This window comes from Myotis myotis, unplaced genomic scaffold (assembly GCF_014108235.1).
Source record: "Myotis myotis isolate mMyoMyo1 unplaced genomic scaffold, mMyoMyo1.p scaffold_m19_p_10, whole genome shotgun sequence".
Lineage (NCBI taxonomy): Eukaryota > Metazoa > Chordata > Mammalia > Chiroptera > Vespertilionidae > Myotis > Myotis myotis.
This window is the reverse complement of record NW_023416314.1, coordinates 4,895,596-5,156,345: the sequence shown is the minus strand read 5'-3', so window position 1 is coordinate 5,156,345 and position 260,750 is coordinate 4,895,596. Positions and strand designations below refer to the sequence as shown.

Sequence of the window (260,750 nt, the reverse complement as noted above, 5' to 3'; positions counted from 1 at the left end):
CTCTCCTGTCCTCTCCTCTCCTCTCCTCTCCTCTCCTCTCCTCTCCTCTCCTGTCCTCTCCTCTCCTGTCCTCTTCTCTTCTCTCCTCTCCTGTCCTCTCCTCTCCTCTCCTCTCCTGTCCTCTTCTCTTCTCTCCTCTCCTTTCCTCTCCTCTCCTGTCCTCTTCTCTTCTCTCCTCTCCTGTCCTCTCCTCTCTTGTCCTCTTCTCTCCTCTCCTTTCCTCTCCTGTCCTCTCCTCTCCTGTCCTCTTCTCTTCTCTCCTCTCCTGTCCTCTCCTCTCCTGTCCTCTCCTCTCCTGTCCTCTTCTCTTCTCTCCTCTCCTGTCCTCTCCTGTCCTCTCCTCTCCTCTCCTCTCCTCTCCTCTCCTGTCCTCTCCTCTCCTCTCCTGTCCTCTCCTCTCCTCTTCTGTCCTGTCCTGTCCTCTCCTCTCCTGTCCTGTCCTCTCCTCTCCTGTCCTCTCCTCTCCTCTCCTCTCCTGTCCTCTCCTCTCCTGTCCTCTTCTCTTCTCTCCTCTCCTCTCCTCTCCTCTCCTCTCCTCTCCTCTCCTCTCCTGTCCAGTTCTCTCCCCTCCTTTCCAGGAGTCCTGGCACGGGTTAACTGAGTGCATAAAATTGATTGCGATTTTAGTAATTCGGTATAATCACAGTCTACCAGCAGGTTGCTTTTCCAGCAGGAGGGTTTGGAATTATTTTCTGGAGTTTGCAATATAGAACTTAAATTAAGCCTCAGAAGTCAGGGGAGCTCCGCAGCATCCCTAATGCGGTGCTAAATTCTCAGCAGCACAGTCTCCGCATTACAGCCTTTGCTGGCAATTAGGTTCATTAACTATCACAATACCTTATTTATTACTCCTCGTGCCATATGGTTTCCTAGCTAAAGGATGGAGCCCGCTCTCCTACAGACCATTTGGCATCATAAAAATGTTAACAAATAATATTACGGCTCTTGGGGGCACAAGGCCTCACTGGGTTCCAGGTCTGAGCGGAGGGAGAGAATATGAAAACATTTTTCTTCCATGCAAAATAAAACCTTCCTCAAGTTAGAAGTATTCAAAGACTGTAGCCCTTGCATAATTCCAATGGGAGTTTTATTTACTCTTGTAATGGTTATGCCAATATTTGCATCAGCTAGGCCTTCACTCATCTTCCTCTCCACTCTCTTTTGGGGTTCTCTTCACTTTCATTTTGCCCATCTTACTTCCCTACTTCTATGGCATGAGGCCAGCCACAGCCAACACTCCCCAAGGCTGGGGGCACACTGCTGGGCGGGTGAGGGCTGCCCATGGGATCTTCCCACAATTCACCTGCCCTCAGGGTCCGCCACAGCTCCCACCTGGGCCTGCTGCCCGCTCTGCTCAAATCCTGCCTCAGGGCTCTCCCTCCCAGTTCTAGCTTCAGCTGGCAGTTCCAGCAGAAATGGGGAAGTCATGCACATGCCAGTGTGAGCAGGTGTTCTGTAGCCCAGGCTCTGCCAGTCTCCCACCGTGGAGGGTGGGTCTGGGAGGGCAGGAGCAGGAGGTGAAGACCTCTGGAGGATGGGAGAGGTGCACCTCAAAGGGCCCGCCTGAGAACGCCATTGTGGAAGGACAAAGCACCCCTGTTCCCTGTCCCCTGGCTGTGGGAGGCTGGGCCTATGTCTGGGGATGACAAGCAAAAGGTACATAGAGGAGGTGCTCTCTGCCAGCCTTCAGTGTGCAATGAGCAGGTCCTGCAGCTGTGAGCGCCCCTTCCCCACGCCACAGCCTTCCTCTGCATGAGGGTCAGCCTGGGCAGTATCCAGTGCAGGTTCCAGGGAGACTGTGACTTACCTTCTCTTGAATGACTTCTTAGACCTGAGACACTCCTTGGGAAGCAAGATAAGGTTAAATGACAAACACTGGGACTAGACTTCCTAGTTTTGAATAGATGAGTTGTCATACTAGCTGTGTCTTCATCTGTAAAATCTAGCCTATCTAATAATAGAGAAACATGGTAATTAACCGTAACTTCGTTACCCTTCCCATTGGCTAATCAGGGCGATATGCAAATTAACTGCCAACCAAGATGGCGGCCGGCAGCCAGGCAGCTGAAGCGAACAGGAGGCTTACTTGCTCCAGTGATGGAGGAAGCCAAGGTTCCCCGCCTGCCGCTGCCAGCCTCTGAGCTGCAACTCTAAGAAACAATGTTGCAATTATAGAAGCTAAACCATCCCCAGAAACCTGCTTTCAGCCAGCCGGGCCTCAGAGCTGGAGTTGAAACAGTGTTTCAATTATAGAACCCAAACAAACCAGATACCTGCTTTCAGCAGCTGAGGTCTCAGAGCTGGAGCCGAGCCTCAGAGCTAAAGCCGGCTCTCAGCTCCAGTGACAGCCATAGAAGGTAAATAAATCCCAGAATAAAAAAAGAAAAAGAAAAAAAGGAGAGGTTGGGAGCTTCAGTCACCCGCCAGCCTGAAAACGGCCCTCAGCCCCTCACCCAGACTGGCCAGGTACCCCAGTGGGGACCCCCACCCTGAAGGGGGTGTGACCAGATGTAAACAGCCATCATCCCCTCATCCAGGCTGGCCAGGCACCCCAGTTGGGACCCCTACCCTGAAGGGGGTGCGACCAGCTGCAAACAGCCATCATCCCCTCATCCAGGCTGGCCAGGCACCCCAGTGGGGACCCCTACCCTGATCCGGGACACCCTTCAAGGCAAACCAGCCGGCCCCCACCCATGCACCAGGCCTCTATCCTATATAGTAAAAGGGTAATATGCCTCCCAGCACCAGGATCAGCAGAGCCACGAGGCCTCCTGGCATCGGGATCAGCGGAGCCTCCCAGCACCGGGATCAACGGAGCAGTGAGGCCTCACTGCCCCGGTGTCAAATGGAGCCGCGAGGCCCCCCAGCACTGGGATCAGCGGAGCCGCGAGGCCTCCTGGCCCCTGGAGCAACGTGACAGGGGGCAGCGCCCAAACCCCCTGATCACCCTGAGGTTCTGTGTGTGACAGGGGGTGGGGCCACAACCTCCCTATCCGCTCTGCTCTGTTCGTGACAGGGGAAGGCGCCCCAACCCCCTGATCGGCCCTGCTCTGTGCCTGATACGGGGGGAGCTCCCCAACCCCCTGATCGACCCTGCTCTGTGTGTGACGTGGTGGAGCTGCAACCTCCCCATCAGCCCTGCCCTGAGTGTGACAGGGGGGAGTGCCCCAACCCCCTGATCGGCCCTGCTCTGTGGGTGACAGGGGGCGGCGCCCCAACTCCCCTATTGGCCCTACTCTGTGCGTGACAGGGGGGAGCTCCCCAAACCCCTAATCGGCCCTGCTCTGTGCGTGACAGGGTGCGGCCCCCCAACCCCCCCATGGGCCCTGCTCTGTGTGTGACGTGGTGGAGCTGCAACCTCCCCATCAGCCCTGCCTTGAGTGTGACAGGGGGTGGTGCCCCAACCCCCTGATCGGCCCTGCTCTGTGCATGACAGGGGGCGGCACCCCAAATTCCCAATCGGCCCTGCTCTGAGCCTGACCAGGGCTGCACCTAGGGATTGGGCCTGCCCTCTGCCACCCAGGAGCGGGCCTAAGCCAGCAGGTCGTTATCTCCCGAGGGGTCCCAGACTGTGAGAGGGCACAAGTGGGGCTGAGGGACACCCCCCGCCGCCAGTGCACAAATTTTTGTGCACCGGGCCTCTAGTCTATATATATAAAAAGCCAGCGACCGGAATGCCGTAACGACTGGAACAACTGGTTGCTATGATGCCCACTGCAGCCAGTGAACAGGCCCAATGGGGGTGGGGGGTGGGGGGGTGGCTGGCCAACCTCCTGCAGCCCCTCCAGCCCCACACCAGATCGGCCCCCCACCCCAATCAGGGGCGGGGCTCGCTGGCCAATTGCCTGCAGCCCCTCCCCCCAGCTGGCTGGCCCTGATCAGCCCGGATTGGGGCGGGCCCGCTGGCCAGCCTCCTGGTGTCTCCTCCTCCCGATAGGCCTGCCCAGATCCACCCCGATTGGGTCCAGGCTGGCTGGACCCCACCCGTGCACGAATTCATGCCCTAGGCCTCTAGTAGGGATCAATCGTACCAACCCTATAGGGTTGTTCCAAAGACTAAATAACTTGGCCTCTCGAAGGACCTAGGACAGCAGCTGGCACAAAGCAAACACTACACAGGGGACAGCTGTGACTAGAAATAGTTGTGTTAGACTATCCCTCTGCTCTGATATTTCCTTTGATGCTTTAAGGCATCTGGGAAGGGGCCCACCCCCACTCTATAACCTCAGCTCCAATCCTGATTCTAGGCCTGAGATCAAGCCATGTGGGCAGGGGCAGTGCCAGGGTGCCATCTGCCCCCACCCACACACCATTTCCTCTGCTGTGATCACACGCTATCTGTCATCTGGGGATCACAAATGCAATGGCACCCCTGCACACCCTACCGCCACTCTCTGACCCAACCATGATGGGTTAGGCTTGGTGAACTGATTGGAATCATGGACATGGACGAAGAATGCCAGACTGGATGAGACCTTAGACATGACCAGAGAAGGAGATGATGTGGCCACGGTCTTATAGCCAGGAAAGGGCAGAAGCAAGGCCCTAGTCAAAGTTCCCATCCCCCAGCTCCACTCAGCACATCAGTGAGGATGGGAACAGAGTGCAGCAGAGGAGAACTCAAAATTAAACAAATCCCATTACGTGTCAATTACATGGAAAGCACAGAAAGCATTGGACCCATTGCTGGGCCTAGCGGATGAGTCTGGGATGAGCTGCCTGCGGGAGGGCAGCCGCAGGAGAGCTGCTCCTCATGCCCAACCTGCTGGGCATGGTCCCTTGAAAGAAACAGGCTAATCCGGGCGAGGACATCCTCAAAGGAAGCCCCCTCCATTCCCACCAGCCTGCTTCACAGGGCCAGGCGTGGGTGACTTCCTGCCCACGCTGTCGGCCCAGCAGGTTGCTCACTGTCTTCATCTGTAAAACGGGGATATAACTGTACCCACCCTGTAGCATTGCTCCTGCCCAATGACTCTCTCCCTGTCCAAAGGCACCTGGCTTCCCCGCCTGCTGGTTTGCTCCTACTGGTTGCAGAGACTAGTTTTTCCCCCTTTGCTTCTCCAAGGGGTGGCCCCCTCGGGGAAACTCTTTCAGGAGGAAAAGTGTAGGGCCTGGGGTTATGCAGTAACAATATGCAAAGGTGCACACGCACACGTTACCACAGGCACAGATACAAGCAAATACCAGCCTCAGTATGTGCACCGCCAGGTGACAATTCTCCCAGGACAGGCCATCAGGCTACCGGAGCTCACTTGTCACTTGCCAGGTCCCCCGATTGGGCCAGGACAGCAGCTGGCGCAAAGCAAGTGTTTCTGGGCACATTTCCCACCACTTCTCTCCTTCACGTTCCCATCTGTAAATGGCGAAATAAAAAGGAGTCGCTTCAGAGCATCGCTGTGATGGCTAAACAATACATGTGAAAAGTTCCAGTAAGTGCTAGCGATCACTGGAACCATTAGTATCATGTATGACCATCTACCATGGCCAGACTCTATCTATCGACATTATATATTTTCCTATGTATCATCTCACTTAGCCATCACAACAACCTGTACGTGCAATCTCTTCTCCATTTTACAGTAGGCAAGACGAAGGCTTAGAGGAGACAGCTGGGTCATGAGAGCCCGGGCATCTGAGCAGCACCCGTCACCCTAAGTCTGGTGCTCCTTCTAACATAGGGCATTGCCTTTCCTCTGCTCCCTGCTCGGGCAGGCATGGGGTGTGCAAGGAAGGCTCCACTTTCCCTGGGAACTCCCAGGCTGAGGCGCATCCCAGCCTTCCCGACTCCTGGGGGTCATGCTGCTCCCAGTTGTCACTCCGGAACTCCCTCCAACTCCCTCCGTGCATGTCTGGGAAGGGGAGGATCAAGGTTGTCAGACCTGGGTAGGTCTCTCCAGAACTGTGCCCTCCAGCCCAGCCTGGAGGGAGGAAGGGCAGAGCAATCTGGAGTAAACTTGCCGAAAGCTGTGGCTGTGAGGAAGAGAAACATGGAGAGGACCAGGAGATTGTTTTCAGGAACATTAGACAGAGACCAGAGAGAAGTGGGTAATTTCAATCCCGTGCAGCTGCTGGAGATTAATTTAACTGCTGGAGCTGATTCTTCACCCTCTCCACCCATTGCATTGAGGGCCCGAAGGAGTGCAGAGCCCAAGTGATCGCCCCCCTCCCCCCCCCAAGCAGCCTTGGGTACTGCAGCCCCAGGTGGACTTAACTAAATAGTATTTTTTTTTCAATCTAGACCTTTCTCTTATTGAGAAGGGACTGCGGTGAGACAACAGGAAGAACTCCCAGGAGCAGTGTGATCTCTGAGAATGGACTGCAACCGTCTCCTCCTACTCTTAGGGACAGAGGGATGCTGACGGGACCCCTTGCTCTCACCGCAAGCACCACCATAGTCAGACACCGGCACTGGTATCAGGGACAGGCTGGGGGTGGAGTGGAGGCAGGAAAGCCCAAACCGGGCCTCAGACACACCTGAGGACGCAGCCATATTCACACACACACACACACACACACACACACACACACACCCGCTGTCCACTCAGCACATGCACGTTAGAAGCCAGCAAGTGCTGGTTCTGACCTAGGGCTCTGGATCCTCCTGGCTGCACTTTAGAATCTGCCTGGAGCGCTTTAACAATAAACCCGACGTCAAGGTCCCACCGGTGGAGATTTTGACTTAACTGGACTGTGGTGGGGCGGCACAGGGGTACTTTCCAAGCTCCTGGGTGAAGCTAATTAACATGCAAAGCCAGGGCGGGAACCGCGGAGGTGGGAGAGGACCCCCCACCCCTGCTTCCCGCCCTCGCCCGGCGTCCTGGTCAGTTCTGCCTTGTGACCACTAGAGGTCAGCAGGGCCTGGGGGAAGTGGCCGCGGTGGCCCCGGCTCAGAGCGCCCCGCCCAGCTCTGGGTGAGCGGCGGCCCCTGCCCTCTCGCTGCTGCGGGCTCTGGCGGACAGAGGGCGGGCACCGCGAGGGGCGGAGGCGGCCTGCCTGCAGGATCCAGGCCTGCGAGCCAGAGTCAACTTCACTTACATGCTTTTTAAAAAGTATCCCCAATAAAATCTCACAATCCAGGCCTGTGGCAGCCAGCGCCTCTCGGCACCAGAATTTCCCACGTGGTCACTGCCAGGTCCCCTGTGCGCACACGCCGTGCCCGGCAATCAGGGGGCCAACATCAATAGGAGAGAGAAATGTTTTGCCTTTTCCGTGGGACAAGCCAGCGTTTGGATTTCAAGGGCTGTTTATTTGGACTCACTGCTGTTTGGGCTGGAGAAGAGTAAAGCGGCGAGCTCCTTGACGCTGGCTGAGAGGTGGCACACGTAAGGAACGCAGCAGGGCCCAAATTTCAGATGCGCGCACAGAAGTGAGCCAGCGGTTCAATCTTTCATCATCTCCCAGAAGAATGTCAGGGGCAGAAAAAAGGAACTTTCCTACAGTTCAGCTTAAGAAAAATGAAAGCAGGTATTGACGGTAGTTGACTTCAAAAATGAAAACTGGAGGCCTCCTTATTGTAGTCTTGGTTCCCAGTTCCTGCCATGCAAACCTTGGGGCGCTGCACGTGCGTGCCCCTGGCACTGCCCATAACACGGTGTCACGATTGCCCTTTACAAAGACCACCTTCCCCTCTAAACTGCCAGGCTGCTTGATGGAAGAATAAGTTCTTGGCACATAGGAGGTGTGCCATAAACATTGCTCAAATCAAAATGTTCGGCCCGGCTGGTGTGCCTCAGCTGTTGAGCATGGACACAGGACCCAAGAGGTCGCACGCAGGTCCAATTCCCGGCCTGGGCACATGCTGGGGTTGCGGGCTCAGTCCCCAGTAGGGGCATGCAGGAGGCAGCCAATTGATGATGTTCCTCTCTCGTCGATGTTTCTATCGGTCTATTCCTCTCTCTCTAAAAATCAGTAAAAACATATTTTTAAAAACGTTTGTTGCCAATATTATCTTGAATAATATTTAAAATCAACCCACAGAGAAAATTTTCAAGATCCTTCTCTATTCTGTCCCAAAGACCACTCCCCCCCCCCATACTTAACCCTAAAACATTTGGGGGAAATTTATTAAAAATGCAGGTTACTGAACCTGGAGAGGCAGTGCTTGGGTAGGTGCTGGGGTGGAGTCAGGAACAGGCATTTTTGGCAAGTGCCTCAGGTGCTTCTGAATGGTTAGGAGGAGGAGCCTTCCCCTCAGTCCCACCCCCACCTCCTGGCTGGGCTTGTCCCCAGGGGAAGTCCAGGGAGACAGGCCAGGGCAGCTTTCGATGCACCCACAGGGGCTTCTGTCCCTTTGTCCCCCTAGCAAGGCATCCTGGGAGTTGTCCTGGCCTCCAGCAGAGAGGAATCAGGTTTCTCTTCTGCTCCTCCTGGTCTGGTTCTCTCCATGCTGGGCTCTCTTTTCTCCCCCTATTTTATGTTACTCTTTTCCTTGATTTCCTTACCAATCCCAGGGGGCAGGACAGACGTGCCAGGCCCCTGTCCCACCAAGTAGGAGACGATTGTGTGGAATTCTGGAACTTGACTTGTGGGCTGACCTTGGGGCTCTTGTGGATATGGTTCCAGGTTTTAGCCTGGCCTTTAATGGAATGAAGGGATCTAGGGCAGCCAGAGGAGAGGGAGGAGCCTGGGGCCTAAAGTTCAACCAGCAGCCTGGTACTCACCTGGCCACTGTCCTCTTCTTCGTAACCACTCCAAAGAGACAGGACAAGGATGAGTTCCACAGCCCACTCTCCCTTCTCACAAAGACACTGTCCACAGGCCACCCCTAGGGGGGTGGAGGGAGAGGGGAGACAAAAAGCCACAGTAAAATAACTTCAATTATGGAGCACTTACTTCATTGCAGACATTGGACTGGGCACCTAAATATACATTAAAACGTATACCAACACTGAAAAGTAGCCACACATACATCACTCTCTCCATTTTACAGATGAGTATGAGAATTTATTTATTTAAAAAATATTTTAAATTGATTTCAGAGAAGAAGGGAGAGGGAGAGGGAGATAGAAACATCAATAATGAGAGAAATTCATTGATTGGCTGCCTCCTGCATGTCCCCCACTGGAGGTCAAGCCAGCACCCCGGGCATGTGCCCTGACCAGGAATCGAACCGTGCGTGACCTCCTGGTCTATAGACCAACCACTGAGCCATGCTGGCTGGGTGATGAGTCAGAGAACTTAAACAATTTCCCAGGACGCAGAGTTATAGAGTAAGTGACAGAGAGAGGATTTGAATTCAGATGTCTGGCCAAAGCTCCAAAAAAAACGCCACCTCAAAACGAAAGAGAAGGTAATGGCATTACTCTCCCTGCAGATGTTTCCAGGCAAAGTGCCTGCGGGCCAACAGAGGTCTCAGAAACTGTTTGGCATTTGAAAAGCTGCATTGGCTCCAAAATACAAAGAGAAAATGACAAAATTAAAATGTTAAAAACCAGTTATTTAAATGACAACAACACACATTATGACAAGTAGTTAACTGCAGCTCACATCTTAAGGAGTTTGATACAAGTGAAGTTTAATGAGGGGGATATGCATATTCTGATTAGCTGGGAGTGGCTCCTTATCCCCACCCCACCTGGCCCTACCCATCTATACTCATTGTCCCTGGCCCAGGTGCCCCAATAGAAACCAGAAGGAATGCAAAAGGACCAGAGTAGATGTCAGGATATCCCCGCTCTGAGCAAGCTCCTGACAGCAACTCCTTATTTTAGTTTTCCTGCTTGCAGAATGGGGGTAATGATTTGTCTGCCTAACTCCTGAGTAGTCAGAGGTTCAAAAAGAACAACCTTTGGAGGAGCATAAAGTTCCACAGACAAACCAAAGATCCTAGAATGTAAAGGATCTCTCCAGATGCAAAATACAGGCTCAAATTAAAACAAGGACACATACTAGAATGAATAAGTTTCACCCATAAAAAAAAAAGTCCAGTGTCTTATGTATTTCTCTTCTATCCCAGATCTCATGGGGTTTCAGATTTAATAAGGACAGTCCAGCCGGTGTGGCTCAGGGGTTGAGAGTCAACCTATGAACCAGGAGGTCACGGTTCCATTCCTGGTCAGGGCACATGCCTGGGTTGATGTTTCTATCTCTCTCTCTCTGCTTGCTTCCTCTCTGAAACCAATAAAAATATATTTTAAAAAATATTTAATAAGGATAATTACTAACACTAGAGCACTTCACATTCCTTATCCTAGGCATCCATCCTATCCTATAAAGTAAGAGGGCTGTCTCTTCTTATTTCTGTCACAGGTGCAGAGAGGTGAAATGACTAGTTCAGGGCTCCCAAGTACAGTGGGGCCTTGACTTACGAGTTTAATTTGTTCTGAGACGGAGCTCGTTAAGGAGCTCGTTAACTCAAATTACTCTGTCAACTCAATGCAAAAAAATCAGCGGGGAGAGAGACAGCTGGTATCTCAAAAAACTCGTTAGTCGGGACACTGGTAAGTCAAGGCCCCACTGTAGTTGGAGCTAAAGCCTGTCAGACCCCCTTGGACACCAGCCCTCCTTAGGCTAATTAGGTAACGCTCTGGGCCTAAACTTTCTCATTTGGAAATGGTATAACAAGAATTGCTTTAAAATGGGTATACAGCAGCCTCTACCTATCTTTTTTTAAAAAATGTTTTTATTGATGTTAGAGAGAGAGGGAGAGAGAGATAGAAACATCAATGAGAGAGAAATATCTTCCTGTATGGCCTCAAGGATCCAGCCTGCAACCTGGGCTTGTGCCCTGATTGGGAATTGGACTGAAGAGCTCTTGGTACACGGGTCGATGCTCACCATGGAGCCCCACCAGCCGGACATTACCTATCTTTTAGATTGTTGGGAGGCTCCATAAGAAAAAGCATGAAAAATTAGCACATAATGTGGGTGTCTTTATTATTTATTATTATAGTTATTATTACAACATAGATGCATATTCTTTCTTCGCGAATGCCTCGCCCAAACAAACACATACGTAAATTTTCTTTCCAGGAATGAAGATCTCAGATCTGAGTTCCTTAGGGAAACCAGGCCAAAATGTCAGCCAGATGTGGCTTGATTCTCAAGATCATGCAAAGGAGACAGATAAGTTAAGACACAAGAGGAAGGAAAACGAATAGATGAGAATTTAGACCAGGGTGCGGAACGTCTGGCCCGAGGACTGTATAATATAAGACCTGCAAAATCATTTGGTCTGGCCCTGCCAAGACATTAGGAGTGAGTTAACGACATGTTTGACCAAACACAGCAGGCTAATTTTTAAGTTGATAATTTTGTGTGGCCGCGAATGGTGTTATAAACATCCAAACGGCCCTTGGTAGAAAAAAGATTCCCCACCCCTGACTTCGACCAAAAGCGAGGAGGAGGAGAGCCAGGAGGAAGGCCGGGCTGAGCCCACTTATTAAAGCTACTAAACAGTTCCGCATCCCTGACCCGGGCAGCTTTGGGGAGCCTGGAGGACGAAGGACAAAATCCACAAACAGGCCCTGGGTGGATGGGGAGGTCTCAGGGCACTTGGGAAGCTGCTTTCATTTCATTACCAGCAACACGGAGCCACATTGTCACAGGAAAATATAAACCAGTTGGTTCAAAGGCGGGAGTCACACTTAGCCGGGCTGTAAAGGTAGCACCACCAGGCTGGGTTCTGAAGGTGCCTTCTCGCCCCTCAGTGCAGGGATGTGGGGAAGGAGCCCTGGGAGGCCTGGCTGACTTGCTAGGTCTCAGCCTCCAGCCTTGGACTACACTCCTAGACCAGGCGACCCATGCGGCCACCAGTGAGGAGCTCAGTTCACATCAGCTTTGCTCTAATTCCCGAGCCATCCTGAGCACGGGTGACCTTGAAAGTGGACTTGGGCGGGTGATGGCTTTGTCTCAGGCAGACAGGAAGGGCAAAAGGCACAGCCTGTCCCAAGCCCTGGAAGCAGGACGTCGCTCAGGAGGCAGCATGGTGCCCGTTGTAAAGGTCTTAGGGCCGCGCCAAGGCCTTTCTTTTCTTAAGTGTAGGCCACAAGAAGAACCACTGAAGGGTTTTCATTCCGGGAGTGACACAGACCTGTCTTTTAGAGAAATAATTCCAGTGGCCATTGAAGGAAAGGTTGCTAAGAGGCAGCTAGAACAGTGGTTCTCAATCTTCCGAATGCCGCGACCCTTGAATACAGTTCCTCATGTTGTGGTGACCCCCAACCATAAAATTATTTTCGTTGCTACTTCATAATTGTAATGTTGCTACTGTTATGAATCATAATGTAAATATCTGATATGCAGGATGTATTTTCATTGTTACAAATTGAACATAATTAAAGCATAGTGATTAATCACAAAAACAATATGTAATTATATATTCAATATGTGTTTTCCAATGGTCTTAGGCGACCCCTGTGAAAGGGTCGTTCGACCCCTAAAGGGATCGCGACCCACAGGTTGAGAACCGCTGAGCTAGAAGCAAATAGACAAAGTGCGCCAAATCCTCCCCAGATCAATCCGCCCTCTAGCTATTTTGCCGATATTTCTAGACAAAGAAGTACCATATGACACGAGAGGAAATGTGCAGGACGCTCCAATGAGCAGGGCCAGCATGGTGCCTAGAGTGCAAAATCGAACAAGGCGCCACTCTTAGAATCAGGCAAATGCCCAGAGGTGATGCCTCCTCAAACTCTGCACCCTGGGTGCCTCACCTGCCTCACCTGAGTCCTGGCCTGTGAACCAGCCCCAGGAGGCAGCAAGCCTGTATCCTTTGGTAAAATGCTTAAATGCAAAGGCAAGAGCACTAGCTGTGGGCAGACCTGGATCTGAGTCCTAACTCCTCTTTTTTGGTTAAGCCTCACCAGAGGATGTTTTTCTGTTGATTTTAGAGAGAAGCGGAAGAGGGAGGAAGAGACAGAGAGAGAAACATCGACATGAGAGAGACACCCTAACCTGGCTGGGATCAAACCCGAGACCCTTCAGTCCTCAGGTCAACGCTCTTAGGTCCTAACTCTTTTTGAGCTTGGGTGTCCTCATCTATAAAACCGTAAAAATGATGTGAAGGTGCTGGGTACAGGGCTGTCCACATCCCAGGCGTTGTGGCTTGTTTTGCCTTGGCCTTGGCCGGCACGCCCCGGAGAGCAGGCGTCACGCTGCCTGTGTTTCTTTTGGAAGCAGCAGCAGCAAAAATAGGTGCAGCTCAATCAGCATGGGCACCTCGGAGCTGGGGAAGGACACACTCCTCTCACTCCCCAGCCTGTCCTTTATTTGGGCTCAGATCCCTCATTCCCAGCAACAGCTGCCTGTTTGTTTAAACATCTACCTTGTTTTGTTCTTTCACTCTTTGGACAGACATTTGTTAGGAGTCTACTATACACAAGCACAGTCATTCCAGGTGCTGCGGATACAAAGGGAGAGGGCCCACCCTCTGCCCTCATGCAACTTACATTAGCCAGAGGGAAGCTTAGGGGGGCTCCAGGGAGGGCTCCAGGGAGGGCGCCAGGAAACAAACAAGCAGGTCCGTAAACAAAGGAAACAATCCCCCCCAGAGGCTCCAGGGGGCAGGAGGCCTCAGCCCAGGAGGCCGCAGGATTTCTCTGGGAGGAGAGATTTGCATGGTGGGAGGGGGAGGACAAGACATCAAGTGCGAAGGCCCTGAGGTGGGAACCGGCAACCTTCAGTTATGTTATCTGCTTAGCGTCAGGTGTACAATTTTGGACATGATTTCTGAACCAGAGGGGCAAATGCGTCTCTAGACCTGATTCAAAGTGGCATGTCTGTATCTGTCTCTATATCTGTACCTAATTCTCCATCCCACTCTCTGTACCCAGGACACCTTATTTGGGTCACAGCTAAACAGTCCCCTAACTACAGTTGCCATGCCCCCTCCCCCCCTCCTTCCTCTATGACCTGGCCATGGCTTCACCACTGATATTTCCTTTTCTTTTTAGAACCACAGAGAGCCCTCCCCGGCAGAAGCACCTTGCCATTTCCTGCCCAAGCTGAAGCCCAGAGCACTCTCTCTTTCCTCCTCCACTTTGCTTGCTCCTGTGTGGACGTAGGAGGTTCCCCAATATTTCGGTTCCCTCGTGACAGGAATCAAAGCTATAATAAAGAGAGGCCACTTACTTTACTTTTTAAAATTCTTTTGTTAATCCTCACCCGAGGATATTTTCCCATTGCTTTTTAGGGAGAGTGGAAGAGAGAGTTGGGAGACAGAGAGAAACATCGATGTGAGAGAAACACATGGATTGGTTGCCTCTGGGGAGGAGCCTGGGACCAAGGAATGAGCCCCTGACCAGAATCAAACCTGGGACCCTTTGGTCTGCAGGCCGTTGCTCTATCCATCAAGCCAAACTGGCTAGGGCAGCCGTGGGCAAACTATGGCCAGCCGGCCGTATCCGGCCCGTTTGAAATGAATAAAACTAAAAAAAAAAAAAAAAAAAAAAAAAAAAAAAAAAAGACCGTACCCTTTTATGTAATGATGTTTACTTTGAATTTATATTAGTTCACACAAACACTCCATCCATGCTTTTGTTCCGGCCCTCCGGTCCAGTTTAAGAACCCATTGTGGCCCTCGAGTCAAAAAGTTTGCCCACCCCTGGGCTAGGGGGAGACCACTTATCTTAAACACCCACATCAGAACTTCCCTCAACCAGAAGGGGATAGCACCTGATCCTGGTGTCGCTGACAGTTCACAGAGCACTGTAGAATGTCAGAAGCTACAGTGGGTGTGGCCATAAGCTGGTCCAGTATTTCCACGTTTTCCACAAGGTACCTGGGCCCCACGGGGGGGAAAGCAACTCGCTCCAGGCCAGGCAGGACACTGGAGACGGGCCTTAGGGCTCGTCTCAAAGAGCAGCAGGGCAAGCACTTAGAAATGGTTAGAAACTTTCCCCCTGTAACATCTCTATTTTCAAGGAGAACAGGGGAGCACTCACCCAGGGTTACTTAGACAGGAAGTTTGGGCAGAGCTGGCCTTGAATCCAGGTCTTCTGACCAGAAAGCCAGCGTTTTTATGATTTCTCCATGTTCTCTCCAATCTGCCTAACAGAAAATCAATCAATAGGTAAACATTCCTGAACATTCCAAAGAGATGCTGGGGGAGAAAAAATGACCATCTTCCATGATGACTCTTTTTTCTTGTTACTGCGGGCACTCAATAGGCAGTAAACTCAATAGGAGGAAAATTCTCTTTCTGGGAAGATATTGCGTCTTTGAAAAGAGCTTCTAAACACTCAAATATTTGTACAGTTTACTGGAGGGCTTTCCCTTGGAGCTCCTGCGGAATGGGGCTTCAGTCAACCAGAGAAACCCTGGCCTGCAGTCAGCTTATTGTCTTTTCTGCTTTTACACCAAATTTCTCTTCCTGGTAGCATTTTTGGCATTTTAATTTTAGACATGGGCAAAGGAGTGGGAGGTTTTTGGGGTTTTTTTGTTTTTGTTTTTTTTTACTGAAATCTAACACGATTTCACTGAAATCACATGTGATCTTAGCCTACTGCTTCTTTCACACAGGGTATAAGAGGTGGCTTTACAAAGCACCACCGGGCCCTGGCTGGCGTGGCTCAGTTGGTGAACGTCTTCCCGTGCACCAAAAGGTCACCGGTTCCATTTGGGTCATGGCACACACCCTGGTGTGGTTCGGTGGTCCTGGGCAGGAACATGTGTGTGGGAGGCAACCGATCGATGTTTCTCTCTCACATTGATGTCCCCCCCTTCATGTTCTCTCTCTCTCTCTCTCTCTCTCTCTCTCTCTCTCTCTCTCTCTCTCCCCCCCCCCCCCTTCCTCTTTCTCTAAAAAGCACAGACGGGGTGATGTGGGCCTCCTCTCCAGTCCTAGTGGCACCTTCCTCACTGGGAATTGCCTCCTGCTCCCCTAAACATGGGGTGCAGGAGAAGGGTACCCAGGAAAGAGGTAGGTTTGGGAATCTGGTAGATTTAGGTTTCTATGCCAGCTTTGTCCCTTAGGAGCTGTGGGATCATGGCCAAGTTTCTTAACTTCTTTGTGGTTACAGAGACGTTCAGTATCCTAGATATCCTCATGACGGCCAAGCCTTAGGAAACCTGCCAAATGTACATGCTATGAAGTGACAAGTTTGGATCTGAGACCCATTTCGGCTTTCTAACAGCCCTGTAGCTGGTTTCCCTGTATCTTTTGCACAATATACATGGTCCGGGTGAATTAGTGGGCAACTAGGAGGTGGCCACTGTCCCTGCAGGTTTCGCTGGATACTTTAAGATCTGGCTAATAAATATATGGGAAAGAGATAAAGTTACAGCTGGCAAATGACTTCTGAGTATCGAGGCACCCAGCTTTTCATAACATTTCCAGCTTTCACCACTCCCCTTCCTGTCTCCAGCCAAACGGAGCACAGGACACCAGCATACATACCACCAGGCCCCTCACAAGGGACCACGCATCCGGCTGGCAGGCTGCAGCCGCTTTGCAAGGCCAGAGCGCACACACATATGTAGGTTGGACCCGGGGGTGGTGGGGAGTCCGCAGTCCACACCTGCCTCATCCTGGCTTCTCCACAGACCCCTGGGTCTTGTAAGCATAACCCTACAGGTTAATAATGACCACAAGAGGCAGCCCCGCCCCCCCCCCCCCCTCCCCCCCGGTCTGGCTGAGAAGTTTACAACTTAAACTCACGACAGAGAGAGAGAGGCTCAATCACTTGGAGTAATGGTACATGGAGAGCCAGTTGGGCATGACTGCTATTTAACGCAAGGAAACCAGGCTGCTGTGCTTAACGTACACACACTAATAAACACGTCATGCTACAAGGTGAAAATTACCACCACCTCCTGCATTCCCCGCCTCCCTCTGCATTTGCCTGTTTGCCTCATCCCAACCCAATGAAGGGGACAGAGTGGGAGAAAAAGGCCACAAACAGATGCTCACAGCTCCGATTATGTCAATACTCACAGATCACCTTTCACTCTTAAAAAGATTTAAAATTTCTCACAAGACCTTACTCCCGATTTTCATTTTGTAGGAGGAGGGTGGAAAGAAAGGTTACCTGATGTCATTGCTAAGAACAGCTAACGCTTTCAGATCTTCTACTGTGGGCCAAGCACCCCTGGGGCATCTTCCTGGCAAGTCTAGTGAGGTGGGACCATTACTGTCACCAGAATACAGATGAGGGCGCCACAACTCAGGGAGTTCAAGTAACTGACCCACGATGACCCAGGACCTAAGGGGTGTGTGGTATCTGAACAGAGACCCATGTGAGTGAGTCAGAGCCCAGGCTCTCAGCCTTTACGCTGCACTGGGTGTTTGAGGACAAAGGAGGGAGTGGAGGATGAGAAGATCACTGACTTGACAGTGTTCTCAACAGTTGTAACTTTATTCCCTAAGGTCTTGGAGAGATCCTCATTAAGATGCCTTCCTAGCTGCTTTCCCATCACCAATGAAACTCGACTTTCACCGTGTGCCAAGCACAGAGACACAGAGGTAAAACCCTAGTCATCCTGTCCCCACAGAGCTCATAGCCTAGGGCAGTGGTTGGCAAACTGCAGCCCCTTGAGTGTGGCTCTTCCACAAAATACCACGTGCGGGCGCGCAGGTACAGTGCGATTGAAACTTCGTGGCCACACTCAAGGGGCCAAAGAGCCGCATGTGGCTTACGAGCTGCAGTTTGCCGACCGCTGGTCTAGGGCAGTGGTTCTCAACCTTGGCTGCACATTAGAATCACCTGGGAATCTTTTTAAAATCCTGATTTCTGGGCCTCACCCTCCGGAAATTCTGTTTCTTTGTTACTAATGTTGTGGCCTCACCCCATCACAAAGATACAGAATTTCCGGAGGATGAGGCCTAGAAATCAGGATTTAAAAAGATTCCCAGGTGATTCTAATGTGCAGCCAAGGTTGAGAACCACTGGTCTAGGGGAAGAGGCAAGTGGAGACAAACAGGTTCATAGAAGCGGTGAGGGAGTTTCCCAGTTTCCGCCTCAGCCCTGTCCACACAGGATGCTCCGGTCTCTGGAGGGACCTGCCATATGTTTAACCAAACTCCAGCTCAGACCCGGTGGCCCTGCTGCTTCTGTCAAATGAAACAAAGTGATCATTAAGGTAATGCTAGCTCCTACAATAAACAAACCCCAATATATAACAGCTAAAAAGCTAGGGTAGCCAGATGTTTTAAAAAGACCAATTTAAATTTTTATTTCAGAGACCGTTTTTGGTTTTCTTCCTGGTTTTGGTGTTTTTTTAGTGTAACTGCTCTGTGTAGTGTTTGGGACATACTTATATAAAAAAATATTTATCATTTGTCTAAAATTAAACTTAAATTGGGTGTCCTGAGTTTTATTTGGCAAACCCTACTCCACACACCGAAGGTTTGTTTCTTGTTTATATAAAGTTCACAATGGGTGTTCTTCGTAGGCAAGCAGCTGTCATCCAAATCGCAATTCAGGGATCCAGGCTTTTTCCATCGTGGCTCTGCCATCTTCATCACTGAACGTCCAAGGTAACTATCTATATGGTCATGGGGTCAAGTCACAGAAGGAAAAGGGCATGGAGGGTTCCACGGGGGAGCTTTTGTGGGCCAGTCCTGGAAGTGGCACACTGGACATCTGCTCACAATTCGTACGTTGGCCAGAACTCAGTCACATGCCTTGTCCCTAACAGCAAGGTCAGCTGGAAAGTGTAACCCACTGTGCGCTGGGGAAGGCACGTGCAGACCGCTGGCCAGGCTCTGCCACACCTGGTAACAGCAGAGCTAATCGCTCGCACTTGTGCACATGCATGTCTCATAGGCTGGTGCTGGGTCCGGTCAGCAGTCCTACACCCACAGTGTCCTTCTCAGGCCTGGCTGGGTAACGAATAGCTACGTGGGGCTGGAGGACAAGGCCCCTGTGGGAGTAATGAGTGGTGCAATTCAAATCACTTCATTTTATTCAATGCGATTTAATAAGTATTTATTAATGTCCCTAGAATACTGAGAAAAGCTTGGTCCTAGGCCCCTGAAAGAGACATAAGTTGAAATAGGACCCTGTTACAACCTCAAGGAGCTGTATACAATTCAATTCAACAGCTTCCCCCAACCCTTACTTATATCCCACTGATTTTTCAAGGGTGAGTAAAAAACACATAGCTATAAAAAATTCTGCCTTAAATATTGGGATACAGAATAGTACCTCCTCTCCTGAATTTCTGAAACACTTGGTGTATATGTTCACTCGTTCATTCATTCATTCAGTTAGTTCATTCAGAGCAGATACATGCTCTACTCTGAGGGCTGGGGATGGGAATACTAAATTGAAGAAGATGGAGACATTGTCCTCCAGAAACCCACAGTGCAGGGGGTGGTCAGGAGGCACATACGGTGGTCAGATCCGTCAGGGGAGAAATACATAGAACAGTGCAACTGAGACACACGTCTTTATGGACCGTGGTGCTTCCGGTGGCACCTCCAATGAGTGTGACACTCCCCTGCACGTCCCTCCAGGCTTTGCACATAACTGTGGCACTCCTGCTGTAACACAGCTGCCACGATTGAAATCTAAAGGGACTGGACTCTGTACCTTTAAACACCTCACCTGTTAAACAGTTAGCTATGTAAAGTTAACCAGCCTAAGAAAACGTTACATACTTTCCTCTTCCCGGACTCTCCACAGTGACCCGCCAAAGTGTCAGAAAAGCCCCCCATTTCTGCTGAGGCCTTGGGGGTTAATTTTCGTCGCGGTGCCTGGGGGCTCCAATTCACACACACTGTATGGAACCGCACCCCTCGACAGCTGCAAAATTTTAGTTTTGAAAGTGAAGCTGACTTTCTCAGAACAAAGCAGATTTCCAGAATCACCAAAAACGACTAAATGTTGGCCCAGGATCTGTGTGTCGGCGCTTGTGTATGCAAAGGGAGAAAATGCCTTTCTCTTCCGTGCAGATGACCTTTCAAAGACAACACGAAGACATGACGCCCAACAGCGAGCAGCAATGGTTGCTCCGTCTCACCCCGAAGCTTTGTGGGGAGCCCTGGCCCAAGGTTTGTGACACCCAGTGAAACTCTGTGCTTCTTCCATAACAACCTGAGCCCCGCTGCCTGTCATTAAGGGACCTCTCTTATTACGCATCTCTTTTTTAAATGGCTGCCATCATCTGGTCCCCGTGTACATTAACTTCCATGATAATTATAAACACACTTCCCCATAACATCCGCTGCAGATTTCATCCACACTGCCTACCCCTTCAGGGCATCTTTGCACTAATAACAGCTCAGATTTGCTACGTGAGTTGACAACATGAGGCCCCAACTCCATTTGCAATATGCCAGGGAGAGAGGGGAGAAAACGCTTTCTCTTCCTCAGCACAAGAGCTGGGGTGGCAGTAACCCACGGCCTCGGGGGCGAAGAGCAATAACTCCTCTTGTTCTCCCTTTGAAAAGTCACTCTCTGCCCGGAGGGTGAGAGGAAGGGTTTACTTAGGACCCGGAGAAGAAGCCCACGTTTGTGACACCGCTAACCAGGACTCCACGGGGAAAAAGATGGCTATTATCAGTCAAAGAAATCACCTTCTTATTTGGTCTTCTGGGCTCCCACTAACCAGAATCCACAAGTCATTTGATTATTTCCTCCTCTGTTTTTTGGAGAGGGGATCTAAGGAAGTGACTTAAGAGAATTAACATTTAGCCCTGGCTGGTTTGGCTCAGTGGATAGAGCGTCGGACTGCAGACTGAAGGGTCCTGGGTTCGATTCCAGTCAAGGGCACCTGCCTCAGTTCCAGGCTCCACTCCCTGGGCCTAGTCGGGGTACATGCAGAAGGCAACCAATTAATGTGTCTCTCATAATTGATGTTTTTTCTTCCTCTTTCTCCCTCTCCTTTCCTCTCTGAAATCAATAAAAATATATTGGGAAAAAAAAAAGAATTAACATTTTAAAAAAGGCAAACACCAAAGAAACCTATCAACATGCCGGGTGGGGCAAAGGTAGGTTCACAGTTATGAGTACACGAAACAGTTTATTCTTGTATTATTTTCCGTATGAGCAACTGTAGGCCTACTTTTGCCCCATCCGATATGCACTGAGGGCAAATTCAACTCTGCCTAATTTTTTAAAATAATCCTTACCTGAGGATATCTTTCCCGTTGATTTCTAGACAGAGTGAAAGGGAGGTACGAGGGGGAGAGAGAAACATTCATGTGAGAGAGACACATCGTTTGGTTGCCTCCACATGTGCCCCTACCCGGGGCTAGGGAACCTGCAACTGAAGTATGTGCCCTTGACCGGAATAGAACCTTGCCACCTTTTGGTCCACGGGCCGATGCTCTAACCACTGAGCGAGCAGCCAGTACTCTGCCTAATTAAAAAAAAAAAATGTTTCTTATTGATTTCACAGAGAAGGGAGGAGAGATAGAAACATGGACTGCCTCCTGCATGCCCCCTACTGGGGATCAAGCCCGAAACCCAGGCAGGTGCCCTGATCTGGAATCGAACCGGAGGTGCTCAACCCAACTGCCACACTGGGCAGACTGCCTAATTTTTCACCTCCTCTGCACCTAGCTGGGAGATATCAGCAGTGATGACCTTGAAGTGCTGTAAGGTCCTTTGCTGTTAGAAAGGTCTGCTGTGTCTTCCCGCATGGTCCCCAGTGAGGTGACCTGAGAGCACTGAGAACGCCAGGTCACCCCCAGTGGTCACCTCTCCGTTGTAGTGGGGACTGGCTCCACCGCCTGCATCTTTCTCTGCAAGTGCTTCACCCCCCACTCACTCATCACGAGGTTTGGGGAAATGCAAAGTAGCTTTTTCTCCTCAAAGGGAGGAGTCCTTGATTTATTTATCATGGTAAGAAAGCTTGCCTCTTGCAAAACTGTTTTCCAAATGAGCTGGAATAAAATGAGTTGCTGCATTCCATTAATACTCAATCAGAATACTCAAAACACCCCTATAGCCTTCTTCCTGGGTCTCTGTTTAGGGCAAGTTTTATTGTAATTCAAAACTTCCTCGTCGACTTCTGCCTGAGATTTTGAGGAAGGCGGGAAAGAGCAGAGATCCTGGCGGATGCAAGTCTATTTACCTGGGGGCCTGGTTCCACAGTCCTGGAGGACTGTTTGGGCCTCTGCCGCACAGCACTTGACCTCGGTGGAGAAGAGAAGGACATTAAAAGCCCTGGCTCCCCCTTTCTAGCCACCGGAGGCCGTATAATCTAAGGTTAAGAACTTCGCAGTTAGAATGGCCGGATTTTAAGCCTCAGCTCTGATGTTTCATGAATTCTATAGTCTTGGATAACACACTCCATCTCTTTGAGTCTCTTTTCTTATCTGCAGAAACTGGGAAAAAAACAGTGCCTGCCTGAATAGGGCTGTTATATGCATGAAATAGAACAGCATAGGTAATGTGTTAAGATTCCTAGTCAGCCCTGACCAGTTTGCCTCAGTGGCTAGAGCGTCGGCCTGTGGACTGAAGAGTCCCAGGTTCGATTCTGGTCAAGGGCATGTACCTTGGTTGCGGGCACATCCCCAGTAGGAGGTGTGCAGGAGGCAGCTGATCGATGTTTCTCTCTCATGGATGTTTCTAACTCTCTATCCCTCTCCCTTCCTCTCTGTAAAAAATCAATAAAATATATAGATATATTATTAAAAAAAGATTCCTAGTCAGTGCTCAGAAAGAGTTGTTCGCACTGTCTCCTCCCTGTAAGATCCCTTAGACCAGCGGTTCTCCACCTGTGGGTCGCCGGCCCTTTGGCGGTTGAATGACCCTTTCACAGGGGTCGCCTAAGACCATCCTGCATATCAGATATTTACATTACGATTCATAACAGTAGCAACATTACAGTGATGAAGTAGCAACGAAAATAATTTTATGGTTGGGTCACAACGTGAGGAACTGTATTTAAAGGGCCAGAAGTTTGAGAACCACTGCCTTAGACCTACACACCCTCCTTTTCTACAATCCCAGCTCTGGCCGGTTGCTACCAGTGGGAGGTATATGAATAAAAGAGGAAGATTTAGCAGTGGAATTCCATCCAAAGGTGAACTCATCTGTTCCCTTGTCTCCAGCATGACCTCCCTCCAGACTGAGGGCGCTTCTATTTTTAGGACGGATGTCCCAGCTTCCCTTCCCTTACCCTTCAAGGAAGAAAGGAAAGCCCTGACTGGTGTGGCTCAGTTGGTCTGGGTGTGGTCCCCACCACCAAGAGGTAAGGGGTTTAATTCCTGGCTAGGGCACAAACTCAGGTTTCGGGTTCCATCTCGGTTGGGCGTGTACGGTGTCAGCCAAGCCATGTTTCTCTCTCTCCCCCTTCCTCTCTCTCTCTCTCTCTCAAATAAATAAAAAAGGAAAAAGAAATCAGTACAAATATATATTAGAGAGAGGAGAGAGAGAGCGTGCGTGAGCGCACTTGTAATTTTCCACCCTCTTGTTTAGGTGCTGCCATATGAAATCCCTGAAGTGGGGATTCTCATCAGCCTTCCTGGGCCCCAAGGACGTAAACGGTGCTGGTGTTGGTGGTAGAGCTGCCACCGCGTTATCTGGGCCCAATAAACCTTATCAAACTGCTGTGCAGCCAGTCTCCAGTGCTAAGTGGAAATGCTCAGAGCCCAGCGCTGGCACGCAGCCTGCCTTCCTCCTTTTTGTTACCTTCTCCACCTCTTAAACTCAGACATTAATCTCTCTTTAACACTTTCTAACAAGGGCTGGGCTTTTTAATGGCAGAGTTTATGAAGCAAGGGAGATTTTCACATAGAGTGAGTATGGTATGGCGGTGTGGGGAGTCCGAGCCAGGGAGGAATTATTCTTTCTCTCCCATTGTTCACAGGGATTCTTTCTCTGATTGGAGGATTATTAATAGGTCTAGTACCAAGGGCTAAGCCTGTGCTTCTCCTGCCACTGCATTTGGGAGCGGCTGGCAGTGGTGTGGACAGCCAGGCCGCAACCTTCAGTAGACACCAGGAACACAAGTGTAAGGATTCCCTACTTCCCTGGTGAGGAGGTAGGAGGGCCTTTTCTCCTCTTCCGACATCTCTCCCCACTTGCTCTCCTTGCAGACCAGTTTTCTTAACTTGCCTGACATCCCTTTCCTCTTACCAGACTGCATAGTCTTTGGCTAGGAAAGTCTTCAATGCCAGGATTGCTCTTTATTGTTAATGAAAAGGAACACCCAGGGCCTGGGCTTTCCCGGGCACCAGGTGGGCATTGCGGTTCCAAGCGGCCTCTCTGGCCCCGGCTACCCTCCCCCCTTCCCGGACGCGGCAGGTCCCAGCACTGCCCTGGAGAGAGGCAGGAGCGGTGCTGGCTGGGCTGGAGCGGGCTGTCCGGGGACTACCCCGTTAGTAACTCTTGGGAACGCAGATCAGTTGATTTGTAAACTCTGCCTTCTGGCCTTTCGCACCCGGAAGCGGATTCTTGTCTCTAGTTGGCTTCTGCCACCTTCCTTGACCCTACAGCTCCTGGGCCGGACGCTCGGCCTGGCGCGGTGCCAGAGGCACACATCGGGAGGCGATTATCCGTGAGTATTGCGGAAGGCCTTTGACCCGCCCGCGTGCCAGGGGCAGAATGTAGAGGCTCAGGACTCCCAGATTGAGATCTGGCTTTGCTAAGACTTGCATGACCTCGGGGGCTGACTGTCCACAGACCCGGAGATAGCCCTCCCCCTCCCCAACCCACCCCTACCCCCACCCCAGCCTCTGCTCCTGAACGTAGTGGGTCACCCCTGCCTTCACGCAGCTGCGCGCTTCCCACTCTTTGGCCCCCTACCTTCGCAGGGGAAGGGGCAGAAGGGGACTCCGCGCCGCCGAGGCGGACAGATTCCTTCTGGTTGCTCTGACCCCAGGTTAGTGATCTCCACTCTGAAGTGGAGCGGCCGGCCGGGAGGGGGCGCTTTGCCGGCCTGGACTTGGGCAAGCTTCCACCGCCCCCTGAAGACTGCGCCGAGCGGGGCGCAGCGCTCGGGAACTGTTTCCAGCCAGGTCACCTGGGGGGCACAGCCGAGGGCACGCGTAAGACTGAGAAGGCTGAAAGTTTCTCCCAGGCTTCGACCTCAGTCCCCAGGGATCGCGACAGCCCAAATGGGACGTCTGCCTCCAGGGACGGGTCCCGCGGGCCCTCTGGCACTTGGCTAGTCAATTTGGTTGCTCCTCTCCCAGAGGCACACGGCGGCCTGCAGGCACGCAGGGCCTGAGCTTGGGCTGGGTAGGCGACCTTCCCAAACCGACCTCGGGTTACAGGGGACGCAGCCCTGAGCCTGGAGCAAAAGTGAAAGGCGAGATGACACGCACGGAACTGGGGCGAACATTGGAGCCCGGGACGAAACTCCCCTCCTGGAGCAGCAGGGGGGAAACCGTGTCCGCGGGAAAGGAAAAACCCGGGGGTTGAAGGCGGGGCTGGCCCCCGAACCTCATCTCTACCGCCCCGCTAAGGGCTCCGAGCCCCTGGCGCTGTCCTCCGTGAGGTCCTTTCCTCCCCGCTTGGCCGGTGACGGCGGCCGCCGGCGCCCCAGCAGCAGCTAGATGTCAGGCGAAGCCCGGAGCGCGGCGCGCGGAAGGGAGGGGATGGGAGGGGAGGGAAGGGGTGGGGCGGGAGCGTGCGCCCAGTGCGGGGGAGGTGTGTGTGGGGGGTGGGGACGGGCTGAGCCGGGGGACAGCGGGAGGGGGGAGGGAGGGGGGAGCTGTGGGCAGGGAGCCCGGCTCCGCCGCCAGCACTAAAGATGGAGAGGCGCCGGGGCCTCGCAGGGGAGGGGGCTCGGCGTTGACGTGGGACGCGGCGGAGGCGCCGAAGCCGGTGGTGATTTGCTAACCTCACAGCAGAGAGGAGTTGAGGGCGATGAGAGCGGGTACTGCGAACTGCCGGGCGACGCCGCTGCTGCCGCCGTGAGACGGAGAGCAACAGTTCTCCCGCAGCCCCGCTCCCCGACACTGGCACACCCCCGGAGGCACGCACGCCCACCCCACAGCGCCCGGCGCGGCCGCGGTGAGCTGGGGGGCCGGGGAGGGGCGCGCTGCCCAGGGGAAGCCTCTGCCGAGGCGCCCGGGGTTGCAGAGGTCTGGGGGGCGCGTTCGCTTCGGCCACTCGGCCGCTGGGCTAGCGCCTGATTTTATTCGGCTGGTTCCCTTCCTGCTGCTGCAGCCGCCGCCGCCGCCGCCAGTCGGGGTCGGGTAGAAGGGGGAGCCCCGGCTGTCAGCTTGGGCACAGCTGCCACCCCAACCTTTCCACTCCAGGGCACGGTCGGGGTGAGAGGTGGCGGCCGAGCGGTCTTCGGGGACTGAGGGCGGGAGCGGAAGGTTGGGGTTCACGAGGCTTGGGGGTGCCGGGAGCGGTGGGCGCTCATATGCATGCGGACCGGTGCGCGGGCGCGAGAGAGGGTTGTGGCTTATTTGTGTTTATTCGCCGGCCGGCTGGGAAGCTATCACCGGAGGATCCGAGGAGTGGACCTGGGGGCGGAGGGGAGCAGGACTGGGACTCGCTTGGGTTTTGTTTCTCTTTGGAGAACGTGGTGGGCCCTTCTTTCTTGGTTAGACTCGGTCCCCTCTTTTTAGGAGGGTGGGCGGCCGTGGCGGAGCTCCGCAGCGCCCAGGGCTCCGGGCCCTCGGCGCCCAGCGGGACTGGCCGTGACGCCGGAACTGGCTGTGCGCTCCCGGCCGCACTTGGTGGGTGCCAGGCTCTGCACCTGATGCGTTCGGGCGCCTTTCCCACCCGGCGCGCCCGCAGCTCGCCCTCTCGGCCCCGGGACGCTCCCGCGGGCGGTGGAAACGCGCACGGTCTTCCCGGCCTGCGGACCCGCGGGAGCGCTCAGACGTCCTCGGCGCGGACTCCCTGGCCCGCTCCCCGGGACGCGCGCACGGTGCCGGGGCCGGGCACACCGCTGCTGGCGGCGCCGGCTCGCGGCCGGGGATCCTGCCCTTCGCTCCCGGGGGTCACGGCCCTGGGTCGGAGAGGGAGGGCCGGCCGATCCTTCCTTGCCTTCCCTCCCACAACTCTCGGTGGGGCTTTTGTGCTTCCCCTTAGCGGCGAGGCGGTCCACCTCCCGGCTCTTGCTCCGGCGCCCGGCCCGCCCGGACTCTAGCTTTTCGTCCGGGTCCCTTTTTGCTTTTCCTCGTCCCTAGACTGGCTCCCTTCCTTTCTGCCGTCTGGATCCCCGGGAAAAGTTGCTTCTCCAAGTTTGCCGAAGTCGTCTCCAAGTCTCCGTGGGGGTGGCTGGGAACGGGGTGTGTGAGCGCGGTCGATCCCTAGAGCTCGGGCGGGTGAGCGCCGGCTTTCCACCGCTGCGCCGGGGTGGGCGCTGCAGACGGCGCCGCCAGGATCGCCGCGCTGAGCCGCGGGTCGCAGGCACGGCTGACTGAGGGCACCCAGATTCCCCTTAGTACCCAAGGAGCTTGTTTTTGGGAAGGAATTCAGTAGCCCAGCTTGCATTCGTTGCATTGCTCTCGGAAACCCCTAAGCAGTCTGTGGAAAAGCCATAGGGGAGGATGAATGGCCTCAGTCCCCACCCCAGGCTGGGCAGCCAGCGGGCTTGATGAGACGTACTGCTACCCTACCTGCGGGCGCTTTTGGCTCTGGAACCCGTAGGGCTCCTTCTGGGGACAGAAGCAAGTAGTGTTGGGAGATTTAGGGAGAACCCTTGCTCCGCTTTGCTCCCAGTTCATTTCTTGACCACAGCAAGGCAGAGGCTGGAGGGTACTGGGCCTGCCAGGTCTTTCCAAGTCTTTAAGCGGTTGGGGGGGGGGGGCTGTTATTGATCCTGAACAGCTTGCTGTGGGGTAGACCTTTGTCTCCCAGCCCTGTCTTCCCTTCATACTGGTTGTAACTCGCACCATAGATGCTGGTGCCAGCGTCACTTCTAGCACCGGGAGCCATGCCCAGCAGCAGTTGCTGCTCCTGGTCACAGGACTTGCCCACTCCAGAGAGCCCGCGGGACACACTGGGAGTTCATATGTCTAGATTGCACTCCTGGCTGTGAGGGTCCATATTTCCTATGACCTCTCTTCTGAGGTCCTCCACGACCTGCCCACCTACATTTTATAGGTCCTCTTGTCCACTGGGCCCCGTGGGCAGGGGTGAGTGAGGCATCTTACATAAGTGTGCACCCATGTGTTAGGATGGGCCTGAAGAAGAGCCCTTGCCCTTGGATGTCTGTGGGCCAGACTGCAGGCTGCTAGCCCCAGCGAGGCTTGGCTTTGCTCCTGGGGCCACCACAGTGAAGCAGGGTTCAGAAAAACGTTACTTTGAAGATGAAGTTTGCTGCACAGGGGGCTGAGAGTGAAACTGAGGGCTTAATTTGACCCAAGGAAGTGGCTCAATTGTTACTGATTTTCAGCAAGTGCTGGGCACCTCCTTATAACATGTTGGCCTTGCACAGGCCCCCTGCCCCCCCCCCCCCAACTCTTAGATTTAAGACCAGGGCTCTGAAGACTCCATTGTAATTTTCATTTTACTTCATCAGTGAATTAGGCATATGTTATGGCAGAAATTTATCTTTGCTCTCATTGGTGGGTTTGTAAAGTAAAGGCAGACTCCTAGATTTCTAGGAAGCCCCTTGCCCTCTGTTAAAATCTCCAGGATGCTCTTGCTGGTTGAATGAGGGTGGGGTTGTATTGTTTGAATTCTTTTAGGGACACTGACTAATCTAGCTTTTATTCTGTCATCTCTTTTGCGTCTTCCCCCTTTCTCCCTCCTAGCCCACGAAACCCAGCCCGCCCCACCACACAGAGCCTGGAAGGAAAGAGAGCCTCATGCCTAAGCCGCGGGGAGCACCATGGATCTGACAAAGATGGGCATGATCCAGCTGCAGAACCCCAGCCACCCTTCGGGGCTCCTGTGCAAGGCCAACCAGATGCGGCTGGCCGGGACGCTGTGCGACGTGGTCATCATGGTGGACAGCCAGGAGTTCCATGCCCACCGGACCGTGCTGGCCTGCACCAGCAAGATGTTTGAGATCCTCTTCCACCGCAACAGCCAGCACTACACTCTGGACTTCCTCTCGCCAAAGACTTTCCAGCAGATCCTGGAGTATGCCTACACAGCCACGCTGCAGGCCAAGGCGGAGGACCTGGATGACCTGCTGTACGCCGCCGAGATCTTGGAGATCGAGTACCTGGAGGAGCAGTGCCTGAAGATCCTGGAGACCATCCAGGCCACAGACGACAATGACACGGAGGCCACCATGGCAGACGGCGGGGCGGAGGAAGAAGAGGACCGCAAGCCTCGGTACCTCAAGAACATCTTCATCTCGAAGCATTCCAGCGAGGAGAGTGGGTATGCCGGCGTGGCTGCGCAGAGCCTCCCTGGGCCCATGGCGGACCAGAGCCCGTCCATGTCCACCTCATTTGGTCTTTCAGCCATGAGTCCCACCAAGGCCGCAGTGGACAGTTTGATGACCATAGGACAGTCTCTCCTGCAGGGAACTCTTCAGCCCCCTGCAGGGCCTGACGAACCTACTCTGGCTGGGGCTGGGCGGCTCCCTGGGGTAGCTGAGGTGAAGACAGAGATGATGCAGGTGGACGAGGTGCCCAGCCAGGACAGCCCTGGGGCAGCCGAATCCAGCATTTCAGGCGGATTGGGGGACAAGGTTGAGGAAAGGGGCAAAGAGGGGCCCGGGACCCCAACTCGCAGCAGCGTCATTACCAGTGCGAGAGAGCTGCACTATGGGCGCGAGGAGAGTGCCGAGCAGCTGCCAACCCCCGCGGAGGCCGGCCAGGGTCCCCCAGGCCGACAGGAGCACCTGGCGCCCACCGCAGAGAAACACCTGGGCGTCTACTCCGTGTTGCCCAACCACAAGGCTGACTCTGTGCTGAACATGCCGTCGTCGGTGTCCTCCGGGCTCCACGTGCAGGTGCAGCCCGCTCTGGCTGTGTCCATGGACTTCAGCACCTACGGGAGCCTGCTGCCGCAGGGCTTCATCCAGAGGGAGCTGTTCAGCAAGCTGGGCGAGCTGGCTGTGGGCATGAAGTCGGAGAGCCGGACCCTCGGGGAGCCGTGCAGCGTGTGTGGGGTGGATCTTCCTGACAACGAGGCTGTGGAGCAGCACAGGTAGGTCCCTCGCCAGCCCCAGTGTCACCCAGCCCCAACCTCTGGCCCTGGCAGCCTGCCCTCATCCCTGGCTGCTCCCGTGTCCTGGGGCCCGACTCCCCTGTCCTCCCTGCTATTTGTAAAAAACCCACGTCTTTCTAAGTCTTGGGACTGGGGTATGCCTTCCAAGTGTGGTGAGGGGCCTAGGGTGTTGCCTACGTGTTGGGGAACGCACGGACCCAGATCTTACTAGGCTCTTGACGATTTCTGCTTTCGGGCTCCCATCTGCTTGTTCTGCTGTTGGACCTGTTCTCTTTTGCCTGGAGTGGCTGATAACGTGGAGGGAGGGAGAAGAAAAGGTGGGGTTGAGGATGAAGGTGTCCCACGGCCTGGATCTGGCCATGCCGCCAGGTTTCAGGTACTCGGTTCCCATCAGTGGTCTCTGTGGTTCCCATCAGTGGTCTCTGCCGAGGCAGGCCGTCTGCAGCTCAGGAGGACGGGAGGGGCCGCACGCTGCTTAGTGCTTGAGAGCAGCTGCTGGTCCGAACGTCATTCCTGGTGAACGTTCATCACCAGGAATGTGGCTTCCTCTCTCCCTTCCCATTCTCTGTTTCCAGAAACACATTTAGAAGGAGTCGATTTACATATGAAGGGGGAAGGATGGGTATGAGAGACTTGGGGCCAGCGTTGGCTTCGTCTGGCTTCTGTCCCTTCTCTGTGAAATAACCATTGCGCGCTTAGGACGTGTCTGCCCCAACACTAAGTGCTTGCTGTGGAGTCACGTCTTCGTTACGACCCTCTGAGACAGGCCATGTGCTCCCTTCACGTGGGAAGACACGGAGACCTTTTGCCAGGATCGCAGAGAAAGTAGGAGGCAGAGCTGGATTCAAATTCAGCTCCAAAGCCCTTTGCTGCCTTTTGGAGTCATTCAGTCCTGAAGAGGATTGTGCCCATAGCACAGAGGGTTCTGAAGATTCCTCATCAGTAGGGTCTGGTGTTTGCCTGCATCTGTCATAAGGACATGCCCATCATTTTACCCTCCAACCCCCGGTTCTGATGAGTGGTATGGAGAAGTCCAGTTTCTGTCGTCATTGTGATAACATTTGCCTGTGTGCCCTTTTGCCTGCTCTTTGTCTGTTCTTGGGGGATCCCCACTTTTGCACCCCTCTCTGTCTACCCCTTTCCTCCATTTCTCATTAGTGTAGGAGGGGATGTGACCGAGGGGGTGTGGGCCAGAGGGGGGCGTCTGGAGGTTTGTCTGATGACCCCAAGCTGAGGCGGACTCCGACAGTGACGGTACCTAATCGTGGCTCTGAGGGTTACTGACCTCGTGGAAAGTGTTGCTGAGCTAAACGTTAGCCGAGTTTTCCGGCGGGTGCGGAAAAATAACCACCGCTAAGGTGTGCCTTGATGCTTGTGCCGCTCAGAAGTAGACCGAGTTCGTGTTTGTTTTTGCTCAAACTTTCCTCAAGAGGAAACCCCCTCCTCAAACTTGACCAGGTACGTTTCTCATCGTCTCCGGATGTGAATGATTTCAGTGTTGTGCTGTGAGAAGTGGGCTCTGGTGGGAAGGAAACGCTGCGCTGGCGCTCCTCAGGCCCGGCTGCCTCTCTTGACTGAGGGGGCTACGAAGCTGCCACCCGCCCAGGACTTCCGAGTTCCCGTCCTGCGGGACCCTCGGTCCCCCTGGGAGGGGCTGGGGCCTGGTGGTGCGATACTTCCCGGAGTGATCGAGGTGGTGAAACTGGAGTTTAGGAAACCTTTCTGAGCCCTGTGTTACTTTTTATTTATTTATTAACAAAATATTTTTCTTGGGTTACTTTTAAAAATGGAGGTGGTTAGCAGGGTGTGGTGCTGAATTAATGAAGTAGTAGCTAGAAGTCCCTAGACTTGAGACAGTACCCAATAACTGTGAAGGTGAAGAACTGACCCTCTTCCCCCGTCTTGTTTGGTCTCACGTCTGCCTAACCCCGTTGGATCCGAGCTCCAGTGCGAGTGTCCACAGCGCGGCCGTCCCGGGGCTGTGCTGGCTGCGGGTGCTGTGGGGAGTGGCCCTGTCCCGTGGACTTGGGGTGCTGAGGCGCTGGTCCTGGGCCCTTGGTGTCACGCTGTGGGCTGCTGGCATGGAGAATGTGCTTTGACTGAGGGTGGAGAGTAAGCTGCTGCAACCCAGGAAACCAGGGCCTGGGGCAGTGCCAGGGTGGAAAGCCACGAGGGTCTAGAGAAATCAAGGAGGAGACACAGTGCTCCTGTGCAGCCCGGCCCTCCTAAGACTGGCAGCCCCGCAGCTCCTGGTCGGACGGCCTTACCCGCCCCAACCCCCTCAGAGCACCTGGATTAAGGTGCTACTTCCCTACTTCCTACTGTTCCCTGTTCCTCCCCCACATCCCAGCTACCAGCAAAAACAGAGAAGCAACACAAAACAATCAGTGGGAGACTCTGACATCAGGAGATGGAATTGGCTATAATATAATAGTGATGAACATAGTGAAATAACAGGCGACAGATTTACTTTATTTTTAAATATATTTTTATTGATTTCAGAGAGGAAGGGAGAGGGAGAGAGAGATAGAAACATCCATGATGAGAGAGAATCACTGAATTGGCTGGGGATGGAGCCCATAACCCGGGCGTGTGCCCTGGCCGGGAATCGAACTGTGACCTTCTGGTTCACAGGTTGAGGCTCAACCACTGAGCCATGCCAATTGGGCAGGTTTTATTTTATTTATTTATTTAGTCTTTTTAAACATTTTAATTTAAATTCTTTATTGTTTAAAGTATTACGTAAGTCTCCCCCCCATTGACCTCTCCCCAGCCGCTCCCACCCCCCAGCACATGCCCTCACCCCCCTACTGTTTGTGTCCATTGGTTATGCTCATGTGCATGCATACAAGTCCTTTGGTTGATCTCTTACCACCCCCCCCCCCATTTTGTTTTTAAGCCCATAGGCTAGAGTGTTGGTAAAGGTTAAGTCCCTTGCAGTTGTTGGGGAGCACAAGAGCATGGAGAGGAAGGAAGGGGAGCTTGCTGGGAAGTGGTGCAGGAAGGAGAGCTTGTTATGGAATGCCATCAGTAGGATTCCTCGTGACTGGGCCCCAAGCTGGTGAGAGAGGAGCCTGTTAGCATGACAGAAAGTTGGAATGAAACCTAGTGAAGTTGTGGTCCCTACAGTGCACAGCGAGGTGTAAAAACAATGTTAAATGTAGTCCTGGATGGAAGGAAAGGCCAGACAAAGACACTACCTGAATAAATCAAATGGGGCTGACTTCCCTAAGGGTCCAGAGGAAGTCAGAACAGTTAGAAGACCTGATCGGCAGCATTCTCAGGCAGACGGAGGAGCAAGCTCTGGGCCCCCACGCCTTCCCCAGGAGGCCCACATTATAGAAGATACGACTGAGGGAGGGAGGGTGATGTTGGGAGGGCCACAGTAAGCTTCTGGAAGACTGGAATCTCTCTCTAGGCCAGTGATGGCGAACCTGTGACACGCGAACTCATTTTTTTGGTTCATTCTTCTTTGTTAAATGGCATTTAAATATATAAAATAAATATCAAAAATGTAAGTCTTTGTTTTACTATGGTTGCAAATATCAAAAAATTTCTCTAGGTGACACGGCACCAGAGTTAAGTTAGGGTTTTTCAAAATGCTGACTCGCCGAGCTCAAAAGGTTCGCCGTCACTGGGCTAGGCTCAGTCTGTCTTCCTTCCCTTTCTCCTCTGAAAGGCTGGAGCAGTGCTGCACGTAGGTTTGTCTCGATCTGCTCTGGGGGCGGCTCCCGTGGGCAGACGCACCTTCTCCTTCTCAGAGTGCATACGGATGTGATGTGTATGTTCACCTAAGTGGGAACACAGTCGTCAGTGGTAGCCCTCAGCCTCCCCAGGCTCATACAGCCTGGTCGTAAGATGTTTCTGAACTCAGTGCTGCAGGATCAGCGTGGGATCTGGCTTCCTAGGATGCTGGATCTTCTACAGACAAACCCTCAGGCCAGCGACCGTGCGTGTCCTGCACACACAGAGCAGGGTCTCTTGCCTGGCTCCTGCAGAGACGCTCAGGAACCAGAAGGAACGGTCTCAGCCAGCTCCCTAGACCCAGCTCTGGGGTGCCTGAGCCATATAGTTGAGATGTCAGAGCTCTGCCTGGCCCTTTGCCTCGGTCTCTCTCAGGTGGCCAGTTGCTCTGTTTTCAGTGATTGACCATGGAGAGGGCCAATAGCCATTGACCTTGGTTTTGGCCAGTTTGGGGAGGTTAGCAGTTGCCCTGAACTCTTGGCCCCTTTGCATCATTCTACCAGCTTTAGGCACCCATGAGGTCAAACCAGGTTCTGTTTGGAAAAGAGTATGCTGTGGGGTAATGGTAGCAACAGCAATAATGTTATGAATGCCTTTTATCAGTTGTAGCACTTTCTCCTTTGCAAAGCATCTTCACTGACTTTGTGTTGCTTAACCTCAGTCCTCCCCAAAGGGGAGGCAGGCCCATCATCATTCTGTATCTGTGATGATGAAGTCTGAAGAACTCTGCAAGCTGCGGATAGGTTCTTTGTAAGTTTGCAGCAAACTCATTTAGTGGCAAAGCCTCATCTGAACTGATGTGAGGCTATGTTTTTCCTGTCTATTTTGAATATTCATTTGTTTTGCTGCAAAAATATTGATGTGTTTGATTACAGAGCGCTTCCTTAGACTCCTCTGGGACTGGGCAGAGACGATCAGCCCCATAGTGCCTTTGTAGAATCTGAACCATTTGGGTTTCTGAAGCACCTCAGGGTTTTGGATAAGGGATTGAGGGCCATTAGCAGCTCCAGTTCACAGATGAGGAGAACGGGCTGGGCCAGCGTGGAGCCAGTAAGTGACTTGCCCACGGTTGCATAGCTATAAATGGATAGGACCAGCCCCACCTAAGGCACAGCCCCGGGTGCTCCACGCCAGGCCATATAAGAACATGTGCATGCCGTTTGGGTCAGTTCCATCTGACCTAGTCTTCGGTTGCCAACCCTGTCCCTGAGATGCCACCATAGGAGGCTACAGCTATCTTCCTTGACGTCAATCCTAAAGGTCAGGTGGTGCCCAGCTCCTCTTAGTATCTATTTATGGCTGTTCTGTCATTCACAGATTTGCCCAAATCCTTTCTGAATCCATTTCTATTTCCAGGAAGTATGCTTTTGGGGGTGATGAATGGCTCAAGTTTATAACCTCCTGAGCTCCTGGAAATCCAGTCTTTGGGAGAGGACGTTGGGTGTACAGATAGGAGAGTGTGTGGGGTCTGCAGCTGCCGAGAGGCAGGCCTTGAGGCCCAGCCCTTTAGTTTATATTTTATTTATTTATTTATTTTATTATTTTATTTTTTTAACTCTCGTCACCATTGTCAGTCTTTTTTTCATCCCGAGCTTTAATTTCTTCATTTGTAAACTTAGGCACTTGGACAAACTGTTTCTGAATTGCTGAGCGCTTTAAAACGTAGTTCTTTTACCACCTGTATCCCCACTTTCGTCTTCATGAAGCCCTCTTGGTTCATTGACTTCTGCTCTGGTTTGGATCTGGATTCCAGCTAACGAAGGGGCCACTTAGAGCCGAGTCTGTCTGCTCTGACGTCGTTTCTACATCCTGAAGCCTGTTTAGGGTTACTGAGTCACCTGGGATCGAGGCTGAACGCCGGGAAATTTTGAAGATGATGTACTTTATTTCCAGTGGAGGAAACTTGTATGCTCTTTCATCTCAGTGAGAAGTTCCAGTTTGATTTGCTGTCACCGCTGCTGGTGCCGCGAGCTGCGGGGAGTGGGAGACAGCTTTAGCTCAGCAACACTTTCCCTGCCGCTTGCTCTAAGGACACTATTTATGAATCTAAGATAGTGATTATCCTAAACTGTTAAAATTAAACCCCATTCACAACTCGTTGATTTGTTGCTAATTCCGGAGAAAAACATTTCCAATCACTTCAGTTTTGTAAATTAATGACTTTAAAACACGTCCAAGGGAAAGGCCAAGTGTGAGACTTCAGAGTCCCGCTAAATAAATACAGGTGTGTCTCCGTTTGCCCCGTGGAGGGTTTCTGAGTTTTCCACGGTAACGGAGGTTTTCTTAGCCAGGTTCTGTGCTGGCCAGGTTCGGTGAGAGCCTGGCGCGATGGCGGTTATTCTGATAGAAAGAAAAATGTACTGCGGCATCCCCACTGCCCCACCTCCCACCCCACGTTTTGTTTATTTATTTAAAAAATATCTTTATTGATTTTTAGAGAGGAAGAGAGAGGGAGAAAGAGATAGAAACATCAATAATAAGTGAGAATCATTGATTGGCTGCCTCCTGCATGACTGGGGATCAAGCCCGCAACCGGGCCTGTGCCCTGACCGGGAATCGAACCGTGACCTCCTGGTTCAAAGGTCGACGCTCAACCACTGAGCCACCGCAGCCAGGCCACCCCACATTTTATACAGAGTAAATGCATATTTTGAGCAAATGAGACTATTTTTGGGTCAGGACCCCAATTTCACTATTTGGCAGCTGTGTGACTCTGGTTACCTTACCTAACCTCTCTGTGCCTGCTTGATTGTTTGTCAAATGGGAATAATGACAAACACTTGGTTAGTTATAAGGACTAATTACTAAATATTTATAAGGTTCAAGGAATGTGGCATAGGGTGAATGCTCCATATGTGTTTGCTATTATTTTGTGTGTTTTTTAAATCCTCACCTGAGGATATTTTTTCCATTGCTTTTTTTTAGAAAGAGTGGAAGGGAGGGAGGGAGAGAAGGAGAGAGAGAAACATCAGTGTGAGAGAGACGCATCGATTGGTTGCCTCCTGCATGCACCGTGACTGGGGCCGGTGATTGAACCCGCAAACCCAGGTACATGCCCATGACGGGGCATTCAAACCCATGACCCTTCAGTGTGCAGGCCGATGCTCTAACCACTGAGCACACCCACCAGGGCTGCTGCTGTGTTTTTATTGCCATTGTTGTTGTGACGCGGGGGACACTGGTGGTGCGAGGTGGAAGACATGTTTGTGCTGGTCCAGGTCCTACTTTCCCCAGAGGCGTTGGTTCCTTCGGCACCAAGAAAACTCCTGCCTCGGGCCCAGTGTGGGGCTGGTACACAGTGAGACCGGCGTTTTCCCAGAAGTTGATCTCTTGTTCCTTGGTGGCCGGGGGACTCTTTGTCCCATTGACCCGAGGCCTGATGAGTCATTGCGGTTCTCATTTAAATTTAGCTGGGCCACGCTCCAGCATCCCCAGCTCCCCGCGCCCAGGCGGTTCACGGTGCCGTGTCCCGTTGCCTGCCCGCATGGCCAGGCGTGCAGAGACGAGGGGCACAGCACCGCCCACTGAGGCAGTCCGGGCTGCGGGTGTGGCGCGTTCCAGAGCGCCCTTCCTTTCCCCACCCCCGTGCAGCAGGGTTCTAAGGGTGAATTCAGCAAGTGCTGTTTTGAGTGCTTGATACAGATCAGGTTCTGTGCTAAGCCCATCCGTCCTCAGAATCTTCCCAAACCCTAGAGGCACCCTCTAAGGTGGATATTAGTTTTGCATCCCAGATGGGCAGAGGGAAGCACAGTGGTTAGTGGACTTGTCCATGGTAAGACAGGCAAGGGTGGCACCAGGGCTTGTGCCCAGGCCTCTGGCTCCACTCGCACCCTTCTCTCCATTGCATGCTGCTTGGCCCTTCGGCCCCTGGTGTGATCAGAAGGGGAGGGGAATGCAGGACGGCCGGCTCTCGCTCCCTGCAGCCAGTGACCAGGCGGCTCGCTGCTCGGCCTGCTCCGGCCTGGCTGCCTCTTGGGGCTGCCGCGGAGCGGAGCTGTGGGCGTGCTGCTTCTGCCCGGGGTCCAGGTGTGTGGTGGTCGGGGCCAGCGAGGCCCAAGGACCTGCATCTACTACACTGTCTCTTACTGACACCGAGACCAGCTTCTCCAGATAGAGGCCTTTTGTGCTGCCTGAAAAAAAACCCCAAAAACAAAAAAGGGAGAGAAAAAGAAACCCACTCACAAAAATGAAAATTCCATGCTGTTACTCCATGCCAGCCTACTCAGAAATCCCCCTTGCTACCATTTCCCCGTAAAAGCCCCGGTGTGCTGCTTCTGCCCGCTCATTCTGGCAAAACTATGGTTGGGTTTTGCCTACGTGAGGTTTATCTCTGCAGCTGCAAGGAGGGAACCTGCGGTACTTTATTGTCAGCACGGAAACTTTGGCTGAAAACTTGCAAAAACCTGCTTAATTCTAAATTCCTAGCTCACTTTGGACTCTTGTCCTCAAGGCGTGATTTTTCTTTACCAGGAAGAGACTGTGTTCAGCTTTGCAGCAGGAAGAATCCAAGTTAGATGAGAGAAAGAACTTCCCGAAACAGTGGAAGGCTAGTGGTGATGTTATTAGATTTGGTCACGGAAATGTTTAGGAAGAGGAGAATTTGTGGGCCAGTCGGAAATGGTTGTTAGAGTTTTCCCCGCTTTAGGGTCTTTTAGATCCTCCCGATATAATAAGCAAAGACTCGTAGACACACAAACAAACCAGCACCAGCAGGCCCGCCAAGAACAAGCCATGTGTACCCCCAGACCCGAGGGAAGTGGGGCCAGGCATGAAGACTGGCCTTGGGTCCACGTGGCATAGGAGCTGCGCTCTGAACTTGGGAACTCTTCCACCTGTGTGACTGTCAGGCTCCGCTCCTGTGAAGCGAGGGCAGCCTCTTCCCTCTCAGCGTGGTTTTAAACATGTGGGTGCCGGTGCCATGTGGCAGAAAGCACACAGCAGGGACTCCGCGTGAGGCCGCCTCCCGCCTCCCCTGTGACTCCTGCCCAGGGAGTCGCTCTCCGAGCCGTCACACCCTCGCCCAGCGCCGGCCTCTAATCTAAGCGGATTAGCCAGCGTTGTGATCTTAATGTCATTAGGCCTGTTGGCACAGCTCTCCTTGCCGTAGTGAGAAGCAGATGTGGCCGGCCGTCATGGCCCTGGGTGATCCATCAGCCTGGCGTGCCGGGGGAAACATTACGAGTGTTAATTTGGGGGAGTCTCTTATGGTAGCTGGGGGAAACATGGAGGGAGTGTTGGAAACGTATTGATTTAAGCCCTTCAGCAGGTTAGATGCTGCCCGGGGTCTACTGTGGCCGAACTGCCCAGCCCCCCACACCCCTCTCTTCAAGTCAGGCCCCTCCTGATGACTTCCAGAGTTGGAGAGACAACTTAGCAGGCCCTTGTTTCTTGCCGATGTACCTTATTAGTAGCACCTGGCATCATAACCCACTAATGGGAACCAGCGCTCTCCTCCTGCGTGGCCAGTGACAAGTAGCCCTGTCAGCCGGGGCTCGCCGTGCGAGGAAGTTCCTATTAGCTTTATGGTCAGGAGAACTTGTCCTGTTCAGGAAATGAATGTTGCTGCTAAAGGTCCGCGGCCCTGACCCTGGCGGTGTAACCTGTGCTGGCCGGGGAGCCCCGCGCAGGATGCTTGGGATTTCAGCCCCTCTCTGGTTCTTGTCATACGTAAAGAGGGAATCACTGTGGTATGTTGCAGCCTTGAACTTTTGATTTATTAGCCGAGGGCCCCTTAACTGTTGCCGTGCCGGACGGCTGTGCGGTGACAGAGCCGAGTGTCCGTGCCTAGATGTGTGCGAGGAGTCATGCTGAGAGGGCTCATCTCTGCGAGGAGGGTCCTGGGGGGGGGCGGGGGGGGGGCGGTCATGATCTGCTTGCTTTTGCATTCCTGCAGCTTCAAAATTTTCTGGGGGTGTCGGTCACAGTGATGGGAAACTAGGAAGCACTACGTTGAACCTGGGTTTGAATTCTTCCTCTGTGTCTTGCAAGCTCTGTCTTGCGGCAAGATTCCCAAGCGCCCCGTCCTCGTCTGGGAGGGGCAGTGACAGCCTCCACGTTGTAGTGTTGCCGTGACGTTGTCCATAGGGTGATGCATACGGAATAGGCAGCCCAGCTCGGAACGCTGTGTGGTGTCAGGTTATAGTGTTTGAGAGGATGTGCCTGTTGCTTTTATGTTTCTCAACATAAACTTGTTTTAAACATTGGAAAGTATGGCACAGCACTTTTTCCTGTTTAATTTACCGAGACCGTTTTTCTCTCTCATCGTAGCCTTAGAGTCATTAAAGAAAGGCTACTTAAGTTGTTCCTTTTTTTTCTTTTCTTTTTCGGCCTGTGAGTACCGTTTCTAAATGTGAATTTTGCAGGGAACAGCAGTGTTTGACCTTCTTCTTGAGGGAAGCTTTTTGCCTCACTCTTTTTAAGGAGAGGTGTTTGTGAGTTGTCTGGCGAACGGATGCGTTACTTTTGCTGCTATTGCTGCTGCTGCTGCTGCTGCCGTTTTAAAGGCCCCCGGTGACAAAGGAGTGAACCAGACTCCCAGGGAAGCATGCAGAGTGTGGCCCAGAGAGATGGGCCTGTGGGGGACCGGCTCAGAGATGACACCTCCTTTAGGACCTTGAAAACAGATCTGCCCATCTGTCTCCCGTGTTTATAATCGCCAGCAGTAGTTCAAGGCGGGGGGAGGGGGTTATCATCTGATTGCAGGGTTGGGTGCAAGGGAAAGGACAGCCTGTCGAGGCAGCTGGACCCCGAGTTTTGGAGAATGGGTTACTGGCCCATTTCAGGGTACACACACCGGAGGGGAGCACGTTCTCACCTCCTCTCAGCCGTTTCTTTATCCTCCACGTGAAAAACGGTGCACGTCTTGATTAAACAGCAGGTGAAAGTTGCTTCGAAGCATTGGTGGAGTAGGGACTGGAAATGTTCACTGCAAAGCTCAACCATGACAGTTGTCCCCTAAATGCTCTGCTAAATTAAGGACCTGCTAACATGTGTGCGTCTACCTCCCCACTTCCTCCTTCCCCTTCCCCTCGGCAGAAGGGATAAAGATGGTACCTAAAAACAACGTGAAGCGGCTGCTAAATCGAGGGACTCTAAAAAACAAGTTTCTTTCCTTGACGTTGCGTGTGGAAGCCCAGGGCTGGCTGTGTGAGCGCTGCAGACCCCTTGGGGCCCGTGTGCCTGCCCCTCCCCCCAGTTTTTAACGCAGTGGTTTTCATTGCCATGTCTCCCCTCTTTCCCCCTTCGTGATCATCCACTATTTTACTTTTTGTGTTCTGACAGCCGCAAGAGTGATTTTTGTTGTTTGAGCCGAGGAGCTGCTAAATCTTCCCTAGCGGTTGATTCAATGAGGCAGGGAGGGTGGCTGGAGGGGAGAGGCCAGATCTTGGCATCCCCTGTTGCAAAAGTGAAAAATATTTCTGTTTGCAGTTAATTTTAGTGGCGAGCAGATCATGTTAACTGGATGTAATTGCTTCCAGATATGGCCGAGGGTTTTGTGTGTTGAGATGAAGGGTCTGGTAAGTGCTTGCTTCCTGTGTAAATTAGCCTATTCCATTCAGTCTTTCATTCTCATCAGCCCTGGGTTCTGTCATTCTCCCATTTCCCCTCCCAGCCCGCAGCCTGGTGTGAGAAGCAGCTTGTCTGTCCCTCTGGGTGCAATTCTTTTGTCACTTGGAGCCATTCACCTCTTGCTTCTTGATGTGACTTTGCCCTGAAGATGACGAGAAGAGTTTGAAAAGATGCCACCGGACTTGCCTCTTCCTGCGCAGGGGCAGGGGCAGGGGCAGGGCAGCCCTGCAGGGCCCAGGAGCAGGCGCACGTCCTGGCCACGCGGATTGTGTTTCGGAACCCAGGGCTCCAGGTTTTCCATGGCTTTTCTCGCCCCTGCCCTCTGACCTCTACTCCCAGTTTGGAGAATACCCCTTTCTCCCTCCCTGAACAAAGCACATTCCAGTGGGCCTGAAAGCCCAGGCAAATGAAACGGCTGTTGCGCGGAGGGCTGTTGCGCGGAGGAGAAGCTCATAGTCACAGAAAAGGGTCCCATTAGACATGAAGCCACCCCTCTTCTTTGCAAAACAGGTGGGGCCTACACACGCACCTGCCTCTCTCGGTCAGAGAGGAAGAGGAACCCCCCCCACCCAGAGAATCTTCTCCAGGTTCCTGCGGGTTTCCGGGGTAGAAACCGAGGAAAACTGTTACGATTCCTGCTCTCCCGAATTCTGATTCTGTCCTGTGGCCAGCCCCACATTCTTAGTGCTATTTGCATAAGGGGGTTGCTGTTTATCTTTCTGTATCAGCTCCACTGATAACCCCTGTGGTCTGTTTAACAATCTACGAGGAGTAGATGACTCGATAAATGCCGGTTTTCCAATATGCAAAGATAAACGGTTGGGGTCAGGGTGAGGGGTGGTGAGTGGGGAAGGAGGGACCAGGCGGGCAGACAGGACCGGACCCTCCTGCAGATCGGGGCGGAGATGTGTGAAAGCACCCGATGGAAGGAAACAGGTACCTTGTACAGCACAGCAGCTGCATTTATCGCGCAGTTTATCAGTTTCCTGCCCTCACCTACTTTTCTCCCCCTTTATGTGGACATGCACAGTCTGAGAACGTTTCGCTGAGCGGGTTTCGGATGCCTGTGCTAATACCAGAGGGGAGAGGATGTCGGTAATCTTGGCTCCTTTAGTTCCGATCTTTTTCTCCCTTAACCCTCTCCCACTCCCCCAAGTTGTTGGCTGGTAAGTAATGGGTGCTCACCCAAAAAATCTGTAAATCTGAAATCTTAAATGGGTGGACGCTTCCCATCTGCCCTGAATTTGCTTCTTCAAGCAGGGTGCCTGGCCCTGGAAGAGGCTAGGTGCAGGGAAAACTTCTGACCCCATCACCTAGTCAATAGGCTTTCTGAGAATCAAACAAAAGAGTTTGGACTGGAGGCTCAAGCTGGGAACACAGCTGATAGCTTTGTTTTGATGTCCTTGTACTGTTTGCAGATCACGGAGGTGCTATTTAGAGCAGAAGTATCTGCTGAAATAGACTTCCCGGCAAGTTGAAACAGCTTGCCCAAAGTCCACGCGATGCTGCAGATAGGGGAGGGGTCCGTAGCCCAGGCCCTGTTGGGGAGGGGGCGCCCTCGCTCATGGGAGAGGCTTTCTGGGAGGTGCTGGTTTCTAGGGACAGTGTGCGAAGGGATCAGGAGAGCACAGGCTTGAGAGCGAGGCATCCTGGCTGAAAACCCAGGCCCAGCAGGCATGGCGTGTGCCTTGAGCAAGTTCTCAGCCTTTCTGAGCCCGTCTCCTTGTTCTGCGAAAAACGAGGCCAATACCTTAAAGGCAGTTACGTGAATAAAATATGTATAAAGTGCACAGCACAAGGGACATCCTTGGTAAACGGGCACACGTGAGCTGTGAACACCCTTCAAAGCCTGTTTCTTTGGCCCAGGGGAGGAACTGTGAAAGGAACTAGTGAGAGCTTCTGTTTTGGGCTCTGTGTACATGGATAATACACTAACCCTGTGCTCACCGCCAGCAGGTGAGACGGTAGATGAATAATGTTAAGTACATCGTGAGCACAAAGGTCTTGCCTGTGAAGTGTGGCCGCTGTTCTGAGGAGGCCTACGTATTGAATAAGTGACCCCTTAACCCAGTGCTGTGGCCATGGCCCCACACATTTTGGAAATCTTGATTGGGAATCTTTTCTGAAGTCAGTGCCTCCTTCTTTTGCCTTGTCCTTTGGGAGGATAGATTAGGCTGTTGGAAATGGTCACAATAATTCTTCGGTGACAAATCTGGTGAATAGAGTGATGATGACAGGGGATGCCTGTCTGATCCTGACGGTAGATTCTGGAAAGAACGTGGAGAGGACTTGCCGGCGCAGCCCCCGGGGGAACATTGGCCTCACTGCTTAGGAGGGAGGCGGACAGGCACGGGGCTGGTGCTTCCTGGCTGCTCTGGTTGGAAGGAATCGCCGCTACCGAGGGCCGGTCCCAGGCAGATGCCGCCTACTGCCGAAATGGCTTTGCATTTGTGGTTTGGCTTCCTGTGAGTTTGGGGTCCTGAGGGGCATTTCTGTTGTTAAAAAAAATTGAGACCAGTAGATGTAGCTTGGCTTCAGAAAGAATGGCCTGAGTTTTGACATAGGGACTGACTCTAAGGGGGTGGGGTAGGCATGGGGGCACGGTGGCCTGATCTGAGCCCTCCTGGATCTGTTGGGAGGGTTTAGGGGGTGAAAGGAGCCCTCCTCCTATGTATTAGTCCCTTTTCTAACGTGCCCTGAGCACCTGGAGCGGGGAGGGAACAATGTTTGCCTTCCCTCTTGATGACCGCCACCCTGGGCTGCCCGGAGCTCCCGTTCACCTTGGGATTGCCTGTCAGACCTGGATGTTTTGTGACCTGCTGTGCAGAGGCCCAGGGCTCAGTCGCTCAGAGTCTGTCCCCCCATTTCTTTCCTTCTCTCCCCCCATCCCCGCAGTATTTATAGTAACCGTATTAGAACAGAGTGTGAAAGAGGAAGGGTGAGTCATCCCCATTGAAACCATTGATGACATAAATAAAAGCAAAATGCTTACTATGTGTTTTGCACGGTATTTAAGACCAGGTTGTGTTAATTTGAAGGCTCCCAAACTGGATCTGTGAAAGTCTACGTATGTGGGAAAAATTCAGGTTTAACTAGAGGGAGGTTATTTGTTGAAAACCCATTTCAGTCTCTGCTTTCTCCCTTTTATTTACTTCAGATCCATGTTCAAATCACGGTTGTCGTCCTTCCTCATGAGGGGGACCGACTGGCTTACTCACCGGCAGGGGTTCGGGGGGTTGAGGAGCCGTGTAAGGGAGGCCCTGAGTGCCCTCTACCCTCTTCTTGCCACTCGTCGGAGGAGGCACGCAGAGCTCGCCACCTGCTCTGTATGGGTTCTCAGCCATGGACCGTAGAATGGTGAAGCTGGGAGGGCCCATCAGATGGTTCACTTCCATATGCTCATGGAGGGGAGGTGGGTAAGTGAAGGCCCAGAGAGGCTCTGTGACTTGCCCAGGGTCACACAGCGAACTACTGGCACGACCAGGACTAGCACCCATGCTTCTCATTCCCTGCCTGCTTTAATTCCTCCCTCACAGACTTGTCTATGACGACCCAGGGCTGCTCCCCACTTCCACCGAAGGAGGAGGTAGGAGGAGTGACTGACTTGAGAGCAGTTTCAGATCTTTGGGTGAGGGGTGCTGGGTGGGTTTTGGCATGACGACTTACCTCTTGGGGAATTCATTAACCTGTCCCCTGCTCACCTGGAGTCGGCTAATGTACCGGGTCCTTAGATTTACAGGTGATACACTGTAACAGGGGGTGTAAGAGACAAAGGTGAGTAAGACATGGGGCTTAACTCTCAGGGAGCAGAGAAGTTAAATTTGAACAGATACGTTACAATACTTAAAACGTGTATGCGCGTGTCGGTAACTGATAGAAAGTAGAAAATGGAACGATTCTGGTAGATTTACGGAGAAAGCACGAGACACTCGGATATGCAATGCCTTCTACCTGGAGGGATTCCTTTGTAGTTAAAAAAATTAACACTTACTGAGTGCTGGGCCCTGGAAATTCAGTGACAGCAAGTCAGGCAGCCTCTGCCCCGCGGGCTTTCCTCCGGGGAGAGAGCTTTCGCCAGCAGCGCTGCAAAAAAACGAGGAAATGACAGTTACCAGGAGGCTGGGATCCCTGATACAGTCCCTTCCTTTGACTGGAATGAGGACGATGGATGCTGGAATGGTGGGATGGGCTCGGAGGGAGGTGCCCTAAGTGCCAGACCGGGCAGGGGAGATGGCAGCGTGCAGAAGTGGGGAGACCATGGGCAGGTTCTCACGCGGCCGCCGGCAGACTGCATGACCCAGCACCATGGGCCACGCTTTCCTCGCCCCGAATGGTGCTTGTGTGGGGCAGCCAGAGGGTTTCATGGAGGGATCTCAGGGAGCGCAGCCATACTATGGTCTGCCCAGAGCCTGGAACCGGGCCACTGCGCACCAACTGTCCCTGCTGTTGGTTTCAGACTTGATACGGGGGCAGTTGGGTGGCTTGGAAGGCCGAGTGTCACTGAGGAGTGACAGCGGCGCTCCCACGGTGACAGGGTCCCGAGCCTGTCCTGCCGCCCACAGCCTGTCTGAGAAGGGGTCCAGGGGTGCCCACCAGCCCCTCTCCCCCATCCTGTACCTGGTGCTCAACCAAGGTTTGCTGACCTGACCCGAAATGGACCCTTGCCATCTCTTCTCATTGGGTGGCGGGCCTGGGAGAGGGAGGTGGGCTGGGGAGGGCCTTCGGCCACAGGTTCCCAGGAACGGACGCTGTGACGCCGGCCACTGGACCGTTTCCCGGCGCTCTGACTCGCTCTTAGGAGAAAGGCGACGGTCTGAAGGCAGGCTAACCGTCCGGACGCCCCCTGGCCTCGCGATAGCAGGCGGGGAGCCGGCTATCGCCCCGGGTCTGGGCTGTGGTTGCCGCGCTGCGCAATTGCAAACCGACCGTGGCGCGAGATAAGGCCGGCCTTGTGCAACGGGAGCCGGTCTGTTGGCCCCGTGGCTCTGGCCCCTGGGTAACTGCTAACCTCAACGGAGCGGCAGGCCCTGGCTTGGCAAGGCCGTTCCGGGGCCCCTCGCCGGCTCACTGATGCCTTTTTGTGGTTGGATAGAGGAAACTCATGTCGGCCGCCCACAGCACAGACAGGGGCTTGGGCTGCGGGTGTTTGGTTGTTTTGTTTTTCTCTGTTCTTTGTCTTTCTTAAAAAAGAGAAGCTGAAAGGGGGACAGTCTTGCTTGGCACCCACTGCCACCCATAACCCCAAACAACCTAAAACAAACAATTCCTCACGTCAGTTACAACTCAAAGGCGGTAGAGACGTTATCCTCCTCTGCTTGACACCCACTGGTCCCCAGAGGCCGGCGTTGCAAGTTGGTTTGCGGGACTCTGGGTCTTGGCTAGAAGCCCCTGTCCTGGAATGTTAACTCCATGCCAGTGTTTAAAAAAATTTTTTAAAATTGATTTTCAGAGAGGAAGGGAGAGGGAGAGGGATAGAACATCAATGATGAGAAAGAATCATTAATCAGCTGCCTCCTGCATACCTCCCACTGGGGACCGAGCCCACAACCCGGGCATGTGCCCTCCTGATCAGGAATCGAACCATGACCTTCTGGTTCCTAGGTTGATGCTCAACCACTGAGCCATGCCAGCCAGCAATGCCAACATTTAAAAAAATATATTTTTATTGATTTCAGAGAGGAAGGGAGAGGGAGAGAGAGAGATAGAAACATCAGTGATGAGCGAGAATCATGGATCGGCTGCTTCCTGCACGCCCCACACTGGGGATTGAGCCCACAACCTGGGCATGTGCCCTGACCGGGAATTGAACCATGACCTCCAGGTTCCTAGGTCGATGCTCAACCACTGAGCCACGCCAGCCAGACTTTGCCAACATTTTAATATCCCAGCGGCTGGGTCCAGGGAGTGACAGTAAAGAGTATTTTGTACTTAGTTTACCTTCTTCCTTCCATCTTTCCCCCTCTTCCTTCTCAGAATGAATAGGTGAGCCGTCGTGCTGTGCCCCTGCCCTTTTAGGGGTGATGGGCCAGTACCCTGGCTTTTGGTGTTGCCCGGGTGGAGGATGGGCTAGAAGGGACATCGGTGGCCGGCCTCCACGTGCTCTGTGCCACCTAGCCTCTGCTTGGACCCCCCAACACCAGGGATAGTACTGTTTTCTGAGGAGCTAATTCTGTTTCCCAAGAGTTCTTAATGCCCCCACTGATTCTGCTCTCTAGTCACGGACACTGAGCCATAGCCCTTGAGATATTTGTAAGGAAGCTACGCAGAGCCCCCGTGTAGGCAGTGGGTTCTCCTAGCCCACAGTGTGAGGTCTCTCACCCTCTTATAGACACTTCCAGATGTGTGCATTTGATGCCGCTGTCGATGGGATCTCATCAGGGTGTTATCTGCAGTGGCACAACCAGGTAGGCTCGACCCACCTGGAGGAGATCCAGACTCCCACCCCGTTGTTTAAGATGCTGCACTTACGTTAATTGTGTCTCCTGAGAACCTCCCTTCTGTGGCTTCCATGGTGTGCTCTGACATTATTTTCCTTGTTTTTGGCTCTCTGACCGCTGTCACAGATGGCAGTGATTTTATTTATTATTGTTACTTTTTTTTTTTTTTTTACCTGGGAAAGGAACTAGGTGACAAGAATCAGGAGATGGTAACTCTTCAGATTTCCCTGAGCGGATGGTCATTTGCAGGCTTGGAGGTTGCGCCAGGCCCACTGCAAGGTTGTGGCTCAGGGATGGTCAGGGGAGGAAAGGCGGTGATTTAAGAGATTGAGGAGGCGGCGGCTGATATTGATTTTAGCTTATCTGACCTTTTAGCTAGAGGCTGCTCTTCCCTCAAGGTGTCTAACTAACTGTAACTTAAAGCAACAGAGAAATGTGTATCATCTCTTCTTTGCATACTTAGGGCTGGGGAATTCATTATCGAGAAGGATAAGAGCTCATGAGGAGGGTGGCTTTTGAACCAATTGAGATATTTGGGCCCAGGCTGTGTGGTTCCTGGGTAACAGGTTGGGGGAAGGAGGTGATGAAGGTGAGGGATGGAAAGGAGTGATGCTGGCCAGGAAGGTGAGGCAAGGGGACTCACCCCAGAGCCCGTGCAGCCAACCCAGATCAGATGCCCTTCCCAGAGGGGTCCCCAAGTTAGCAGTCCTGGGAGCAGCTTTCTTTGCCCTGGATCTTCTAGGGATGTTGTTTTCTGGGTTTAAAATACAATGTTTAGATTAACTCAGTAATGTGGCCTGGTTAACCAAGGATTAACGTCTACATCCCCATTGGTCATAAAGCTAGTTACAGAGGGCCTTCCACAGAGCTCTGTGCCTTCCTGCGTGGTCACCTTCCACGGAGCTCTGTGCCTTCCTGCGTGGTCACCTTCCACGGAGCTCTGTGCCTTCCTGCGTGGTCACCTTCCACGGAGCTCTGTGCCTTCCTGCGTGGTCACCCCTCACCGAGCTCTGTGCCTTCCTGCGTGGTCACCCCTCACGGAGCTCTGTGCCTTCCTGCGTGGTCACCTTCCATGGAGCTCTGTGCTGTCCTGCTGTGGTCAGTGTGTCTGGGGGACTTGTGGGAATAATCAGTGAGTGAGGACTTTAGTCCAAATTCCAAAAAAACCCTTCCTTGACGGTTCTGTTCTGAAGCTGGGAGGTATCAGCAAATGAACAGAGCATGTAGTGACCCTCCCAACCCCCAGGTTTCTACACGAGTTTTTTATTTGTGGGTTTTCCTAGAATGGAGGCTGTGGCCTACAGTGAACAGTGCGTTTTCATCCTAACCCAGGGCACACACAAAAACCCCTCGAGCAAAGGTTCAGCGAAATCACTTAATAGATGCTATGGACTCTGATAGTTTCTCTTCTGTTCTGCCTCCTGTTTTATTTGTTTGTTTTTATTTATTTTTATTTATTTTTTGTTAATCCTCACCAAAAGATATTTTTCCATTGATTTTTAGGGAGAGTGGGAGAGAGAGGGAAAGACAGAGAGAAACATCAATGTGAGAGAGACACATCAATTGGTTGCCTCCTGCATGAGCCCCGACCAGGGCCCAGGCCGGGGAGGAGCCTGCGACCACAGTATGTGCCCTTGACTGGATTTGAATCCGGACCCTTTGGTCCGTAGGCCAATGCTCTATCGACTGAGCCAAACTGGCTAGGGCCTGTTTTATTTTAAAATGTTAATTAAGACCCACTAATGGACTGCCACCCACAGTTTGAAGAACACCCCAATACCGTGAGGCCTTTTCCATGGGTATTCAGTTCAGAAAACATGTACTGGCACCTAATGTGTTCTGGGTAGTTGCAAAGCACTGTGGGCAGCACAGAGATATTAATACATCCCTGCATATGGCTGTGTGTGCATCATCCTGTGCTCAGTTATGTAAGTGAGGTCCAGGGAGGGCTGAATGCTTCTGATTGGAGCTTCCGGAGGGCTTTATGGAGAAGGTGGCATTTGGCCAGTCTTTGGAGGAAGGCTAGGCTTTAGACAAGTGGAGGTAGGAGCTGCCATTTCTAGGTAGGAGATGAGCAAAGATGTAGCCGTGTATGAATGGGGGTGGGAGGCCCATTCACAGTGTGGTGGAGTGGGGAGTGGGCATGGGTGGGATGGGAACACAGGCAGGAAAGTGAACTGGGGCCAGGCCGCGTGGAGCGCTGTGAATGCCATGCCAGCCAGCACTGTGGGCATTTGCCAGGCTTGGTTGGCTGGAGGCTGGATAACTGAGGTTCGGAAGACAAGGCAGTGCAGCTGCTTAAAATGCTGCCCCTTTCTGTTGTCATTCAACTTCTCTGAGTATGTGGGGGTCGGGGAGGGGATGGAGGTGGGGGAGGGGTGCTAAAGAACTTTGCAGGCTGCCTGGATTGATTGGGTGCTTGCTCTTTTTCTGAAGTTCCCCCCTCCCCCGGCCAAACGCCTGCTCGCATGTCACGCCCCACTTAGGGGGAGCCAACAAAATTGAGGGGGGACACATTAGACTCGGCACACACCTGTTCTTTCCCACATTCACGCTCTGCCTGTGCACACGGCAGCAGTGCACACTCCACCCCGGGCCTCTGAGAAGCCGGCCAGTTCCAGCAGAGCAGGTTGGGAATGAGTGCTTTTGTTGTTGACATTCACCCCCCTCCCTACCCCCACCCGCTTGGCCTTCCCCTGCTCCCTGGCCTCCTGGTCCCAGCCAACACCCCCTCAGGGCAGGCTTCGTGGACAGCACGGCCCCACTGTCTTGGCAGCCTGGCCTCGCTCCCTATCCTGCAGCATCTGCTGTGTGCCTCATTGATGATGAGCGCTCCGCCTTCTTACTACACTGTTGGAGCTTGCTTTCGCCTTCCTAACTGAAGCGGGGCTCTCTGAGGACAGCGCTCCTGCTGCATCCCTCCTCCTCCTGTGCTACCTGACGCCGGGGCGCATAGTAGGTGCTCAGTAAACAACAGCGAGGTGAGCATTCGCTATGCACCAAGCACTTGTTTTGCATGCACACATTTCATCCTCACAGCCACCCGTAGGTGGGTGCTCACGAGTTTACTCTCCCAGCCTTGAACTTTCGTCTGCCCCGAAGAGCTCCTCAGTCCATTGCAGTCTGGCTGTCCTCTGGTGGCTGCGCAGCACGGTTCTTTCCAAGGCCGCTGTGACCTCCGGGTCTAGAAAGCAGCTCCTGCTGGACTCCAGCATTGATCCCCGTCCTGCTGCCTCTGGGGCTTCCTGAAACGCTCTCACTAGGCAGGGCGGCCTCGCGCCTGGAGCTCTGCGGGACCTGGGTTTGAATCCGGTGCTGCCTCTTTCTCAGCGGCCAGCACCTTGGCCCCAGTCTGCTTCCTCATCTGCAAAATGCTGGTAGTTTCTCTTCACAGGGAAGGGGATGGTTGTCAGTGAGCCAGTTGACGTGGAATGTGACCCTGACATCCCACAGTGAGGGTGCTTCCTAGGAAGGTGTCCTTGCCCGTTCTCCTCACTCTCCGGTCTCCCTCTGGGCAGTTCATGGTTCCCATGCCGACCTCTCTGTGATGACGTCCAGATCTCTAGAGTTTTCCTCCCTCCCTCCCTCCCTCCCTCCCTCCCTCCCTCCCTCCCTCCCAGACGTTCCTTTCTAGCTGCCTGCTGGGCACACCAGTCCTGCCAGAAACTAGAACATGGTGTGTGTCGAGTGAGTTCACCCTGTTCCTCTCTTACCTTCCTCTGTGCCTCAGGTTCTTTCAGAGGTCCTGCCCTCTCCCCAGGCCTGCTGTCCTCGGGCCCTGCAGCACTTTGCCTTCCCATCGCCGTTGCCTCCCCAGCCTTACTGCCTCCTCCTCACCTGCCACATGGTCGCCGCGGGCTCCTGCCCAGCCTTCCTGCAGTGGCCCTGACTGGCTCTCACCCGTCCCCTGGAGCAGCTCTGACCACGGCTGCAGCGGGTCTCTGTTACGTGGTCCAGAGAATCAAGTAGAAAATTCTCAGCTCGATGTTCAGAGCCGTTGAGGAGCCCAGTGAGTTGGGGCCAGGCCGTGGAGCGCCGTGAATGCCATGCTGGCTAGCACTGTGGGCATTGCAGTTCCGGTCAAGGGCATATTCTTCCCTCCACGTGCCATATCCTTCTCCACGTATAGAAATGAGGCAAAGCTTCCGGCTCCAGCAGAAGTGCTCTCTCCTCTCAAGGCCCGTCTTGATGCATTCCTTCTTTTTCTTCCAACCGGAAGTAATATTTCCGTCCTTTGAACTCCCATGCCAAGGAGGTATAGAGAAAATGTGATCTCTTGTTATGGTTACTTCTGTTCATGTCTTTCCTGTGACACACTGTGCTTTTGTGGGTAGGATCTGGGTCCTTCTCAGTTGCATCCATCCATCCCTCTGCACGCCTCCCTCCCGAGTCCCCTGGGTGCCCTGGACGTGGAGGTGTTCTGTGGGTCGCGCGGGCTCGGGGGATCGGAGGCTGTCTGCACACAGCAGTGTTCGTGCAGCAGGGCTGGCCTGGCTTCCTGAGTCTGCAGCATGGTAACCACCGGGGCAGAGCTGGCAGTAAGGGACCCAGCCTCTGATAGCGTCAGAGCAGAACCATCTGTGCTTTGGAGCTTTTTCTTTTATCTTTCTTTTCTCTATTATCAGTGGAAAATTTGTTTTAATTGGCAACTTCATTGTGGCTGGGATAACCCAGGCAAGAGGGGGGAGCTGGGGAGTGATGCTGAGTGAGGAAGGTGGGCCGGGGCCATGCACACAGAGCCTATTGCGCAGGCCCACTGGGCGGGCGGCAGCGGGCCGGCTTCCCTGGGCCAAGGACCGAGGGCCCTGCAGCTGGATCCTCCGTCCCCTTCCCGCCCTCCAGCCCTCCAGCCCTCCAGCCCTCCAGCCCAGGACCCACTCTGCTGGGCCACGTCCCATTGAGAAACAGCTCTTGAGGAAAAGCCGTCAGGGGGAGCTTTGCAGAGGGGGTGGCCTGGCTTAAGGGGCGAAACGAACATTTGCTGGTTCCACCGCCGGGTTTTCCTCGGGTGGAAGGCCCTGCGAGAGGCAGGTCCCGAGGGCACGGACTCAGACGGGCACCTCTGCTTGGCCAGTGCAGTGCTACACCCGTGTGTTTATAGCCATGCCATGCTTTTTCGAGACTGGGAGCTCTCGGAGGCCAGGCCTGTGGCCTTGTCTTTTCTTTGTCCCAGTGCCTGCTGGCAGGGAGCACAGGGCAGTAACGATCCATGATGTGTTCAGTGGGTTGAATTGTAGAGGTGCCTCTGGCCTTTGGGGCCCAGGAATCTGCCCTCTGTAGGCCCCTAGAAGTCATCCCCTTTCCAGCGGGGCTTGGAGAGGGGGAGCCAGTGGCTGCTGAAGAAGCCGGTCGGGAGGCAGAGGGGCTGGTGATGTTGTTCCAGCCCTACAGTCCCCACTGGGAAGCACCCTTTTGCAGCCGTGCTTGCGGAGTGCTGTGGGTTCCCGGTAGGATTTGTGAACCCGGTGCAGGCACGAGCCGGATCTGGAGACGAGAGGGGCAGGGAGGCCTGCTGCTCCCCTTTCCCCGCTGTAGGTGTTGCAGGTAAATCCCACTGTGTTTGCAGGGTATAGGCGGCGGGTGCCGGCTTTTACAGGCATCCAGGTGGCAGGGGTGGGTCTGTGACTCTGCTGGGGCCTCCCTGGGGCAGCAGCCAGGCTCGGGGCAGGAAGTGGCAGATTCTGGGTCACTTGGCTGCTCTCGTTTGCCGCTGAGATTGTTCCTATAACCAAGGAACGTAGAATCGGAGGGCACATGAGGAGCTCATCCAGTTCAGCGCACAGCTTTCAGGCCAGAAAAGTGGCATCATTTCATGGACAAGGAACAGGGGCCCAGAGTGACAGAGGGGCCCTCAGGTCATTCGGTGTGGCTCCTGTGGCCTTCCCTTCTGTTTCCTGCCAGGATATGCTTTGGATGGTGGGGGGAGGGAGGTGCGTTTTCTGGGGGGTGAGGCCGTTCTTGTCACTCAGGCATCTGAGGCCCGAGAGGGTCAGGCTTTATTCCTAGAGGGTCAGGCTTTATTCCTAGTGGCCTGCTAACGCAGGGAGGGTGGTGGGAAGACTTTGGGGTTCCTCGTGTTGAGGCCTTGTTTGGCTAGCCCTGGGAGGCTGTTGGCCTGGGAAGCAAAGTAAGGTTGCCTAGCTTAGTCAGAGCGCCCCCAGGCTCCCCTCGCTAACCCCACATCTCAGAAATGCCTGGGGTTTCTGGGGGCGAGAAGATAGTTTTGGGGTCGGTGCTGTGAGGCCTTATCTGGGTGAGAACTTCCCGATCGTCATGGTGTAGAGACCCAGGCGTTTTGTTCCTGGATCCAGGGAAACTCATTTACAACATCCCAGAGGACTGCGTGCTCTTGGCGGCTGTGGGCCACCCTGGGCTGCCACTGGGAGAGGACCCAGACCGCTGCTGCTTTCCCACCAGGAGGGCGTGCCCGAGGCCACGTGCCCTTTCTCATGAAATACTAACATCTCTGCCAAACTCTCGGATTGTTTCTGTTTCTTTCTGTAGAATTCCTATCTTTGTAGGAAATGTAAGAAAAATGTACACGGCCCTGTGTTTTTGCTTACTTGTTTTCTCCTCCAAGTTTCAGATTCTATCCTCCCCCACCCCTGCCCGCCCTCAGGTGGCATTTGTGAGAATCGCCGTGGGGGCAACGAGGTGGTTAAAGGTCCGTGTATCCTCCCACCGGCTGCAGAGAGCACAGCCCACAGACATTTAATAAGGAACCTTTCACCATAATCTCGTGTCTTTCCCTGTCCTCTGCCCCCCGAGCCCAACAGGACCACCGATGCGCAAACGCCTGTGTGCGCCAGCTTCGGTAATGCCAGTGCTGAGTGGATGGCAGGTGGCTGAGTGGCCCTGGGAGTCTAGCCTACGTTTTCTGTGTGTATGCGAGTTGAGTTGCTACTTGTGCGTTTCTTTGTGCCTTTTTTCTTTTCTCCAATCATGTTTCCTTCTTCCTTGTCTTTCCTTTTTTTTTTTTAAAGTATGTGGCTACGCCCAGTGTAACGTAGTTCCTGTCTGCTTCTCCAACTTGCTGGGACAGTGACCGGTGGCTGCGATTGAGGGTGGACTTCAGTCACTCAGCCCACTCCCCTTCTCCTTGTTTTTGTCCAGTTGGCTGGACAGAGAGAACAAAGGCAAATGACCTCCCCTCCCCCATCTCCGAAACCGGCCAGGCAGTGGTTGCTGCGGTGGTTTTTCCTGGAACCATTTGTAAAAGTGTTTAAATGCTTGAAAGTCATTGGGGCTGACCAGGCCCATACAGTCTACTGTCAGCCTTTTGTCTTCTGGTCCCTGGTGCCCGGTGGGCGCGGGCCGCGGCCGCGCAGAGCCGCTGGGGCTGCGTTGACCAGCAGCTGTTGGAGTACAGTAGAGGGGTCGGGGCTGGAGGGCAGGTCACACAACCTCACATTTACCAGGCTCCCTTTCACAGCCCCGGGAAACAGGAGTCCAGGCTGCCCTGAAAGGGCACTGTGTTTGTGCATTCAGGCCTTCCAGGACTTGCTGCAGAAGGGGGACGCCCGGAGCCTGAGGGGGCTTTTTGTCACTGGCAGTTGGCTCGGGGTGGAAGAAGGGCAGGAGTGCAGGGGCCGCTGCCAGGGTTGTGAGCATGCGTGTGTGTGGGCAGCTCGAAGCTGGTCCTTAAAACGAATTTTGTGGTTCTGGGGTGGGTGGGTGGGTGGCGGGGAGCTCTCTGTCTTGATCCTCTTACTTGGTTGAAGCAAATGAGTCCTTTCTGCCTGATGTTCCTCCTGAGGGTCCAGTTGTCCTCACTTGAGCTGCGGTTGGGGGTAAAGAGGAGAGGGGCCCCCACTCTCCTCCCTCATTCTCCTCTCTCCAAAGAGCAATTTCATGGTCAGCGATGAACCTCTGAGTTCTTTGGCCCTTACAACTGCCATTTCCTGGTCCTTCCTCTCCCCGTGTTACCTTTCTGAGCCTTAGTTTGCCCATCTCTAAAATGGGGGCGGTGGTGACAGCACCTGCCTCTAACATACAGGGTGCAGTGAGGACTCGGTCAGATAGCACATGAGGTTGGCTTGCACAGGATTCCTTTCCTTCCAACTGATCAGGCCCTGGCCCCTTTGTGAGTCTGAGGAGCCAAACTGGGGACTCCACTTTGTGGTGCCCCTAATCTTCCTCCAGCCTTCCCTGGCTCTTGGGGTTCTTTGTACTTGTCCCCCTCTGATCTGCATTATGTGGTAAAGGGAAGAGAAGTTTTCCAGAAGAACATTCAAAGGACTAAAGTAGGAGGGCGCAGAATGTACGAAGACACTCCTATACCACAGCACACCCCAAAACGGTCCTTTAAAAGAACATAAACAGCCCGGGGCCTGGCGACCTGGCTGACACCCTTCCCTGACTCACTGACTTCCGGCAGCCGAGACCCGACGGGTGGTGAAGCCTCGCGTGTTTTTGTCTTCGTCCCTTAATTATATCTTCGAGACGATATTTTCAGAAGTGAAGATCAGGGCCACAGACTAGCAGTGGCACAGAAAGGTGAAATTCCAACCCATCCCACGTGGGCCGTCTCGAAGCCCTGGGCGGTTGCTTTGGGAGGTGATGGGAGTTGCTACCCCCAGCTCAGAGGGGCTGCTCTGCCTTTCGGCCTTTTGTTCTCCAGCTCCCCCCTGCCCCCCCACCCCCGCCCCATGTTACCTGAGGGGCAGCCCTGCCCTTGTCCTTGCCCGTCTTCCAGAGAGGCCGTTAATAAACAGTGGGCGAGTAGAAGACCCCTGGAAGGACGCGAGTGGAAGGTCCAGATAAGGATGGGGGAGCGCTGGCTTGAAGTGCAGTTAGTCTCAGAAGATCTCTACCGTGTACTCACCTCGGGCCATTTCTGTGTCCTGGCCCAGCCGCTGGAAGCAGCCAGAGCCTGTACAGAGATAGGGAAGGCGCAGTAAAGGGCGTTTTCCCTTTTAGCCAGCACTGATTTCTCTGGGATTCTAGGAGGACCTGATTCCCACCATGTAACCCATGTCCATTTGTAGATGGCTTATAGCAAGGGCCTCACACTAGCTCTCCGGGGCAGTATGTCATAGGCAAAGGTTGGTTCTGGGTGGTTTTTGCATTCTCAAGTGATGCTTTTTCTTTCTGCATTTGAAATGGTGATGACATCTTTGGTTCAGATTTGGAGCCTTTCTCTGGTTAGTGTCTTTAATAGAGGCCCATAAAATTTTTTTTTGGACTCTGGTAACACAAAACCAAGTGATCCCACTGATACTCTGAGAGGGTGGTTCATTTCCCCGTTGGGATATTGGAACAAGCCACTGGGAAGGTTCGCTCCTTGGTGAGGGCTTGGGCTGCCCTGGGGATGGCAATGCTATGGCTTTTCGGACACTGGCTTCTGGGGTCATTGGGAAACTTGGACATGCAGGTAACGGGAAGAAGGTGATGGCCTCCACAGAGAGCCATTGCTGCTCTGGAAGTTTCTGTGGGCTCAAGCATGGCTGCTAGTGGTCCACATGGCACTTTTGTGTCATTTAGAGAAGGCGCCCCTTCTTGTGGGAGGATGTGGCTCCTACCTGGCTGGGCCCAGGACCCCATGACTGGTGAGCAGGATGGGGCTGGACTTCAGACCTGCTTGCCCCTCAATCAGGTACACAGTGGTTAGAGAGGTCCTTAAATGAAAGCTGTTCCGGTGAGATTTTTTTTAAAGATTGTCTTTGTTGTTGTTGTTATTACTATTTTTTTAGAGAGAGGAAGGGACGGGGGAGAGAGAAACATCGATATGAGAGAAAAACATTAATCAGTTGCCTCCCACACTGGCCCTGACCAGGGATCGAACCCGCGACCTTTTGGGTGGATGGGACGATGCTCCAACCAGCTGAGCGCACGAGCCAGGGGCTGGTGAGATGTTTTGACCATCAGCTCACTGGGTGTCTGTGGGTGGAAGTGACAGTTTCCGAAGGCCAAGGCCTCCTGGCATCTGTTTCACTGCTCCCTCACCAGCCCGTGTGCTCCCGTGAGCACAGAGCTCCCCAGGGCGCTCGCACCAGGCGGCAGGCTCCACTCCACGGAGGCGAGGGCCTCTCCATGCCGTCCTGCCCTCGCGAAAGCTGCCAGAAAATCAAGTGGAGTTTAGGGCATCTTTTCAGCGTAACTGTCTCTTGTGACCAAGGCCAAGAAAGGACAACAGGCAAGGGGCAGGAGTGGTGAGGGAGGACGGCAGCCACCGCCACTGCAGTCTTCAGGGTTGAGGTTGGAAAAAGCGCAGCCTCTTATCCAGTTCTGTCTACACAGATACGGAGCTGTGGGGGTGCGGGGGGTGGGCGGGGGGGTGGGGGGGTAAAGAGACCCATTAACAAGGCAGAAGTCAGCCCTTTGCAAGAAAAGAAGAGCTGATTCTCCCCGCCCTTTTCTCATAGTTTTGCTCACCAGGGCTGGGCTTTCTAAAGTAACTGCTTGGCCAAGGCCTGGGGGATGAGAGTGAACTTGAGGTCCCTTTAGCCTCAGCACATTGGGATGCTGTTGACAAGACTCCCAGGGCCCATGGTAAGTAGACCAGGGCCTGAGAATCATTTCCATTTAACTAATTATTATTCTTACTCCAATAGATTTGAAATCTATTTAACTTTCAGGGTCCCGAAGCCTTTTAAATGTTTCAAGTGTATTCTCTCTGATAGGTTACCTTTTCTCTCCCTGTAGGCTATAATTAGTGTCCTTTACACAAAATTGGCTTAGAATTGGATTTAGAGAAGATAAGAATCAAATTACTAGTATTTATCTTGTAAATTCCAAAAGATCTACTTAAGTCACTATATTTAAAAAAAAAAAGGAGTTTAAAAGAAAAGTTTATTCTATGAAAAAGTAAATTCCTCATGGTCTAAGCAGCGCAGGGACATTTTAACATTAAAGCTGCCGACCTAAAATTGCCTTTTTTCTTGTCTCAGTTTTTATCTCCAATTGAACTTCTGAGTCATCAGTTGCCAGGCTTTGGGTGGTGGAAAGCTGCGGTGGTCTCGGCTTTCATTACATTTGCAGGGTGCATATTATCTGTTATTTCTGATTTGTGGTTAGACGTAAACTTCTAAACAGGCCTCCCTTAAAGACACGCATGTAGTTTTTCTCTTGGCGTTTTACAGGAAGCTGTTGGGAGGCGGGGAAAACAGGCCTGTGGTCCCTGTATGCTTGCATGTCCTAAAATGTCAGCCACAGGTCACCTGCTGCCTACACACCGAGACGGGGCAGGTTAAAGAAGGTCGCGTCAAAAACACGCCTGTTTTTAACACTGTTGGCTCACAAAGGTGCCAGGCAGTAACGGCCCATTCAGATCGCCATTAAGCTGGTCAGCTGCATTCCCTCTACCCTACAAGCAGTTCTGGTATTGAACTCAAAATTTGCGCCCTCCCCCCAACAAGAAAGGAAGTGGGGGCTTTGGGCTGCAGCCCCCTGTGTGGGGCAGGGGAGCCCTCACAGGCACTGCTGCGGCCACATAGGCACTCTCTCCGTGTGGCTTTCTGCTTCAGCAACATTGTAGACGTTACTTTCCCAACCTAATTCTGTGTGTGTGTTTTCTTCCTTTTCGGGGGTCTGATGAAGGTGTTAGATAAAAACGCAAACAACGAATTGTTTTTAAAGGAACAAAAATATGTAGGGACTTAAGCAGGTAACTTACTCGTACTCCCATGTTCATAGCAGCATTATTCACAATCACAAAAAAAGGTGGAAACCACCAATGTCCACTGACAGATAAATGGGTAGATAAAAATGTGATAAATACATAGAATGGAATATTAATCAGCCTTAAAAAGGAATGAAATTCTGACGTACACTGCTATGCCATGGTTGGACCGGCCTGGAAGGCATTATGCTGAGCGAAATAAGCCACACACGAGAGAGGTAAACATTGTATGGTTCCATTTATGTGAGGCACCTACGTTTATATGAAGCAAATTCATAGAGAAAATAGAAGCGAGGTCACCAGGGGCTGTGGGGAGGAGGGGGATGGGGAGTTGGTGTTTAATGGGTGCAGAATTTTGATGATGCAAAAGCTCTATGATGGATGATGTGAATGTACTTAATGCTGCTGAACTGTACACTTAAAAATGGTTAAAACAGCAAGTACGTTTTATGTTGTGTCTATTTTACCACCGAGAGCACTTTATGTTAATTGTGATACTGTTTGAGACAGATTTCTTGAAAACAACAGCCCTTTGCTAAATTAAAAAACCCAGTTACCTCTATAGCCTTGAGTATCAGTCATCAACCTATCATTACCGTCACGTAGGTAAAGTCCTTTTCATCAGATGCTGCCTCTCAGGTGGTATGATTACGTGTTGAGGCCCTGTGTGTTTTTAGCAATATGATTCTAGAACAGTGATGGCGAACCTATGACACGTGTGTCAGAGGTGACACGCGAACTCATGTTTTTGGTTGATTTTTCTTTGTTAAATGGCATTTAAATATATAAAATAAATATCAAAAATATAAGTCTTTGTTTTACTATGGTTGCAAATATTGAAAAATTTCTCTATGTGACACGGCACCAGAGTTAAGTTAGGGTTTTTCAAAATGCTGACATGCCGAGCTCAAAAGGTTCGCCATCACTGTTCTAGAAAGTCTCCCCCTTTTTGGGTCTTGAGATCCTGTCTAGTTGACCTCTTCCTAGAGGGAAGTCAGGAAAATCTTCCACTCTGATGTTTATCCTACTTAAATAATTTAAAAAATGACTGCGGCTGTACAGCACAGGAGGTTTCAGTGAGGAAGGAAATTCATCGTCGGTTTGCAGAGTTTCTGAAAATGATTGGAGAGCTGTTGCTGTGTTCAGACTTGGTCCCTTGTGGTCAGGTTCCCAGAGGCTTGATGGTCACCGTCTGTGGTGGCCTGGCCCCTGCAGCTGGTGGCAGGCGTAGCCAGGGGTTCTGGGAGCTTCTGAACAGAAACCTTTTCAGCTCTTCTTCCTTCCTCATAGCTTGGCATTTATTTAAAAAATGTTTTTGAATCCTCACCCGAGGATATTTTTTTTCTGTTGATTTTTAGGGAGAGTGGAAGAGAGAGGGAAAGACTGAGATAGAAACATCGACGTGAGAGAAGCACATTGATTGGTTGCCTCCCGCACGCACCCCGGCCAGGGCCCGGGCGGGGGAGGAGCCTGCAACTGCAGTAAGTGCCCTTGACCGGAATCGAACCCGGGACCCTTCGGTCCGCAGGCCGGCACTCTATCCACTGAGCCAAACCAGCGAGGGCTTGGTTTTTATTTAAATGCGATTTAAAAAACTCCTAAGGACATTAAAAGCGAAACTCTATGCCCAAATAAGTTAGAATTTCAAGATGGAAATGTAAGTCCCAGAGCTGGAAGTTTCCTCTGCCTGGTGGTGGCATCGCCCCAGCAGCCTTGTCTGTGCTGCTGAGGGTTTAATGGGCAGCACTGGAAGGTATGGGGCTCCCCATATATATAGTACCAGGCGTGTGGGCGCCTTGGCGCTGATCCGCAAAAGCTTAACTTTGGCATTTCTAGGTCTAATTTTAAACCGACAACCTTTAACGCCAGACACGGAGCTTCTTTCCCACTTAATGTAGCTATACATCGATGGCTTTTAATTAGTGTTGGCTCTCTCGTGGTGTTTTGCAGCTTGGGATATATAAAAAGTCTCACTTAAATTTTTAAAAATAGGAGAGAAAAAAAAAAGCAAACTCTTAACATTCTCACGAGTCCCGCAGAAGCCAGCCAGCACGGGAGCTTTTAAAATTCTAACTTCCCTGTTCTCTTTATTTTTATCCGAGTCAGGTGGGCTGAGACATAAGTTGAAGAGTCCGATGTAACCCACAGAATAGATGGAGGTAATTTCCTTGTGCTGTTTTGGCAGAAATTAAACACGTGTATTTAAATAATGGCGGTGTTGAGGCGGACTTTTCATAGCGTCGAAGCAGTTGAGGATCCCCGCCAGAGTTAGTTGTTGGCTGGGGAGAGAGAGGTGGGTCTGGCCTTTTCATCGGACAGTTTGCTCCTGCTCATTTGTGGTTTCCAGCCCAGAATTCTTCCTCTTTGCTTGCACATCGCCACCCTTGTGGGAAGCCTCCAGAATTCTCCAGTAAATATTTCAGGTATCCTGGGCCCCACTCTCCTCTCCCTGCAGTAAATTACATATTAAAGTAGCCTGGTAACTGAGCACTGGTTGCTGCGAGATAAGGGCTGGGAAATCGATATGTTTGCCATGTGGCTGCTTGTTTATGACACCTGCCTCTGGAACAGTTGAGCAATGTTCTGTTTGTTAAGGCTGCGTTTCAGAAGCGTGTATCCTCTTGAAACAACGGTGATCTTACTGGGGAGAGAGAGGTGCTACAGCAGATATTGATTTTAGTTTTTCTGAGTGTGGGATTGCACTTCTGAACAGTGGTCTCAGCCTGGGATGCTGTTTCCCCTCGAGGAGGGGAGGTTGATGCTCCGAGACTCTGAATGTAGGCGTATCATAAATCTCTTTTACAATGTTTATGATGTGGTCAGTAAAAGAAGGCGTGGAGCTTATATTAAGGAAGTTGAGGTGTTGTTTAGATTGATCTCTTTTCCGGGTACCTGGCTCCCACCAAACTCCTGATCTTCCCTGATAAGTGCTTTTCCAACAACTACAAAAAACAAGAAACACAGCTGGTAAACAAGCATTTTGAACCTACGTCTCCAGTGGGGTTTTATTTTAACTAGTGGATGATACTATTGTCTTGGGACCCAGCCTGCTGGTGATTCAGTGGTTTTAGAGCTGTGCATTGTCAACTGGAGTGAGCGAGAGTGTGTGCTGAGCGAGTGTGTGTGTGAGTATGGGTGTGTGTGTGTGTGTGAGCGGGTGTGTGAGTGAGAGCAAGTGTGAGTGTGTGTGATTGAGTGTGTGAACGAGTATGTGATAGTGTGTGTCTGTATGGGTGTGTGTGTGTGTGTGTGTGAGCTGGTGTGTGAATGAGAGCAAGTGTGAGTGTGTGTGATTGAGTGTGTGAAAGAGTATGTGATAGTGTGTGTCTGAGTATGGGTGAGTGTGTGTGAGTGTGAGTGAGTGTGAGTGTGTGTGAGTGTGAGTGAGCGAGTGTGTATGAGTGTGTGTGCGTGACTGTGAGCGAGTGTGTGTATGAGTGTGTGCGCGTGACTGTGAGCGAGTGTGTGTATGAGTGTGTGTGCGTGTGTGAGTGGAGGGTGAGGGGGCATGAGGTAGTCAGCTTTGGAGAGACCAGGGAGGCAGCTGATCCCCTTGGCTGTCCATTTTGGGAAAGAGCAGCAGCAGTAGCCTTAGAGCAGCGATTTTCGTTCGTGTGCTGCAAGAACTGGCCGTACCTGGCTGTTCAGTGAGGGGTGCTGACCTCTTTCCCCTTAGATTGTCCAATTAGAAAATGACACCAGCCATCAGGACAGTAACCATCCTGTGACAATGAATCAAAATGATACCTTTTGGTCAGTTCGGCCAACAATGGAATACAGTTTTTGGTGTGCCTCAGCATTTGAGTGATTAGTTTATGTGCCACGAGATGGGAAGGCTGAAAGTCGCTGCCTTACGTTCAGTAGTATGAAATACATTTCCAAACACGTTTCGGTGTCGGTGTGAAACCGTGCTGTGCTGGTGTGCGTGGGGCGCTGGCGGCACACTCCCTCCGCGGCGCGTTTCGGCACCTTTCTGAGAAGTATTCAGCCGCCCCCCCCCCCCCCTTAGTGTTCTGTGGCTTCAAATGGACTGACACATAAACAGTCAGCTCTGCTTTGTTTTGCTGAAAAGTGAGTTAAAGGTTTAAAAAGAAACATGAGCTTTTGCTCATTGGGCTGAGCTGGTGCCCTGCACTGGGATTCCTGTGAACTGGGGAGTCCATCTCTTAATGACACTGATCTCTTCTGAGACCCGATTTTTGTTTGTGTGGCTTTTAACCCAGGTTGCCGGGTTCTCCTTAATCACTCGGGGCAAAGTGTTGCTTTCCTCTCTGTTTCCCATGTGATGGTAAGAGGCTTATCCAACCATCAGTCTCTGCTCTGGCTCAGCCCAAGGTGACTCCAAATTGGACGGAGGTGGCTGGGAGAAGTGCTTGGTGAGTGGCGCCCCACCAGCCCAAGCTCCGGGGGTGCTGGGGGAATAGGGGCTGAAGCCGTGTCTCCGCAGCTGATTGAAAGGTTCATGATCACCTTTTTCAAGTCGAAACATTGTTTTGCCCTCCCCAGCCCTTCTTCCCCAATAATGTAGTAGGTGTGATTGCTGACTTATTTTGAGGAGGCTGGTACATATTTGATATTTATTTAATGTTTGCGGTACTAGCCTGGCTGAATGCTGAAAGTGTTTAAACCAAGGCTGATTCAAGGTTTCATCCTGCTTGTCAGGGGGTATGGTTATAGCACAGTGTGCTATCAGCAAGCTGGCCTCTTTCCTCTTGAGTTTACTCAGCTACAGACAGAAAAGGATGAAACTGCATGAGGATTTTAGTTTTCCCAGAGAGTTTTTTCATCAAGCAATGGTGAGAACGGAAGTGACTGCTCTTTCTTTTCTTTTTTCTTTATTTCAGAGAGGAAGGAGAGGGAGAGAGAGAAATATCAATGATGAGAGAGAATAGTTGATCAGCTGCCTCCTGCATGCCCCACACTGGGGATCAAGCCCACAACCTGGGCATGTGCCCTGACCAGGAATCAAACCGTGATCTCTTGGTCCTGGTCCATAGGTTGACGCTCAATCACTGAGCCACGCCGGCTGGGCCTGCCCTTTCTGTTAGACCCTTTTGGGAGATCAGGCATACTAGCTTTATGAAATTACTAGTGGCCCAGTGCACAAAATTTGTGCCTTGAGGGGGAGGGGGTGTCCCTCAGCCAGGCCTGCATCCTCTCCAATCTGGGACCCCTCGGGGGATATCTGATTGCCAGTTTAGGCCCAATCCAGCCTGCTCACCCCCAACTGCCCCCCCGCCAGCCTGCTCGCCACCAGCTGCCCCCCCCCCCGCCGGCCTGCTTGCCCCCAACTGCCCCCCCTGCTGGTCTGCTCACCCCCAACTGCCCCCCTTGCCGGCCTGCTTGCCCCTAACTGCCTCTGCCTCGGCCCCACCACCATGACTTTGTCCGGAAGGTCTCCCGATCTAATTAGCATATTACCCTTTCATTAGTATAGATTAACCTTTTATAAGACTGAGGTGATTATAAATGTAGACTGAGGCCAGACAACAGCTGTCAGATTCCTCACTTTGAAAGATCAAGTATTTATTGCTTTCACAGAACTTAATGCTCATGTGGGAATCTGGGAAGACTCCCAGGATAGTGAGAGACCTTAGTGTGGGTTTTTATTTTATTTTTATTTTTTTGTAAATCCTTACCTGAGGATATTTTTTTCAATTGCTTTTTCAAAGAGAGCAGAGAGAGTGAAAAGAGAGAGAGACCCGCCAAAACCGGTTTGGCTCAGTGGATAGAGCGTTGGCCTGCGGACTGAAAGGTCCCAGGTTCGATTCCGGTCAAGGGCATGTACCTTGGTTGCGGGCACATCCCCAGTAGGAGATGTGCAGGAGGCGGCTAATCGATGTTTCTCTCTCATCGATGTTTCTGGCTCTCTATCTCTCTCCCTTCCTCTCTGTAAAAAAATCAATAAAATATATTTAAAAAAAAAAAAAAAAAAAAGAGAAAGAGACCCACAACCCAGGTACATGCCCTTGACTGGGAATTGAACTTCGGTGTGTGGGCCAACGCTCTAACCACTGAGCACACGGGCCAGGGCCCTAGCGAGCTTTTTCATGAGATATTCACGTCAGCAGCATCTCAGGGATCCAGAGGGGGCACCCTTACTGCGGGAACATTGCAAACCGGGTCTTTCGTTTTGTTTATTCTGGGCAGTGACCTCCTGTGCGGCTTCGGAATAGTCCCTCAGGTGTGGCCCTGCCCTCCCGGGACTCCCGCTCTCACTGGCGTCTGGGGCCTCAGAGGCGTGTTTCCTTCGGCTGGTTCAGTTGTCTGTTGAACCCGGTTTACTTGGGAGGCTCCTTGACCACTTGAGCGACTGAAGGAAGGAACATGATGTGGTAGAAAGAGCCTTAATGCGGAGTCGGGAGAGACCTCGGTGGAGAGCTCGGCCGCTTTTTGAATGGTGTGTCCTTAGACGCGTCATGTCACTGACGCGTCCCGAGGCTCCTGTGGACGGGGCTGACGGGAGGGGCTGCTGAGGTGATTGCGGATGAATGGAAAACATGCCGATTTCCTTGTTGCTGTCACAGTGCCCCATAAACATCAGTTTCCTATCCTCCTTTCTCTTCTTGAGAGAAGAGGACCCGCTTTTATTTCTTGGTGTTTTCCACGTCACGGCACACAGTGGAGATACATCCCTGTGTCCGTGGCTCATTTTTATATACGTCATGGCGGTGAGAAAGGAGTTGGTGGCACCCTGATGGGGAGGGGCAGGCAGGGTTTTACCGGTGCCTTTTTATTGCTCTTCCTTATGAAACTGGGGCTGCCTCCTGGGCTAGCAACCCCCGGGTGGTCGTGTCTCTCCTTGCCTCTGACTCAGCAGCCGGGACCTCTTCCGTGGTTTCGGGGTGTCTGTGCAGCTGTGTGGGTCTCGGGAGCTTGCTGGGGTTGGCACTGAGCACCCCAGTGCTGGGCTTCCTCTCTCTCACAGGCCTGAGACACGGCCGCAGCTGCCTCACCCTGCAGACTTGCTCTCAGTTGCGATTTCCCTTTCCAGGAAAAAAGAAACCCTTTTAAATACTTGGGGAAGGCGTTCTTTAATGGGCTGTGAGTGCTGGCAGCCCGGCTGGGGTTTGAATCTTCCTGGGGTTCGAGGTGCGCAACTGCCACTCCTGACACGCTCTTGCCTCTGGGGCGCAGGCTGGGCTGTCCTCGGGCTCCTTGGTGAGCTGCTCGCTCTGGGGTTTTCAGGAGGAAGGTTGGCTGCTCATCGTCACGCTCCTCGTCCCTCACAGCCGCAGTGAGAGCAGGTGGAGGGACGAGGTGGACTCGGATGCTCACATTTTGCCTTCTGGGTACTCCCTGGAAGTGAGCCAGTTGGGAAATGCCTGGGTCGTTGTTTCTGGGATGATCTTGGCATATGTGGGAAGAGGGATGCTTCCAGCCGTAGCCCTGTGGCTGGTCCTCTATCCCTGAGGTGTGGTTGAGGAAGAGCTATACAGTGATTTCATTGTTTATTGGGTACCTGGGGAATTTTACAGGCAGAAGAGCCAAGGGCAGTTCTAGAAGAAAAGCCAGACTTGGAGCTTCTCCTGTGACTCCCTTCTTGGGCCTGAAGCCCTTGATGCTGCCTGACATTTACAACAGCCGGGGGGACCAGAGTCCCCCACAGCTCTTTCATTTCACACACTCATGTTAACGGATCCCGTCCAATGTGGGGGCCTCCCAAACCGTCATGTCTTGCTCCTCTCAGCTGCTGGGAACAGGAGAAGGTGTGATTCAGGCAGACCTACTGTACCAGGGATGCTGAAAGTGGAGCCCTGTGAAGCAGCACCTCAGCTGCATGGGGAGTTATTCCTGCTCGAGGCCATAACACTGGGCTGTTGAGGCCAAAAGGCAGGCATCCAGAGAGCCTGGAGGTCATGAGAGCATTCTCTTGCCTCGAGGTCAGGCCCTGTGTTGAGGGAGGGAGACAGCAGACTGTGCAGGGAGGAATATTGGATAATGCCTGGAATTCAGAAGGGGACCCCCGCCCCAACAACTCACCCCCAGCCTGAGACCAGAGCACAGTTGCAGGGCACAGAGGGCAGGGCACAGCAGCCTGCGGTGGCTGAGATGCTGTTCAACACTCTTTGTTCTTTGTTAGGGTGCACCGTCGGCTGGCACTGAGGAGGCTGTTTTTGTTTTTTCTTCTTTTTAACTTGGGGACATAGAAGGTTCTACTTGCTTTGAGTTTCGGTGACCACATGCAACAGTCGGTGGAATCTTTCTTCTCTTTGCTTTCTCTGAACTTTCCAGAGAGTGAGCCCCTGTCTCTCGGAGGATTAACTCCTCCTGCCCCCCCCCCGTCCCCCCCGTCGTTGGTGCTCCCCCACCCTGTGTCAGCATCGCAGCCTCTGTACACAGGATGTTTTCTCTAGCGCTTATCAGATGGCTTAGGAGATGCTGGGCGGAGATAGAGGTAACGTTTAACCCATCCTGAATTCCTTTCAAGAGTAGGGGCCCGAGATGAACTCAGCCACAGAACAGAGGGAGGGTTTGGCTGGAGCAAACGACGCTGGTTCTTCTATCTCAAAGGGGGGCGTGGGCCTGTGGTGGGGTGGCACCGAGAGCTTCATTTCGGGGCTTACTTAACACCCCTCCCTGACACCAGTGTGTGGGTTTGGAGCCTGCGGAATCAAAGAGAAATTTAATAAACGATTCCTTCTTGTGTGGGGGCTGAATAATTGAATTTGTGGGATAGCCAGGCCAGTTTCTTCTCTCTTCTCATCCTCCTTTCCCTTCGGACCAGCATTTCGGTCAAGGTTCTCAGTTTGAGCCCATTTGCCAAGGGTGCTCAGGGGTGGGCGCCGACACCAGACTGGGCGCCGCTGCAGCTGCGCGAGCCCTTCTCTGCCCCGACGCACTTTCAGCGGCTCTCAACCTGCGGGTCGCGAATAATGAAAATACATCCTGCATATCAGATATTTACATGACGATTCATAGCAGCAGCAACATTACAGTTATGAGGGAGCAACAAAAATAATTTTATGGTTGGGGGTCACCACAACATGAGGAACTGTGTTAGAGGGTCGCGGCATTAGGAAGGTCGAGAACCACTGGCGGAGTTTTATATTTCCTGTCTTATCCCAGGTTGAACACGCATAGAAAACTGGCAACTAACCATGTTCTACTTTGCAGCCCCACGAGAGTTCCTCCTTTGAAGGTAGAAATGATGGCACCGAAACAGAGAGTGGCTTAGCCTGGCTTTGGGAGCAAACAGCAGGCATGGCTGGCCTGCAGACGCGGCTACGAGCTGGGAAGAAAGCCATCAGCCTTCACGGCCAGCCCCCGAGACATAAGCATCCCTCACTTGCCCTGGGCCTGGCCATCCTGCTGTGCTTTCTCTCCCTACCTCTCCCTGCCCCAGTGCAGGAACAGACAGAACAGTACCCGGGAACAGACAGAACAGTACCCGGGAACAGCCAGCAGGCAGCACCCTTACTGGGGTGAAGGGTGAGCGGGGTTGGGATTGGTGCTGTTCAGCCAGGGGTAGGAGATCTTGTGGCCTGGGAGCAACTCGGTGTGGAATGCAGCCCATTTGGCCTCCAAGACAGAGAACACCGTTCTAGCTTCTGCATCATGTCTCCGTTGAAAAGCCATTCTATCGAATGGACATGGACGACTTCATGCTTTCCTTCTCGCTGACGCCAAAGAGAAAGGCGGTGCCTCTTGTCATTGAACGTTCTGGTCAGGGCACCGGGGTAAGCTCAGCCTCTGAGGGTGGCAGGATCGAGTCTGGGCATCAGAAGGGGTGTTTGTCATTCCTGTTTCCACTGAGCTCAGGTTGGTTGTCACCCGGGGATCTAGCAACCTTCCCCCGTCGCCATGCACCCATCCAGGGAAGACACATTTGTCAAAAATGAGGGCAGTGGGTGTTTTGGCACCTGTAGGTTGGACATGGCGGTATATTTAGGAAGCTCCTCCTGATAACCAATCTCAGTTTCTCTTGTAATCAGAATATTCTCGGATTCTTAGGTCAAACCTGTGAGCTGAGGCTGGCTGCACAGCCCCGAACCCTGAACTGCTTCTCTGGGTGAGCCCTGGGTGTGGCTGCTTTTGGTGTAGGTGACCGGAAAGAGGTGCGGGAGCTGTTTAGGTTTCATTCAGGCCCAGATCTGGCCTCTCCGGCTCTCTTGTTTGTTTATAAACCGTGCTTCAATGAGGCCTTTTCCTCCTCTCCTGCCCTCTCCGCCTCTTACCCTGACAGTCTCAGAGGTAAACTTAGAAGACAAATCCTTCTCAAACTGCCGCCGAGGGTGCCATAAAAAGAGACGCGGGGACAGTGGTGCCGGGATCCTTGCCTTTGCTCTGTGTTAACACAGAGGGCCGGGGTAGCCCACATCACCCGGGGAAGGCAGTTTTTCTTCGTTTAGCTTTTAATTGCTTTCTCTCACTTTTATGTATAAAAGATTGTCCATTTAATTAACTCAGGAATGCAATTTCAAAAACACTAATGCTTTACACATGATGGCTTTTAAAATAAAAGTAGCATTCTAGCATTGCATAATGTTTCCCGTTCCCCTCGCTCTCTCCCTTCTCCACCCCACCCATCCACTCTGTGTTACCCCTTCACCGCGGAGGGGTGGTGGGAGGAGAAGGCTGGTCTGGAGGGGCCGTCGGCCCCCACTTGCCCCTGAGTACTCAACAGCGACACGGCCGCCGCTCCTTTTGAAATGTCCTGTGTCGTCGGTGAAGAGAAAGGGCTTGGCTGTTTGCCTTGGCTTGATTCATGGTTAATTCTACCCTCTTGTGCGGTCACCGGGCCCCTCCAAAAAGACCACGATGCCCTGGCCGGGTGGCTCAGTTGGTTGTAGCGTTGTCCTGTGCACCGAAAGGTTGCTGGTTTGACTCCCAGTTGGGGCATGTACAGGAGGCAACTGACCCGTCTTTCTTTCCTTCTCTCTCCCTCTCTCAAATCAATAAACATACCCTCAGGCGAGGACAGGAAAAAACCAAAGATCATTCTGATGGCTTTTATAGGAACAAGGAAAGAAAGCCCCAGCACTTGGCCCTGACTCCTTGGCCTGAGGGTTGATGATCTCACCACCTTCTCTCTGCTGAGGGAAAAGAGACCCAGCTCTTTCTCACCCCTTGGTATCCCATCGCCACCACCAGAAATGTGGTGAATTCCTCGTGTCTTTGGTCTGTCTGCTGCTCTGTTGGAGGTTCTGAGAGCCAGAATTTCACCCTTCAGACCAGCTCTCCTGGCCGAGTCCCCAGGAGGCGGGTTTTTGAAAGGGAGGCTGTTTTGACAAGTTTTATCGACACCAGTGGGCGTGGGGAGGGGCAGGAGTACACACAGGAGACACACGTGTGTTACGGTGCAGGGGCTTGGAGATGAGATAAGCATGGCGCCCCAGAGGGCCAGTGACCTCTCATGCCACGAGGTCGGAGCGGGGATGAGCTCGATCGCGGGGCTTTGGTTAGGGTAGCCTGTACGCCTGCTCCCTTCGTGGATTTTCTCTGGTGGATTATGATCGGGTCTTGGGAGGGACCTGGGAGTCACGTGACTCACTCACCGGCCTGGAGGCCTGCTTGTGTGCCCCTCATATTTTGTTTCTGAGGATGTCCGGGGAAGAGCTTTCAGACCTCGCCGCACGCACTATAAAACACTTTCCGTTTAGATCTGACTTAATTCTCTCGATTCACCTGCTTTCTCAGGCTCCGGCCTCCCTGGTGATGAAGCCCTCGGCCGTTTGGAGTGAACATCCAGTGAGTCGCCGAGGGTTTGCCTGTCTTTCGGTGCAGGTCACTCTTCAAAGGGACCCTCTCTCCCATGGTGTCTCTTCTCCAAAGGGCACGAGTTCTGAGCCTCCCGAAGTGATGGCGGTGCTAACGTTCCCACCCGGGAAAACCGTTGTATAGAAGTGACCAGACAGTTCCAGAAGTGATGGGACGGCTCCTTCCCTGCGGGTGGGTGTGTACGCTGTTTCTCAGCTGCCTGATGCGGGTACACGCGCATCTGGGGAGGAGCGTGTACTCTCCATTCTGCGCCGTGTTGGTAAGAATGACTTGGGAACAGAGCTAGCGTGAACAGCTGGGGTTCGGGGACAGTGTGCGGTACAGCACTTTTTTGTTCGTTTCTTTAGTTTTCTGTTCTATTTGGGGAGAGAGATTCTCAAATTAACCTGGAATGAATAGAGAAGATAGCAGGAGAGGTGGGTCTAGGTTTTTAAAAATCTGCCTTCCTGGTAATGGGATCCCTCTTGTTGTTGTTATTGCCATCATCGCTTTATTCTTCGGAAGCACCCGTTGTAGAAGACGCTGCCAGGGTTTTGAGTGCTGCTGTGAGAGGAGAGGTTGATGGGGACCATACCGCTCCATCATTCATTAATTCCTGGGTTCATTCAGTGAGCTGTTTAAGCTCCTGTGTGAGATGGCAGCCCGGATGGTCTTTTGGTGCAAGCGTCAGCTCCGAGACTCCAGGTCTGGCACAGGGCACGGAGCAGCTGAGCATGCTAAATGTTCGCTGCCATTAGCAAGCGGCCTCGAGTCTGGCACTCAGGCGCTGGAACACCTATGGTCTCCAGCCTCTTGGGAATCTTTTTCCTTGTCTTCCCCCCTTGTCATAAGAAGCCCAGCGTGAATTGGTCAGTCAGCTTCCGTTACAGACAAGCGGTCGGTCACAGTCTCTGACCTGAGAGTGGAATTGATGTCCCTGTGCTTGCGCGCGGCTGTCCGCAGTCACGGCTCTCTGGCTTCTGTTCTGGGAGGACTTCTCTTTAACATCACGGGGAAACTTTGAGCTCTTCTTCCTCCCTTCCTCTCCCCCTTCCCCACTGAACTCTCTAAAAGACACCTAAGCAGTTAGGGAAGTGCCAGCAGGAGCTGATGAGGGTAGATGGTGGTGGCGAGTTCTTTAGGCGTGGGGTCGGTGCCTCCCGTGGGTGTGGCAGGCTCTGAGCCCAGCGTTGGTACACATGACCTCATTCAATCCCCAGGACAGGCCTTGGGCATCCTGGTGTTAGAGATGAGAGGCCTCATTTGGATGCTGGAGAAGTTCAAAGAGGTTTGCTATTTAGCCCCTGCTTTTGTGTTGGGAGCTGGGAATCAAACCCAGGGCTCTTACCGCCTTCGTGGATTTCCTCTGGGTGTTGGGATAGACTGGCTTCAGCGTTGATGGGTAGACAAGGGCACCCAGACAGAACTGACTCCGCCAGACTCCAGTTATGGCTACCTCCAGCATCTGCTTCTTCAGGGGCTCAGTCCCATTTGGGGGCTGGAGGTGGGGCACACGTGGTCCTAACCCACGGCAGACTTAGTTGAGCCGAGACCTGGCACTTGGGAGGGGAGGCTTTGGGGGGAGTGAGGTGGAGGGGGCCTTGGGGCACCTCCCCGTCACTGAGACATCGCTTCTTGCCCAGGACTCCTGTTGACCTCTGGGTAGCTCTCCATTTGAATGTGGCAGTTGCCTAAAGCACCTTGTTCCAGTGCCGACTAGCCTGGAAGATGCTGGTTCCCCAGGAGTAATAGCTGGTCTGTGGTTGGTTCCTTGCTAGATCTTCGGCTGGACAGACAGTGTCTGCCACCCTGACCCTTGAAGCCAGGCCCTGTCCCCCACGCCCCAGTGCCGCTCACTCTTGGAGAGACCTGGAGGTTGATGGAAGTTCCCTAGGCTGGAGTTGGGACCATAGGGAGGCCCAGATGGTTTGCATGGGTTTTCCATTGCCCTGATCAGGAATGTTCCCTTAGGACGGGTTACAGCCTGGAAGTGAGCCTGATGTAAACATCCTTGCAGAGGCCAGTCCCCTTAATAGAATAGAAGTGGTTTGAGGATGAGTGGGCTTGGAGGTGGGGCAGGGAAGAAAGGGACAGACGGAGGGGAGAGACTTAGCGATGGAATTCAGAAACTGGGGGTGGGGTGGGGGGGTTGGATGATATGGGCCTGTTCTCCCATATGGGTCTCAGGCAGGTGCAGGACAGGGACTCGCGTCCGGAGTTGGTGTAGTGCAGACCGGCTGGTTCTGTTAGACAGTGTGATTTATTGAGCAGCTGGACGAGCGGAGAGGGAAACTGAGGTATTCAGGAAGAGCCAGGACTTGGGGAAGAGCCAGGACTTCCGGCTGGTGCGGGCCGCACGAGGACTTCTGGGGCGTGCCTACTAATTCAAGCACTTCAGGGACTTTCAGCATCATAGTCAAAACTGTACCACTTTGGCACACGACGTTTTGAGGAAACTAGGCTCCTTTTCTTCTCCTTTGAGGGAGGGGCTCAGGGTTCTGGGAGATTCTGGGTATTCACCCACACCCTAAGGTGGAAGGATGGCCAGAGCGGCCTTCTGCAGCACCTGTGTGTATGCCCCTCCCTCCTTGCCAAAGCAGTACTCCGGGGTCACCCAGGGAAAGTTCCACGTGGCTGATCTGCCCTGGGTAGTTTTCTGTTTGGTAGGGAGTTGAGGCGCACTCCAGGCAAAGCCACAGCAACCACTCGTGCCCGGCTGGTCACCTTTCAGGGCTTTGGTGTGCAGTTGGTTTAAAAGCATTGGCAGGGCTGCAGGGACTGGCCTGTGGTTTCACTGGTGAGGGTTCCAGGATGGGGGGTCCGGCATCAGGGGGAGACCACAGCACGAACCTTCCTATTCTGGCACCTCAGAACCTCGGCGCTGGAGTGTGCGGAGGAGAGGGAAGGTGTAGACAATTTAGTTCGCCTTCAGGATGTGGGATCTAACCTAAGCATGATTAAGCGGATCTGATTTTATAGATTGGAATTTCTCAGTGATAGGAACTGATACGGTTAATGTGAAATATTAACTTAATAAAAAGCCTCATTACCTGATGCTGAAGGGTAGAGGGAAGGAAAAAAGGTTCTTGGTAATGTGTCTGATCTTTTGGAAATGAAGTTGGGTTAAAATTTTCTTGGTAAAAACGGAATTCTTTGATCTTGTTTTTGCACATGCTGTGCTTAAATATTAACACCAATTGAGCAAATTGCCTTTTAACTGCCTTTATTTGCTTTCATTAACAGTATAATTTAAAAGCTTAAGAATTTGCATGGAACCTGTTGTGCATGTTGGGGGGAGGGACTATTCATAAATTAATTAATCGTGAGAACATTTTCTTTAAGGCAGGTCATGAAACCCGAGCGTGGTTTCTGGAAAGCGATGACATGTTTTTGCTGTTTCTTGGGGACTTGATGTACTTTTGGCTTAGAGATGTGTGTGTGTGTGTGTGTGTGTGTGTGTGTGTGTGTGTGTAGTAACTTGGCTGGATCAAGAAAAATGTTAATGACTGGTCATGTTTTAAGTTGAGTGAGCCTAATTACACTGTAGTTTCCAGAGAGCTAACGGCAATACCATTGGTAGTTAAGCACTAGTTTCAAAATTAAAAACAACCTATTTAATTGGTTGTGCTCCTTAAACTGTTTATCTCCTCCCTCTCCATCTCTGACCCACCCACCCCACCCCCTTCCCTCTCCCTTTCATTTCCACACCAGCAGGGAGTGGACAGAGAGAGCGAAACTGGCCGGGGCTGCTAACCACAAGGTTGTCCTTCCAGTGTGTGACATTAACTGCATTGTCCTCTCACGAAATGACTCTAACCATGTGAAAAGTTTCCAGAATGATTTCATTGAAATCATTTGCTTCCTTCTGCACAGATGTTTTTGTGGTTTAGAACCTCAGCCAAGGCAAACATTATGAATGAGCTAGAGACCACCGTGTCCTGTGAAGGCCTGGAGGTTCCTCGGGGAGTGATTTTACACGCGCTGTTCTGACGCCTCTGTTTTGACAGCACTCAGCCCTTCCTTGTCCTTCGGCTCCCTGTCCGGTGCTATTGGTTTGTTGTGGGTGGTTTTCCTAATTAATTTAATCTGTGGTCTAGGTTTTCAGGGCTCACAGATGCCAGATGCTAAATTTATTTATCTCTAGTGTTTTTGTTGGCTACTGTTGAGACACATTTTTCCTCTTCCCTTTTTACTCTCTCTTCTTTTTGGAAGTTTCCAGACCTACTTCAGTGAAGAAAGAATCTGTCTTGTGAGCATTTGTCACATGTGTTTTCTTGGGTGTGTCTGGGGGAGAAATACAGATTTTAAATAATATATTTTATTTTAAATATATTTTTATTGATTTCAGAGAGGAAGGTAGAGGGAGAGAGATAGAAACATCAATGATGAGAATCATTGGTTGGCTGCTTCCTGCACGCCCCCCACTGGGGATTGAGCCCATAACCCTGGGCATGTGCCCTTGACCGGAATCAAACCCAGGACCCTTCAGTTGGCAGGTCGGACTCTCTATCCATTGAGCAAACCCATCTAGGGCAATATAATCTATACTTTTAAAAGTCATACAAAACCCAAAGTATATAGAGGAAAAGATGGATAAGTTTGACTACATAAAAAATTTCAAACATTTTGCCTGCTTTTCTATTGGAGTTTTGTTTTTTCCTTATATGTTTTTTTGTTCTCTTTCTGTATAAATCAGAATGTTAATTCTTTACCTACTGAATGCATAGAAATTATTTTTCCCAGGCTATCATTTGTCCTGTAATTCTGATTATGGTTCTTATTTTATAATTTATTTGAAATTATATCATGTTTTTACCACATTTTATAATTTGTTTAATTTTAAAATGTCACAGTGATATCTGTAGAATGGATGATATAAAGCCTTTAATGGTCGTGTTTTACAGTTTGAATTTGGGAAGAGTATTCATTCAGCAAATTGAGAGGGAGTGAGAGAAAAGAGGAAAGAATTAATGAATGATGTTTTAAAAGAAAGATTGGTTCCCCCTCCCTCCGGTAAAGAAGTGCACTGCCTTCTGAGGCCCGTCTCTTCCTCTGAGGGGATTGTGCTCTGCAGCGTTAGCACGCACTTGCAGCACTAAGACTTGCTATTCTGAAGAGACCCTGCGAGAGTTATCTGGTCACAGAGGCAGCCTCATCCTGTTCTTGCTCTAGTCCTCCCCAGCCTTTAGGACCCAGTTACATGAAAACTCCATAAAGCCATCTCTGTTTCCATACACTTCATTTTCTCCTCTCAAAGCATCCTAGCTCATGGCAGAAATACTTTTGCATATCTAACCTTCCTTCCTTTGAGAGCAAAGACCTTACTGTCTTACTCTTCTTTGAATTCTGAACTGTCTTTACTAGTCAGTGTAATAATCATTTATGAATGGGTAGTATGCCCATCAGATCAACTCTCACCCATTCTTACTCTCTATACATTCTTCTGAGACCACTGCATCCTTCAAAAGAGGTATTTGGGGCCTTGATGTCCAACATTGCATGTATTTGCATAAATAAGGTTGACTTAGAGGTATTAGAAACTGGATGGAGTTCTGGGAAGAACAAAGGGGAGAGAACCAGGGAAGAAGGAATTCCAGAGCTGCGAGGATATTCCAATATAAAACGCATTTGATCATGACCTTTTCCCAGAGGTGAGTTGGTGGCAGCTTATTCAATAGATAACTTACTGAATACCTGACAAGTGTTTTGCTTTGAGTGAGTTCATGTAGCACAGATACAAATAAGTCATGGTCTTTGCTCCTGTGAAGTATTCCATAGTTTGGGATATGTTCAGGAAATGGGACTTTAAAAATACAGACATTCTGTGAATGATCCTTTCATGCTATCCCTCATTCTATTTTGATGACATATTCTCTCTTTCCTGTCTAAATAAAGCTGGTGGTGCTTGTCTTTTCCAAGACCAACTCTATTGAGCTTATGGGGGGACAGCCATGAGTTAGTTCTATAGCCATCTCGTTAGTCTTTAACTGAAACGTGACATTTCTCCCTTTATTTGTGTGTATTCATTTATTTATTCAGTCAGTCATTCAACACAAAGTTATTCAATCAGTCTTGTCTATCTTAGTCAAGTTTTAAGTACATAAGTTCCCACTATTCTTCTATTATAATGACGATTTATTAGTGGAAATAATGGATGACAGGGATAAAATTGTTACTGGAAACCTCAGCCCATGGGCTGTCTTATAAACTCCAGGTGATTCAGTAGAAACAGTACTATTTCTGTTTCCATGACATATCTTTAGGAAATAAGTAGAAATACTGGTTTCTTCTCTTAGGGGTCTAGAATAGCCTGATGTTCTAATTCGAGATGATTTCTGGGGGGACTTTGTCACTGATTCTCAGCACAATATCTGCACAAAGTAGGGACCAGTAAGTGTTTGCTGAAACAGAATAATGGATGAAGACCGGAGGTAGGTCTTGATGAGAGCAGTTACTTTGGGGCAAGGGTATGGCAGGGAATCTGATTGGGGAGGTGCACACTGGGGGCTGCAGTGTGTATGGGTGGTTTGTTGTAATATTTTTAGACCTTTTGAATAGCTAAACCATTTTTTAAATTTCTCACTATTTTCCCACCTGGTTGATTGCTGCTGGTCCAGCCTGAGCACTACAGAGGGAGCATATTTAAGCTGTAGTGTTTGTGAAAAAAATGTTTGCTTCAGTTCTTAAGAGTTCTTTCTGGGAAAGAACATACCATATTTTTATAAGATACCCTCCATGTATGAGACACCCCCCACTTTTCCAACCCAAAATGAAGAAATCAATATTTTAAACATTTTGCTGGTTTTCCTCTCAAGGCTTCTTATTTTTTGGCTTCCTAAGGAGTTGTTCTTCCTGTTTTCTCCGCTGTCTGATCCTACACTCAGTGGGAGGAGGTCCACATTGTCTCTCTGCAGCTCTATTTCCGTGCTCTTTTGCAAAGCTGATTACATTCAGTTTGAATTTAGCAGAGTAAGACAATCACTTACTGGTATTTATCTTTTTATTTTTTGACATCTTTATGGGCTCAGACTGCTCTGGTCCCTGTTGCATCTGAGCACCCTCCACCTCCAATTACAGAGTCAGTTGACGTCAGTAACAATAAAGCCCGTGATTGGAGGAAGCCTGTTTGACAAGGTACGGGCAGCTAGGCACCTACGAGGCTCCCTCCTCAGCTGACTTCCATGTATAAGACGCCACTCGATTTTCAGTTTAACAATTTTAGAAAAAAAAAATAGCGTCTTATACATGGAAAAATATGGTAGGTTACTTCTTTGTGCCTGGGAACGGAGATTAGGATGGAAGGTGAGGTGGTCCCTGGAATGCCAGTCCTGAGGCCTCATCTTTTCCTCCTTCTGTTCAGGGGAGGAGGCGGGGGTGTGGGAGGGAGGGTGGGTGTTGCTGCAGCCTGTGGACCCATTTCACTGCTCTGTCTGCATCCGAGGAGCTGCGGTGTTTCCTCTGGGAAGGCCCTTCTAGGGAAAGGAGCCATCGCTTTCATATGTGGGTGTGACCAGGGCAGGGAGAATGTGCGTCCTCCGGCACAATTTAAAGTGTTTGGGGTCTGCAGTCTCTCCAGAGGTCAAAGGTGAGACAGACTTTTTGCTGGGGTTGTTTTCCTCCCCAGTCTTTTCCTTTTTTTTTTTACTCCCTTTCTTGTTATCTCAACTTCCAAACACCAGCTTTGATGTCTTTTGTTGGGACTTCAAGAAGTCTCTTAGCACATGGGCAGGTGTGGGTTTTAGTGAGCAGGCGAGAGTCCCGCATTCCTTCCTGGCCTCTTCCCCTCATTCAGTGGGCGCAGGAGTCCCCGATGCCTGTGCCGACCTCTGGGTGGGGTGGTGGGTGTGCACCAGGACTTTCTCCCCGTCTTTTTAAAGCCTGCCTAGGGATCTGTCTTCCTTCAGAGCGCCTGAAGAGAGGTTGTCTAACAGCCGCATGTTAAGGTTTCATTAATCAAAGACACTTCCACTGCCCCTTTACAGAAACACAACTGCTTCGGCTGTCCTCTGCTGACCGCCTGCCAATTTATCTTTCCTGGAGAAGGGAGGGCAGAGGGACAGAGGGGCAGGCCGCTGCCCTAAGGAATGATCGCCTCGCCTGCCCCCTAGCATCATGCGTGTGTTCCCATGTTGCCTTTCACGGTTTTGCTATGAGTGGTGGGCTGCAGGCTGCACCCTGCCCTGACCTGTCCACCCAGCAGGGGGTTAAAACTACTGACAATAGCCACCGGACATGGTTTACCTGGCCTCCTCTCTTTATTTGCTGAGAAAATTTCCACTTCTAACTTCCAGCCCCAAGGTTTGCTGATATCTGGGGCAGAAAGTGCTAGAAGAAAGAAATGAGTATGGATGCATGTGTTTGAGTGTTTTTAATGGATATTCTAGGTGAAGTGAGGAGTGATGGGGACATTAATACCTGGGAACCAGTGACCTGAAATGGTCAGTCTTCCTTTTCAGCTTTGCCGAACTTCTCATTCTTAGGTCGGAATCTGACCTTCTGTAACCCTCAGCTCAGAAGATATTTGGGCATTTGGAAACCTCTCAGGGCCTCCTAAGTAGGTGATTGAGCTGTGTGTGTGTGTGTGTGTGTGTGTGTGTGTGTGTGTGTGTGTTTGAAAGCTAGGTTTCCACTGGGGAGTAGCTTTGAACTCTATTCAATTCATCAAATATTTACTGAATACCTACCGGATGTGTCTGGCTCAGATGGAGAAGTAATGGTGAGGCATACCTCTTTTTCTGGCTCTTACTTTGGGGTTGGTCCTAGTACACAAATGGCTACAATAAAAGATAGGCTAAGACATGTTCCCCAAGACAATTAGAAAATGCATTGGAAGCTCCAAGAAGGGCATGGTCATATCTGACTTACTCATTCAACAAGTATTTATTGAGTTCTACTATACACCAGACAGTGGGGATAAGGAACCCAAAGATGTGGTCCTTGCCCTGAAGAATCTTTTAAGCTAACGGGGAGGCAAAGCCACAGACACAACAATACCTTGCAGTATAATAAAAGTGGTAATGAAGTGACCAGCATGGAATAGAGGGAATGGAGGCAAAGCAGTGATAGGCTTTGTTTTGGGAGGGACTGCAGGCAGGGCTGAGCTGAGAAGGTGACATCTGAGCAAGGTTTTGAAAGATGAGAGGAGATTGCTGGTTAGACAAGAGGGAAAGGCTTTCCACACAGAGGAAACAGCATGTGCAAAGGCCCAAGGGCAGAAAGGAGCAGAGAATAGCAGGCCGTTTGGTTTCACTGGAGCTTGAGGTAGGTAGAGGTGGTAGTCGGAGGCGATGTTGAGCCTGTTAGAAAGGTTTTGCTTGCTCAGCAAAGAGACCTAAATTTTATTTTATACATTTGGGGCGAGATGCTGAAAGATTTTCATCAAATGGATGAAATAATAGGAAGTACATTTTAGAAAGAGCACTCCAAGTGTGGCGTTGAGAATGGATATGTGGGAGTCATCCCGGAGTCGAGGGTAGCACTTAGGAGCCTGTTGAGTGGTTTGGATGAGAGATAATGCAGGATGAATTATGGCAGTCGCAAAGAAGGTGGGGGGGTGTAGATTCCAGGGGTGAAGGGTTAGGTTTCGCTGACCCGGTGGGAGGATTATGAGAAGGAGTTGAGAGAGACTCCTGAGTTTCAGCTTGGATAACTGGTGGATGGAGAAATCGTTAAGTGTATGTTTTAGACCTACTGTTTGAGGGAGATCTTGGAAACACTATGAAGAGGTAGTCTGTGTATTTGCAGGGGGTCAGGCTATTTTGACAAGCAGAAGTTCTCTGTCTACCAATCCCACTGTGTTCATTGACTTTAAAAAAATACATTTTTATTGATTTCAGAGAGGAAGGGAGATGGAGAGAGAGAGATAGAAACATCAACGAGAGAGAGTCATTGATCCGTTGCCTCCTGGAGGCCCCCTACTGGGGATCGAGCCTGCAACCGAGGTATGTGCCCTTGACAGAATCGAACCCAGGACCGTTGAGTCCACAGGCCGACACTCTGTCCACTGAGCCAAACCAGCTAGGGCGTGTTCATTGACTTTTGATGACATTTTAGAGTGTACAGGAATCAGAAGTATCTTAATTCCACAGCAGAAAGAAGTATTTTTGGAGTCCCCTGAATAATGAAAAGTGTTTTCATCAAAGGCCTTTGCTCATGTGTGTGCTGACATCTGGGGAGTAGAGATAGATACTTTCCTTAGGTCTGGATTCCTGGGCCAAGAGCTCTTCCCTCATTCCCAGTCAATCCTCTGCAGTCAGTGATGGATGAAACCAGACTCTGAAATTTTAATCCTTGGCTGTATAGACAAAACTGTATTTATCGCAGGAGCTCAGGTGTGTGTCTGAAATAAGTGTGTTGAATCTGTTGTATATTTTATTATTCCATAAAATCCAGAGAATTTGGAGAAAACCGGCCCAGGGTTTTGGGGAAGATTTATTTTTTTATAGACTTGGCTAATTCTCAGGTATATGGAATCTTGGAACGTGCTGATCACACAGTTCGCTTACCTGGGGAAGCGTAGGTCCTAAGAACTGAAGGGCTGGAAGTGTGGCCTCCTGCTTCACAGGCCAGTTCTCTCTCACCCTTAGGAGAAGATCTGAAGAGAATCAGTCGCCAGTGAGAGGTGAGGGAGAGAGCAATCCTAATATATAAAAAGCCAGGGGCCATCACGACCAAAACCACCGAATGGACCACTGAACAGCAGGCTGCGTGGGGCGACAAGGCCGTCAGGGGGGTTAGTGAGGGACGACCAAACGACTGAACAGCAGGCTGTGGTGGTGGTGGGGGCAACCAGGCTGGCAGGGGGGACAGGTGAGGGCGACCAGGTCGGCGGGAGGGCCAGTTTGGAGCGATCAGGCAGGCGGGCAGGTGAGCAGTTAGGAGCCAGTGGTCCCGGATTGTGAGAGGAATGTCCGAGTGCTGGGGATGGAGCCTAAACTGGCAGTCAGACATCCCCCGAGGGGTCCCGGATTGGAGAGGGTGCAGGCTGGGCTGAGGGGATCCCCAACCTGTACACGAATTTCATGCACCGGGCCTCTAGTGTTTCTAATAAAAGGAGGGTGGGTGTGTCTGTGATGAGAGTGTTCTGGCTTTCATGGTTTTACTGATCTCAATGTAACCGACTTGGGGTTGGAGCAGCAGTGAGTAGGGTGCGCAAATCACCCGGACAGTGTCTTGGAGTTCAGTTAACATTTCAGGCTGACCTTTGTGATGAAGAATTCAGGGGGTAGGGTATGTGTGTGAGAGAAAGTGTGTGTGTCTGTGTGGGTGCACAGGGTCACTCTCCACCACCCGGGACTTAATTGTAAGGTTTCCTTGGAAGGATTCCCTTTAGGAACCCTTTCGTTCCACATCCATTGCTCTTCGGAAGGACGCGCAAGTCTCTCTCCCTGTGAGGCTAGAGAGAGGTGGCACCAAGGAGCTGTGTGTGGGGTGGGCCAGAAGTTGAGAGCTGGCCAGCATGGAGGAGGACTCCTCTGGTCCCACCTGGATAGAACACTGGTTTGGGTCTCTGCGGTGATGGGGGTGTGGGTTTTACAACCAGAGCAACAGCTCTCCACTGTGAGCTCTGCTGTATGTCATCCTTGTGTTCGGCTCTAGCAGCCACATTTGATTTAATCATCACAGCAGGTTTATGGTATCATTAAATCAGGGGACAGATAAGAAACTGAAACTCAGAGGGTTAAGTGCCTTGCCTGGTGTCACACGGCCAGGAAGTGGTGGCGCTGGGATCTTGACTGTGATGCCCCGGCTGGCCCATTGCCTGAGATGCTGCTCATGAGGTAAGCTCTGATCACCTGGTGGTTCACTGTTTAGAGGCGGGATTACTCCCAGGAAAGCTTACAGTTTCCTCTACTGATTCAAGAATGACTGAGTCCTGTGGGCACAGGTGGAGGGTCTTGGAGGCGGAGGAATGAGCTGGTAGCCTCTTGAGGGAACAGTGTAAGAGGAAGGGTGGGGCCCTGCATCTAATCACGTCGCGGTACCAGAGGCCAGTGAGGCTTTCCCAGGGACCAGAGAGCCTGGTGGCCCCTCCTCCCAGCACTCCTCTCTGGAGGCAGAGCCAGCACTTCTAATGAACTATGGGGACGGGATGCAGGCAGCAGGTTGGGAGCAGGGTGGAGGCTGTCTCTTCACACACTTCCGTTAAGCTCCCTACAGCTTCGTTCATCTCCATCTCCCTTCTCCCCTGCTTTTCTGCAGTCCGTTCTATACCTCATCCTTTAAAACTGGGTTCTCTTTAGCCCTAACCGCTTTGGCTCAGTGGATAGATGGTCGACCTGGAAACTGAAGGGTCCCGGGTTTGATTCTGCTCAAGGGCATGTACCTTGGTTGCAGGCTCTGTCCCCAGTAGGGGGCCGTGCAGAAGGCAGCTGATCGATGTTTCTAACTCCCTCTCCCTTCCTCTCTGTAAACAATCAATAAAAAAATATTTTTAAAAATAAATAAAACTGGGTTCTCTTTATATCTAAACGTGCTGTCTTCTGCAGTGGGAGAGCTATAGAGATGAAGGCCAATGGACTTACTCCCCACAGTGCTGGCAAGAATCAATCTTAGCTGCCCAGTTTCTTCACCTGCCCTCCCTCGTGGTACAGGCTCCACGTTCACCCCAGGGAACTGCTGGGTCTGAGTTCCTTGGCGTTCTTTCTCTTACTCTTGGGGAGCTTTATGTATTCAACTCAGTCACAGGCTGTAGAGGGTGGCAGTGCTGCTTGGGAGCCAAGTCGGGGCCTTCCAGGGACAGGGCCTTTGTCTGACTCTGTAGATGATGGTGATGGTGATTGGTCTGGAATTGGGGTGAAGTGCTGGGAGTTGAACAAAAACGGTGGAAAGGGGAAGGGCCAGCATGGACCTGGGGTGCCTTCGTCCTCATTGGCCTTCATCTCTAGATCTTCCCTGGCCCCTCAGGACTCTCCCCTCTGCTGGGAACTCACGTGGCCTTAGCTTCTCTAGCTGCACCTCCGTGGACAGGGCCAGTCTCCATAGTTCAAAGGTTGGAAAAACAGTGGGCCAACGGGGTGCCCTGTTGCAGTTCTTGGTCTTGTGAAACCTCCCTGACCCATGTTCAGAGAAACCTTGGGATTGTAAGGAGTCTGAGGTAGAAAATGTCGTTCCCACCACGTGTTCCTGGTGGGGAAGCTTTCCCATTGACGCCCTAAGAAATGTTTAACATGAATTCGCCAGGATAAAAGCACGTGGTTTGTGGCATGGACTAGTTTCCATGGTATAAAGCTCCCACCAGGGCTGATGTCAAGCTGCCGTGTGAAATCACTGATGCAGCGTTGGGAAGAGGAGCCCCCCGTGGCGTGGGCTGGCTCTGGGACACCACGGCCCCTGAATAGGAGCACTGGAATATGAGCAGCCTAGTCAGACTGCAGAATGGAGGTCTGATCCTTAGTTGGGCTGCCAGGACAATGAGGGAGATGAATTCCTCACCAAATCTAAACATGAAAACCCTGGCTCTGTTCCTTGTCTCTGCTTTCCTACGTGCGGTTCTTGATTCTTGCCAGCACTGTGGGGAATAAGTACTGTTACGTAGTACCTTTACTATGTACACGGTTGTCATTACTTATCTCATCGAATCTTGCAATAATCCCATGCAATAGGAGCCATTATTCTCTCACTTTTACAGATGAGGAACAGACACAGAATGGATAAGTAGCTTGCTCAGGGTGACAGAGCCTCTAAGTAGAGAGCCAGAATTTGAAACAGGGTTGTCTGATTCCAGATCCCAAGCTTTCACCCACTATATTCTACTGACAGCTTTATAACGTATCCTGTCTCCAAGTGTGACTTGACTCCCAAGAGAGAGCCCTCTAGCAAAACCTCAGCTCCTGATGGCAGCTCTTCATTTTGGACTGTCAAGGTAGATTCTCTGAGATGCGAGGTGTTACGACCCCGTCCTTGGTCCGTTTGGTTGCAAGGAACTGGCTGTCCTCTAATAAGACACTTCTGAGTCCCAGGCTTACAGATTTCACCGAGGACTGATATGGCTGCATTCTTCAGAGACACTGGGTTTTCCTGTTCCAAAAATGGTGATTTCTATGGCAACCATGTATTCTAGCAGATGTGTGCCTGGTATGGTTGGCAGAAGGTGGGATCAGAAATGGAAACGGCCTTTTATTCTTCACGTGCGGAATCCACACCCTGTATGTGAGGCACATAAGAGGGAAAGCATGGCATCCTCGAATCTGTAAGATCTGTGGCCCAGCGAAGAGGTACTTGTTTAATTAAGACTGATTTTTGTCTGGAGCTTGAATTGGGCTGTATTTAGTTTCTGTTTTTTAAGGAACGTTTTTGGCAGATGCACCTGTTGGTTTCAGTTCAATGGATGTTTATCCCTCCAGTTTCTGTAGAATGTGGACACTTACCGCGGTGGGTAGGGCAGTTAAGTGAACATGGAGAAGACACTGTCTTGGCTCATAAAGATCTCAAAGTCTACGTTCATGTATATGACTGAGAGCTTTTTTATTGTAAATAAAAACTAAAAACAATCTGTGCCAGCTTTAGCTAAACGAGAGGACTTGCCATAACATGGGAGTGTTACATGGAGCCCAGGGGCAGGCAGGCAGCCGCCTTCGAAAGGGAGTGAGGGGAACCAAGAACTAGCAGCCAGCCAGCAACATGTGCCTTCCTGTCCTCATCCTTCCTTCAGTCTGTGCGTCCGGTTTCGTGTTCATCTCTCTGCAGACCAGAGTCTAAAAGTGATGACCCCAGGACTCCCAGGGCCCCATGTGACAAGAACTGGTCGCACTTTCCCTGCACGTGCCCCAGCTTCTAGAAGAGGAGGAGGAATCTGTCTGGCGAAGCTTGCGCAGGTGTCTGCCCCGGCCAGCCACTGGCTGCGGGCTTTTTGGCGAGAGCCCTGTCTGAGCTTGGGCGGCCGTAACAAATGCCACAGGCTGGACGGCTTCGTCAGCAGAATTTATTTATCACAATCTGGAGATTGGAAAGTCCGAGATCGATATCCAGCATGGTCTGCATCTGGGGAGAGCTCTCTTCCTGGCCTGCCTTCTCCTGTGTCCCCACGCGGAGGTGGGGGAGTGCATGTACCAGCCTCGCTGGTGTCTCTTCTTATAAGGACACTAATCCTGTTGGGTCAGGACATCACCCTTCTGACCCCATTTAACCTTAATTACCTCCTAAATATAGTCACACCGGGCGTTAGGGCTTCAGCATATGAATTTGGGGGGAACACAGTGCAGTCTATAGAATCCTGTAGTATCAAATGTCTGCTGGGATTCACCCTTGAGTCCTGTGGACTGGAAGGGGCCCCCAGAAGATGGGACGCTGAGCACAATGCCAGGATAACGCCGCATGCCAGGTCAGAATCCGCACCTCGTTGTCGACGCACTGCATTTGGGGTGTGGCTCTGCCATGTAAAGTGTGTGTGTGTGTGTGTGTGTGTGTGTGTATAGCTCAGATGAGTATTTTTGAAACTTGGAATCCATGAACCACAGATTATTTCTGAATTAGCAACCAGAATTGGCATAGTCTCGACAGGGTTTCAGCAGATGCGCTCTGCTTTTAAGATCACTTTTCTCTGGAGAGAGGTTGGGGGTGACGGGGAGCAAAGTCCAGCTCGATTCTCCCTGTGACTCTTAGGACACCCATGTCACGTTTGCTCCATTTACCGGTCGCCGTAAGTATCATGCGAGGCACATCGCCGCGGGTCAGGCTGCTCACGGAGCCAGCCGCCTGCTTTAGTTTTCAATACGTCAGTGTCGGCAGCGCTTACAGCAGAGGCTATGAGGGAGGACGGCCTCAGGGCGGACGTGGCCATGGCGGTGCTGGCTGAAAAGTCTGAGCAGAGTTCTCAGGTTTACCCAGATGCCTCCCCGCCAGCTCCTGTCTCTTAGCATCTCCCTTCGTCTCTTCCCCCAGCCTCCCTCCTACCAAACCGGGTCCCTCCTACCAAACAAGGTCTGAGCTGAGGTGCTCTGGAAGTCAGCCTCCCTGGCTCTGGGATCAGGGCCAGGCATTTGGAAATGGGATGGTGGGATAGGGACAAGCACTGGGACATTAACCCCTTGGGCCCGGAGCAGAGAGGCCTGGCCATTCCGGCCGCCGGCCAGTCCGCGTCTCTTGGCCACCCCCCTGAAACCCGAGCGCTGCCTGAGGAGACAGCTAAGCCAAGGCAGGCGCTGCCTCCCTGTCCTCAGTGACTCGGCCGCACACCTGTTCCAGCCTCTCACTCGTCCTCGCTGGTGGGGACACGCACACCGCGCGCCGCACAGAGTGAGGGGCTGTGCAGGAGGGAGGCTCGGAGCAGCCGAGAGGCCACCGGGTCTGCAGGGAGCTCGCCTGTGACCTGTGGCCTGTGGCCTGTGACCTGTGAGCGGGCGTGTCCCTCTCCTGCCCGCCCAGCACTGCAGGTGCAGGCCCAGTATGTGGGGCGGGAGGGCACATACGGTGAGGGGCCTCTTCTCTGTGCCCAGCTCAGATCCTAGACCATTGAACTGTTTTCCTCCAGACTTTTGTTGGAGTTTACAAAAAGAAGACAACAATAGCATACACCTTTTAAGAAATGAAGCAATACAAAGATATGTGAAGAGCTGACAGTATCCTGCATCCCCCTGCTTTTCAAGCCTACTCTAAGGACACTAGTATGTGTTTTATTTTTATGAAATAGCTTCAGACTTACAGAAAAGTTTCAAGGAAAATACAGAACTTTGATTCCGTGTTTACCAGTTTTTGCCATTTGCCTGCTGGGTTTCTCCTGCATCCAACCTACCCACAGGCAGCCTTCGGTGGTACGAGGCACGAGGCAGGCGGCATTCTCCTCCATTTAGACACGGAGGCGGGGCCCACGCCGCTGTGCAATGTGCCGACAGTCACACAGCTCTCAGGTGGCACGGCAGGCTTCCAGCACCTTCCCTGGGACGTCACTTGTGTTTCAGTTTTTGTCTTTCCTCCTAGGACTTCTAGTCGAACTCAGAGAAGAGAAGTGGTGGCCAGAGGCGGGAGGTGGGGGAAGAGGCAGAGGTGGTACGAGGGGGCAAGCTTTCAGCTATAAAGGTGAGTAAGGTCTGAGGGCTAAAGCACAACGTGGGACTGCAGTTGGTAACACTGCTGTATAACTGACACTGGCTAAGAGAATAGAACTTAAACATTCTCACCCACGAGGGAAAATATGTGAGGCCATGGAAGTGTTGACCAAGTGGGAGGAATCCCTTCACAGTGCATATGTATATGAAGTCATCAGGATGTACATTTTAAGTATCTTACAATTGTACTAGAGGCCCGGTGCACGAATTCATGCATGGGTGGGGTCTGGCCGGCCTCACCCCCTGGTTGAACTCCAGGTCAAACTCCCAGTCGAGGGGACAATTTTCATATTAACCTTTTATTATAGAGGATTTGTCAGTTATGCCTTTATAAAGCTGAAAAGAATAGAATAAAAAGAAAAAAGAAGAAAACGAGAAGAGCTTAGCCACCTACATAGACAACTGGGAATCCTGGGATACTGTGAATACATAATTACTATTTAATAAATATTGGTTGACTAAAAAATAGACTGCCTCCATTTCTTCCCCAGGGAGGGGATGCTACAGAACAGGAGCAGGTGCAAGTCCTCCCCCAGGCCCCCCCCCCCCCCCCCCCCCCAGTGAGCTCCATCCCCTCTGTTGTCTGGTTTCCCTGGGGGACAGACAGACTGGCTGGCTGGGAGGGGGGCCAGGTGCCGCTTGTTGTGGGAGGGGCACCTTGCCTCAGACCCTCTTTGCTTTGGGCAGCCAGACAGGGTCTTTCAGGGCCCACCTAAACTGCGTCAAGGAAGCGCACTCCACAAATGCACCTGCTTCCCACGGAGAGGCCACGGAGAGGACAGAAGGAGAAAGCGGCCCTTCCCTCGGAGGGTCGAAATTGCCGGTGTCTTTTGACGATCTGGGTTTGTCACTCGGACCCTGGGGACTGGTGTGTCCTTGAAGGGAGAGGACGAGTCCTCGGTTATACCCCAGGCCTCCAGCCCCGCTGAAGGTGAGCTCCTGGGCGGAGGGGTTAGAGCATGTCGTGCCCAAAGGTCCTGCCACTCCCAGGCTCTTTCCGGCTCTGAACCGTGTGCTTCTCTGATCTCATTGGAATCCGTCCCTTTGGCCCGGGCGTGGATAGTGCTTTTATCTGATGTCAGCGCTGCCCAGCTGGTCTTGAAACGAGGCGACTCGTGCTCTGTATTGGAATATCTAGAAGGGAGCCACGGAACCAGGCGCCTCGCGGCCCCTCTCCCTGCGCCGTTATCCTTGCAGAGCTCTGCTGGCAGCTGCGCCTCTGGCCTCGTTTCTCTCTGAAGGGACGACGGCAGGGCCGTCATAGGGGCCCTGGTGTGATGTAAGCCTGGCTCCTGTGGGACGGTGCTGGGAAATGTGGCCATGAAGGAGCTGGCGATGTAGCCTGGGAAGGGGGAGGTAGAGAGTCCCTCCATCCGATGTGAGGGAGCTGAGTGTTAAGAGTGGGCCTGGCCTCCTCTTTGTCAAGGGAGGACTGGGGACTGCCCTGCAGCAGCAGCAGTGAGGAGAGCGCTGGGCAGCGGCCAGACGTTGCTGCCTCTTAGGGCATGTTCTGAAAGCTAGTTCCTGGAGACCTTACGCACGGGAGGGAGGCCCTGGGTGTCCTCAGCCGAAGCCAGAGGCCCGGGGATATGACCTTGGCAGGGGTCCTCTCCTGGCCCGAGGACCCAGTGAGCTCCTTGTGCCTGATCAGGTGCCACCTGATCTCTCCACCTCCCAGCCCTCATTAGAATCTCTGCTCCACAGAAGGACATTTACTAGTATTGAGAGAGCAGCCGTGGTGGTCCTGGATTGTCCAGTGTGAATGCCTCCCCTCCCCGAGGTGGGCCATCAGCATCCTGAAGGCCGGTACCGTCCTTTCTCCTTCCCATGTGGCAGGGGCAGGGAATGCTGGCTCCGCCCCCCCCAACCCCCGCCCTCCACCAGCCAAGTAGCCCTCCCTGGCTCCAAGTCAGAGTTGCCCTGCGTTTTCTTACCTGCTCCCCTCCCTGCACCCCCTCCCCCTGTAATTCAGTCTACTCCCTTGGGCCACACAGGCTGGTGATAGCAGTGTCTCCCCTAGAGTCAAGCCCTGTCTCAGGATAATGGTGAGGTGGGAGTGGGGGTGTGTGCGCATGGTGTGTGTGTGTGTGTGTGTGTGTGTGTGTGTGTGAAGCCCTTCGTGTGCGCTGTGCCCTCTGGTGCAGCTCCTCTCATGAGAAGCCTATCTTCGGTGCTCTTCTCTTCCGCTGCAGCCCATGGGGCAAGGGGTTCCCAAAGAGACCTGCTGAGCCACGGGTCTCAGGGGAAGTACCTCGGCCACAGATGGGCTGGAATCAGAATCCCTGGAGTGAGAGCAGAAATCTGCATTAAGTGAGCTCTTCAGATCATCCTGATGTGCCCTGAATTAGAGGACCAGTGGGCTGGTCTGAAACCCCCCTCTCCCTCCCCTCGCCCCTCTCCCCCCACCCCCCTCCAACGGCTGCTGAGAATGCTCTGCCTTCCAGGCCTCTGTGGGTGGGAAGGAGGAGCCTGAGTGTGGGGGTCACATGGGCTCAACTAGGACTTGTATCAGGGGTTAGTGGGGGAAGGACAGGAAAAGGGGTTCTTGCGGGCTGCTGGGGAGGAGAGGGCTTAGGGAGGGGCCGCTCCATCTCTGGGAAGCCTGAGGCCACCATGCGCGTGGCCAGCCCACGGCTGTGCGGATCTGACTCTCATATGTCACATGTGCTCCCTTGGCAGCCCTGAAGCAGGGCTTTGGGAGGGGCTATGTGATTCATCTTGCTCCTGAGAACGCGGCTCAGCACGTGTCTAGGATGGAGATGCCTCCACGAAAGGCTGGAGACGGGGTGCTTAGAGTAGGGGCGTCCTCCCTCTACCCCAGCATCCTAACTGCAGCACTAGCATGAGGCAAGTGAAAGATCTGATGGGGAGGGGACGGGGCTGGGAGTCCGGCCTGCCTGGATCTAAGCCTTTCTTACTTAGTTCTGGTCCGACTTCGGAAAGTTTCTTTCCAGCTTTGGGAGCTCAGTCTCCTACTCCCCTCCATCTGGTGCTGGCTTTAGCAGTGTCCACGGCTACCGGGGGCAGTGAGAACCCACTGGAGCTGCGTGGCTTCCTCGGGAAGGCCTGGGGGACCCCCAGGTGTTGGTAATTTGGAGGGTGATGTCCTGAGTGATGCACTGTCAACTTGCCCGCGTGCTGGTGCTGCGACGGCATCGGCACCCAGAGCACCTCTTCAGGGACCCCTCCCAGGCTGAGAAAGGGCGGCCAGCGCCTTAGCCTGTTCTTGCTCCATCATCGGCAGCCCCCAGCCACTTCTGAGGCCACGTGGAAGGTGGCTGAGCCGTAGCTCTGAGGAAGGGTGATGCCACCACCTGGGCACAGTGAGGCGGGCAGGAAAGCTCAGCCTTTGGGATCAGACAAGACTGGGTTTGAGTCCCGACTTCCACTTGCTGGCTGTAGAGTCTCTGGGCAGATGACGTCACCATTTGACCCTTAGTTTTCTCACCTGCAAAATGGCTAAACCCAGCAGCGAGCTTCTAGGGTGTGAGCGGAGGATTGGGTGAGGGAAGCCAAGAACCCGTATTAGCACCTGGCCCACAGCAGGCGCTCAATGAGCTACGGCCAAGGTGGTTGTGTTCCCAAGGCATGCATCCTTCCTTCAAGGGAAGCTCGGGCCCCCAAAGCACGCAGGGTCGGGGTTGTGTCTGGGCTGGTGTAGGAGGGCTCTGAGCTAGTGCAGTCAGCTGGCTTTGCCTTCTTTAGAAGTGGGCACTGCCTGTCATCTGCCCCCTGAGTGCCACGTGTCCTACCCAAGCTCTGTTCCTGGGGGCATTGGAACAGCCAAGGGGAGGCCGAGACACACGCTGGGGTACACAGCAGGCACCTGGAGCCCTGGAGCAGGGGGGGATGGGGCAGGGGCAGGCCCCAGTGTGGGGGGTGGGCAGGAGAGGACCAGGTCCCCGTGTGCACGGCGCCGAGAGTCTGTTCCTCAGCCTGTATTTTTAGCCTTGGCTGCATGGGAGGTGGCACGCGCGGCCCAGGCCAGCGGGGACCAGGCACACTGCTCACTCTCAGCTCCAGGGGGCTACTCTGCTCTCTTTCTTCACTTTGAAAAGAGTCAGCAAATCCTTATTTCCATAAGCATTTTTCTGGCTGTAAAAGGCTGAGTCCCAAACCTGTGATTGTAGCTGTTCATGCTATTTTAATCTGCTCTGTTCGGAGGTAAGAGGGTCGCAGTGACTCTGCAATTACCGAGTACATCTGATCCACGGAGCAGCTACCGGAGCCGGCGGAGATCCCTCTGAGCAGGATGGGGCCCTGTGTGGCAGATCACGTCCGAATTTACTGAAAACACGCCCCTTCGCAGCCACGCCGATACCCTAATTTCCCTCCTGGAGGCCTGTGGAAATTCCCGGCTGCCTCCCGCCACGCACTGGCTCCCAGCACGTTCCTGGGCCCTCCTGCCTGCCCCTCCATTCTGTCATGGCCTTGGTGGCCAGATTCTGCCGGGCCTCTCCCACCCTCTGCTCCGCCCCACCCCTTTTTCTTTCTCCCCCTTCGTTTCCTGATGAAACTATTTTATATCCTACTGACCGGCACACCGGGGAAGCCATTTTTTGTTGTTTTGTTTTCCATGGTCAGAAGAAAAACACTTCGGATTCTCAACCTACCGACAATTTCACATTTAAACAAGCTGGCGAGCTGGGTGGGCGCCGCGTCTCCTACATACAGTGATTGCTGCATCCCCAGGCTCCCTGGTCTATCTCCGTTCCCATTTCATTCACTTTCCTATTTGCGGCCAGCGCAGAACATGGGCTTCCCCCGCCCTCCCGGCCGCAGCCCGCTTTCTGCCCGTGACCTTGGCTTCCCCGAGCGCTGCACTGTAAATGAAATGTGGCACTGCCACATGTATCTTGATAAAATATATCAGTGGATGAATTGATTTTCATATTGATTTCCTGGGACGAGCCAGGCGTGTATGGAAATCAGGTGTCTCTTAATGGTAGTTCTAGAGAGAGTCGGGCCTCCTAGGGGGGAGCAGCCTTTGCTTTTTTCACTTTGGACAAGTTTCTGCCTGTTTGCTCGGGGGAGGGTCCTCTGCCTTACAGGCTTCCCCTCCTCTCTCTGGGAGGGAAGAGCAGATGTCGCCAGGGTGTGACCCAGCCTCAGAGAGGGCTGTGCTGTCCCCGAGATGGCCTGGCTCTTCGGGAGGAACAAGCACCCGTGCGTCCCCAGCTACTCTGTCGTTGGAGAAACTCCGGGGAATACAGAAGGCCACGTGCACCCAGCATCGTGGAGCGTCTTCAGTGCGCAGATGAATTTGCATGTGATCTTCAGACCCTCCCCCCCGCCATTTTCCACCTTCATTTGTCAGGTTAGTTAAGATGTGGCATTTGTGCCCTAACTGGTTTGGCTCAGTGGATAGGGCGTCGGCCTGTGGACTGAAGGGTCCCAGGTTCGATTCTGGTCAAGGGCATGTACCTTGGTTGTGGGTGTGTACCAGTAGGAGGTGTGCAGGAGGCAGCTGATCCATGTTTCTCTCTCATCGATGTTTCTAACTAACTCTCTATCCTTTTCCCTTCCTTTCTGTGAAAAACCAATAAAATATATTTAAAAAAAAAAAAAAGATGTGGCATTTGTGAATCCAGGACTGATGCTGTGGCCCACGGGAGCCAGGGCAGTGTGCCTGACCAGGTACTAGTCATGTTTCAGTGTCAGTGGGTGGGCGTTGGTCTGTGTGTGTGCTTGCAGGTGCACACGTATAAGGATCCCTGTGAGGCATGTACGAGGTGGGTGTGGAAGCAGGTAGACAGCCGTCTGCAGGCTTGCGCTGGCTTTTATTAGGGAGCTCTAGATGACCAAAGGGCCAGTATCCAGTGAGGTGATCAAAACTTCATTTTCTCTTCTCTGCAATTGCTTTCCCAATTCCCTCTCCCAACTGCTCTTAAATAAAATAGATGCTTTCAGCCCTTTATTCGATCCAAGAAGTGAGCTGATAGTTGAATCTTTTTATGGGGCTAAATAAGCATAGCTTAAGGTGATGGTGAGCGTGTATGGGTAGCTCATGCAATAAAACTCAGTTAACTCGAATATTTGAGGATGAAGCTAGTGTGATTCATTACACTTTCTGGCCAACAGAGGCTTAACCAGAAAACCCTTTTGGTTATAAGCTCTGCTGAAATGCTTTGCAAAACAAAATAGTTATATTTTCCTGCTTTTGTAAAGTAAGCACCAGGTAGTGAAATAATTGAATGCTTGGACATGTCATGAGCTTGCAGCACATGACAGCTAGTATTTGGGTTATCGCTTATCATTGCACATGCCATATGGAAGGTGTTGACCTGGCTTGAATTAATATTTACTCTAGGACAGTAGTTCTCAAGCAGGGACAGTTTTGTCCCCCAGGGACATTTTGTTTGTCACAACGGAGGGAGTTGGTTGCTGGTATGTAGTGGGTAGAGGCCCCAGATGCTTCTGAGCTCCCTAAATGATCAGGACATCCCCTCTCCCCAGCCTCACCCCGTTACAGATAAACACTGGCCTAAAATGTCAGCATTGCTGGGATTAAAAAAAACACCAATTTAGGATCTATCTTCCGAATTTTCTGCCCACAGAATTTTACTAAATTCTTGCACACAAAATATTTTGTTTTCACTGGCCTGGTTTTCCATAAGAGTCAGGTGCTGGAAATGTTCTGAATAAGTGAGGCCTCTCATTCATTGGCATGTATTGTCGCACAGAACAAACAGGGAAGCTGCCAGTCTGCAGATAGGCAGGCCTGTCCCCAGATGGCCCGCCCGTGAATGCCCAGATTCGTTGAATCATTTAGGACCATTAGAAACCATTAGGGCCACCGTAGCTTTAAACTGAACGAAGCAGAATAACTAATCTCAGAGGGGACTGTAGTTTATTCTTTTTCCTTTGTCTCTGTAACCCCAAAACTATATTGTCAGGGTCTTCCAACAGGACTTTCTGATGATACAAGGTTTGTTCTGCTCAGTGCAGGTTAGAGAGGCCGGGGCCTAGACGCTTCAAAGCGCTTCTAGAATCTGTAGATGTGTTCATTGGCTTTGAGCGCCCCGAGCGAGCCTTTGGCGTGATCCTTCTGGGTTTGGTGGGATGCGTGCACCCGAGGGCAGCTGGGAGGCCTGCACTCTGCATCTGTGACTTCTCTTCAAAGGCACCACTGCAAGGCAGCGAGTGATTCACATACTAAACCACTCTTCTAGGCAGGATCTAACTGGTTTGGGGGCGTTAGGAAGACTGGAGGGCCTCCTTCATTAGGATAAAGGAAAACCCTTTACTGGGAACTTAGTCTCACGTGGAACTTCTGTGTCAAATGCTCTGGAACTGCTAGGCATCATTTCATTCACCTACAGCCTTCCTGCCCAGGACTCTGCAGAAGAGCCCAGGGAAAGGAGATCCGGGCCCCAGGGGAAGGCTGAGCACTTAGGGAGCATTCAGTGCTTGGTTGAATGTCCAGCTTGCCAGTCCGTGGTAACCTCTGGAAGAGGCCATCATCTCCTACAAACTAAAAGGCCAGAACTGCCCCTGCAAGGCTGACGGCTCTTTTTTAAAAAAAATAAATAAAATATTTTTATTGATTTCAGAGAGGACGGGAGTGGGATAGAGAGAGAGAAACATCAGTGATGAGAGAGAATCATCGATTGGCTGCCTCCTGCACGCCCCCAACTGGGGACCGAGACTGCAACCCGGGCATGTGCCCTTGAACGGAATTGAACCCAGGACGCTTCAGTCTGCAGGCTGACACTCTATCCACTGAGCCAAACCAGCTAGGGCAAGGCTGACGGCTCTTACAGATCAGCCACCGAGGGTGGAGCTGTGCAGCCGAAGCAGGGTCCATCTCTCATGTCTGATTTAGAGTTTTGCCTTACCGTGTACGTCAGTAGAGGTGGCTGCCGGGAAAGAGGACTGGAGGTGGAGTCAGATGGCCCAGGTTCTCAGCCTGGCTCTGCTGCCTTCTAGCTGTGTGACGGGGACACATTGCCAACCTCTCGGACAACCCCCTCCTAGGGACAGCAGCATCCACCGCCCCTGGCCCCCTGCAGGCTTGTTTTCAGGATCTCGGATGGGAAAGCACTCTGCCAATTGCAGAGCTGAGTAAATATCATGCACTCCCCACAAGGCCCATTGTTAAGCCAAAGCAGTACCATCTGCAGAGCAGGTTTTGATAGCATCCCCAGCATTGCAGAGGCCAGAGCGTCTCCGCATGCGTTCCTTAAGGGCTGGTGTCACCGTCACTCCGTCTGCCGTTCCATGGCTGTGGGTGTCCCTGGGGTCTTTCCCTTGCAGTGCACTCTGGGGGGCTCGCGGTGCCACCTCGCCGCTGTCTTCGGTGGACGTGTGTTTACAGCCTGGTATCAATGCAATCAGAGGCTCCTGTAAAACTCTATCACTGCAGGACAGAGTTAGCAATGCTTGAGGTTTCGGGTTCTTGGCTCTTCCATGTGGCAATGAATATTTTATGGGAAAGGAAATACTTAGTGTCTGACTCTTTTTATAGTGCAGCTACTCATAGGCTGGTAACCTTCCAGAAATCTCCAAAATCAAATTGTTGCCTGTCAGTTTCTCCTTCCTTCACAGAAACCTGCCGGGGCCCTGCCTTGCTGAGGTGTGCCCATGCTCTCGTGGTGAATGGGTCCATTTACAAAATTCGTGGGGTCCAATTTCCAGGCTAATGAATGCCCTGGACAAGGGGAGCTGGCTGCTCGCCAGGCCGGCCCACCGCTGCTGGCACCTGTGGGCTGGCCAGCCTGGGAGCGTGGTCCTGGCAGCATGCCCCTGGGTGTCTCTGCACTTGCCGCCAGGCCTGCTTTGCAGAGCGCCCAGTAGCCATGGGAAGACGTGGCCCAACCTTCCCAAAGTCCACCCTGATCTTGATTTTTAAAAGCAGTAGGGGATCCTGAGCCCGGCCGAGCCCATTCGGCGTTCCCCTGGCAAGGCCGGAGCTTCGGGCTGGCTTCCCCAGGGCAGCATAGAGCCGCGGAGATTGCCTGTCGGCGCCCGTTACGTGGTCCTTTCGGTGACCCCGTGTTACGGCAGGAAGCGGGGCCAGCAGCGCCGGCTCCGGCTGGAGGTCCAGGACTGTAAGTGAGGAAATGGGTCTCCTGGCCATCAGCATCCATGGAAACGGCTCCTCTGCGGGCCGGGGCCATCCCCGCACGGGCTCTGCCGGGCCGGCCTGGTGGTGCTCAGGAGCCTGTTATGACCACAGCAGTCGCACAGAGCTGTTCACGGCCGGACTACGGAGCCAGAGAACACCGGCCGCAGGTTCCTAGTCACCGGGCTCCTCAGAGTCCTCCACTGAGGCATCCCACGGACGTGGGCCCAGTGGCCTGGGTCTTTATACTGGTGTGTGGGGGGGGGGGGGGAGGGGGCGCGGACATGAAGTGTGGCCTCTGAGATGCACAGGAGCAGAGCTGGCTGTGCTGTCACTGGCTCTGCACAGTCCCTTCCTCAGCAAGGGGGGGGGGGGGTCTGTGAGAAATGCGTGGCCTACTCTGAATATGGATTCCACGCTGCACTCCATGGTGTTCTGGGAGCTCCGCAGTGTCCCCGCGTTGCCTTCCGTCTGCCTCTGGCGTCACCCTGTGTCAGAGTGGGCACAGGGACAGTGATCTGCAGGCCTCCGGCGGCTTTGGTCTCATCTCCCCACTCTGGTTGTGTTCCTGCCAAATGGAGCTGTATTTCCTCGCTACACCTTTGTCCCGAGCCTCGCTCTGCCTGCTCGCCCGCTCCTTCCTACTTTCTGCTCTCCGGGCTCAGCGGTAGGCGGCAAGGCAAGGCTTTGGTTTTGTAGGCTCACAGGCTCAGTCGTGTCTGCAGTTGTCAAGGTGAGGAAAGGGCTATTTATTATTTTCAACAAATGGCAGTGGGATTAGCCGAAGGCTCACTGGAGAAATCAGGCACAGCGTTTTATATTGGGATCGACCGCACAGGGCCGTTAACACAGATGACATTCAGGGTCCTTCTACCACCCAGGTGTTGGTGGGACATAGGCAAGGCTCAAAGAATTGAAAATCCTCCAATGTTCTCAAAGCTGCATTACTGGTCCTTACTCGTATTTTAACTCGCCCTCCCCATCTGTGAAGTAAACAGTGAAGGTGGATCAAAGAAATGGGACCAGAGAGAGAAGAGAGAAAACTTTTTATTAAGCGCCTGTTGTACAGTAGACAGTGCTGTGCGTTTTTAAATCAATACCTTGCAGGTCAATTGCGAAGCTGAGATTCGGGAAGTGCCTGATTCTGGGACCTGCATAATCCATAGATGGGATTATTGGTCCTAGGAGCAGATAAGCCTAGCAGCTGGCCTTCAGGTACTGCCTTGACATTTTTCGGAGGTTATTTACCACTGTTTGGAGGGTGGGAGTGCCCTGCATTTAGGGCCACCCAAGAGCAACTGTGGAGATGGGATCTTGCCCCCATAAGGGAGAGGGGCTCATGAGCTCATAGATGACAGATGTGTCCATAGGCTGTCAAAGCTGGAAAGAACATCCTTATTTTGTACTAGTAGGCGGGGAAACTGAGGCCTAGAGGGCTCAGATGGTCTGTGGAAGATCTCACAATTTTCAGGCCGCCTGCCAACTTTGCCCTGCTGGCTTTGGAATGTTCGGAGGTTCTTGCTATCTCTTGGCAGTTTGGGGGCTGGGGTGAATTGTGGTGGTAGGTGCAGAGATCATCTTTCCAGAGTTCCCCGGAAGAGATACATGAAACTAATCATCAGGCAGAATATCGCCTCCCAAAGGGTTTGGTTTGGGAGGTTTTACTCCTTATCTGGGAACCTGAGCATAATGTCTACCAAAGATGCCCTTGTCTTGGGTGATTCAGTTTTGTTTTAAAGATTCAAAGTAGATTTAACTGAAGGGCATCAGCCCCCTTGAGGGGCATGTCATGCTGAATCTGGGGTTTGTGACTTACCTCTTTTTGCTAGGTGACATGTCCTATACGCTGTCTTATTATCCCGTTCTCCTGCCCCCTAGGTCTCCACAAGTTCCCCGTGTTCCATGTGGCATATCTTTTCTGGGGGTCACCTGGAATATTTATTCTAGGTGCTCTGTCTGTAATGCTTGAGTATACTTATCCTGGATGCCTAGAAGGCTCAAGGACCTCCCAGGCCCTCTCAGCTCTCTGGTTCTTAGAAGGTTAAACGATTATGGAAACAGACACCACATCTGTGTCTTCTCTTATTTCTTGCATGTAGGGTGTCCTGTCTACCAGTTAAGTCTGCTGCTCTCATCTCTCTGCCAAAGAGAAACTAACCTCATTGTCATGAGTAAGGTCACAACCAATGGCCAGTTGCAGAAGGCATTGCCCCTACTCTCACATTTACTGCTCCCCTCTCCCCAAGTCTCCTGGCCTCTCCAAGATGCAGGTGTCTTGGAAAGAAAAGGGAGCTGGGGAGTAAATGAGAAAGATAAAAAGGCTGTTATAGGACTTTCTCTTACCCTCACTGGAGAAGGAACTTGGCCACACACTCGTTGGGTGTACTGAAGTGACACAATGTGGATGTTCAGATGGCAAGCAAGTATTTGTATGACTAGATCCGAGGATTTCCAGACCATGACACTTCCCGATCCATCCAGCACATGTGCAGAGAGGCCTGGAGGCTCCCAGCAAGACAATTAGTGCATGAATTAGATTGTGTCTTCTGGAAGGGAGATGAAGTCCCCTGCCCACTCTATTATTTCATTAAGGTCGACCATGTCCCTGGCTTTGGGCAGAGTAAGGGGGGGATTCCGTGGAGAAACAAGTGCAGCAGAAACCTGCTCTACAGATGGTCTCCCTCAGCCCTGGGGAGCGGTGTGGCGTTGCTCTGAGCACACCGGCTGTTCTGAGCACATAGCCCCGGCTGGTGCTGGGTGCACTGAGCCCCATGTCCTGCATTGGCCAGAGGTGCGGAGGGGACACTCAGGTGAGCACTGCCCTCCTCGCTGGCTCATGAGGAAGGCCACGAGTGAGGAGTGACCTGGAGGACCTTAGGGGAGCAGCCTGTCAGAGACCTCTGGTGCCTGGGAGCTAGACAAGCCCACCCCCCAGGCCTCCGTTCCCACGCTGGACAGAAAAGCAGGTGGCACAGGAGGACAGGAGGCTGCTGTGGGGTTTGACCCTGGGGCTGTATGACTGAAGAGTGGGTGGGGTGAGTATTTCCAGCCTGACAGACTTAGACATTTGCGACAGAGCGAGGACAGGATGGAAGAGCCGCAGGAGGGAGGCCTGGAGTGGAGATGGGTGTGGGGTTCCCAGAGAGCAAGAAACCTTGGATGGGGAAGGGGCTGTTTCCTGCTTGGCTGCTTGGGGCCTGGATGCAAAACCCCCGGTGCTGTTCTTCTAGTGGTTAGCCCTCCTGTCCTTTGCTGTCCTGTTACTCTGGAACTGGTGTTTAATCTTTACATGCAGATGACTTGTGCTTCCAACTAAGTTGTAAGGTCCGTGAGGGAGAGCCTGTGTGTTCCAGCTCTTTGAACCTTTCCGCCAGCACTGTGCCTGGCACGTAGTAGGTAGCACCTGTGTGTCAGCTCTGACGGCCACTCCCTGCTCCTGTCCCCTGAGGGGAGCTGCTCTCGCCTGTCCCCATGCCCAGTTTCCACCCCAGCCTCTCCCTCCTAAGAGGGGTTTCATGAAGATTTATACGATGAAAATTGTAGGTGCCGATGGGCACCTGGGAACGAGGGGTCACTGGAGTGTGGAGACCACACTTCTGCAGACGGAGGGGGCCTTCTCCAGGCTGGCACCCTGACTCGTGGACTTCCCATTGCTCACGGGTCCAGCTGACCCTCTGTCCGCAAGGGAGGGCCTCACGCTTTCCTCTCTGCCTCCAGTTATTATTTTTATCTCACTTCCTCCCTTCCATTATTTTTATCGCACTTCCTCCCTTCCTTGCCGCTCCTCTCCACAGCGCCTTCACCCGCCAGCTCTGTCCGTCTGCTCAGTGGGATTGTTCCGGTTTTATTTAGAAACTGGAAGCCTCATTTTACTATCATAGTTCCTCAATGATTTTCTAAATTAATCTCGTATACTTCATCTGCTCCCCACTTTTCAGATATTAAACAAATATCTGGAAGACGTTTTTCTCCCCCCGCCCCTTTTTCCTCAGACACCAGCAGTTTGCTCAGCCAGATGGTGATGGGTGGTGTGTTGTGGGTACGTGCCCGCTCATCCACGTGTGTGAGCAGGAGACTTGCACGGTGGCTGGTTTCTGTCCAGCATTTTCTTGCCTTGTTGGCATCCAGCCACCAGGCAAGACAGAGCACCCTGACCGTGCCCAGATGCAGAGGGTGGCAGGAAGGCCCATCGCCTGAAAGCCCTGTGAGGCATCCGCTTGTCGTGAATGGGAGGGTGGAGGAGGCTGGAGAGCAAGTGTCCGGCCCATCTCCACGGCCAGCTGTTCCTCAGTGCGTTGTCCTGTTGGATGGGTGGGCATGAGGGCTTCTAGAGCGTGCCGGACGCTGCTCTGGTGCCACCACGCTCCTTGGGTCCCCTTCCCTCTGCCCCACACCTGTGCGGCCCTCTGTGCCTGCTGGTCTGCCCACCAGCGTGCTGGGCTGAAGTCATTTCCCGTGGCTCCACGGTACTCGCCTCTGCTCCAGCTCCCCTGCTCTGCGCTGGCTGCTCCTCGCGCAGGAACCACGCTCTTCCCGGGCCTGCTTCGCCCTCGTCTGACATGTCTTCTCTGCTCTCCCTGCTGCACCCTTGGTGTCCTGTGAGCTCAGCCTGGAGGCCGCCTCCTCGGGGAGGCCTCTGAGTTTCTGGTTCCCACTGCTCTGGGTGTGGTGATGACAGTTGGGGTGACATTTGAGCACACGAGTGAGAACTACTTTGTATGATTTTGTGTTTGTCTTCTCTCTCCAGCTAGATGCCGAGAGTTAGGGGGACCGGGTGTTGCCCTCTGCTTTGGTTGTATATTTCACTTTGCAAGTAAAGGCACAAGTGATTCTCAGTCTGCCTGAGCTCATGAGCGAGAGGGGCCCCGGATATCCTGCTCCCCAGCCGTCACAGCTCCAGGTGACTAAGGGAAGCAGTATCGCAGCATTGCTCCTCCACCGCACGCCCGCCCGCACGCCCGCCCGTGCTGCCACCTTCGTCCTCCGGTGGGGGGGCCTGTTTGATTGGTGGATTGCTGCCAGGTAGCAAACAGAAGAGGCAGCACTTCTGGGTTCCCCGCCCTGGGGGCCCGTACTCCACGGAGCCAGGCACCTGTGCTGGGCAGCAGATACGATAGGTGGTTGGTTTCCGTCTCTTTTTCTTGGGAAGCACAAGTATCTCACTGACGCCTGGCAAGGATATCGTGTTGGCATTTTGTCTGGGAGACTGACCTAACGGCTGTCTTTGGACATGTCCACATCCTCAATACAGAACGGGGATGCTTCTCTCTGTCCCTCTCCTTCAGTGGTCCCTGCCCGCACGGAGCCGGCCACTCCCAGACGGCTCCACTGCTCCAGGCAGGACCTGGGTGGCTGCTCAAGGACAGCAGTGCTGAGGTCAAAGTCAGCCTCCACTTTAGGACGCCCCACACCCCAGCCATGCTAAGGCCTCTGCAAGCTTAGCCCCACCCACGCTGCCCCCTGGCCAGTCTGCATAAACCAGGCCAATCTCCTCTGGAATGACTTGCTCGTTCCTAACGGCAAGTCTTGGCCCGTGTGATGCCGCCGTCACATGGAACTCTTTCCTTTATCCAAGGCCTTTCGGTTTACATTCTCCCCGACCTGGGTAAGTCGATAGAGGCCTTCAGAGCTTACACAGCCCCCGAAAGGACCGCTCAGCCTCTAGCCACCCACCCACTATTTACCTGCTGCTCTCCTGAGCACCCATGTGTTGGTTACTTGTTGACATTGGCACATCACCCCATCCTCCTCTCAGGATTCTTCTTCTGTTTCTCACCAGCTAGGTTACAAACTGGCCAGGGGACAAGGGTCTGCCTTTCTTTTTCTGCAGCCTCATTTAGCTCATCGTTTACTTCACACATTGTTCTTAACCTCGTGCTGCCTTTTTACGGGCACAGTCTCATCTTTCTGCCCTCCAAGATAATAATATTATTAACCCACTTGGCAGATGAGAAAACTGAGGTTTCCATAACCCCTGCATGTTAAGGCTAGTGCACTGTAACCTGCAATTTGCAATCAGGGCTGGTCTCAGTCTGGGTTCTTCAACTCTTTCCTCTACTAACTCGGTTTGTACCAGGCCCTGCCGCCCACAAGCGTTATGACCTTGAGCAAGTTGTTTACTTCCTTTTTGCCTCAGTGTCTTCCTCAGCAAAACAGAAATAAAAATAATCGCCGCCTCATAAGGTTGTTGGCAAGGATTGGATGAGATAGCGCGTGAACACGCACTGCAGAGGGCCTGGCACATGGTGTTGTGTCTTGTACACATTTATTCTTCTTCATTCTCAGCATCATCTTAATATTGTTGCTTGAATTACTGTTCCTTCCTCGGTGTCCCCGGCATCATCTTAGCACCTGAGACAATGTTACGCACGCGGCTTGTGCTCCGGAAATGCCTCCTTAACGAAGGAGAAGGCACTTGGGCTTGCGGAGGGTACTGGGTGTCACGTGCCCGGCGTGATGTTGTCTCTGTGGCGGTTGCTGACGAAGAGCTTGCCTTTGCCAGTGTACAGTCCAGGCTCTTGTTCGGCTGCTTCGGCCGCAGGCTTTGTGGGTTGTGATGGACGCTGCAATCGAGAACCCTTCTGTAGCCTAAAAACTTTTTTCCTTCCTTCCCACCCCCTTCGCCGGTAGCTCTGAGCCCTGCCAAGTCTGTGCAGAAGCCTTGAAATGACAAAGCACCCTTTAGTTAATTGCACAACGGATTGCCTAGAGTTAAAAGTTCTGATTTATATGGCTATAGCTGTAACTGCTCAATAACACAGGCCTGTAATCTACTTTCATTTCAAACAGAACGGTGATTTATAAGGCAGCATGCCGCTTTAGCTCAGAAATGAGGTGTCCAACATATGCTCTGTTGACATAAATTTGGAATTTATCGCTGTTGTCAAAACTGCCTGTTGGACAAAGGTGGGTATTAAGGCAATAAATGGCTCCGAATAGTTTTCTGTCACATTTCCTAACCATTGTATTTAGTCTATTTGAGGAGAAAATATATACTTAAAAGTAATCAAATGTCTAAAATCCATGCATCTTGTTTTGAATGTGAGAAGGGAGGGGGCGGGGAGGAGGAGGGAGGACTTGCCGAGGGTGGGGGTGGGCCGGGAGAAAGCTTTCCATGGAGTTATGGCCCATTTTAAAAAGATCCCACTTCGCTTCCTCTCCCCCATCCCCATTAGGAGGTGGGCTTTCCTTTCTCATTTACAAAGAAGGGGAGGAAAATGAAAGCTCATTAAATAAAAATAGTAAAGGACATTTTTATGTGCGGGCTTAAAGCCAGTGATGTCAGGGAGGAGTTAGTGAGTGCGGCTGTGAGGGAGGCCGAGCAGGATTTTGTTTATGGGGAAATAAAGCCAGCGGCCAGCGGAGGTTTCTTTGCCACCTCGGCCAGCGAGCTTGGGCTTGCTGGCAGGCCCGAGGCTCCTGGGGCCGCATGCACTGCTGGCTACCTGGTGAGGGCGAGGGTGAGGGCGAGGGTGAGGGTGAGGGTGAGGGTGGGGAACAGCCAGGTCCCGGGCCCGGTGCACTGTGCTGTATGGCCCCATCCAGTCCTGTCTTGTTACCTGCAATGTGGCCAAGAGGCACACGCCTACGCTACACACTCACCCACATCACGTCTTGAGCACCCACATGGCCTTTTCGAGGCTCGAGACACCGAAGTGAGGAAGCACTCAGTCTCCAGGTAGCTTTCCATCGAGTTGGGAGAGACAGACAAGCAGGCAGAGGCAGCCCCGGTGCCATCGCCGCAGCAGACACACACCACGGGCTAAAGCGGACTAGCTTTGGGAGCGGAGGGGTCAGGGGAGGCCTCTAGCGATGACGTTGACTCTCCTGCCTGGCGAAATGTCCCCTTGTGGGCATCAGGTCCCTTAGAGAGAATACAGAACAAATACGCCACTGATAGGCTTTTCACAAGATGTGCCGCGTACGGTCAGGTGATCACTGATGTGTATCAGGTGGGTTTTCTGCGTCGTTTATTGTAAGAGTGAGGCCAGAGTCCCTGTGCTCTGAGGCTGCCACCTGTTCTCTGTGCATCAGCTCGTGCCACGGCTGGTCATCGCGTCCCAGGGGGCAGGGGCGCCAGGCAGGCAGCTCGCAGGGTTTAACGAAGGCAGTCAAAGTCAAGGTTAAGAATCTCCTTCGATTCTCCATCCTCCACTTTAAGATAACATAGCTTGCGGCGTGCCATCGCCAGGTATGTCTCTGCGTTGGAAAGGCCCAGCATATCCAGAGAGCCGCTGGGCCTGGCTGCTCTGGGCCTGAGGAGCTGGAATCGGGCATCTCCTGCCCGCCAGCTCCCAGGCTTGCAAGTGGAGCTGGAGGAGCACGCAAGCCGCCGGTCGGTCCTTCTCCCCGTGAAAGCCAGCCCAGCAGGGGGAGAGGATGCATATTTGTTGCTTTTATTTTGTTTTTCCTTTTATCTCCATGCCCACACGCTCGGAGCCTCTGGCGCTGATAAATGGGTGCCCTCACAAACACACGCACGCCGCCCCCCTTTCTCTTTGCCCGCCTGCGTGCCACACACACGCACAAACACACGCATGCTGTCCCCAGTGCATGGGGTGTGGACACCAATTGTAAGCCTCCTCTGTGTGGCTCAGCCTCCCTCTGCCACCAACCCCTGTCCTTTTCAAAGCTCCCCGTGGGGAAAACTCATAATTTTTACACCACAGAGCCTGGCCTGGCCGTCGCTGGAATTGCTGTCTCTTTGAAGTGCTTTCTGCTGGGGCATTTACAGGCCGTTTTAATTACCCGCAGCTTGCGAGGGGCCTTGCTCTGTCCCAGCCTTTGTTTGTTTGTTCTTTGCAAGGAGTCTGTGCAGAAAGGAATACGGTGGCCTTTTTATACAAAGAAAGAAGAGGGGGGGAAAAGAAGTTTGGGGGACCCCTAATCGCTATTTTCCCTGTAGCCTGCTCTGGACACCCGCCCACTGGAAGGAGCTCAGGACGGGAGCCAGCCTTGCTCTTGGCCGGCCCATGTCTCAACAACATGGGTCCCTCTCCTAGGGTTTGCCTGGGATATTTATGTATTTTTATTTTAAGGATTATTAAATATACTTTCAAATTTCCCGTCAGAGACAGCGGGGCTGTCAAATAAAGCTCCCCTCCTCGCTGACCACATCAGAGTCAGCTGCACTGAAGCTGGGATCCTGCTCGTATTTTTCAGCTCAATCTACTCGAGGCTTGTGCGCCATTTCATTATGGAGTCTGGACATGGGGTGGGGTGGGGGGTTGGAATTACATGCGAAGGCAGTGCCCACTCTGAGCTGTCTGGGGCTTTCCTTTCCTGTGTTGATTTTCCATTTGCTTCCCTCTCTAGGATGAACTACACATAAATAGCCTTCTGTTAAACACAGGGGTTTCTGGTAAACACGAATGTGGCATGTCATGTCTGCAGATGAAGATGCGAGTTTACTGGAGGAGCCTGGGAAATTTATCCCCTTCTCTGTGGGCCCTCCCAGCAGCAGGACCTTCATTCATTTATTCATTTAGTCCGAAAATGTATTGAGCAATCAGAACCTCACACATTGCTGCTGGGAATGTAAAGTGGGGCAGCTGCCTTCGGAGACAGCCTGGCAGCTCCTTAAAAGGTGAGGTACAGAGCTACCACTGACCCAGCAACTGGGCCTGGGCATATACCCAGGGACGTGAGACATGCGTCCACAGGTAAAACTTGTACACACATGTTCATAGACACATTATTCATAATTGCCAAAAGGTGGAAACAACACGGACGAACTCTGAAAACATCATGCTAAGCGGAATAAGGCAGGCACAGAAGGCCACGTATGGTATGACTGCATTGATAGGAAATGTTCAGAATAGGTAAATACGTAGAGGGAGTGAGATGAGTGGTGGCCAGAGACTGGGAGATAGAGCCGTAGAGAGCGACTGCTAAGTGTTCTGAGATTAGATAGGGGTGATGGTTACAAAGCTCTGAAAATACTAGGGTGACTTTTATGGTATGTGCATAGTATCTCAGTAAACCTGTTACTTAAAAATATATACTAAATGCTTACTCTGTACCAGGCACTGTTCCAGACTCTGAGGGCACAGACGATAGTTTCTGCCTTCATGCAGGCTGCAGTCTAGGAGAGAGAAAAAATTCTAGTAAAAAACAACAATAATATAAACCTGTACATTGTGTTAGTGTTAGAAGGGAAGTCAATAAAGTGCAATAATGGGGAACAGTGTTGATGTAGAACCTACCTAGACTGCAGTTCATGTGCAGTCTGCTTCCCAGAGCCTGGCACACAGTGGGGGCTTAATAGATAGTGAGGAGCCAGCAGTAGGGGACGAGGCAGTGTGCCTTCCCTGTAGGAGGTTATCTAGTCCCCTGGAGACTCAGCCTGGCCCTGGACTCTGGGTGCCATCGTTGGACTTACCTGTCTTTTGAGCTCCTCTGTTTTTGCTTCTCTTTGATTGGGATCAGGGGAATACCAGGTATGTTCTGTCTCTCAGGATATTCTTTCTTGCTGGTGGTTTTCCTGTGACTTTTAGAGGGCAGCTCTGGGAGGACATTATGGACAGGGTGGATAGTCTCTCCTCAGGTGGGGAAATGTGAATGTGGATCCCGAGGTGAAAAGCCTGGAAACTCCACCTGCTTACATGGGACAGTAAGTCAGTCAGTCCCAGTTTTCCTCATCCACAAAGTGGGACAGCACTCTCTTCCCCAACCACATGGAGGTTGATATGGTCCTCAGGAAGTCCTTTCAAAGGTACATGTGATGTAGAAATGTATTAGCATTATTACTATAAAACCTCAATGAACTAGATTTATTTATTTTTTGCATTGTTGCTAAAAGGAAAAAACAACAAGAAACGAGATCTCTTTGGCTTTTTCCTTTTTCCTTTATTAAAATGGCAACTTTCACAGTGCGATTTGGTGTCTGTACAGGTTAATCTGCCCAACCTCTTATTTTGTGTTCATCAAGAATATTTAGGGTGATGGCTCTACAGCTCAGAATCTTCATAGGAAAGGAGTGTAATTTTCAGTGTGTGGAGGCAGAAAGAGTGAGGCGGTCTGCGTTGTGGAGGTTTCGGATGGATTTAATCACAGGAACTTCCTTCTTGGGTCCGGAATGAGCCTCCGCTATCTTCGGCAGCCGCTGAGGATCCTGGCTGGCCTGTGGGATGTGAGGTAGCATCTGGGCTTCCTGGCTAAAGTGAGAACATGTACAGACGAGCCGGACAACCAGGAGATGACGTTCCTCACAGCAGGCAAAACGGGGAGAGAGGAGGAATCTGTAGCTTTCTGAAAACTGTTTCCTCAGAAATGGACTATCTGTGCTGGTTTGATGCCTCATCTGGGTGTGAGAGAGAGAAACCAAAGAACATCGTTCATCAGTAACCATCGTTCATCAGTAACCATCGTTCGTTTCCCTTTCCCGGCCTTTTAGGGCCTGGAGAGAGAATTTTGGATTTATTTTTGTTTCCCTTGGGCTGACATCATCAAGCATGCATCATGGTGCTCTGTTTTGGGCTTGGAAAAAGCTCTGAGAAGCTATAAATCTTGAGACATTTTCTATTTTTTTCTCTTCCCTTTCCTACAAGCACAACTTTTCTGGTTTCTTAAAAAAAAAAAAGAAAACTACAAAAGTGTGTATTGATCCCTTTCCCTCAGATCTTAACTGGCCAGGCTGTAATACCTTGCTTACATCTGCCAGGTTTTGTGCGGTTTTGCAACATCGCCTTAATCCAGTGAGCATAAATAGAACATTTCAATCATATTTGGCTACCAGGGACTTCGCAGATAAGCACGCTAAAACCTTGTTGAAAGAGACTGTACGAGACTGTGTGCGATAAGATCAGCCTAAAGCCCAGCGCACAAATGAAAAACTTTTGTTCTTGCTGAAATTTGGTGATAGAGATATTTCAAATAAATGACTTAGAAGAACTCGGCGTTTTAAAACAAAGGCCCGGTTACGTCACCGCCAGAAGCCCAGGCCTCCCGGTGCTCAACGGCCATGAAGATCCTTCTTTGAGCAGTTGCTGCGGGGAGATTAGCCGGCCTTTGTCACGTCTGCCATCTTATTTGAACACTCCGGCAGCCTTATCTGAGAGCACTGTACTTGGTGCGGCCATGGCCGCGGGGAATGCCGTTGTCCTTCCTCCTATTTTCAAAGCTGGGGACAGCTCCTTCCCCTCTTCCGGCAGCTCAGGTTGGCCTGGATCCCAGGCCAAGGCAGGTCGCACGGCTTTCGTTCTAAGAACCCGTGCAGGCCTTTGCTTTGGGGCAGTGGGGACCGCTGTTCATGGACGGGGATGTGTTTGTGTGTTGGTGTGTGTAGAGGGGGTGGGCGTTTTCACCTCTGCATTTTCCCCTTCGAATTCCCATTCATGTTTGCTCGCTCACTCAACAACAATGCACCGAGCCCCACCCTGTTCTGGGCTCAGGGCCAGATGTTGAGGGGATGGTTCTGGTTGGCTCCTTCACGGAGGAGGTTATGGTCTGGCTCACACAGGCCCATGTCCGCCCCACAGCCTCTCTGTGTCATAACCCGACTGGAAGGGACTCAACCCTTGCAGTGTCACAAAGGTGTGAAGCGAGAGCGTGAGAGGGTGAGTGGTCTCACCAAGGTCACTGGCTGGTCATGGCTGAGCTGGGTGAGCACCGAGTCTCCTGCTGTCCACCCAGTATTTCAGTTAGTGCCACACCTTTGCTCTAGGTGACCCTTGAGAAAGGGCCTTCTTTGCTATCCTCTCCCCGTCCTTTAACAGGCTCCAAAGCAACCACGTAGCCATGTCTTCCATGGCCGCACTGGCCCGGATGCCCCCAGGGGGGCGCTTGCCTGTCTCCCCCGCCCCCCCCCTCGCCCCCCCATCCTGTAGCACATAAAGTGTTAACCGCCACTGTCAGTTCCTGGTTGCTTTTTTTAATCCGTTGCTTGAAATCCTTGCCTTTTATTGGTAAATTTGCTTTATGGCATACATAAAGAGCTGTATTAAAAAATAAATTGTGTTGTAAAAGCATTTGGTAATGTTTATTAATATTGACAAGTCAGGGAGCAGCAAACTCTATTGCTAGAAGGATAATTTGTGGTAATACCAGCTAAGCATTTGTAGCTTATAATGACTGTCTATAATCTCAACACGTGAAAAAGTGCGGGAAGGATAATTCCCCTGATGCCTGGAGAAAATGAAGGTGACCGTTCTGCAGCCAAGATTAGGACCATCCCTTCATTGTCCTTCCCGGAGGAGGCAGGCCTCCGCTCTGGTCCCAGGCAGGGTCTCCTCGGTCAGGCAGCCCTTTGCCCTGGGGAGGGTGGCAGCAGCGCCATCAGCAGCCTCTCCTGTGTGTGCCTGTGTGTGCTGGGAAGAATTTATAATGGGCTTAGTCTTGAATCATGGACTTGATATTCCAAGAAAGTACAGGAGGAGAATGACGCTGGGCATAACTAGTGTCACAGACTACCTGGCCTCCCTCTTGTCATTTGCATGAAAGGCAAATAGACATTGAAGGTATATTTCGAAATCAAGGGTCTGGGGAGAAAGAGTGAGCCCATTGCCAAAGGATGTCCGTTCGTCCCTCGTTCAGTTCTGTTTCTGCTTGGAGAGGTGAGCGAGGCCGGGGAAGCCTCTCTTCCCACTGGGTTTATGAATCATTAGTCGCTTTGGAGACAGCGCATTTCGAGAGGCAGCCTGCGCCTTGCAGGGGCCCCGGCCGGTCAGTGCCACTCGGCCAGGTCCTGTTCAGAGAGGAGTAGGAGGCTCCATGTGGGCAGCAGTAGAATTTTTATTGTCGCTGTTGTTGTTAAGCCTCACCCAAGGATTTTTTTTCCACATTGATTTTTAGAGAGAGAGAGAGAGTGGAAGAGAGGGAGGCGGAGAAAGAGAGAAAGAGAAACATCGATGTGACAAAAACACCTTGATTGGTTGCCTCCTGCACGTGCCTCGACCAGGCCAGGGACCAAACCTGCAACCCAGATAAGTGCCCTTGACCGGGATTCGAACCCGGTAGGCACCCTTTGGTGCTCGGGCCAATCCTCTAATCACTGGGCAAAACTGGCAAGGACAGCAGCAGGCTCTTTTGAAAAGAGGGCCATTTAGACTTTGGTGTGGATCTGGTTCACAGAATGTCCTGTCTCGTCCATGTCTGTGCTGAATCCCCCTAGAAGCGCTTTGAGGTCATGTTGATGGTCCGGGACCAGGAAGCAAAAGCCCCAGGCCCCGGATGACTTCCACACGTGGAGCCCTCAGACCAGGGAGCTGGATGCTGGTCCATGGGTTGGAGTCAGTTAAACTGAGAACAAGGAAAACATGACCTTATCGAAGCCCTTCCTCTTTTATTTTTACTTCATTTAAAGGTGGGTGGTCCCACTGCTTTCCCCAGGGACAGCTCCTGCATCTCCATGCTGGTCTGCCCGCAGGGCTCAGACAACCTCGGCTTCTGGGAGGAGAGTCAGGAGGGCAGCCCTTAGGTTACTGGAACCGAATTCCACCCCCACCCCCCACCCCCCACCCCCGCCCTCCACCCTGTCCCCTGCCCATTGGTCTGCTCTAAGCGTCTCTGAGCAGAGGTACTTGGGAGAAAGTGGAACATTGGAGGCACTGGGCCTTGAACCGCTCTCTCAGGTGCGAGGTGCTGCTGTTAGTTCTCCTAGCCTTGCCCCCTTATCCTGGCTGTGGGGGACACAGATGGGGAAGCCCCTTCTGCACCCCTTAGGGAGCAGCTGTGCTTGGAGGCTGAAGGGGGGGGATGATGGGTCTCTCCTTGCTGCCACTCACTGAGCTGCTGTTCCAGGTGGCCTGGGAGAGGTCTGAAGCTCAGGCTTTAGGCAGCGATGAAAGAGCCATCGCCTTTCCCTGTGTGGACCGCAGGAGCCACCGGACAGGGCCCAGCACTCGGTGGGAGCTGCCCAGGAAGCTCTTGTACTTGGAATGTTGTTAGGATGGGAGGAGGGTGCCTAGACCCCACCTTAAATAGAGGAACCTCTTTAGCAGAACTGAACAATCCCTTCTAAACTAGGCCCACAAAGAAGAGGAAAAGTAAACATTATACCGCTTGTACATCATCATATTCTGCCATTATATCATTTGCCGGTTAAAGCAGATGAAATCTCTATACATTCCCAGACTCACAACAGTACTGCAATCAATGGTTTGGGTGAGCGTGGACTTGCTACCTTGGTGAGAATTGTGTGGTTGAGAATCTGTGGGAAGGAATGAGCCTTTCTCTCTGGTTACTTGGTAAAAGGTTCAGACTAAATTTCTCATAAAGATGCAGTTCTCTTGAGCAAATAGCTAGAAACCTGTCAGAGGTTCATTTTTTTCTTTGTCTTTTTGGATAGAAATGTAAATCTGTGGAAGTCAAGGTGAGCTTACTCAATGGGCCAGGCGTGGTCTGCGAAGGGGCAGAGCTAGGGGTGGGGAGAACTTGAGCCTGCTCCCCAAAGTGGATGGTGAGGGCCTGAGCATATAGGGGAGAATGGTCCTGCACTGAGTACGGAGTGAGGTACGTGGGCCCCCTGGAGCGGGGCTACTTTCAAAATGGTGTTCAGCAGTGTCGCTGCTTCTTTTTTGTTTGGTTTGGTTAATCCTCACCTGAGGATATTATCCCCATTGATATTTAGAGAAAGAAGGGCGGAGAAGAAGGAGGGGGGGGGAGAGAGAGAGAGAGAGAGAGAGAGAGAGAGAGAGAGAGAGAGATCGTGCGTGATGGAGAGAAATAAAGAAGCGCGGATGTGAGAGAGAGACACATGGATTGGTTGCCTCCCGCACACACTCCAATTAGGCTGGGGATTGAACCTGCAACCCGGGTACATGCCCTTGACCAGGAACTCAAGAGCCTTCCATGCGCAGGCCGGCGCTCTAACCGCTGGGAACACCGGCCAGGGCGTTGTTGCTTCCTAGAGGAGAGTGAAAACCAAGCAATATTCAGAAAGATGTCCCCTGCTGTCCTTCCTCCCTGATGACTTCCAATGGCCAGGAGCAGTTGGACTTTGTGAAAGGACAGGACCAGACTGGGAAACTAAGAGTGTGCCTGGTAAGGAGAAAAGAGGTGACAGAATTTCCATTTTAATCAAAATGCTTTGCAGTTGCCGAATGTGGTCATGGCAGTGAGGGCTGTGGTCTGAAGAGTGACAGACTGTGAGCTCATACAAGTGTGTACTCTACTTCAAAGCCGGCTGGAATTCTAGTTCCATATTGGCCATTCTGCAGACTGTGCCCTGGAATCTGTCGGACGCAAGTCCCTTGAATGAACCCAAGTTCTTTTCCTTTGAATTAGGAGAAGGCTCCACTTCCTCACAGTCTTCCCTGGTCCAAACAGCAATGAAAGCTACGCGCAGACCAGTGCTGGGCTCCACGGAGCCACCAGGCCTGGGAGGCGTCCCCTTCTCTCTCCTGGACTCTGTGCTTGGCCCTGGTCCCTCTGCCAGGGGAAGGACCTTTGTTCTTACACTCCTGTGGGGTCACATGGGCGCCTCTGGTGAGCTGTGTGGGGCACTGAGTCAGTGGGTCAGGTGCAGGCCGGTGCCCTTACCCCAAGGACTGGACAGGTAGGACACCTGTGTCTCTGAAGGTGGGCGAGGGGGCGGCACCAGAAGAGAGGCTGGTGATGAGATCTGGGAGATACTTTCACCGAAAGGTAGACCACACGTGAGGGAAGGAGGTCATGTATGAGGATGTTTTTAGTGAACAGGTGTCTGCGATGGGGTGTCGATTTTTGCTGAGGCTCTCCCATGCCGACTGCGTGGGTGTCGTGGGACGTCACCCGAGTGGACACGTGGCTCTGCGAGAATAAATAGTGCCGGGGAGGCTAGGAACAGGATGTGGATAAGACTTCTGAATAATAAACTTTTGGCTCCAGACGGGACCAGAACCTTAGCTGTCACCCACATCACTCTACGGGTGATGACCCTGCAGAGGTCGCCATGGCGTGGTTTGTCCAAGGTCATGAGCAGGTTCATGGCCGAGTCGGGATAAGGAGCCAGGTCCTGGGGCTGCTCGCCGGGCAGCCTTCCCTGCCCCTGCCCCTGTGCAGTGGAGGGCTGGAGCACGGCACCTCTCATACGCCCCAGTGCAATCGGCCAAGAAAGCCACCGCCACCAGTTGCCCATCAGATACTCTCATCTGGAAAAAAGGCGGGGAGTTACCCAGGAAGTGTTCATCTTGGTGAAGAGCTTGGTGTGAAAAGGAGGTGGGAGTCCCAGGGCCGGTAGAGGGTAGTGGCTCCTGAAACCGAAGACCGGCCCTCCGGAGTCCTTTTGGGAAAATAAAGCCGAATGGTGCTTGTCCCCCCTCTTCCTCCTGACAGCCACGTCCTGGGAAGCGGGCACCCCTGGGAGCTAGGAAGTCACTAGTGAAGGGAAGGACAAACATAAATAAGACTGAAACTCAGACTCTGCCAGCCGCCACCCTGACCATGAATGCGGGCAAGAGGTTCACTTGCTGAACCACGTGTGACTAGAGCTTTGGCCCCTCCCTGGACCGCCTGTTAGAGAAGCACATATCTGTCATGCCTGTAGGTGACAGGACACGCAGTCATCACGCATGTGCGTGCTCCTCGTGTGTGTACACTCTTGTGTGCCTGGAGCTGTACAGCGGTCTCCCCTTGTCCGTGGTTTCGGGGACCCACAGACAACCATGGTCCTAAAATACTAAGTTTTTCCAGCCACCGACGCTGTCTGCTCCTGACGTCCAGCCATTCACATCGTCATGGCTGGGTGATCCAGGATCACGTGAAGCAGGTGTCCCTCCTTCTGACGTCTTCAGAAGGTCAACGGCAGCCTAACACGGTGTCGCAATGTTGATTTCACTTCATCTTACCATGTAGGGATGTATCTAACCATCAGAAGAATGGTGGGTAGAGTATAGGGAGGTATTTTGAAAGTGAGACCACATTTCCGTAACGTTTATTATAGTATGGTATAATTGTTCTATTTTTTATTAATAGCTGTTCGTCACTTACTTTGCCTCATTTATAAAATAAGCTTTATTCTATGTATAGAGAGGAAACAGTACATGGTATAGGGTTCGGTGCTGTCAGTTTCAGCATCCCCGGAAAACAAATCTCTCATGGATAAGGGGGGCTAGGCTACTGTGTTCCAGAACAGGCTTTGTCCAGAATGCTGCTAAGACATGTCCCAGTGCCCAGCATTGTGAAATACACTTAGAGTCAAAAATGTTCAGTTAAAATGTTCTGTACTGTTACTATTTCTCAATTGGGACGGGTCATCATGGCCCGGAGAAAGATAACATGGGGGTGGGGTGCACTACACTATCATGGACAAGAGTGTGTGTATGTGTGTGTGTGTGATTGAGAAATCAGTTGTTGGCTTTGGCAAGGAGTAAAGGGAAAGCCAGCAACAGCGCTGTGATTGAGAAAGAGCCCTGCTTGGGACTGGGCGTGTCTGCCGTGCGCGCGTACACTGGACACCACAGGCCTCAGGCAGGGACTGTGCTGAGGCGGCTCACCTGGGCCCCAGGGCTCCGACACTGCGGGTTCTCACTGTGGGGTTTGGAAGGCGATGGCAGTGGGTGGCTTAGTGTAGTTGCCATGATCTGGGCCCTAAGGCCCAGACTGCGCGCTGCTGGCTCGAGTGTATGACGCTCCCTCCCCTCCCGCGTTTATCTAGCGTCAGTACCAGCAGCTCTCTCTCCAGCCTTTCACTATGGCCTTAACACATCAACATTCGATTGCAATAGTGTGTTGTCTCTAAGGGGCCTGCAGGCCTCCTGCCTGCCCCGCCAACCTGGCTCCTGCCCTTGGCTGCCGCTGTCCACCCTGTTCCTCGGGGCCAGGCCCCTGGGCAGGTGAGGGGCAGACGTGGGTCGAGGTGGATCCTGGCAGAGGCAGGGAAAGGCCTGAGAACAGGAGTGTGGGTGGGAGGGAAGTCCGTGTTCTGGGCCAGATGGCCCACACACCAGCCAGCCGCTCAGAGCCCAGCGTGTGCGCTCGGAAACCTCTTCCCGGTGCTTGACTCCCTCTAGCCCTGCTTCCCTGCGTCGTGGTGGCTCGATGGCTGGCTCCTGATGGGGCCATGGGGCCGGTGGGAAAGGCCCTGGGTTCGGGAGTAGGGGCAGGGCACCGTGTCAGCTGGGCCTGCGGTCACTTGTCGACAGGGCCTCTGTCTCCTGGGGCGATCCCATGTGCCAAACCCACCCCTCAGAACTGCAGCGATGGTCCAACGCGGTAACGTGTAGGACAGTCCTTTGGAAAACCAAACATGACCACGACCACCTTTCATTCGTAGGCTATTCCCTGGTTTCTCGAAGCCTCTCTTTCTGGGAGGGCCCACCCTGCAGCAAGACTAGCAGGAAGACCTGAAGCTGGGCTTAGGGGAAGGCATGCATGTTGGGGAGCCGCTGTGGTTCTGGGAACATCTGGAAGCCAGAGAGAGGAGCATCTCGTGTCCGTACAGCTCGTTACTGAGCGCGTTCACTGCCTGCGGCATCCCACCGGAGTGGGTGCTGGATCGAGGCAGTGCTCTGGCCGAGGCCCAGGCTGTCTGACTGTCCTGGGCTTTTTCCTCCCACCCTCTGAAGTTGGATCCGATTTTGGGGTGTTTTTGTGTGTGTGTGTATGCCAGTGAGTGAGCAGTAGGGGGGGCTTGTTCTCCTACCCCCTGGACCAGGAACAGGGTCTTCCTTGCAGGGTCCGTAGGGAAGAGGGGCCTTCAGGCAATCTGTCTCCACCAGTGCCCAGCTCCGGCTCCCACTCCCGCACCTCCTTCCTCCTGTCACCTGCCCGAGGGAGGGCCTCCTGTCCAGCCAGAGCAGCGGCAACCTGTCTTCTCCTTTTCCCACAGGAAGCTGCACAGCGGGATGAAGACGTACGGGTGTGAGCTCTGCGGAAAGCGGTTCCTCGATAGTTTGCGACTGAGAATGCACTTACTGGCTCACTCAGGTAGGCACGGAGGCCTCGACTGCCCCTCCCCGCACCAACAGCCCCCTCCTGCCCTCTTTCCTTCCTCCACTCAGAGAATGGACGTCCCCACTGCCCGCCGGGCCTGGCTCCCTCCACCTTGTCCCGTGGGTGCTCCCTCCAGGTTCATGGAGCAGAAAGTCCATCCTGACGCTGTGCTCCACCTTCCAAAGCAGAATGCGGCCTCATTAGCAAAACAGTGGTGGAATTAGGTTCTCGCTCTCTAATGAATCTGACTATTGGGTTCACATTATCCAGGAGCCTTTAATTAAATAGATATAGAAAGGTTGGAACACAGAGCTAGTTACGCGTGCTGTGTTTTGCAAGTTAATTTTACCCCGTTCCAGCGGGGTCGCCTCGGTGGCTGTCGGTATTTTTTCTCGTGTTTGGGCAAAACTGCTCTGCCGCATTCGGTTTAAAAAGGGGAGAAGCCCTGACTCAGGGGGGCCGGGTGTTCATGGTGGGAGGCAGGACACAGCAGCCCCCCTGGTGCTGCTAGAGGCCCAGGGTCACCGCTTCAGTTGCAGAGCCCAGCCCCGCCCCGCCCGGTCCCCTGCCCGGCCTGTGCACGCTTCCTTCTCGTTCCCTTCCTTCAGCTTCGGCGGCACATTTTGGGGGAGAGGAAGGGACTACCTTCTCATCTGGTCTTGCTCTCCCCTCGTAACAGCGGTCAGCGTCTGCTGGCTCTCCCCCAGATTGCTTCGGCGGCTGGCCCCCAGGCAGCTAAGCCTTTGTGAAATGAGCATGGGCTTTGGGTCGTGCAGATGAAGGTTCCATCTTGTCTGTGGTATGTGCTAACTGTGGGACCTTGGGCAGATCTGCCTTCTGAACCCCGGTTTCCGCATCTGTAAATGCAGGTGTTGCTCGTTCGTGTACTTCCTTGTAGTATGAGGTGGTAGAATGTATGTTAAAGGCATCTGTAGCTCGCACCCTGGCATACAGTTGCTCTGTAACGAATGGCGATTGCTTCTGCTTCCACCTTCCTCTTTGCCCCAGCTGTGATGTCACCTGGGGCGTGTGCCCGGTCGGTGGCAGGCTGCAGTCTGTCCTCACTCCATCTCCCGCCCAGATAGTCGGGTAGGTGCCGCGTGGAGGTTTTCAGTGCCTCGGCTCACTGCCTTGCCTGAAGGGCCCTCGCTCCTTCTCGCTTCCTGTCCTTCCTTCCTTCCACATCCAGGGGTCAAGCTACATGGAGGGGCTGTCTGTCTTGGCATGTCCCCTCCGTCCGCCTGTCTTTGTGTGTCCCCTTCCTCCTTCCCTTCCGGCCTTTCCACCCCACACCTGGCTCCACTGCCCATCCTCGTGCCGCCTGCCTGTCCCATGTTGGCCAGCATCCTGAGTCCAGGTGTCCCTGCACTCAGCGTCTGCCCGGGGCTCATGACTCCTTTGTTCGTTTCTTTTACTTGCATCGTCTGTCTACTTGCTTCCCTTCAGCTTTTTACGCTGCTTAGGGTTCAGTGTGGGTGGGTTTCATGAGCTGTCTGCCAACAAGGCTGTTCAGCCTCTGGGTTTGCTCTGCCTGCAAACCCCTCGCTCCCTCTGCGTGGAATCACCTTCCCCGTCTTCCCAGACCTTCAAGGTCCCTTCTGCAAGGCCATCCTTGACTCCTCCCTCCCCCAGCAGGATAGTTGCGCCTTCTTCTGGGCGCCATGTCTTTATCTGGAGCATCTTTGGGCACACTCGTTCTTCTTCATATCACGGCTATTTGTGGACTTGCCTTATCTCTTCTACTTGGGAGTCAGGGTTAGGAATTCGTGCTGACCATGTGACCTTGGGTAGGAGATGTAAGCTCTGTGAGCCACCGTGTCCCCATCTGTAAGGTGAGCATTCGCCTGCCTCTGAGCGGCTGTGGCTCACATCAGGTTCTTAGCGCTGTGCCTGGCGCGTGACAGGTGCTCAGCGTAGGTAGCCTGCCCTTCCCTCGGCTTCTCTAACAGACGGTGAGCTGCTTAGAGACAGGTCTGTCCCACAGACCTTTCACCCCTTTGCTGGGATGTCTTGAAAATAAAATAGCAACGAGGGTTTAGGGAGGCAAGACCACTTGCTAAATTGTTAAACAGTGAAGGCAGAGAGAGACCTGGCATTGCGGGGGGTGGGTTGGAGGCTGGGCTGGTGGTGCCAGGCCTTCTCTCCTTCAGATCCTAGAGGCACTAGTCGGGCCTCCCATCTTCTGGCTCCCGCTCTCCTTGCTGGATAACAGAGCCGTGTGATGTGTAGAAGAGACGTGCAAGATGTTCTTGCTGCCTGTGTTAAAGGCTCCATGCAGGAAGCTGACAGCAAGAATGTTCCCTGAGGGCTGCAGTGCAGACCCATTTTGCAGAAGATGCCCAAAGGCTGGGGCTCCAGAACCCTGGGGACTGTTTTGTTTTGTTTTTAAAGGGGGCAGGTCATGGAGAAGTGAGCCTGGGGCCCGGGTGGGGTCGTGGTGTCCTGGCTTCCCCTGAATGTCATTGCTGTCTCTTGCACGGGCACATTCCTGTTGTCTCCTGCTCAGCAGAGCAGAACAGCCTGCCCTCCCTCGCTCTCCCTTGCTGTGTGCTAGCTGTCCCCACCCCTCTTGGCTAGCATGGGGGTGTTTGTTATTGTAGCTCTGGCACTGGGCCAGGCCTGGCTGGGAGCCAGCCTTGTGGGTACAGTGTGTACAGTGAGTGCTGAGCCAAGTTTGTCATCATACACGATTAATTTTTTTTTCTGATCTGGAAGGGGTGGGGTGAAGGAGGAGGCAAGGAAAGTGTTTCTCCCATGCTTGAGTCGAGCCCACATTGAATCTGCAGAGCTGTTATTTGTGAAGGCTGATGGCTCTGGCTTGTTTATCCCTCAGCGTTTCCCCCTCTCTCTTCTCTCCATTTCCTTAGCCTCGGAAATCAGCCTGTGTGAGTCTGTCAGTGACTAGACTGCTAAATTTACATTCCTAAATCAGTTTTCATTGTGTGGAAATTGACAATTTGTTTAATTAGAAGTTTGCCCTGTAGGAGGCCCTTCCTAGAGACAATTCTTTCTCTTTCTCTTTCTTCCACTCTCCTCCTTTTTTCTTTTCTGAGACCCTCAATGGTAGTAGCGAATGTTCACTTTAATTGAAGCTTTGGTTTCGATTTGAGTGTGTTAACTAGTCAAGTGTTTGCAAGATGTACCTGATGATAACAATAAGTTTAAATGAGCCAACGTTAACCTCACTCATTAACTAATGAGACTGATCTGGCGAGGCCCTGAGTTCTCCGAGGCAGTTTGGGGGCTCCAGGAGGATTTGAGGACTGGGAAAGAGGCTGGGGCCAGAAGAGTGGCCACCCCCATGCTTTGCGGAGCTGGTCCTCCGACAGCATGAACCTTGGGTACAGGATTGTGGCAGTGAGCGGGGAGGAGCCCAGCCCCTTGGGGTTCCAGGGCCACTCTGCAGTCCCCTTCCTCACACGTGGCTGCCCCACCGCCTCGGAAGAAGCGGTAGGGGTGGGCGCTGTTTCCTGGGCACGCCTTATTCTCACTCGAGAGGCGATTCCTAGCTCTGGGGTGTCCATGCGAAGCCACAGCCCCGGGCGGTGACTGCAGTTGGTTCTGCGATTCGCTAGTGTATGGTTTCCTATTGGGTAATATCTCCCACAGCTTGGCTTACCGTCCTGGTGGATTACAAGTGAGCACACCCAGAACTGCTGGCCCCTATTTTTGACTTGGCTGTGCACTATTTAGAGGTCTGCATATTTCTGTGGCCTGCTTGTATTCTGGGAGTGCCCTTCATTTTCGGAGCCAGCGGACATTTACTTAGCAAATGTCCTTTACCCTGGAGAAGCCACAGCACCCCTGCCCTCAGGGAACAACTCCTGTCCAGTAGGAGAGACGTTTGACTAGAAGGCAGTGGGGAAAGAAGGTGGTAGAGTGTGCAGAGAACCATGAAGAGTTCTGGGAGGCATTCAGAGGCGGAGGGTCGTAGACTTAATGGATGGTGAGAAGGGGATTCTGAAAGGAGCTGGATGGGGAAGGCCAGCTCACCAGAGTGATATGCATGGAGTTGGGGAGTGTAGGCTGCGTGGTGGGGGTGGGAGACGGAAGGGTCTTAGAGCAAGGTTATGGAGGGCCTTGAGTAGCAAAACGGTATGCATTTTACCTGCATCCCTGGAAAGCCACTGGAAGACAGAATAAGAGATTAAGCCCTCCCTGCTCTGGAATAGGAAGGACTGTGGGCTTTTTGATGTAGACTAGGCAGGAGTGTAGGGTTTATAAGAGTCCATGGAGAGGTGGCGTGACTGGCAGGCTATCTGGGGGCATGGCTGGAGTATGGAGAGGCTGGTGCCACTTGCACTGGTTAGGGGCACACACCTGCCTGAGAGCCCAGTGCTGTTAGGGGCCTGTCCCCTGTGCCTACTCCTTGCTCCTCTCTGGGCACTGTAAGCAGCCATAGCTGTTGAGAAATCTCCCTTGATATACCCTCTTCCCATAGCCAGAGCCACTGGGACAGAAGAATATGGAGCCGGGTGATGATTGTCTGATGCCAGCTGCAGTGTGGGTGGCCAGGGCACATCACCTGGGGCCTGGGTCATCCATCTGGCAGGAAGGGGCAGGAGGGGTTGGGGCCAAAAACCAGATTGCTTCCCCCTGTTCTGATTGGAAAGAAAATTACAAAATGTTAAAGACGTGTGAATTGTACTTGTTCCCTTTTTTCTTGTTTTTGGAACACGTAAATTTCGGGTTCAGGGTTCTTCTTCCCAAAGTCAAGGAAGGTGGGGGGAGCAGAGTAGCTGGAGGAGCCCCTGGGACTGAGAGGGTGAGGAAATGAGCTGAGAGAAGCCCCTTAGGGTGCACAGGAGGCTCTCAGGACCAGCAGCTTCCTTCTCTCATTTACCTCTCTCCTCCCAGATGAGGTGTCTCCTGAGAGCAAGAGATTGGGGGCTGTCCAGGCAGGCCGAGCCCATGGTCACTTCATGCCCTCTGTCCAGTGAATGTCACTGCTCCCTTCTGGTTAGCCTTCCCCTCCGGGCAGAGCCAGGAGGAATCTTCCTCAGGCCCTTTAACACGCCCCCCCCCCCCACGCCTACAGGGGGCACGATGGGGGGTTGGGCACGATGGAGAAGGGCAATGTGCAGTGCAGTGCGTGGCTCAGAGGCCCCACCGCCTCCCCTTTGGTCCGCGTGGATGCCAGGTGTGGCGAGGGGACAGGGCGAGGAGCAGCCGCTCTGCTGGGCTCGCGTGGAGCAGTCTCCCTCTCCCCTCCCCGCTCTGACTTTGGCCTGCTTCCCGAACTTTTTCCCAGAGCGGTGTCGTCACCGGCCTGCCCGCAGGTCTGGATGTTCTGCCAGCATTCCAGAGAGTTTATGATCGCTTGCAGATGTGCCTCCAAGAACACACTGTACCCAGAGCAGAAATTAATGCAGGCTTGACTGCTGTCCAAGCCCGTCCGCGGGAGAGGAGAAGGAAAACAAAAACTGTTTAATGCTGTTTATAAATTATACACCGGCTGATGAAAAATACATGCCCCCTCCCCCCACCCCGCTCGCCGCCCCCACCCCACCCTTCCCACTCTCTGCCTCCAGAACCTACATGGAGACCAGGAGGCCGCGGTTTTGCTTTCTCGCTCCTGTTTTGGCTGGGATCCGGACCCCTGCTGCTGGTGCGCAGCCAGGGTAGTTTTCCCCTTTACCTGATGAAACACACTGATTTTCCCAGCCCAGATGGGGTGGCTCTGGCTTTGTTATCTGGGTTTTTATTTTTTTAACTTTTCTTTCTTGGCCAGGGGTTTTGTTTACAGCAAGGGACAGGTTCTGTGCTGTGCTGGCTGTGATGCCCACCCAGGGCAGAAGGCGCCCCTCCCCCGCCTCACTGCTAGAGGTGTGTGCCCGCCCCCCAACCCCGCCCCGAAGATTCCACTTGCGTCAGGCCAGCTGAGCAGAGAAAGTTTGGGAAGTTCATGGCAGGTCATTGTATTAAACAGTGTTTCCACCACTTCCCTCCTACCCCTTCACAGACAACCCCTGCGTGAAGAGGGGGTTCACGTAGCTCCCCCCAAATACATGTCTCTACCTCCATCTGGTGCCTTAGCAGGGGTTTGGGAAGCTCGTTGCCTCTACCCCTCTGGATCCCAGCCTTTCCCCCTACACTCAAGTCCCCCATCCCCATTTATTCTATAAATTCGTTTCCACATTATGTCTATCCATTTACATGGCTCTTGTGTTTTTAATACCGCTAATGTTTATCATTTGCCCAACAGGCTCGACAGATTTTGCTTCCTGTAGAGCATCGAGGCTTTAGAGCCCCCTCGTTGCTAAGTAGCAGTCTCCCTGTACTGTAATGGGCTGATTTCGTATTCTGTTCAGCGCTGGATCTTATTTTTGTATGCAAGACAAAGTGTTTTGATGGAGGACGATTGCGGCAGTGTCTGGAGGCTGTTTGGAGTTTTATGGGCTGTACAGTACACTGTGTGCTCTCTGAACAGAACACAGGCTGTTGAATTTTGGATTGGATTTGTCATTTTCCCCCCTCAGAGAGGAGCCTGTCTCTCTGATAGAACATTACTTTAAGGGTGGAGGGAAGAAAGTGGAAATTATGTAATAACCTTCTCTCCTCTCTGTCTCCCTGCCCCTCTCTCCCTGTGTCTCTGTGTGTCTCCCTGTGTGTGTGTGTGTGTGTGTGTGTGCGCGCGCGCGCGTGCGCCTCGCTCCTCCTTTGATTCTTCCATCCCCACCCCCTGTCATTCCACCATATGATTTTGTGGAGCTGGATGATGACATTATTATCAGAAAATGATTGGCTCTAGAGAAACCGGCTCTGTGTATCTGCTGCTTGTTCTCCTCTCTCCTTTCCTCTCCGCTGGCCTCCCCATCCTCCCCAGTTCTGGCCGCCTGGCTGCGCTTGTTTTTCCTGAGGCCATAGGTGGGATGTTCCTGTGGGACCCGCCCAAAGGCAGGGCCGTTTTCTTATTTCCAGGGCCTTCCACCTTCCTTTTGCTTCCCAGACATGCACCCACCGGGACTCTTTGCTGGTCATCCTCTTCTCTCCTCAGCCCTCGTGGGCCGGCCCCCTGACCAGGCCGTGCCTGGGCCCCAGTGTGCCGGGCTGTGCCCCAGAGACCAGGTCCAGCCACCCACAGGCGCTGGCAGCGGGCAGTCATCCTTGGCACCTTCTCTGAGCTCCCCGTGGCGGCAGGGGCTCATTTTCAGCGTTGCCCTTCTTTCCGGTCACCTCACTCCAGCTCTTCGCCCCTGTCCTTGGTCCGGTTAACCTCGGCCTTTCCTTAGGCCCCCGTGTGTGTCCCACCTTCCTGCTTAGGTCTTCATGTGCCTTAGTCTCCATCCGTCACGGCTGGTCTTCTCCCCTCTCACCCCTCTCAGGTTCTTCTCTTGGAAGTTGGGTGGGGATTGGGATGGGGAATGAAACGTCACCGTGGCCCAGAAGGCCGGGGGGCGGGGGCGGGGGGGGGGCAGGGTACTGTTGAGCAAACACCCTGAGAGCTCCCAGCACCTGCGGCCTGTGTGCTCTGTCCCTCTGCCTCTCGGGGACCAGAGCGGGGCTCCCTGGCTTGGCTCTAGGTCCCTAGTTTCCTTAAGTCGAGCTGAATGTGGTCTTGCGGATGAGCAGGACTCAGGCTTGCAAGGTCCTGTCGGCCTTTGCGACTAAAAAGCATGTCTTGTGGCGCTTGTTCGAGGAGGTCTATACCAAGCAGAGCGCCGAGCCTGCTGGCACCACGAGCTTTCTTCACCATCACATGCCATGCCTGGCACAGTGCCTGGCACACAGAGGCTCTTCGGTAAGTTTTTGTTGAATAAGTGAGTCCCCTTTACTGAAGTGTTTGCGCTCTGGGCACATCATACTTTGGTCGGCTCGGAGACTTACACAATTTCGGGTGCCCTCGCAGAAAAAGACAATGGCTATCCAGCTTAGAGCCCCTCCCAGGAAGTGGGCTGGTGTAAGGGCGGGGCCTGGAGCCCCAACTGGGATACCTTCAGGGAGAACAGGCCTTTGTGACTCACCTGAGGAGCCACCCGTGCAGGCCCCACAGCTGGAGCAACCGAGTGGGGAGTCAAGGATAAGGGTGCCGTGGGGACATCTGCTCACTGCAGGGCCCTCAGAGTGTGGGGCAGGCCGGTCCACAGGCCTCAGGACAAGCCACCCCGCTGTGGGAAACTGCTGCTGGTCCCAGTGGACCTGGAAGCAAAGCTGGCCGGTACGGGTAGACCCGAGGCCCCTTCTCCCCTGAGCCACCGGCGGACAGAGACACATGGCAGCATCTGGGCCTCCACACTGGCCTTCCGGGACTCTCCCCGAACCCCCTCAACATCCACCCCTCTCCTGGGGGCTCTCCTTGCCTGGGTCTGTGGGCAGTAGAGTTGTCTGATGGGGGCAGAGCACTGGTCTCCTGGTGTGTGCACGTGTGTGTGCATGTGTGTGCACTTGTGCGTGCGTGTGTGTGTGTGTGTGTGTCTTGGAGAGGAGCCCTGAGAGCGAGGGGTCCTGGGGGTGATGGGAAGTTTGCGAGGACTTCTAAGGGTCTGTTCTCCGGAGCTTCCAGATTCAGACTCATCCGTTAATGAGTCAGCGGAGGAAGCAGGATTGGATACTTCTTTGGGAAGGACGCTACTTACTCCCTGGAAGGTGCGGAAAAGCTGCGATTTATGTTCCCAGAACCGAGGGGCGGCTGTGTGCGTGCGAGTGCGTGTTGGTGTATGCACGCGTGCGAAAAAGGGATTGTGAAGAAGCGTTTACATGAAGTACTCAGAATTGTTCCTTTTCGGTAATGGCCCCGCACAGACCATTACCTTGCAGATTTAAAACTAAATGAGCTCATCATATCTAGCGACTTCCACCGACATTCATGCTTGATTGCAAAGCCCATGTTACCTTTGAATTTCAACTTCATTGTTATTAATTCTCAGATATTGGGGGTGCAGTTCCCCTTATTGGATTCAACCACGAACATGTTGATTTTTGTGTGATGGATGGGAATGTTTTCAACAGGACCCCACAGAAGAACCTTTTCATTTTCAAAATAGCCCGGTGGCCTCTAGGGCTGCGCCTGGAGTTCCCGAGGAGCCCAGTGCACGGAGCTGGACACGGGTTGACTCTGGAGGGGGCTGAAGTTTTGCATTTTTTAAGTTAGTGATTTGAGTTCCCCATGAATGATCCTGTGTTCTGTGCAGTACTCTGCGTTTTCATAACTGTCTCTTTCACTTTGGGTAAAGGAAGGGAGGGAAGAAATAGCAGCAGCAGCAGCATTCTGTGGGCAAAGGAAGAAAACAAGGGAATGGGGCAGAGAACAGGCTAAATTTAAAATTGTAATTGGCTGACTTCCACTGGCTTGCGGGTGTTTTAATGACTCATAATAACTTCATTTAAAACCAGCTGAGCAGAAAATAGATTGGAGAGGAGCCTCGGGCCATTATGGATTTGTTTTTTTTGACAAGCTCGGTTTTCAGCAGCCAGGAAGGCTCTCTCGCTCGCTCCGAGAGGCTTGGCTGTGCTCTCTCTCCCTCTCTCTCGGGTTGGTGGTCTGCCCGGGAGAGGTTGTATAGAAACCGGGGCTGCTTTTTTTTCACCCCACCCCCCTTTTCCAAACTGATTATAAATAGATGCCTTGAGGTATTATTTTAGCATCAGTACGGTTTTTTTTTTCTACTTTTGATGTGGTAAATGGAACATAAATAAAATTGTTTTTGAAATGACTGAATTAATTAGCTAGTAAGGCAGCGACGGTGCATACCATACATTTTCTTTGCTTGTTGCCCTCATTCATTTTTCGGGGCGTTTCCCATTTTTCCCAGAGTCCCCCTCCTCTGCCCCACCAGCCCCGCTTCCTCCCAGTGTGGGCCGGACCCTTCGAATGCCGGGCCCTTTTAATCCGGATCTGTAGGACTTTGACAGGATTGGTTCTGCCCAGCTACCCAGTCAGCTCAAGGAAGCACGAGTTCGGGGAGCTGCCAGGAAAGGTGCCTCTAGTCGGTCTAAATAGATCCTGCCCGATTCCCATGCGAGGGCGGGCGCCGGCAGCGAGGGCTCCTTTTTCTCTCCTCTTTTTAAAGTCGGCCGGCTCACTGTGGATGCATCTGTCTGGACAGAAAAAGAGGCCGCCCCCATCTGATGGCTCGTAGCCATTTATCTACCTGCTCTTATGGCACCTGTCAACTTCTTTGTGTCATGCTGTTTATTTGCTTGTCCTTTTTCGCCTACTAGGTCTAAGCTTCCTCAGAATACATGACTTATTCCCACCTCCCCCAGACCAGAGTAACCTGCAGGGTGTTACAACTCGGTCGTTTTTTGAATAAACCACTGGGTGAGGGGGTGAGTGGGTGAGTGTGTGGATAGGCGCCTGGTAGGGATTAGCTCTGAAGCGCTCCCCTACTTCCTTCCAGCCCTGGGCGTCAGCAGTCTGCTGAGAAGACCAGGATCAAAGGCAGGGCCCTACTGGCAGTGTGCTCTGGTGCATGCCCACAGCCTAGCACAGGCAGGCTCTCAGGGACCATCTGCAGAATGAATGAATGGCTCGGGGTGGACAGTAGGGAGGGGGAAGGAGGGAGGTGCCCTTACATTTACCGGATGCCTCCTGTGTTCCAGGCATGGTGCTTGGCGCTCCGCATGTCTGAACTAACCTAATCTGACATTGACTTTAGGAGGCAGATATGCCGATTTCATTTTGCAGGTGAGGACACTGGATTTAAGGAATTGAAGTACAGTGGGGCCTTGACTTACGAGTGTCCCGACTAACGAGTTTTTTGAGATACCAGCTGTCTCTCTGCCGATTTTTTGCATTGACTTGATTGAGTAATTTGAGTTAACGAGCTCCTTAACGAGCTCGGTCTCTGAACGAATTAAACTCGTAAATCAAGGCCCCACTGTAATTTCCTTAAGCTCATAGCCAGGGCTCTCTGCCCCCACGCTCTTGCTTTCCTGGTATGCCATACTGCTGCACCTGGCCCGAATGCTTGCTCTTCTGTATGTAGAGATAACTCATGTCTCAGATACTGGGGAGCTGAGGGAGGGAGAACAGAGAAGGCCCTGGTGCGGGGAGGGGCAGTGCAGCACTTGGCCAGTGCTCCGGGCCTTGCACCTGGGCCACCAGGAGCAGTTGTATATGTTTTAGCCTCTCCTGCTCCGCCGGCTGCTCACTCACAGCTCACATTGTGGTCATTGTGCACCCCTCTGCCTTGAAGGGCCGGGTAGGATGGTTCTGGGAGCTTTGCTTGAGGGTCTGTGGGTGAGCATTTGGCCCTCTCACCCTGGCAAGAGCTTGGCTGTGTCCTTTCCCCACTCCTGCTCCCCACCATTGTCCCTGAGGGAGGAGGGGCAGGGCCAGAGGCTGCCAGTGGTCCCTCCTGCCTGGTGACCCAGCTGGGTGCTCTGTTCCGGGAGGAAGGGGTGTCTGTGGTGCTGAGTCAAGAGGGGAAGGGGCTGCTGGGTCCCAGGAATGTGGGCGCCGGGACGGCTTGGGTTGTCACCAGCTCCCAAGACTTCCAGTGCCTCTGAGTGTGACAAGTCAGAAGGACCGCGGCCTTCCTGACCTTGCGATGCTGCCCAGTGACGATGGACCACTTGACACGAGGTTCATACGTCTGTTCTCCAACAACCACATCTTCCCAGACAAGTGCTGGGGATGCTGGAGCCTTCTCTGGGGACCAAGTCATCCACCAAAAGGGAGCCAGATGGGGAAGGTCGGGCAGCAGAGCAGCCTCGATGACTGCTCTGGGTCACTCCATGTGGCTCTCTTGGGGGAAAACTGTCCATGAATGAAATCATCAGTCAGCAGTTATGAACTGAGGGCCAGTGGCAGGCAAAGCCAGGCAGGACGGACGGGCTGCGGCCAGCCAGGGCCCTCACCTGCCAGGGGCTGTGGGCAGGCTGAGCAGGTGATGTGAGCCCCCAGTGAGGGGAGGACCATGCCAGGCTGGGTGAGCTCACCGTCCTCACAGGGGAAGGAGTGAGTGCCGCCGAGTTCACAGGGAAGAGGAACTTCCGGGACGGGTGATGCGGGTCGGAGCTTCGTGGGATTTTGATGGGCTCTTTCCGGCCAGAACGCCCAGGTGGAGCTTTGTGGTGGGAAAGGAACCTGCTTTCCTGGACAAGAGGGAGCAAGAGCTTCTTTGAGCTGGAGTCAGCCAGGCAGGCGTCTGCTCGCTGCTCCTGTTCCTCTGCCCACGCGGAGCCCAGTGTCTGCGTCCTCAGAGCTCGAGGAGGTCCGACCCTCCCTGCCTGCAGGTTCAGAAACACTGCCCGCAGCTGGCCCTTCCCTGTGAGGTGTCCACAAGACAAACTGTTGAGAAAGTGAGGCTTAAAATTGGATGTGGATCCAGAGTATTATTATTAGCCTTTCTCATCCATGTCTTGATGAACCCCAAGATATGTCATGAGTGCCCAGGGCTCCCTGCAGCCAGGTTGAGGGAAGCGCCTTGGTGAGGGTGAGGCTGGGGCCTGGGACTTGGCTTTTCTGGAGGGAGATGGAGGGGCAGGAGGGCTGGCACACTCAGGGCCCTGACCCCCCTGGGTCTGTCTTTCATGAAGGCTCTTTCCTGTAGGTGGGAAGCTAGGAAGAGGGTGGGTGCTTCTGTAGTTAGGGCTCCCTTCCTGGGCTCTCCTTGATTCAACCTGACAAGGACGCGTCTTCTAGACTTTTCCGCTATAGTTAACATGCTCCCCCACCCCCACTTTTATTGGGATTCTTTCACTTGCCAGGGAAAAGAAAAAAGAAAGCAAGCCCTACACTTTTCATTAGGTAGTTGGAATAAGAAGTCTTCTGGGGTAGTTGGATGAAACCTCCACAGCTCTTACTATTACAAGCTAATTGAGCACCGCGAGCTCATTGGCGGCTGCAATGAACATTTTGCTGGAGTAATTATGCAAGGCCACAGTAGTTTGCAGTAACAAGGTAACTCCAGGTACAGAGAGAACTCCCTGAAACTCAGGATTTGCTGGAGTCTTCCTCCATTGTCTCGTTAATAGGAGCCCAGGACAGACAAAGGCCCAGAGACCAGGAAGCTGCTGTCCATCGGGGCCTTCTGCCTGAACATTCTGCCTGAACGGCCCAGATCTCCTGCTCCCTCTGTTAGGGCCTGATGGGTGCAACCCGGCCACCTGGGAGAGCCCTGCTGCACTGCGTCTACATTGATTGAGATTTGGAGTCCAGAGCCAGACGCTCTGGAATATAGGATGGAGAGGGACAGGTGCAGGCTCTGGAAGCCTGGAAACAGCTGACCGGGGGCAGGGAGACTCACAGGCCAGTGTCATTGTATTTGACCAACATGCTGAAAGCAAGGCCTGACCACAGGCAACAAGGCCAGAATTATCCACTCTGTCTCCACTGGGATCTGTCAGTCCTGGGTGGGTGAGGCGTGGGCCTAAACATGGGACCAGGACAATTCCTGGGGTTCCTGTCTATCCCAGAGGACTCTTTATGGTGACACTCTCTTACACATGCTGTCCTCCCCCCTTCCCCCCAAAGCATAGCATCAGGAAATGGGAGCCTGAACCTGCCATGGGGAGAGGGGGGTCGAGGAGGTGAGGTCCTGAGCATAGTGGCTGGGCAAGGGCCTCTCAGTGCCCTCTGGCAGGGGCCCTAGGGACTTGCCAAGCCAATGTGTCCTCTTGGTGGCCCTGCCTGGCCTCTGGCTTGCCGCCCATCAGCATTGAATCATGCCCCTTGAGGACAGCATGTAACTGTGCTTCCCGATATAGCCCCAGGCCCGGGTGACAAGAGGAGTCGTTGTCAGGGAGCACTCCAGCTTTCTGCCGCCTCATACCCCGCACAGCTTCCTTCCTCACTTCTCCGCCCTGCACAGCCAGGACTCTGCTCCGAAACACACGGGGAGCTGGTTTTTAAAGAAGGTGACCCTTTTATTTTTTTTTTTCTCTTCTCCACCTCCCACTTTAATCTTCAAGACTCTGCTGGGCCATCTTCTACCTCCATCTCACAACTATAAAAGTTTGTCACAGTCAGAGGCTGGCTGCATTGAGGCGGGAATGTGGTGTTTGGTTAAATTGTAAAATTAGCTAGGGGAGTTAATGAGGCGTCCTGCCTCTGCCTTCCGCAGAGCGGGAGTTTATGAAGGTGCTCCGAGCACCGTGCCCGAGACGGGAGAGGACTGGAGGGAGTGGCCAGGCATGAGGAAGAGCTCCGTGCGGGGAGTCCGCAGGCCTGGGACCTGCTGCTTAGCTGGAAGGACCTGAGGGGTCATCCCCTCAGAGCTGCTCCTTTCAGCCTCCATCAACCATTTTGAATCCATAGGAGCTCCCTCCCCATGTCCAAGGGCTTCTCGAGGCCGCATGCATCTGGCTATGGTTGGCCATGCGAGCCGCAAATTCCTCTTTTGTCTTGTGTGAAGCTGAAGACACAAAGACTTAACTCTCTGCCTCAGGAGGCTTCCGCAGCAGAAAGACCAAAGAGAACAATTACAACTGCAGTTAACATTTGCTGAGTGCCGCTGTACCCCTTGCTTTCAGCGTGTTGGTCAAATACGATGACACTGGCCTGTGAGTCTCCCTGCCCCCGGTCAGCTGTCCCCAGGCTTCCAGAGCCTGCACCTGTCCCTCTCCATCCTATATAGGTGCCAGCCGCTGTACCCCACGGTCTCATTTGATCCCCACGAGACCTCGGAAAGGTTGGTGTTACTGTGTCCATTTGACAGACGAGGAAACTGAGTTTACTTGGCCCAGATCCCTCAACGAGTAAGAGGCAGAGTTGGGCTGCCTGCCTCCAAAGCCCTTGGTCTTCACCCCAAGGCAGAGTTGCTTCCATCCCTTCCCAGGCGGCCCACAGGCACGGTGCACACTTGCAGACACTCACCCGAAAGCTTTCAAAGTTATGCCTCAAAGGTGCGTGCAGAAGACCTGCTCACGGGCTACTTTCTGCACACACCTGCTCTCCGGTCCCGTACTTACACAGACAGACCTTCCTGTTTCCAAGCAGCTATCCAGTGTCATCTTAGTTGTTAGATGCACTTTAATAACGCTTAACATGGGGAAGTCTTTCGCTTGAGGTCAGCCAGAAAAGATCAGTTTTTTGTTTTTGTTTTCCGCCGACAGGATGGTTCGTGCTAAGAGTGGGCATTACACGTGACAGGCAGTATTTCTGTTTTGAAAAGTGTGGAGTCTTAATGCTTCTGAAATTTGAGCCTGAAAATGTCAGTGCTGTAGCTGTAATGTAACACCTCAATTACGGTGCAGGGGTAGGAAAGAAAGGCCCTGAAACCTGCGAGGTTCTTTAGATCCACAGCCTGAGCCACAATTACGGTTTCAGAAACACCAAAGGCAAGCCAATGAGTGTCATTTTTAACCAGTTTGAACATTTTACTACTTCCTAACATCAGACGGCCCAGGCTGCAAGCCTGCTTCTTGTCCTCAATAAAGTGATTAAGCTGAATGGGTGTGGGGAGCATTATTGGGCAGGGAAGGGCTAAAAATAGCAGTGCTCTGTTTTCAGAAAGCCACAGCAGGCCTGGAGCGATCCGAAGCCTTGAGGTGCCGCTGCGGAGGGGAGGGAGGTGGCAGTCCCCTGGGTCTGAGTGAGGTGGGGTGATTGGTAGATGTGACAGCGAGCCAGGTGACGGGTGTCTTTCAGAGCTGTCATCAAGAATGGAGTGTCAGTGGAAGCTACGGATGGGTCGCTTCTGCCTCAGTTTGAAGAAACCTCCAGGGTGTGTGTGTGTGTGTGTGTGTGTGTGTGTGTGTGTGTGTGTGTTAATGAATTTAACTGACAACACAATAGACTGGGATGGACACCTCAGCCTAAAATTTACACATTCGCCCCAAAGTTGTTATATTTACTGGCTCTTCTTGGGGAGAGAGGTCCAATCTGGGCAGTGGGTAAAGGCCAGTTATAAGGGGCATTTACAGAGAGAGGTGGGGAAGGGAGGAGACCCTCAGAGCCCATTGAGCGTTTGTTGTGCAAACCCATGGTTAGCTAGGCTGCTCCTGGAGAGCGGAATTGGGGGACTTTTTGGTTACCTGAAGGTCAACCAAGAACCTTGCCTGTTTCAGTCTTTGTAGTCTGCTGTCATTCATCAATATGAGGGTCCATTTTTTCTACTTTAAGTGAATACAATTGATTGTTTTTTATGATAGATGCTTGCCTAGAAGTCAAAAGGAGAATGCCCAGGAGGAGAGCCAGTCATGGAAGGGTGTTCTTAGTTGGGGTTTTGTTGTAAGTCCGTCTTTGTATGTGTGTGAGCAAAAAGAATTCATTGTATTTTGCTTTGGAAGTATTTTTTTCCAGTTTTATTGTGAAATAATTGACATACATCACTGTGTAAGTTTAAGGCATACTGCAGAGTGTGTGTGTTTTTATACTCACTCGAGAGGAAAAAAGAGAAAGCAACGACAGACATTGAGGTAAGAGAGAAACATCGATCCCGTATGCTCTCTGACCAGAAATCGAACCCGCAGCATTTAGGTGTGTGGGACCAACTGAGCAGCCAGCCAGGGCCAGCATGATGGTTTCATTTACATACGTTGTAAAATGTTATCACAATAGCTTCAGCTAACACCCATCATCTCATATAGGTTCGATATAAAGAGATGAAAGAAGAAAAGAAATTTCTCATTGTGCCAAGAACTCTCTCAACAACTTTCCTGTACACCATACTGCATTACATCCCTAGTACTTATTTATCATATAACTGGAAATTTGTACCTTTTGATCACCTTCCTCCAGTTTCCCCTTCCCCCACCTTCTGCCTCTGGTAACCACAAGTCTAAGCTCTTTTTCTAATGAGTTTGATTTTAGATTTCACATAGAAGTGAGATCATACAGCATTTGTCTTTCTCTGCCTGACTGACTTCACATGTCATAACGCCTTCAAGTTCCATCCATGTTGTCGAGAACGATGGGATTTTCTTAATTTTATGGCTGGATGGTATTCCGTTGTGTGTGTGTGTGTGTGTGTGTGTGTGTGTGTGTGTGTGTACCACAGCCTCCTTACTTATCCATTCATTCACTGGCGGACATCTCTTGGCTGTGGAAAATAATGCTGCAGTGAACATGGGAGCGCAGATATCTTTCAAGTTAGTGCTTTTGCTCCCTTTGGGTATATTGCCAGGAGTGGGAGCGCTGGATCATACAGTTGTTCTATTTTTAATTTTTTGAGGAACCTCCATACTTTTCTATAGGGGCTGCACCAAGTTACCGGCCATCAGTAGTGCCCCAGGGAGTTGAGTTCCCTTTTTCCACACTTGTGCCGCACCAGCACGGCCAAGGGTGACCCTCAGTGGGGGCGGTGAAGGATTTAGAAAAGACAGACAAGAGAATAAAGCTGAGTCTGAGTGGGACGCTGCCCTCTCTGCTGGAGAGACAGTGCCACACACTACAAGCCATGTCTTTATTTTATAGCAGATTCCATGAGGCAAAGTAAGGGTGTGGTCAAGATGTTTACAACATTCTTGTGGGTTTCGACCCTACTCAGTTACATGCACCTGAACTCTGATCAAGCCCATATCACTCAGGCAGATGGGGCCACGTGTTCGGACCATAGGTTCAAGCTTACAGCTATAGCTATTGGCTATAATTGTGCTGGGAGGGCTCTGCCCTCCTAGCTGGGACTTGCATGTGGCAATGAGAGGACTGTGCCCTCTCATTAGTCCGAGGCTTGAACCTGTCCAAACACTGCAGCCGCTCTCCACACACATCCGTGCCAGCATTTTTTACCTCTTGTCATTTTGATGATGGCCATTCTAACTGGCATGAGGCGATACCTCATTCTGGTTTTAATTTGCATTTCCATAGCGACTAGTGATGCTGCGCATCTTTTCATGTACTATGGGACCTTTCATACCTCTTCTTCGGAAAAATGTCCATTTAGGTCCTTTGCCCATTTTTAAATTGGGTGGGTTTTTTGTTGTTTGTTTGTTTGTTGCTAATGAGTTGTATGAGTTCTTTATATATTTTAGGTATTAGTCCCCTATCAGAGGCATGGTGTGCAAATAATTTTTTTCATTCTGTAGGTTGTTTTTCACTTTGTTGCTGGTTTCTTTTGCTGTACAGACGCTTTTTAGTTTGATGTAGTCCCAAGTGTTTGTTTATGATTTTTTGCTGGTGCTTTAGGTGTTATATCAAAAAATTATTTCCAAAGCCCATGTCAAGGAGCGTTATTCCTGTTTTGTTTTTTTCATGGTTTCAGGTCTTATTTGTTTTTAATCCATGTTGAGGTGATTTTTGTGAATGGTGTAAGATAGGGGTCTGGTTTCATTTTTTTTCACATGTGACTATTCAATGATCTCAGTACCATTTATTGACGAGTCTGTCTTTTACCCATTGAGTATTACTGGCTCTCTCGTCAGATTCTAGTTGACCATATACGCCTGGGTTTATTTCTGGCTCTCAGTTCTGTTCCTGTGATCTATTTGTCTGTTTTTGGAATGTAATGCCTCCTGTTTTGTTCTTTTTCAGGAATTCTTTGGCTATTCATGGTATTTTGTGGTCCATATAAATTTTAGGAGTGTGTTTTCCTACTTCTGTAAAAGTTGCCAGTGGAATCTTGATAGGGATTGCATTGAATCTCTAGATGGCTTTTGGTAGTATTGACATTTTAGCAATATAATTCTTCCAATCCATGAACACAGGGTATCTTTTCATTTATTTGTGTCTTCAGTTTCTCATCATTGTTTCACAGTTTCCAGAGGAGAGATCTTTCACCTCCTTGGTGAAATTTATTTCTAAGTATTTTATTGGTTTTATATGTCCTCTGCAAGTAGAGACAATTTTGCTTCTTCCTTTCCATTTCTGATATCCTTTATTTATTTTTCTTTACTAATTGCTCTAGCTAGGACTTCCAGTTCTATGTTGAATAGGAATGAGGAGAGGGTGCCCTTGCCTTGTTTATGATCTTAGAAGGAAAGCTTTCAACCTTTCACTGTTGATATGATATTAGCTTGGGCATATCATATATCATATATGGCCATTATTATGTTAAGATAACATTCTTATGTTATTTCTATGCCTAATTTGTTAAGAGTTTTCATCATGAATGGATGTTGAATTTTGTCAAATGCTTTTTTGGTATCTATTAAGATGATCATATGATTCTTTATTCTATTTATTTGATGTATCAGATTGATTTGTATATGTTGATTCATCCTTGCATCTCAGGAATAAATCTCACTTGATGATGGCGAATGATCCTTTTAATGTGCTGTGGTATTCAGTTTGTTAGTATTTTATTGAAAGATTTTGCATCTATATTATCAGGGATATTGGCTAGTAATTTCTTTTCTAGTAGCGTCCTTTTCTGGTTCTGGTATCAGAATAGTGGCCTTGTAAAATGGGTTTTGGAATTTTTCCTCCTTTTCAAATTTTTGGAAGTTTGATAAAGATTGGTGTTAATTTTTCTTTACATGTTTGGTAAAATTCACCAGTGAAACCATCTGGTCCTGGACTTTTCTTCATTGGGAGAATTGTTATTATTGATTCAATCCTCTTACAGTAATTGGTGTATTCAGATTTTCTGTTTCTTCCTGATTCAATCTTGGTAAGTTGTATGTTCCTAAGAATTTTTTTCATTTCTTCTAGGTTGTTCAATATGTCGGCATGTAGTTACTTATAGTACCCTCTTATGATCATTTGCATTCCTGTGGTATCCGTTGTCATGTCTCCTTTTTCACTTATAATTTTGTTGATTCGAGTCTTCTCTCTTTTTTCCTTGATCTAGCTAAGGGTTTTTCAATTTTGTTTATGTTCAAATACCCAACTCTTAATTTGGTTAATCTTTTCTATTCTATATTTCATTTATTTCTGGTTTAATATTTATTACTGCCTTTCTTCTGCCAACTTTGGGCTTGTGTTTTTTTTTCTAGCTCCTTTAAGGCATAGAGTAAGGTTGTTTATATGAGATCTTTCTTGTTTCTTAATATAGGCATTTATTGCTATGAATTTTTCTCTTAGAACTGCTTTTGCTGCATCCCATATTTTTGCTGCAATGTTGCTTTTCTATTTTTGTTTGTTTCAAGAAACTTTGTTTCCCCTTCTAATTTATTTTTTGATTCATTGGTTGTCCATAAGCGTGCTGTGTAATTTCCATGTGTTCGTGAATTTTCCAGTTTTCCTCTTACTGGTTTCTAGTTTCATGCCATCATGGTCAGAGAAGATACGTGGTATGATTTCAGTCTTCTTGAATTCGTTGAGACTTGTTTTATGGCCTGACATATGGTCTGTCTTAGAAAATACTGCATGTGTGCTTGAGAAGAACGTGTATTCCGCTGTTGTAGGATAGAATGTTCTATATTTGTCTAATAGGCTCATTTGATCTATATAGTGTTGTTCAGCTCTGCCATTTCCTTATTGATTCTCTCTTTGGATTATCTATCCACTGTGGAGAGTGATGTAAGTCCGTTTTGAAGATTGACTGTGTCTTTTCTTCTGTAAAGCCCTAGATGTTTTCATGTCCTGGAACTCATTCCTCTCCATAACAGCTTTAGGTGGTAGGAAGTGGCTAGGAAAATGATGGCCAATTTACAGATGGATAAATGGAGGCCAAGAAAGCAGGATTCTGGAAGACACCAAAGTGCACGGCAGAGCCAGATCTAGACCCTGTGCTGCTGGCTTCCAGTCCAGACTCTCTCTCATGGACAGTGATGCTATATTCCTGGACAAAGAGGCGAGAGTTCTGAGTAGTGAAGTGCTCAGAGATGAGGGTACCCACTGCGGAGGGTGGCCTCAGAGCCTGGGGAATGATCCCCTGGCTCCAAGGAGTGAGCCCGAGTGTGGAGAATAGCAGAGGACTCGGGCACACTGCCTTCGGGACCTTTTTCTACTCCCCTTACTATGAACTTCTTACTCGTTAACCTTATATAATTAAAGGGCCTTCTAGTTAGCTGGGCTGCCCCTGCTTCCACCTGTTTGAGTTAGTTTCTTTACTGTTGACACTTACTATCTATGACACCTCGGACAAGTGAACCAAGCTTTTCCAACAGCAATTTTCACATCTATAAAACGAGCATAACCTTAGAATTAATGGGAGAACTAAGTAGCATATCCTGTGTAAAGCAGCGCAGTTCTCATTTCATAATAAATGCTCAATACGTATTATTAATACTCATTATTACTATCGATGCAGCAGCAGCATGGCTCCTCATCACAGGGCAGCCCTTGTGGGACCCCTGGGGCCCTGGGAAGGGAAGCGTTAGGGTGCAGTTGCCAAGTGCCAGTTCCCATTGTGAGGCACCTTCATGTGCGGCTCCTCGTTTAAACCCCCTGACAACCTGCGGCCTCATTTCTGAGTGAGGGCTGCTCCCTGGAGCTGTGTCACTTCCAAGTCCCACTTGGAGGCTAGGAGAAATGCACCATTACCTCTCTCCAGGCGAGGAAACCGAGGCTCAGAGTCGTTAGCTTGCTCACGCTCTTGATGTAGCTGGCGGGTCTCTGAGCTGAAACCTTGGACCTGTTGGCATCAGAGCCAGCGATGGGCTTGACTGTGAGGCTCCCCTGCGGACAGAGCCCTGCCTCTCGCCAGCAGCCCGGCCTGGGTGTCGGGGAGGGGGCTGCGTGTGGCTTCCTGGGGGAGCTGGCAGCGGAGCTCCTGTGCTCACAGCCGCAGGAACGGCCAGCAGACGGCATGCAGACTCCTGCTCCCAGCTCCTGGGAGGCGCGCTGGTCATCACACGCGCAATAGCACTGAGGCCCTGAAACGCTTGGTTTCTTGTCGCTTGTTGAAAAGTGACATGGATACTAGAATCGGGGGCCACTCTGTAAATGATATAAATGTCTGACCACCATGCTGTACACCTGAAACGAACATGAAATTATGTCCAATTAATTGGAAACTAACAGTTAAAAATGAGAAAGAAAGACATATGGTTACTTATGGTGATTCAACTTAAAGACAAAGTACACACACCCAAGGTTGGAAGTGGAATTAAAGGGATGTGCTGGGAACAGGGAGAGAGCAGGAGGTTCTGAGAAGAGGGGAGGGGGGAATTGTCACTACAGGGACCCCAGAGAGATCCCAGTGTTGGGAGGAGACTTGGCACACTTTTGGCCAGTGAGCAGGTGGGGAGGAGACTCTGGCCAGGAGAAAGGGAGGCCCAGAGGGCAGGTGGGCTTGGGAAGGGCTGGCCCCCTCCCTCTGCAGATGCCTCCAGTGAAAACAATTGGCAAGCGGGTTGGGGGATGTTAGGGGCCAGGCAGGGACAGACAATAGCTTGAAATGTGTAGGTTGGCAGGGTTTTGATTCTGGCCTTCCTCCCTCTGCACCCCCCACCCCCGCAGCAGCCTGGTTTTGCTTTTCTCCATGGTTCAGCAGTCATGTGGGAGCGCCGCCCCCCCCCCCCCCCAGTTCCAGGGAAGGCCTGTGACAGAACTCTGAGGGGCTTGGGGAGAAAGGAGCAGGCAAAGTGCGGTGGAGAGGAGGCCCGAGGCTCAGGTAACAAGCAGCTTGAGACGGCTGCATGCTGAACCTCTCGCCTGAGAATCCCATGTTGGGACCAGGAGGAAGAAGATTGTTGGTGCCCACGGGTTGAGGGGATGTCCCACTAAATCATGGCAGCAGCCCTCCTGGCCCTTTAACCTAGTCTCCTTTCAAATGCCAAGCGCTACCTTTTTTAAACAAAGCAAAGCTGCGAAGACCGGAGATGGTCACCGCTCCCTGGAACTCAGGGCCAGCCTCTGCCACAGGTCGCAGGTTCTGGGCTCAGCGTGGCTCATCTGGCTGAGGATCCCCAGCAGCTGGACTCTGTTCCCCGCTGCCTGCCCGAGAGCAATCCCTGCTGAGCCAGGAGCCCAGCCCCTCGGTCCAGCCAGCGCCTTCCCATCACCCAGTTGCGAGCCCCTGTGCTCCTGTACAGCCGCTGTTACCGTCTTCGTCACCTGCTTCCAGCTCCTTCTTACACAACGCCGTTCATCTTTGCTTCAGAGTTGTCCCGACTTAAAGCTTGTCATTTAGAGATGAAGAGGTGAAGTGACTCAGCCAAGGCCACACACTCGGGCAGGGGTGGGAGGTGGGGGGGACGCTGAACCCTTTGGTGCTTCGGGAACTCTTGGGTGCTCCTGAGAGCAGACCCCTCCTTGAGCCAGGTGTCCGCCTCCCTCCTCTGACGGTGACCCCTCTGTCATCCCAGACAGCTGAATAACACGGGTACAAGGAGGCCTGGAGCGGGCGCTCCTGCCTCCCTGGGCCATTTACTCACTGCGGGGGGGACCTTTCCCCAGGAGCTGTGGGGCAGGGGTATTATGGGCTGGAGTTCTTGGCTCAGGCTGGAGGCTGGCCTCCTAGAGCTTATCAACCTGATGAAGTGAAATTATTTCATAATCACCATTCAGGCACCTAGTATGTGCTGGGAACTTCATAACTCCATTTTAAGAAGGGAAGTGAGGCCACAGAGTTGGTGCCAGGGCCATACCCGCCGTGGCAGAAGCCCAAGCCGCTGTAGGACTTCCTCTCGGGAGGTCTCCAAGTTGGCCAGAGTGTCCGGGAGCCAGACGAGCCCATCACGCAGGGCTCATCCCATTGTAAGAGGTTTTGTTCCATGGCATTGATCACCACAGTGCCCTGATTTGCCGCTCACAGAAGTAGCTCGGGAAGAGATGGGTATAGGCAGAGGTAAGGAAGCCCCCCAAATCAGTGCTAGAACCTCAGGAAGCTTTGTATGTTATTCTCTCTCTCTCTCTCTCTCTCTCTCTCTCTCTCTCTCTCTCTCTCTCTCTCCCTCCCTCCCTCTCTCTTTCCCTCCCTCCCTCTCTCTCTCCCTTTAAAGTTTTTATTGATTTCAGAGAGAGGAAGGGAGAGGGAGAGAGATAGAAACATCGATGAGAGAGAAACATGGGAAGCATCAATCGCTGCCTCCTGCATGCCCCCTACTGGCTATGGAGCCTGAAACCCGGGCATGCGCCCTGACTGGGAATCAAACTGGCAGCCTCCTGGTGCCGGAGACGACACCCAACCACTGGGGCCACACCGGCTGGGCTGTATGTTGTTGTTTTCGCTGCAACAAGCTTACCATCCTACTTGTGTTTTACTCAACATAATTCACCTTAGATAGGTTCGGACTCATCTCAGTAGGAGGAGGATAATGCCATCAGAACTTGGCCGTGAGTGCTGCGTGCTGGCTGCAGAGGTGTCATTTCTCTGATCTCCCAGGGCAGGGTGTGCGGGCCCGTCTTTACTTGTGCCTTGTTGGCTTGTGCACAGGTGTCGTGGGGGTGCCAGTTGTAGTGTCATCTGCCTTTCCTTAGCTTCCACCCCCTGGAGGAAAACTGCCGAAGACGTGTCCAGGGTGGTGGCTTGCCTCCCTTCTTTTTCTCTTCGTGGTTTGGCTGGGGTGGTAAGAATGCTTTAAGTGCTGTGTTTATTGCATGCATTTATGGCCACGAGGGTCTCAGACGTTGACATTGGGGGAGAAGGTAATGGCAGTGATGATCTTACTGACAACTAGCACTTACTGAGCAGTACTGTGTGCTAGGCACGGTGGTAAGGGCTTTACATGTGCTGTGGAAATTCGTCATTACTCAACCCTGGGAAGTGCCTACTGTGTGCCGATCTTACGGGTGAAGAAAGGCCCAGAGAAGAGAAGGAGCTTGCTCAGGGCGGTAGCTAGAAATGCTGGACCCAGGGCCTGCGCCCAGGTTTGTCTGAGTGGAGGATTCTCAGCTTCCTGCCGGTGCGGCTGGAGAGGGCACGCTGGCAGGGCTGTGTCCCCAAGCCGATTGGGTCACTGCTGGGGCTGGAAGTGGGAACAGGGGAGCTTCCCCAAGGCTCTCCAGGCTGAGAGCTGAGTGCAGGAACAAGGGACAAGGTGGACCTCTGTTTTCTCTGTGGGACAGGAGAGCAGGACCACAAGATCCCAGTGAAAGCCGGCGCCCCGGGGCAGCACGGAACCGCCTGGTGGAATGAGGGCTGTTAGGTTGGGTAAGAAATGTTCCCTCACACTAGAGCTGCCTCGGTGTTGTCTTCTGATCCATTCCAAGGGCTTATCTTCTACGGAATGGACATTCCGCCCAGGGTGAGGTGTCCAGCCACTTCACTACCAGTTCCCTGATGGGAATGCGATTCTAGAGATCTGAAACCCTGCCGCCTGCAGCCCGCAGCCCCGGGGACTCCCTATCTCTGCTGCCCGGCTGGCCAAGCCTGTCCGGGCGGCTTTCTCAGTCCTGCCTCTGATGGGGGCCCTGCACCTGAGCCCTGTCACCCTCCGTCCCGCAGCGAGGCCAGGCACGGGCCTGTCTCCCACTCCGTTGTCAACCATATCCTGGGCCCATCGACAGGGCCGGCTGTTTTCCACTCAGCCCTCGCCTGCCTGCCTGCCTCCCTCTTCCCTGTCCCCCGAATGTGTGTACCTTATGGAGACTCTGGTTCCCGATCAGTTTTTGTTTTGCTGATAAAGGAGAGGAGAGTGTCGGGGAGAGCGTGCCTCCCAGCTCCTCCCGGGGCACGCGTCTCCCTGCGTGAAAGAACACGCAGTGCCGGCCTCACCAGAGCTGGCAGCCGGCGAGTGTTCTGTCTGATAAGAGGTACTGTAAATAAAACTGTACGCCGCAGAGTGCCCGTGTCTGTACTCATTGTTCTGACAGCTTATGCTTTTTTTGGGTCTGCTGTTTTGGTACACTCTGTACTTCCTTATGTAAGCAGGCATGCATATCTCATCAGAACATTCAAGATGTTTATTTTAAAATCTCAAGGAATTAAAAGAAAAGGGACACATTACTCAACATTAGGTGCTGGCAGACCTTGGGTGTTTTTTTTTTTTCCCCTAGTGTTTCCCCCGCCTCTTTTTATTAGTGGGGGTGGGGGGGGGGAAGGTTTTGGGGAGGGAGGGGTTTTGAGCTTTTTTTCTTCTCTCATTGGCTTCTGCCTTATTTATTATAGAGAGTCAGCGGCCCACATCTGCTTGCGTTCAGCATCTTCTCCCTTCCTAGAGGCTTGGGGACCCCCCCCCCCCCCCGGTTCCAGTGGGGAAGCAGGCAGGAGGAGGACGCTGTCCTTTGCCAAGAAGGGGAGGCCAGAGTGTGCGGGGAGGGAGTGCGGGGAGCTCGACGCCCCGCCTTCTGCTGGATTTCAGCTCTGTTGCCCTTGGAATGCTGGCCATTTAGAGAAAGCTTTATGGCTTTGGAAGTGCTTTCCTGGCATGTCCCTCCGATTCCTGCGAGTCGGCTGATCCTGAGCCCGGCATGAACGCGGCTACCACACAAGGAGGCCTTAGACCACTCCAGCCTCGCTGTGGGCTGCAGCGACCGCCTCCTTCCTCTCCACCTGCTGGGACCCCCTCCTTCCTCTAGCCCCTGTCTAGCTTTCTGGAAGCATCAGGAAGTCAAGGGAGACCTAGCAGCCTAGGAAATGCACTTGGTCAGGCGGTGCCTGCTCCCCCCAGTGTAATGCTTAAGACATCCTTGAACCCTCACCTGCAGACCCCTGGGAGCTGGCAGGGGCAAAGATGTCTGTCTGTCCCTTTTTTAAAAGTCACCCGAGGATATGTTTTGTTGATTTTTTTTTGGGGGGGGGGGGGGAGAGAAACATCGATTGGTTGCCTCCCATACATGCCCTGACCAGGCATCGAACCTGCCACCTTTAGGTGCTCAGAACAACACTCCAGCCAACCGAGCCACCTGCCTGTCTCTGTAGCACTGACTCTCGGATAAACTCAGTGCTGGGGCTGGGAGTGGAGGTCACAGCAGCCCCCGGCCCGCCAGGTGTGGGTCCACTCTGGTTACAGGAGGGCTCCTTGGACAGGTGACTCCTGCATGTACTGGAGGGAGGTTTTGCTTCTTTGCTGCAAGGACGTGAGTCCTGGGCAACTGGGCCGGGGGGGGAGGGGGGGGGCGAGGGCTGATGAGGGGGAGATCTTGCTCCAGACGAGGCAGACAGCCCCACTTCCCAGCCTCTCCTTTCTTCTCTGCTCAATGGCCTGGGTTCCAGCCAGAGACTGTGGACCTTGAGCTGTGAGAAGGGGGCAGTAGAGAACCCGGGAGAGTGTGTAGAAGAAGGACTCTGCCACCCCCTAGGGGACAGCCTGGCAGTGCCCGGAATGGCCACTGTCCCTCACTGTCCCTTCCCAGATCAGTTCTGCTCCCAGGAGCCTGCCTGAGGGTTTCTTTGTTTATCGGCACTTAGTTTATCAGAAACTGCGCCCAGCACGGAGCAGGGCACCGGGGATAGAGAGTGAGCATGACGGGCCAGGCCTCGGGGAGCTTGCCGCCTGCCGGGAGGCTGGAGCGGAGCCCAGCAGGCAGGGCGGCCGAGGGGCTCCCAGGCTCAGCGCTGTTCGTGGCCGGTGCTGAGGGGCCGCCAGTGCTGACAGGTTGGTCCTGTGACGGATATTCCTGCTCCCTCAACAAGACAGCCGCTCACCTTTAAGTCAGAGGACAAGGTGTGTGGAGAGATTATAGTGAAATATGTCTTTACAAATGTGAGCCTCACCTCACAAAAGACAAATGACCCCCAAATAACTGTACGAGTGTCCGTGGAGCAGTCGTGCAGAGCGGCGTTCTTCCCAGGAGCCGTGCGCCCTGCGGTGCGGAAGGGCTGCTGCCCCTGGCTCTGCGTGTCTGCCCTCAGACAGGCCGCCCTTTCCCACCACGCACAGGTCTCTGGGGCCGATTCCTGCTGCTCCCACATCCCAGGTGAAGCGACAGCCTGCGGAGATTAGGCCCCTGGCTGAGGGCCACACTGGGGATGAGCTTGGCTGGGGTTTGAACTCTGATCTGTCTGACCCGAATCCAAGCTCTCAGCCAGACTCTGCTGCTTCCTGAAGTAGAAATGACACCCGGCTCTTACATCTGCGAGTGCTTGGGGAGGAACCGCGTGGGGTGTTTATTCGTGTCCATGATCTCCTGCCATCCGCACACCCGCTGCGAGCAGGGCGGGTAGGGACGGCCATCCCCTCTTACAGACGGAGCTAGTTCATCGAAGTGTGATGACCATTGTGGTGACCACAGCAGTACGGCTAATCCGGGCCTGGGGCCCCGCCCTCCCCACCCAGAACTTGCCATCTTCTCCTTTCGTTCACTAAGCTCTGTGATGGCCAGGGAGGAGAGCAGGGGTCTAGCCCGCCTCATCCTGTGCTTCTCCCTCCTTCCTGTTTAATTTCTCTCTCTGCAGCCCATCCCTGACTTGACCCCGTCGCTGCCTCTCCCAGCGGCTCCATTCCCGCCAGCGGCCCGCGCCCTGCCTGTGCCTGCGATGGGCTTTCCCACGCAGTGGTGCGCGCGCGTCCCTTGCCTGCACTTCTCCATCGCCGTCAGCTCTCACCGGTCTTCCCTGGCCACGCCGTGTGAGGTGGCACCCCCGGCATCTCGATCCCTCTTCACTTAGTTTATTTCTCTTTTTTATTTATCACTCGTCACCACCTATTTTTGTTTCTTTTACTTTACAAAATGTGCCTTCCTCTCTAGAATGTAAGCTCTTTGCAGACAGGGATTTTTCTCTGTTCGTGACTGTAATTCCCCTTTGGCACGTATTCCATGGGCCCCAAGACACATCCCCTGCTTATAGGGGCATGTGGCCAGGAGTGGCCATCCCCGAGCCATGCCCGGGAGTTCGCCCACTCCCGGAGGAGCCCAGGCAGTGCTGTGGGGGTGAATGCACCCACTGTGTGGCGCGGGCACAACCTCGTCACTCCCCCCCGGCACCCTCACAGTGAGGCTGTGTCCATGCACGAGGGGCTGAGTGACGTCACCGGGATGCATTTTGGGAAGCGCCATGTGGTTCACAGACACCCGAGTTGCTCTGAATGCAAGCCTGACATCATACTGAAGGCAGCAGCGAACAGCATGTGCACAGTAAACAGGCAGAGACTGTCTTATTGATTAACAGATGAGGCCTCTATTATCGATCAGAGCTTGCCGAGGAAATTTATCACTTTTAATTTCAGGGATGCCAAATATTTCTGCCTCTGAGCCAGCCATTACAGAGACAATTTAAAGGTGCATGTCCCCCTGGGAGAGGGGGTTGCTGCCTGTCTCTGCTGGCTTGTGTGTCCTGGGTGCCTGCCTGAGCTGTTGGGCTACGCTGGGGGGAGTGGCGTTGGGGTGGGGTGTGCTGGGCTCGATGAATGGGAGCTGATGTCCAGGGCATCCGTGTGTGAGGAAGACTCTGACCGAGTGGCTGAGGACAGGAACTTGCACACCCTCGGCTCAATTTTGTGACTTCAGCCAGACAGGCTTGGAGGGGAAGGGCTTGGAGGGCGACCAGCTGTGGTCAGGTAGAGCCCAGCCAGCCGCTGCCTCGGCAGCGAGTGCTGATGTGCCGTCTTCCTCTGCGCTTGTCTGGCTCACACATCCGGCCCTTGATGTCCCACCTGCCTCCTTCCCTTCTCTCGGCCATTAAAGCCGCCCTGACACCACATCCAGGGCTGTCTTCTAGGAACTCCTCCTACCACATCCCTTTGAAGCGGAGCTCTGGCTTGCTGGGGCTTCCCAGCCCCACAGGGAGCCCTTTCTTTCTAGTCCCCACTTCCCTCCTCAGGCCCCTTCCCCTTCTCTAGGGAGCCATGAGAACTGATAGAACCAAAGAAAGAAATACAATTAAAACCAGATCCCTTACAGACCCACGGAAAATCATCGTGGCTAACGATTTGGGGCCGGGGCAGCTTCTCTGTGAAGGGCCGGGGCCGCCCCTCCCCGGTGCTCCCGCTCTGGCCCGTCTACTCTCTGAGGCTCACGCTGCATCTCCAGGGTCAATGTCTGCCACCTCTGTGACACAGGGTGGCTCTGTGGACGTCAGGCTTCCTGGCTTTCTTCAAAGCTCTGTAAGCCCCTCATAGGCCCTGGGGCCCAGGGGTGCCCTCCAGCTTGAAGGGAAACTCAGAGGGGTCAGCTGTTCTCCCTGCCTCCTGCAGAACTCAGCTCCAGCCACCTAGAACAGATGGCAGTGCTTGCTTTTAAAGCACTTAAGGGAAAGTTCTTTCGTATCTTTCCTGGGGCACTGTATCACGCGTTCATTCTGTCAGTCAGACAATGAACTGTATCACGCGTTCATTCTGTCAGTCAACTAATACTTGCTGAGCACCTACTAAAGGTCAGTGCCCTGTCGGGCCGGACAGTCCCAGTCTTCTCGGGCTCCTTGCTCCCTTCACTGGTGAGAACTGGTCATTGGTGTTTAATTGAAGACTGACCCTACAACTTACATTCTGAGTTCTAGCCCTTAAGAGTGTGCTAATACTCCTGATTTTAAACTTTTAAAGAGCAGTAGAACCATTTTTTCCAAATAGAGTTTTACACAAAACCTTGATGCATTCAAGGGGTAAGTTGGATTTTCACTTCTTTGATTTAAGAGACGGCAGCCCAGAGCTCACCCTCCCACCCAGGAGGCATCTCTGCGGGTGGAACCAGGAGGCTGGAGGGCACTGGGCTGCAGAGCAGAGGCTCTGACATCGGCTGCCAGCTTCGCCTCCACCTCCACTGCTCCTGTGGGACCCTGGGCCAGCTGCTGAACCTGCCCGAGCCTGAGGTTCTCATATGCTAAAGGGGGGTAGGAATGGTAAGCGCTTTAGAAGGGTTTCAGCATCAAATGCAATGGTATGTCCTCAGGACTTAGCATCCTGCAGTGTGTGATAAAGTCTCAGGAAATCTGAGAGGCTTTGAAAACGCACTGGATTGTTTCTGCTACCGCATTCTGCCTCTATGAACCCTGATAGACAACGAAAGCACAGGCACCCTCAGGGAGGTGCTCGGTCATGCCGAGGGGAGCAGAGGCAGCGGCGGGGGAGGGCGGAGCAGCGAGGGCTGGGGTGCTCGGTGCGTGCTTTCTCCAGTTTTGAAAATAGAAAGGGCCTGGAATAGAGGAGGCGTGAGCCCAGGCATCACTCAAGCCCAGAGACTCAGGGAGGGTCGGGTGGTGCACAGGGGCCAGTGAGGACAGCTCCCTGCGGAGGCCTTGAGGCCGAGGAGCGGAATGGAGAACCAGTGAGGGCCACTGTATCTTCTTGAGCAAGGAAGGGTGAGGAGCCACGTGACCTACAAGGGGCCTGCGCCTGCTGGTTGGCTCCGAGGGCAGCTGGTGGTGTGGCGGCCGTCCTGAGTCTTCGGTGTCCTGGGCATGGCCCCACGAGGGCCTGGTTGGGACCGTGATTAGGGACTTGCGGAGGAAGAGAGGCATCCAGTAGACATTTGAAAGAAAACCGCCAGGGCTCACACAGGTGCTCCCTGGATGGGATAACATCTTGAAGACGATGAGTAAGTGGTAAAAAGTCGTCCTCTCTAACTTGACGTTGTGACATTGTCACTTGGAGCCTTGTGAATAGTGGTTCTAAAAAAGTTTACCAAGTTGAATTGCACTGAATTGATTAGTTTATTCCACAAGTATGTACAGTCATAGGTCCCACTGGGGGGGAGGGGGGGAGCGGATGCCCTGCTCCCTCCCTCGGGAGCCAAGTGTCCGGAGATGGAGACAGACTGGCCCACAGGCATTGGTAAAGGAGCATGCGCGGCTGTGAACTGGACCGTACGGGGTGCGTCGGAGCAGAAAGGAGGGCTCCCTCCCCCAGACAGCGGGACAAGGGGAAGGAAGCTGATGCTTCAATGAGGACTAGAGACCGGCTGTACCGAGGTGCCAGGGCGAGGGGCAAGACTGTCAGAGACTGGAGGTACAGAAGGATGTGCAGAGACCTTGTGGTGAGAGAGGACACAGCTCCTCCCGCAGCCAGAGCAGCTCCTCACAGGGCTGGAGCCTGGAAAGCAGGAGTGAGGAAGCCGAGACAAAGCAGGGAAGCTGCTAAGCACACCGAGAAGCGCTTTGTGCCTTGGCCAGTTGCTCAGTGGTTAGAGCGCTGGCCTGGGCACTGAAAGGTCACGTGGTTTGATTCCCAGTCAGGGGCACGTACCTGGGTTGCGGATTCGATCCTGGCCCCGGTCAGGGAGTGTGCGGGAGGCAACCAATTGATGGGTCTCTCTCACATCAATGTTGCTCTCTCTCCCCCTCCTTCCTTGCCTTCCACTCTAAAAAATCAAGGGAAAGGATGTCCTCCGTGAGGAATAACAGAAAAACAAAACAAAAAAAAAGCACATTGTGAGCTATCAGGAGGGGTTTGGACTTTACCCAGAAGGCACTAGGGAGTCATTCCGGCTTTTGAATGGTCAGCTGTAGGAGGTGGCTGGGGGGAACTGTGGTTTAGTTTTGGACACACAGAGCTAGAGGCTTATCCAAGTAGAGGTATGTCAGTAATTCCTTGAAGCATAATCTAGGCAGCAGAGCACGCATCACTCACTCCTTCCCATCCCGCACCTGGAGCAGCCCCCAAAGTCCCTTCTTACCAGGTGTCTCATCGGGAGCCCGTCTCTGTTTGTCTTGGTTCCCTCTTCTCCCTGGGAGGGCCCTGGACTGCGCATTTGGAGTTCATGTGGGTGGTGGTTACCCCTTGAAGGAGGGCTTAGCTGGGCTGGCTGCTGAGGCCTTGATTCTCCCTGACACATCACAGGTGTTCACCCCCTGCCCCAGGTCCACCTGCTCTGTTTGGGCCCAGGACCCCGCCTCCTAATGGAATGTCACTCTGGGAAGTTAGTAACCGCCTTCCCTTTCTTTCAGCGGGCGCCAAAGCCTTTGTCTGCGATCAGTGCGGTGCCCAGTTCTCGAAGGAGGATGCCCTGGAGACACACAGGCAGACCCATACAGGTGAGTCGGCTTCGATCCCCATTCTCCAGCTCCTCCACAATGTGGTAGCACATGGATGGGAGGCATCTCAGCCGCACCCCTTCAGCAAGGCGATATCCAGTCATCTCCTGGGGACCTGCGAGTGGGGGTGGCTGGGCAGGTGTGACTTTGCTCCCTAAGAGCATCGCCCTGGATTAGGCCTAAATCTGTCTCTAACAGGCCACCAAGGTCCGTCTTCTCTTGTCAGGATCTTTCAAAGTCCGGGATATTGTCTAAGCATCCCCTTCCTCTGAAGGGTCAGGACACCCTTTATCCCCTGACCAACTCTGACACCCTTGTGTGGCCCAGTGGCTGGTCCCCCATCTGCGAGGGTAGAGTCATGGTCTAAAAGAAAGCAGTCTGCACACAGGGTGAACAAGCAACGATATCATGTTATTTGACTTCAAAGCATTGATTTCACAGCTTCTCATCACTGTGATCGCCACTGTCCTTGTCATGGGTGCGCCTCCCGCCCACTGGACACTCCTTAGGTGCCAAGCACCGGTCTGTGTCCCTGACCTCACCTGGCCTGTCTCCCAGTAAACGTGTAAGGTAGGAGGTGACTCCCATGTCACAGATGAGACTGAGGCTCGGGGGACAGAAGGTGACTTGCCTGAGTGAGTGAGCACGGGAGTGGTACAGCTTAGACCGTCTGGGATGAAACCCAGCTAACCTTTTAGCTCTGCCACTTCCTGTGTGTGGGACCATGGATCAGTTACTTAAACTCTCTCAATTTCAGTTTCCTCATCTGTTAGAAAAGTGGAGTAATGATAGTACCTACCATAGAGAGTTGTAGGGATTAAATAAGATGTTTTATTTAAGGTGATTGGCAGAATGTTTGGCTTTTAGTAAGCATTCAATACATAGTAGTAGATGTATTTAATTTAATAAGTATGTGTTGAGTCCCTACAACATTCCTGGCACTGTTGGGCCATTTAGGGAGAGTAACATAGGTGACGGACAGCGCTTCTCATGGAACTGTGATCCTAACAGGGCGAGAGTATAGGCAAATAGGTGTCTAATACACTGCCACGTTATAGTAAGTGCTGGTGAGAACAGATAAAGCAGGATGAGGGTAGAGAGTGATGGGGGGAAAGTGGAGTTTTAATCAAATGGTCGGGGAAGGCCTCTCAGAGAAGGTGGCATCTGAGCAGAGTCCTAAAGGGAGGGACTGAGCAGCACAGCGTTTTCAAATGCTTGCAGACCATAAGCTGATCAGAGACTTGTAGTTATAAAATATAAAGGAGTCTTATGTCTCAATAATAAAAATACAAATAACCAACATTAAAAACGGAAAAAGGAATCTGATAGACATTTCTCCAAAAATAGACAAATCCGTGAGCTGTCAGAAAATGCAGATCAAAATCTCAGTGAGGTCCTCCTTCACCGGGGCAGGATGTGGCTGTAATAAAAATACGACTGCGAGAAGGGTGGGCGAGGATGTGGAGAAGTCAGAACCCCGCGCTGCTGGTGGGGGTGCGGAATGATGCGAGCATTTTGGGAAACAGTCTGGTAGTTCCTCAAGAGGTTAAACAAAGTCACCGTATGACAGGGCAGTGCCCCTCCTAGGGACGTACCCAGGAGAAATGAACACATGCAGCTACACAAGAACTTGCACACACGTTTATCGCGGCGTTGTTGATGGTAGTCAGAAGGTAGCCCTAGCCAGTGTCTGCCCGCTGACGAATGGATGAAATACCATGGAATATTATTCGGCTACAGAAAGGAATGAGGTGCTGATACATTCCACAGCATAGGTGAACCTTAAAAACCTCACGCTCTGTGAAAGAAGCCAGACACAAAAGGCCGCGTGGTGTACGGTTTCATTTACAGGAAACACCCAGAGAGGCAGATCCATACACAGAAAGGAAATGGGGGTTCGTTTCAAGTGAAAATGTTCTAAAATTGTGATGGTTACACAACTCTGAATGTATTAGAAACGATTGAACTGTCTTCAGTCACTCTTAATATGGTTTGGAACTGTGCGTGTCTACCTACACACAGATCTTTTTCAGGAAATACCTGTACTGTTTGTGCTCTGTGGTTGGGAGTCCGCGGATACAGAGGGCTGGCCGTATGCTTTGATCTATGCCATTTTATATAGGGGACTTAAGGATCGTGGGCACTGAGGCACAACTGAGTTTGGGGGAGTCAAAAGTTATACACGGATTTTCAGCTGCATGGGAGGTCAGCACCCCGAACCCCCCATTGGTCAGAGGTTAGCTGTGCTTTAAAAGCATGAATTGCACAGTGTGTGGTACCTGAATTATATCTCGGTAACGCTGCATACACACGCATACACACGCACATTTATAGGGGAGGGGACAGTAGCTCACCACAGGGCTAGAATGGGAGGGTGGCCTGACTCAACTTACGTGTCTGGGCGAGCGCCCTGGGCCCTGGGTTGAGCGGGACCACAGGAGGGTTTCCGTTGTCAGCGGCTCTACAGCAGTTGATTGAAGCAACGGTGTCTTGGGCAGTTGTGTGGTTGACTGTGCTCAGCCGGACAGTTTTCACCTGGGGCCTTGCGTGGGGTTGCAGTCGGGGAGTGTCTCCCTGGGGTATTCTGCAGACTCGACCGGCCTGGGTGTCCAGTGGCCTCCTCAGCCCCTCGCGGGCTATCGGTGCTCCCCCACGTGCCCTCCAGAGCCGAGTAGCTGGACTTCATGACAGCGCCGGGCAGCCCCCCTGAAGCTGGGCGGGGACGCGGCATCGCTCCGCCAGGCTTTAGTGATCACAGCAGGCACAGGTCAGCCCAGGTTCCGGGCGGCCGACTAGAGTCCTTTCTGGGAGGGCTGGCAGGCAGACAGGGAGAGGAACTGATGGCAGTCGTCTCTGGACTCAGGGCTGAGCCACCACTGGTGTGTGTGTGTGTGTGTGTGTGTGTGTGTGTGTGTGTGTGGACTGCAGTGGAAGAGGGAGGGATCCCAGTGAGCTGCTGCCGTTACAGTTATTGTCGCAGGTATGTCCTTGTCCTGCCTCCTCACCAGGTCTGCTCTCCTGAGCGGGCTGGTGCCACCGGCGTTGGCCTGTGGTAGTGGGAGGAGAGCCTTCTAGGCGAGCTGGCACTCCTGCCGGCGCCTGCCTGGCTCCGTTGGAGACGGGGACTTGCCCAGATAATTGTGCTCAGGGCCCCAGAGCTGGTTGTCTTGAGAGCCAGAGGCGATCTCCCCGGCCCAGCTCTAGACCTCACGTCACCGAGGACCCCACCCTGGAACTGCTCCGGGGCTGAGAGACTGCGTGCGGGCCAGGGTGCCAGGCAGCTCATTCTGTCCATCAGGTTCATGTGCAGAGCAGGGAGCGAGCTGCCACTCAGCCAGGCCTGGGAAGAGGCACAGTCCCGCGCGGGGAGCAGAGGGGACTCTGTTCGCAAGCAGACCCCCACCTTCTGGCCTGGCACTTGCTAGGGACATGGCAGTGACCAACACAGACACCTCCCAGCCCCCCCCCCCCCAACAGCTTTCTTCAGATATAACTCACCGTACAGCTCACCTGTTGAAAGTGTACAGTTCAGCAGCTTGGGTATATTACTCTGTTAATTTTTAAGGCAGTGGTAAAACATGTGCAACATAAAATTTGCCATTTCAACCGTTTTTATTTGTACAATTTGGTGATATTAATGACCCAGGCCTGTTTTCAGAGTTTGGGTTTTGCATTGGCTTTGAAAGTCAGGACGTGTCCTCGGACCAGTGACTTTCTAGGATTGATGAAGTAACGAGAACTTGAGAGAGTCAGCCCTTTCTGGAAAAGGACTGTTTAGAGAGAGATGATTTGGAAGAGCCTGGAATTGGAGTCAGAAGCCTGGGGTGGGGCTCTAACTTCACTACCTGGTTGGTGAGTACCTTGCCTTGTTACTCGCCTTTCTGCCCTACAAGTCCCCTCACCTGCGAAAGGAGCCTGGTGCGGTCCCTCCTGTGGCACAGGTAGGGCCCAGCCCGCTCAGCCTGGCTTTGCTCCTCCAAGCTGAGTGCTTGGAGCTCGTGAAAGGGGAAAACAGTTGAATCTCAATTAAGGACGAGGGACCAAGGCGGGTGCTTTGAGAAAGGCTCCCTCCCCACCCGGGTGTGAGAGTGGCAAGCTCCCCCAGCCGAGAGGAGCGCCTCCCGGTGCCACCGGGCTGGGCCCTCCTGGGCAGAGGTGCAACGGCAGCCTCACCCTCAGCGGAGGGCCGGCACCCAGGCGGCTCTGCCTGACACGTGGCAGAGCTCGCAGGTCACTTCCAGCGCTGTTTCCGCGGAACCCACACCGGGCTTCAGGCTTCTCTATGACCAGTCCTTGGACGAACACAACTGAAATCCGCTTGTCATCTCTGTTCTCAGAAAGGGACCCCATGACGGGGAGAGGCCTGATGTGAGGAGTGCTGGTAGGAGCGCTGGGGGAGCCAGCGGGTGCCCGGGCTGTGGAGAGCCAGCAAGAGAGCAGGGAGCGCGCTCTGAAAAGGAGGAGGAATCGAGACCCCAGAGTAAAGTAATGGCAGTGCCACCTTATACTTCTGACACCTTAGTTTATAAAACGCCTTCCTGTATTATACCCATTTAATAGATGAGAAAATGAAGGTCTAGAAGCCACCCACTAGGAGGTGAGAGCTGGAACTTGACCAACTTCAGTGCTCTTCCTACGACGCCTCAGCTGCCTGCACATTGATTTACTGTTTAAAGAGAGCATGTCAGAGACCATTTAGCTCATTGATCTCTGGTCCGTTTGATTAAGAATCCTCAACATGCTCTAGCCGGTTTGGCTCAGTGGATAGAGTGTCGTGGGCCTGCAGACTGAAGGGTTCTGGGTTTGATTCTCATCAAGGGCACGTACCTCAGTTGCAAGCTCCTCCCTGGCCCGGGCCTTGGTTGGGGTGTGTGTAGGAGGCAACCAATCAATGTTTCTCTCACATCGATATTTCTCTCTTCCACTCTCTCTAAAAAATCAATGGAAAAATATCCTGGGGTGAGGATTTAAAAAAAAAAAAGAATCCTCAGACCCTGATGCCCATGCCCCCCTCCTGAAACAGACCGGGTCTGGAGTTCCCTGCCTAAGGCCGCCGTCAGGGGAAGTCACAGAGCTAGGGTAGCATTGTCAGATGGGTGATGGTGGGCCGTACAGGTATTCTTGACACTGGGAAGTGAATTTAGTAAAAAGTATTTCCTTTTCCATTTTAGCCAACAGACTGCCATCTTTTGACCCTTTTGCTGTTGTTGTGTTAATCCTCACCTGAGGATATTTTTTCCATTGACTTTTAGAGAGAGTGGGAGGGAGAAGGAGAGACAGAGAGAAACATATTGACTGGTTGCATCCCACAGGCGGCCCCAGAGATCGAGCCTGCAACCAACCCAGGTGCGTGCCCTTGACCAGAATCAAACCCAGGATCCTTCCGTCTGAGGGCCGACACTCTATCCACTGAGCCAAACCGGCCAGGGCCAACATCTGACCCTTTTGACGCCACTTAGCCTGGACACGTGTCACGGTGTGTGTGACCCACCTTGTCCCCTCCCTCCAGGATCTTGGTGAGCTCCAGCCGGGGCCCTGGGAGGCCACGCTGTGGTTGGGCTGGGCTCAGGCTGTGTTGCCACACTCCGGTTTTCTGTTTTGGTACAGGGAAGACATTGAGGAGATAAACAGAGATCACTTTACACCTTTTATATTATGACAAATACATATTGCAAAACACTGCTGCTTCCAAAACGTTTGGGTGGCAGAGCAGCGAGGAATTAGCAGCTACGCAGCTCCCGAGATGCTTGTACTTCATTCACACATCAGAACTTTTTTACACTTTCCAGCAAAATAAAAAGTGAGAAAGCACACATACACGCGCGCACACACACACACACACACACGCACACGCACACGCACACACGCGCCCAGCGCACCACTTGGATGCTATATCAGGAAGGTCTTAAATTAGTAAGGAGTTCTTTAAGTGCAGATAAACTGATAAATACCATTAATGGCTTAATTTATACTCTGGGTTTGAAATTTGACACATGGACACTATCTTGGCTCAGGAAACACAAGTGGGTTTGTGCCAGAGGTTTTAATGACCGATCAGTAATATAAATTGCTGCATCACTGCACAGAAATAGCTTCTCCATGTCATTTGATCTGGAAACTTCTCTGGCCAGGCAGCAGTTAATAAATTTAAAAATAATTACCCTCTTTATTCAAAGTCAAGCTAATGAGGAGTGGTTTTTACAAATCATAACGTTGTCTAGGCCACTGTACATCCCCTTTTGGGACTTGAACAGACCTGGGAGCAGCAGACGGACTGGGTGGCATGAATTAGAGGGCAGGGGCGCTCCCTTGGCTACTGAGTGAACGTGAGGGGCTGGGGCCCTCTTCAGCATGCCCTGTGGGGTAGGGGAGGGGGGTCAGCGAGGAGGCCTTGGGGGTGACCTATAGGAGCCTTCAACTCTTTTAACCCACATGTAGGGGACTCAGAGCAGCCACCTTCCTGAGATCTGAACACGGGGAGATGGGCCAGTGCTGGTGGTGGGCCGGGCCAGAGCCCATGGAGGAGGAGAGACAGGTGTGCACACGGCTCCTGGGGGACGATGGACCTGCCCAAAGGAAGGGAGTGGATAGGATGGTCTCTAGAGCGCTTTGCTCCCCGGACAAGTTTGGGCCATAATGGGGCAAAGCAGGTTTGTCTTGCAGGCTTCAGGGAAGAGGGCCCCAGGAGCTGGTGTCAGTGTGTGAAGTTCACATTTTCTGTGTGTGGGGACACCCAGAACTTGGGAGCCTATACCTCATTTAGGCAAATGCTAGCCCCATCACTTTCACGTTGTATGATCTTGGGGAGGTGGCTTAATTTCTCTAAGCCCTGGTTTCCTCTTTGTCACGTGGGCAATGATGGCGTCTGTCCTGTAAGGGGTATTGTGAGGGTTAATCGGATTGTTCATGGGAAGCGCTCAGTGTAGGCCTGGTGCAGAGTAAACACTGGTGTGGTGGTATCATCAGCGTGATTCATCCCGAGGAGGGCACCCGTTCCCCACCACCGTGGGCGGGAGTGTGAAGGGCCAGGTTGGTGGCAATGGTGGTGGAGGAACAGGATCGGTGGGATTCCCCCAGGATCCCTGACTTGTCCTCTGACTGGGCCATTTCCCCTGTGCCCACAGACCTAACAGCCACCGGACCCATCCACGTGCAGTTGGGAGAGGTGAGGGCAGAATGAAGTTCTACAGGTTGAACGATCTCACAGAGCAGATTCTTATTTTAAGTCTTTGGTGCCTGGAATGCCCAGGGGGACCACCCTTACCAACACCCAAACCGATGCCGTAGACACCCAGGTCAGACACGCTGCGGAGCTGGGATCAGCACGGCACTGAGCAGGTGTCTGCCCTCCGGAAGCATGTCTCACAGGAGGCCTCCTCGGGTGGTGCCCTGGAAGGAAGGCTCAGGCATCCTGAGTCCCCACTGGTGCCTGGCCAATGGCTGTGACCGTCGGGAATCTGGGTGTTCTGGGGCTCCTGCCTTCTGTATTCAGGGCCCCCTAGTGCCCAGGTGAGGAAAAGAGGCAGATGGCTAAAGTCACCCCAGGTTAAGGGTTCTGGGGCCAGGAATCTTCAGGGAAACCTTGGAGTCCTTGGACCCTGGGTGGAACTGGATCTCTAGTAGACTTGCCCCAAAGCAGTTCCGCTCTCTCCTCCAGCCCCTCACTTGCCCCATTGGCTTGCAGGTTCGTGACCTGGATTTGCTGCCCATCAGAGTAGTCTATGCAGCTGGTTCATTTCGTTATTTCTCATTCACTTATTTCCCAAGTTTCAAAGTACCTACTATGTGCAAGGGCCTTGGTAAACCCAATACCTAATGGTGAACAAAACTGCCTTTCTGAGGGTTACAGTGCTGTGAGGGAAATGACCGTGCAGGTGACCCTGCCTTGGGAGCAGATAGTGCATAGCTACACTCCCATGGACACTTAGGAGTTACAATTTACTAAGGCCTCACGACAGCCCTAAAACATAGATACTCTTCTCCCTATTCTTCGCTTCAGAAAACAGACCTGAACATGTTAAGGAAGGCCAGCCCAGGAGGGAGCTAGAAAGTAGGCCTCGGGCTCCTGCACCCCAGAGCCCATGTTATCCCTCCCCATGGGGTGTGAGCATTGAACCTAATGTGCATACCAGGGGGTCAGCTCTGCCCGGCCAACAGTCTAGGTAGGAAACCAGGGCTCAGAAGCCCATATTTGCAAAAGGGGTCAGTTAAGAACAAGCCAGGCAAGAGTTAGGACCCACGAGTTCGTCCAGTCCAAGAGTCTCTCCACCCTGACTACAAAGTAAGGGCTTTCTTTTACTGGCCTAGAAAAAGTTGCCGAGTCCCCACAATCCTGTGTCACACAGGAAGCCATTCAGGCAGATGCAAATGTTGAGGTGCTGGTTCTCCCCCGCTCTATGTTGGCTGCAAGAAGGTCCTACAGACCAGAAACAGCGAACACACCCGGCGAGGGCCAGCAGCTGTGCTGTGGGATCTGCTGCCCCTCGGGCAGGGAGCAGGGGCTGGAGGGAACCCCTGCCTGGGGCCCTCACACTTCCCCTTCGAGGCACCTTACCGCAGCCCTGAAGGAGGAGGCGGCGAGGCACACACTCCACAGCTGTGTGACCGCCCCGAGAAAGGTGCAGAGCTGCACCCCACTCTGTGGTGTGCTACCTGCTTACCCCCCTCTCTCTCCTGACATGGTCAGTGTCTGGCCCCGAACTCCAGAGTGGAGAGTGAAGTCCTTGTCTGGAGGACTCTCTGTGGCAGGTGAGCGAGGGCGGGGTGGCAGGAGCAGCAGGCGGGGAGGGGACTTAAAGGGTAGCAGTAGCATTCCTTCCCTCCGGGTGGCTGCCAGCTTTGCTCCTCTCCTGCCCAGGCCCTGGCACTGAGCGACTGCTTCAGGGTGGCTGGCCCCCGTCCCACAGCAGGAGGAAAACCAGCAACTGTTCTGGCCCCTCCTCCCAAGGTCAGCCTCCTGGTGCCCGGCCCCAGAAAAGCTGGGGAAGGGAAAGGGGCTGGCTGATGAGAAACAAGTTAATCTACTTAAAACTTTACACGGAGAAAAAGGCAGGGCGGGCTGCCGGAGGACAAGGTCATCCGTAGACACGTGGACTCCCATGCAGGTCGGCGTGACCTCCTCATTGAAAGCATAATAGCATTTGACTTTTCTAAATATCAAGGGTGATTTGTATAGCGTTTCATGCGGTGCGCCAAGAAATCGAACCTGAGCAAGCCGGAGCGCGGGGGCGGCCGCGGGACAGCAGAGGCGCTTTGGGAGGGAGAGTCATGTGCTGCCGACCGTGTGCACCGCAGCCTCAGTCCTGACCTCGTCTGATGCTGTTGCCATACAGGCGTGCTTCATGCCTAATATAGACTTTTATTTCCCCGCACGGGGTGCTCAGCTCTGCTGAGCTGTCACCTGCTGGCCCCGACAAGACCTGGCCCGAACGCTGGTGGCTCCCAGGCCTTCTGGATGGGTCCCTAGTGCTGTTGTTAAGTGAATAAACTTTATTTTTAGAGCAATTTTAAGTTTGCTCCAGCCCCGCCCCACTCCTGCCCAGCGTCCCCTCCATCAGCATCCTCCCCCGAGTGGCACGTCGCCACCCCCCTAAGTCGATAGTTTACGTTATGGTTCCGTCTTGTACCCGCCATAGTTGCATCCTACAGAATAGTTCCGCTGTCCTGAACACCCTCCCTGCTCTGTTCACCACCCCAGTGGTTTTTATGTGCAGCATCGCCGCTTTGGGAATCGGTGGTTTGCTGATCTTGGGGTTTGGGGAGGAAGATCGGCCCCAGGCGGGTTTGGTTACGAAAAGGTTGTAACTCCTGCTCGCGTAGAAACGAGTGTCTGCTTTGCGCCAGACGTGTGCTGGGCGGTCAGAGGTCCAGCAGCCGCGTCCTCACCAACGCCCTTCGCAGCAGAAGTGACCTGAGCGTTGCCACGGGGGCAGCGCAGCGTTTGGGAACAGTGGTGAAGGAGGAGGAGGAGGAGAACTGGGTTCTTACCCCGGCCCTGTCACAGGCCTGCTCTAGGACGTGGGACAAAATACTTCATCTGCCCCTCAGATGCTGGGTGTCGGGATGAGGGAGATGCTGGGGGGGTTTGTGGTTCCAGCACCGCCTGAGATCCTGACCTTGTGTGGATGGTCTGCATTTTCCTCAGCCTCGGTTTTCACGTTTGTAAACCATGTTAACAGTATGTGTCCGTCATCAGGACCGTGTTAATAACGTGTGGACAGAGCTCAGCTCCGCGGCGGGGGGCCGCTCACCCACCTTCAGTGCGGCTGCTCCATCATTACCTTTAATGCCTCCGTCTCTGTCCCTTCTCAACAGGTAAGTATTTGCTTCACTGTATTTAGAAGCTTTTTCAGTAAAAATTGGAGTGCAAACTGTGGGTGACGAAGAGACTAAAGATGAAGATCTTTTGTCTTTTATTTTTTATATATTTTTATCGACTCCAGAGAGGAAGGGAGAGGTAGAGGGAAAGAGAAACATCAGTGATGAGAGAGAATCGTGGATCGGCTGCCTCCTGCACACTCCCTATTGGGGATCGAGCCCCCAACCCGGGCACATGCCCTGACCAGGAATTGAACCGTGACCTCCTGGTTCCTAGGTTGACGCTCAACCACTGAGCCACGCCGGCCGGGTGGTCTTTCACCTTTTAAAAACTCTTCTAGAATTTGCGGGGAATGACAGAATGTGACCCGAGGACCGTTGCTTGGGGCTGGGGCTGGGGGTGGGGCTGTTAGAGACGGTCTAAGGCAGCCATTGTCGCTGCATCTCCCAGGGCCGTCACTGCCTGGCTGGCAGGAATAGGGCTCAGAGAGGCTTGACGTCTCGTTTAACGGAAGGACTGGGGTCCCGGTTTGGGGACAGTGGTGAGTCCTGGACACCCATCGTCCTCGCTGTCCAGAGCTGCTCCTTCCCTCTCAGCATCGTCCTGGCTCCAAGTCCCATCTGTCCTCAGGTCTGACGCCAGCCCCCTCCGCTCTCCGCACCCACGCCCGGCCCACAGCTCCCCTTCTCCCTTCTCCGCTGCCTTCCAGCTCCTGCCCCTTCCTCCCCGCTGCCCCCCTCTCCCTCGAGACACCGCTGCTGCCCCGTGACAGAAAGGAGTTAATAAAAACCAATGTGTAACCGAAACTTGAAAACCCATAAATCGCCTTGTTTTTTCTAGGATGTTGGTAGCATTTTGATTTAATAGTTGGACAAACACAAGGGCCTATTTTATTCAGAGTTTACAGGCCTCAAGGCTGTTATTCCTCCAAATTTAATGGCATTGAAATTGCAGGGTTTGCTATAATTTGCCTATCGCTTTCTGCTCCGCCATTGATGTTTATTGTCGGCGGGATGGAATCTCGCTCCCACTCACTTAGATAACATGTCTGTTAAACATTTAGATAATTGTACCATCATTAACTTGTCACATCATTTTAGAGACTCAAAACAGACGCAGGGTAAGTAGAGGTACCACGGGGTGGAGGTGGTGGGAGGAGGCAGGGGAGGAGGAGGAGGGAAGCCCCTCCTGAGTGGAAGCACACGAGGTGAGGGTTGGTTTCCGTCTTGGCGTTTGCATGGGTGCGTCTGAGGCAAGGGGTGCGCTGCAGAGCTGGGCCAGCCCTGGGCCCGTGCGCAGGTGCCCAGAGCTCCTTGGTGGTCCTCTCATTCCCAGCGTTGGCCTTCAGGTACCAAAGACCAATTTTCTAGCCTCCCTTAGGGATGCTGAGTACAACATGATACGTAATTACAACACATTGAGAACAGCCCACATGTCCAAAGGTAAGGAACCTGTTAATTATGGCACCTGAGTTGGAAAGATGCCCATGATGTTTGGGTAATAAAAAGTGGTTAGAGACAGCAGGTTATATAGTGTGACCCCGTTTAATATAAAATACAGGAGCCTTCCTGTAAGATTATGTAAGGCTCTGTATCTGTTCACAGTGATTAGCTTTAGAGAATGGAATTACAGAGCAAAGAGGGTTTTACTTTGCTTGATCTACTTCTGAATAATAATTATTATTGTCCTGGCCAGTTTTGCTCAATGGTTAGACTGTCCGCCCACAGATGGAAGGGTCTCGGGCTCGATTCCTGGTCAAGGCCATGTTCCTCGGTTGCAGGTTCCCCAGCCCTTGCGGGAGGCAACTAATCAATATGTCTCTATCACATGGATGCTTCTCTTTCTCCCTCTCCTCCCTCCCTTTCATTCTCTCTAGAAATCAATGGAAAAAATATCCTCTGGTGGGGATTAAAAAAAAAAAAAACACCAAAAAATAATAATAGGTATTTATTTTGATTTATTATATAATCATTAGTTCTAGACATGTATCATTTTTATAAATTTTAAAAGCAAGTTCACACTATAAATAAGAAAAATATCACCCTTGAGTCTCATTTTTCCCATGGAGAAGGACTTCTTAAAAGAAAAGGCTACAAGTGCAACTAGAGAGACTTTGAGAGAGAGATCCAGCACATCAATGTCTCGGTTACACTGTCAGGCGCCTCAGTTTCCCCCTGTGAGGACACGTAGATGCCAGAGGGAGAACTCAGTGCCCTGGGGATGGGCCCGGGCCAGCACTCCCAGGTCACAGCAGCTGTCCCGGCTCACCGGGGGCCTGGCAGAGGGAGTGGGTGGCAGAGGGAGTGGGTGGCAGAGACTGTCCTTACCCCTCAGTGAGGACTGAGGTCACACCTGGACACGTGACAGGCCTAGGGTAAATAGCAGTGAGCTCCCACTCCTCAGAATGGGGGATTCTGGGAGCAGCCAAATGTCACTGAGCTTGGCATCTAAAACTACCCCCCAGAAATTCTGTGATGTAGGTCCCCTGGCCCCATGTGGGCGGCAGGAGTGGCTTCGGCCTGTCTGCCTGGCTGTGAACACCATGTTCTCTCCTGTGTCCCAGGGCCTGTTCTGTGACTTGGGAAAAGAGAACTCACTAATTGCTTCTCACGGCTGGTGCACACCAGGGACACAGGGACGGGAAAGTGCACAAGTCCGGGAGCAAGCCGTACCGTTGCCATGATGGTCCTGTAAATAATGCAGGTGTTTGGGTCCATAAGGGGCAACAAGGTAAATATTTTATAGACTGTAAGCTAAATATGTTTATACTTAGAAAAACAGCTTAAATATTTCATATGCTACAGCTCAGACTCCTGCATAGAGGACGGTGGGGTAAGGGTGGGGATATGGTAGAGCCTGGGTAGAGGGGCGGAGGAGTAGAAAACTTTGCAGTAGAATAACGCTTTGCAGTAAAAGTATGTGTATGAGATTGGGGTGCAACAAAGCCAGCCAACTCTCAGTTACTGGGAACCCAAGTACGTAGTTGGAAGTCTCAGATTTTTTAAATCATTGTTAAATACCCTGTTTTGTTTTGTTTTAATGTGAGACACAAATGACAACCTAATAACAAGATTTTATTTTTAAAAAGCAACTTTCAACCCAAGAGAATTGAGACCATGCTTCCACATAAAAACTTATACCTGAGAGTTCATAGGTTCATAATACGACAAAAAAAAAAAAAAATAGGAGCTAGTTAAATGTCCATCAGCTGATGAGCAGGTAAACACATGTGGTCTATCCACACAGTGGAATGTTATCCTATATAATAAAAGGAGAATATGCAAATAAACCCAAGGGCAGAACGACCGGTACCTATGACGTGCACTGACCACAGGGGGGCGCCACTCAGCCAGAAGCTGGGCTCACGGCTGGTGAGCGCAATGGCGGTGGCGAGAGCCTCTCCCGCCTCTGCGGCAGCACTAAGGACCCCTCAGGGGATGTCCGCCTGCTGGCTTAGGCCAGCTCCCAGCAGGCGGACATCCCCTGAGGGGTCCTGGACTGCGAGAGGGAGCAGGCCTGGCTGAGGGGACCCCACCCCCAGTGCACAAATGTCATGCACCAGGCCTCTAGTTCAGCCATTAAAAGGAGCCCAGTACCGATACATATTACAACATGACGAATGTTGAAACCAACATGGAAGGAGCTGAGCACAGAAGGCTACATGCCGTATGATTCCATGTGTATGAGATGTTCAGAGGAGGCAAAGCTCTAGAGATGCGGTACATCAGTAGTTGCTAGGGTGGAGGGGAGGGAGAATGGAGAGTGACAACGGATGTGTGTGGTTTCTTTTGGGGTGAAAATGTTCTGGAATTAGATAGTGTTGCTGGTGTTTGTACAACTTTGTGAGCACATTCAAAGCCATTGGACCATATACTTTACTTAAAAAGGTGGACTTTATGATTTGTGAATTGTATTTCAACTAAAATGAAGACACAGATTCCAGGTATTTGTTGGATTTCACAGACTCAGCACAAGCCTGACCCTAACCCTAGCGCTGCTGCACCATGGGACTTTATGGATGGGGAGGTTTGTGTACCAGGGGTGACCTTCCAGTGAGAATGGGGCCTTCGGAACCAGTCTGTCCTCGCAGGCAGCAAGAAGTAGGGTGGCTCAGGTACCCCAGGCCTCCATTTTCAGAGCTGGGAAGGAGGAGAGAACCAGCCAGGACCATCAACGGGAGAAGGATGTTCCTCTGACGTCCGCAAAGCCAGGGGGCAGGAGCTGCCTTATACTTAGGTCTCGAGGAGAAAAGCCAGCCCTCCTCGCGCCTGGCGGAGCGCCCTGGCCAAAGGCAGGACAGGATGGGACAGTCTGGGCGGTTTTAAGAAAAGAATCCCTCACCCAAGTAACCTGTTTCGTGTAGAGAACATAGAAAGTACATGCAAACAAAAGAAATGTGTCCCCTGAAGTCCCACCATCATTTTCAGTTTTTTCGTAAACAAAACTCAGGTGATCACTGTTTTGTAATCTGTTCCTGGAGTGCCAGCAAACCTGGGTCTTGCTGGTGTATTTTAGTGGTTTCCCCAGCCCCGATCACTTTTTTCTGTAGGCCTAGAGTGCTTACTTGAGTGCTGGGACGCCCCTTTGCCCTCCATGCTTTGTGGGGGCCAGGCCTTATGTCTGAAGGACCTGCCAGGGACTGCAGGCAGGAGCAGAAACTCACAGAGGCAGCACCATACCACCTCTTACCTGCCACTGCTCTGTCCACAAGACCAGCTGCGCTGGCCGGGCGTGCTGGAGGCAGCGTTCACGCGGCCATTCTAGGCAAGCTGGAGGTGCTGGGAATGTACCCGGTCCTCCTATTGCCAGTGGTCGGCAAACTCATTAGTCAGCAGAGCCAAATATCAACAGTACAGCGATTGAAATTTCTTTTGAGAGCCAAATTTTTTAAACTTAAACTATATAGGTAGGTACATTGTTATTAACTTAATTAGGGTACTCCTAAGGCTTAGGAAGAGCCACACTCAAGGGTCCAAAGAGCCGCATGTAGCTTGCGAGCCGCAGTTTGCCGACCACGGTCCTATTCCATCTTCATAGATTCTGTTCCCCTGTGGCTTTCTCCAGCCTTGCAAATGGCCACTCGCCCTGGGCAGGTAATTCATCTCCTCTGCTAACCTAAGGAATGGCACTGCCTGAAATACGCCCATCGATTCCTTTGCCAAGTTCAAACCCAGAGTTAAGTATCAAGTTAAGCATCTCCATATGCTAAGTGTCCCAGGCCCAACCAGGGGAGCTCTCCGGCAGGACACCCAACAGGTGTTAGGAAAGGGCTTTTCTTTCCGAATTCCCTTCTCTGAACATTAGGAAAAAACTTAGCGGAGGGGTTGCAGGTGTGGGTCAGACGCAATGTTCCCTGCTCCCCACTAGGAGAAGATCCATTTCAGATTGGAAATGGCTTTGTCTCTAAGTGCCCATTGTCAGATGGGATGCTCATTCCCCTCAACCAAACAAATATAACATGTTCCAGCCCCGGCTCGAATTTTCTATTACTGTTTCACAGGACTCCAGAGAGTGTTAAGATAGCAATTTGATTAAGCTTATGGGGAAGATCCCATCAGATAACATTCTTTTTCTGCAGGTAGAGATAATGTGTTGGAGTATTAAGTATGTTTTAAAGGTAATTATCTTTTCCATATTTATTTTAGTTACAGGAATTGGAAAGGGGGGGACTTGGCATCTGAAAGCTGCCCCCTGGGCCCGGGAGTCGCTGGGACTTCTCTCCTCTGGGGAGCACACTTGAGGCTTTTGACAAATGAATGAGTGCCCAGTGTTTTCCTATTTTGAAATGGCTCCGGCTCCAGAGAGGTGGTCCAGAAGGCGGGGTCTGAGCCTGACTTCAGCAGGCCCCCTAGCTTGCATTCTCGTTCTGGAATACTTTGGGGCTCCCATTTTATGCTCCTGGATGCCAGGAGGGGGCCTGGTGCTACTCAGAGGACTTGGCTCATCCGCCTTCCACCTGGAAGGATCATGTCCACTTACCAGGCCCGGTGTTGGGCTCTATTCAGGTTGGGAAAGACTAATTCATGGTCTAGGCTTCTAACATGGGGAGGCTCCTAGACTTCATGGCTGGAGCAGAGGGCACAGGGAGGGTGACCCTGAGCCTCAGTGAGGTCCAGGGACTTGCCCAGGGTCACACCGCAAGTCCGAGAGACACACTGTGCACTGGATCCCAGGAGTCTTGGTCTTGGACCACCCTGCCTATCCCCCCAGACAATAAACCTCATCTTTTCTGGAAATCTCCAGAGTAGGAGATGCTGTCCCTTGTGGTCTCCTTGGCAACCCGTTAGTCAGGGTCCGCCCCAAGAGAGAGCCTCCAGGGCCCCTGTGGGCTTGAGGAGCCCAGAGCGAGCCCAGTGCTGACACTCAACTGCCTCAGACCTCTGTCTACCAGCCATGCTGATCTGAGCACACTGATTTCAAAATAGGAAAATCAGACCCAAGCCTGCCTTCAGACTGCTAACCAATGCTACAGGAGGAAAACACAAATGTACCTAAAAAGATAAGCAATGCTACCGGGCAGCCAAACATGGCGTGCGGTGGGGGTTAGTGTCGTGTGTGTAGTGGGACACGTCCCTTTGTCAACCTGAGATCCTTCCTTCTGCCGCCTGAAACCCCTGGTCCCACATTTGCCCACCTGGCATCTCTGCCGATCACCGGGGCACCTGCCATTGGATGGCTGCAGCCTTGGTCTGAAGGCAGCTGACTCTGGAAAGGGCCCCAGATGACAGGTTTATTTGACATTTAAGACCCCAGGCTGGTGGCGTGTTGTGCCCATTGTCTCCAATTCCCGCCTCATTCCCACCAGACCAAGGTGGCCGCAGAGGGTGGATGCCAACTCAGTGGGCCCAGGCAGGGTGAGTGCTTGGCCTCGTGCCCTAAATTCTAGGCACAGATGTCGCTGGCATCTTATGTGCCCAACCAACATTGCTTCTCCTATGCTTCTCCTTCGAAATACCCTCGTTGTCTTACCCCAGCTGCACATTGAAATCATTTGGCGAAGCTTTGAAAAAACAACCAAGGGCTCCTACCCCAAACCAGTTAAGTCAGAATCTGGCCCCAGGCGAGAGGTGTTTCACAGCTCCCGGGGAGATCCCGGTGTCTGGCCCAGGTGAGAACTTCCTGATGGGGGAGATCGGAGGCCACTCTGTGGCCCTGAAAGTGTGTCACAATCAGAGTTGGGCCTTATCTCTGATGTCCCCTACAGTGTGTTCATAAAGAGCCACGTACAATTTCCCATTCTTTGCTACTGTTGTCTGTTGTCTCCTCCATGTCTTCCCCACCCCACTCTCCCATGTGCCTGGTCTGCCTGCCGTATTCGTAGCTCAGTTGTTTCCGTGACAGACTGATGTTTGGACCCTCTCCCCTCCATTCATGTTGAACCCTAACCTCCTGTGGGATGGATTTGCAGGTGTGGGAAATCCTTTAGGCGGATGGAGATGAGGTTGTGAGGGGGGAGCCCCTCAGTGGATTAGTGCCCTTATATGAAGAGGAAGTGCCTAAAGCGCTCTCTGTCTGCCATGCGAGGACACAGCTGGGACGTGGTTGTCTGCCAGCCAGGAGGAGAGCCTCACCAAGACCCCAACCACGCTGGCCCCCGGATCTCAGACTTCCAGCCCCCAGAACTGTGAGAGAGAAAGGTCCGTTTGTTAGGCCACCGTCATGGTATTTGTTACAGCAGCCAGAGCAGAGCAAGACCGTGTCCTTCTTGGTCACTCTTCTCCGCAACTAAGCAGCGGAACGCGTTTCCTCCTTTGGTCACCCGCACCATGAATGTACCCCACTTGGAGCACTGGGCCATCTTGCTGCTCCAGGACTTGGGGTCCAGAGCATTGGTCCCTGAGTCCTTGCACTGTTTTAGAATAAGTAGTCACTCAATAAATATCTATGTGTGTTTAACCAAAAGCAGTAAAGGGGGTTTCCTGGTTGGAAGCAAGAAAGTGGAATCTGTTCTCGTCTGAATTCCGATTTTTGCTCTTTACTAGCCAGCTGTGTGGTCTTCGACAATCCACCCAACATTTGCAAGGTTCACATTCCATGTCTGAAACGTTAGAGCACCACACTTTATCTATAGACCTCAAAGGTGGATGTGAGGGCCAGAACGATCTTGGACAGAAGTAACATCTTTGCAAGATGTGAAGTACAATTGACATTGAAGGTGTTGTTATAATGGCAGTGTCTCTTGATGCCCTCTGGGCTGTGGCTTCCAGATGCCCAACTATGCAGTGCCACCAGCCTGTGCCCTCTGCACCGCCTCCCTCCCTGCCCTCTCAGGCCCTCCCCTTCTTTGGCTTCCCCTGTTGAACCTGTTGTGCTCCCCTGAACATACAAGGAATGCTGTCTGAAAGCATTATATATATACTAGAGGCCCGGTGCACAAAAATTTGTGCACTCGGGGCAAGGGGCGTGGGGGTTGTGGAGGGGGAGGTCCCTCAGCCCGGCCTGTGCCCTCTTGCAGTCTGGGACCCCTCAGGGGATGTCCACCTTCTGGCTTAGGCCCGGTCCCTGGGGTGGGATCGGGCCTAAGCTGGCAGTCAGACATCCCTCTGGCAGCCCGGGAGCCCTCGGGGGATGCCCACTTGCCAGCGGGGGGCAGGCCTAAGCTGCAGTCAGATATCCTTAGTGCTGCTGAGGAGGCAGGAGAGGTTCCCACCATCACTGCTGTGCTAGCAGCCATCAGCCTAAAACAACCAAGGGCTTGTGGCTGAGCAGAGCTCCCCCTGTGGGAGCATACTGACCACCAGAGGGCAGCTCCTGCATTGAGCATCTGCCCCCTGGTGGTCAGTGTGTGTCATAGTGACCAGTCATTCCCAGTCGTTCTGCTGTTAGGGTCAATTTGCATATTACCCTTTTATTATATAGGATAGAGGCCTGGTGCATGGGTGGGGGCCGGCTGGTTTGCCCTGAAGGGTGTCCCAGATCAGGGTGGGGGTCTTGCTGGGGTGCCTGGCCAGCCTCAGTGAGGGGCTGAGGGCCGTTTTCAGGCTGGCCAAACCCCCCAGCAGGGACCCTCACCCCATGGGGATGTGGCGATCCTGGATTAGGGGCGGAGGGCTGTTTCCAGGCTGGCCACACACCCCCGGTGACCCAAGCTCCCAGCCTCTCCTTTTTTTCTTTTTTTCCAGGGTGGCCTGGAATCAGGTGTCTAGGATTTATTGATCTTCTATAATTGAAACTTTGTAGCCTTGAGTGGAGCCCAGGGCCAGCCAGGGCAGGCGGAAAGCTTGGCTTCCTCCATTTCCAGGGGCAACCCAAGCCTCCTGCTTGCTCCAGGTCCGTGGCTGTGGCCGTCTTAGGTGGGTTAATTTGCATACTGGCTCCTGACTGGCTGGTGGGCATGGCTTGCAGGTGTAGTGGAGTGATGGTTAATTTGCATCTTTCTCTTTTATTAGTGTAGATTGTTCATTACAGAGGAAATATACAGGGAAGCAGGCTGGTCCATTCAGTAGTTAACTATCCAGTCACCTGATGGGCAGAAGTTTGGAGGAGCGGAATCCTAGGATGTTTGACTAAATGTGATTGGGGTAGGACAGTGAGACAGCCTCCACCGCAAACCATTCCACGTCCATAACCTCTAGTGTGGAGAAGGTTTCAGAAGGAAGAGCTTTCCTAGATCAGTGGTTCTCAACCTTCCTAATGCCGCAACCCTTTAATACAGTTCCTCATATTGTGGTGACCCCCAATTTCATTGTTACAAATTGAACATAATTAAAGCATAGTGATTAACCACAAAAACAATATGTAATTATATATGTGTTTTCTGGTGGTCTTAGGCGACCCCTGTGAAAGGGTCGTTCGACCCCCAAAGGGGTCACGACCCACAGGTTGAGAACCGCTGCCCTAGACGATCACTCTTTCCTCATTCATCAGCGAGGATTTGAGCACCAACCGAGAGCATCAGTGCCAGCATCCAAAATAGCCTGCCTTGTCTCCCACCCGGAGCTTGCAGAGGCTTGGAAGAGGGCTGTGACAGGCGTGCCCTGGTAGCATGCAAGGAGGCAGGTACCCACCCCTGATAGGGGCAGTGGGCAGGGAGGCTTGGAGGCCGAAGGGGAGGCTGAAACAGAACTTGCTTCTCACCTTCGTCTCTCCTGCTTTGGGGTGCACTTATTTTGTGGGGGTGGTGAATGCTTTGCTCCTCGAGTCTTGTAGAAGGAACCTTTGTGTGTTACTAATCCCCTTCCTTTCTTGGGTTCCTGTTTCTGGGCTAGTGATGCCTGGCTTTGTGGAGGGAGAGAGAGAGGGAGGGAGGGAAGGAGGGAGGCAGGATATAAAAGGGCAAGACAGGAGACTCTGGTGCTTGGACTCAGAGCCTTGCATTCCAGAGACCCCCCAGGGGCCCCTCTCCCTGGACCCTTCAGCTCCAGAAGGCCATTGTGCGCCATCCTGGCCTCTGACCCCGAGGCTCTGGGAAGCAGCAGGTTGTTGACACTTGGACAATCATTTCTTGCAAGGCAACTGCCTCCCTCGGGAGTTCTCTCTGCCTTGGGGTGGTGACTGTTCCCCCAGCCGGGATGGGGGTGGTGAGGGAGGAGGGAAATTACTCTCGGCCAGAGTGGGAGGCTAGGAGGGGGCTCCTCGGTCTCGGCCCCCCAGGCAGCTGAGCTTCCCCAGCGTTCTCCACAGGTCACTCCTCTCACCTGTCCGCTCAGAAGCACGCCCTCCCCATGTTCTCCTGGGAGCCCGTGTGTCTCCAGGGAGGATGCCTGTCTCTGTCTCCTGCAGCCACAGGAGCACAGACGATCGCTAGTCCTGGCGCTGCTACGAACTAGGGGCGTAGCTTAGGCGGATCAGTGTCAGACTTGGGGCAGGCCGCTTGCCCTGGCAGACGGTCAGTCTCCCCTTTGGTAGAAGGGGGTTGAGAAACTACACTGACCTCCTGGCACCGCGGTTAACTCCTGGGCGGCTGTGGGCACTTTGCACTGTGGCGCATCGTGTGGGCTTGTTTCCCCCCCGGCCGAGGCCGCGTCCCCGGTGTGAGCCCACCGGTCTGAGTGTGGGCTTGCCGAGCATCCTCTTCTCCCTGCCTTTTCTGAATGCATTTCGGGGAGCATTATTCAGAAGAGGGTGAGAGGTGACCGAGGGACTCTTACCTGTTTAAAGTGCCACTTGGCATTCCCTTTGCCTTGGCCCTAATAATAAGTAACGGCACGGCCCGGAGCTGGGATGTTCGGTCCAGATGAACCGAGTGTGTGTCCCATGGACCTGGTCGGTACCATTTCCCCAGCCATATGAAAAAGCCCTCTTGCTAAGCCACAGAAAGTCTCTCTGGTGTGTTAATTCTGGAAGACGCAGATTAGTGTGGCCATATTTAACCTTTGACCCCAACACTAAAGCATTATCCAAATTAGTCACCAAGAGGCTCTGTCTTCCTCTCCCTGCCCCCCTGTCCCTGTTGGCCGGCGCTGGTTTAGCATCTTGGTGAACTTCTTCTGAGTAAGAGCCTGGGTCCAGAAGCACGCTGCTGCCTAAGGGGCTTCGGGCTGGTCCCAGGTGGGCCGGGGGCAGAGGCAGAACCTGGCCCTGCAGCGGGGCCGGAGTTTATGGGCTGGATTTTAAAACGCTCTCTCTTCTGACCCAGCCTCGTTCTTGGCTGTGCTGGAAACTGGAGTCTATTCAGAGGCTGTAGTGATATTTATTCTTCAGAACTTTCTTTAATGTCTCCTTCCACCCTGCTGCTGCGAGGCCCAAAAGTACTGTTTGATCTGCAGGGCAAACAGGTTGGGGGTCGAGTGGAGGTATGTCTGGACCTGGGTCATTTCTCTGGCTTTAAGTCCCATCCTCCCTGTCATTTCCTCATTTTCCCTCGGGCAGGTCATTGGAAACCTGAGCCGCAGCTTCCTCATCCGTAAAATGGGCCCTAATAGTAATAGTGCCGCCTCTTAGAGTGCTTTCCGGGGATTGCTATCGGATACACATGAGGCGCTTAGAAGGGCACATGGCACTCACTCCGTGTTTAGCACCTGCTGGCTACTGTTGTCGTTATTGTCGCGGTCATCGGTATCATCATTATGGATTTCTCCGCACCCTCCAGGTCCGGGCTGGCTCCTGCCTCAGGCATGCATCCTACGAGACGCAACCCGTGGGCCTTTGCTGGTGGCCTGTCCCATCCCCTGCCCCTTCCTTCCCCAGCTTCCCTTGCAGTCCTTTTTGGAGTCTCCCCGTGGATGCGGGAGGGGGAGGAACGCTTGGCTTCATCTCCTACCAGGAGCCCAACTTGCAGTGGGGCCTGGGAGGGAAGCGCTTTATAAGCTCGCGATGAAAGCTGTAAAGCGAGATGGTCAAGGATCCGGCTGGCCAGCCCCAGGATTATGGCGGCCCTGGAATGCCGGGGGCCTCTTAAGAAGCCAGTGTCTATTTACAGTGTATCTCTCATAAACCCGCCCGGGCCAGGGCAGGGGGACGCGCCCTCCTGGCATGTGATTGATTATCTGGTATTTATGCCATTGAGGACTTGTCAGCGGCTCAGGGTCAAAGGGTCATCTCATGTGTCTTGCCGCCAGTCCACCTCCTTTTGTACAGTGTGGACGGGCGAGCTGTGCACAAAACAGCTTTTTCTTTGCCTCGGGGAAAAGAGGGAGGGGTGGGGGCGTGTCAATGAAATTTTTTTTCAACCTTTCCTGAATAGTGTCCTTTTAATTCTAAAGAACTTTTAATTAAAAGTAGAAGGAAAATTCATCTTGAGAAGGTTTAACTTACCTTAACAGATACTTTTGTGTCCCAAGAAGCTGGGAGTGACTTTCAGAAAAAGAGTGTAAGGGTTTTTGTTGAGTCTCTCCCCCTCCCCAGACATCTTCAAAGCTCCGCGGAGCCTGAGTGTGGCCTCTGCTCGGGGGAGCGGGAGGAAAGAGTCTGTCCTTCACTGTGGCGTAGCCATAACATTTAGAAAGGGACCTCGGTCCCTCTGGTCCAACTCTCCCTTATTGTAGATGAAGAAACGGTGCCTCCAGCAGGCCAAGAGACTGTCCCGGAGTCCGGCAGCCAGTTGGTGGCCAAGTCGGGGCCGGGATCCGTCCCCCTGTGCCTTCTCGTGCTCCGTCTTACACACTGAGTTGTGTCCCAAGGCTGGGACGCCAAGTGAAGATAAACGTGCTGTGACTGTTGTTGATTTTAGGCCCTAGATATCGGGGACTTGGGAACCACTCCTGAGGGACCACCCAGCTCATCCCCCTGCCCCGAGCAGGCAGTCCTAGCTCCTGGGTCCCAGGGGACTTGCTCTGTGCCGCCGTCCACAGAGAGAGGCGGCGTCAGGCCCTCTGCTTGTAGGAAATACCGGCACCCCATGCCCAAATCCTGTTGCTCTGAGCGTCTGGATGTCCTGAACGGTTAACTCAGTTACCTCCTGCGGCTCAGTCCTGGCTGAGGGGGAGCCTTCTCTCTGGTCACCAGTAGGGGACAGTCCAGAGCTGGGACAGGCCAGGACACTTCATTCTGCAGTGCTGCTCCCCACCACCCCCATTGTTTATCCTTGAAAACCCCACCGAGGCTCCTCCTTCCTGGGTGGTGCCCCAGGATAGCGAAGTGAGACCTGGGTGGGGGCTCTGCCCTGGCGCTCAGCTCATCAACCGGGTGGAAACCAGGCGGAGAAATGAGTTCGACGGACTTATTTGCCAGAGTCACGGGAAACTCACGCTCCCTGGATTCCTGATTTTGGCCTCCCTACCTTTCCAACTAAAAAAATAAAATTTAAAAAACCAACAAAGAATCCTCTCCTGACGGATATGTTTAGAAATCCCAAGTCCGTCTGTCCCCTCCATTCCCTTTCACATTAAACTAGTGACTGCTCGTTTGGACCGAGGGGCACCACTGTGAGGAAGATGCGGAAACGGTGTGAGATCTGGTTCTTGCTCATGAGTGGGGAGGCCGATGTGTGCTGAGTTCCTACAGAATTTCCCGAGTGCCATGTGCTGTGCCCATGCTTCTCTGAGCTCATCTTAGTCTGTATATCAGCTTTGCAAGGTGGACATTCTAGGTCTAGATGAAGAAGATGGAGTATATGTAACCATTATAGCTAATATTTATTGAACATTGCTTTATGATAGGTAGTGTTGATCTCTTTGAATCCACATAAAACCCCAGTGAGATCGGTACTGTTATTAACATGGTTTTACAGAGGATGAAACAGGCACAGAGGAGTTAAGTAACTTGCCTGAGGCCACACAGCAGTAGTAAGTGGCCCAGCTGGATTTGAGCCACAGTGAACGGTTGCACAGTTCACACTTTAACTGTGCTACACTCTGCCTCTAGGTTTCAGAGCTGGGCTGGGACCCAAGGCTTTGTAATGCCAGCGCTCACGTTGAGGTCTTCTCCCACTATCCTGACATCAGCATGCTGGGCGCCACACAGAGACACATATAAATCAGCTGGCGGCCAGCAGAAGGCCACTGTGTACCAGGTGGCAGCTGAGGCGGCGTGTGGGGCGGCATTCAGAGGAGGGACAGGGTAACGAGGACAGTGTGGAGTCTCACCTCTGGAAGCCGCAGTGAGGGCCCGGTTCCTCCTTCCTCTCTCCATTCCCAGGGCCAAGTACACGTGAGATGTGCCCGTAAGGCTGGTTTAACTGCTGGGGAGGTTTAGTGGGGAAGATGGGGTTGAACGGAATGTAAGTTGAGGAAAATGATGTTGAAAACTCTCTCCCTTCCTCTTGTGCTGACCAGGTGCCAGGTGCTCAGCAGGGCATATGCCTGAGGCTGTACTAGTATTTCGCCCTTGCTACAGTCAAGTAGCTGTTATCACCCCAGAGTAAACGGGAGGCTCTGTGTCAGGCCCACGTTTGCAAAGCCTTTTATTTTCCCTGGTTTCAAAGCCCACTTTCTTTCCCGAAGCAGAGGAGAAGGCCCGGGTGAAAGGGAGAAACGCAGGAGTGAGCGAGGCCGCAGGCCCTGCGTGCGCCCGGGGACCTGGAGCGCCAGGGCCCAGAGTCCTCGGTGTTCTGCTTGTGGTCGGGAGCTGCCTCTCTCCATAAGGATTTCTGGGTCTATGATGTTAACCGTGTCCAGTTCATTGAATTTATAATTCAGCACCCAAATCCTGGAAAGAACAGTCTTTTATGTCCCTTAATGAGTGCTATAAAAACAAGTGGTGGACCTAATTTTATGAATGATCTTTATGACTTACCTGATAACTAGTAGTAGTTCAACACAAAGGACTCGTAACTCAGTCCGGCCCGCAGCTGGCTGCCCTCCGTGAAAAGACTTGTGTTAAAGTTGCTGTCTTGTTCCTCTGGAGCGGCCCCGGGTAGTGCTTCCCCTCGCCTGTCTCCTCTGGTAGAGGAAGGTCCCGGCCTCACTCGGGGGTTACGGAGGAGGGCCGCCTGGCCTGCCCACCCAGGATGCCAAGGACTCACCTCTCGGACCGGCTCTCCCCAGAAGCGGGAGGAGGACACGGCGGCTCATTTCGGTCTCTCTGTGGGGAAACTGATCCCACCTCAGTGTTGCCAGCTGTGCTGGGAAGAGAACAGGAATGCAGAGGAAGATGTGCAGGGATGTGAGAACGAACTCCTTTTATCTGTGCCCAACAGCAAGAGGCAATGAGGGAGGGAGGGAGGGAGGGAGAGAGAGAGAGAGAGAGAGAGAGAGAGAGAGAGAGAGAGAAGGAAGCTCAGGTTAGTCAGGGGTGGGCAAACTTTTTGACTCGAGGGCCACAATGGGTTCTTAAACTGGACCGGAGGGCCGGAACAAAAGCATGGATGGAGTGTTTGTGTGAACTAATATAAATTCAAAGTAAACATCATTACATAAAAGGGTACGGTCTTTTTTTTCAATAGTTTTATTCATTTCAAACGGGCCGGACGGGCCGTAGTTTGCCCACGGCTGGGTTAGATGCTGCTGAGAGTTGCTGATGCGAAGCTGTCCCTGAGACAGGAGCCTTCAGCTCTGGAGCTGCTGCTGTTGAGCATGTAAACACGCACCCTTTGCTTTTACAGATTTTCGTCGTCTTAAAAGTGGAATTTGAATGATTTTGTGATTGCAGATCTTAAAAGTAATAGGTGGACACAAAACATAAGCATCATCCATGAATACAGGTTCAGAAAGGCTGGCTCCGCCCACCTGGGAGTCAGAGGCAGGGGCTGGACTCGAGGCCGGTCCCCCACCCGTGGTAGCAGCCGGGAGTGGAAGGGCTTTGGCAGAGGGGAGCCCTTGGGTGGGTGTGGGGGCGTCGACGAAGGAAGGCCTGGGTGAAGCTGTGACATCCGCTTGTCATCGCCTTCCCCTGTTTGTCTCGGCTAAGAACAGGCCCTGCAGCCCTGCCTGATCTTTGCATGGGGCTGCTGAGCTGGGAGGAGGAGTTGTGGAACCCCATTCTCTCTCTTCCTGGGCCCCTTCCTCCCTCGAACACACCTGCTCCTGTAAAGGCAGCTTCGGTGGAGGGTCGTGGGGGTCGTGCAGACGTGTCCCTGAGTGGGTGCCATCACTTCCTAGCAGAGCTGGGGTTGGGCTGGGACTCCTGGTGCCCTGATGTGAGTCTTGCCCCAGCTGGCCTTAATGCTGGGCTGGCTGGCGGACCTTCCTCTCCCTTGTCCACGCTCACCGGCTAATGAACTGGTGTTAACCGATGGGGGCTCTGACTTGGCCATTACCTTTGGTCAGAGGAGGCTGGTGACAAGGACAGAGAGGATGCCTACCGGTGTAGCCTGGCATTTGGAGACGGATGGACTTGTGCAGGGTACGCCCCCTCAGCTGGTTTGGAAAATCTACTTGGGCCCCAGAAAAACCTGACAAAACTTGGTGCTATGAGCCTCAAAATATCTACACTGAAGGCAGCCTGGAGCACACACATTTCCTAGGCTTACGAAAGGCTGGAGATGGAGGGGAATAAGACCCCCCCCACACACACACACACCCCAAATCCGAATCTCACTGAGCTGGCATGTCCCTAAATGACCCCCACTCCTGTTATTTTCAGAAGAACCAGGATAACTGGCCATTCACTCCCTCAGCATTCATTGCAAGCCTGCTGGGTGCTTAAACGCCGGGCGTACAAAGATGAATGGATCCTGGTGTCTTGATTCAGGGCACTCAGAGTTGGGAAGTCAGACACATAGGCAGGGATTATAATGTACAACACTGAGTGCAGTGGTGGTGAGATTTGTACACAGGGTATGTGGGGACCCAAAGGAAGGGGGTGCATAGCAGACACCCGGGGAACGCTGAGCCTCCTGGAGAAGAGGACAGCGTGAGGTTTTTAAAGAAGAACGGAAATTAGCCAAATGCAAGGAGACCTCAGCAGCAGAAACGGTGGTGATGGCTGATGGCGTAGCATCACATCTGAGGCAGGTGCGGAGGATGATGGTGGAGGGGTGGGCAGGCCCAGACCACAGAGTCTTGTTAGGCCATCAGAAGGCCCCTAGATTTCGTTCTTAGTGATGGGGAGTCTTGAGAAGCCTTTGAAAGGCAGTTACGAGGCCAGATCGGTTTCCGACCGGCCACCCCGGCAGCTGTGTGCGGGTCACTGAGGGGCTGGGCTGTGTCTGGGAGCCTCTTGCAGGAATCCCAGTGAGGATGCTGGTGGCTTGCACGTGGCAGCGCCTTCCTGGAATGAGGAGGAAGGGCCAGAACTTAGATAATAAAAGATGAGCCGGATTGGAATGTGTGGAGGAGGAGCTGGGCCTCTGGGGTGACGCAGGCATCTGGCTTGGGTGACAGAGTGGATGTGGGTGCTAATAACTGACAAAGACCCAGGAAGGGGAGCAGGTTTGGGAGCAGAAGATGAGGTTTTGGGTTTGGACACATTGAGCTTCAGGTGCCTGTGGAACATCCAGGGACACTTGGGCTTATGGATTTGGGGCTCAAAAGAGCAGTGTGGCTGGAGGTGTGGTGTTAGCCTTGGTATGGTCGCTGGGACCCTGAGAACAGAGGCCACCGGGGCAGGTGGGGTGGGAGCGGGGAGGGCAGGACGCTGTGGGGCGCGGGGCCCCGTTCAGCAGAGACGGGCTTCAGCCTGTCAGGCCCTCTGGCTTCGCAGACAGAAGCACCGGCCTCCGGTGCAGGGAGTTTTTCCAGAAGAACCTGAAGGCCTGGGCTGCTCCAGGGACGCCCTCAGACCGGTGGGGGCTCTGTGGGGCGAGGGGTGCTCTGATGGCCCAGCTCTGGGCAGCCTCCAACCCCGGGGACCTCCCTCGGCCAGGGCCAGGCCTGGGGTGGGAGGGGAGAAGCTGGCAGGTGAAGGAACAACCTCAGGGCTGCTGGGATCTTCAGGGCTTACACGTTGTCCCTCCTGCTTCTCGGGGACTGGATGGTCGGTCGTCCATGCAGTTCCAGAAAGTTCTTAGAGACGGACCTTCCTGGAAGACACGCCTATCTCCTAGGTGACTTCCCGCGGGTCCCGTGGCCTTGCACACCAGCCCTTTGCATGCGTGTCTCCTTCCTGCAGGTAAGCAAGCCGGTCCCGCCTTATTTTCTGGAGGGAGTGTAAGCACACTGTCTCCTCCAAAGGAGGAGAGAGCAGGGCCGCTGGACCCTGCCCCGTTCGGACGCCACTTTCCCCTAAAAGCCCTTCTTCCACTCTCCTTCTCCCACACGGGTCCCACACCAGCACTTCCTCCGGGACTCGTGCCCCACCCGCCCTCGGCGCCCTCTTCCAGGGGCCTGGCATTTGGGACCAGCTGCCAGAATGATTGACGCAAAGCCAATCTATAAATAAAGTCTTTTTCTTTTCTCATAAAGACTTTGTGGTTGAGTTTGCCTTCAAGGTCAAGATCAGACCTTTCTAAATAAACACATATCAAAGGATCATTAGCAAAGCCGTGCTGTTAAATTGAGATATTAACTTCTGTCAACTGCCTGCCTCTTTTTTGTTTTGTAACTCATGGCTGCAGTAGGCTTTTATTATTTTGTCCTTAGGCAGTCGCATCTGGCTTCTGTGGAGACTGTAAAAATTAAAAAGCAACACAAATCATTGCGAGAGAAAAGCAGTAAATTCAATGATAAGAATTTAAAATTAAAATGTTTTAGCGCTTTTATATTCTGCAAAACATGAAATGAATGTTTGCTGCCTGTTGCCATAAACCTAACAGCTAATCGTCCGCTTGAGTTTTTTCCCATCTCCTTCGCTCATCACCATCAATTCTGTCTTGGCACAAGGCGAGGCATAAAGTGAGAGCCGTGTGTGTGCGTGTGTGTGTGTGTACACACGCACGCGCGGCAGATGCACTGAGACCCACCTCATTGGAATGGCGGAGACAACGGGGTGCGTCTCTAGGGAGCCCGGGTGGGGAAGGAAGGGTTGAAGACTGGTCCATCCCCATGAATCAGAATTCTCTTTTTTCTTCACTCTTTGTAGTTTAGCTTTAAAAACAGAGCAACAACAAAACCCCCAGGTCATCCACATAAGCGGCCACTCACAGCATCCCGGTGAAATTCTACAAGGAATTTCCAGAGCAGGTGCGTGATGCTGGCCAAGGGGTCTGAGCAGGTGCTGCTCCTCCCCACCCCCGAGAAAGCCCGGCCTTCTGGGAGAGCGCTGGGGTGGGTGCAGTTCCGCCGGAGATCCCAGGTTTCTGGGTCATTAATTTCTCCTGCAAAAACCAAGTGGGACGCTGGGCCCAGCTCCACGCTAGGCATGCGGGAGATAAAAGTAGACGTTCATTTTTCTTCCCTGCTCTGCAGGAACTGTAGCTTGAAGATAAAACAGATACGAGGCTCCCTGTGTTAAACCGCTGGAGGCCAGTGGGAGGCGGGTGTGAATAGGGGTGTGGAGGTGTACAAGCCATCCGCAGAAGTGCTAGCGAGTGTGGGGTTATTCGCATGCAGTGTCGCCAGTTCAGGGAGAGCTTTTAGGATGTGAACTCTCTGAAGCTAATTCTCGAGCCCACCCGCTTGGGGCCTGGGAGCTGGGGTGAGCATGTCAGGGGGATGATCCCCATGTCCACCCAGGGCCGTCAGGGCCGTGGGGGTGGGGCGGGGGTTGAGGGCCGCAAGTCCCTTTCACGCCACCTGTCCCGGTTTGACTGCTGGACCCCAGGCACCAGGGCTGAGCTCTTTGTCCCGGGCGAACTTCTCCAGCCCAGGGAGAGGCGCAAAAGCCGGTCGTGGCCTCCGTCAAAGGGAGTGAGGGAAAGTGTGAAGATTAGGGGACGGAGGGGTCGCGTTAAGAGGGTATGACTAATACGGCCGGTCATTCAGATAGGAGAGCACATTGTTCACTGTGCCCAGATGGTCCTTGGAATAAATCAGCTCAGGCAGAAGACTTCCAGTACAAGGAGGTTGGAGCCACCGCTTGCCCGCTGTTCTGCAGGGACATAGCCAGGGCCCCGGCCCCGGACGGCAGCCCTTCACCTCCCTCCTGTGTGTATTGGAACCGGGGATGGCGTGTGCGTGCGTGTAAACATGTCATTGTATAGCCTCCGATTCTTCCAGAAGAGTGTATGAGGGTTTACGCTGTGAAGGGAAGCTTAGGCCTCATCCCTTCTCTACTTTAGCTCCGGGGTGGAGAGTCTTACAGGTTTAAGTCCGTCTCCTCCGAGGGTGGGAAGCTCTCAGGGCAGGGCCTGTGCCTGTCAGAGTCACCCGTGCACCCCCAGGCCCCATGGCGCTCAGCGGCCGGTTCCTAACGGTGCCTATTTAGTAAATATAAACGAGAGGAAAGCTCTAGCAATATTTTAATTTTTATTGCCGTGTGGTAACCGCCCATTCATTTGTTAAACTAATAATTAATTAGTACACAAGTAAACCAACGGAGAGTCCAGGTGATCCTCAGAGGGCTCCCATCTGGGGACGGTTGGGAGGATCGGATGAGATGAGGTAGGGACACCCACCACAGCCACTTAGAACGTTTGGGGTGCTGCGGGGCTTTCTCTCCAGCGTTTCCTGGCAGGTGTAGCCCCGGTCCCCTGGCTGCAGGCTGCGGCGCACGTAGGACCACAGATGTGATGGTCGCAGTGCCCGGGCAGCCTTTGTGCAGGCCCAGGCCTCTCTCCTCGCCCTGAGTCTCTGTCCAGCGCTGCCTGGTTTCCTTTTCCTTCGCAGAAGCCGCTTAGGCTCGCTGAGTAAATAAGAGCGAGCACGCAGATCCTCCCTGGAGGCAGTTTACTTTCTGGGAAGACGTTAATTAACATGAACGCCCTGTCCTTTCTGCGCAGACTGTGCGTGGCTGCCGATCCCGTGTTGGGTCTTGATCCTTGGGACAACGAGCTTCTTTAGGGGAATCAAGTCAGACCCTGCTGTTCAGAGTAAATAAGTTGATTTTGCTCTGGCCAGTGTTCTCAGTGGTTAGAGCACCAGCCCATACACTGAAGGGTCATAGATTCAATTTCCGGTCAAGGGAATATGCCTGGGTTGCACGTGCAGGAGACAACAGCAATATGTCTCTCTCACAGACCTATGTTTTCCTCCCCCCGCCTCCCTCCTTTCTACTCTTTCTAAAAAAAAATGGGAAAATGTCCCTGGGTGAAACTAAAATAATAATTAATAATAAGTTGATTTTTCTAAAATTAAGTGCATACTAAACAAAGGACTCTGCTGCCCTCTCTGTATTTCGGAAGACCCAGGCTTGAGAGCCCCAGGGGGAGACTTGGAGGTGTTCTGTCCTCATGGCCTTTCCTCGTGCTCAGTTCTCTGGGCCCCTCCGGCGAAGAGGTAGGTGGCCTTAGCGTTCTCTGACCACGACCACGCTGGTATTAGGAGGAAACCAGTCTTCTCTGGACAGACATTGTTTCAGAAAAACAACGGCAGTGAGTGTCACCAGGAGGGAGAGGGAGGGGGCAGGAGGGAGGGTGAATGGTGGCCCGGGGAGTGCTTGGAGGATGGAGGAGCCGAGGAGAAATGGGAACTGGTGCCAAGGGCAGACTCCCGTTATGAGAAGTGGCGGTGACCACAGCTGTCTGTGCAGGTTGTAGCTGATGCTCCTGCATGGGAAACACGCGGGAAACACCCGGTGTGGGGAGGGGTGGTGGCAGCCGTTCTGAGGGAGGCATCTTCTGAAGGAGGGGGTCCTTTTTGCTTACCTTTGTTTGACACCGATTCTAGAGGCTTCAGAAACTGCACAGTGCTTCCATCTGGGCTCAACAGGGACATTTTGGAGATTTCCCACTTCTTTCTTGGCTTCTTCCAAAACTCCCCAGTCCCTCTACAAAATACCCAATTACTCTAACCAGAATGAACAGGACGTACTATCAGTGTGTTCTAATTCTCTGTGGCCCCTGTACTGGTCTAAACACAAATCACAGCTCCCTCCCCTCCAAAAAACAAGGTAGGAAAGAGGCATAAAGATGACTGAGAAAACTCTGCTTGTCTTTCTCATTTGTAAGGGTTCTTTGACTTGGGAGATGGGGAATCGGGAAGTAGGAGTGAGCCCTGTGTTTGGACAAAGGAAGGGACCTAAATGGATAGGGGCAGCGTTGGGACGCCTTTGCATGGGAGCTAGTGTGCCTGGGGCTGCCTGTCCTGTGCCATTTGCACTGCATTCACCCCTGACAGCTCATCCCCAAATCCACAAGAACCGGGTAAGGTCTGGCCAGGGCTGAGAACAACACTGGACCCAAATCTTACAAAAGCCTGTTCAACTCCTAAAGAAAAAGCAATCTTTATTTTCCTAGCAGGATGGCTGGAGGACACAGTTTACATGCATGTTGGTGACGTGGCTTCGGGCATTTCCTGAAGCAGCTCTGTTTTAGAGGTTTTCCGTCTGCTGTAGAAATTGAGTCTCCACATAGTCTATTATACGTAATCACTACCTGGAAAGGGAGGAAAACCCACCAAGAGTGTGATTTTTTAGGGAGCCATTTCCGGGGCATGGAGGGCTCTGGGGCTGGGCCAGCCTGTGTGCCTGGGGGCAGCTCACAGTAGGCGCCGCAGGAAGAGCTGAGGGCCTGCTGTGGTCTTGGAGGAGGACAGGGTAGGACGGGTGCCACAGAGGCACCTGCAGCCTGGCCCTGTTCTGCCGGTGCCGGAGGGGCCAGGTTTGACCTCGGGTAGCGGACTGCCGGTGCTCGCCGGCTGCTGGCTCACGGCTTGGCCACGGAGTGATGTCGGTGACTGCACTCGGAAGCCCTCCCGGGGTGTGGATGGCTCCCCATCATGGAGACGTGTCTGGGTGGTCCGTACACATGAACCAGCCCTTCCCGGTGGGAGGGGACACTGAGCTCAGGCGAGTCACGCCCTGGTTCTGTAGCACGTGGATAGGAGTGCACACCTAACAGTCACGCGTGTGAGGGGTACAGGAATCTGTGGGCCCCGGCGCCTGCAGCTCACTGGGAAGCTGGGCTGGTGGTGGGTGGCTGGAGAAGGCAAAGACGTGTGTTTATTTGGAGTTGGTAAGAGTCAAATATTAACATCTTGGGCTCTAGAAAGCATAACTTGCCAAAGAGGTATTAATAGGTTAAATGTTTATGTATGTATGTATTTATTTACTTATCTATACATTCAGGAAATTCTTATTGAATATCCATTATGTACCTAGTAGTATATTAGGCTCTGGGAATACAATGGTGAGCAAATCAGAGCCCTGTGCTCATGGGGCTTATGCCTTACAGGGAGACACACAGGTCAGTAAAAAAGTCACAAGCAGGACAAGTATTGTTATGTTGGAGGTGTCGGATGTTAAAAGAGCACACGGGAGGCCTCTGCCTTGGACGGGGAACGGAAGGCCTTCCTGGAGGTGGTATCATCTAAGTTGTCCTCTGAAGGATGAGAAAAAGTTACCAAGTACAGAGTGCGGTGTTGTGGAGAAAAAAGGAAGGATGCCGGCCGAGGTCAGCGCGGGTGAGCGTGTGGAGCTGGGAGAGGTTAAGGCAAGGTCCTGGCACTGAAAACGGGAGTGGGGGAGGGGGCCATGACCTGGGACTGGAGAGGGAAACGGCCTTGCTGCCAAAGGCCCCACCGCCATTGGAAGGCGTTCTTTTTCCTGAGGGCAGTGGGGAGCCATGCACAGTCTTAGGGGGGTGACATCAGAGTATATTTTAGAAAAAGGACTGTGAATAGACCGGAGGGGCTTAAACTGAAGGCAGGGAGACGAGTTAGAACAATATTGCCATAACCTAGGTAGGAGTGACGGTAGCTTGAAGCAGTGTGGTTGCAGTGGGGATGGGGAAGAAATGGGAAGGATTCAAGACATTTACGAGGCTGAAGAAATGTGGTGATCTGTTCTGAGAGGTGAGGGAGAAAGGAACCCAGGTGATGGTGATGGCCCCTTCACTTGCCTGGGTGTTTGGGTGACGGGGGTACTCTTTCCTGAAGTGGGAACAAGAGAGAGGCAGAGCTTTTTTACTGTCGTTGCTAAGATGAGGAGCAGTCTTGCTATGGCAACGATGAGGTGTGTGTGCACCGGTGAGGAGCGAGTCAGGAGGCATGTGGATGTGCAGTTATGTGTAGGAATCAGAAGACACTCGCTGGGTGTATTTATTTCAGAATCGTCAGCTAGAAATGATCCTTGAAGCTCCAGATGTGGGTGAGTTTGGAAAACAAGAGGGTGTAGAAAGAGAAGAGAGCTTAGAACAGAGTTCAGAGGAGCCCCAACATATTCTGCCCATTTCCCCTGCCCCCAGAACAATCACAACCCACAGCGAAGAAGGAGAAGGGGTCACTGGAGGAAGGAGAGGACCATGGGGTCATGGAAGCTAAAGGAAGGTTTCAGAAAGAAACAGCCTTAATGCTTTTCGAAGTCTTCTCAGAGGAACACTAGGAAATGTTCATTGGATTTGGTGACATGGGCGTCACTGGTTATCGGAGCAAACAGTTGTGGTCTTGGAGGAAGGATGGAAGCAGGAATGAGGTCATGGAAGGCCGAGGAGTGGATGGTGCTTGGGAAGCAGAGGCCACATGTGTGGGCAGCCAGGAGTGGAGAAGGGGATGAGTGAGACTGACCCAAGCTAGGGTTTGGCAGGATGGACGGGAGCATTGGAAAGATAATGGGCAAGAAGGTTCTCGAATCCGCAAGGCGGCAGCTGGCGGTTGAAACATGGGCCTTGAGCTATGGACTGAACGGAGAAAGTAAGGAAAGGAAGAGCCTGCGAGGGGTGTTAGGAAATCCAAGAATGGTTCTGGTGAGAGTAACTGGATGGGAGGACTTGAAGGGTGGGGAGGAGGTTTAAATTTAATACTGAAGAGGAGCTGCTCTCACTGGTGGTGAAAGGCCGGGTGTCCTCCGGAAGCACCTCCTGGAGGGGGCTGTTTAGTTCAGGGCACCTGCGTTCAAGTACCACGCGGTCCCTTACCACATGCCTGACTCCACGGCTCACCCCATCCACCGAATCAGCGATTTTCAAGCAGTGTGCCACAGAGTCTACAACATGCAATACCTACTCAGTCAGGGGCACTGACCTCCTCTCCCTTAGATTGTCAGATTTAAAGAAATGACAACAGCCAATACTACAATAGCCATCTGGTATGAATAAATCAAAATTATACACCGCCCCCCCCCTTTTTTTTTGGTCAGATCAGCAAAAAAGAAAATTTTTGGTGTGCCGCAGAGTTTTAGTAATTAGTTTGTGTCCTGAGATGAAAGGTTGAAAATGGCTGCCATCTCTCGATCCCCTGCCATCTGGCGCTGTGGTAGACCCTTTTCATATATTACCTATAATCTTCCCAGCAGCCTTGCCTGGTGGATATTATGACTAATACAGAGCTAGTAGGAAATTTGCATCTGGTTCTGTAGCTAGTAAATAGATGTCAGAGCCAAGATCTGAACCCAGGTTTTGTCTGGCTTCGAAGTCCTGGCATTTTGCTCTATATGTTTTAAACTGTAAGCTTCTGGGGGGAAGAAGTGTCTTCTTAAGATTGTAGCCTTGGCAGTTGATGCCTGCGCAGAATTGGAACTCAAGAAATGCTAGGTGTGTAAATGAGCGAGTGAGTGATGCTACAAGGAACTCCTGTACTATCTCCCAAGGGACGTAAAAGCGCTGCCCCCCAGAGAGAGGAATGGAGGTCAGTGGTCAGTGGGAGGGGAAGACAGAATTGGAAGGTCCTGCAATCGAGTGATGCTGGTTTTGGGGAGAGAACAGAGCTGTGTCCTCTGGCTGCTGTCTGTGGCCAGGGTGCGGGGTGCCTGGACGTGGCATGAGAGAGTGAACCACAAGGTTTCCCATCTGCTCTGGGCCAGCCTGGCTGCAGCCCAGACACCCCAGGGGAGGACGTGAAAGGGGGGGGTACTTAGGAACCAAACCTACAAGGGAGGAAAGAAGAACCCAAACCACTAAGTGACATTTAGTTTCTTCCCTTTTTAGAACCTGTGGCTGGGGTTTCTCTCAGACTCGCCTTCAGAATGTAAAGGGCCGTGTGCACGGGTGTGCGTGTGAGGCATGGGAGGGGAGGGCCAGTGCCCTTCAGTAGGAGGGCACTCCCCCACCTGCATGGCCTTGCGGCCCAAGCCATGCCTGTCGGATGCCCCACCTCCTTTCCCTGGGAAAGGTTCAGATTTGGGGGGAATGGGAAAGGCTGCCTCAGACTCCTCCCTCCACCCGCTCCCTAAGAGCAGGTTCCTCTTCAGGTGGTAAAAGTCACTGCTGGCCCCCTGACACCACTTCAAAGCCTCTCCTCGGGTCTGGGTCTCCGTGGCCGCCTCTCCTTGCTCGTGTGCTCAGCGCATCTACGCTTGTCCCCGTACCGCTACCACCCCCAGCTCACCCTCCCGGGCTGGCAGGGATGAGGCCTGTGAGCCAGTGTGGCCACCCCTGAGGTCCACAGGGAAGCCCTGGGCCTGAGGACCATGGCCCCAACCTCAGGATTCCTCAGTCAGCCTGTCCCCCGCCTATGTACACCCCACCCACTGTCTAGTTCTGGGGGCGGCAGCGGCAGAGCATGGCGAGCCCCTGAGGGCTGAGGGGGTTTTAAAGGATCACAGAGCCTCCCCTCTTTATGGTACAGATGAGATTGGGGTCTAAAGAGAGAAAATTCCTTTATTGAGTCCTTCCTCTGCCCATTGGAGCACCCTTCCATCCGGCAAATACTCACCAAACACCTGTCGGATCCACCAGATACAGGGTTTAGAAAAGAATGCGGTCCCTGCTCTCAGGTGCCTTTCATGCCGAAGGAGGAGACCATAACCGCTGGCCTCCAAGCGCTCTCCCTCCCAAGGCTTGCGGTTCAGATCCGAGGCGCCTGGGCGTCCCCCAGTCCCCCAGCCTCCTGCCCCCGCAGCCTCCTGCCGGAGGACCCACGCAGGACAGCCCCGCCCGCTTCAGTGCTGTCCCCCTGCAGGCGGAAACGCTGAGCCCAGTGAATTGGGAGTCCAGGCTCCACGCCTGTGGGCAGCAGAGGGGTAGGAGAGGTACAAGTGACTTTTGACAGACTAAGGATTCCTTTTTTTTTTTTAATTTGGTAAAATATACATATCATATAATTTACAATTTTACCTTATTTAAGATTATAGTTAGTCATATTAAGTACAATCCCATCACTGTCACCACCATCCACAGAACATTTTTCATCTTCCCGAACTTTGTACCCATTAAACAAGAACCCCCAATCCCCAGCCCCCGACCAGGTTGTGTCGTGGAGAGCAGGGCTTGTGGCAGCTGTGGCGTGGGCCCTGGGGAAGTCTGTAAATCTGTGAGCCCCTCCTCGGAGTAATGTCTCCGAATATATCAAGTAGAAGACATGTGATTGTCAATGGAGCGCTGGACTACGGGTACCAACATATCTTTTCATGTGTAATGAGTATGTGTGGTCCTGTTAACCGCTCCTCGGATGTCGATGGTTTGCATAGATATTTTGGGGCAATTGCAACATTTCCAGTGCAGTATGAAACTATCGATGACCAAGTCGCAGGTACAGTCTGTGTGACTGGTTTGCTGCTTTCATTCCCCGCGGAAGAAACTGCTAAATCGCAGCTAGAGGTTGGTGGGAATAAAGAGGTGATTATTTCTCCTTCGAGTTCACCGCCGTTCTGTACCCTAACCCTGGGCAGGTGGGAGGTGTGTGGATTCTGGGTTAGCAAGTCCTTCAGGGCAGAGCTTGCCCACCCTTTCTGCTGGGAGGACAGTGTGCGGGGCCAGGAGTGCCCTGGGGAGTAGGACGCGGTGACACAAACCCTCCCTGTGCACAGGCTGTGGAGGGAGGGGAGGCAGGAGCATTGCAGGACCCCCCCCCCCCACAGGGGGAAGGTGCCCCTGTTCTCCCCCAGCCGCCAGCCTGCTGTCTGAGGGGGGCAGGGCCAGTGCCCCTGGAAGGGTGCCTCCTGGCAGCTTCCCACTCCCCTCCCACCCCCTTGTCCAAAGGCTCCATGCAGAAGGAAGCCATATGGTCCTTTGTGGAACACACTCTCCCGGGTACAGTATCTTCCCGGGGAGATGCAGGGCCTGGCTCCCCAGTCAGCTGGCCTCCCCTCCCCGCTGCCTCCTCCCCCGCAGCCAGCCCCAGAGAGCGGAAGGTTGTGGGGGCCAAGCTCACCAAGTCGGGGAGCCCTGCCGAGTCAGGGTGAGCGAGGAGTCTTTTAGTAACACCCACCCACACGCTCACAGAAAACTGTTGAAGGCGAATGTCTCAAAGTCAGACCCCTTTTTAGTATGAATTTGCTGTGTCTCATTCTGAGCACTAATTCCAATTTAATTGCAAGTGGCCTGAAGCCTCTTCAATAGGAGTAACAAATGGTTTGATTTTGTAAACTTCATCAGACTGCATTTTAAATGCGACACAGTAGCCCAACTCGAATGCCAATGAAGCACTGGAGTAGCTCTCTGTTTACTAATTATCCGTTTTTACTCCAAGCCACGCTGGCTGGCTTGTCTGATTAAATCGGATTTGTGGGATAGAGAACAGCTAGCAGAGTTTTCTCTATAGTAAACGAGATTGAAACTATGGGCCGCCTGGCTGCACACTGTAAATTATATTTCCTTTTAAAGGGGACGTGTCTCTTTTATTTCTCCGTCGTCCCTCCTGCATATTAAACTTTACGGCACAGAAATGCACCCGCTGCTTCCAGGCCCAGCCTCTCCCTCTCCGCCTGGTAGCCCGCTCGCTTCTGTTGCGTTCCACCTTCCCCTCTGAAGAACTGGAAAGGGAATTGGTAGCTACGTCCCATAGGCACCCCCCCCCCAACCCGCTCCTTTTCCTTTTCAATCCTTTGCTCCCCTCTGTCTGGGGGGGTGGGGTGGTGAGAGTTCATGATTCCATTGTTCTAAAAGCTACCTGCGATGATTTGGGTTCTTAGAACCCATATTAAGTTGGCTCACAGAAAGTGCTAGCCATAAAATGTACTGGGATGTAACCGGACTGGGTGCTGTTACATCTTTCTTTCAGAAAGACGTGAGGATTGGTGCTATTGGGCAGGGTTGGACTTGAATTGGTGGTGACAGGGTAGACAGTGAAAATACAGTTGATTTCTGAAAAATGAAATTTGTTCCTTTGGTCCACCCTACAATGAAAACCTTTCCTCTGAGCAGAGTGACATTAAAATCGCCTGGCTTCTACCTGTGGCCCAATAGGGAAGGCCGTGAAATAGCTACTGGCAGGGTGCACCTGGGTGGATGTTGCTGGACTGTGGCCCCCACAGTTGAAGCCCAGAATGGGGCGGCCAGTATATCTGTCCTCCTCCCCACTCCCTGGCCAGTTTTGAGGTCTGGGCCTAGAGCTCTCTCTCCACTCTCACTCCCCCCCCCCCCCCGCCCCCCATACACAGGTGTGGTCAGGTTGCGCTTAAACGGGGTGGCTTCTAAGACTTGAACTCTGCAAGCTTGACCTGCCCTGCCCTCACTCTTGGTATCAACCTTTGTGCAGGAGCTTTTCATATTTTAATTTGCTCCGAATCTCCTGCAAAATTAGCGGAGTGCGCACTTCTCCCCGATTGGCCATTGTGTGCGGTACAGTACGCGAAGGTCTGGCGGTGCTTCTGATAGCCTGGTTACCGTGGGAATGAATGGCCACCACACTCTCAGGCTCACCGCCCTGCTTTTAATTGTTGACAGTAAAAAGCGTTTAAATGCTGCTTAATTTGTAATCATCTTCTGGGGGGGAAGGAGAGGAACCATTAAAATGTCAGTAAAATGAATACGCCCTTCTCTGTTTTTTTGGTTTGGTTTGTTATATTTACAGGGGGCAGGTTTTCTTTTCATTGCCCAATGTTTGTCAGATCTTTAAATGGCTCTGAAACAATCAGTATTTCATTTTATTTTGAATTTCCATCTCCCCAATCCCATCCCTTCCCCACCCTATTCTGTCTCGGGGGTCTTTGTCCTGCCTCTGTCTGTCCTCATCTGTCCCTTCTCTTCTATGTGTCCCCCTCTGCCTTCACCTCACAGTCTCAGGAACACACTGGGGGTTACAAGAAACCTTAAATAAGACCCTAGCCTCATTTTTCCCCCCAAAAGACTCCTCTTCTGGGCCCCAGTTCCTCCCCAGGGGCCTCGGGCTGACTGTGGGTGCCTGGAACCGGCGACAGCGAGTGTGTAGAAAATGCCCTGTGCACAGTACAAGAGAGGAGAGCGACCTGCTGGTACTTATTGTGCAAATGAGGAAATTGAAGCTCACCTTCAGGGGGGCCCTCTGTGTCCTCCCACCACTCAGAATGTAAGTGCCTACTATGCGCCAGGCACTACGTTAAAGACCTGACACTGGATTCAGAGGGGCTGGTTCTCGGCTCACCCTCTATGCCCAGTCATTGGGTGTCTTGTCTGTCACCCCAGTGTTGGGGCCATGAGAGAGAAAGCCCCTGCTCCCCATCCCCACCCCAGCAGTCAGGCCCTGCCCCAGCACAGAGAGGTGAGCAAGTACCCTCAGACCCCGAGACTCAAGGATTGTCCTGGGTGTATGGCCAGTTCTTCGAGGTACTAGCAGGTAACAGTTGGTTCCTTGGGAGAGGGCATGGCAGGTTCTGTCAAGCCTTGCTTTCTCCATCTCCCCGAAACCCCTGTCTCACAGCGCTGCCAAGAAGGGCCGGAGTGAGACCCCACTGGCCCCTAGCAGATGCTCAGTGAAGTTTGACCTTTCTTGCCTTGCCTATGACTGTTCCTCTGGGAGCCTGATGATGCTCCCACTGAAGCCACTCTTTAAAGGAAGGCCGTGGAGGCAGACTTCTCAGTGGGAGAGAGGACCTTTCCGTTTTCAACGCCCCCTTCAGTAGGCCCAGAACCACTGGCTGTGGGAGTGTGTCTGGGGGAGGCCCTTTAAGAATCATTTCTTTCACCTTTATTTTTCCAGTGCTGAAACGCGGGTTCAGAGAGGTTTAGTAACCTGCCCAAGAATGCACAGCAAGCTAGTCACTGAGCCAGGACTTGAAGGCAGGTCTGCAGCTGAAGCCTCCAGTGCTTTCCACGCTTCTCACCCCTTCAGCTGGAGCCTGTAGTGAAGGTCACGGGCAAGGACGGGGAAGAGGACAGCAGTGGGATGACTTCCTCGCTGGTCCTTTCACCTGCCAGACGGACTGCCCTCCTCACACTCGGGGTTCTTTGCCCAGAAGCCTGGGGACCAGCTGAGTCAGAGACCGAGGGACCCCAGTTCCTTACAGTGCGGCTGTAGGCCTCCACCCTCCGCAGGCGGAGCTGGGCACACGCCAGGGAGGGGCACTGAGGAAGGGACCCACTGGAGCTCTGTTTGCTCCTCCCCCCTCCCCGAAATGAGGGAAGCAAAGCAATTGGCTTGGGAACCCAGCAAGTAGACAGGTCTTCTCTCCTCTGAACCTGATTGCTGCAGAGCAAGCAGCGTAGAGACTCTGAGGAAGGCAGTTCTCTTTTCCATCTTGGGAGGAGAAGTGGGCCCCCCAATATAGCGGGATGCCCACCCCCCAGCCATCTTCTTCCGGACTGGCCTCGGCTCAAAGGCACCGACCCCTCCGCACAGGGAGTTACCTGAGAGCAGCAGCGGATGCAGATCCCCCAGGACGGGCCAGGTTAGGTGACTGCGGGCGCCCTCTCCTCCCGGACCTGCTGAAGTGGGTCCTGTTCTTCAATCGTGGGCCAATTAGTTTCACAAATGGGGGCCCCGTGGTGCCAGGGCACATTTGTTCCGGGCCTGCGCGCTGGCTGGGCCCCATTGTCCTGCCTCCCAACCCCAGTGGGCCCATTGTCCTCATCCCCAGCGGGTGCTGTGTGCCGCTGATTTATCCAGGCGGGCGTCCTGCGGGCTCCTGGCCGCACCGCCACAGCTGGCGGAGGTGCTTAAGGCCTGGGACCTCGTGACCTTTGCCCCCGTCCTGCTGTCATTTTGAAAGTTACAGACCATAGGCCCGCATACTTCTCCGGATTTACTTCCCACCCCGGCCCCTCCAGCATGCACACGCATGCGCGCACGCCCTTGCCTTCCTTGCTCTCTTGGTAGAAGTTTGGATTCATTCTGGAATGTGTCTGGAAGGGGCCGTGGGGGGGAGGTACCACGAGAGGCTAGTCTCTCCTCATGTGGAGGAGCTGCTGCTTCCCTGGGGGGCTTCCCACCCTCGATTCCTTAGTCCCGCCCGCCCCTCCACCCCACACAGAGCGGCAGGACCCGAGGATCTAGTCCCATCATTGAGGCCTGCCGGGGAGCCAGGCCAGGGCGTGGCACCTCCCAATTGAATTTGCCCTTGGCCCCTTTGCGGCCAGGACTGCCTGCCCCCTGAAAAAGGTGTCCTGGCTGGAAGTAGGTGGAACCGGGGAGATGGTCTTGTAACCGGGCAGGAAAGCCTAGACGGGGCTCCATCTTAACCGTGAACTCGCTCCTGCGAACCAAACTCCACTTTCCCCTCCTTCTCACCCCCTTTCCTTTACTTCCCACCCCGTTTCTTGTCCTCCTCCCCCAGTTTCTTCCCCTCCTGGCTGGCTTGTGGGAGTGATTGACAAAATTAGCAAATCCATTCATGTTATTTTATTGTGCAGGTCTCAATAAATCCCGCGTGTCCGGGTGCACCGTAATGAGCTGGCGAGCTGACAGATTTGTTTACTGTAGCTGGAGGTGCCGAGTAATGAAAGTGCTGGTGCCTGCAGCTCGCTGCTAAACAAATGCAGTCTCTGGGAGCCAGTCGCTAGCTGCTGCCTGAGGATGAGCCCACATTCCCTAGAGACTGAGGGGTGTGTGTGTGTGTGTGTGTGCGCGCGCGCGCGCACGCAGGCACACGCCTGCGTGCATGCCTACATGTGTGAGCTTTGAGACGTAATCACACACCCATCCATGGCTTAGTATTAAAACAAATTTGAATCAGCTGCTCCAACTCTTCCCCTTTCTGGCTGTTCATTAAGAGTTCTCTGCCTAGGAAACCATCACATTCCCACCTCCTCTCCCTTGAGGAAATAGAAGGTTATGTGCATGTATAGGGTGCCTTCCAAGATTCTAAGCAGATAAGAATGAAGGGAAAAGGGGGTGGGAAGGTTGGGTAAAGAGACTGGCATCGACAAGGCTGAAATTGTCAAGAAGGGTAAATGCTCAGGTTTTACCCCTTGGCGTGGTTTGGAAAGATGTAACTGAGCACGTGATTCAAGGTGCCCAGCAGCCCTGGCCAGTGTGGCTCCGTTGGTTGGTGTCATCCTGTACACAGAAAGGTCTCGGGTGCGACTCCCAGTCAGGGGGCACACCCATATTGCAGGTGTGAGTCCTGGTCACTGTATGCAGGAGACAGGCACCCATGCACAGGCTTACAGCTAAGCTGGTTCGAGGCAAGCTCTCGAGGTGTTTGCTCGGCCTCTCTACCCCTCCCGGGAGGGAGGCAGCGGGCAGTAACGGAACAGCAGGACTTGGCTTGAACTCTACCAGCCGTCGCTCCAGGGGTCAGTGGGCTGACACCTTCTTGGGCTGGGCAGTCTGGGCCCGCACTGTGCACGTAGCTAGCTTTCTCAGGACGTGCAGGAGCGTGTCCCAAATGGTCCTGCAACTTACACCCAAGAGGAAAACCAGAGGGGGGCGCTCTTGGCCCCTTCTCGGGTAGTCCCTGCGTAATGGCACAGGGGGAGCCGAAAGCAGCAGGCGCCTCTGCCCGTGTCATGGGCTGGGTGTTTGGTTCCTTTTTGTCTCCTCCCAGCCCCCCCCCCCCCCCCCGACACACACACACCGCTTGTCCTCGCCATCCTCTTGAGATGCAGACAGAGCCTCCTGCCTTCAGTGTGAGTCAGCCCCAGGCTGCTTGTCCGTGTCTCTCTCTCCCACTCAGTGGACGATGCCTGCGTCTTGACCTCATCTTTAACAGCTGTCCCCCGGGGTGGGGGGGGGGGGAGCCAGGAGGTGGCAGTGTGAATCTTCTCACACCCCTACATTTGATACTTTCTTCCTCTGGGAGAAGAAGCCCTTGGGCTGGCGGGGAAGCAGCTCTTCCTTTGGTGGGGGAGCTCGGGGGGTCGGACATGGAAGCCCGTCGTGGTCCACGTGCATGGACACGCACACGCTCCAGCACATGCACACACACACACACACACCGCTGTCACTGCCGGCTTACCAAAAAAAGCCGGAGTATATTTAGATTCCTCTGCTCCTTTGATTAAGAAACTGCTTCTCGCTGGAGATAATAAGAGCCTTGCTGCAAGGTGTCGCACCTGAGCCTCTCCCCAGCTGTGTGCCTCTGCTCCTGCCCCTTCCTTCCTGTGAGAGAGCTAACTGGTATGGAAATCGTACAGGTGTATAAACACGAGGGTTTTTGTGTCTCGTAATTTCAGGCCCAGTCATCACCTGGGTGAAATAAGCACCCTGGTCTCTGTCACCCCTCCTGCCTCCTGTTCCACCCGGCCTTGGCTTTCTCCCATTTTTTTTGCTAAAATTAAACTCGTTTTAAATGGCGAGTCTGTGAGCCGTACATGCCGTGCAGCCAACGCTGGCTGTGCCTGCTGCCCGTGGAGGGGGCGGGGGTGCGGTGGCCGCCCTCTCCAGAGTGGGAACTGAAGCAGATGGGGCGGGCGTTTGCATGACTCCGCCCACTTCACCTAGAAGCCCCTGATTCAGCCTGCCACCCCCTTCCCTCTTCCTCGTCCGACTTCCCTCCTCGCAGACACCCTCTCAGTCCTGCTCAGGACATGCTATGGTTTGACCTGGTAAATGGTTTCCTGGGGCCGAGGCTAACTTACGTATCTGACTTACACTGAAGTTTACAGATTGATAGGAAACAACTCACTTCTAGGATCTGCGGACCCAGAGACGTCTGTCCGTTGCCTCATCACAGCACTGAGCAGTTGGTGCTGGAAAGGGCTGGCTAGTTTCGAACGCTGTTTCCTCGACCAGGGAAGGAGGCCGGGCAGCAGCTGCCCGGAGCCAGGGAGGGCCGCCCGGGGCCGGAGCCAGGGGCTTCCCGCTGCCTCACTGTGTGATGTGTAAGACCCGTCCTTCTGCGGCCTGAACAGTAGAGTCCGACGTGGAGCCAGAACTGGGCGTCCGACCCAGCACACCACGCGGACGTGAGGGGCCCCAGCGGTCAGCGCCTGTGGGTCGCTTTGCCTTACTCATTTCAAGGAGGGTCTGGCTGGAAGCTCTCGGCGGTGGGTCTGCACTTGGCCCAGCCCTCGCGGCTGCCTCTGTGCCCTGCCCCTCTGCCCTGTGTGATCGCCCCACAGCTCCTCACTCTTTACCGTCCTGGCATGCCTTGAGTGCCCGCTCCCTGCCAGGCCCTGTGCTCTGTAAAGATAAAGAGAAGAGTTCATGCTTTAGAGGGCTCACAATCCAACAGGCAGAGCCTACTGTCAGAAACAAATGCGGCGCGGGGATTTTACGTGCTGTCAGCCAGGGCTCCGAGAAAGGTGGTCTTGGCACTGAGTGCTAAATGATGCCACTCAGCCAAGACGCCTTCTGCAGGGTCAGCTTCCTGGAAGAATTAGCCCAGAGTCGATAAAACAACTCGGGCTTGTGTGCGGTGCAGGCTGCGCGAGCCGTGGCCAGGTGGTCCGCGGCCGGAGGACGCCGGGCTGAGGGGGCGGCGGCTGGCATCCAGCCCGCTTCGCTCGCTGAGCTGTGCGCCCAGGCCAGCGAGGATCCGTGCCTGCCCAGAGCAAGAGGCACAACTTTCTAATTCAGACAGAGGCGTCGTCTGGGCTGGCACCGGCCTGCCACCGCTTTATAGCTATAAAGCTCTTTCACACGCGAATCTCATTGGATGCTCTCAGCAGCCACGGGCAGCAGGGCAAGGGGTGGGCATGCTCTGGCCCAGAGGAGCGCAGTGGCGTGCTGAGGGCACAGGGCGAGGATGTGACAGAGCCAGGATGTCCGCGCCCCCCTGTCCCCCGCGTGGACTGGAGCCGTGTTCTGACGCTGCCCCGCGCACATCTCCCGGCAGCTAATGAATTGCTAATATAATTTTCTAGATAATTTTATTTTCATAGCCCCACATTTTAATGTGTTTCCAAAAGCCAGCATTTATTTGCTTAATCTCCCAGTGTAATAGAATCTGCCCTGACTCATCATACATGCGGACAATCAGCTAGGCAGAAACTATAGCAAATTGGTTAATAACTCGGATCTGGTCTCGATTTTTAACTTGCTGCACCAACAGCTTTCCTGGTGTCTCCTCCACATCTCCCCTGCCCTTTCCTTTTTTATTTTAAAATATTTTTTCATTCTTTCAGCTGTTGGTGTCCAGACACAAGGCTGGGGAGAGTGCATGCGGGGCCTGAGAGCCCCCTGGTCTGTGTCTCTGGGCCTAGAGCAGTGTCTTGGTGGCCAGAGAGAGCCCCACACCTTGCTGGATGTCCCAGGAAGGGGGTGGGGAGGCCCTGGGAGGGACTCCGCTGCGTTTTCTTCCTGGGTGGCGGCTGTATAATGTTACACCTGTGACCACGGTGCAGAGCTGGCCGTCTGGGCTTCAGGTGCACTGTGCCCCGGGTCCTGCCATGCCACCTCCTAGGCGTCATTCTTCCACGCCTGTCCTTGCAGCCCCTGCCCTGGTCTGGTTCCCACCCTCCTCTAGTGGGGCACAAAAGCCGTCAGCTCTCTCCCTGTCCCAGCCACTTGCCTCGGCTGTTGGTCCCCAGGCCGCCCCCAGGGTAGTTGCCCTCACATACCAGAAGGATCATGCCAGCACCCCCAGCCTTCGCGGCACTGCGTTGCCTGTAGGATAAAGTCTACCCTGTCCCCCCCACCCCCCACCCCCAGTATGGCCCTCTGCCATCGGGCCCCCAGGAGCCTTCCCTGCTCTTCTCTCTCCTCGGGGTCTGTCCTCTGTCCCCGCCTGCTCTGAAATTTGCTTGTGCTGTCTCCTTAGCCCGAGTCCAGTGCCCCACCTCCTGGTCCTCGCTTCTCAATACTGTTCACTTTTCAGAGCCATTGAGAAAGTCTCTCAGGTCACCTCAGAGCCCCTGGAGGCCGCCCTGCCTTGTCCTCGGGGTGCTTGTTGACTGGCGTCCCCCAATAGCCTGGGAGCCGTTCTCTGGTTGACCTCAGCATCTCCCTGGTCCAGCAGAGAGCCATGCCCGTGACTCGGCCCCAGCCACCCCTCCCGCCCAGGTCCTGAGCATTGCTGGGCGAGCCCTGGGCGCATGGAGCTCCTGCACTCGCGGGCTGGCGCTGGCTGCTGCTGGTGTTGCTTTGTCTTCCCGGAGAAGCCCAGGCAGGCAGGTGGCAGCCTCAGAGGTAGCCCTGTGGTTTCTGACACCAGACAGACCTCGGCATTTTTAAACCTCAGCTCTGCCTCTTTCTCCCTGTGTGGCCTTAGGCAAGTTTTTTCATCTCTGTTTTCCCATTTGTGAAAAGGGGATGCGAATGCCTGCCGTGGAGAGCAGCGAGTGTTAAATGAGGCAACACAGATAGAGCGCCTTGCACAGTGCCAGATCAGTTCCTTCCCTCCGCTCGTTGAGGCAGGAGCAAGTCCCTGCCGGCTTGTGCTCAGCCTGGCCTGGTCCTGGGTGCAGGCAGTGCGAATTGAGCATGGCTGCAGGTGCCTCGTCTCCGAGTGTCTACACAGGTGGCTGTGAGGGGTGGAGGACTACAGGGAGTGAGAGGTCTTGCCTTCCCACTAATCCATCCCAAACCAGCCATGAATGGGACGGAGGCAGGAGAACAGACCTCCTACTTGCCGACCCCATTGGTGGACCAGAGAGGCAGCCAGGCTTGTTATGCGACCCTTCTCCACCCCACTTCCCACCAGGAGCCCCGATTCCGCACTGAGCAGGCCACAGCCCTGGCAGCCAAAGCTCTGCCCCTTCCGCCCCTGGGGCTGGGTGGGCAGATGCCAGGCCTGCCCACCTTTCCTGCTCTGTCCCTCACACAGGGCTGAGCACCAGTGATACTACCCAGATGCCATTAGAGCAGTGGTTCTCAACCTTCTGGCCCTTTAAAACAGTTCCTCATGTTGTGACCCAACCATAAAATTATTTTCGTTGCTACTTCATAACTGTAATGTTGTTACTGCTATGAATCGTCATGTAAATATCTGATATGCAGGATGGTCTTAGGCGACCCCTGTGGAAGGGTCGTTCGACCCGCCAAAGGGGTCGTGACCCACAGGTTGAGAACTGCTGCATTAGAGGGAGGTGAGCAGGTGGGCCTGCTGGGGGAGCTTGTGTGCTTATGGAAACAGAATCCAAAGTGGTGGGCAGGGAGCCACCAGTTAGGACCAGACGGGGGTCGTAGCTTCCTCAGGCTGCTGCACCCGGAGAGGCGTGGCTCAGAGCAGCACTGGGCAGGGGCTCAAACACACAGGAAGTGGCGGCCAGTCTCGGAGGGCACCGTGGGTGCCTGCCTACCTGCGCCCCGGGTCGGCCCAGGAATGACTGGACTGCGTTAATGAAAATCTCATGTTCCTCATTAGCTTAAATCCTTTGAAAATTGCCCTTTCGTTTTGGGATGAAACCTAAGGCTCTTAATAGTGTTTTCAAGACCCCACACGGCCTGGCCCTGCCTGCTGCTCTGGCTCCCCTCCCCTCTCCCTGCCTCCCAGCTGCCCCGCTCGTCTGCCTGGTCCTCCGGCCTGCGTGCTTCTCTCCAGCCTGGAGTGTTCACGCTGCTGTTGTGTCCTCCAGGAATGGTCTCCGCCACTCCCCCGTGTGCTGGGTGGCATCTGTGATGAGAGCAGGGGCTTTGTATCGTTTCCCATGGTGACAGCCCCAGTGCCCAAAAGAGGGTCCCGCCTGTAGAAGGCACTGAAATAGTCTTTGCTGAGTGAACGGACCCTTAAGATGGGTGCTTTAATAACTGGGGCATCGGGTCTGATAGAAGCGGCATCGGAAGGGGAAGGGGAAGGGGACCCCCTCCCGGCGCCGGGTGCACCGGCTCGGCTGCTCAGGATCTGCATGGAACTCGGGACGAGCGCTTCGCTCTCGCTGTGCCTTGCTTTTCTCATCTGAAGGGTGAGGATGGGGCGCCTACGGTTTGGTGATGCGATTTTAAATTAGTTACAACTGAGCGATGGCCGGCAGATGTTATCTCCGTTACCGTTATCCTCACAGAGGCCACCTGACACCCCACCTCCTGCCCCAGACTCCGCAAAGGCCCTCTGACAGATGTGGTTCAGTACCGTGCCTTCGACAGCACTCCATACAACTGCCAGCTCCCATTTGCTACTGCGACGTGTTTTATCAGTGCTGCTCTTTCTCCACTAGACTTTGGGTGTCACGGTACCGGGAGGGAGTTGATTTTGTCCCACTGGATCACATCCTGGGTGCTCCATCAACGTTGCTTGTCCTGGGCCGCCTCTGGGTTCGCCCCTGAGCGCGGGGGCTGAGGGCACCGGTCCTGACGCGGGCCCTTGCGCTAGCCTGGATGGGCAGAGAATGGCCTTGCGTTCCAGCTTCCTGAGGCTCTCCCGGCTCTGTCTCCCGCAGGCACAGACATGGCCGTCTTCTGTCTGCTGTGCGGGAAGCGTTTCCAGGCGCAGAGCGCCCTCCAGCAGCACATGGAGGTCCACGCGGGCGTGCGCAGCTACGTCTGCAGTGAGTGCAACCGCACCTTCCCCAGCCACACCGCCCTCAAGCGCCACCTGCGCTCGCACACAGGTAGGCAGCCAGGTGATGGGTGGGCCAGGGTCTCCGGGAACCAGTGTCTGGTTTTACCGCCAGACACATGAAGTGGAGGTGCTGGGCAGAATTAGCCCCCAGCTCTTTGCTCAAGGATTGGGCTGGGGGTGGTTTCCACGGTGCAGGTAAATGCTGATGGTTCTCCCCACCCACCTTGGGGAACTTGAGTTCTCCGTCTCTCTTTGCTCAACAGAGGGGGGGGGTCATTAGAGACGCAGTCTTGGGCCCCCCCTCTCAGAAACTTTGATTCGTTGTGTACGGCTGAGATGCAAGACTTCAACGTTGTTAATAAATATTCCCAAGGGATTCTGAGGCAGGTGGACCCAAAACACACTTTGAGAAAAACCTACCTGCTTGGTCTCTGGTTCTCTCTGCCACACACCCCTTCGCTCTCCCTGGCCCCGCCCCATGGACACATGTTCCCCAAGTCAGCCTTGGGCTCCGAGGGGAATGTTGCAGAGTGGTCCCAATTGCTCCACAATAACAGAAGCCATTTCTATCCTGGGGGCTTAACCTTGTTTAGGGGAGTAAACGATGAGCCATGACAGGTCTCTGCCTAGCCAGTTCCAGACGCCGGGGAGGGGAGGGGCTGTCCGTCAGCGAGGCTAGACCAGGTGCCACCACAGTGTAGGTTTGGGGGTGGCATGCTTGGTCCCTGAGGGCCAAGAGCGTCTGCTTCCTTGCAACCGGATCCCATCGTAAGGGGATGGGTGACTTAAATTCTTTCCTTTCTCTAAGACAAAATCGGGTCCCTGCTGACCGTACTGGATAAAGGACTGCCCACGCCTCTGCTGTGTGTGTGCTCTGCTGGGTTTGGGATGACAGGGCGGGGCCAGGGCGACAGGCAGGCAGGCTCTATATCAGGACAGGGCACAATAACTGTGTACAGACAGGTGGTTGGGCACTTTCTCTCCTCACTCCCGTGTCTTGTCACAGCCCCGGGACTACGTGTGCAGGCCAGGCCTTCCATGGCGACAGGCTCAGCAGAGCAGGGGAGGGGCTTTCTTTATCGTGGACTGAGTAGCCTGTCCTGCCAGCCGTGGGCTTGCTCACCGAAGAGCCTGCCTGGGCCCTCGATTCTGGATGCCACTCTGTTCAGGGGAGCATGTGGCCCGAGCATCACCACATTTGCTGGCACAGGACAGGGAGGTCCCAGAGAGTGGGGCCAGGCGAGAAGGGCTCAGGCGGAAGGAATGCCGGCGGGACTGTCTCTGTCGTGCCTTGTAAGCATCCCTTGCAGGTCCGTGCACCTTCCCGTCAACACCACCCCCCTGCAGTCCCACGGTGGCCAGTCACCTTCAGCCACTAGCTTCCTGTGCCTGAATCATCCAGCCCCACTGAGTCTCCCCAGGTTACGCCCAGCTCTGCTCAGGCCCCTTCAGAGAGCTCAGTTCTCAGCTGTCGCAAGCTCCTGTGTCGTTGGGGGCTCAGACCTGTGGGGAGGAGGCATCGTTTGGGAGAAGCACTTGCTTAATCTCGGAAACATGGCACATGAGCACCGCCTGTGCACACGCACAGACTCAGAGATGGCCACCAGCGAGCCCTGTACACACAGCCACACGCAGGCGGAGCGGAGCACACCCCACACAATGCCTCATTAATATTCCGTTGTTCTTGGCCCATTTGCTGCTGGGGCCTGGTGTTTAGCATCCGCAGCTGTGTTTGGTAAGTTAGTCCAGCCGTGCTCTTGGCATTGATGGATCCCTGATTCACGCGGCTCGTCATATATATAATAAGCTCTCAGCTGCGCTGCGTGGAGGGGCTGAGGAGCCGTGGGGTGGGGCTGGGATGGGGAGGATCACGCCGGGCCTGCCAGTGCCGGGGGAAACCGCAGGTGAGGGCAGGCCGCTGGGGTCACAGGTGCACAGGGCAGGCCGGAGGGGGCCCTAATTAGTCTCATTTGTCCTGTACTTAATGTCAAGCTCATTAAAGAGGCTACAGAGTTAATCAACACACCACAAATTGGATTTGGAGTTGTGCAGCCAGTTTTGTGTACATTATGGCAACACCGTCACAATTAACTCTCAGGGTAAGGATTTTGGACCAGGCCCTTGCCATGTTCCCAAAGGTAGGGGTGTGTGTGTGTGTGTGTGTGTGTGTGTGTCTTCTAAGTTTTTCTTATTCTGTTCCCTGGCTGACTCTGGAGATTTCCTATTTAAACTTACTTAACATGTGATCCCCTTCATAATTAAATTCATAAAAATCTGATCAAACAAGACTCTCTGTCTCCCCCTGTGTTTTTAAACACGTAGGGCCCCCCCTGCAGAGGACAGCGCAGATGCTGGCTTCCCAGCCGGGTGGCTGTGGTGTACGCTTTAATTACCGGCTCTGGCTGAAGTCTCCCGTGGCCCTGGCTTTATTTATTTATTTATTTATATCTTGATGAGGATTCTGAATCCTTGATTGAAGCCGTAATCATTGCTGATTCAGTAAGGAGGGGCAGTTGGGTGTGAGACGGGCGGTATGTGAAGCGTCTGCACAGGAAGTGGCACGCGGGCACAGGCACTGACTGACCTCACCCAGCTGAGGAGGACCAGGGTCTGGGTGGGCGTGCCCTCCCCTTGGGCCAGATGGGGCGGGCGGCTGGCGACAGGCAGGTGCTGAGAACCGCCCAGGTCTGCATGCGAGGGCCTCACTGGACCTGCTCGCTCGGGCGTGCCCCATAGGCCGGCTGTGCTCCCTGAGCTTTTCCAATCCGGCTCCTCCGTGGAGTTGCTCCCCCTCCCTCTCCCATCTCCCTCTGTGCCCTGGGGGCTTCTTGCAAATCTTTCACCCATGAGAGAGCCCGCCAGTGGGCAGACCGCAGCATCCACTCCCCATAGAGCCTTAAAAAACCCTTCAGAGCCATCAGAACCGATGAGAATTTATGTGGGTACAGGGTCCTGCATTCAAGAGGGGGGAGCTTGGGGTAGCGGCCTGAGGAGGGGAGAGAGAGAAGAGAGTAAAATATAATTTTAAAGAGGAAGTGAAGGCACAGGCATGCGAGTCTATAACGAGAGGGACAATTTATGCCCAGGCACGCACGCAGTTTGACATGGGGATAATGAAAAAACGTAAGTCACTGCGGATGACTTAAACCTTCAGCAGCTGAAGAAAATGTATGAAATGCAGAGGACATTACACGGTTGGCAGCCCCGCACATCTGCAGGGGGACAAGTGAAATACAGTGGGCCATCCTTTACCATAAACTGTGGTTGTTGGAGATGCAGCCCAGAGAAATTGTAATTACAGTGACAAGACGAATCAGCGATATTTAAATATTCATGAACAAAGTCTGGGGTGATCAATCTATCTTTATTGTCTGTGCCTTCGCTCCTGTAATAAATAAGTAGCTGAAGTCTTCACCTTGCAGCCCCAAAGCGCCCCCACTTTGGGTACAAAACGAAAAATCGTTAACCCCCACAACCCCACCCAACCTCTCACCTTCCGGGGGACACTGGGATGCACAGAAAGGAGGCTGACGGGCGTGGATTCCAGGCGAGGAGAAGCAGTCCTCCCCGAGGTTCGTGCGCCCAGCATTTCCCAGGGCCCCTCTGGGTCGTCCTCAGAGATGCACTGAGGCCACAGGGTGAATGGAGCTCCCCTTTGGCTTGACGCGCTTCCATTTAGAAGCCTGGTGGGCGTGACGGTGGAGTCAGTGCAGCCTGTCACTTAGCCATCGGAGACGGTCCCACGTCCAACTGGAACAGACCAGAATCTGACTGCTGACTCCGCTACTTACTAGCTCTTGGACCTTGGGGACCATGGTTAAGCATCTCTAAGCATCTCGGTTTTCTCCTCTGTAAAATGAGAATAATAGTAATACCTTTCTCGTAATGTTCTTGCAGGGATTACGTGATACGAGCCATGTGAAGTTTTTCATGTCGTAGTGAGCACTCAAAAATGTGGGCCATTTTCATCAGAAAGTGTCATAAAAATTATGCCTCTGCTGCTAAAAGAACAAAATGCGGGACTTTTTTCCTCTTTGGGGACAGAGAAGAAACTGAAACCTCGTTTTGCCTGGGGGAGCTCAGTGGGGGCTAAAGAGAAGCTTCCAAGCAGGTGATTTTTGAGCTGGGCTTTGCAGGATGACTAGGAGTTCGCCAGGGAGAGAAGAGAAAATCAAGCGGGGAAAACAGTCGTGTGAAACTGTAGAGGAGGGAAGGGGCAGAAGGCATTTTGGAATAATGTTCTCATTGTTCCCAAATTGGAGGGCTTTCTTAAGGGCAGGTCCTCAGGCTGGAGTGGCCTTTGCCCCTGACCGAGAGGAAAGGAAGGGAAGGTAGCGTGAGAAGCTGAACAACCAGGTCTCAGAGCCCCACGCCTGCTCTCTGGGGACTGCTGTTTATCTCAAGCAAATGGGCTCTCTTTCCCTGGGACTGGCCCTTGGCCCGTGAGTGACCATTGGGCCACAGTAAGGCACAGACACGTGGGAACAGGGCTCCCTGTTTATGTCCTGGGGGCCGGCAGAGGTGGGGGTCTGACCTTAAATGGCGTTTGCAGGTGGTGAAGGCAGGCACTCATCCTCCTGCTGTCCCCTGAAGTGGAGGCCGGGATAGGCAAAGCCCTGAACCAGCCCCTTGTCCCCACAGGCGACCACCCGTACGAGTGTGAGTTCTGTGGCAGCTGCTTCCGGGATGAGAGCACACTCAAAAGCCACAAGCGCATCCACACGGGCGAGAAGCCCTATGAGTGCAACGGCTGCGGCAAGAAGTTCAGCCTCAAGCACCAGCTGGAGACGCACTACAGGGTGCACACAGGTACCGAGGGCCAGAGCGGCACTGAGCGGCTCTGGAACCTGGGCGGGGTGGCGGGCAGGTGGCTCCCAGAGGCGTCAGGGCTGAAGGAAAGAGTCGGGCAGGTTCTGCTAAGGGTTGTGTGCTGACCTGCGTGCCACTGCCCCTTGCAAGACTGAGGCAGGCATTGCTACGCAACCGCAGCCCTTCCCGGGAGCCCAGACCGGCCCTCCAGGCAGCCCCAACCAGTGGGTCCCAGATCACGCAGGATGGCGTCCGTCTCTTAATCCCGGATTAGGTTCCCCAGGTAGCTGAGAGTGAAGGTTGGGGTAGTTTTTTACTTGGCAGAGTAGGAATTAGAGGGCATTGGGTCAGCTTACGGTGCGGGTTGAGAAGTCACCAGTTAGAGTTAGGTTCTGAGCTTGGAGGAGCAGATATATTTAAAACACCCACGTGTAGAATGTCTTGCCATTTCAAAGGGACTTCACGTTCCTTTTCACATAATAGAAACATGAGCTGCACTTTTCCCTGGGGTCCCCGGCAGACCAGCAGACGCGTCCCTGTGCCCAGGACTGCCAGCTGGGGGCGGTGGGTGCTGGGGCACATCCCTTCCCAACTGCAAGTCCAGTGGCCTCACCTTGGTGGCTTAGCATTGGCCATGGTGGGAGTAGTCACAGCGTGGCCATGGCAAATGCTACAGACCCAGGCTTGCACGGAACCGGTTGTTGCAGATTCTGTCACCAGCCCACCACTGGTTGGGGGAAGGTAGCCACTCAGAAGGGCTTCCTCTGAGAATAAGACGCAGTGGAAGGTCGTCTCGCCACCTGGGAGCCTCCTGTGACGAGGGGAGGTAGCTGCCCTTTTCAGAGGAGGGGAGAGGTGACCTCTGTGGGTGGAGAGGGTGGGCAGAGGGGACAGGAAGCAGAGGACTCGTGTTGTCATCGCTCTGCTTCTTGCATTGGCCACAGGAGAGGATGGGGTGCTCGTTGCTGGCCACCAGAGTGACCCAGAGATTCCCCAGAGGCCTGGGCCTCCTTAGCCCTTGTCGGGGATGTGGCCTGGCAGGTGGATCATTAAACGCATTGGCAGTGACTATTGTAAATAGCAGGTCGATAGTTAGATCACTTTGGCTGTTCATTACTTCATTATTTGCTGGGCCCTCTGCATGGAGGAGTATCGATAGTGAGATGGCTGGCCAGTTAATTACTGTATCGAAACGAGGTTCCCTCACTCCTCGGCTCAGCTCCAGGGGACTCCCAACAGGAGGCCGGGCACCAGCTAGCGTGGGGCCAGGCCGCCAGCTGTTCTGTCCCCCATTCCAGCCCCAGAGGGAAGGCGGGGGCCGGCACAGGTTCTAAGAACCCGTGATGATACGCAAGCCCAGATGCAGATGTTTGAAGGGTGAGGTCCCTCATCTCGCGGCACCCCTACTCCCCACCATCTGTAGCCCCGCCCCCCGGAAGGAACTGCTGAAGGGCCATCCCCAAGGAGATTCCGGGCCTCCCTGCCCCAGTTCCAGACCCCCAGGCCCCTCCTTTGGGAGAATGAAGAAGAGGAAGGCCAGGGACTAGGGCTGTGCTGCATACCGCCACCGCGGGCTGCATGCGGCTGTTAAATCAGTGACAGGAAATACCTTGAAGACTAGTGCCCAGTCACACTGGCATATTTCAGCCGCTCAGCTGCCGGGTGTGACTAGGGCTACCATCCCAGGTGCATCCACAGTGCTGGGAAGTGTGACCAGGGTGGGCGAGGGCCCGCGCGCCCCAGGGGAGGCCCTCACAGCACTCCCTCCTCCCGCAGGCGAGAAGCCCTTCGAGTGCAAGCTGTGCCACCAGCGCTCCCGGGACTACTCGGCCATGATCAAGCACCTGCGGACGCACAACGGCGCCTCCCCCTACCAGTGCACCATCTGCACCGAGTACTGCCCCAGCCTGTCCTCCATGCAGAAGCACATGAAGGGCCACAAGCCCGAGGAGATCCCGCCCGACTGGAGGATAGAGAAGACGTACCTGTACCTGTGCTACGTGTGAAGCCGGCCGGCCGGGGCCAGAGGAGCGGGAGCGAGAGGAGGAGTTAGAGCAGGATGAAGTCGAGGAAGGATTGTGCAAAAAATACATGTCTATACATAAGGGAAAAAAGGAAGAAAAAGGAAACCTGATAGCTCTCTGGCCTTGAGTCTCTCTGGGGCTCCAGGTGACCAGGATGCCCCGCCCGGCCCCTTCCCGGGCCTCCGTCCCTCCTCCCCTGGCTGGATTTCTGGGGTGGGGGTGGAAGGGATTTTGTTCTGCTCAGACCCTCTTTTATGTCCAGAAATGGAGTCTGAGAAGAAGGCGAGGGGTGTTCTGGTCAGAGCCAGTCTCTGCCTGCCATCCTCAGCCTCCTCAGAAGATAGAGGCTCCGGGGGCCAGGGGGGTGGCCTGCAGATGGTGGGGCTGGACTGGGTCGCTGGCTGACACTCAGAGTGGCAGCTGGTGTGCTGGGGGCAGATGGGAGTGGGGAAGGGCGCCTCTTCCCCTCCCATCACTCATTTCACCTGTTGCTTCCCTCCGCTCTGCCGATCTGCATGTCCCTCCTGGTCTCCAGGAGCCTCAAGGCTCTTGCCCCTCCCCCAGCTCCTGGTCCTCGCCTTCCCCTGCCTCCTATCCTCCAGTTCAGGGAGTGCCCAGCCCCCCCCCCCCCCAGCTCCTTAGAGGGGAATCTGTGTCCGACCCCAGAGCCCCACTCCCACCCTTAGCCTCTGAGAACACAAAGCCAACGGAAGACCCACCCTCAGAAAGCCCTGTCCTGAGTGAGACTTGCTTCCCAGTTGGAAAAACAGCTAAATACATATAAATACATGGGTCCCACCAACACCGGACAAGGCTCCCTGCCACCCCGGGTCCCGTCCCTGGGAGAAGGAATCTGTGGACGTCCTTCTCCAGCAGTGCCCTCCCCCGGAGAAGGGGGCACCTGCCAGCAGTCGGGGTACTGGCCAAGGGGGTGCTGTTGAATCATTCTGGGGGCCTTTTAAACACCCCAGACCCGGTGAGCGCAGTGGGAAACCCAGGTCCAGAGAAGGCACAGAATTCCTGGCTCGTGCCCCCCCCACACACACCCGCCCCCTCCGCCCCCCAGGCCACAGGAAGGGGGAGTTGTTGAAAGCGCTTCGGCCTTGTGTTACTTCTGTTGTGTGTCCGGGTTCCCCTGTAGCACGTTGTGCTTGAATTACCTCAGTTTTTCGTGACCTCGTGAGCTTTTGTACCCCTGCATCTCTCTCTTTGGTTGGGGGTTGGAAGAATGGGGAGGGAGTTCTTTTGTGTTTCTTGTGTAAATTAATAGTTGGTTTAGTACCTGTTAGCTGGCCAAGACCCCCATCCCTGAGCGACCAGCTTCCCAGCGGGAAGGAGCTGCACAGAAGGATCGAGTCCTCGGGCCCTGAATGTGGGGGCTGGGTCCCCGGAAGGTGGGTGGAGGGGGAGGCGTACTGGGGGCCTTTGGAGTCACTCCGTTGGCTCTGCCCAGAGCATGAACTCATCATGCCCAGCATCGGTTCAGCCTAAAACGCTCTGGACACGACCCCCCCTTTCTTACAGTTTGCTGGGTCTGGGGGCTTGTGCTATTCAGATCCTTGCGTCTGTGCGACCCCACCTCTGTGCGCGACCCCCACCTCTGCGCACATGATCATTGCCAAAACCGGTCTGCTTCCTGGCTGCGAGGGATGCGCCAGTCGGGGTTCTGTTGCCCGGGGTGGGGTGTTGTTTTCTGAAAGCTACCTCTTAGGTTCGTCCGGTTCCTTTGTCCCCTCCTGCCGGCCTGCGGCGCTGCTGCCCGCTCTCCCCAGCCTCCGCCCCAGCTTAGGAAAGCACATTGCCATGTTTGTGTTCACGGTGGGATGGGCCCTCGGTTTCGACTCATGCTTTATTTGTGGAAGTTATTTTCTTTCCTTTCTCTCTTGGAGAAAGTTGTGGCTGCGTTTTTATCTTAGGTTTGAAAAAGTGGTTTAGGGAAGCGGTTTTGGGGAGAAGCATCGTGAGGAGAAGAGGGCCGTGGGAGGGATGGGTGCTGCTGGGACCACCCCCCGTCTCTTGGCCCCACCCCTCCAGTCTCGCCCACCCAATTTGAAGGCCTTAAAAACTGTGTTGGGGGTATAGCATTGGGGGGACCGTGTCGCTGGACTATGGATTGGGGTGGTAAGTAGGGAGGATGCTACTTTGCAATTATAATAATGAGTTAGTGCTTGGGAAAGGAAAAAGCTAAACTTGAAATCCGTGACTAGAGCAGTTTTATTTATAATGTGAAGAGGGAAGTCTTTGGCTAGGAGCAGTCTGCAGGAATTCGTTGTGCACTATGGCTCCCCCCCCCACCCCCACCCCCCCTCTGGGAGAAAGGGCCACTGGCGGGCCCCGGGGTCTGTAAGTCCCAGGAGACAGTGTGTTAACAGCAAGATGTCATTGAGCTTTGGTGGGGAAGAGAAAGAAATCAAACTATTCCATGGACCTGGCTGACACCCACACTGGTCCCACTGCCCAGCAGCCAGGGTCTCCTCCCCTTTGCCTGAAAGCTGAGAGGGTGGAGCTAATCGTAGAAATTGTAATATTTTTGTAATGTTTGTTAGTTCCTTCGTCAGTTCTGCAGGACCTTGCCCTTCCTTTTGTAATGTGCATAGGAAAAAGAAAAAGACAAAAAAAAACCTACCACCACCACCAAAATGTCCGTTTGTGTGTGTGTGCGCGTGTGTGTGCGCGTGTGCGTGTGCGTGTGCACGTGCTGCTTGTGTGAGGTCAGGCAGCGTGGCGTCTGCTGGGCAGCACTGGATGGTACTAAAGCTCGGGCCCCAGGGAGCCCCAGTAGGGAGGCAGGAAGAGGGGTCCAGACTGCGGTTTCTGAAGGGCGCTGGGTGGGAGACCTGTGTCTTGCTTTCTTCCTTTTTGGCTTCCTGCTCACGAAGGTGAGAATTCTGATCTTGCCAGGGCCGTCGTGGCCAGGCCTAAGGGCAAGGTGAGGGCCAGGGATTAGCTAGAGGTGTTGCTGTGTCTGGATAGAGGGGGCTTGGAGACTAGGCGGGGGGAGGCTGCTCCCCCCCCAGGTGAGGTCTGAGTGGCGTTACTCCCCTTTCTCTCCGACATCTGGCCCTTGGCCACCTGCTGCCTTTGGCTGTGGACGGCGGACAGCCCTGCTCGCTCTGCCTTGTCCAGCGTCTCACGCTCTCCAGTCTGCAGGGTCCAGGTTGGTCACAGTCCCTCCCCTGGGTTCCCGCCGACAAGCATGTCCCCGCTGCTTCCAGTGACACTGCCCCTGACTCGTGCCCCTTCCCTGCCACTCCTTCACTCACTCAAAGCATTAAAATCCTATGTGTGTAGGATAGACAGATATATATAGAGAGATATATAGCAAGAGAGATATAAATAGTAAATATCGTTGCTGCTCTGGAGGAGGCCACGGATGTGAGGAAGGTGGGTCTGGGGTGCAAGGTGGGTAGGGGGGCTGGGGTGCAGGGTGGGTAGGGGGGCTGGGGGACCCAGTGATTCAGTACAATCCAGGGATGCAATGTGGGCTAGTTTAATATTTGTGCCTGAACAGTTCTCCATGTTTAGAAAAAGGAAAAAAAAGGAAAAAAACCTGCTGCAATTTTCCGCAAGGTGTGTGGTGCCCTTGGGGGTGCTGCTGGCTGGGGGTGGAGGCCCCGGAGGGAGAGGGCCTTCAGGCCCCCTCTGTCCGGGGAGTGAGCGGCAGGGGCGGGTCTGTGGCTGGGTCCCTGCCAGCCCAGCAGGAGTGAGAGCGCAGGATGTCGGACAGAAGCAGGAAAAGATGAAGCCGTCTGTTCATTTTCCTAGGCCTGTGGCACGTTCTCCCCTCCCGCCTCGCTTCCTCCTCTGGGGGGCTTCCTGGCGGCACCTGCCTGGGTATTTCAGCAGGAAGTAAACGGCCAGATGAACCCTTCGTGGAAACTGATGGGTGCGGGGCGGGCGGGGGGATGGGGAGAGGGAGGCAGAGCCGGCCAGGAGGGGCCAGGAGACAGGCTGGGGAGAGGGGCGCAGGCCCCACCAGCCTGTTGGCCAGCCGCCCTGCTCCCCGCGTCCCGGGTGCCCGCTCTGCAGACGGCGTACCCGCCCCCTGGCGTGTGTGCTGGAACTCGTTCACACGGTGTCACGCATGACCCCTGTCAGGTGGCGGTGCCGTGGCAGGCGCCGTGACCGCCGACCCATCTATATAAAGATGAATATATAGAGATATATATATGTATGTAAGTTAAGCACTGGGGCCCCGGCCCTGCTGGACCAAGCAAAGCCCAGCCTCCGGCTCGGGCGTGTTCTGTTGCGTTTCGTTTGTTTTCGTGGCTTGTCTTTTGTCAAGTGCCAGTCCGATCGCTCTGTGTTACAGATAGTGTTTTAATTCATGGCTGTTCTAGTTCATGTCTACCTCAGCACCTCCTCTTAGCCTAATTTTAGGAGGTTGCCCAATTTTGTTTCTTCAATTATACTGGTTACTTTTTTGTACAAATCTCTCTCTCCCTCTCCTTCTCTCTCCCTTCCGATGCTCCGTCCCTTGTCCCTCCCCTTCCATCTCTGTTGGTTTGTTCCACTGGCCCCCACCCCATCCCCTGCCCCTGCCCCTGCCCCAGCCTGGGGACCCCAGGTGTGCTTGCCAGCCCCACCTGCCCCTGCCCCGAAGCCGTCCCCTCCAAGCTGTGCGGTCCTGGGTGAGCTCTGCGCTGCGCCTCTGCCTTCGTTTCGTGTAGATGGATGCGTTTCTCTGTAATTCCAGTGTTCTGATGACATTTAAAAGAAAAAACAATGAATTTCCTGCTGCAGGTCTTCTCTCCATGTGTCACTAAGTGAAGTTGTGCCTTCTATAGCAAAGAGAATATTTTTTACATCCTACTAACAGTAGATTTTTTTGTAGTGAACATTTTTTTGTATTTTTATTTATAAGTCTCATAAGAAAAATAGCAATGTTCAGCTGTATACCTTGAATCTGCAGTTAGAAGAGAATAAAGTTAACTCAGTTGTCTCCGGCTCCAAGTGTCGCTGTTTGTAAGAACTGGTTTGTCTTTTCTGCCTTTTCTTGGGAGGGGGGCAGGGGGGCGTAGAGGAACTGAGATTTCCGTCTGTGGAGGGAGAAAGCTGCAGGCCCCGCATTCAGCCTCATCTGTGCGTCACTTCTATGTCCTATTTACTGGCACAGATCCACTCCACGACGGATTTCTCTAATACTGGTAAGGAAAACGGTGTGCACGACGCTGCTGTCGCTTGACGCCGTGGCACAACGTGTGAGGCAGGCGCGGGGTCATCGTCCCTTCAGCCGGACCGTCATGGCCGCCCGCCCGGTGGCTGCGGGAGGCCGGGAGCCTGGCCTGGTGGCTGTGGCCGTTATGGCCGCCCGCCCGGTGGCTGCGGGAGGCCGGGAGCCTGGCCTGGTGGCTGTGGCCGTTATGGCCGCCCGCCCGGTGGCTGCGGGAGGCGGGAGCAGCGCTGGGCAGCGCCAGGGCGCCTGCCCTCGGGGAGCTGGCCGTCTGGTGGCCGTGAGGCTCCCTGGGCTTGTGTCCGCACAGCTTGCTCCAGATCACAATGGCTGATGAGTGAGTCACGGAGTCAGAACTTGCATCTGAACCTCCTGATACCAAATTGGGGTTGTCTCTCCAGGACTCCAGAGGCAGGGCTGCCGTCTGGTCTTTATAATAGAGACATTTTTACTTCTCAGCTTCAGCAAGCGCCAGGAATTTCTCAGCAAGAAGCTGCCACCCCATGTAAGGCCCCTGGGTCTGTGGCAGCCAAGCCCATGGCGAAGGGAGATGGACCAGGGGAAGGCACGGGGAGGGGGGTTAGGGGGGAGGTGTGCGAGCCCAGCGTCACCGCAGCAGGATGAGTGCAGCCTTCCCTCCAGCAGAACTCGGGGGCACCCGCCCACCTCCGCTCCCTGTCACTGGGCCAAGGCGTCCTCTCCAGGCCTGCCTTCCCCTCCCGGGGGCTGGGAGCTTTGCCCTGTTGTCGAGCTAGGAAACCACTTCTGCCCAGTCCTAGGCCTGCTGGCTCCGTGCCTCTGCCCAGAGCCTCCTGCCTGCCCTGCTCCGACCACAATAACCCATCTCCTCACTAAAACCCAGGACACAGCGCTGATGGCTGCAAGTCTGGGGGTGGGGTGTGGAGGCGGGAACCGGTGCTCAGGGCCCACCTGACCTGCGTTACTGCGGGTCACGAGGAGCCATCGCTCTGCACCCTCCGGCACCACAGCCTGTGCGGGAGGCCGGTGCTTTGCCTCACCTGCCTGCTCGGGCGTGGACTGAAGAGTGGCCTTGCATCCCCTTTGTCCCCGAGGGGCTGAGGGAACCGAATTGAGACCGGCCTGGCGCGACATTCGCCACCCTGGCTGGATGCTGGACGCCCTTCCCAGGAACAACATGGCAGGCGCTCTCCAGCCTGTGGCTTGTCGGTCTGTCTACTTTCTTCTCTTTTCTCTCTGCTCCTCTCTCTCGTCTTCCCTTCATCTCTCTCTTCCTTTCACCCCATCTTTCTTCTGTCTCCACTCCTCCTTCCTCACTCTCTCCTGTGTCATTTTTGTTGTCCTCTTTTTGTTTTTGCTTTTGTGTGTCTGTCTCACATTCATTTTCCTCTCCCCCTATTTCTCATCTTGGAAACAATCCTTTGCCAAAAAACATAGTGGGTTTGATTTTGAGCCCCTGTCTGCAAGCCGTCCATCCATCCCTTTCTTCTCTGGTCCTGGGCACTCCCCCGGCCTCACCCCTCCCGGGGTCTCCCCTCCCCCGCAGGCTCCCGTCCCTCCCCCACACTCCTCCCTACTTAGGCCTCCGCTTTCTCCTGACAGATGGGAGGGAGTGAGCACTGCCTCTTTAAAACAACATTTAATCGCCGTTTTCTGTTCTTGGACATCAAAGCTGGGGCTTAGGCGCTGCGCTGGGGTCGTGGCGGTGCAGGCTGTGGGGGAGAGGAGGTGCGTGAATAGGCCCCGGCTGAATGGGCTTTGTGTGGCTGCCAGGGTCTGCCTGCTTTACATGCTCTTTGACCCAGATATGATCTCATGGAGAGAAAGGGGCCCTGGCTGGGCCAGCCTGAGAACGCTCAGCGGCCCGCTCCGTCCTCCCTCCCCCTGGAGCCCGGGCCAGCTGCCCTCTGCCCCAGCCCGCAGCCCTGGGCAGCCTCCTCCCGGACAGGACTTGCCAGAAGGGCACTCTGCTGGGGTCAGAGGAGGGGTCAGGCAGCCGGGGGAGGGGCCACATTCCTCCTGAGTGTGTCTCCAAGGATATTAAGTGGGAGCCCCCTACGCACAATGTCCCTCTGGCCAGGGCCGATTGGGTTCAGGTGGGCCCTGGGGTCGCATCCTGTCAGCCTTAACAGCTCTCCTTCCAGCCGTTCTGAGGGGCTCCCCTCTGCCCAGAGCCAGGAGCCAACAGAGGCTTGCTGAAGGTCTGAAGGCCTGAGCACGGTGTGGCAGCCGTCCAAGGCCTCGGCCTTCTCCATCCAGCTCAACATTGCCAGGCTCCCCTGGCCCCCACCAGGAGGAGAGCGGCTGGGGAGCACTGGCCGCACTGCTCTGCCTGCCCCTGTCCCAGCCTCTCCTTCCTCTGAGCAGCCAGAGGGATCCTCCGAGAATGCACACAGTGTCGTGTCAGTCCTTGGGCTAAAGGCCCGGTGGCTCCTGGTAACTCAGGATGGAATCGGAACTCCTAACGAGGCCGGCAAGACCCTTGGTGGTAGGGCCCTGTGCTCGCCGCCCCGCCTTGCCTCGGAATCACCCGCATGTCCCTCGGCCACCCCCGACTCTGGTCTGGACAACTGGACCACAGATGATTCTGAAGACACGGAGATCCGCCCCCCGTGGGCCTTGCACATGCTGTGTCCTCTGGGTGGAACCCTGCGACCCACACATTCCCCTCCCTTCTGTCTGGCCACCTCACGTCTCGTTACTCAGGTCGCAGCTCACACCTTTCTCTGGGGAAACCTTCGCTGCCCGAGCTGCGTGGTGCCTCCAGGCCGCACCTGCTGTTGTGCACGCATCGCCTGCTTTCTCAGCTGTTGTCACTGCCTGACTGGCAGCTTCCTGCCGGCAAGGATTGTGCGTTGAACGTCTCCCTGTGCTCAGAGCCTAACGCTGCCGGGTATGTGGTACACACCCAGTAACCCTTTGCTGAAAAAAACAAATGAAAGGAGGGGATGGAGAGGGAGGGAAGGAGAGAGGCAACGCGCATCCGGGACTGAGGTTGCAGTTGCCAAGGATGGTGGAACCGGATACCCTGTGTACATGCCGCGCCCGCCCAGGCCTTGTGCATGCACGTCCCCGGCTGCAGAGGCCACAGCGGAGGCCCTCCTGCTTCCCTCACACGTGTCATGTCAGTGCACAGACATCTGAACGGTGTTTGCCATGTGCAAAGGGAGGAGCAGCCAGCACAGGCCACGGCTCGTCGCAGGCAGGGTGCTCCCTGGGCATCGCTGTGTGTGTGTGTGTGTGTGCGCGCGCGCGTGCACATGAGCGCACCTGTGCACACGGGTGCATGTGGACACCTGGTCCCCTGCCACGATGGTCTCGGCAGCCTGGGCCCACCCTCCCCACTCCCGGGCTTGGCCCTCCGGGCTGCAGGAGGGCGGGCTCCTCTCTGGGCTGTGTTTTCTGCTCTCCGGGGCACCTCAGTGAAAGTGAACTCACTCATTTCAACCTGCCTCGCAGCCGCAGCCCCCGCTGCGCTAATTGCCCTGTGGCTAAGCTGACTGCAGTGCACGAAGCTTAAGCCCTCCTTTACTTATTTACCGACTACATTAATGGCAAAGCCGCTGCTCCCGACTGTGTGCCGGCTGGCTGCACCCCGTTCCTCTGCACCTCCCCTGGGAGTTGGGGTGCAGAGATGCAGCCTGGCACAGAGCCCCCGAATCTGCCACCCTCCCAGAGTCCCTGGGGCCAAACAACAATGAGAAAATCATTGCCTTTGTCCACATGGACTCCAGACCAGCTCCTCTCTGCCAGCTCGCCCGCCAGCCCGCCCGCCAGGATGATCCAGCGGAGCACCCTCCGCAGCCGCCCTTCGGCGCCCACAGCGTCTGTGAGGGGTGCGCACCGGGCACCTCTATACAGACTGGGAGGCTGGGGCTGGGACTCCGGAGCTGTTGGTGCTGATGGTGAGACTTCCAGCCGAGACTGAATTCCAACAGCTCTGTCCTCTCCGCACGCTGCCTGCCCAGGAGCTGTCTCCCCTCTCCTGGCCCCACCCACCCAGGTCTGCCGACTGCCTGCTAGTTGTCATAGCTTCTACTCTGTGCCAGGAGGAGGCCCCGTGTTGAAGCAAAACCTCTATCTCCCAGCTTTGTCTGCCTTGCTGACATGCTTGCCAGAATTGGCTGGAAATTCAGGGAGTGGAGCCTTTCCTTCATGCTCAGCAGCCTTTCCCAGGGCAGACCCAGGTCCAGCCTTAGCCACACCCCCACCTCCCTCTTCCTGGCGATAGGGTCCTGCCTATGCTCTCATTCCAGGGGGCATGGGTGCCCGCAACCAGGCACTGCCTGCTTCTCAGTGTCCTCCTGCCCCGTGGCAGAGCTGGGCCCTGCACTGAGGCCATGGCAGCATTCTGGAGACCAGAGGGGCCCCATCAAGGGTGCCACGAATGGATCCATGGGGTCAAGCACCCAGGCTCCACTCTATTTGAAATAGCATGAGTGACTCCTAAGGAAAGGGGGGCAGTGGGGTCTGGCAGAGAAAACCTGGGGTTCAGAATCCAGATGACCTTGGTCGGAGGTCAGCTCTGCATTTACTGTGTGGCCTTGACTACATCTCAGGCTCTATTTCCTCAGCTGTACAGTGGGTGCAGGAACGCCTGCCCTTCTACCCTCAGGACATTCACCAACTGGAACACAAGGCACAAGAATCAGCTTTCTAAACACCACGGTGCTGTAAACATGACAGTTATAAATGGCGGCAGGCTCAGGGGTGGCCAGGGAGAGGAGGTGGTGGCCCAGACACTTATTTCCAGGGCAAGAGCTCCTCAGCCAGGACCCAGGAACCTGGGGTCTGGAGTGGAGGCGGCCTCTGCTGGCATCGCCGGGACTCTGCCGCCACCTGGTGGGCACAGGCTGCAGGTGCTTCTGCCACTCAGCCGGGTCTGGAAATGGGAAAGCACATCTTCCTTCCGGTTCCCTGCTACACCAGGTGGGTGGGTAAGAGGAGAAGGTGGTCCAGATTTATGCCGGAGAAGAAACGCCTTAAACCACATGGTAGGAAGTTCAGTCGGACTTTCTAGAACAGTGATGGCGAACCTCTGACACGTGTGTCAGAGGTGACACGCGAACTCATTTTTTGGGTTGATTTTTCTTTGTTAAATGGCATTTAAATATATAAAATAAATATCAAAAATATAAGTCTTTGTTTTACTATGACTGCATATATCAAAAAATTTCTATATGTGACACAGCACCAGAGTTAAGTTAGGGTTTTTCAAAATGCTGACACGCCGAGCTCAAAAGGTTCGCCGTCACTGTTCTAGAAGTTCTCCTGAGTTAATATTTCTATCCTGACCCTTTTCTCCCGCCCCCCCCCCCCCCACCCCGGACTAACTGGCCTCGTCACACTCAGCTTCTCCGGTCCCCAAAGGCTGGGTTTGAAGTTGCTGTCAGCCAAGCCAGACCCGAGGGATCCCTGGGGCCTCATATTTCTGAGGGAAGACCAACCTCAGATGGAACCCAGCCCCTCAAAAGTGTTGCCGCTGGGAGAGGAGCAGGCAGGCCCATGGAGAAAGGGTCTCACAGAGCACCCCAGTCTGGCTCTGGGGGGCCCGAGGGGTGACCCGAGGGGCCAGAGGACATGGAGCATCTCTTTCCTCCGGAGAGACTTCTGAGAGACCGGAAAAGCCACAGTGGAGGGTTGCTAAAGCCAGCGCCCGCCTCTAAAATAGAGCTCCCTCCTAATGCAGGGAGGGAGCCTCCTGCCTGTCCCCAAGCCCTCCCCAGCCCCACTCCGGCTGCTCACACTGGGTGCTCCGGCCAGCACCTGAGCTCTCCGGGGGACAGTGGGCTCCCCATTCCCGTGGGCAGTGGGATTAATGGTTGTTGGATGGAAATGGTCTTAGGATGGATCATTTGTCTCTCTCTTGCCTCTTGGCACCTCCAGCCATTTCAAATGGATGCAACTCAGTGGTTTGGAAGACCCTTCTCATCAATGAACTTCTAAGATTCTGACTCTCGCCAACTGTAAAGATCCTCAGGCGAAGGGTACCTCTGGCTCCATACCACCCGCTAGGAGTCACCGTTTCCCCTCCCGGTCAGCATGGGCTGCCGCTTAGAGTGGGCTTCTGATGACACCCGCTGGTGAGAAAGGGGACTGCATGAGTGAAGGTTGATCTGATGGACAGGAAGGTAGGGGCCTTCCCTGATAAACCCCCCTTCGGGAAGGCAGGAAGTCAGGAAGTGGCAGGAGCGAGTAGGGGGTGGGAGGGGCGGGACCTCACAAATTTGACTTGACTGATAGTCACCTTATTCTCAGAAGTCTCTTGCCAATTAGCATTCCTCCTCAGCATCCTATCCCAAGCGCTGGTGCTTGGCCTTTGCCTAATTCCCCAGGGCACAGCTGAGAGCAGGCTCGGACACCGGAATTCGCTTTCTCTGGTATCAAGGACAACAAATGAAAATACGCAGCAAGAACAACGGAACAGCAGCGGAGGTCTGCCTGCCTTCCCTTTCATCCCAGCCAGCACGGAGCCCAGGAAGTGAGGCCCACAGGGACTTGTCTGATGAACTTCGTGGCCTTCCTCCTACTGAAGGTCTCTTGGGCTCTGGGTCTCACTGTCTATGTCAGTGATTCTCAGCCGTGGCTGCACATTAGAATCACCTGGGAATCTTTTAAAATCCCGATTTCTGGGCCTCATCCTCCGGAAATTCTGTTTCTTTGTGATGGGGTGGGGCCACAACATTAGTCACAAAGAAACAGAATTTCCGGAGGATGAGGCCCAGAAATCAGGATTTTAAAGACTCCCAGGTGATTCTAATGCGCAGCCAGGCTGAGAGCCGCTGCCCTATGTCTTAGCTCTTGCTCCTGCACTTTCCTCTTCTCTCAGCTGCATCTGTTTCCCCCTCAGCCTGATTACTCCCATCAGCAGACACACATCGATTTTAACAAACCTTCCCCTGGCCCCACGTCCCCCTTTCGTTGCCATCCAAACCCTTCTCCTTTGACAGCCAAATTCTAGGCAGAGCTGTGTAGAGGCACCGTCGTCTTCGTGTTCCTTACAGCAGTTTCCGGCCCGGGTGTTATCTCTCGTACCCGATTGAAATCGTCTTGTCAAGCAGGGCAGTGGCTCCATCCTCCGGAACACAGTGGCTGCTTTGCTGTCGTACCTGATCCCCCAGCAGCTTGCACATAACTGGCTCCTTTTGGAGATACTCACTCCCCGGGCGTCTCCCAGCCACGTGCTGCTGCCGTCTCCCTGGCTGGCTCCCAAAGAGAACTGACCCAAATTCTACCCTGTCCCTGCATCCGGTCCAAAATGGAGGCTATCCGGGTGACTGACGTGCACTCCCCCATCAGCTCTGTGACCTAAGAGCAAGTTATCTGCGCCCTCCCCCATCCAGTGAGTTAACGACTAAAATGATGGATGGCCCACGCTATGCAATGGTGAGCCATTTCACAAAACGTCTTTCTGCAGCGGTTTTCCCTTCTCCTTCGGGACAAATTAAGATTCTTTCCCTTCCGTTAAGTGTGGCCAGGGTCTGCTTTCTAACAATCACACGTGAGCAGGAATCGTGTGTGTTGTTGGCGGGCAGAGGCTTTAAGAGGCAGCATACCCCACATCGTTTCTTAAGGCTGCCATGGCAGATTACCACTAGTTGGTGGCTTAAAGCAGAAATTGATTCTTTCCCAGTTGTAGAAACCAGAAATCCCAAACCACGGTTTGGTAGGACCACATTCCCTCTGGAGACTCTGGGTAAGGATTTTTTCCTGTCGCTTCCAGCTCCTGGCTTTCCTGCTGTGGCAGCATCTGTCTCTGCCTTTACTCGGCCTTCCCTGCGTGTCTGTGTGTGTGTTTTTCTGTCTCTTCTGAGGACACTCATTCATAAAGGGCCTACCACAACCCAGCATGCTCTCATCTTAGTCCTTGCCTTAATGACACCTGCAAGGACCCCGTTTCCGGTAAGGTCAGATTCTGAGGTTACAGCCGACATGAATTTTTGGGAGACACTATCCAATATACTAGAGCTCCCTGTACAATAAAAATCCCCCTTTGGCAACGGGAAGAATGGGGCACATGTACGAGTCCCTAGTCTAGCGCTGGTTCTCAGGTGTTTGTGAGGACCCGTGCAGGGTAGTGGAGAAAGTCATTTAATTAGACTCTATCTGTCTTGGAGGAATTTCTTATCTATTGTCCTCTGAAGTCCCCAGCTCCTGTCCCTAGGAAATAGTTTCTTGCTTGTCATCTGTCCTGGCCACATCCTGGGGGAGGGGCCTCCCTTGGGACTGCACAGCTTCCACCGTTAGCCTGATTCCTACTTGGGCAAGTTGGGGGTACTGGGTGTGCCTTTAGGCTCCACCAGCCCAAGGCTTTATTCGGCCACGTGTGTGGGTCTTTTGGCAATTCCACTTCTTCTAAAACAGCCTTTGGACCGATTTGCTTCCAATCTGTTCCTCGTTCTCGTAACCAAAGCTAAAGTTCCTTCCTGGACACAGTTGTCAGACCTACTTTTATTATTGTTATTGTTGTTGATTTTTTCTTCCTCAGATCCAAGCCTCCTTGTCATCTTCCTGTTGGCTACCCTGGGGCATCTGAAGGAGCTTCAGTAGGAAAGGCAACTCTCTTGATTGGATGTTTGCCACAGGACTGAGTCCCGTGTGGATATTGCCTGAAGCCTTTTTCAGTCTTACTTCCTATAATTTAGGGCATAGAAGCAGCCAGCTTTCCTATGTCCACGGAAACACTAATGTCTAGATTCCCCCAATTTTCTTTCACTTCTTCTTGGAAACTTGTCATTTTCCCCCTGAACTTATCTCTTTTTTAAAAGAAGTTTTTAAAATTGATTTTAGAAAAAGGAAGAGAAAGAGAGTGGGAAAGAGAGAGAAAGAGAGTGGGAAAGAGAGAGAGAGAAACTTTGGTCGGTTGCCTCCCATACGTGTCCCAGCGGGAATTGAACCCAAAACCTGGGTATGTGCCCTGACCGGGAATTGAACCGGAGACCTTTTGATGTAAGGGGAGACGCTCCAACCAACTGAGCCACCCGGCCAGGGTTCATCTCTTACTAATAATATCTTGCTACAGACGCTGTAGAACAACCAACATACACTAACATTCTGGTTCTTTCCCAGTTTCTCATAGAGCTATGGCCCAGTGGGTACTTGGTCTGTCTTTCAAGGTATTGCAAAAATTTTCCAAAATGTGTTATTCCTGCCTACCCTGGGACTCCATTTTTCTAGCCAAGCACTCTTTGCTGCCAGCAAATGTCCCAAGTAATGTGGCCACTGCCTACTTCTCTGACCCACCTCCTTCCACCCACTTCTGCCTCTGTACCGGCCTCAGCCTTCCACCTGCTCCCAGACAGCACAGTCCTTACAGGTGCTGGTCCTTCTGCCAACAGCTCTCTGACCATAAACCTTTGCCTGGATCTTCCTTCACATATAATTCAGGTCTCCACTCAAACATGGTCTCCCCCGGACATCCCATCTCATTCATTTTTTCATAGCATTTACTGCCACCTGATTCTATCTTCTTTATTTGTACCTGTGGTGGCCTATGTCCCGTTCCCCGTGCATGGAACGTTTGTGAGCACAGTCCTTTGGTCTTGTTTGCAACTGTGTCTTGGTGGCAGCTACTTGCTACACAGTCATTATGACAATGTGCCGATACTTGTATAATGCCGTGTACCCAGCACAACTTTAGTACTTTGTTGGAAACTTTTGAAATAAAAAATTTCAAAGATACACAAAAGTAGAATATGATACTTGAAATATTAATGTTTATTGCATGTAACATTATTATATTTAAAATCATTTTTCTTGAAAGAAAAAAAAGACTATGATAAACTCCTCATAAAATCTATCTATCACTCAGATTCAACATTATCAAGATTTTACCACACTTGCTTCATCTATTCTTCCTTTTCTTCCTTCTTTTTTTTTCATTTCTCTTTCCTTTGTTTTTGTTGAAATATTTTAAAGAAATCCCAGGCCTCCTGCCATCCATACTTTAATATGTGCATTTTAAATGGATGTTTCTATATTTTCAAGACACTCATGCACCTTTCAGAATAAGCAATGGTCCCTTAGTGCCATCACAACCATACTCAGATTTTCCTGGTTGATCTGTTTTAATTATAAGCCAGACCAAGTCCACATGCTGCATCTGTTCTTTTGCTTAAGTCTCCTTCCCCGAGCTGTTGACTTGTTGAAGGAAGGGGTGATTATTATGAACTACTCAGCTGAGATGATGAGAGCCTAAAAGGGGACTGAGCAGTGGGGATAAAAAGGAGGAGATGGTCTGAAGAGACCGCTTGAGTAGAGTCGTTTGGTTGATGCTGCTTCAGGCATTAGGGCAGAGTCATTACTGACTTCTTGAGGCACAGGAGTGACAAGAGCAGTGGGGAGGGAACCTTAAATCAGCTCATTGTTTCTTTTGTTTTTGTCACTTGCCAGCCTCCCCCCCCCCCGTGGGCTGTACAACCCTCACACGCCTTCACAAGATTCCCTCTTCCTCTTGCTACCTCTGAAGCTTGTTAGGAGAAGGTCAGTCCTCATACACTGTACTTACCATGGTTCCCAGACCAGCTGTGCACCACAAGTCATGGAGTTTTATTTTACTTCTTTAAAAATATGCTTGAGCCCTGGTCCATGTAGCTCTGGTTGGGTGTTGTCCACTGCACCAAGCGGTCGCTGGTTTGATTCCTGGTCAGGGCCCATTAACAAAGGGTATTTTTGCTGGATATGGAATTCTGGCTTGACAGTTACTTTGTTTGTATAGAACCTTAGGGATGTCATCCTTTATCTCCTGGCCTCCACTGTCCTGATGAGAGCATAGCCATTATTTGTGTCATTCTTCTCATATCTGTAATATGTCATTTTTCTCTGGATGATTACATAATTTTCAGAAGTTTGACTACGATGTGCCTGATGTGACTTTTTTTGCTTGAGGGTTTGCTAATCTTCCCTAAGTTGATGTGTTTCACCAAATTTGGAAAGTTTTGATGATTTCATCTTCATTTAACTCTTTCTACTCAATTCTCTCCTTCCTTTCCTTCAGGGATTCTAATTATATATATGTTAGACAGCTTGATATTTTCCCACAGGTTACTGAGGTTCTGTTTATTTTGTTTCAATCCTTTTTCTCTCTGTTCTTCAGATTGGGTAAGTTTTTATGGTTTGGTCTGCAATTCATGGACTCTTACTTCTGCCATCTCCAACCAGCTGTAAAAGCCATCCAGTGAATTCTTCACTTCAGACATTGTATTTTCAGTCTAGAATTTCCTTTTAAAAATAGTTTTCAGCCATAGCTGGTTTGGCTCAGTGGATAGAGCGTCAGACTGCGGACTGAGGGTCCCAGGTTCAATTCTGGTCAAGGGCACATGCCTGGGTTGTGGGCTCAATCCCCAGTTGGGGGTGTGCAAGAGGCAGCCAATCAATGATTCTCTGTCATCATTGATATTTCTCTCTCTCCCTCTCCCTTCCTCTCTGAAATCAATAAAAATATATTTTACAAAATAGTTTTCATTTTTCTGTTTGCTTTTCATTAAAAAATATATATTTCTTGGCCCAGGCCAGGTAGCCAAGGTTGTGGGTTTAATATCTTGTCAGGGCATATAGAAAAATCAAACAATGAATGCATAAATAAGGTGAACAACAAATTTCTCTCCCTCCCTCCCTCTTTCTCTCTCTAAAATCAATTTTAAAAAATTTTTAATATATTTTTCTTTAACTTAAGCACACTTATAACTGCTTTAAAGTCCTAGTCTGCTGAGGCAGCATAAGTAAATGCTGGTACTCACATCCTCCTACAACCACATCAAAATTTCAACTAAAATACAGAACAACTATCATTCAGAATCTCCTGAGATCTGGCTGAATGGAAGTCCTACAACTAGAGAAATAAAGAAGAAAGCACATTGAGACTAGTAGAAGGGGCGGGGGCTTGGACCAGGCTGGTCTGACACCACATGTGTCGTGTTTTTAATCTGGAGAGATATCTCCTAGTTTGCTGAGGAGGCCTCCTGTGAGGAACAGGGGTCACAGCCCCACTCCAGAACTGTCAGCCCACAGTTCCGGTGCCAGGGACAGAAGTCTCTGTAACTTTGGGCTGTAAAAACCAGTGGGGATTGTGGCTGAGTGACACAGAGGCTGCTGGAGTCCCAGGCAATTCCCCTTAAAGGGCCTGCACATAGACTTACTTGAACTCATTCCTTCTGAGCTCCACCACTGAGGCAGCAGTTTGAAAGGATCCAGGGACATACAAGGAGGAACTAAGTTGTCTGGCTTTAGGGCAAGAATTCAGGGGCAGCTTTCTCCCAGATAAAAGTGCTGGGACATCCCCTCAACAGAACTGACTATCAGCCATATCTGAGTCTCTATCAACCGGGTCTACACTGTTCACCCCACCCTGGTGATTCTCTCAGACCTGCCCCATCCAAGCTGTTTGTCGTGGCTTTTCCATATGAATGGCCTATCCTGGCTCAGGCTTCTGACTTTTCTAAAATCTCTCAAACAAGCAGCAGCTGGTGTCAGCATGCCCCATACCTCTCAATAAGTGGCCCTAGGCCCAGTACTAGCAAAATTTTGCTAAGGTTCACAGCTTGGCCTCTCCTGGACATCTCCAAGTCCAACACAAGTAGCAGCCATCTGCAAATTGCTCTGTAGCTGGTGCTGGGTAGCCCCAGGTAGGGCACAGGCAGTGGCTGGCTTTGCATATCCCCAAGGCCCCAGAGCCAGTACACCTGGAAGACAGTTTCAGACCATGCCAGATTACATATTTATGCATCCATGAGAGACACACTCAAGGACCAGACTCAGTGAGCACCAAAGCTGCACTGAAGCAAGTTCTGCTCCATTGGATCAGTTCTTGCATAGCAGCTCTTCCACTGTAGTCACAGCTGGTCCTCACAGCCAACTGGCCTGGAGGTCAATTCCTCCCAGTGAGGCCAACAACAATCAAGGCTCAACTACAACAAGACAGTGCACACAGCCCACACAGGGGTGCCCAGCTCAGGTGACTAAAGAGGCCAATCCACTGGACATTACAAGACACCTACTATACAAGGCCACTCTACCATTCCAAGAGATATAGCAGCTATACCTAATACATAGAAAAAAACACAGGGAAACAGCCAAAATGCTGAGACAAAGAAACATGTCACAAATGAATGAACAGAAGAAATCTCCAGGAAAAGAACTAAGTGAAATGAAATCAAGCAAACTATTAAATACAGAGTTTAAAACAATGGTTATAAGTTTGCTCAAGGAACTTAATGAGAACTTCAAGGAACTTAGTGAGAATGTCAAGGAACTTCATGAGAATTTCAATGAACTTAGTACCAGTAAGACCATCAAAGACATGCAAAAGGACCAATCAGAAATGCAGGATATACTAACTGAAATGAAGAATAATTTGTAGGTAATCAATAGTAGAGTAGAGGATGCTGAGAATCAAACCAGTGATTTGGAATATGATCAAGCAAAAAACACCCAACCAGAAGAGCAAAAAGACAAAATAATCCAGAACTACGAAGATAGTGTAAGGAGCCTCTGGACAACTTCAAGTGTGCCAGAAAGAGAAGAGGGGGAGCAAGAAATTGAAAACCTATTTCCTACCTGGTGAAAGAAATAGACTTACAAGTCCAGGAAGAATCCCAAACAAGGTGAACCCAAAGAGGCCCACACCAAGACACCTCATAATTAAATCGCCAAAGGTTTAATCTTAAAAGAGAGAATCTTAAAAGCAGCAAGAGAAAAGCAGGTAGTTACCTACAAGGGAGTGCCCATACAACTGTCAACAGATTTCTCAACAGAAACTTTGCAGGCCAGATAAATATTCAGTGATGAAAAGCAAGGATCTACAACCAAGATTACTTTACCCAGCAAAGCTATCATTTAGAACTGAAGGTCAGATAAAGAGCTACACAGATAAGAAAAAGCTAAAGGAATTCATCACAGACAAACCAGTATTACATGGAATGTTGAAGGGTCTTATTGAAGAAGAAGAAGAACAAGAAGGAGGAGGAGGAGGAGGAGGAGGAGGAGGAGGAGGAGGAGGAGAAAAAGAAGAAGAAGAAGAAGAAGAAGAAGAAGAAGAAGAAGAAGAAGAAGAAGAAGAAATGAAGATCAAAATTATGAATAATAGCCCTATTCAAAAGCATGAATGGTGTGTGTGAGGGAGGCAACCAAGTGATGTGTCTCTTTCACATCAATGTTTCTATCTCCGTGTCTCTCCCCATACCTTCCACTCTCTAAAAACCAATGGAAAAAAATATCCTTAGGTGAGGATTAACATATATAGTATATAATATGAACAATAAAATGGCAATAAATAAATTAAAAAGGTCCTAATCTGCTAATTTCAACATCTAGATAAGCTCAGAGTCTGTTTCTGTTGACACTTTTTTTTTATGGATAACATTTTCCTGCTTCTTGGAATATTCAGTTATTTAAAAAAATATATATATTTTATCGATTTTTTTACAGAGAGGAAGGGAGAGGGATAGAGAGTTAGAAACATCGATGAGAGAGAAACATCGATCAGCTGCCTCCTGCACACCCCCTATTAGGGATGTGCCCGCAATCAAGGTACATGCCCTTGACTGGAATCGAACCTGGGACCCTTCAGTCTGTAGGCCGACGCTCTATCCACTGAGCCAAACCGGTTAGGGCTCAGAAATTTTTTTATTGTAGGCTAGATATTGTGAGTGATGTATTTAAAGGAGTCTGGATCGTGTCGTTTTCCTTTAAAGAGTGTTTTGTTTTGTTTTGGCAGTCAATTAATCTATCACAGGGTTTCCTTGCCCCTGTCAAGGCTTGGTTTTAGGCTTCTTCTTTTTCTTAAACTAAATCTTTGTTGTGGAAAGTCTTATATATGTCCCCTATTTTCTCCCATTGACCCCTCTTAGCCCGGCCATGTCCCCCACCCCAGGCCTTCACCACCCTATTGTCTGCGTCCATGAGTTATGCATATATGCATACAAGTGCCTTGGTTGAACTCGTCCCACCCACCCACTTATTTCATAAGTGAAATAAGCTAAGTGGCTTATTTCACTTAGCATAATACTATCTGGTGGGAGCCGGTCCATCCTTGCTGCTTGACACAGTCGCTGCAGGGAAGAAACATCTGCACAGCATATGTTTCAAGGGACCTGGCATATATGGCATACTGTTCTTAATATGTTTGTTCACCTTCTTGGCACTATGTGTTTTAACCAAGGTCACCTCTCTGAGAAAGGTTGTTTCCCCAGGTAGGGATTTTCCCCTGAAGTTAGGGAGGGAATAAAACCCCTTAACTAAGTGCCAGGAGGGTAGTTAATCTCTTTAACTACGAACAATCACGCTTAAGCTACATAATCTTTACTCCCTGGAATGGAGATTAGAAACGCCCTAACCTTTGGAATAGAGATTGATAGGATTGGAATCAACTGGTATAAATACAGATGTAACAAGACAACAGGACACAGAACCTAGAGACAGAACCTAGCGAGAGAACCTGGCTGAAGAACCTAGAGACAGAACCTGGCTACAGAACCTGGATAGAACATGGCAAGAGAACCTGACTAGAACCTGGTGACTGAACCTGGCTGGAGAACCTAGCGAGGGAACATGGCTACAGAACCTGGCTGGAGAACCTGGAGAACCTGGCTGGAGAACCTAGCAAGAGAACATGGACACAGAACCTGGCTGGAGATCCTAACCAGAACTTCACTGGAGATCCGGACCAGAACTTGGCTAGAGGAACCTGGCTATGATGATCACCTGAGGCTGCCTCCATGTCATTCCTTCTCCACTGACTCCGTCCACACCTTTGGGGACCCCTGGACCTGCTGGGGTTGGACCCCAGCAACTATCCAGGTCCCTCCATGCTGTCTCAAAAGGTAAAAGATCCTTCTTTTTTACTGCTGCATAGTATTCCATGGGATAAATGTACAACAGCCTTTTTATCCACTCATCTACTGATGGGCACTTGGGCTGTTTCCAGATCTTAACTATTATAAATTGTACTGCTATGAACATAGGGGTGCATACATTCTTTCTGATTGGTGTTTTGGGTTTCTTAGGATATATTCCTAAAAGTGGGATCACTGGGTCAAATGGCAGTTCCATATTTAATTTTTTGAGGAAACTCCATACTGTTTTTCATAATGGCTGCACCAGTCTGTATTCCCACCAGCAGTGCACAAGGGTTCCCTTTTCTCCACATCCTCGCCAGCACTTGTCATTTGTTGAGTTGTTGATGGAAGCCATTCTGACAGGTGTGAGATGGTACCTCATTGCTCTTTTAATTTTCACTTCTCTGATGATCGTGTTTGAGCATTTTTTCATATGCCTCTTGGCTTTCTGTATGTCTGCTTTGGAGAAGTGTCTATTTAGGTCCCTTGCCCATTTTTTTTTAATTGGATTGTCTTCCTTTTGTTAACTTATATGAGTTCCTTATATATTTTGGATATTAACCCATTATCAGACATGTCATTATCAAATATGTTCTCCAATACAGTGGGCTCACTTTTCATTTTGTTGATGGTGTCTTTTGCTGTGCAGAAGGTTTTTATTTTGATGTAGTCCCATTTGTTTATTTTCTCCTTAGTTTCCTTTGCCCTAGGAGATGTATCCGTAAACATATTGCTACAAGAGATGTCTGAGATTTTTCTGCTTATGGTTTCTTCTAGGATTTTTATGGTTTCACGACTTACATTTAAGGCTTTTATCCATTTTGAGTTTATTCTTGTGTGTGGTGTAAGTTGGTGATTTAGTTTCTTTCTTTTTCTTTTCTTGTGTTCTTTTCTTTTTTTTTTTTATGTATCTTTCCAATTTTCCCAACACTATTTATTGAAGAGACTGTCTTGACTCCATTTTATGTTCTTGCCTTCTTGGTCAAATATTAATTGAGTGTAATGGCTTGGGTCGATTTCTAAGGTCTCTGTTCTGTTTCATTGATCTACATGCCTGTTCTTGTGCCAGTGCCAGGGTTTTTTATTACAGTGGCTTTGGAGTATAACTTGATACCTGGTATTGTGAACCCTCCAACTTTGTTCTTTTTTTCTCAACATTGCTGCAGTTATTCAGGGTCTTTTTGGGTTCCATATAAATTTTTGGTGTATATTTTCTAGTTCTGTGAAATATGCTGTTGGAATTTTAATAGGGATTGCATTGAACCGGTAGATTGCTTTGAGTAGTATAGACATTTTAATGATGTTAATTTTACCAACCCGTGAACATTTGTTTATATCTTCCTCTATCTCTTTCTTCAACGTCCTGTAGTTTTCTGAGTATAAGACTTTTACCTCCTTGGTTAAGTTTATTCCTAAGTATCTTAACTTTTTTGTTGCAATGGTATATAGGATTGTTTAGTTTCTCTTTCTGGGAATTCATTATTGGTTATAAAAAGAACATTGATTTCTGAGTATTACTTTTATATCCTGCTACATTGTTCAATTCCTTTATTAAATCTAGTAGATTTTGGTGGAGTCTTTAGGGTTTTCTATGTACTATATCATGTCACCTGCAAATAATGAGAGTTTTACTTCCTCCTTTCCAGTTTGGATGCCTTTTATTTCTTCTTCATGTCTGATCACTATGGCTAGGACTTTCAGTACTATGTTGAATGAGTGGTAAAAGCGGACATCCCTGTCTTGCTCCTTTTCTTAGGGGAAATACTTTTAGTTTCTGCGCATAGAAACTAAATATGATGTTCACTGTGGTTTTGTCACATATGGCCTTTATCGTGTTGAGATATGATCCCTCTTTCCTACTTTGCTGAGAGATTTTTTTAAAAAAAATTAAAAATGGGTGTTGTATTTTGTCAAATGCTTTTTCTGCATCTATTGATATGATCAGGTGATTTTTGTCTTTCAGTTTGTTTCTATGATGTATCATGTTTATTGATTTGTGAATATTTTACCAGCCTTGTATCCCTGGAATAAATCCCACTTGGTCATGGTGTATGATCTTTTTAATATATTGCTGGATGCGATTTGCTAATATTTTGTTTAGGATTTTAGCATCTATGTTCATTAGGGATATTGGCCTGTAGTTCTCTTTCTTTTTAGTATTCTTATCTAGTTTTGGAATTAGGATAATGTTGGTCTCATAAAAAGAGCTTGGAGGTGTTCCTTCCTCTTGGATTTTTGGAATCATTTGAGGAGGATAGGAGCCAGTTGTTCTTTTCAGGCTTGGTAAAACTGTAGTGTGAAGCTGTTTGGACCAGGACTGTTGTTTGCCAGGTTTTTTTTTTATATTATTATTACTATTTCTATTTCATCAGTTGTTATTGGCCTATTCAGGTTTTCTTCCTAATTCAGTTTTGAAAGATTGTATTTTTTTAGGAATTTTTCCATTTCATCTACATTGTCCAGCTTGTTGGCATATAGCTTTTTATAGTATTTTCTTACAATCCTTTGTATTTCTGTGGTGTCAGTTGTTACTTCACTGCTTTTCTTTCTGATTTTACTTATTTGGATCCTCTCTCTTTGTTTCTTGATGAGTCTGGCTAGCAGTTCATCAATCTTGTTTATCTTTTCAAAGAACCAACTCTTGATTTCATTGATTTTTTTCTATTATTTTTTTAGCCACTGTAATTTATTTCTCCTCTAATCTTTATTATTTCCTTCCTGCTACTTACTCTGGGATTTTATTTTTGTTATCTTTTTAATTATTTAAGTTGTAGGGTTAAATAGTTTATCATTAATTTTTATTGTTTTTTGAGATAGGCCTGTAGTGCTATGAACTTCCCTCTCAGGACTGCTTTTTCTGTGTCCCAGAGATTTTGGGCTATTGTGTGTCCATTTTCATTTTTTTCTCGAAAATTTTTAATTTTTTTCTTGATCTCCACTAAACCATTCATTGTTTCTTAACATACTATTTTGCTTCCATGTGTTTGTGTGTTTTTGAGTGATATTGCTGCAGTTGATTTATAATTTCATTCCATTGTGACCTGATAGATTGCTTGAGATGATTTCAGTCTTTTTGAATTTGTAGAGACTTGTTTTGTGTCCTAACATGTGGTCTATCTTTGAGAATGACCCAAGTGCACTTGAAAAGAATGTATATTCTGCAGTATTGGGGTGAAATGTTCTATAAATGTCAACTAAATCCATCTGATCTTTGTGTCATTTAGAGTCTCTATCTCCTTGTTAATTTTTTTTGACTGGAAGATGTATCCAGTGAAGTCAGCAAGGTGTTAAAGTCCCCTGCTATGACTATATTGCTGTTGGTTTTTCCCTTAAAGTCCTCTAGAAGTTTCCTTATACATTTAGATGCTCCTATACATTTAGTGCATGTATGTTTACCAGAGTTATTGCCTCTTGTTGGATTGATCCCTTTAGTAATATGTAGTGACCTTTATTGTCTCTTGCAATGGCCTTCATTTTGAAGTTTATTTTGTCAGATATGAATATTGTTATCCCAGCTTATTTTTGTTTCCATGGCAAATTTTTTTTCATCCCTTCACTCTCATCCTGTGTAAGTCTTTTATTCTGAGGTGGGTCTCTTGTAGACAGCATATAGTTGGGTCATGTTTTCTTATCCATTTAGCTACCCTGTCTTTTTGATTGGACCATTTAATCTATTTACATTTAAGGTTATTATTGATAGGTACTTATTTATTGCCACTTTAATTCTGTATGCTTAGGTTTCTCTCTCTCTATTTATTCTTCTCATTACAGCAGTCCCTTTAGCTTTTCTTACATTGTTGGTTTGGTGGTGATAAACTCCTTTAGCCCGTTTTGTCTGGGAAGCTCTTTATTTCACCATCTATTTTGAATGATGGATATAGTAATCTTGGTTTCAGATCCTTGCTTTTTGTTACCTTGAATAATTCATGCCATTCCTTTCTGGCCTATAGAGTTTCTAATGAGAAATCAGCTGACAGCCTTATGGGAGCTCCTTTTTAGGTAACAAATTGCTTTTCTCTAGCTGCCTTTGAGATTCTCTCTCTTTGTCTTTAATTTTTGGCATTTAAATTATGATGTCTGGTAAATTGTCTTATCTCCATTTCATTTATCTCTCCTTCTGGAGAATCTCTTGTCCTTTCCACTGGGGCTTGTTTTTTTTTTGTCTCCCCATTTTGGCTGCCTGATTGGGTTTGTGTCTGTGTTTTAGGTAGATGTCCTTTGACTCCCAATCTCGAGTGCAGGACAATGTCAGATGCTGTTTGCTACTGGCCCTGAGTGCCCTGTTTGGAGCTATCAGCAATCCACAGCTTGTGGCTCCCTCTGCTGGGGCTGGGGGAAAGGACCAAGATGTGTACCAGGGTCTGCTTTTTCTAGCCCTGTTCCCAGGATTAGATTAGGCAAAATCTCAAAGCCTCCAGAGACCTGCCTCTGCCTGTAGTTCTATTGACACTCAGACTTGAATAGCCTCAGGCTATCAACCACAGGGTGGGGTGAGAGGTCTTCCAATAGGGTGGGACAACTTCCTTCCTCCCAGGCAAAAACCATCTGGAAAGAAAAGTTTTGCCACCAGAGAAAGATTTCCTCCACAGAGTGAGGGAGTGACTCAGCACAGGAAACCAGGTGGCTGCCCTCCAAACTCTAACCTCAGACTTTTTAATCATGGCTTCTGCTCACACAGTTCCAGTCCACTCTGCCCTCCCTCTGCCAGAGCCCAAGGTGAGTGGCTACACATCAAATTTTGTGAATTGGCCTTTTAAGAGGGTGCCTGCATTTCCATCCACCTATCTCTTGCTTGCAGACAACAACTCTGCTGCTTTTCACAGCCAGATGTTATGTGTGCACCTTTCTCAGTTCTGGTGATCTGGGCTGGGGAGCCCAGATTGGGGTTTAAGACCCCAGAGTTCTCAGTGGGAAGACCCCACGGCTGAGATATCCATCCAGAACTTTAGCTGCTGCCTATGGGAGCCCAGCCAGCCCTCTCATATCTCTGCACTCCCTACCAGTCTCTATGGGGTCTTCACTTTGTATCCTTGGTTATCAGGGTTCTCTCCAGCTACTCTTCAGTTGATTTTTCAGAGTGGTTCTTTTTTATTTTAGCTGTATTTCCAGTTTGGTCCTGGGAGCGTGTCAGTGTAGCTTCTACCTACTCTGCCTCCATTTTGGAATCTCGGTTTTTGGCTTCTTTAGGATGAGTCTAAAGTAGCCTTTATCTAAGACATGATCCTTCTTCCCAAAGCCTAACTTTTCTGGTTTCTCAGCTGAATGCTGAGATAATACGTGCTGTGCGAATAAGATTTCTCTGCTTTGGCTGGAAGGGACTCCTGGCACTGGGCGACCTCTAGTATTTCCATTCTGCTAGCAACCAATATCTTACAAGGTTGAGACTGTACTTATGCAATCCAGTTCTTGACCAAAAACCAATGGGAAACTTCTGTTATGGGTTAAATTGTGTTCCCCCTTAAATATACTTTGAAGTCTTAATCCCCAATACTTCAAAATGTGACCTTTATATGGAAATTGGGTCTTTAAAATAAAATTAGGTCATTCAGTTAACCTAAACCAGTATAACTTGTGTCCTTACAAAAAGGGAAAATTGGACCCAAAGACATGTACACAGAGAGAAAGCCATGTGAAGATGAAGGGAGAGACCAAGGTGATACATCTACAAGCAAAGGAATGTCAAAGATTGACAGCAAATCACCGGGTGCCAGGGAAGAGGCATGGAACAGATTCTCCCTCCCAGCTCTCAAAACAAATCAACCCTGCTGATACCTTGATCTCAGACTTTCAGCCCCCAGAACTGTGACAGAATATACTTCTGTTATTTAAGCCACCCAGTTTGTGGTACTTTGTTACAGCAGACCTAGAAAATGAATATACATCCACATATGTAGTGAGGACTTTTGGGGTCCTCACTATATCACTCCCTTCTCCCTGCAGCCAACCCCACGAGTTCCATTTGCTTTCACAGCTCCAAACTCTGGTCTTTGTTTTCTCAGCTCAGTAGGATTGCTGGACTCTTCCTGGGCTCCACCTACCTTTGCTGTAACCAGGAAGTTGTCCTCAGCGAGTGGATGCTGGGCTTGCTTTATGTGTTTCCTTTTCTCAGAGATTGCAGTGCACTGCCTGTTGCCCGATACCCAGAAACAGTTGTGTCGTACTCTTTGTTCAGGTTTATAGTTGTTTATGGTGAAAGGCAATCCAGTATTTGTTACTCCATAGTGGCCATAAATGACATTTCTGTTCTAAAGTCTTTGAAGTAATCCTCTCAATAACTCTGCGAGGGCAGGTTATTATCCACATGAGTCCCAGACAAAAAATGGAGGCCATAAATAAATAACTTGTCCAAAGATATATCTATAAATGGTGGAGCTATATTTCGAGTGTAGGCAGTTTGGTTGCAGAGTCTATGCTACTAAACTTTAACCTATTACCGTACATCATAGGTGCTCAAGGAATGCATTTTGAATAATTAAATAGATACCGTCTCTTAAACCTTTGTTGGCCATTTACCTTCTGTTCCATTCACACAGGAAAATCCCAACATCACATCAATCCACTGTCTTCACTTCTCCTGCACTCAGACTTTTAAGCATGCTGGAGAAAACTTCCAGGTAGAAGTTATCTGGGCCTCTGAAAATGCCTAATAATTCTGCATTTCCCTAGTCTTTGTCTTCCATTTGCTGTTGGTGCCCACCTCAAATCTCAAATACCTCTTCCCCCTTACTCATTATTTTCAGGAAAAACACAATTTCCAGCCGTGAACTCTCAGCTTCCCACTCATTCCTATAAATTTGACGTGTATTGGCACCCAGCCTTCTCACAAATAGTGTTTCTCTCTCTATCGAAGGCTCACCCACTTCTAGCTGCTGCCCAATGTCTTTCTTCCCTTTCACAGCCGAGCTCTGGGAAGTGTTTACACCTGTCTGCACTACCCTCACCTGCAGTTCACTCCGTCATCCCAATCTGGCTTCTGTACTTGTTATTTCACTCACTCACTAACATGGCTTTTGGCTTCACTGATTTCATCCTCATGCCTTCTTTAAATGTGTTTGTTATTCTTTATTAACTTCTTGATTTGGATGCTTAATACATTTTTTTTTCTATTTGTTAATATAAGCATTTAAGATCATGAATTCTTCTCTGCTTTATTTGTGTGTTATAGATTCTTAACTACGGGATTTTTTTCTATAGATTTTTAAATTTTGTTTTGTTTTCCTCATTGATACAAAAGTGTTTAAGAGATAATTTAAAATTTCTGAGTAGCAGTCTTTTGTTTTCTGGTTTTGTAATTAATATCTATTATATTGCTTTCTGTTCAAAGTATGCTATTTTATATTATTTTTACTTTGGGGAAGTTTTATAATTTCTATGTGGTTTTATATACAGTCAGTTTTTTGATATCCCATGAATAGCTTTTTTTTTTCCTTTGTCTTTTTTTGTTAATCCTTACCTGAGGATATTTTTCCATTGATTTTTAGAGCGCATGGAAGGGAGGAGAGACAGAGAGAAACATCGATTGGTTCCCTCCCTACCAGGGTTGGCCGGGGATCAAGTACATACCCTTGACCAGAATTGAACCTGTGACTCTTTAGTCCGTGGGCCAACATTCAATCCACTGAGGCCAAACCAGCTAGGGCCCTATGAATAGCTTTTAAAAAGCCATTACTTTTGCCGTTTCCACAGGTGTTGAAAGGAAGGAGGCTTGGGGCCGCTAGTGGTCACCTTTCCCCGGAGGAAAACCACCTGGGAGTAAAGTCACACCCAAGAGGAGCCGAACTGGAGGTGAAGCCAAGGCACCATCTGGCCCCTGGATCCAGCCATGCCTGAAGGCGGTCATGCCTTCGGACTTCCCAGTGTTTGCTCTGAGCTGGGCTTCTGCCTTCACCTCCCCTCCTGCCTCCTCCGTGACAGATGTCCTGTGGTTGGTTTACAGTGAGGCTGTCCTTTGGCGTGGCTCCTCCCTACTTGGAGTAAAATCTGCCTGTATTTGGCTGAAAAAAAAAGCCATTACTTCTGTTTTCTGATTACAGAGTTCAATATATAAATTAACCAAATTTATAGTATTAATTACACTTTTATTCCTTCTCCATTTTATTTATTTAGGCAAATGTGAGCATAAGAGACAGGTACCCTCAGTGGGCTCTGCTGGTTTTGGAGGGTGAGGGGGAAGCTACGGTGGGGAGAGATAGAGAGACAAATATGGGGCCACCCAAAGAGGGGGAACGTTCCCCCAGTGTGCTGCTGCCACAGCCTGCCTGAATAAACATGTATTTATATATTTTTTTCCATAACATTTTGGACAAGATTTATATTGTCTCAAGTCTGAAAGCAAAGAATATGAGTGGAAATGTTTGCAGAGGCCAGTGCACCGGCGCTGATATGGGGGCTGTGCAGGCGGGTGAGGGAGTGTGCTTTCGGGGGCCTGGAGCGTCCCTGGCTGAGGGTGTGCCAATGTGCACAGATGTATTTAGTGGCACCGTGTAGAGAGGCAAAAAAAAGTAAAAATCCCAAATGTATGTCTTTTCTCATTGCCCTTTCCTCGCCCCCAAGTCCTCACTTCCTGTTCCCGTCCCACCCTGTTACGGGGAACTGTAAGCCATGCTCAGCGCCATCTCCCTTCTCCGCAGATGCTGCCAGCCCGTCGGCCCCTGCCGTGCCAGACAACTCCAGCTACAAGTGCTGGTGTTCTTAGCTTCCCAGCTCCCACTTTGCTCACCCTCATGCTCAGACAGTGTCTCCTGCTGGGAAAAGTCGGATGCGAGTCTATGCTTTAGGGTCCTTGGTCTCTGTAACGGCGGAGACCAGAGGGCAGGGACTGGGCCAGTGTCTCCAGGGGAGCAATTTGGACAGGTTCCCTGGAGGCCAGCTGCATGTGGCCAGTAACTTCAGTCTTCCCCGGCCCCCAAGACAGTGTGTGGGGGTGTGTGCGTGTGGATGTGTGCATGTAGGTGTGTGCATGTAAGTGTGTGTGTGCATGTAGGTGTGTGCATGTAAGTGTGTGAGAGCGTGTGTGTGGGGTGTGTGCATGTAGGTGTGTGGGTGTGGGCGTGGGTGTGTGGGTGTGGATGCATGTGTGTGGGTGCATGTGTGGGTGTGTGCATGTAGGTGTGTGGGTGTGGGTGTGTGCATGTGGGTGTGTGCATGTGGGGGTGTGCATGTAGGTGAATGGGTGTGGGTGCATGCATGTGGGTGTGTGGGTGCATGTGTGGGTGTGTGCATGTAGGTGTGTGCATGTAGGTGTGTGCGTGCATGTATGTGGGTGTGTGCATGTAGGTGTGTGGTGTGGGTGTGGGTGTGTGCATGTGGGTACTTATGTGTGCTCTGCACCATGAATGTGTGGGCTGGAGGCGTTCTGAATAACAAGGGATCTGGGTAGCAAGGTCTGCCCGACATGAAGTAGTTAACAATCACCCACGCTCTTACAAATGTACGTTTTCAAAAACATGAAAACCATAATAAATGTTTTGAATATTTAAAAAAATTAACTTACTGAGGAAAATGAATGGAGGGAGCAGTTTGCTTCATATGTTTTCCACAACTGTTGCTGCTCCTTCCCTCTCACCCATGGGACATGCGTGAATTAAGCTTTGTTTTTATTTCTCTCCTCTGCCCCCGAAACAAGCCTGTTCATTTTTTCCTCCTTCTCCTCTGGCGCCTGCGAGGGGAATCCCTTCTTGCACGATGGGTGCAGACAGGCGTGTACGGGTATTGCTGCATACAGTGTAGGCACCGGGATCGCCCATACTTCAGTGGTTGCTAAGAAACAGAAGAAGCCTGTGGGCCTCGCTGAGAACGGGCTAGGAAGTGTGAGACGCAGCCTGTCCTTACTGTCACGCAGCGCCGGCCGGGCACCCTGAGTGGTGGAGAGGGGTTCCTTTGCTCCCGGGGGAAGCGTGGAACTAGGGCAGAGAGAGAGATACAGGCACGGAGGTTGAGTCAAGGGGATGTCCCAACACTTGCTAAGCAGCAATTATACAATTAACCAGATCACACAATGTAATCTCAGTAGGTGCCAGCAGCCGGGGCAAATGCCAGCCCCCATGCCTGGCACCAGGTGGGCCACCCTCCAGCCTGCTCCTGCCCGGCCCTCCTGGTGAAGGAAGACTCAGCGGTGGAGATTTGATGTCCCCGCCCGTTTGAATGGGACTTGAAGCAGAAATTCAGTTCGGTTAGAGAGCGAGCGTTTCCTGCACACTCGGCCCACAGCACCTGTAGCTCGGCTCAGAGCTCCTGTGAGCTCCAGACTGTGTCTGAGTCAGATCTCTCAGCCTCCCTCCCAACATGCTCAAAACGAAACCACTGTTTCTCATCGTCTCATCCTCCTCACCCCGCAACTAAAACTGTTCTTGTCTTCCTGACTTTAGTACATATTGTCAACATCCAGTTGCTAGGGCAGAGTCTAGGATCTTGTGTTGGGTGGGGGTAGGGTGTAGTTCAAAAACGTTGAAGATTAAAAGCCAACTAAGCGCCTGGCCTGTGTGGCTCAGTGGTTGAGCGTCCACCAATGAACCAGGAGGTCATGGTTCAATTCCCAGTCAGGGCACATGCCCTGGGTTGCAGGCTCAATCCCCAGTAGGGGGCAGCTGATCAATGATTCTCTCTCATCATTGATGTTTCTATCTCTCTCTCCCTCTCCCTTTCTCTCTTTGAAATCGATAGAAATATATATTTATTTATTTTTTAACCTGGAGATTTAAAATCTGCCGGCTGACGCACATGAGGGCAGGGGGAAGCCAAGTCGACCGTGCTGGCCCCAGTGACAGCCACTTGCCGCAGCCAGGATCTGAGTGACATGTCCCCACCCAGACCCTCCCCGGCAGCAGGCGTTCAGCCTGGGCTGAGAAGCTGGCCTGCACGGTGGGCTGGCAGGAATGGGCTCCCGGCTGAGTCCTCGGCAGTCTGTGGCAGCCAGGAGAGGCCTGGTGTCTGGAGTGGGGCTGGGATGAGGCAGTTCTGGAGTGAGTGACCGGGTCGGAGTCCTACCCGCCTGGCCCACCACGGTCCAGAGAGTGTGGGGGAGCCACATTCTGTGGCATTGGGGAGCCCAGCTCCTGCTGGTCAACCTGCTGAGCTTCGGTCTGGAGGTGTGTCTGGCCGCAGGATTACCTACGTGCCACCCCTGCTGCTGGAAGGGGGAGTAGAAGAGGTCATGACCATGGTGCTGGTGGGTCACCACCTCCTCCTGGTCCAGATGCATGCCACCTGGGCATAGGGCAGCAGTGCCTCTGCCCAGAGAGCCGCTTGAGGGATAGGTGGCTGTCTGCTGGGGACAGGGGTGACCCTGGGCTGAGCGGGTCCTAAGAGGAAGAAAAGGGTACAGGGACATGCCCTGGTCCCCACTGTACCCCCGGCCCTGCATCATGACTGGCTCCTAGGAGACAGCGTAGGAATGGCCCTTCCCTTTCGCTGGCCCTTTCTAACTTCTCTCTATCACCTCTAACGCTTGCAGCAGGCCTTGCGGGCATCTGCGCCACCGAGAAGAGAATGGAGTTGAAAGGGCAAGTCGTCGTGGGGCCTAGTGGGCCGGCTGCCGGGCCCCAGGAGGCACAGCCTGAACACGCTGCTGGCGGCCTCGGGCACTGACTCCCCAGCCCATGGCGGGAGCCCAGCACAGGCCGCCACCCGCCCACCGCCCCCGGACCGGACTGTGCGGAGGTGGTGGGGCGGGGCGTGTGCCCTCGCCCGAGGAGATGGAGGAGGAGGCAATCGCCGGCGCCCCCGGGGACGAGACGGAGGACGTGGACTTCCTGTCTGGGCTGGAACTGGTCGATCTGCTGGACCCCCGGGAACCGGACTGGCCCCTGGAGCCCGGGCTCAGCTCGCCCTGGGGGGGCTAGGACTGCGCCCTCCATCTTGCCCTGGGTCCTCCATGTTGGGGCAGCCGCCATGTGCTCAGGAGAGTACCTTCTTCCCCGGAAGCCCAGGCCCCTGCTTGCCACACCCGGGATTTCTTTAACCAATGACAATCAAGGGACGTGCGCGCCATAGAGATGACCACATCCTGTGTAACAAGACCCGACTCGCGCCTGGCCAATCAGCGGGGCCCACAGTCCCCTCCCCTGCCCTTACTATAAAACCCACAATCCCATCAGGCCTCGCTCTCTCGCGGCCACTGGGCTTACCATTGCATAGGTGAGTGTGGTCGGGAAGCAGAACTAGTTCGAAATGAAGGACTCTTTGCTTTTGCATCGGACTCGCTGGCTACCTGGTGGGCTTTTTGGGAACCTTGAAATCTGGGCACAACAGGGTCTGTCTGTCGGCTGTACCCGGCAGCTGCACACTAGCTCCTGGGCGGCAGGGTCAGGCTCTCCCCGCCAGGGCCCCTGCTCACCTGGGGGTCAGGGCCGGGCTCTTGGCCGCAGATGAATCCTGCGAAAGCCGCAGAGGAAGTGGCAGCCTTGGGCAACTCCCAGGAGGAAGGGGCTCTACCAGGACGACAGGTTCTGGGTCCAACTGCCTGTCGCAGCCCTGCCTGCAGCCCTCCTAGCCCTGTGCCTGGACACGAGTGTCACTCATCAGTCGCTCTGTGCCTCAGTTCCACTGCGAGAGTCCACAGCCAGCATGGCTTTCGTGGGTTCAAAGACTTGGAGCAGCCGTGGGCAAACTATGGCCCGCCGGCCGGATCCGGCCCATTTGAAATGAATAAAACTAAAAAAAAAAAAGACCGTACCCTTTTATGTAATGATGTTTACTTTGAATTTATATTAGTTCACACAAACACTCCATCCATGCTTTTGTTCCGGCCCTCCGGTCCAGTTTAAGAACCCATTGTGGCCCTCGAGTCAAAAAGTTTGCCCACCCCTGACGGAGGGAGGGCTGACGTGCAAATGATACACACAAGATGGAATATTAATTTTTATAATTACTGGGGGAACCAGAGAATAACTCAACTAAAGAAGTCGAGTTCTCCCTGTTGCTCCTTTCCCAGCTGCTTTTGTTAGCTAGAATACACAATTGCCTTTAGGAATGCAAACACATATCAATGGTAATGTTTAGCAAACAGTAAGATTGCCAGGTCTTGGGGGAGTTTGCTTTAGGCCATTGAGTCAGCAGCAGGTAATAAAATGTAGATATTCACCCTGTGAATATCAAAAGGAGTCCTGGTCAGCCTTCTGCCAGACTCCTCAGATTTGTATCAATTACTGTTGATCTTGGTCATCAGCATTTCCCCGTCTGAAAAAGGGGCATTAGTGATCCCAGCTGTGAGGAGTAAATCAGAGTCCCTGAGTACTCAGCACGGTGCCCAGGGCAGGAGCGGTCCTCCCTGTGAGAGTATCACGGTCATTTCCATCCTTCCCAAGGAGGTTGGTTCCCTGCCCCTGCCCCTGCCCCTAAGGGCCACAGCCTCTGGCTCACACTACTTGCCCTTCTTGCGGGCATCTGTCCAGGGCTGGGCCTGGTCTCAGTCCCACTCCTAGGCTCAGCCAGTGACCACTGCGTGGGCGCTATGGTCGCAGGAGGCCCTTCATCTGGGCCCTGTCCCTGGGCGTCCTGCTGAGCCTCTTCCTCCTCCCGAGGGCCGGCGGGCGGGCAGGGCTGCTGTGCCCGGACACCCGGCCCCTGGGGTTGGCACTGCTGGTCCTGGGCGTGGGGCTGCTGGACGCCTGCGGTCAGGTGTGCGTCCCTCCTCCAAGGGCCCTGCTCTCTGACCTCTTCCGGGACCCAGATCACTGTCGCCAGGCCTTCTCGCCTGTGCTTTCATGATCAGCCTCGGGGGCTGCGTGGGCTGCCTTGCTTGTCACTGACTGGGCCCCCAGGAAGAGTGCCCCTTCGGCCTGCTCACCCTCACCGTCCTCACTGGCGTGGCAGCCCCGCTGTTTGTGGCCCAGGAGACAGCTCTGGGCCGAGCGGAGTCAGCAGAAGGGCTGTGGGTCCCTCCAGGCCACCCACTCTGCCCGTGTGGCATTCATGACCTTCGCGCTGTTTTGCACGGACTTTGTGGGTGAGGGGCTGTACCAGGTGTGCCCAGGGCTGAGCCAGGCGCCGAGGCTGGGAGACACTGCGATGCAGGAGTCCAGACAGACAGCCCGTGCAGTCTGCCACCTCCCTGCTCTTCCCTCGGGCCATGAACCAGCCGGGGCAGCAATTCTGCACCCGGGCAGTCTATCTGGCCGGTGTGGGGCCGCTCCGTGTGCCTGTCCTGCAGTGTGACTTATGACCACCTGGGCATCACTGAGCTCACCTCTCCGCCCACAGATCCTGCCCCGTGTGCCAGCCTCCCTCTGCCACCAGGAGAGGTAGGTGTTCCTGGCCGCGTGCTGAGGAGATGCTGGAGGGGGTGCCCATGCTGGCAGCCGATGGCCAGCTTCCCGCTGGGCCCCAAGGCCGGGTCTCCTCCCCCTGTGGACATGTGGGTGCTGGAGGCAGCGGCCTGCTCCCTCTGCACCTCGCCATCCTGACAGTGCCTTCCTGCTGCCCCAGGTGGCCCCGTTCCTGGCTCCATCGTCCAGCTCGGCCAGTTTGTCACTGCCTGTCAGCCGCGGGCCCGGGTCTGATTGCCTTTTACTTTGCTACATGGGTAGTAACTGACAAGAATGACTGGGCCAAATACTCCGTGTAGAGTACTTCCCACTCACTGAGGGAGAGCCTGCCTCACGGGGTCCCAGCTCCCCCTGTTCCAGGCTCCATAGGGCTGTGGGGCTGGCTTCCCAGTGTCTATTGCTGCCCAAGTGGTGTGGCTCTCTGCTGCCACCCCATGGCGGTAATGTGCATAGCTGCACAGATAGGGCTTCCCTCCTACCTCTCCTGTCTTCAGGGCTGTGGCTGAATCCAAATGGGCCTAACACGGGAGAGAAGGGCTTGACTAGCACCGTGCAATGAAATTCAGGACTCAGATGGGATCACCCAGGCTCAGGGGTAAGAGCCAGGGTGCTGATCCAGACATACCAAGAGAAGGTCCTTGGGGAGCTGGGTAATTGAGCCGCCAGGGCTCCCCTCTCCAAGCCCCCATATCCTGTAGGTCCCCCCAGTGTTGCTCTAGTGTGAAACTCCTCCACAGGATTTGAAAGTATGGGGGCAGGTTTCTGAGGGAGATGGGACACTGCCTGGCCCACAGACCGCCTTTCCGCGGATTCCCCCTGCCCTGTTTTACCAGGACACGGCTCATTGCCTCTGTGTCTCCATCACAGGGACACAGGCCTTTAAACATGTTTAGGGGTGACATCCCCACCGACTGGGTCCCCTGAGGTGGCTGGCTATTTGGCTAAACATGGCCAGAATCTCCTTTCCTGGGGTGATTGGTCTGGCCCCCAAACTGCCTAACCCAGAAACTCTGCTCACCCCAACTCCTCTTACCCAAAGCTGGGTGGAGGCCGAGGCTAGGGTTCTGGTCTCAGCAGCCTCCCTGGGTTCCCCTCCTCTTCTGCCCCCCCCCCCCCCGCCTGCCCTGCCCCCCTCCCCTCTGCTCGCTCTAGGGCTGAGCTGAGGAAGGAGCTGCTAACCTCCCACTTTTTCCCACTGGCTTCACAGCCTCTCTTTGGGGCTATTTCAGGACCAGAAGCAGCCACAGTGGCTCCTGGAACCTCTGACTGTCTCAGCCCCCAGGGCGTATATGCTGGGGGATCTGGCACAGAATCTCAGGAGCCCCAGGCTAAGGGGGGCATATGAGGGGAGGGGGGGGCTCCATTTGCAATAATGTCGTATTTGTTTAGCAGAGTAAATATTTTATACTGTATGTGAGCAATCAGTATAATTAAAGGCTTCTTCCATGTTTTTTAAAAATAAATAAAAATTAGGCTGCTTTCTAAATATTTGCGAGACCACCGTAGCGGGGGATGCCGTGCAGTGAAGCAGAAGAAACCAGAAACCCTTCTAGACAAGGCAATGCCCCTGAGAAGCTGGGGCGGGGGTGGGGCAGAGGCTGGTGACTGCTGCTGGGAGGGAGCTGGGGAGGGGGTGGGAGGAGGCCGTGCGGCCCAGGTGCATGGCCCAGGAGAGGAGGGCTCAGGGAGCGTCTTTCCTTGGAGTGTCTGAGGCCCGGGCATGGCTGAGCCTGCGGCCATCGGGAAGGGCTGGGGCACGGCTGAGCCTGCGGCCATCGGGAAGGGCTGGGGCACGGCTGAGCCTGCGGCCATCGGGAAGGGCTGGGGCACGGCTGAGCCTGCGGCCATCGGGAAGGGCTGGGGCCCGGCTGAGCCTGCGGCCATCGGGAAGGGCTGGGGCACGGCTGAGCCTGCGGCCATCGGGAAGGGCTGGGGCATGGCTGAGCCTGCGGCCATCGGGAAGGGCTGGGGCATGGCTGAGCCTGCGGCCATCGGGAAGGGCTGGGGCATGGCTGAGCCTGCGGCCATCGGGAAGGGCTGGGGCATGGCTGAGCCTGCGGCCATCGGGAAGGGCTGGGGCATGGCTGAGCCTGTGGCCATGGAGAAGAAGGGCCCGGGGAGCCAGACTGCTTGCTCTCTCCTCGGGAATCCATGGCGCCTGCCTCCGTCAGGTGGGCTCTGACCCACAGCTTACCTGGGCCGCTTCGAGTCGGGCCAGAGTCCCTTGGGTGATGAATTCCTGGACGACGTCACTCTTAAATGAGATGCTGGTTCCTTCCATCCTGAGGTGGGTTTGGGGTGGGGGTGGGGGTGGCGGTGGCCAGACGGCTGACAGGCACTTTGGACCTCGGGGGTGCATTGAGCTGCCTGGCAGGAAGGGTTCAGAGACACCTGTTGGCGTATGCACGGGGGACCCCCTCAAAGTGCCTGAGGTCTCCAAGGTCAAGATTGTCTCTTGCCAGAGAGTTAAGAGCCGTGGTCTCTGAAGGTCCTGGGCGGGCAGTCTCCCCTGTCCCCAGCAAAAGAAGCTGCAGGGGCGCCAGCACGTGTAGAAAGCCTTGGTCCAAAGTCAGGGCAGCCGCTGTTCTTTGGCCTGACAACCCCCCCTTCCCCATGGCTCACTGTGATGGGGTGGCTCTCAGATTCACCTCCAGGGAAACTAGTGCTAGGCAGCTGGACCGTAAAAACCAAATAATGGGCATGTTTCCATGATTTTCACAGGAGAATACAACCCAATAGCTAGAATGTCCCACTAAAATGTTCTGCTATCACATTTTCTTAAACTCTTGATGTCAACCTCAATTTATCTGCCACCAGACCCTACAGATACACCTCAAACACGGACCACCGTGAGGCAGCAGACCCCAGGACCAAAGGAGCGGGCAGAGTCGGCAGCTGGGCCGGACCCCGGGGCCCACCAGCTCCTCCCCTCTCTGTCTTGCTGTTTACCTGGGAAGCCCCTTGCCAGGGTCCCAACCCCACGGATATTTTGTGTCAACCCGGTTTCTTCCTGGCTGGAGAGAAGGCAAGACAGGAGGGGGAGGCCACACACACTGAGCAGGCCCTACCTTTCCCTCGCAGCCCCTGCACTGCCCAGCAAGTTTCCTGAAGGACAGCTGGTTCTCAAGAAATATTTGCTGACGATCTTTGGAGCGTTATAGGTGGCCTCGCGGGCCACAGTGCACTTCAGGGAAAAGTGCTTGGGATCGGGAAACCCGTGTCTGCAAGAATGTGGCCAGCTTCCTTCTCTGGCAGTTGAAAGGACAAAGCTGGCTCTCTAAACGCCACCCTCCCCAACAGGCTCTCCTGCTAACTCTCTCCTCCCAGTGCTGGGCACTGTGCAAAGCGGTGCCTGAGGCTGCTCGTGCAGGCCAGCGTCCTAATCCTGGAGTGACATGCCCGGGGGTCTGCTCCCTGCAGCCTCTCCAAGGCAGTGGAGAGAGTAGAGCCTGGGAAAGTATGGCCCCAGAGCCCAGCTTTGGTCTTGTTGGTTTAGAATGCCCCTGTCCTAAAGCAGGGGACGGGGAAGAGAAGCCCCGATGGGCATTGGCTCCGGGCCCGCCATTTACCAGCGGCTCTCGGCCTGCAAGTCTGTCGAGGAGATCATTGCCGCCGACTACGGACAAGACCCGCTTGGAGCTGGGAAACGGCCGGAGAACGTGCCCAGGGTGTTTGCCTGTCTCCAGTGCTTGGGGGAGGAGGTCGGTGTGTTGTTGGAGTTGGATCTCCATGGATTCCTGACGCTCGTTGATCTCTCTGCGTCAAGCATTTTCTGTGAGGTTCATGTGGAAATGGAGACTCAGAAGGAAGAAAGCAGGTGGACACTGAGAAGGAAGAAAGCAGATGGACACTGAGAAGGAAGAAAGCAGATGGACACTGAGAAGAAAGAAAGCAGATGGACACTGAGAAGAAAGAAAGCCGGTGTGGCCCCAAGAAGAAGAAGTAGGAAAAGTGAGACGTGAGATCTGTGAGGACCATAGGAGGCACCAGGAATAGATGGCCAGAGACAGCCTGGGAGCCAGAAGGGAACTGTCACAAAAGTCTACCCAGAAGGCCTCGGTGTGAGCCCATGTGATGTAAACCAGGCCCGGCGGCCAACTGGTGGGTCATGGCAGGTGTCCATTCTGATTGGCTAGTGCCCCTGTTGTTCCGGTTACAACCTCCAGGTGGCTCTACACTTGTGGGATCTTTCTGGGATCACACCAGGTAGGGGTACACTTGAGACTACTCCTGCCCGCAGGCGGAACAGAATTTACTTACCTTGTGTGATGTCAGGGCACCAGGAAGGTCCACCCCGACACTTCCACTCCCCAAACAGCCCTCTTCCTAGTTAGATAAGATGGCAGCAGTTGTCCATTACGTCCTATTCCTTTTGCTTAAGGCTATGACTTTTAAACTACAGAACTGGAAAGAGGAAGCCTTAAGTGCTAGTCCTCCCTCATAGCTCAGGAGGAAGGAGCCCCACACGCTGAGATCAGGTATAGGTGAGAAGAGAATCTGAGGCAGTGAGGAGGTGGAGTGGAACGGCTGGAGGGGAGGGGGAGACGGACGGGGAGGGAGAGGAAATGGAGAAACTGGAGGTGCCAGCAAAGGCTACCGAACTGCTCCGTAGTCTCGCTTGGCTGCTCCCAGGCGGGCTCCCTCTGCCTCCCTGCACTTGCTGGGTTGTGTCCAGCGGGGGCCTAGCAGAAAGAGAGGGGCGAACACCGGGAGCACCTGTCGAAGGGGCCTGCGGCTGGAACGCGTACTGACCACAGGGTCGGCAGGTCCTAGGCTTCACTTTGTCAACAACCGGCTTCATGGTGTGTCTCTCTGAGACTCAGTTTCTTCGTCCATAAAACCAGTGGCCTGCTATTCTGGAAGCCTGTGGGAAAGGCGAAGAATGGCCAGGAGTGATGTACACATCACACGTGATGAGCATGACCAGGCCACTCTTCCCTCTTCCAGAGACGAGGGGGCTGAGCAGGAGACGTGGTTAGGGGGCTGTCTGCAGGGCTCAAGTGTGACATTGGAAAGAGTGGCCCCTGGGGGAGGCCTCACTTCCTCCCTGTGCCTCTAGGCCGCTGCCTTGCCCTGGGGCTACTCAGAACCCTCCTTGGGCCCAGGGGCCACCTGGGCTTTGAGGCCAGCTTCTACAGGTCTGACTATAGTGGGGTCTCTGCTCTGACCCTGGGGGAGAAATTTCCCAAGGGAGGTAGTTGGACAAACGTTTTTCCTCATGGCCCAGAGGAGGGACTGAGACAGTAGACTCAGAAGGAGCAGGAGGCACAGGGCAGAACTCCTGCTGTCATTGTGCCACCTCATTTGATTTCCTCTGTATTTAGTTGGTTTTATTTAGAACCCTTACCAGCAAAGGCTTTTAGAGTCTTATTATACACTAGAGGCTCAGTGCATGAAATTCATGCATGTGGGGGGAGGGGGGATCCCTCTCAGCTCAGCCTGCACCCTTTCGTAATCCGGGACCAATGGCTCCGAATTGCTCACCTGCCTGCCTGCCTGCCTGATCGCCCCTAACCTCTTGCCTGCCTGCCTGATCACCCCTAACTGCTTGTCTGCTTGTCTGATTGCCCCTAACTGCCTCTGCCTTGGCCCTTGCTGCAGCGACTTTATCCGGAATGACGTCTGGATGGTCATTTGGCTGTCCGGTCTAATTAGTATATTATGCTTTTATTATTATTATAGATTATTGCCAGGTAAATTGGGAAGTTTACCTCAAACAGAGGGGTTTATAATATACTAGAGGCCCGGTGCACAAAATTCGTGCACTCGGGGGGCGGGGAGGGGGTAGGACCCACAGCCTGGATTGCGAGAGGGCACAGGCCAGGCTGAAGGACCCCATCAGTGCATGATCAGGGCCAGGGAAGAACACGGGAGGTTGACCAGCTGGGGAGGGACCACGGGAAGGCCCAGGGCGTGTCCGGCCTGTCTCACTCAGTCCTGATCAGCTGGACCCCAGCAGCAAGCTAACCTACCAGTCAGAGCGTCTGCCCTCTGGTGGTCAGTGTACATCATAGAGGCTGGTCGACCAGTCGACTGTCTGCCCCCTGGTGGTCAGTGTATGTCATAGTGAGTGGTTGAGTGGCCTTAGCATATCATTAGCATATTACACTTTGATTGGTTGAATGGCCAACCAGACAACTGGACACTTAACATATTAGGCTTTTATTATATAGGATTCCACGAATGGCTCAGAGTTGGGGAAGAGAGTTGGACCAGAGAAATAGAGCTGTGCCACCCCTCGTTTTGCAGGCTTCTCGGGGCTGTATGGAGGGAAGGGAGTGGAGCCCCATGATCCCCTATGTTAGGCAGTTTGGAGCTGCCCAGCTTCTGTGCTCGCTCGCCCCTCAACCTTCACCCCTGCTGATCCTCGGCTCTCTGGCCTAGCTGCTCCTGTGCCTTTAGGGGGGCCATAATATCTCAGAGCCTCAGCACCCCACTCTGAAATGAAAATAATAACACCTCTCCCCAGGGTTTGGTGAATGCAATTGGTAAATAACTACATGTGCAATGCTGTGTGTATAAGTTTGGGCTGAGTTATATGTATGTGACAAGCAATTCTAAACAGAGGTAGAGAAGTTGTTTTCCTTTTTTTTTTTTTTTTGTCCCATGCAGCCCACCTAGACCAGTTTGGAATGGATGGGGAGCTTGGGAAAGACTTTCTGGTGGAAGGAGCAGCAGATGAGTGACTCTAAGTGGGACCAAGGCTAAGCCTGGCAGAGGAATAGGGTGGGTGGGGTGAAGGGCAGGAATTGCCAGTAACATGTGCCGAGACCCCGAGGGTAAATAACAGGCTGTGTTTGGTGAACTTCAAGAAAAACTGAAGCCAAAAGGTTGTGTGTTCAGTTCCCAGTCAGGGCACATACCTAGGTTGTTGGTTCGATCCTCGATCCCCTGTCAGGACATGTATGGGAGGCAACTGATAGATGTTTCTCTCTCTCCACGCCCGGCCCCTTACTCTCTAAAATCAATAAAATCATGTTCTTGAGTGAGAATTCAAAAAAAAAATAGAAGGAAAAGAAAACTGAGGACGCTTGGGTACAAAGGCTGGGCCCTGTTGCTGAGGGCACTGCTAACCACAGGCCACTTGGCGTGGTAAAAGGGCCAGCGTGCCAAGCGGGCAGAGAGTGCCCGAGCAGTGACGATGATGGGGGTGGGACATGGGAAAGCAAGTCATTTATTCGTTCAACAAATATTTATTGATGCCTGAGCAAAGCGGGCATGGACTGCATGTCAGAACCTTTCTGCCCCTCACGCTAAACACAGTTGCCCTTGATCAGATTCTACCCCATGTGTGCATCTGTGTATATTCTTGTGTGTATATGTGGGCATGTGCACATGTGTGTGTGCGTGATGGTAGTAGAGGGTGGGCCAGCCCTATCTGCAGTCCCACCACTTGAGTGACAGGTGAGGTTGCCTCCCGGAGGCTGGGATCAGATCAGGGGTTCGCTACCAGGAGCCGCCTGCAGTAGGTAGATCCAGAGCTGTGTCAACACCCGTCCAAGGAGGGCTCCGGAGTGTGTGGCCAGGAAGCTGGAACGGGCTGGGAAACATAAGCAAAGAAGCAGGTGGTGGGCCGAGGGGGAGGGTGCCAGGGCAGGTGCTCCCCCAGGGCTGGGCTGCCCAGCGCTCCACTGCCCGTGAGCAGCGTGGGTGCAGCCTGGGCTGGGCGCTCCGGGGTCCTGTTACAGTCACACAGGCATTCACAGCGGGGAGCCACTGGCTCCTCTACACGACATCCAAGTTACCACATGACTCTGTGGGTCGACGACAGGTGGGCACTGTGTCTGGGAGTCAGACCCAGCGCCTGCGAGACGCGGCTGGCGTCTAGAAAGGGCTCACAACGTGCTGAAGTCGTAAGCAACACACTTTGTAAGCACCCACTGAGCAGCCCGGACGCCACTACCAGGCAGATGTGCTGGGAGAGGAACGGTGACGAGGATCACAGGGAAGGTTCCCGGAGGAAGAGGCAGCCAAGATGTGTTAACAAGGAGGAGGTGGCTGGAGAGGCCTGCCCTGGGGGAATTGCCAAAAACACAACCGTGGGCAAACCTGGGTGAATGGAGAGATGCTTCCTTCGCCTGGCCTGCGGGGTGGGCTCCCTCTGAGAGGGGGGGTGGGGGGGAATAGAAGGCAGCTCAGGGCCTTGGGCACCGAGAGCCTCTTGGGGGTAATCCAAGTTCATGAGTAAATATTTACTTAGCATCTGCCAGGCTCGGGAATGTGAGCATGACGTGACTCAACCCCTGCCCTTGCTGGGCCCACAGGCAGTGGTGACAGCAGTGTTCTGGGGGGTGAGGCACGCAGAAGGGATTGCCTAATGCGGGGAGACTGGGAAGGGCTCACAAAGAGGCCATGTTTCAAGGGCCCTTAAACCAACAGTACGTGCCGGGCTCCAGGCAGACAGTGAGGTGGGTGGGCGGGCTGGCGAGTGCCCAGGTGGAGGACCGGCGCGGCCCAGGTGGGAGCCCTGGAGACACCAGGCACAGTGGGGGAACTTTATCAGGAAACATGGACCGAGTGACCACCCGGTGCCAGGCCTCTTCTGTACTCTGGGGGTGCAGTTGAGGAGTCCACCAAGGCCCTGCCTTCCTTCCACTTGGGAGGAGCAGGGAAGCAGGTGAGAGTTGACAAGGTAGGGACACTGTCGGAGACTAAGGAGCCTTAAAGAGGAAATAAGGCCCAGTTGGTTGGAGCGTCGGTCCCCTACACCAAAGGCTGCTGTTGATTCCAGCCAGGGCACATACCTAGGTGTGGGTTCCATCCCTGGCTGGGGCACACATGGGAGGCAACTGATCGATGTTTCTCTCTCACATCTATGTTTCCCTCCCTCTCTCCCTTCCTCTCTCTAAAAAGAAAAAAAAAGTCAATAAAAACATATCCTTGGGTGAGGATTTTAAAAAAAATTTTAATAAAAGAAGGAAATAAACAGGGTGATACTATGGAGAGCAGGGCAGAGGACATAGGCGGCGGCTCTGGCAGGTGCTGAGATGGGCAGGCGAGACCGGGACCTGCACGCCAGACGGTGTGCGAGCAGGGGCTGGGCAGGGGCCAAGCCCGCAGCCGCCCTCCCTGTGGCCGTGCTCCCCAGCCCTGGCCTGGAGAGGCCCCTGGGAGCAGAGCCTGCGGGCAGAGGCTGCTCCCTGCCAGTTTGCATTCTGCCTGTGGGCCTCCCGTGGGGAAGCCCTCGAAAATATTCCTGCCGCCCGCTCTGCGTTCCAAAGGAGGCCCCAGGCACTCAGACCTGGGGGAATGCTGGGCATGAGTGGGATCGGTGGCACATCCCAGAGGACAAGGCAGGCATCTCGGTGAGAGAGAGAGAGAGAGAGAGAGAGAGAGAGAGAGAGAGAGAGAGAGAGAGAGAGAGAACGTGCTCCTGCCTGCCCTTCAGGAGGAGGGATGCAGTCCATGGACGACTCCTTCCAGACCAGTGACCTGTTTGATTATGTTTCCCTAGCCCTTCTCTCTCTGGACACAAGAGGGCAGCAGAGCCTTGGTCTTGGCAATCCGCAGAGCCAGTGTGGGAAGGCCTCTGCTCTCAACCTGGCTGGTCTACCTCCTGCTCCTTTGCCTGAGCCTTCCCTCCTGTTCAAGCTGAAATCTTTACCGGGAGTCAGGAAAAGGAGGGCCACTGCCAGCACAGAGCACCCTGGTTTCCACTGCCCTCGCTCAGCCACCTCCCCTCCCCTTACAGGGAAGTCAGGCCCAGGAAAGCTAGCCCAGATCTGCCTGCTCCAGGGCCATGCTGGATGACAGACAGGCCAAGGGAGAGGGACCCTGGCTGGCCCCCGGAGGGAATTTCTCTGGGCCTGGCTGCTGTCGTGAAAACCTCCCCAGAGCCCAGGAAGCTGGGGCAAGAGGGCCAAGTGCAATGGAGGGGACATAGCAAGCCCATCAGGTCCACTAGACAGCTAGGAAGGCCAGTGCATGGGTGAGGTCCCCTGTTAGTAGTAGGAGTACAAAGGGGAAGCGGATTCCAAAAAGTTTACGATCAAATGGCCACTGGCATTGCCATATAGTGTGGTAAGTCCAGTGAGAGATGTGTAGGATGTTGGGGACCACAGAGGAGGTGTGTTAACCTAGACTTTGCGTTGAGGTAGAGCAGGGGTCCTCAAACTGTTTAAACAGGGGGCCAGTTCACTGTCCCTCAGACCGTTGGAGGGCCGGACTATAGTTTAAAAACAAACTATGAACAAATTCCTATGCACACAGCGGCAGCAAAAACACCCTGTGGGCCGGATAAATGTTTTCGGCGGGCCGCATGTGGCCCGCGGGCCGTAGTTTGAGGACCCTTGGGGTAGAGGGAGGTGAGAGAGGGCTTCCTGGAAGTAATGCTAAGGTTGAATCTTGAGGATAAAAGGGTGTAGCCAGGTAAAGGTAGAGAAGGCTAACAGTATGAGCAAGAGACCCAAGTTAAGAAGCAACATGGCAACCCGGCCGCTGTGGCTCAGTGGTTGAACATGGACCTATGAACCAGAAAGTCACGATTTGATTCGTGGTCAGGGCACATGCCCGGGTTGCGGGCTTGATCCCCAGTGGGGGATGTGCAGGAGGCAGCCAATCAATGATTCTCTCTCATTATTGATGTGTCTATCTCTCCCTCTTCCTTCCTTTCTGAAATCAATTTTTAAAATTTTTTTTTAAAAAGCAACATGGGAGGGAGATCAAAAGTTCCTGCATCTGACAAAGTTCTAACATCTAACAACACCTTTAATGTTGCAACTTTTAATAGGCTCACGCTCCGTGGTCTGGCTCTTGCCTAGCACTGCGGGCAGTTCGAAGAGCTTCCTGGACAGTTTTGCCCAGGAGATTTGGGGAACTGAGTTCTTCCAGACGAGGGTCTCCAGGATTAGGGGAAGCTGGATGCTGGAAGGGAGACTTGGCGGCTGAGAAATTAGTTTCTGGTGGGACTTCCCCTTTAGGGACTTTCCTCTTCCCTGGGCCTTCGCAAGTGACTCCCCTTCAAATTGGGGACCGATGGGGAAACTGACAATGGAGGTAAGGATGGTTTTATTCAAGAGGAGTCTAGAAGTTAAGATGGTAAACAAATAAATATAATTCTAAAGACAAAAACCATAGGCTAAACATTGAGTAACTAGGTCACGTAAAAGTGAGATGCCTGCTTGAGTCAGAACGGGAGAAATGTTTGCAATGGATAAAACCAACAGAAGAGGAAACTCCAAAGTCAGCAAATATTCTGCGGCCGAGATGATGTAACGCGTCACCACTTTCACGTCTTCTCTTTGGCACACAGCTAAACACTGCTCAGCCCCCTTGCCTCGGGCATGTAACTGGAAAATAAGCATTTATTTTGTAAAGCCCCTGACACTTGGGGTTTGGTACATCACCTAGCCTGCCTCATTAATGCCCATGCTTAGATGTTCCAAACCGACCTGAGACAGGCAAAACTTCAGAAGGGTACAACGTCACTTATTTTCATCAGACTGGAGAACAATTGCACGAATTGTGGAAAGGGTTGGAAACGTGTATGTGTGTGTGGTGATATAGGAACTCCCATAAGGAGTATCCATAGGGGAGTTTTTGTATCTGGTTTAAGCAATCTTTTTCTATACCCAAGCTCACAAGTGCCGCTTGTGGGATGTAGACCGATGCAGCCTTGCTGGGATTATCACTAAAATTAAACACATGGATAGCTTATAACGCAGCAGTTCTACTCCTGGGAATATACCCCGTAGAACTTCTCACACAGGTCTACCCAGAGGAGACATGGATAGCTACAGAAACGTTGTGTTGGGGAGTTAGAGGCAACCTGGGTGTCCTTCACGGGGGAGTAGGTAAGTAAATGAGGGGGACACATACCCGCCTGGAGAATGTGCAGTGGCAAGTAGTGGGCCACACATACTCGTAGCAGCGTGAATGGGCCTTAAAAGCAAAGTGAAAATGACGTAAATAAAAACATATGCATGCAGACCAACACTACGTATTTTACAAATCTATACTTAAAGAATCGACACTCAGCAGCTTAGGTGGGGAGAAAGAGAGTGGAAACGGAGGGAGAAGAGAAAAGGGGGTTGAATGAATGTTCCGCTCCCCCAGGCAGACAGGGCCTACACTTTCCGTGTCTCCGCCTGAGGCCGGTCTCCTTCCGGAAGCTGAGTCCTGGGCGGCTGCTACAGCTACCCTCAACTTTTTCCCATTCCAGACATGGTCTCTTTTCATTGCCTGACCTTATGCTTTTTCAACAACTACACGAAACAATAAAAGAGGAACAGAATTAAAAGATCCAATCTTAGTCCAAACAGCTTTTGCTCAGAACATAACACTATATGCTTTTTAGATACATAATAAGCAGATGTAGAAAAGAGTGAAATGCAACATCCTTATATTTGTACAGGATGATGAGCCACAAATATCCTAAATATATATAAGATAGCACCACAATGACTAGTAGGAAGCAAGAGAAACACCAGTGGACCCTGGATCAGGTCCTGAGTGTAAGTAAGCATGTGACAAAGGACCCTCCCACCCAGCAGGGAAGGAAACCAAGCAAAGCATCCAAACAGCACAGGAGCCACCTCAGCTTTCAGCCTTGCCCCGTGGGTGTGCGGAGGCTCCACGCTGATACCCACTGGGTTTTGCTGTTACATCTGCTGGGCACACGCTGATCTCCCGCAGGCTGGCCGCCTGACACCCCAAAGCCTGAGGCCCTGATGCCATGTCCCTGCAGTTCGCAAACCTGCGATGGGTGGGCTGCGGCTGCTCACCTCTTGGCGGGAATATGGAACTGGCCTTATTTTCCAAGTAGCCCTTAGCCATCCCACCCCCATTATCTCTTTCCTCCCATCACTCTTCTTTAGCCAAGCAGCTCTCCACCTTATGCCCTGCCTTTCCTTCCCCTCCTCAGCATCCTCCCCTCCTTAGGCCTGGGCAGTGGATTCGGTGGCCAGTTTGAAACTTGGAGACGCCTGCGTGTAGATAGCCAGGTAACTAGAGTTTCTGGCTGAAGCAGTACCTGTGTGGCCAGGGGTTCAACCCAGCGTTCTGTGAGGCTGTGCACTGCTGGAGGGAGCCACGTGGAGCACAGCTGTGTGCACACAGCGCCCTCTCCTGGTGGCCCAGCCTCCTCTCTTCTCCACAGCCGGCAGGACGCCTAACAAAAGGAGGAAGCCAAGGGGTTGTGGGCTCCCAGAAAGGGCTCCCCGCCTCCCTGCACTCAGGCTCAGCTGAGTGCCCTGGACGCGCCATCGGCTTTCATTAACAACTAGAGCAGGCCCCGTGGCATCACGTGGCTTGGTGTTTTTGTTTATTTTTTATTAATTACTGAGCGCATGGAACACGTTGCTGGGTCCTCAGGCTCCAGGGGCTGCTTCGTTTGGCTTGGCCTTGGGTTCTGACCTGGGTTCTGACCTGGGCTCACAGCTGCCTCAGGCCTGGTGCGAGCCCAGAGCTGGGGAGAGGCCCGGTGGGGAGCTGCTGTGCTGCGTGAGCCCCGCCCCACGCCGCAGGGAGAGATGGCCCAGCGGCTCCACCGCCAGGTGCGCCTGGGCGCCCTTCCTCCCCGTGATGGCTGGGGTGCGCCTGGGCGCCCTTCCTCCCCGTGATGGCTGGGGTGTAGCTGGGCGCCCTTCCTCCCCGTGATGGCTGGGGTGTAGCTGGGCGTCCTTCTCCCCATGATGGCTGAGGTGCACCTGGGCGTCCTTCTCCCCATGATGGCTGAGGTGCACCTGGGCGTCCTTCTCCCCATGATGGCTGAGGTGCACCTGGGCGTCCTTCTCCCCGTGGTGGCTGGGGTGCACCTGGGCGCCCTTCTCCCCGTGGTGGCTGGGGTGCACCTGGGCGCACTTCCTTCTCGGAGGTAAGCAGAAGCCATGTAGAGTCAGAGGAGCCGCTGCCTGCTGGGGTCTGCGTCGTGTCCAAGTGTCCCAGGAGCCTCCCGGCCCCGGACCTAAGCAGGCCTGGTTGCCCATCTCAGAGAAAGCCTCTCCCAGGACCGGAAGAGGAGCTGGGGGAGGGAAACTTGAGCGGCAGTTTCTCTCGGGCTCCCCGCCATCCTTGCCACCTTTCTGTTGAGCTACTCGGCTATCCTTTAACCCCGTCGGATAAGGTTGATTAGAATGCGCGGTGCCGGGCTGCTCGCAGAGGAAACCTGGGAAGACTCTGTGACCCAGCGCCTACCTTGATGTCACATCTGTGCTTGTTGCAAAGGGGGCCGCAGCCGCACAGGCAGGAGCTTGCTGTGAATGTGAGGCAGCTCATACGTGAAGGAGCGCATAAGACATTCACAACGTGTGTGGAGAGTAATGTAAAGTGAACACCAGGTGACCGCCCCAAGCTGAGACGCAGAGCCCAGAAGATCCTAGCAGCACCCCCAACCCCCCAGAAGCGACCACTGTCCTGATGTCTAAGCAATCCTTTCATTGTTTCGCTTGACAGTTTACTCTTCGGTTATGCTTCACTAAATAATATTGTGTACTTTTGCCTGTTTTGAACTTTATATGATGGAATAAAAATGTAGGTCTTCTTTATGACTTGCTGCTTTCTCTCCACATCATTGGAGAATCAGGTATTTTAATATTTATAGTGATAATTCGCTCATTTCCATTGCTGTATAGGTCAATTTATTTATTTCTTCTACTGGACGTTTAGATTGCTTCTGGGTGGGGGCTATGGCAATCAGTAATGGTAAGAACATTCATGTGTGGGTGTCGATTCGGTCCAGGTATGCCCTGGGCGCAGGCTGTGCACAGACTCCACGCCACAGTCAAGGCCGTTTTCCTGAATGGTGCACCTATCCACACGCCCACCAGAAATGAGAAGAGCTGTGATCCAGGCCCATGGTGCTGCTCAGATGTTATTCTTGTCCGTTTCATGGTTGTGAAGCAATTTGCATCTCACTAATGAGATTAAACATCTTCCCATCGGTTTGTTATTTGGATTTCCTTCCCGATAAAGGGTCTGTTCAGGTCTTCGGTGTTGTTCTTTATTTTCACTGTGATTCACAGAACTTCTCTAGAGTCTGGACCCTTGTCCGTGGTCAGTTTTATGTATTTTAGTAGCTTTTCCCACGCTGGCTTATCTCTTGGCGATCTGAATGTGTCCTTGGTTGAACAGGCATTCTTAACTGTAATATACTCAAATCTACGAAGCATGTATTTACACGATTGGTTTTTGAATCTGGTTTAAGAAATCTTTTTCTATACCCAAGCTCACAAAGATAGTCTTCTACATTACCCTCTAAATCCTAAGAGTTTTGCCCTTCATATGTAGTTTTTAAATCTTCCTGAATTGATTTTTGTGTATCGTGTGAAGAGAAGTTCTAATTCTATTTTCTCCCCTACGGATACTCAGTTATTGCAGCACTACTCTTTGAAAGGTATTTTCCCCGCTGAGCTGGAATATCACCTCTGTCGGATATCAAATGCTCATAAAGGAGTGGGTGTGTTTACGGGCTCTCTACTGTTCCATTAGTCTATTTGTCAGCCCTTGGGCAATACCACACAGTCTTAATTACGTTAGCTTTATAGTAAGTGTTATTTCTGATAGAGCGAGTCCTCCTACCTTATTTTTCTTCTTCAAGAGTAGCTACTCTTGGCCCTTGGCACTGACATATAAATTTTAGAGCCAGCTTGTCAGGTTCCAACAAAAACCTATTGGGATTTTAATTGGGACTTTACTGAGTCTATAAATCAATTTGGAGAGATATGACATCTTTACAATGTTGAGTACTCTAATCCATGAAGTGGTATATTTCTCCATTTATTTAGGTCTTCTTTAATGTCTTTCAATAAAATTTTACAATTTTCTCCATCAATGTCTTGTACATATTTTGTTGGATTTATTCGTAGATACTTCATATTTTCTAATGCCATTCTGAGTGAAGTCTGTTTTAAATTTCATTTTATAACTGTTGCCTGTTAGAAATGAATTTGATTTTTATGCTGATTTTATATCCACAAACTTTGCTAAACTAATATTAATTCTAGTAATTTATTTATAGATTACTTTTTATTTCCCATACATACCATCATTGTTATCTGCTTATCATAATAGTTTTATCTTTTTTTCTTTCCAATCCTTATATTTTTATTTTCCTTATCTACTGTGCTGTCCCAGACTATAATAGAATATTGAATAAAACTGGTAACCATTAGCATTCTTGTCTCTGTCCTCAAGTCTAAGGGAAAGCTTTACAATGAGTCATTATAAGGTATGATGTTTGTTCAAGTTTTTGTAGATAATCCTTATCACATTAAGGAAGTTCCATCCGATTCTCAGTTTGCCAAGAGCTGTTTTTATTATGAATGGATGTTGAACTTGAGTTTTTTCCTCTACATATCTATTGATTGGATCAGAAGGTATTTCTTTTTTAATATGTAAATGTGATAACATATTAAATGATGATTATTAAATGGTAAGTCTTCTTGTATTCCTGGGATAAACCCACTGTGGTCATAGTGTAGTTACTAAAAGAATAGGCTTTGGGTTAGACCGCTTGAGTCAGATCTATGAAACCTGGCTGTCCCACCATCTAACAGGGTAACCTGGGCAAGTTCCTTAACCTCTCTGTGCCTCAGCCTTCTGGAACGTTGAAACAGGGATGGCAATAGGACCTAACTCACAGAACTGCTGTCAGCTTTAGGAATATGTCCGAAATGCTTAAACCAGTGCCTAGAACAAAGTAGATGCCATGTGCATGTTTGCTAATTTGTTGACTAGACAATAATTTATTTAGGAAGTTAGTACTTGTGTTCATGAGTGATTTCAACTTACAGTTTTTCTTTCTCATAAATAAACTTGAAATTAGGGTTTCGCTAAACTTCTAAAATTAGTTGAAAGGTGTTTTCTCTTTTTCTATTCTCTGAAAGATTTGTGTAAGATTAGAATTATTGGTTCCTTGACTATATGGCAGAACTCATTTGTGAAGCTATTGTCACCAAACTGAACTGGAGCGATTACTCAGCAGTTGCTAGCCGAGGAAACTATGCCTAAACGTCCAGGAGAACTTCGTCATCACATGCGCAGTTAGAAACATGCCTATGCAGACATCACCTGTCAGAAACGGCGGAAAGCCTCTGCCCGGGGGGAGACTTGGGTATTGTAATGAGGGTGTAATGAGAAAAGTTTATGCAGAGGTCAGTGTAGACTCCTGCAGGCCGCTGTGGGCAGCCACGGCTGGTTTGAGACAGATTAGCCCCCCGGTTCTGCAAATCCTCCTGGCTTCTCCCTGAAAAAACAAAACAAAACAAAAACAGGTCTGGCTTTCGTCAATGTCAGGGAGGGCATCTGTCAGGGAGGAAAGTTTAAGTCTCAGCCCTTCTGTTAAACTCTGAGCAAATTGCAGGATGTGGTTAGGGTGGACTAAAGGGGTTTATAGGTTAATCAGAACCAGCGGTTCTCAACCTGTGGGTCGCAACCCCTTTGGGGGTCGAACGACCCTTTCACAGGGGTTGCCTAAGACCATCGGAAAACACATATATAAATACATATTGTTTTGTGATTAATCACTATGCTTTAATTATGTTCAATTTGTAACAATGAAATTGGGGGTCACCACAACATGAGGAACTGTATTAAAGGGTCGCGGCATTAGGAAGGTTGAGAACCACTGATCTAAACAAAGTTATGAATTCTAAATAAAAGCTATTCTATGCCAGGCTGCCTGCATATGTATATATAACAGATTATACCATCTACCCTGAAGATTTTATGTAGGAACAATTTTCAGTTTAAATTCTTTGATGGTCTCTTCGGGTTTTGTAAGTGTTATATATTTACTTAGGACCTGGTAAATCTAAAATTTCAATACATTGGCATAAGGTAATTCGTAATATCTTATTATCTTGTAACTGTCTGCCATGAGGTTCCCTTTTCAAGTCCTAAGATTGGGTATATGTGCCTTCTCTCTTCTTCGGTGATCATTCTAAACAAAAACTTGTGAATTTTATTAGTCTTTTTGGAGAGCCAACTTTTGGGCCTTGCTGATCTTCCCTATTGTATCTTAGCTTTTTATTTCATTAATTTCTGTTCTGTATTATTTTTTCTTTCTACATATGTCTTTTTGCTGTTCTTTCATAACTTCATAAGCTCATAGATTTTCAATCTTTCTTTTTTAGTAGTATACACATTTGAGAAATAGAGTTCCCTTTAAATACTGCCTTCACTTCACATTTTGATATGTAGTATTTTTTATTATCACTCAGTTCAAAAAGGTTTATAATTTTCAATATTATTTCTTCTTTGACCCATGGTTTATTTATGAATACTTTCCTTAAGTTCCAAACAAATAAGATTGTTCTGGTTATCTTTTAATTTTTACTTTTAACTTAAATGCATGGGTCAGAGGATATACTCTATATAACTTTATTCCTTTGAAATATGTTGAGGCTTGCTTTATGAGCAGTATAGTAATTATTAATGGCCTCTATATTTTTGACATGAATGTGTAGGTGTTGGATGCAATATTTTATGTATGTCCATTAAGTAAGTTGATTAAAGCTGCTGTTCAAAGCACAAGGAAAATAGTCAATCTAGAATAATAAAAGCATAATATGCTGATTAGACTGGATGTCTTTCCAGACATCCTTCCGGAAGACCTTCTGGACGAAGCCAGGGCTGTGAGGGAAGCCCAGGTCCCGGGTGCCTGACAATGACCGGATGAAAGCCTGTGTCCCTGGTGCCATAGGGAAGCTGGTGCTGGCAGCTGGGGGAAGGAAGGCCTACTCTTGCATGAATTTCGTGCATTGGGCCTCTAGTACCATATTATCATAATAACTATGCATGGTGACAGGTGGTTACTAGACTTATTGTGGTGATCACATCATAAGGAATATAAATGTTGTACACTTAAACTAATATAATATTGTATGCTAACTATACTTTATTTTAAACAATCCTGCTTTTACATATATTTACTGATGTTTTTGTCTGTTTTAATAAATGACCTTCTTAATTTATACTTTGTATTTGTTCTGACAGGTCTGTGTTTCTTTTTCTCTCAGTTTTTGTCTTCTTCTGAATTGATATGTTTTTGGTCACTCCGTTTCCTCTCCTCTACTAATTCCAAAGTTAATGCAATTTGATTATATTATTTTTGTGATGCCTAAATTGCTGGTAGGTATTTTACTTTGGATCCCATGAAGCACTAAATGAGTGAATGAGACAGTGAGACAGAAAGAAAAAAAGCCAGTGCAGGCGACATTGATGAACCAGTTACTGCTATGGGCAGCTGGGACCTCTGGGAGAGCATGGAG

At 52.4% G+C, this 260,750-nt stretch overlaps 1 protein-coding gene, 1 long non-coding RNA gene and 1 pseudogene across 4 annotated transcripts; all 3 read left to right on the top strand.

The window, feature by feature from the left end:
- Window positions 1–25,551: 25,551 nt before the first annotated feature.
- On the top strand, window positions 25,552–209,702 carry ZBTB16 (zinc finger and BTB domain containing 16). Of its 3 annotated transcripts, none has more exons than XM_036324286.1 (7): window positions 25,553–25,850; window positions 28,556–29,906; window positions 116,854–116,951; window positions 149,372–149,458; window positions 199,339–199,509; window positions 204,102–204,269; window positions 206,046–209,702. In XM_036324286.1, exons 2-7 carry the CDS (start codon window positions 28,633–28,635, stop codon window positions 206,273–206,275), a joined length of 2,028 nt encoding a protein of 675 aa, XP_036180179.1. In that variant the 5' UTR covers window positions 25,553–25,850; window positions 28,556–28,632; the 3' UTR covers window positions 206,276–209,702. The 3 variants fall into 3 exon arrangements, with proteins under 3 accessions (XP_036180181.1, XP_036180179.1, XP_036180180.1); XM_036324287.1 differs by lacking the exon at window positions 25,553–25,850 and adding an exon at window positions 25,922–26,110; XM_036324288.1 differs by lacking the exon at window positions 199,339–199,509 and having other exon boundaries at window positions 25,552–25,850.
- LOC118664315 lies at window positions 33,481–35,908 on the top strand. The gene is made up of 2 exons (XR_004970293.1): window positions 33,481–34,421; window positions 35,291–35,908. It is a non-coding gene; the product is annotated as an uncharacterized LOC118664315 (long non-coding RNA).
- A 27,260-nt stretch (window positions 209,703–236,962) lies between the features above and the next one.
- On the top strand, window positions 236,963–242,549 carry LOC118664109 (annotated as a pseudogene).
- Window positions 242,550–260,750: the final 18,201 nt, after the last annotated feature.

What these genes read in the sequence shown, in the direction of transcription:
- ZBTB16 (XM_036324286.1), top strand. Translation starts at nt 28,633, where the DNA reads ATGGATCTGACAAAGATGGGCATGATCCAGCTGCAGAACCCCAGCCAC. An exon ending in GCACTTACTGGCTCACTCAG is followed by an intron (nt 116,952 to 149,371) that starts GTAGGCACGGAG and finishes CCTTTCTTTCAG; the next exon opens with CGGGCGCCAAAGCCTTTGTC. An exon ending in GCACTACAGGGTGCACACAG is followed by an intron (nt 204,270 to 206,045) that starts GTACCGAGGGCC and finishes CTCCTCCCGCAG; the next exon opens with GCGAGAAGCCCTTCGAGTGC.